At 36.5% G+C, this 288,358-nt stretch overlaps 1 protein-coding gene across 4 annotated transcripts; it reads right to left on the minus strand.

The window, feature by feature from the left end:
• Positions 1 to 14,909: 14,909 nt before the first annotated feature.
• GABRB2 (gamma-aminobutyric acid type A receptor subunit beta2) lies at positions 14,910 to 221,533 on the minus strand. 4 transcript variants are annotated; one of them, XM_081036103.1, is made up of 11 exons: positions 221,195 to 221,533; positions 219,789 to 220,017; positions 219,543 to 219,634; positions 218,462 to 218,529; positions 154,869 to 155,089; positions 119,794 to 119,876; positions 59,920 to 60,057; positions 58,127 to 58,279; positions 54,424 to 54,668; positions 49,971 to 50,084; positions 14,910 to 20,956 (listed from the first exon to the last, which is right to left on the minus strand). In XM_081036103.1, exons 2-11 carry the CDS (start codon positions 219,863 to 219,865, stop codon positions 20,609 to 20,611), a joined length of 1,539 nt encoding a protein of 512 aa, XP_080892229.1. In that variant the 5' UTR covers positions 219,866 to 220,017; positions 221,195 to 221,533; the 3' UTR covers positions 14,910 to 20,608. The 4 variants fall into 4 exon arrangements, with proteins under 4 accessions (XP_080892229.1, XP_080892231.1, XP_080892232.1 ...); XM_081036105.1 differs by lacking the exon at positions 221,195 to 221,533 and adding an exon at positions 220,745 to 220,782; XM_081036106.1 differs by lacking the exon at positions 49,971 to 50,084 and having other exon boundaries at positions 221,195 to 221,528.
• Positions 221,534 to 288,358: the final 66,825 nt, after the last annotated feature.

Raw genomic sequence — 288,358 nt, forward strand, 5'->3', positions numbered from 1 at the left:
GGAGTCAAACCAATATATTCTCGCTGGCGGCTGGGTTGGAGACACAGGAAGCAGGATCTACATAATCTGCCTAACAGCAGTCCGCGCTTGCCAGCCACCATCTTCTTGCTAGCCCCCATTCCATCTGCTAGCGTAGCCACAACCGTTATATTAGTGGCCAATGGCTTACAGGTTACAGCTGACGGCCAACTAGCCACAGCTGCTGGCCATCTGATCACAGTTGATGGCCATTTACTACCCGAGCCAGCACCTTTCTATTGTGAGGCCGAGAGCCTGGAAACTGTTTTTTGGGGCTTTGTCCCCACACCTCCTTTGTCTGACACTGACATGGCTCTTTGGAGTGGTATTTCCAGTCAGTTTCTAGTGGTTTCTGGGAAATGATACAGCCTCATTTAAAGGTGTCTCTCAGGATCATATCACTGTCATGTAACAGTTGGTGACAATGGATTAGATGATGGTGATGTCTTAGCTCCAGAAGAGTCTAAGAAAATCAGTGCTGTGTTTTAGCCTAAGTAATACATAGTTTAACTTACTCCACTTTCTTCTACCTCCCCATCCTCCTGACCTCTCCTCCTTTAGTTTCCTTCCCTTTTTTCATCCTCCTGCCCTCTTCTTCCTTTTCTCCTTTGAATTTTCCCCTGAGGAATTCAACTTACTGGATCTTGAATCCAAACGTGTGTCATAGAAACACAGGCAGACACATAAAAATTCTGCTTGGAGGTGAGACTGCAAGAGAGGACGGAAGATATGCAGGATTAGCAGAAGAGTAAAGAAGGAAGAGTGACATATCTCCCAATATCCAAACTCGAAGAGTAAAGATGAGCTGAAGAAACCCACTGCCTTACAAATAAAGGACTTTGTGTGTAGATTCTATGTCTTCATTTCTCCAGAATCAAGTGCATTGTTTAGGTCAACTAACAGTCTGAACCCCATGCAGCACAACTGCAGACAATCTATCAATTTTTTCCCCCACCCCCATTCTTTGCAAGTAGTTTTGCCAGTCATCTGGGAGTGACAATGTATAGTTATTGTCGTGCGGGGCGGCCTGCGGGGTCTCTGCTCCCGCTCCCCACATAAGAACACAGGACATGGTGAGGCCAAAAAGGAACACCCATGGAGCCATAAGTAGGGGAGTCATACCACTATATTCTCGCCAGCGGCATCCGCCTCTCTGCAATCCGCTCTTGCTAGCTCCCATCTTTTTCTGCTAGCGTAGCCACAGCAGTTATATTAGTGACCAATGGCTTACAGGTTACAGCTGACGGCCAACTAGCCACAGCTGATGGCCATCTGATCACAGTTGATGGCCATTTACTACCCGAGCCAGCACCTTTCTATGTGAGGCTGAGAGCCTGGAGACTGCTTTCTGGGGCTCTGTCCCCACAGTTACCATCCATTCTGATTGACCCTTGTTTCCTATCACTCTGTGCATGATTCCTCTTATGATTGCCTGTCCCTGCATTGTGGACCCCTTCTAGGCTGCTTTACCACTCCCATGAACAAAACATACATCATTTTCCCCATAAGCATGGCTGACACCTGGTTATGGAGGCTAGCCAGAGGTCACTAAAGCCTGAAGTATGACACATAGGAATTTAAATGCAGAAATAGGAAACTTCAACTTTTCTAACTGGGTATCAAATATCACTGTTCCTGGGTCTACTGACACCAGCTGTCCTTAGGGGTGCCCAGCTGAACCCTCTACCTTGGCCTGACACACTTTTGCAGATATGTATACACTGCCCTTTTCTTACTCTTGACCCTGCCCAGGGTGCCCTGTACACAGAGGAAGCAAAACTAAAAATCAAAATAATTCATGTGGAGTTAATACTCTGCCACCGGTGGAGACAGACTTTCAGCTCCTCATATCCCCACCTCTTTATTCCAGTATTAGCTCTCTCAGCTTGACTTTGAAAAAACAAGATGTTTTCCATGACATATTTCCCTCCCAAACAAAAGAAATATGACCTTTAACATCAAGTTTAAGACTCCGTGGGGGTCACACAAAGATACAATAAAGTTTGACATTTAATTTCTTCTTTAAGGCTTCAATCTGAGATACATTTCTTAGGTTGAGCTCAAGGTCAATGGAGCCCATTCCTTCCCAGTGCAAACTCAACCAGTGCGAAACTTTGTCCAAGTTTGGTGATGGTGATGGGCTGCACTGGTACCAGAGCTGAATAGATCTTTCTGTCCCTTTCAGAACAAACCCTGGATGTCTCAGATTTATTTTTGCAATAATAATAATAATAATAATAATAATAACAATAAAAATAATAATACCACCACAATTCAGCCTTTTTCTTCTTGAGGAGGGGGATAACATAGCCCTAATAAGAAATTACAAGAACGCAGTAAGTAGAGATCCTCCATCACTCTTTCCTGATGTTCCTTAGTTCCTCCACAAGGATTTGCAGAAATAAACAGAGATCTGAAGAGACTAAGTACTTCAACTTTCCCGGATGTACACCCGAGATAACTGTTGCTGTCCCGTTCATGTAGATGTCATTTAACTTATTTTTATCAAATGTCTCTTATACAAACTGTTTCAAATGTTTTAGAGGGAGAGAGATAAGAAATAAAATGAAGGTGGCTGACAAATTGAAGACTAGTTACTGCAGAGGAAACAGAACAAAAAATGGCAAAGCAATTTATGGAGAGGGAGAGAAACAAAGACTGTAAAGAAGGGGCGGGTCTGGAATGCTTTCCTCTTAGGAGTTTGCTTATACAAAACTCAGGGGACATAAAAGGAAAACTGTACCAAAATGTCAGAAAAACATACCTATGATCCTTACATGATTTGGGTGGGATTGAAAGTGATTAGAACGTGACTTCACACAATAAAGAAGAGAAGATGCTCTGAACAAGTTTGGTAGGGACAGAAATATGTTCCTGAAAGCGACTCCTTTAAAAGTGCAGAATCAATGATAACACCCCGTGAAAACTGGGTGCAGGTCAGGAGTGGAGTCCTGCATGGTCCTTCTGAATGGCAATTCATCTTGGACGGGGTTCAGACCAAAGTCAGGCTATACACAAGCAGAAACCAGAAATTCTGTCCTTTACCCAGCCAGGACTCAAAACAGAGGATCTATGAAAATATGGATAAGGTCTCAAATGTGAAACAATGAGCTCCAGAGCTTGGAGAGGCACAAACCATGGGCTACCAGACAGAGTGGCACCCCTTTCTTAAGGCCTGAATCCACATATGCTAGTGATTGGTTCAGCTGGGAAGAACTAGGGCACTGTTTGAGGACTTGCTTAACGATGATAATGAAGGAGACACGAGGACGTCCCTCTATGCCACTGGAGTTCGGTCGTAGAATTCAGCTTCACCTGGAGATAACATGCCAAGTAAAAGGCAGGGGTGTGGAACTTAGACTTCGGGCTACTTCTGTTTCTGTCAAATACGATTTATGCCGTTTGGGAGAAGTTATTTCACCTTTCTCAGCCTCCTTTTTCTTGTCTGTAAAATAAGTGTACTTACGTAATGGTATGGAGGTTAAATTTTGCAGTGTCACTGGAAACCCTTTGGCTTTGGTTACTACTAGCTCTGTGTAGTTATTTTGAGTAATGGCACCTGATTTGGCCCATAGTACATTTCTGTTCTTTTTTTCTAATGAATCTCCAGTTAATATAATCAAGATGCATGAATAGGAAATGCTCACAGAAAAACTAGCATGAAATAGAAGCAGACTCATGCTAGCTTACTGCAGCAAGGTGTATTGTAAGAACCTGGGTAGCTTATAAAACGTAGTAAGTACAGCCACACCTCCTGAGGACAGCTGCCAAGAATCCAGGGACTTTCCTCCCCTTTTTTTCTTTTCCCTCAATACTTGTATCTTCCCGATATCGGCTTAATTCTTTTCAAGACCAACTTTCTGGCCACTCATCCATGTGCACCTTGGCTGTCCCTTGAGGTACCCAAAGCCCCTGAAGTCTTTGTGACTCTCCATCCTGGATGTCCTAGATGAACTGTATCAGTCTCCATGTCTCAATTCCCAGTTGCTATGTGATGGACTCAGGTTAGCTCAGGTGTCGACCTCAAAATTCCACCAGCTGTAGATAGAGGCTCCAGGTCAGCGATGTATAAGTCAGGCTTCTCTAGGCTACGATGAGACAGTTTTTTACAGGAGGAAAATATGGGCGAGGAAGAGAGAGTTGTCATCTCTACTCTAGGTGGGCACATTCCATTTCTTGAGAGAAACTCCAAGTATTTTACATGTAGTGTTGCTCTATAGTCAAACGCTTCTTTGATATTCAAGAATAAAGACTAAGTAAAGATAAGTGACTTTTTCCAATATTAGTCAGATATAATTGGATCTAAGTAGGCCATTGAGGAGACCTAAAGCGATTATGGCCCACAAGAAGATATTTAGGATAATAGATATTATCCTTTTACTGTACAGGCTCCCTCCAGGCTTCACAAACATATCCCCTCAGGTAACTTTCACAGCTATAATCTATCATGCTGAAAAATTTCCATTTGGGTTACTGGGACCTCACAGACCAGGGAACTCAAAAGGCAGAAATGTGATTTCACTATTTCTTCTGAGACCTATAGAGAAATCACTGCCCCTGACTTTAATTTCATCTGCCAAGAACATTAAACCCGTAACATTTAAAATAGGTAAGTGAATAATTCCTTAAGCATCATAAAACTCCTCTGTCTCCATTGGCAAATCCATTATTTAAAATAGGACAATGACTATAATGTTTAAAAGTTGGGTTCTGCTCCAGGACATGGGCTTATTGCCAGGATTGAGCAACGTACAATAACTGTGAACTGTGATTACATTATTTGAACACTGCTCTGAGGCAGATTAATAGTGACGTGAGGGTGTGAAGTGCCAGGCTACAGAGGCGCATGAGCCTGGACTTCTGTCCACCAGGGACCTTGTGGGATGCAGCCCTCATTCAACTGCCTCGTGTCTGAGCTTCATCACAACATGCAGGCTCTTGGACGGCCCCCCAAAAAACTGCTGTCGACTCTTTCCCAGCTCACCGCTTTCCTTGGCAGACACACTGACTCTTTTTTTGTATGTGACAGCGTTGAGAGATGAGATTGAGTCTTTGAAGTGCTTAGAGAAAAAAAGTTTGGGCTACCATTTTGAAAATGACAAGTAAGAGTGAGAAACCATGACAGGGTATGATAATAGACAACTTTTGAGTCAAAACTCAACCCCATCCTCTGACAATTGCCAGAAGTGGTCCCTTGATCAACTCTGCCTGAGCCAGGAGAGAAAACCCAGGTCTGTCTGATTGCAAGTTACTCTCGCTGTTGTCATGCTGTCTTGCAATCTAAATCGCTCTCAGGACGACTGGCTCGATTCCAGTGACCGAGTCGATCACTTCTGATCAGAAGAGGTTCAAGAATGGAAGGGGGAAAAATGCAGGAGAAAAAAGCAACCTGGAAGCCCTCCCCTTGGCCTGGCAGCCAAAGAGGTTGTACAACCTGTTCAATGGAGGAGCTCCAACTACAGAGTGAAGTCATCATTAGCGCTTGGAATAAGATAAATTCCATTCAGACTGCCGGTGGGCTTCACAGCAAATCCCTAACTCTGTTCCGTTGGATGGATGGGTTGAGGCATGTCTCTTGACAAATGCATCCTAGAGGCAGTGGTGATATGTGTAAAGACCATGCTTTCGGGACCCCCCCTCCCCCCCACCACTTGATCCCAAACTGTTGCGTGTAAACCTATTTCTCCATCTTCTTTTCTGGTAGATTCTCACTGCTGCTGAGGCCAGCTGCTCACACAATATGCTCGGAGCAGCATCCCTGGCAAGCTTGCTCTCAGAACGCCGATCTTGTTTATGGCCTTTGCAGCTGACTGCTTGCTCTAAAGCTCACCCAGGCTTCAGAATCAGGAGGATACATATGCCTGCAGGGATCTACCTCCCAGGGTCAGGTGAAAACTAGTGGGATAAAAAGCAGAGTTATGACAGTCATAGCTTCATACTAACATAAGAATGGCAGCAGCAGCAGCAGCAGCAATGACATCTTGGAGCATTTACTTAAATTGCTTAAAAACAGCAAACCGTTGCTGAAGACCGCTGAGCTAGCTGGCAGAATCAAGGGGTGTGGGAGGACACAGTCAGTTGGTTCCAGTTTTTTCTGGCTCAACCTCTCAGACCAATGCAATCAGACTCTTAATGGATCAAGTCAAATTATCTTAAGCACAGAAAAGTAACTTATTGACTCTTGTAACTGAAAAGTCCTGGGCTTTTGTAACAGGCAGATGTAGGCCCTAAACGTATCACAAGGAATCTCTCTCATTTCTCTGCTGGAGAGAAAAAAGCTTTCTCACCCAAATTGCATATCAGTCTCCCCAGAAGGAGTCCACATAGCCTGAGGGTGACATGTCCACCCCAGTACAAACCACTTAGTTTAGGAAGATTGGCTGATTGAAGTACAAAGTCCACTCCGCAGGTTGGGGATGTGAGGTACCTTGATTGGTAGTCCCACCAGGACACATAAAATAGGGCTCCTGATGGGCCCATTTCGGTTGCTTGTTCAAAGGCAAGAAATGAAGGAGTTGAGTGGAGTGTCACAGCTTCGTATGGATAGGATGTGCACTGCAGACCTTCCATCAGACCCAGGGTTCAATCTTCTTAGAGTTTTATTGTACTTCTGTCAGGCAAAGCAAAATATTTCCCCATCTTTCTCCCCTGTGCTTGTTACATCAGAGGTAGAAGCTTATTTCTCATTGGTTTATTTACTCGTAGGTCCAACTCATTAGGAATAGTGGCTTCCTTTTTATTGGATCAACTGATTTGTCTTTCCCAGTGAAAGGAAGTGTTACCGTGTTTTCCCAAAAATAAGACCTACCTGGAAAATAAGCCCTAGCATGATTTTTCAGGATGACATCCCCTGAACATTGCGTCTTTTGGAACAAAAATTAATATAAGACCTGGTCTTATTTGGGGGGAAACACGGTAGTAACGCAACAGTTAAAGTGATCTGAGGCTAAGGACTCGTTTCTTCATTTCTTATCGTGTTACCTGAGATGAGGAAAAAAATGTGACGTATGTTTTTGTTTCTTCATCTCTCAAATCAATAAAACCATAAACAGACCACTCAGATAGTTCTATATATTAAATAAGTAGAAACTACCTGGTACAAGTCCTAGCAGTTCCATGTTATACCATATTCTTTGTCATGGGTCACAGTGTGTAATTTTGGTTAATCATTTTTTACCTTGGGCCTTGCTGTGTGTCTACTGAAAGCTAGGAACTGTAAAAATATTCACACATTTAAAAAGAAGAATAAGTATTGGCCCCATTTTACAAATAATGGAACTGAGTGTTAGAATGTTTAAGTTTTTTCAAGCAAGGCCACATTGCTAATAAGGAGAGGAGCTGGGATTCATCTCCAGCCCTGTCTGGCTCCAAGCCCATCTCTCAGGATGCTGCATTGTTTATGCATGAGGCACTATGCTCTTTATCATTTGTTCCAAGATGTCTTTCAGTTGACTAGCTCTTAAAACAGCAAAGTAAAGGCGCTCTTAAATAAGGAATGCTCTGTGTTTTTGTGAGATTGGGAAATACTGTTCATTTAAACCTTTGGGATCATTTAATAGTTCATTCGTTTCTGCATCCTGAGTCTCTTGCTTCATTTTTTCCTCTCTCCTCAGATTAATAACTGAATTAAAATGATCCACGCATAAATACCACAAAAATATCTATGAGAAGCTGAAATCATATTTGAATCTACCCCACTGCTTTACGCAAAAAGAGAGGCGATAATTATCTTAGAGAACAGTACGCAACAGAATAATTTCTCGATTCTTGTTTAAAAAATGGAGTTTCTTTAGGTTCCGATGCCAGAGACCATTCTTTGGTAGCTCTGGAATGGGACCAGTCCCAGTGATTTAGATAAAAGTGATCCACCAGCAGGCAACATTTTGGAAAACCTTGGTCTAGCAACTCAAGAATTAACTTGATTCCTATTAGATGTGGTCCCATCCCCTATGTACTGTTGCTAGATTGAAGTTTGGTCATTATAATCTAGAATTGCTAGATTATATTGGAAAGAACACAGTGTAATGATAGCAGACTGGATAAAACACCAGGAGATCTAACCTCTAATCCTTTCTTGTTCTTAGTTTTCTGCATCTTTAAAAATTATGTGAGAGCATTTAAAAAAGTTAAGACACTGTATCATTTAAGAGATATTCTTGAGGGATATTAGAGATGCTGCCTTCTAGAACTGTAGAATTTACAAAGGGGCTGTGAACATAACTTTTATTTGACAATTGAGACAACATTTGCGAACCTTATAACTTATTTCCCTCAAGGAATGATAGCGTTCTCAGGCTTATATGAATTTTTTTCTGAAATAATTTTGACAGTAACTTAAGTCTATTTCCCCAGCTTCTTCCATTCTTCAGAAACCCTAGGTTGAGATTTTGTATTATGTCTAATAACCTCGGACTAAGTCTTTTGCTTTTCTTTTCCTACTAATGGATAACCTAGGATATAGATGCCTATCTTTGTCAGTGAGCATCTTTTATTTTACCAATGATTATCATGTCCACATTATAGATGACACTGATAATATCTGATATCTGATGACACTGAAAGTTCTCCCAAATGAAGTGATGTTTAAGTTTTTACCTGGAAAAAAAATGAATAGAAACTAATGAGGGGGTGAATTTTGGGAATGATGGAAAATGTTTCAGGAGGAAGAAACAGGAAGAGCAAAGGCTAGAGGCAAGGGAGCAAATAGTGTCCCATGGAACTGAAAGTAATTCAGCCTGCTGGGGGGCTGGGGTTCAAGGGCAGGATAAAAAAAGCAAGGTCTAGAAATAAGCAACAAACAGGTCACAAAGGACTTTGAGTACCATGACAAATTTAGGCTTTTCCTTAGGATAAAGTAGAAACCTTCTGATTAGATTTCCATTGTGAAAACTTTACCTTGGCTGCATTATAAGGCATCGGCCATTGAGCTGGCTTAGAGTATGTGTCAACTTGGCTGGGCTATGATGCCCAGATATGTAGTCAGATGTTATTTTACATGTTTCTGTGAGGGTGATTTTAGATGAGATTAGCATTTAAATCAGTGGACTTCAAATAAAGTAGATTGTTCTCCTCAGTGTGGGTGAGCCTCATCTAATCAGTTAAAGGGCTGAGTAGAACAAAAGACTGACCCTCTTCTGAGCAAGAAGAAATGCTGCCAACAGATGGCCTATGGATTTGAACCACAATATCAGATTGTTTCTGGTCTCCAGTCTGAGGACTTTGGTCTTGAATTGTAATGTTAGCTCTTCCGTGGGTCTCCAGCCTGCTGGTACAGCTTGTAGATAGATTTTGGATGCTTCCAGAATTGTGTGAGAAAATTCCTTAAAATAAATCTGTCTCTCTCTCTCTCTCTCTCTCTCTCTCTACACACACAAACACACACACACACACACACACACGCACGCACGCGCACACACACACACACAGTATATATAAAATACACATACACACACATTCTATTGGCTCTGTTTCTCTGGAGAATGCTGACTAAGATGGCTGAGAAGGAGAGATTGAAAGTAGGAGGCCCCACCAGGCTATGCACATGCTTTTTCCTGACCTCTGCAAACCAGGATCTCACAGGAGCTGTCCCTACTGCTCCTGAAACAAGAACCAGAGCAAGGAGCCAATATCCTTATTAGCAGCCAACGCTGAAACGGGAAAAGCTTACTTCAAACTGGCAAGATTCCTGTAATTTAATTTTAGATGAAGCTTCTAAAACATTTAAAAGTTTTTATTTGTTAATCATCTTGTACTTTGTATGCGTCACTAAGTTTTGTTTTATATATAGAGGGAGATCCTCTAAAGGTTCAAATGAATTCCTGGCAAACGGAATGAGAAACAGAATGAAAAAATAAAGATTTGGCAGGACACTTCTGAAAGGTTGCCAACGTTAAATGAATCTTTGATCCTTTAAGGGTGTTTTTAAGCATGTAGAGAACTAGGTGAAGTCACAGTCCTTCCACTGTTTGTAAATCAGGCTTCATCCACTCAGAGAATGAGAGATGTAAATGCTACCTCAGGCCACTGCTATGCCAATGTTCCAAGAACCCCCAAGTTTTTGTGCTGTGAATCTCACACAACTTCCGGAAGCATTAATCAGCCTGCACATTCAGAAACTCACTTGATCTCTTGGGAAGCCTCAGGCTACTCATCAGCTTTCCACATGTTTAGTTGATCAGATGACCCAACATGTATACCTTCTCTTTCTGTATTGCCTTAGCTCTAGTGAAAGGTTCTACCTGTACTTTGGGGACTTAAAAAAAAAACACAACAGTATAATCTTCCACATTGAGAAGTATTTCTTTTATAATTCAAAATGGTTTTAAATGAACAGAGAGAACAGCTAACCATATTTAGAGAGAAAGAAAGCAAGAAAGTAAATTTTCAAAATCTTTTGGAAGATATGTTTAAGTTGCCAGTTTCATTTACTTAAACAACTCTCTGCTCTTGCCCAGATGAATTAAGGGAAACATCAACACACCTAGAATTTGGCAAATCTCAGCTTTTAAGAATAACATGAAAAATCTAAAACTACGAACATAAAATGGAAGTTTAGAGGTAAATACTTCTCCCTTTTCTTCCCCTAAAAATGTTGGCCTTGTGTCTAATTTCACTCTGAAAGATGCTATATTCCCAAAAGCTGAACTGAAGCTATGTATATATTGCGTAGCAGCAAAGTAAAGAGGTTAAGGCCATGGGATTTGGAGTTAGTCAGCTCTGAGATGCAACGCTGATTGCTGCCATTTTATGTTCTTTGTAACACAGTTATGGCAATAGTCCCCACCCCACACTGCTATTTCCAGAAATAAGTTCACATCACATATTAGAGGAGGAGGGAGGTGTAAAGTGCTGAAGATGTTTCTAAGTTTCTTCTTTCCTTCCTCCCTTTATCCTTTATTTTTTCCTGTCCCCTTCCCTTTCTTTCTTTTTTTCTCCTTCCAGGAACACGAAGGGTGGGACCAGGTTCTTTAGCCCACAATTATGGACTTTATAAACTATGGACAGTTTATAAACTGTCTTATCAACTCTCTACATTTATTAGTGTAATTAAACCAACATTTTTTCTCTTCATTTGCAGTACCTCCCTCCCTCCACCCACGGTTTCGATTTCTGTGGTTTCCATTTACCCATGAGCAACCACAGTCCAAAACTATTAAATGGAGAGTTCCAGAAATAAACAGCTCATAAGTTTTAAATCGCATGCCGTTCTGAGTAGTGTGAAATCTCACGCCATCCCGCTCCATCCCACCCGAGATGTGAGTCCTCCCCTTGTCCAGCATCTCCACACTGGATGGACTCCCTGCCTGTTAGTCACTAAGTAGCCGTCTGGATTATCAGATGGACTGCCACACTGTCGCAGTGCTTATGTTCAAGTGACCCTTCTTCGACTTCATAATCACCCCAAAACACAAGAGCAGTGATGCTGGCAACTCGGATATGCCAAGGAGAAGCTGTAAAGTGATTCCTTTAAGTGAAAAGGTGAACGTTCTCGACTTAATAAGGAAAGGAAAAAAATGTGTGCTGCGGTTGCTAAGATCTATGGTAAGAACAAATCTTTTATCCATGAAATTGTGAAGAAGGAAAAATAAATTTGTGCTAGTTTGCTGAGAGAGAGAAACCACATTCACATAAGTTTATTACAGTTTATATTTTTCTAATTGTTCTATTTTATTATTAGTTATTGTTGTTATTCTCTTAGTGTGCCTAATCTATAAATGAAACTTTATCATACGTTTTGGATGTATAGGAAGAAACACCTCGGTACTATCTGAGGTTTCAGTCATCCATGGAGGGGTCTTCAAACATAACGCCCTCAAATAAGGGGGGGCTACTATATAGTTCCCCTCTCCTACTACTGCACTTCAGCTCAGAAATTTCTGGATAATTCTTTCATCAGTTCTTCACTTCCAATGACTTCACTAAGCTCCAGTCTATATAGGGCCTTCAGGAAGGTGGAAAATTTATCTTGTGAAAACTTCTCCTTATAATGTTCTGTACCTGTTTATACCAAAAATTAAAAGCTTCCGTATCTTTCTTGTCTTGAGACAACACAAAAAAGTCTCATTTTACTTGTTTACATTTATAAGGTATCAGCTTCCAGTAAAGAGAAGAAAACTAATCTTGCTACTATTATTATATGATGGCATAGAAGCTTGTTCCATGGAGCTTGTCATATGCTTCTTCTTCAACCTTAGCTTGAGGAGTACAGTTACGGGACATCCGTGTGGGCTTTCTGGCCCAGGAAAGATAACAGTTTCATTTTCTCTCTGACCATACTATATCTGTCGAGAAAGTAAAAGATTTCGCGTGTTGGAGGATTTCTTGCTTCTTGCATTCTAAAGTTATTCTGGCAACACTGAACTTGCAATTCCTTAAGGCAACGATGGAACAGGCAGGGCTCAGTGGTGTCTGCCTGTTTAAACAGAGCTTGTCCTCCTCAGGTATCCACAGCCCCCCCCCCCCAACTCCCAATTGTTTGCGCGAGGCCTATATTACCCATTTACAATTCCTATTAAGCCCTGTGTACACATCTGAGTTTCGAAGACATAGGATATGAGATATGTTAGTCCTCTAACCAAATTTTGTATCTCTTGTTAACCTTCTAACTTTCATAACTGGAGTCAATTATCCCCAGACCCTTTGGACATCTATTCCTAGAAAGAGTACACATGACTGATCCAATATCAAATTCATCCTATGTTTCTCATACCACTTCCTGGCAGGAAGGGACCAAGGACGCACAAAGTCCAAGATAGGAGTGCAATGCTGACTCTAACTTCTTAAATGAAGCTGTATAGGAAAAAACACATTTATTTTCTACTGATATGTTCTAGCCTGTTGATCCTTTGGCTATGGACATAAGACCCTGCTGCTTCAGAGGCCTGCCTGGGGCAGTGCCAAGGGCTGACCTCTTAAGCTTCATCGTGCCATCTGCTCTGAGGTCTGCCATTTCCCCAGGTCACCACCTCTGACGAGTGTGCAAGTCTCCACTTCCCTGGAAACTGCTGCCCTTCTCCTCTCAGCCTCAGAGAAATTGTTCCCACTGTCTACTTACATTTAAAAACACTCATTTACCTCAGTACTTGTGGGACTCTTAGCATGTCCCAGCGGCTTCTCCTTTCTTTCCAATAAAAGTCTCTGAAGTGAAAAAAATAAATATACAAATAAATACTGATGACCTAGCTAGCCACTTGGAACAAAAGAAAAGAGCACGACACACATAAATCAATACATTGCTAAGAGGACCTGACCAAGAAGCCTAATCATTCTGATGCTTGTCTGAAACTTGTCACCCCAAGATTATTCCTTGGTTCTCGTCCATGTGGTGAAGTGATGCCGTGGTGGGTAGGGTGGGAGAGGGCTTGGAGAAATATTCTGCTTGAAAAATGTCACATGGTATTTCAGAATTAGGACAAGCTTTGAAAGAGAGCAAGGATATCTAAAGCTCCATGTTAGGAAATTATAGCTGGAATATGAGGGGGGATTTTCCCATTACCAATAGATCAGTTCCTTTTGGGGTGGAAATATCTAGGAATGTTCCCTTCCCAAGTAAGTAAGAAACCATGAAGTCCACCTATGGTGGCATTTCCTGTTGGCCCTCCCACCGTCCCCCACCCACATGGGTTCATGCATGTACACACTCACGTGTGCACACACACACATGCACCGCCAGCTGTGTGAACATGTTCATGTGTCTGAGCATACCTGTGATCTCTCTGTTGGACAAAATGCCGAAACTTGGGGGGAGGGGGATTTCAAATGCAAATGTAAGTACTTTACATTTCTGGATTATACAATTTGAAATTTACAATGTAAACTGAGAAGAACTGGGTTGTCACTCATCCTACAGGTGAGTCTTTCAGTAGCATCACTTCTTAGTAGCTTTAGCTCCTGTAAATCATAACTTTATTGGACAATTTTGTCCTGACAGGCCTCCTCACTCAGGCTGACAGAGTCTAATGAGGGGCTGTTTGGACATTCGAAAGTCACCAAGAGTGACAGACACTAGGCTTGTCACCAACTAATTCATTGGCCGTAGGAGAGTTGCCATGTATTTGAGAGATGCTGTATGATCCAAGAGGTCAGGGCCTTGTGCACAAGATGTGGCAGATGGCAGGCCCTCAGCAATGTTTCTTGAGAAAGGACCGAAGTGAATTAAACAAGCCCAGTCACTTACTTTTCATGATGAGGTGGAAAGCAATTTCAAAGATTTGGGGATGTGTCCAGCCTGGGTAGGAATCCGAGTTCTTTCACTCTCACAGGCAAGGTTCTTATTCTTTATGATCTTGAGTTTCTTCTATTTTCAAGAATATGTTAGAGATTAAATATTACATTTGCAAAGTACTTAGCATAATGTCTTCAGCAGATATATGTTGAATGTTAAACGAATAAGCACTTTATGTTTATCAGGTTTTCATAACTGAAGCCAAGTTCTTAATCATCCTTACTAAAAAATATCTAACCTAAGGAAACACTTAGGAATTGCTGTTAAGTTTTAGATATCATAATATAATTTGTGATATATATGTTGAAAATTCTAGTAATGATAACCAACAATAGCAACAATAGTACTTACTGCTTACATACCGCTTACCATGTGTCTTGTGCTGCGCTAAGGACGTCTTCTGGGTTGTTTTATCTTTACAACAGGCCTTTGAAGGCTGTGCAGTTATATCTCTGCTTTACAGATAAGAAATCTGAGAGTCAGATAGATTAAGTAGCTGTGCAATCATCTAATATGCGATGAGTCGGAGCTCAAATTCAAGTCTGCCCAACAGCAGGTTCCAAGTTCCCAAGATTTTTGTTGCTTTTCACAAAAGCCTTCATTCTACAATTTAACTCACACTAATAGATACAAAAAGTTCTGAGCTCAATGAATCCACACACATACATCCTTTTAAGTTTTATTTATATTTCTTAGTTGAAGAATTACACACTAGCCAACATTATTATATATTTACATGCTGAAACTGAATGTCATACGTTTAAATTCAAGAAAATAATTCTTAGGGGCTACTCATCTATAATCCTCATTTGTTACTATCTCATGTATCCCAGAGATTTTAGTAGTCCTGTTTTTAGAAAAACATGAAAATAGATGCAATGATATCCACTTGTGTTTTGCACTTTCTAGCCATTGGAAAAATGTGCATTATGTGCATAATAAGAAAGGCTACAAGGTAATTAGTAAGGCTGATTATCACTACCTTGTGAAGAAACTAGAATCACTTTTTATAAAAGGACAAATCAGAACTGTGCAGGGACAATATTCACAACAGAACTATTTAAACACCCATGCAAATAAAAATTTGAAAAAACTGGTGGAATTTAAATTATTTGCAATCTTGTTTGAATTAATAATGTTGAAAATGACTGACCATGGTTTAACTCAAATTATTGACCTGCAAAGGGAAAGATGCAAGCTGAGAGAAGTGTCAACTTGCTTCAGATGGAACAAGGACATACATGGGCATCGATTAGTAGACATGTGACAGGACACAGACATTTGTTTTTGAAAGTTAAAAAACACCAAGTTTTGTTTTTCATCAGTTTGGATCATATTTATCTTTATCACAAAAGAATTTCTCAAAGCAAATTAAAATCTGACATCAGAATTTTGCATATATCTACAGAAATGTTTTACTTCAGTTTCCAAATAACGAATATTTAAGAGTGCTGCTGCTTTTATTTACTTTTTCTTACATGATTTCTTTAGGGGAGTATCTTAATGAGAATTATATTGGCTCGTTACTATTTTTTACAGTTTTCTTAGTGTATTGGAAAATGTTTTTTAAACCTTTGGTGTGAAGCAGTGTCTTTTTTTTTATTTTTTATTTTCCCTCATTTTTCTTTTTTTTTTCTTTCCTTTTTTGTTTTTTAATAATTCTGGAGTCTTTGGTTGAAAGGAAGAATACTATCTAAGGACAAAAATGCTACTATTAAAAAAAAAGTCTTCTAGTACGTATTGTGTGTAACAAATTTCTGGAGCAGGTATGAATAATCAGCATTTTTATTTCCTGTAGTGCCATCCATATAAACTTTTACTCTTTGAAAACTGAGATTTAAGTTACAACCTTTGGTTTCTTGAACTCTGACACATAAAAAATCTCTTTCGAGTTATTAATCATTTTTGCTTTCTCCGATTGCCATTTCTAAGGCTATCTCTTTGTTGTTACAGTCACTACATAAACACGACGTGTTTTCCATACAGGAGACAAGAGTAGGAATGAGTGAACAGGCAAGGGGAAGAGTATGTGTGGTTGAATGTGCGTGTGCGTGTGCGTGTGCGTGTGCGTGTGAGTGAGAGAGAGAGAGAGAGAGAGAGAGAGAGAGAGAGAGGAAATTGAAACCCTTCTGTCTGGGATTCCAAACCATTTATGTAAAATGATGTTTAAATTACTCTGTTGGGGCACTGCAGTAACTGTACTTAGTAAAAAATAAACAAAAATTAAGAAAAAAACTAAACAATTATTTGTTGTATCTACTGACTATTCATTTACAGCATGTTTAATTATTTACATAATATTATAACACATCAACTTAAGCCATAAACAGAATTAGCACATTGCCTTACCATAAAATACAAATTAGAAGTTAAAAATATTTAAGAAATCTGTTTCAATATTTACATACACTCAGTGAAAGTCATGGCTGCTCACATTACATGGACTCTGTACACTTAGCAAAATGGCATGATTGCTACAGTTGAGAGTATTTGCCCTAACCAACATGGTGGGGTTTAGCTATTTTTTTTTTCCTCCTCCTAGAAGGATTTTTTTAAAAAACATTTTCTGTTTTCTTAAGACATTTTTATTCTTAAATCACCAATGGACAACATTATTTGTTTCCTTGAAAGAGAGAGCAAGTTGACAAGCGATCTGAGAACTAGCTAATTGCGGATGTTCTGAGGTACAGTAGTCTCTTAGTGTCAAACTGTGCAATGGTTTGTGGGAACTGCAGGTATTGATTTGCTGATAGAGAAATGCTCGGTACCCTGTATCACTTGTTTTAACATGTGGATTTGTTGGTGGCCAAATTAAAAATATGCATACACTGGTTTAATGAAGGAAAGAAAACATATTAGCTTATTCCTCGTTTTCCCACATATGAATGCATACATATGTATGTATGTTTATATGGATCTCTATATACACATATATACATGTACATTGTTGTCATACCTGTTGTTTGTTGATATTTTGGCTGTTTTTGTTGGTGAATACGAAATTAATGAAAAAGTGGAATACAGTTACCTATAGAAAATGAAAATTGTCTTAGTTGTCAATTTAATGCAGGTCTTGCTTAAAATAAACACAATTCATTTTCCCATTATGCTTTCCACTGAACTTTGTCTATGTGTTGTGCTTTTTGAAGCTAACAGTTTTTGTGTGTGTGTGTGTTCCTAATGCTAGAATGTGAAGTCTTTTGGTTCATAAACCATTATTATTATTTATTATTATTATTATTATTATTTTTAACTTAGCACTGCTTTTGAAGAAATGAGAAGAGAAAAGGTCTAGATGGCACTGCTCAAGTCTTTTCCCATTGGTAAATTGCAGTGGAAAGAACTGTAACATTCCCTATGCAAACACATGATTATGTTGCATGAGTTTTCAATTCTGAAAATGCATTTCATACCTACTAGCAGTCATGTACTATATATATACAGATTGAGAGCAAATATTTCATTTAGGCTGTGCATTTTAGAGTCAGAATTTGCCTATGAATTTCACAAAGATGAAAAACACCTTAATTGCTGGCTATCTGGCTGTTTCATAAGAAAAAGAAAAAGTATATGCATATGTGTAAACTGATAGTACTACCACATCAAAATTTCCAGAACACACTTTTGTGGTCCTTAAATTTAACCATTGGATATCAAGCTGACTGGTCTTCGTAGATTTATGAGATCTAGCACTCCTCCCCAAACCTTCCCCAATTTGGTGACTACAATTCAACCCCAGTAAAAATGTAGTTTAATAACACATTCTATATCTATTGTTACCTCTGGGCAGGATGATCAATTGTTTTTACCTACGTGATTATTGAATGCTGATATATGGATTTTGCTCTAGGGCATTTGTTCCAAGGTCCCATCTCTTCTCCTTTTCCTAGTTTCTCATCACTGGGAGCAGAAATGAATCCCTGGTTATATGCTTTTGACACTCATGCTGCTAAGTTTCTTCTTTCCTCTTTGATCTATCTTACCCTGTTGATGTCTCTGAATATCAAATTTTTAAATGACAATATCAAGGATTTTTATGGCTTTTGCGATAATTGCAAATGAGAGCCCACTTCTAGAGTTGGGCTCTGAGTTGTCTCTAGAAAAACCTTTCCAGAATGGCGTTTTGAAGTTGTGCACCTGAGGTATTGATATGCTCCTTCCTGATATATGCTAAGCAAACTTTAACCCCTGGAGACAAAGGGCAGGAACTTTTATTAGTGTGATGCCCCAAAATGATTGCCCAGGAGAAAGTGTGACCCTGGTGAAACTTGAAGAATCTCCACTCTGAGCCTCTAGGCAGAAACTTCTTTGGATTCTGCCCAAAGGTCATACTCAGAGGTGTTCAAGTGTATAATAAAAGAAGGGCCACTGTTCCCTGTGCTGGTGGGGGAGAAAAATATCAACTGATCTTGAGGCAAATTTACAAAGTTAAGTGCTAACCTTTATTTTTTCTCTTGGATACTTGGACTAGAAGGTCAGCACGGCTCCACAGTATTCAAAACTGCTGAATCATTAGGGGAAGAAAACATAACATTTTATCCACCGGCCAATACTGGTCTATGCACAATTAGGAATGTTACTCTGAAAGGAAATGATTTTTGTTTTTTTAAACAGAAATAGCGAAGTCATCCTCCAAAAAAAAGTTCAATCAAATCAAACTTGAAGGAAAATTTAGCAATTCACTATTTTCTCCAAGAAAAGCAAAATATGAACCTTACACTGACAGAAATAAATTAGCTTATTCTCCTTCTTGTCCAAACAGGAAATGCATGTGTCCACTTAGTGTAGAAAGAAGCACAATGACATAATTTAAAAATTGATATTAACAACTATACATTGTGCCTACCTTATGATCGGTTAGATATTTTTCTGCAGTATCAACTGAGGTTCATAACCTTCATCATGATAATGTGGCTTTGTTGTTTTTCTGTTTTCCCACTCATTTTCATATTTTCTTTGATTAGGAAGATTACAACATATATAACGAAAGCACCCTTTTAAAAAAACTCAAACCTAACAAACCCACCAATTAACTTGTGCACATAATCTTTGAAGTAGTGTTTGCTATATAAAATACAAGGATGAACTTCTTTGCACATAAGGAGACAGAGTTTGCTCAATCTCTCTGAAGCCTTACTCTGTCTCCTAAGAATATAATCAGAATTTCAGAAGCAAGAAAAACTGGAAAGGATCATTAATCCTTTAAAGAAATGAACAAATCCTTTTGAAATTGTCTATTAAAGTCAGACAGAAACTTAGAGGGAAATGTTGCAGAGACAGTGGACACTGTGGTAGAAAAGCAACCTGGTTGCTTGCTTTTGTCTGTGCTCTGTATTAGCATATTTAAATGACTTCCAATCTTACTTACCGCTATGATAATTCTCATTTGGCTAACTTTTCTCTTTTACGGTTGTCTTTTAATTACATAAAATATACAAACCTCTGAAGGTATGCTGTCAAAAGCTTGTGGGGTTGGAAAAAGAAGTTTTGTTCTACCTTTTGCCAATGAACACAATATGTATAGACCAGATGCTGTGTGGGGCTGATAAGGGCCTTGATGCTTGCTTGCTTTAATTTTGTTACAACAGTTATTTCTGGATTTTCCACTCTGCTCTGGGCTGTTAACTCTTCTTTTAACCATCTAGGAAATAGTTTTTCAGAAAAATTTCTTTGGCCCCCATACATAGTAACTTTTAGAAGTCTCCTGGTCTCTAAATGTCAAAATGGAAGATGTCACAGTTGATACCCTGTGCTCAAGCAAGCTGAAACGGGCCAGGTTGGTTACCTGAGTCTCTGTCTTGACTCCCCTACCTTGTTTGAACTACATGAGAACCTTCTAGAATTCAGTGGGAATTATCTTCCCATGGCACCGTTATCACCTTAATAAGACAGGTACAGACCATCTTCCATAAGCATGTTCACATGACATTGAGGATAATGTTTTCTAAGCATGGTGCCATCTCAACAGCATGCCAACCTTAGGAATGAAGACGGAAGTATCTGGATATGATCACTTCTCAGCAAAATGACTGACAGTGCTATTGAGCCTTCTAGGAATATCTTCTAGGTAACTCCCCTCTGTGTAGGCTGCGTGCTAAGCAGATAAAGTGGAACACTCAGACTCAATCTTGTCAGCATGTGTACAAATCACTTGCACTTTAACTGGAAAACCACAAGGACTTTAGTGTATTCATTACTTAGCAGAAGCAACCCAAATGGTATGAAATGGACCACAGGATAGGCCAGCAACTAAGGTATTTTAGCATCACTTTTGTCCTGGATTGATGTGTTCTCCAAGTCCTACATCAGGCTGTACAACTGGTTTGAGGAGGAATCTAGTCCTTGCTTCCCGTGAGAGGCTATGTTTTAGTTCACATAGTAAAGCCAATAGACGATGTTGAAGAAGGAAAAAACCACTGGGAAGAATATACGGGACCACCGGTCTATGGCGTTCACATCAGTCAAGTCGGGGATGGTGATTTTCAGTTGGGAGGCACGTCTCCTCAGGCGGCTTTTCTTTTGTGCCACGTGTCGTTCCAGGGCATTTCGGCCAAAACTATGCCTGGGCAACCCAGGTTTGCGATACTGGATGCTGGAGGCATCGTAAGCCAGCATGGTGCTCCGGGGGTCTCCCAGTCCCATCACAGCCTCAGACGTGGCCATTTCGTTTTTTATCTCCAGAGTGCTCAGTAAAATGTTCTCGTGGGGGTCCATCTGCAAGGGAGAAGAATCAAATACGACAATCAACACAGCCTTATTGGTGTTTATTATTCAAGGGCGCTATGACGTCGAGTTTTGGTGGTACAGTTGACCCTTGAACGACATGTGCCTGAACTGCATGGGTCCACTTATACGTGGAATTTTCTCAATAAATTTTCGTATTGTTTTCAATCTGAGCTTGAGAATCCATGGAGGCGAAGGGCCAACAGCATGCATCGATCTGCACCATTTTATATAGGGGCCTTGAGCATCTGCAGATTTTGGTATCAGCAGCGGGTCCTGGAACTAATCCCCCACAGACATGGAGGGACAACTTAAGTTTTTGGGGAGTCAAAAGTTGGACACAGATTTTCAATTGTGCAGGCATTGGTGCCCTTACCCACTTGCTTTTCATGGGTCCACTTGCATTTATCACAGAAGTTAAGAGAACTGGCTTGTTATTGGTTACAGTATCTAAAGTTAAATTGTGACTCTGCCACCATAAGCTACGTGAGCTTCCGTTTCTTCATCTTTTAAATGGATTTAATAATCCAACCCTAGAAGATTGCTATAATGATGTAATAGACTGTTGCCAGTATAACGTTCATTATTTCTACTTAGGACATGCAGGGAAATAGAAGGCATGCTACCATTTAAAAAATTTACAGTCTTGATACTCACACAAAAGAAAATCAAACTGTACTAGGTATAAAATAGTATTAGGGGATTAAGTACTGAACTGTACTCCCAATAGGGGCCTAATTACAGATGAAGTCATTATAAAGCCAAAACTAAAAACAGAGGGTTACATTTATTAAGCACTTGCTCTCTATGCCGGAAACATTTTTATATAACTTCATTTAATTGAGGTTTCTTAACATCAACAGTTACAAGATGTCACCTTAAATTCGGAGTGTCGATATATACAGGGTGAAGGAAGAGTTTTGGACAGTATAAATGCAGGCAACATGTGATCTGTCAAAACACAACAGAACTCAGAACAGTAAGAAACTTGCAAATGACAGCTGGACTGACGGTGGGTGATGGAGTGGGGAGTGGGTGAGGGACGAACTTGAGAGAGAAGGGAAGGAGGCAGGAGTGGAGAAGAAAAGAGTCAGCCAGAGTTGGCTGTACTGAGTTGAATTCTCGCCCAGGGAGGAGAATTAAGGTGGCTGTGCAGACAGGGTGATCCTTTGCTCTCTTGGGTGATTTCTTCTTGGCAAAGCTAAAAGTAAAGGATGAATACTGACAGCATAATTCCCAAATATGAAATGATTTGTAGCTTTGTTTTTATTAAGAAGAGAAGATTTGTGTGGCTTGTTTGTAAGAGGCCTCAATTGCTATTGATAATAAAACCTAGCCACAACATGTTATTATTAATAACAAGGTATATTTATTTTGGTGGAGAATCAGAATATACCAATTTCCAGTAAAATTTTTGAAATGACAAAACAAAGGCAAAGTGGCCAATGATAGGTACTGATGATATCTAGAAGCAAGGGATATAAGTAAACACTTCATTGCAAGATGTACTGGTCTGAGCTTCATGAATTATGCAGAAGGCAAAACGAATGTTGCTAAGATTATATACTATCAATTAGCTTTCAAATGTGGCTTAATGACTCTGAATTATAAATTCAAATCTGAAATCTGGTGAGAAATGGAAGCTATAAAACTTGCTGGGACATAATAATTGACCAATTAATCTCTGCCCACTGATCAGACATTCTGTATGTTTGGTTTATGGTAGCATCTTAGTGGGAAAGTTAAACAAACACATTCTTAAGAATAAGTTAAAAAGTTTACAAGACTTGGAGACTAAACCCTGTCAATGTCAAAATGCTTCTCCAAGGAACGACCATGCAATGGCCTTCGTGATGGGTTCAATGGCCCTAGGAAAGGATAGGAATACTTAAAAGTACACACTATGTGCCAGTGCTTTGCAGAAACCATCTCACTGAATGCTCACAACCATATTTGAAAAGAATTTTTTTCCTAGGTTATAAGTGAAGGCATTCAGCAAATATCCCACAGTCACATAGTTACTAACCTGAAACCTTGATTGTGAGACCAAAGCTTGGGGGGAGAAGAGTGGGGCTTTCCAGTATTTAAAGAGAGTGAAGCTGATAGAAAGCTGATAGAAACCCTACCGCACCTTGTTATTTCAGATAGTATGCTTACTTTCTGTTCTCTGGCTTCTTAACTGTTACTTTGCCTACCTAAGAAATAGCCGTTCAGCAAAAATTTCTTTGGCCACTATGCATGATGATGTTTGGGATTAGGATATTTGCTTTTCTACTGAGCAACTGTAGTAAGAACAGTTATGAATATACAACAGACTTGACTGAGATAAAAACATAAACTAATAATAACAATTGTAATAAAAATAATAGAAGCCATGCATTATTATTAAGGGAAAGTTGTTTTAAGTTTAGGTCAAATGATCCTTGGATAATCTGTTTAATTTTGGTGAGTTTCTGTTCCATTATCTATGAAATTAAAAATATGTCAGATGAGATAATTCCTGAAGCTGTATTATTCATTTATTTTTTTTAATTCACAAATTGAAAAAAAATATTGAAAAGCACTCTGTATCTGGCACTGTGCCAAGTACCATAGGTACTCTGGTGAGGAAGACAGCATCGCTCCTGCTTCCCGTGGCAGTTTCTCCAGAAAGAATACTGGATTTGGAGTCAAAAGAATGGAGTTCTGGCTCCTCTGTTTGTCTGTTGATCTTGGAGAAATGATTTAATCCCCCTGAATTTAGGTTTCTTCAACTGTAAGAATAGCGTTAGGGGAGATTAACTGAGAGGGAATACATGGGGAAACTTGGGAAATGAAAGCAGTAACTAAGTTGATTGCTATGACATGCTATGAATATAGTCGAGTAACACAAGTTCCAGTGAGGTGGGAAAACACAGCACATAGCTATGCCTGAAAGCAAAGTAAGCATGTCGCCCTTGCAGAGTATTGAGAATAGATACGTGTCAGGAGTTTCTCTGTAGTGGACACAGGCTGAAGTGGGAGCCGGTGGTGGTGGGAGAGGGGTATTCAACATCTGCTTCAGTGTATGAAGTACTCCTGGATGTCTGTCATATTACATTAGACTATTTCAACCTCAAAACATGACTACTTGTGTGGTCTTAATTAAGGGCATTCATAGTCAAGGAATTAACCTTAAAAACAAGCACTGTTTTTCCAGAAATGTTTCACCGCTAACCAAGGAGCTGTGGAGTCAAAAGGAGAAACGTACAACCATCTCCATTTTTATTTCTTTTCCAATTAACAGCCTGTAGAAAGCCTTCATAGGCCAACCTTCTTCACTTGCCTCCCAAAGACCAGCGAACTCCCTCCCCTGACACTTCACCACAGTGTCCATTTACCCCTTCTGCTTTGAGATCACCCGTTCCGAGTTCTTTTGGAGGTCTGCAACAGTGGCTCACTCACCACCGGGAACTGTGTCTCTGGTGAGAAATGGGGATGTCAGAAATGGGGATGTGTAAGGTGCAGTGTTACCGGGTTCTGATTCTGGACTCAAGACAATCCAGTTTTGATTCTGGGTTGAACTACTCACTAGCTTGGGGAAAGCATTCAGACTCTGAGTTGAGTTTGCTTATATGGAAAGTGGGGGGAAATACCAGTACCACTCTCCTAAGGTTGTTTGAGAGGATTACATAACATAGCACATGCAGACAACTTAGCCCAGCTGTGCACATGGTAAGCACTCAAAAAAAATCATAACTGATCTTGTCATAGAAAGCAGTAAGTAATCCTTAAATGAATACCTTTGCTTTTGTACTGCCTTTTTTTTTTTTTTAAAGCCATGGACTGTGCAAACAAACCAGAGCTTTGAATCCTTCATATTATTGGATTTTACTTTGGTTAGTGGCTTCTGTAAAGTGCTAAGATAGTGCTTAGAACATAGTACACACTATGTTTTTGTTATAATAACCTAAATAAATTTATAATATATTAAACATAATAAGTCTGGACTGAGTTACTTCTGAGTGCTGAGGTGAGACTAGTAGGAGCTGCCCTTCATTTCATAATGGAGAGAAAATTCCAGATTCATAGGTTCACAGAGGCCACCAGCATCCTTCTGACCACAGAGAAAAGACAGCCTTAGGCCTGAGGTCAAAGAGGGAGACACATCCAGCGACGGTGTTCAGAGCACTTTGTCACTCTACCATAATACTCATCATTCCTACCTCTTGTTTAGTATGTCTGTCCCACCACAATATATTTCTCAGTAAGGGCAGAAACAAGGTCCTTCTCGTTCACTGCTGTGTTTCCAAGCTCGTGGCATGACACCCGGCACATAGTAGGGGCTCAAGAAATGCTGATTGGATGGAATCAATTTTTTTTTGTGACCTTTGGTAACTCACTTAACCTCTTCGTTAGTCATCAATAAGTTGAGTTTTATTTGGCAATTTCAGCTTCCAGTCTGAAGATTGAAACTGCGTGGGACTACGTCTTGAGTTCCTTTCCTACTCTGAGGCTTCTCTGCCTCTATTTATGCAGGTCACTTGCCAGAGAAGCAAGCCCAGGTGCCTGAGATCTGGAACCAGCATTTCCCATGGTGCCCTGGACCACTTACATGACAGATGTCTCCTTCTTACCCCAGAGAAGGGAGATTATTGAGTACAACTGAAGCCAGGACTAAACATTTTCCATACTGACCTCTTTTAGTTACCCCAGGAGCCCTATGGATCTCATGCTCAGAAAACAAGGCCCAGGGAAGTTAAGAGCCTTAATGCAAGTTCACACAGGGAATAAGGCGGGACAGGAATTAGCATGTGAACTCTGTCACTGTGCCATGCTGAGGTACAGCAGCAACCCCACCCCCTGTAGCACTTTACAGCTCGCTAAAGAAGACCCTGTCGGTGCACGGTAGGGGCAGTCGTCTCCTCAATGAGAGGTGGATCAAAGTGTCTGTGTTTAAATATGTCACTGAGGATGGGAGCTAATGCAAAGTGCTGTTGACTGCAACGCTTTCAAGTCAGTCGAGTAGGCGTCTATGGTTTGACAGTTCATCAGCCCCACTAGTGACAATTTCTGCCTGGGAACCACCACTTCCTCACCCTCGGTTTTCGTGCACCCAGTGTGGCTGTGAGCCAATCAGAGCAATCCTGACACAGAGATTGGTTCAGTGACGGGCATAAGACCTTTATGGAGACAACAGCATGTCATGAGTCTGCAGAGGGGCGCGCACCAGAGTGAAGACTCTCAAACCGTGCCACTGGGTCTGCACCTAGAACTTTGTGGCCGGAATCTCCTGAGTTTGCTTGAGATCCTCAAGAGGAGACACTAACTTGAAAAGGAGCCAACGTAGGGAGAAAGAGAATCCAGGACTTGATGGCACTGTGTCTTTATCTGGATATGACTGATTTGCTGATGCTACTAAGCAAAATAATACATCCTTTCCTTCCCTCCCGCTCTCATCTCCCTTCCCTCTTCCCTCTTCTCTCTTCTCTTTCCCTCCCTTCCCTGCCCCCCTTAAGCCAGCACACACTGGGTTTTCTGTTACATGAGACCTAAGGAATCCTAATGGAGATATAATTCATCTCATGTAAGAGTCTCAACAACCCTGTAATATAGGTAGGGCAGGAAAGGAATGAGAGCTGTTTCACCTATAATAACAATTTTTCATAACTCAAACTGAAACTAAGGAAATCCGTTACAGGAATATAATATTTAGTATGAAGACTGTGTTGGGTTTCAATCCTTCTGGCTGGGACCTAAAACACCTAGCAGCTGCTAGGTTGGAGTAGCTGGCTATTCAACAGTCTGCACTTTCTTTTGTTCCCTTGTTTTGTTTATTGTTCTTTTCCCTTCAATGGATTTGAATTGTGTTGGAAGCAAAGGTCAAGGGCAAAAGATTAGAGAAGACTGACAGGCTTTTTAATGTTTCAGATAGTAAAAGGGGAAAGCCTTCAGATGTTTAGCTTGTAATAGTAACCTACCCTTAGAGTTTATTTATTTTTGATATCTTTCATTGTTTAAATAAATGAAAAATACGACTTTTTTATTATGAATGGAGAATTGAATAGTAACTATCCTTCCTTCCACCCCTCTCCCCTTTGAAATACTTATTTTTGTAGAGTGGTTTCTGATAGAAGTTTTTTTGTGGGGTGTACCTACTGTATTATAGCAGGACAGCCTGTATTCTTATTTTACAGGCCAGGGAAATAAAGTGGGGTTAATTAAAATCTTACTACGACTAATTAGTAGACCAGTATAACCACTGTGGGCTGTTGATGAGCTCAGTGCAGTAATAGTGCATGGTGTCTCCGGAATGGTTCTAAATCAACAAATGTGCCTAACTCAGGTCGTCGTTTGTAGAGTAGAATAGTCTACTTCAGTGGTTCCCAAACCTGGGTGGGCATCAGAATCCCCTGGAAGCCCTAATAAAACGCACATCTCTGGGTGCCCCTCCCAAGTTCCTGAGTCAGGAAGTCTGGGATGCTTCTCAGGAATCTGTGTTTCTCAAGTTCACGTGTGAGGCTGGACTGCTGGGCTGGGGTTCACCCTTGGAAAACTATTGCCTTACTGGACCACAGCTGAAGAACATGACTTCACATAAAGAGGCAGCAGAGGCCTTGAGAAACAATGAGAAAGCTGAAGGCTCTGACCACAGTTCCCACGCCGCCAAGCTGAAATGCAGTTTTCATAGACAGAGAACATATACGACTTCAATTTATTGTTTACTAGAGACAGGCATTGTATTAAAGCCTTTACACAACTACGATATTTAATCTTGACAATAACCCTGTGAGGGTGTTAATTATTAATATTCTCATTTTTTAAATATGAGGAAATTGAGAATTTGAGACAGTGAATTGCCCAGAGTTGCACAATTAGTAAGTAGAGCAGCTGGCACTTAATCTGTTTGTTCCAAGTTTCCTGCATCTAATGACCAAGCCATGTCATTAAATATCAAGAGTCATTACTCAGTTATGAGTTCTGTCTTGGAATGCCTTCTCTGTATCAGGCTGTATCTAGGCAATGACATTTGAGAATGGAAGGAATAGGAATCGTCACATAAATTTAGCTAATCTTTGTGACTGGGTCTCCACATCAACCTTTTCAGACTTGCCCAAGTAGATTTTGTAATTGTCTTTTTCTCCAGTGGGGCAGCGGAGACACAGGAGAAAACACAAAACTGCCCTGTTTTGATTAGAACATTAATAAGAGAGTTTCTCTTTAATCAGAAAGACCATGTAGCAATCTCTATTGCCTTGGAAAACATATAAAAATACTTATCAAATTTTCCTATCTTTGGCAATTTCACAAGAGAGAGAAGAAATCAAAAATAAATGAAGGAAAACAGAAGAAAGAGACTAGTGAATAAACCGTCATTCTTGCAGATAAATTGCCTTTGCAAGCAGCTATGCTGCAGGCCTTGCTTTAGTCCAAGGGTCTACACTAGCTGCTTTGTAGATAGGACTTTTACTCACAGTGTCTGTTCCAGACAACACGGCTTTTGGGAGAGGTCCCTTCAGCAGGCCACTGCCAACAAAGAAAGTCTCCTATTTCTCACTCAACAATCCACTCTTGAAATTGTGTTTTACCTGGAATGATCGTGCCTATTAATCAAGAATGCAATGCTGAAAATTTGGGAAACAGACTGATTTATTTGCACCAGTATTCTGGAGCCCCGTACAAATGAGCTTCTGTGCATGAGGGCAGTTTGCACCCCAATTGCATCAGCTCTTCTACTCGTATTGGGTAGATGGATGGCCTTCTATGCTGACTTGAGTTATTTTCCAGACCAACCCATGTGCTGACTGGTCTACCCATGACAAATTGATGTTAAACACTTGGAGTAAGAGGTTTTCTTGTCCTTCTTTCCATTCCCCATTCCCACATTTTTCCCAATAAGAAAAGAAACCTGCTGGACTAACAGAGTTCCAGCTTGCCTAAAAGCTACTGCACTAAACAATGAAGAGTGAGCCTTATTTTTATATGATAATTCGTTAATTCCAGGTGTGGTTTCAGGGGTGGGGCTTCCTTTCCGGCACCTTTCTCAGTGACAGGTGTCTGCTCTGGAGGGATGCCCTTATCTTACAGTCACATATTGGAAAACAAATCACACTCAGCAACATCACATGCTTAACTTGGGAAGGGAGAATGGGGCTATTTTAAATTCCAGTTCACCACTCATATTGTCAAGAGAAGAGAAATTGTAGAAATCCACGAAATCCTACCTCTGCAATTTCCAATTCCTGTGACTAGTGTGTGGGTAGGAGATCTTGTTTTATCTTCTATGAAATGACATTGTGACCTCAGTAAAGTGAAATGCTAAGGCCCCGAACTGTTAACCACCTGGGAATACCCAAAGCACTCTTTCCAAAGGAAAAACACTCTGAAACTGCCTAGCATGCACTCAGTATGCTGAGAGGTGAGAGGAAGTTCACCCAACTAGAACATAAAATGGAGATTCTAGGAGAGCAAGAGAAGACCAGCACTGACTTTTCAAATGACTCCACCAAAGCAAATGGAGAAATAGTAACAAAATATGGCATTTAGATGTGGGCTGCAAATACAGGAGACTACTGCTGAAATACCCAGGTAGTTACAGGAGGGATTTTTGATAAAACTAGGAAAAAAGGGGGGAGGGGCTGAGATTATTTTTACTGTCTTTTTGGCTTCTACTGTGTTAATATAAAGTGTTTGAAATGTCACAACCATATTATGAGGATGGAGTTAATACTGTATTTGTAAACAGCCCTTCCCATCAAAATCCAGGAGTTCAGGGGTAGCTAGGAGCTAGGTAAGTGGTAAGATGATAATTTAAATAAATTTATGATTGCAGATTTCAAACCTTCAACTCTTTCTACTGAATATTTTCACTGTGGGGTGAAATATCTACGAAGGAGACACCAGTGGCTCTCAGATATGAACAACCTGGTTGTTGTTTTGATTTTCAACTTTTTAATTCTCATGGGTAGATCACGTTAATACATATCTCAAGGGTTACTACACAACCGTTAGTAAAATGGTTCCTTATTAAGGATTCAAATGAATGAATTCTTTCTTATGGGTCAGCGACCTGTGTGACCCTATTTTTCAGTCCTTACAAGGTGAAAAAGATTCTGCTTCAGACACACATACACACAAATCCATCTGACTAAGTGGGTGATTCAAAGGAGCTTAGTGAGGTTTTCAGCTGTTGTTGGGGTGGTAGTGAAGTTTTTGGAAGAAGTAAGAAGTAGACCTCTTAAGGTTTTCCTCTCCAAAGGACCCCAGCAGATAAGACTTTTGTTAAGGCTATGATTAATAGAGGACCAGCAGTGAGAAGACATTTGACAAGGGTGAGCTGTCCAGTGAACTAATGCTCCTGCTTTCTCGTCCTTCCCATATGGGTCCCTGACTTTTTCAAGACCCACAATGAGAGTGAAAAGAACAATGACTTCAGAGATGAGAACTGTGTTTAATCCTGGCGTACCCTCGGCCTCAGTGTTCATCTAGAAAATCTAGGTGGATTTAGGGAAGACTTTGCTAACTCCCTCCACCACCTTAAATCTCTTGCTCTGACCTCAGGGAACCCTGTGTACCTCATGACAGCAAACACGTGGGCAGTAACTGTATCTTGCTGCTTATGTATCCCTAACGCTGACCACTATAGTTGGTATGAAGTAGTATTCAAAATAAAAAATGTAATTACAGCATAGAGAATATAGTAGATAATATTGTGATAATGTGGTACGGTTTCAGATGGTTGCTGGTCTTATCATGGTGATCACTACTCTAGGTACATAAATGTTGAATAACTACTATGCACACTTGAAACTAATATAATATAATATTGTATGCTAGCTCTATTTGTAATAAAAGTCTTTAAAAAACTTGCTCACTTGAATTACTGAGAGTGTTACAGGATTACTTGATCCAAACAAGCTATGGAGATCATATAAAAGCGTGAAACGGATGTAGTAATGGAAAATAAAAAGTTAGCTCTGAAATGAATTAGACTAAAAAAATACAGGCCTGTCTAAAGGACATACAAATTCAAATTTTTAAATATCACTAACAGTGGTTAAAATCACTAAGGTTGATGTATCAAATTTCTTTTAGATTTAATTTGGAAAAAGTTTGCCTTTCAGTTCCATTTAATCTATAATTACCAATTGCTTTTTTAAAAAAATGTATGGGATAACACAGGAATGATGGATAAGGAAAATTCACGTGAAAAAAAATCCTGTAGTTTTGGAGCTCCCTTGCAAACTGTAATGCTGATCCAGTATTAGCATTTGTTTTCCCCACCAGGAGGAGGGGCCTCGCTGTAGCAAATTCTGCAGTATCTATCTGTGCTTGAACTTTGTAAGTAATCTTCCTAATTTTTTTGTGCCTTAATATCTTCCATTCCTTTTACTCTCACAGAATCAAATGCACTTCTCTTGGAAAAATAATTCCTTTCTATGAATGTGTTAACTTATGTGAATTCATTATATATATATATATATGTATATATATATACATATATATATAACTACATATCACTGATTTTTTAATAAATAATATTTGGATTGCAATAGAAAGATGAATGTTAAATTTGGGTGAAAGGAGAATATATTCAAATTTCTGTATTTAATAATAATAATAAAGTACAATTAATGAAATATATGCTAAATTGACTCATTTCTTTTGAAAACTCATTTTTGGTTTCATCTTCTTAATTTAATAAAGTATAAGCTAGAAGTTTAAAGTTCAAAGTCAGGAGTCATTTTAACTGTATGGGTAAAAAATAAGAGATTGGGATCATACTGAAACCACCATGAAAGAGGAAAAGTGAAGGTAACTATATTTACAACCTATTAATTTTATGGACATTTATCCAAAGAAGGACTCACTTTAAATTAATACAGACCCTTAGGACGTGTGCAATGGAGCCAGGTTTTAAAATGAGCTTTCCTAAGCCCAAAGTTCTATTTTGACAAATTTCAGAGCGATAGATGTGAGAATCTGCCTACCCAATTCTGATAACTTAAAGAAGTTTTAACACCTGCGGGCTTACATCCTGAGGGATGAGGTTTGTTCTCATTCAATTATGATCTGAATTATTGACTCAAGTTCAGGCTGGAGAGACATGATTGATCTAATCTTTTCATTAGCTGGTTCATGCAATTCAAAGCATTATGAGCAATGACTTCCAAAGATTTGTATGCACATCATGTAATTAGTAATTCACAATTTCTGAATTCATTTTTAAATAGTACCATAGAGGACATTTGGTTTGGTTTCTTTTCCCAGGGCTGGAAACATTCAAGTGTTTCCAATGTGCAGGGGTAGAGGGAGGGGAAGAATGCTGACCATTAGCAGAAGACAAGATCTAATTTTCCCCTGACTTACACATATTGTCAGTGCACATGGCTAAGAGTGAAGGAAAGGGGCGACTTTTCCCTCCACATATCCCGCCTCTTCATAATCTTCCAAAGCTCAGGAGAGTGAGTAATAAATGTGATACATCAGGTCAAATTTCAAGACCTGATTGACTGGCATTGATTGACTTAAAGGTTGCAGTCCAAATCATCCCAGGTCATTGGGAGACTCATGGTTTCCTCTTGGTCCTGGGTTTTGAAACTGATCCTAACCTTGTCCCATAAACTAATGAGGATGGGTTTGGGCATTCGGAACCAACCATTGCCTCAGTTCTGGGTCAGAGGCAAATTATAATTTGCTTCTGGCTTTCAGCTAAAGGCCAGGAAACCAAGGTTTGGTTTCTGTCTTCCTTAGACAAGGTGCCAACATTTTAATGCATCTAAAAATCTGACAATTCTAGGAGATACTGACTTGAATAGAGAATTTCTCAGTCTACTGACTTCAAAAAACCCCATCTAGAATATAATCAGGTCCACTCATAGGTATCTGAGACACTCCTTTCCCAGAATCTTATCCACTGCCTCCTACTGCTTTTTATTTAATTTGACTAAGAAGCCAGAAAGCTGACGGAATGCAGACCATATAGGCAGGACTCCCATGAACACGTAACAAAAAGGTAACAGGAAGAAGCAGCACATTCAACTCCACAGAGATGCAGGGAATACAGCCAATGACCTTGGTTTCTATGGATTCAGAGTTTGGTTTGGTTCTTGAGTGGTGGGGGCATGAAGGTGGTACTCAACTGGGTTTCTTGAAGAGAGGTAGGCTGGATGGGCAGGGTACATGGATTAGCATAAATGAGTGAATCTGTAAGTGGGAGTTCAGACATGTTGGGTACTTAATAGCACTGGGTCTAGGAGCTGTGCTTAAAAAAATGCACTGGTAAAAGCTGAATTAACAGTAATTATAAAAAAATGATATAGTCAAAACAACAAAGTGTATATAGTCAGTTCTCCATATTCCTGGATTCTACACCCACATATTCAACCAACCACAGATTGAAAATATTTGGGGAAAAAAAACCCAAAACAAAACATTATGTTGTTGCTGACATGTACGATGTAGTTAGACTTATGATGGATGTATACATTATTATTCCCTAAAAAAATATAGCATAGCAACTATTTAATTAGCATTGATATATTAGGTATCATAAGTAATCTAGAGATGATTTAAAGTATGAGGGAAGTTGTACATAGATTATCTACAAACATTATGCCATTTTATATAAGGGACTTGAGCATCTGCAAATTTTGGTGTCCAAGGAAAGGGTGTCCTAGAACCAATTCCCCTCGAATACCAAGAGAAGACTGTACTTATAAGCATGTACCCATTGTATACAACAAAGACAAAATAACTGATGTTATGGGCAGTGATTATAACAAATATAAATGGAAAATAATTAATTATAACAAAAGGAATTATAAGCTCCAGACAATTTCTTAATAGAACATTACTGATACTGAATATTATGTCCCTGTTTAAATAGGACCAATGAATTTGTAACATTTTCTTCATCGGATAATTGGAAGTAGGAGGACCCCTATTTATCCTTCCTTACTCTTATACATCTTGTATCTTTTAGACCTCAGTTCAAAAATTCCTTCCACTGGTGAGTATCCATGATTCTCCTTCACTATATTAGGTCCTTGATATGCTCTCCTAGTAATGTAGACACTTTCCTCACTGCCCGTTTCATTTATAATGATGTATTATTTCTACAGGTATTTGTTTAAGGTGTATCTCCCCTTGGGGACGTGGGCTCTGTGAGGGCAAGGAGTAAGTTTGATAGGGACTCAAGAAGTAGCTCCTGGTTCAGCAGGTAATACCGTTAGTCAGTATCTAGAGGACATGTCTGCTGTATTCCAGGCACAGCTATAAGCACTCTGCATGAATTACTCCATCGATTCCTCATCACGATCCTTTGGGGTAGGGCTCTGCTTAACTCTGAGTTAATAGCCGAGCAAGCTGAGACTGAGAAATTAAGTCACTTGCTGAAAGTAACACAAGGGACCTGAGTAAAATAAGGGATCTGAGATTTGAACCCAGACAGTTTTATTTCAGAGTCATCACACTTAGGATTGATGGTATACTAGGACCTATTATGTGTCACCTTGAAAGAGTGAAATTCCCTACTGTTCTGAGGGGAAGACGTTTAAGAAATATAAACATGCAGCGTGCAACTCAAGGAACAGTGACAAGAACACAGGCAGGCCAGTGATCAGAGCTTGAGCACAGAAGGGGGAGGACAAAGGCAGCCCTGGGCCTTCATCAGGGCAGGGTCAAGGGCACACACACCTATCAGGCCTGGGGAAATGAAGAGAGAAAGCAGAAGGGAGACCTCTACGAGTAAGTGCCAACTTACACAGCTGGACATATCTCATTTTCTCCCCCGGGATCTTTCCCGCTAACTTGGTTTGACTGCATTTTTAGGAAGAGTCACTTTGTGAAATAAGAGATTAGAGTTTAAAATAGGCTACCATCGTATCTAAAGCCTTTACCTCTAGACTGCAGGAATTCTCAGGATGAACCTATAAGCATCCACCTTCCTTTGGGCTGAGGCCATAGTGGGCTCTGAAGCCAGGTTAACAGCAGACGGGGTAAAAGGCAAGGTCACTAAGCTTTATGATTTTGGGAAAGATACTGAAACTTTCTGGGCCTCAGTTTTCTCAACTGTAAAACTGGTATAGTGGTATCTGCCTTATTGGGTAGTGGTGAGGATTAAATGAGATAACTCATGTAAAGCACCTAAAAGAGTGCCCTTCCTATATGATAAACTCAAGGAACAGTTACTTCTATTATTATAGAAGCAAGCAGGTGGAGGAGCTGAGCTTGTCCTGTATCATGATCAGGATAGTTCTGAGATGCTAAACCAGTTCCCAACTTAAACTGCTGTGGAAGTGGTGACAGAGGGGGACACAGCAGGTACTCAACCACTCTTTGGGAAACAAATGAATGCATCAATTCAGATGTGTTTCTCTTTGCTACAGCCATTCGGCAAAAAAATGTCCTATAGGTTTTAGGCGGTGTGACTCTTCTAGTTTCAATCCCCCAGGAAAGTATTTAAAGCTGAGACCTCATTATTCACATGCCTAAGAAAAGAGGTTGTGAATAATGTTTCTTCTGATGCTTCCTTTGGGGACCTTGTTTTGTTCTTTATCCTTACCGTGTGCAGAGGCCAAGAGGTAACTCAAAATGTCTCACTTTGTTACTTGCCAACAGGATGAGTTAAAGTTTGGGAATGGAGAGTGTGCACCCATCAACAAAATTACGTTTTCAGATTTATTTCTGGCTTCACTTATGGGAACTATGTCTTTCTCCAAATTAAATGAATCTATAAAGAAAGTTTTACTATAATGATAATGACAACATGAAGTCGCATTTTGTAGACAATCTTTGCACAGCAGAATTTTAAATTTCAGTGTAGATAAGAACATCTATATAGCTAAGTCTTGACGACATCAGTTTTGGAATCAGCTTTGAATTCTAGCTTCTCTACTGATTAGCTGTGTGACCTTGGGAAAGTTCCATAGCTTAGCTGAGCCTCAGTTTTCCTCATCTTGGAAATGAAGCCACATTATATGAAGGTTTGTTTTAAGATTGAAATAAGTTATTTTAGGATCCTACCACCACGTCTGGCATACAATTAGGTACGTAACAAAAGGTAACCATTGCTATCATGGGTACTAATTTATGTAAGTAGGTAGGCTAATTCTTTCTATTTCCCAGTTAGCCCCTTGTAGCTGTAGTTGGTGTTGTAGTTGAATCTATCCCACCCATTGTAACAGCAGTAGAGACAGACTCCTGTTCCAGGTGGGAACTGACTGCTTTCAGTTAGTCTTGGTATTTCTCCTCCCCTTGCCACAGATTGATTTAAGGGTAGGAGACCTAAGTCAACTGAGCCAATTAAAAGAAAGGAAAGGTTTGCTGGAAGCCTTTGGATTAAAAAAAAAAACACACACACAAAAAAACACCAAAAAAACCCCAAAAAACAAAATCTCCATCTTGCCTTCTGGGCATGAATGAGGACCCCGGATCCTTGTTGCTACTGCAGCCATCTCATTTCAGAACAAGACATCACTGACAAGATTTTGGCTCGCTTGCTCCCTTCCACCCCCATGCCTCAATGCATGCTTTGCACAGGCCACATACATGAAAGGTGGGTGGAAAATCAGAAGGATGTCATTAATACAATTCAAAATAATAATATTCAATTGTTTCAGATGAAAGTCAACCTAGGACAGTGATAGATCATGTATAATTCATAATTATAAAATATTTTTTCTTTTCAAAATCAATAATCTCGTGAGAAAAGTTTAATGTCATCCTACAGCAATTTTAATAATAATAAAAAAATGCCCTCCATTTATTTAAGTCACTTATGTTTTGTCAAAGGACTTTCATATCTTTTATCTCATTGCCTTCTAGAACATCAGAGTGAATTTGAAAGACCACGAGGGCCTGGACTTCCACATCTTCTGTATAACAAAACTTAGGCGCTGAGAAATTCTTTTCCCAGAGTTGCAGGACTTTTCAGAGGCTGGCCTAGGGTGAGTTTCCTAGCTTCCTGAATCCAAATTGGGACTCTGTGGCTGGTTCTACCATTTTACAGAATTGAGGAAAAACATTTTAAATGTTTCACATGCAATCTGTGATTAAAATGTACAAGTCAGAAAGAGAAATCTAGGTTTACATTACAGCTTTAGTTAATTCCAGCTCTACCACTAACTAGCTTATACAACCTTGAGCAAACAAACTGTTGTTATTTCTGGGTTTCAGGTTCTGCATGTAAAAATGAGATACCACAAGAAAAAAAAAATTGTAACTATGTATGGTGATGGATGTTAACTGGACTTACTGTGGTGATCATTTTGCAATAGATATTAACGTTAAAACATTACATTCTGCACCTTAAACTAATGTAATGTTACCTCAAAGATAAATAAAACAAAACCAAGGAACTAAAAATGTTGTAAAAAATGCAACTACAAATAAGAAGTGTTAATTAAAGAAAAAGAGAGATCATTTTTTGAGGTGAGGTTTCCTGTTCTTTAGCTTGTGATATGCATTGCGAATTGAGCAGCTAGTCTGAGCCAACTACAGAATCCTCTGTGTAGCCTTAAGGCGGCCAGCACTAGTCAGTCAGGGTTAATATTTAAGGTACAACTCATGTGTGTCCCCTGGGTGAGGCCCTTGCTATTCAGAGTGGTCCGCAGACCAGCGTCTTTGGCATTACCAGGAACTTGGTTAGAAATGCAGACTTTTGAGCCCCACCCTAGAGCCACAGAATAAGGATCTGCCTGTTAACAAGGTACCTAGGTAGCTTTTATGCACACTGAAGATTGGGAAGCACTGGTTTCAATGATCTCTTAAAGTGCTAAAAGTCAGTGACTAGAATTTTTTTTTTTTTAATGGAATTTACTAAGAACCTTGGGTAGCTCTCCAAACTAAACAGAATCTTCATCCTCTATATAGTAAAGAGGGGGAGGAGTTAATTGGTGAGTTTTTTTGTGTGCTTCTTCCCCTATGGAATGCTGAATTAATCACAACCAAGGTGCCAACCAAGCCCTGGGGGGGGGGGCGGGGACGGGGAGACCGAGCCGGAAAGGGAATGATCAAATCCACCTCTACCAGGGATCCCTTGTGCAGCTGCGGTCTGATGGCTTCTGTGCGTTTAGCCAATTACACGGTGAATTACCCAAGTGAGGATATGCCAAATGCACCATCCACGCTCACAGCCCAATTCTCGTTAGGAGAACTGCTGTTAATCTGACAAAGCCTTGTCAAACATCTGTCAGTTCCATTTTAACACTAAATGACCCTCAGCTCTGAGATCTGTGATGATGGCACACAATAAAAAATGTGACTATGCTTTACAAAGGAGAGGCTGCAGGTTGAGTTAGGAAAACAGGAAAACGGTGAATTTGGGAAGACAGGAAAGAACATCAAACCCAACTGCCAGTCTGATGCTAAGGCTCTGTACAAAAAAGTGAAAACTCTCAAAACAAAACCAAAAAAAACCCCGTGGATTCAAATCCCAGGTTTGCCACTTATTAGCTGTGGGACTGAATATGTTACTTCTCTCTGGGCCTCAGCTTTTGTCATCAGTAAAATTTCAGAGGCTTATAAGAATATCTAGTAAATTAGCAAGCTTCATAAACATCAGAATCATTTGGGAGATTTGCTAAAATTTAAATACAGGAGGGTAGCAGCAGGGATGGGACATTTGCCATTCACCAGAACGGCTTTCTGTTTGCTAACACTTCTCAGAGTGCTTTATTGGAACAATGCAAGGGACTGAGGAAAGACACAGGTCTAATTATTGTGGACTGCCAAGTTGAGGAATGAAATGCAATGTTGGACAAGGGGCAGGTATGCCCCCAAACTGGAGTCTTTGTTATTTAATGGCTACGTGTCCTTCCACTAGTCCCTCCCCCTCTCTAGGGGTCAGTTTCTTCATTTATAAAATGAGAGGATCCTTAAATGTTTTTGAAGGGTTAAAATACTGCTGTTCTATTTTGGCCATGTACAACCTGGATGGGCAGAAGAGCTCCTTGCTTCCTTTTTGAGATGAAAGCTTTTCCTAAACATGCATTTGAGGGTAATGTCTCGGGCCTCTGAAACTTAGCAGCATGTATCATCTGTACCATATACTATTCATTCTGATTATCTCACACAATTTAAGAGAATATTATACGGACAGTGAACCATTCCATCAGATGGAGAGAGACACTGCTACTGAATTTAGAAACAAATCTTAATAGGAAAAGTCAGAGTTGTGCCCTTGTGATCTCTTTCATGGTAGCCGTCAACCATTTTAGATGGTCACCGTTCATCTAATGCATACGACCTGACAAGAACTCTCCATGTAGTGCCTCCTGCAATCATTAACACCATATGTTGAGGGTGGAACTGTAAGCCACATTTTACAAATGAGGAAACTGAGGCTCAGAGAGCTGTTCCCATGATCACTTAGGTAATGAGTGACAGTCACAGGGCTTGAACTCAGGGTTGTCTCAAATCCAGAATCAAGTAGGACTGATTACGCTACGTCTGCCTCTGTCCTTTAACCACTGTGCTTTTCTCCAGGAGCTATGATTTGATAAACACTTGCTTAATGATCACCCCATTGATGGTGTTCCTTGCAAATGTGTGCCTTTTGTGAGGAAAGTCTAACTTTATCCTGTAGGGGCTATGAGGAGGGAAAAGAATGCAAAGGAAAGAGTCTTTCTTACAGGAATGCAGCCCATGTCTTTGGCTTCAGGGGGCCAACATTCTCAACTGCTGAACTAAAGGACCCAATGGATCCCAATCCCTCCAGGGCTGAGGAAATCTGCAATGCTCTGTAAAGCTGCTGTATTTACTGCTGAGGGCTCCTAGCTGCAGGGCACTCTCAGGATGGCACCTGGGCTTGGCAGGTTTGCCCTTCACGACTGACTCAGAGATGCTTACTCCCCCGTGGAGAGTCACAGCAGGTGTCCTCAGTGGAGGAAGCCTGCTGTGGTGTCCTTGAAGCCCGTGCAAATTCCAGAAATTTTTCTGTAGCAGAAGCTAGAAGGTGTTGAGAGGCAAAGAAACAGCTTGTTTATTGCTGAAGGAGATTTCAAAATTATGTCACGGTTCACTTTTGTTATGTCTCCCTAGCTTTCTTTGCCCAAATGAAACAAGCATCAGGCAATCCTGCAAACCTCTCCTCAGCAGAGACCATAAAACATTCCTAATTTCTTTAGGAAGATAAGGTTGCTAGAGGTGCTGTACTTGTTGTTTTACAAAATAATTTAATATTAATGGAAGGATGGTTAATAAAAATTTAATGCCAGTCTTTGATTCCCACGGCTGCTCATGGAACACAGTTTTCTTTCTTACTGTATATTTCTCAACAGTTCAGAATGTTTCCAGAGTTTTCTCAGTAAACATTGTATTCATGATACTAGGGCTGTTACTACATTTCCTAGAATCTGAGATTTTATCAACTGCAAAGTACACCATGAATTTATTGACAAATATTTATAAAGGAGAAGAGGAAATAAATTAAATGTTTATAGTATATATAAGTATTATATTAACTTAAAAACTTTAAAGGGCAAATCTTTGTCTCAAAATTGAAAATGAGTATATTATTTCTCCTGAAAGACTATGCTAGTAATCCACTACTAAGTGGGGTTGACTTACGTACTGGAGCCATATGCTGGTGGTGATATAATATTCAGATATTAATAATAGAATGGTATCGTGTTCAAATATTAATACTAGAATGGAATTGAGCACCCAAAGAGATAAAGTATTATTGTGTGCTTTGAAAACCACAAAGTGTGACATACATTTTTTCTGTGGTTTTGTTTGGCGATGACCTGGGTATTCTGACAGAATAAACATATTTTCAACTTTTAATTAATTGTTTGTCATTCTCATTCCAGGAAAATGAGTCAGTAAATGTTTGCCTCCTTGCCGAACAGGAGATGGCCAGGTTCACTGAATCAGAAGAGACTTGCAGAGAAACTGACCGTGTAGTGGAAAAGAACACGCCAGACACATTCCATGGCTTTGGTCCTAAGCCTGTGTTTCATTGCTGGCTTCCTAGGTGTCTGTTCCATTTTCTCATCTACACAATGGGGATTAGATCCATTGTTGCGGCCCAAGCCAGGCTGCCCCAAGTCCTACAATGGCATGTTGATTATTTTGAATTAGTTACTTAAGAATTCTCCCATGAACGAAGAAAATTTTGACTTCTCCGTGCCCCTAAAAGCAGGGGATAAATCTCCCTTGTGATGGATACCCTCCCTTCTCCTGAGACACATTATTACATAATGTGTAATTATTACATAATGTGTCTCTGTGTGAGGGATATAAATGATAAATGTCTAACTATTATATTGTTTTGTGCACCTGAAACTAAAACAAAGAAAAAGAAAAAAAAAGAATCTAGGTGAGGAAAGCCTGTAAACAAGCCTTGAAGCACCTTTACTGATTTACTACCCAAGCCCAAACCCTGTTTAGATTCCTCACGGATACATTCTAATGGATAAGCACACCTTGCTTAGTTTCCTTTCTAATGAGCAGAATTTTCACTGCCTTGTGAATTTTTTCAGCGATGTATTGTTTCTTTGTCTAAAACTATAAAATGTTGCCTGGTTCAATCATTTCTTTGAGTCTCATTTTATGACATGAGTATCTTATTGTGATTGTCCCATGTGCACGTATTAAATTTTTTTCATTTTGTAATCTACACTTACGTATATTTTATTATTAGCCCAGTAAGAAGAACTAAAGGAAGGTAAGCAGAAGGAATCCTCCTCTTTCCTGCCTGACACTACCTCCTTGTATCTGGTGATTTCTGAGATAATTAAAGGAGGGAAACACTGTTAAGTACTACACCAGGGCGCAGTAACATTAAATGTAATGGGCTTGCCTGTTTGGTTATTTACTACTTATTTTACAGTTTACTATTTCATTCCCTTCTAATTTATCCAATGTAAGAAGTGCATCTTTTCAGATGAGTCATTTTTAGAGTAGGAATTGAGTCCAAAATACTTTTAGTTGTTTCTGACACAGTAAAGTATTTTATCATGTTTGTCTCTACGGCCTTTTTTTCCCCCTTCACATTTTTCCAAAGTGAAATTTGTTAAAGAATGATTTTTAACCACAGAGTATAAAAAAAACCCTGTGTGTTTTTTAATTTCAAATTATAAGCAATTGCTTGTAGCAGAAATAAATGATAGGTTTGCTAGAAATGAGGCTATGTGACTAACAAATTTCAGAACGAAAGACTCAGTAAACATTCTAGAACTATATGATTTTTTAAGATGAATTACATCTTGGAGATCACATCATTTTTTTTTTTTATAAGACAGATTGAGTCGACTGATGTTACAAATGTGGCTCGTTAAGTGTCAGAGCTGAGACTTGAATCTTGAGATTCCTGAGTTTCAATCTACTGCACTGAGTTAGAAAATTATTATTATTTTTTTCCATGGGACCAGTATCTGCAGAGGGCTACGAACAGTGCTGCTAAAGGTATGCTCAAGCTTGGGAAACAGTATTAGAGGTCTCTTTAACTGTCACCGGAATTTTGAATCTCTGGTGACAACATCAATAAGAAAGCTGAACAGCATGGACCTGACTTCCCAGGGAAGAGCAGTTACTGTTCAGTCCAGACAGTTGCCTCATCCCTCCTCCTTTCTCCCTCTCTCCTTCCTTTCTTCTTTCCTTCCTTCCTCCCTCCCTCCTTCCTCTTTCCCTGCCTCCCTCCTTCTTTTCTTCTTTCCTCCCTCCCTCCTTAACTCCCTTCCTTTCTACTTCCTTCTTTCTGACAGCAATAATTATTAGAATACAATATAAGCAATAATTATTAGAAATGAGCATGTACTATTTATTTATATTAATTATCTTCGGGTATTCTGGTTAAGTGATACATGAAAACTTGGAAAGTAAGTCCTGTTTGTGTGTGGTTTGTATGTATATGGGTGTGGTAGATATTGTGTATGTGTGTGTGTGTGTGTGTGTGTGTGTGAGAGAGAGAGAGAGAGAGAGAGAGAGAGAGAGAGAGAGAGAGAGAGAGAGAGAGAGAGAGAGAGAGAGAAGGACCACACTGGAAGATCAGATGAGCATAAGTATACATGCATACACTTACTTTCTTAAATCTTAAAAGCAATATATACTCACTGTAACAGTTTAAACACTACAGAAAGTTATATATAGTGAAAAATAGCAGTGTTTCTACCATCCTATTCTCCAAATATAACCACTGGGAAGAAAGGTTTAAAAAAATAATGCAGTAACGCTGGTGCTATTCGTTTTACCCCTGGAAAAAATATAAAGTTGACCATTAATTTTGCACCAACAAGATGGTCTTTCAAGATGGATTAAATGTAAAATATGAAGCAATAAATTAAGTATAAAAAGAAAAATTTAGACTGCTTAACTTAAGAGTTTCAAGAGGAATTTTTATCCATTCCAGAAATTACAAAAGTACCAATAATTAGACAATATAAAAATTAAAAACTTGGTATGGCATGAATGAGAGCCTAGAAAAATATCTGCAATTCACATACTAATAAATGGTTAATATCTCTATTATGCTGTAGTTTGCTTTTTGTATTTTCTTGATTCAACTTGATAAGTTTATCTAAGGATTTTTTCCCCCCATTGATATTCAAGTGAAGTGGATCCAGTTTCCTTTAGGTAACTTTTGTTTTTTTATACATGGTTTTGGCACTTTATTTATGTTATGCTACTTTCTAAAACATTTGGAAGTTTTTTTCTGCTTTCTGCTATGATCTGCAAGAATTTAAATACTACTGGAGGTATTTTCTTTCTAATGTTTGACTTGATTTATTGGTGAAACCTTCTAGGCCAGATGCCCTTTTGATGTGGGAGTTACAGTTCTCTATCTTTTTAGTTTAATCTTCAGTAATTGGTCTGTTACTGTTTTCTCTTTCTCCTTGGGTCAGTATTGCTAATTTATATTTTCTAAGGATATCATGTATTTTATCCACATTTTCCAAGATCTTTGCATAATTTTACCTTTCTACATAATTATTATGGTTTAAAAATTTTTTACTTTGGTGTATCCATATTGGTTCCCTTTTTGATTTTACTATATATATATTTTTTCTTGATCAATTATTTCCCTATTTTACTTAACATTCTTTTTTTAAAACTGATTTATTTGAACATTATTTTGTTTTGATTTTCTGATGTGTCTTGATTAATACTTTCTTCTGCCTCTTTTAGATAAGTTGTTGCTCTTTTTTAACTTCTTGAATTGTACATTTAATTCAAACTTTAAAATTACTTGCTAGAAAGTTGTTTGAAGCTATAACTTTTTCACTGTTAACTATTTTAGCATCCCATAAGATTAATTATGAAGTATATTAAATAGCTATTTTTCTAAATGTTCTTCAATTTAATTTTTATTATATCTTTGACACATAAGTTATATAAAGTGAGTTTATACAATTAAACTTTATATATTACTTAGGTAATGTTTGTCATTTTCTCTTTTTATTTCCTATCACTTTAATTTATTTGGATGCTATTCAATTTGAATTTTATAGATTATATATGAATTATTAATAATTATATCTTTATTTTGGATCACAATTTTTATTAAATATATATGTCAATATTTTTTATCTTCAATTCATCTTTCTGAGTAATAATAGCCAATCCTATTGTCCTTTAGATTTATATTTGTCTCATTTGTTTTTGCCTGTGGCTTTACTTAGAATATTTTCTGATACTTTAGAAGTATTTCTAATAAATAGCATATGTTGGGTTTGGCTGCTTGATTCCATCTGAGAATCTTATTCTTTTGAGAGGTGAGATGATATACGCTCTAATTATAACAGTTAAAACAAGCTTGGTCTTCATTTTATCATCTTCATTTATGCTCTAAATTTGCTGTTAAAGTGTCCTTATCCTTATTTCTGATGTCTAGCTTCAGCAAACCTGCATCTTTCTTTATTCTATTTCTTTCTTATTATCACATCTAAAGTTTTTACAACATGAATTGTAAGTTTTTGATTCTTCTACCATTATGGTCCTCAGACTTCCATGCCTCAGAGTAAACCACAAAAATCTGAGAGAGAAAAATGTAGATCCCTCAGCTTTCCAATTAAATATTTTGATTTAAATGTGTCCAGTGGAATCGACTTTTTAGGCAAGTCGCCAAGATGACGCCTGATGTAGGTATTCTACGGGAGTCCCTTTGAGAGACACTGTCGTAGTAGTTACCTATGTTAATTTAAAACCTCTCTTTAGTCTCTAACTTCTCAATTCATAAACTCTAAAAATAAGGGTTCATATTTGAGTCCTTGCTACAAATTAGGAAACAAACACTATTTCCATCCTTAACAACATCTGTCCCAATTTTTGTTATGTATCTTCAGGATTAGTTTAAAAATATTTTAATTATCTTTTATTTTGTAACTTTAATTTTTGAAGTTGTATAGCTTTAGTTCTACCCTCTATCTTTAGTTCTAAATGATAGCATACTAGTTTTTCCTATTCTAAAGTTTACTTTACGTTTTATAAGGGGCTAGACTTTTTTATTAAGCTATTATTTTCCTTTTTTTAAAAATACAGACTCACTGATTCTACGTTCTCTAAGATCTTGCATGTTGAGAATAGACTGTCTTTCTTTTGCTTTTATATATCAATAATAACATTCTTAGGTTACATTGTCTCCTTTTCTAAACCCTGTCATATTTTTCCATTGTCTTATAGACAATGCTAAAAATGGTAGTTTGAGAACTAGCTTCTTTTTAATCTTCCTTGTAGGTCATTCACATTTTCTGACTGAAAGTTCAGTATTTTCAAATTGATATAATGTGTTGGTAATGAGATTCTATCATTTTTATCTTGGAATCTAGTATATCCTTTTGGTGTACTGATTAATTTCATTATAGATATGTATACATATATGATATATAGCATAATAGTTAAGAGTGTAGCCTCTAGTCATATTTTCCGTTCAATCATTTGTTAGCTGTCTAACCCTAAGTTAATTACACTCTCTGGGTCTGAGTTAATCATCTGTAAATTTATAACAATATAGGGTAATAATAGGGACTTATATTATGACGTAACATATGCAATGTGTAAGCACGTGGAAGGCATTCAAGAAGTATTTATTAGTGTCATATTATAATTAGTTAATGTCATATTTAAATACAATCATGTGTCACATAACAATTTTTCAGTCAACAATGGACCGCGTGTAAGAATTATAATAGAGATTATAACAGAGCTAAAAAATTCCTCTTCTTAGTGATATAGCCATTCTAATGTCTTAACATAACGCATTACTCATGTGTTTGTGGTGCTACTGGTGTGAAAAAACCTACTGTACTGCCAGTCACATAAAAGTATAGCACATACAATTATGTACAGTGCATAATACTTGATAATAATAAGTAACTATGTTACTGGTTTATGTATTTACCATACTATACTTTTTATCATTATGTTAGAGTGTATTCTTTCTATATATTAAAAAAAAAAGTTTACTGCAAAAGAGGATGCTGTGTTATGCCGGCAGCTGCATCATAAATCTCCCGTTCACTGCATCTCTTGATTACATCATTTTCTCTCGTGCTTGATTTAATCTTGTGTTGTTTTTCATACAGTAACATGCTGTAGCCTAGGAGCAATCGACTCTACCATATATCCTAGGTGTGCAGATGATTCAGCTATGCTGTACCGTCTAGCTTTGTGTAAGTACAGTCTGTGATGTTTGCACAGTGACAAAATTGCCTAACAATGCATTTCTCAGAATGTAACCCCTCCCCGTTGTTGAGTGGCACATGGCTGCATTTTTTTTTTCTATTCCATTTTCTCCATTCTGTACTTCACTAACGTCATGGTTGTTCATGTTTAATCCTCTATACTTGTCTTTTACATTTATTATGTTTTCTCTAAATGGTTTTTCTCTCTACATCTCTTTTCCTCAGCATTTTGCATGTTTTTCTATGGCCTGAACTTTGTGTTACTGCCCTGATTTTTTGCCATACTGATTTTCTCTTTCTTATTATTTTAGATATAGATATTAGTTTCTATAAAGATCTCTTTGCCTTCATTTGTACCTTTTTAATCGCCTCTTGTTTTGTCATCTCATTCTTGACCTTTTGTTTCATAGTCTCTTTCAATTTTTGGTAAGAAAAAAACTTTTGTTATGAAAAAGAAATTTTTTAATTTATCCTGAAATACCTTTTTTCCCAATAAAAGTCATTATTTGTCTTTTGCATGCTGAATTCAGAGAGAGAGAGAGAGAGAGGGAGAGAGGGAGAGAGAGAGAGAGAGAGAGCGAGAGAGCTCTGCAGAGCCTAGGTTTCAGTTGGGTGTTGATTGTTTTTGTTTTGTTCTTCTATTGCTGTCTCATTCTCTATGCCTTTTGGACAGAGAGGAGAAAAATTGCACATGCGGTTTTCAATACTTCTGTCTCCACTGCACTCTAATACTTCTGTCTCCACTGCACTCTAATACTTTTCACAACTGAACACAGTTAGATATCAGTTTTCTGTTTCTTTGTCATTTTAAGGGCCAGGTGGTATGGGTATATGGGTGTGTGTGTACACTGCCTTGTTGTTCTCTTTCATATGGTGCTAGTAGGTATGTAAACTACAGAACTTTTCTAGGGAACAAATAGGTAATATGTATCACCATTTTAAAGGCACATACTTTAAGACACAGAAATCCCATTTTAAGAGATAGATTGAGTCAATAGTGTGAAAATATGTCAGTAATGGGATGCTTATTTTAGAGATGTTTATAATGGCAAACAATTTAGAAACAATGACAACAGGTGCTCTTTACATAAATTATGGTACATCAATTCAATAAAATGTCTTGTAGCCATTAGAAATGATGTATACTTAAAGATACAAAATGAGTGGAAAATAGCAGTATACACTATAGTAGAACATAATTATGTATGTAAGAGGATGTCACTAATTGTGAATAAAAGCCAGTGTCAATAACACTTATATTTGGATGTGGGGGTTTGGGTGGTTTTCACTGCCTTTTGTACATTTTTTAAAGAGCGATCATGAATTAGTTAGAATTAGTTTTCTATAATTAGAAAAATGGTAATAAAGTTGAAAAAAGAAAAACTGAGGAAGACACACACCGTCCACTAGCACCTCCAGAATAATAGCAACTATTTACTGAGTGCTCTTTGTCTGACACTGTAAAAGGTCCTGAACACAGTTATATCATTTAATCCTCTCAGCAGCTCCATGAGGCAGACATTAGTGTTTCGCTTTTCAGTTGGGGAATTTGAAGGATGGAAAGGTTAAACATGTCTAATATCATACAGCTCATGAAAGATCACATCTGAATGTGAGCCAAGTTGAGTCTGATTCTAATAGGTACCATCTTCTTAGTACACCCTACTGCCTCTGAGGATTGTCACATACATCTCAATGCTTTTACACATTACAGGTTTAACAGCCCATTATTTACACTTTTGAATACCCGTTCTTATTTCATACTTTAAATATGAACCTAAAGAACTCAAGGGACAGAATAAAGACACACCGAACAAAGAAACGTATAAAAGCAGAAAACATTAAGATTCACATTTCATTGTAAATCATTGAGCATTCTCTTTAACATGGCATCAGAGAATATCATTAACTCTTTCAAGCCATGAACTGAAAAAATTAATGCACTGAAAAGGCAAATTCTCTAAAACATCCTCATGATTTGAGGATTTTCCTGAATTTTCATGTAACTCTACCCAATCATTAGACCAATCATGTAGTATACTTTCATTTTGGTTTGGAAAATTTGCAACGTTCTTCAACCATTTTCATTATAAACCCAAACTCCAACCATCAAACATGCTTTCTTCTACATGATTAGCATTCTACCCAGAAAACTGCTCAATCAAATCAGTCTACTTAAATTTCAAAAAGAGTAGCTAGAATTAAAAACAAGAAACAGCAATAGCAACACAAAATGAGATAGACCGAGGGAACAGACATAGTAGAGACTGGATGTTTAGAGGATTGGGACTAAAATAGTGATTAACAAAATCTCAAACATCTCTTCTCCTAGAATCTACTTAGTACCATTTATCAGACTGTGTTACTATATGTTACATAACAAGTATTGAAGTTAAAAAGCACTTAAAATACCAAAAACAAAGCAGCAATTTGATAGGTCAACCGTTCTTGTCCCCCACCCCACAGGAAATAACAACAAGGTATCAAGGAATTTGGGGTCAGAGCAATAAAATTAAGGAAGAACATGATACTTAGAAGATACAATATTGACAGCTCATCAGGCATCAAGTCCTCATAAGAAAGATCACAAGAATTTAACATCATTCGCTGCCTCACCAAGAAATAGAAATTAACAAAACAAAACAAAACCCCAGAATTGGATAACTATTGGATGATAAGGTGGAATGGTGAAGATTATCATCCTCTTCATCCTCTTCCAATAGGAACGACAATTTGCCAATTCAGAATTACAAACATGAGGATTCAGAAAATCAATTCTAAGTATTAATATTAGCCAAAGTAGGCTTTCTTTGTAAAAGTTTGTTGAAGTCAAGAGTTCTGATAAGGAACAATCTCAATTATTCCCTCTTATCTCTCAATAGTGATGGGCCTGCCTAGATAATACTTATCTGTGAAATAAATAACAACAAAGCAACAAGGACTTAATGCAAACATAACATTCCCAGACACAATCATCTAGGGCAAAAAAAACAGGTTCTTGAATTCTGAGTCAACCAATAGAAGGAATGTCCAATTTTCCACCTATTCCACTAAACCAAAGAAACACAACAAGAAAACTAAGCAATGCCAGAGTGTGTAATAACACACTGTCCTATCAACACAAATAAAAAAGTATCTCAAGATATGACCCACTTGGTTTCTCTCTCTAGCACAACAATAATGACTAAATGGAACACTGAAGCTTAGGTTCATCATGGCTACATTTAAAAAAACAAAACAAAAAAACCACCGGGAAAACCCCATTAGGGTCTTACAAAAACATTTAACTTAGCCCAAGTCTGTGAATACGAGTCCACAGGATATCTGCAAAGACCCCATACATTATTTTAAAGGGAACAGCTAAACAAATTGGCTTGAACAGAAATACAAATAAATGGATTAAAAACTGGCTATCTAACCGTATACAGAGAGAAATCGTAATTGGTAGTCCGTCTAGTTGGGGAGAAGTTTCCAGTTGGGTCCCACAAGGATCGATATTGGGTCCCATTTTGTTTAATATCTTTATAAAAAATCTGGAAGACAAAGTAGAGAACGTGCTAATTAAGTCGACTGATGCCACTAGATCATGATTGGTGGTTAAAGTAAACTGGACATAGATAAATGCTACTGGTCTTTAGAAAGACTGATGAGCACAGAGAATAGAACTTCTGATTAGTTATATCTTTTAAAAGTATTATTTAAAAAAATAAATTCCAAGCACTAGAAATAAATAGATTGAAAAGATCTTAGTGGCTTTGCATAACAAAAGATTAGGCACAGTGGGTACACACAGAGACACAACACTCATAAATGTAGAATGAAGAATGCCCCCAAATGGAGATCTTTTTGGTGTAGCTTTATTTGGAAATCTGGTGGTTGTAGGTCTCTCAATTATAAAAATGTTGGAGTCATGAAAGAACCAATGGGGTGGAAAGGCAGAGGTAACTAAATTCACAAATACATATATACTGAGTTATTGGCAGAAAAATAAACAAGGAAATAACATAAAACTTAAATGAAAAAAAAGGAGAGCTGAAAACTTAGAGACATGAGCAAGAAAAGTGGGTGAAATTAATCAAAAGCAAATACTACACACACACACACACACACACACACACACACACACACACACTAATAGAAGAATGCAAGGGATAATAGGAAGGATTCTCCTAACACGAGGATAGAGATTATATTTTTTTGAACTACTCCAGAAGATACTTGGGGAAAAAAATGTTCAGCAGAGCTCTTGATGGTTTGAAGTTTATTTTTAAAATCTTAGTATTTCACAACTTAGTTTGTCATATAAAAACAACTGTTAAATTGACACTCCTTGTCAGCCATGGACTCTCATGTGTAGTCAGGTGGGTTTTTCAGGTGAAATGAATATATAAATTAATGGGGAATCAGCTTTTTAATTTTACATTATTTTTTCACTTGCTAGCCCAGTGGATTGCACACTGGATAAGGACTGGAAAATTCAGCTCAAGTCTCAGAAATTTTGTTAACTTTACTATACAACCTTGGATACTTCACTTTGCTTAAGAGTCTTAGTTTCTGCATCATTTAAATGACAGGGTTTTAAGAGTAGCAGATACTCTTATTCAAATAAAAATTTACAGGAAACTAATAGAGAGAAGAGATCAGAAAAATGTGAAAGCATGCATGCTGTGGAAACAACGTGGGCTCCTGCTCAGCTAGCCTTCCATTTGCATTCCGCTCTGACCTCAAGGCACAGAACAGTATAAAAATCACTTTAGATGATCTGACTCGCTCCTTCCATCTCTAGGAAACCATCAAAAGAAGGATAAAAAAGTCAATCCCTTCCCTCCAGAGCAGCTAACAATACTTAGTTGATTATATGTGCCCTATTTTTGGGAGGGGGGCTTTAGAATGACAGTTGAAAAGAAGGGACCTTCCTGATTAAAAAAAAAAAAAAATAGAGCAGCTTTATTCATGATGCCGACACAAAGGAAAGCACTGTGCAATCAGAGCCCAGTGTGTATCTCCCCTCACCTTTCCTGCTGGGTTAAAAAAGAAACCGGGGGAGTCTGGAAGTTTAGATGATCACCTTTTGTTTTTAATCCAATCAAAATAGCTGTAAGTATTCTGGCCTAAGGAATAATTGATAAAGTCTGAAGTACTCCATTTGCTGTAGATTTCCCAGCTAATACCTGTTGATAAATGGTTTCCCTGCTTTGACTTTAAAACTTTTGACCTGAAGCATTCCTCTCTAGATAATTCTGTCTCTTAGGAATGGGATTGCATCCTACACGCTATAGATGTAAAATACACAAGCAAGCATCGCCAGTAGGTCTGGAGGTTGTGCATTTTATTTTAAAAAGTAATAAAGCCTACTGTTTATAATATTTTAACCTTTTATTTCTATTTACCACTTACTGAGTGCTTACTACTGTGTTTCCCCGAAAATAAGACCTAACTGGAAAATAAGCCCTAGCATGATTTTTCAGGACGCTCATAATATAAAATAAGCCCTACCGTATTATCCCGAAAATAAGACCAGGTTATATATTACTTTTTGCTCCAAAAGATGCATTAGGGCTTATGTTCAGGGGATGTCATCCTGAAAACTCATGCTAGTGCTTATTTTCCGGTTAGGTCATATTTTCAGGGAAACCCGGTATGTACTGAGGACTATGTTACCCTCTCTATGCATTATCACAAATAATCTTCACAAAAACCTATGAAAAAGGAATTAACTCAATTTTACAGATGAGGAAACTGAAGGTCAGCAAGGCTGATTTTTTTCCCCTATTGTCGTACAATTATTAAATAGAGGGTAAATCTTAAACTGACTCCAAAATATTTCTTCAGTACCACTGTGCTAAAGCATAACTCCTCATGTTTACATGTTATGCTTGCTGATCAAAGAAAGTGGAGAAAACCACTTGCCTTAAAAAGAATTTTAAGAATTGGACAAACATCTTATTGTGTCTGGGAGAGAAGCGGACTAGAGCGGGGCTTTTATCTCGGTGATGTGGACATTTTGGGATGGGTCATTCTTTGCTGTGGGGGCTGCCCTGTGCCTTCCAGGGGGTTGAGCAGCACCCAGGTCTCTACCGGCTAGATGCCAGTAGCAGTCCCTTGCCCCCAGTTTTAACAACCCAAAATATCTCCAGACATTGGCAAAGATCCTGTGGGGGCAAACATGCCTGCGTTTTGCGGACTGCTGTCCTAGAAGAAGGCCACGTATCTCTTTTCTTCTTTCATACTCTATGCACTGACTTGTGGGTCCAACTTCAGCCAAAGGATGAGCTGTTTCATCACTATGGGTTACCTGCCCAGTGAGACATTCCCTACCTCCATCGCAGTACACTGAATTTAAACTATCTGAGGCTCTCCAGGTTCAGTTTGCTATAAAACGGCCACTCTCTGGATCTTTAATTTATCATTTAAATGCAAACTGGTATGAAAAAATAGGGTAGATAAAGTGAAAAAAGATCAGATGTTATTAAGTCAGCTTTGCATTAGGCGACTGATTTAGACTCATTTCAAATTGCGGCCTTATGAGATAGTTTTATTTATTTATTCATTTTCTTTTCTCTACTAAGGCAAGGACAATCATAAAATGGGTTTAAATAGCATTCTCTCATTTGACATCCCGAGAGAGCCGTAATGCTTCGGTGGAATCTACTGACAGTTTTCAATAAGTGAAACCTCAGGCACTGCAGAAAATCGACAATTTCCTAGACCTGTGGTTCACTGGTTTTCAAGGGCTGTACTTAAAATTCGCATCATTACGAATAACATCTCCCAGGAAAGCAGTGCCTTTGATTACAGCATAGTCCAAAATCAAATATCAGACCTATAGCTACGTGGAAAAATATTAGTGAGTCAGAAGCTTTCCCTGGATTTAGTCCAAATGAAACTCAGTGGTAGACTTTATGTATGGTATGCTATCCTTGGAATTGAATGGACGTTAGAAACACTAACATGTCAAGTAAATAATGATTGGTATGGTTAATACTTCCAGATAGTTTAAAAGTATTACTGTTTTCCTAGCTCCATCACTATGAACTCTGAGGCCCAGGCATAACCCAGAACAATTTAAACAGAATTTCTTTTAATGCTCTGTGGGCCATTCATCTGGGCACTCAAAGTTGAGGAGCACATCCTTCAAGAATGAACTGGGTTTACAATGGCTTGAGAATTGTTCTTTGACTATGTCTGACCTCAGCAAGGCCATGGCCTCCTACAATCAGTTGCTTCAGCGATTTTCAGTGGTACATGTGCAAGGCATTAAGTAATTATCTGTCACTTGAGGAGAAAATTATTCTTTCCTCTCCTGCACTTCTCTTTCTATCCTTCTGATGACTTCAAGGACAAAGTCTCAGTTTGCAGCTGGTGGGTATTTAATACATCTCTGTACTTGATTATCTCTCCTTTAAATCACAGAGAATTTAGAGTTGAGGCCCAGAGCCTTCATCTGGTATAATCTAGAATTTAATAACATAATTTTACTTTTATTTATTTATACTTAAGCTGATCTTTAGCAAGTGATACCGATTTATGTGATAGGAAATTTCATTTTTAAATAAATTTAAATAAAGTGAGTAAATTTCAATAAGTCTCAAGTAAGTAAGAGGACGCATTATACTTACATACTGACAAGTCATAAAGGTGGTTCTCTGATGATGCTGGGTGGGGCGACCCTAGTGTTAAGGTAAAGGGCATCTGAGTGGGTTTGGGCTGTAATTGTGCCTCCATCACTAATTAGCTTTGTGGTGTGGGGAAAATTACCCTTCTCTTCCCTGGGCCTTGGTTTCCTCATTCATTAAACAAGGCCTTTAACCTATATTGCTGGCATTCTTTTATGCGTTTAAGAAGCAAGGAGGGCTTGCCCTCTGGATTTACCTTGTTTACATCCAGGCGCATCTTTTCACTGTTGGCACTGGCAGCTTTTTCAGCTGCTTTCTTCTGGCGTTGGGGTCCCCTCCCAAAGAAGATGTAGTTGACCAGCGCATACTCCAGAAGGGCCATGAACACAAAGACAAAGCACCCCATCAGGTACATGTCAATGGCCTTCACATAGGGGATTTTAGGGAGAGTCTCCCGGAGGTGGGTGTTGATGGTGGTCATTGTAAGGACAGTTGTAATTCCTGGAAAGAAAATAAGAGAGAGTAATGATGCTTCTATTTCCTTGCTACTCTCATTACAGTTGGAAAGATTATTGTACTCTTTTACTCATTCATGTATGCCACAAAATATTACTGGGCACTTATATCCCAGCTCTGTGACAGCCCTGGAGATAGGCATAACTCATTAATTTACACTAAACATTAATCATGTTAGAAACTTCTTTAATTATATTTTTATATTTATAGTTATATAACTAGTGGGATAGGCTAGATATGTGAACTGAATGCTATGTTAGACACGTATGTAGGGTGAAGTTGAGAATATAGAGACACCCTAGTTTAGTCTTGTGATGTGACAAGGAAGAGATGAAGAAATGAAGACTTTGGAGCTGCATCCTTGAAGAATGATTCGGAGTCACCCAGGCACCCAGGACTGTAGGTCCACAGTGATGCAGACCTCAGAGCATTGGTCGTAGAGAGAACTTTCTGTGCAAAAGGGGGGGCTTTGTGGGGTGAAAGTGTACAGCACATCGAAAGAATCTCAAGAAAGTCAACATGGGTACAGTAGAGGATACGATGGGAAGAATGGGGCAGGGAGTGAAGATTAAGTCGGAGCTACATAATGGAAAGCCATATATACAGAGCTCAATGGGGAGTCTGAAATTAAAGTTGTAGGTAATGTGAAGCCACTGACCAGCTTTAAGCAGGGAGATATAGGGACAAATTGTGTTTAGGAGAATCATCTGTTAGCAGTGTGGGGGAGAGGGGGGAAGCATACAAGATGGGGATAAAAAATACTAGTTAAGAGTTTCTCAGAATAATTTAAGTGAGTGATGGAAGGGAAATAATTTAAAACAATCACAATTATAGTACAACAGTGAATGCATTATACGGATGATATGGACAAATGATTTCAAAAATTTGGAAACTGGAGGTAGTGGGTAACAAAGTAGGAATCTAGCCCTCATGTTTCTAGATTGGGTACCCAGGCATGTCATACAAAGATAAATAATACAGAAGTATTACGTGATTCCTCCTGGGAATTGTCACACTAGGTGATGGCATTCATAACTATAATTATTCGTCCGGCTGAGTAAGCATCTCTAACAGCGGGGAGCAGTTTCCCTCAAAGGTATAATTGAAGGGATAGGGATAGATAAATGCTGGAAAAAGCACTGGGGGACCAGAACCCTGAATATGATACGGTCCAGCTTTGTGAAAATAGAGCTCAGAGGTCAAGACCACACAGATGGGAGGTTGTACAGGCAACATATGAACTGGAATCTGACTCAGAAACTTGTGTCCTAAAACACTACTAATAACACATCCCAGAAGTTAAGTTTAATTTCTTTGATTTTGGGGGGAACTTACGTTTTCTGATTTAATTTTACCTCTCTAATAAGATCATAATATTAGTCATCATGAACCATTTTCCAATTTCATTTTTCTCTTCATCATTTCAAATATAGATTATCCTGTACAACATGGGTCTCGTAAAATTGACAATGCTGACTGTACTGTTTACCTAAATCTCATTTTAAGGTTATTTCTGACCTAGCATTCAATTATTCACATAAAAAAACTGAAATTTCTTTTCAAAAGTAAATAAATTTTGATTACTCCTATAATTGACATAAAAGAGATAACAAATTTTCCCTTGGGAACAATAGGATTTTTACAAATTTCACTTATTTCCTTTGTTCAGCAAATATTTACTGAACACCATTTCACTATGTGAGACACTACAGACATCACAGAAGCAAAATTAGAATATGCACCCTTCTCCAATGGATCTTTGAGTATCCTGAGGAAAAATGACATCACAAACCAAATAAATATAAATTATAATCGTGATTGGTCTACACAGAGGAGTTGTATAGCCTTTTAAGCAATTAAATCACAGGGACTTGACTCCGTCCAGGAGGTCATTACATCTCCCTCTCATCCTTGACCCACCACAATCTAAGCCAAAGTGATCCCTTTAAAAGGGAAATCAAATCACGTTATTTCCTTGCTCAATGACTCTCTAATTTCACTCAGAATAAAAGTGAAGCCTTTATCATGGCCTCCAAACTGCTTCATAGTCTTTCCATCCCCTCCTGCCCATATGACCTTGAGTCTGGAACTCTCTCTGTGTTCACTTCACTGGCCACTCCACTGACATGCTGGCAGGTTCCTACCCCAGGGTCTGGAATCTGCTCAGCCAGATATCCATGTGGTTGTTCACTGCTCCAAGCCTTTGTTCCACTGACAATTTCTGAGTAAGGTCTACCCTGATTATTCTAAACTGTATCCCCTGGTACGACCCTCCTCCCTTACCTTGCTCATCTCCCTCTATAGACTGACCATATTATATAATTTGCTTGGCTACTCGATCTATTGCCTATCTTTTCTTACTGCTAGAACAGGACTTCCAGAAGGGCACTGCTTCATCTCCAGTGCCTAGTATAGTTGGCATGGCAATAGGTATTCAACAAATAACTTGTTGGATGAATAAATAAATTACCTCTCCAAGGAAGTAACAATCGAATGACAGTTGGCCTAGTATAGTTGGCATGGCAATAGGTATTCAACAAGTAACTTGTTGGATGAATAAATAAATAACCTCTCCAAGGAAGTAACAATTGAATTAAGATCTCTTGGTGGAGGAGTTAATTCAACATTTTAAAGAAATTAGCCAGAACTCAAAATAATAAAGATAGTATAAAAGCTCATAAACTCACTAGATTTGGAGTTAGCAACATAAACATGTTCATGAAATCTAATTCATTCTCTTCCTCTGGTGTTATAACAAAAAAAAATCAAGCATAGGATAAGTGATGCCATAGACGATTTTTCTACAATTTTTACTTGGTTGTTTCCTGCCCTCTGCCATACTACTCTAAAATGTTAGTAAGATTTTAGAATTCTTTCTGCTTAGTTGTCAGTTACATATTACATTTCTTTGTTTCTTGCTCAGAAGAAGGGGAAAAAAGAAGAGTGGATGGGAGCTCTTCCCAGGTAAAGAAACACAGATACAAATTTAATAATTATCAAGCAATATAATATGAACTATGCTTCAATAAAAATATCACGCTGATGAGACTAATTTCATTACCAACAGCTATATAGTTAACTAATTTTGACATGAAAGAGCTTTAAAACGTGCTTAATTGATTTAAGGCTCAATCAGATCACCCAACGTCTGAGAGTCAAATCCTTGTGCTGCGTGCATTCTGATCTTGTCTGACATCACAAATTCCAGGGGAAGGAAAATGCATTTGTGGACACACCACACACACACACACACACACACTCACACACACACACACAACACACACCACATACACACACCCACACACTCTGTATACCACACGCACAGACCACACACATGCACACACACCACACACACACAAACACCACACCCACCCACACACACACCGCACACCACACACATACACATACACACAGTAAAATTCCACAAATAGAAAATGGCCTACCTAATGCCACTCTTGCAGCAGAAGCATCATAATTAATCCAGAAGGAGACCCAGGAGAGGATTGTGATCAGGATGGAAGGCATGTACGTTTGCAGGATAAAGTAACCAATGTTTCTCTTAAGCTTGAAGCTGAGGGACAACCTGGGATAGGAACCTAGAAAGGCAATTTTAGAACATCATCATTATCAATCAATACTTGTAGGATACTTCCCCTTAGAGTCCTATAAACAGTTTGTACATCTTCCTAAACTCAATTTTAGCTCTGGGTCAAGAGCACTTTCTCCTGCAAAAGATGTCTGAGGACTCTGGGATTTTACATAGCAGGAGTGACTCAGTGTTGAATACATCCCATACTCATCAATAATTAAAAGGATGCCTAGTTTTCTCTGCTTAGCCTCATACAGCGGATCAAAGATACCTCATTCTCTACAATTGTGATGAAAAGACAATTTGGGACAGTCCCTGTGTCCCCGCTCAACTGTTTCTCAGCAAGTCCATCTATTAAGTTTTTTCACATGTAAGATTAAGGCTGCATACTCTGATGACAACCTCTTCATAAAGCCCCAGGATGATTTTAAGCCTGGAATCAACGGCTATGCTTCAAGTAATATAATACCTCCCTGAAATTTTGTGAAGGTTTTCATATGTATGCATTGTATTTTGTTTCTGTAATTATTGCATCCCTCAGAGTCCTAAAGGGACCCCTGACCCGCCTGAAGGTGGAGAATCACCGCTTCTGAGCAGTATTTGTGGGAGACAGAGCTAAAGGATCACATTCCTAAAGCTGGGTCCTTTGCGGTGATCTGGGGTGTTACACTTTAGACAAGCTACGACATAACAGAACACAGCCTTAGAGCAAAACAATTCCCATCGATAAATAAGGGTGTGTTGGGGGTCATGGAGGAGTAGCCTAACTAACTGAAAGAAAGACTTGTCTGGCTTTTTGCGGCTACACCAAGTGTTTCAATATTAAGAGGATTTTAAGTAGGAACTCATTTCTACAATCTCAGGGATTCAGAGAACCTCACACTTAGGAAAAGCTGCTGTTATTATTATTCTTTTATTTAGAGCTAGAAGCTACATTGAATTCTTACCAAGTCATACAACTCTCGCCTGCAGTAGTTTCCAAGGACAGAAGTGCTTGAATCCTTTGCAGAGGGGCAATTCAAAAACTACAGTTACAGTACTAGCTGTTCCCTTAATTAATATGTAGCAAATTATTACTTTCTTGGGCTTTTTTTTTGTTAAAAAAATTTGTCTAATGAAACCAAGTTAAAAAAACCTATAACCTCAATACTGGAAGTGTAAGGATGGTGAAGGCATAAGATAATCTCAACATCTGGAAGGGTTTTTAGCTCAAAAACAGGAGGTAAAGATACATAAAGAAATTCCTACCCTTTGAGGGAAATGTGAATTTCTCCTCTCCTACTCTCTTTAGAGAATTTAATTATGATCAGACTCGAGTGAACTCTGACTTGACTCTCCCCAGGACATTTGGAAAAAAGTATGACCCATTCTGTGAGATGAATGAAGTTGAGGGAACTCTTCATTTCTCTTTCTGTATTCTGTCTCCAACAATTAGTCCCTTCTCTGGCAAGTGAGAGACACAGATCTAACCCTCTCAGCTTTGCCTTCTGGAAAATAAATGGGTGGGCTGCAAATGAGCAATGGTCTTGAGGGGGAACTGAAGGTTTTCAGCAGATCTAAGGCTTCTAGAGCCCCCATCCTTCCCTGGGACCCGAGACTGAAGTAAGGGAAGACTCTTTTACCTTAATGCTCTTCCCTGATACAAACCTGTGGAAAACACCACCTTCTTGGTGATAAGTTTGTAATCTACGATAGAGAACTGTGGAAGTTCAATCTTTGTCACTCCTGTTACTGCATTATCATCACCACGCCAGTAAAACTCAATGTCATCCGTTGTGTATCCATCTGTAAAAGGAAACACACACACACAAATACATAAAAGAAAAAACAAACAAAACAAAAAGAATAAAGTTTAGAAGACGAGCTATGTAAGTGACATTAGGTACCTCAATAGGTACCTAAGCACCTCGAGTATATTACCATATTTAATCCTTAAAACGATCTCATGAGGGAAGTATACTTAGACCCACACGAAACAACAGAGACTTAGACAAAACAACAGCTTGCATTAAGTCTTGCAACTAGGACGTGGTAGAGTTGGGACTTGAATCTTAGTTTATCTGATTATGAATGTCCCTCTCTCAAATATTATCAGATTATCACCTACCCTGGATGGAACTCTAAGGGAAGACAAAAGAAGAGGAAAATCATTTAAGTTATCAATACAACATGAAATTCTATCAAACTCTCCCATCCCAATATAAAATATTTGAATTACAATATATTTGGGTTTCAAGTCAGAAGTGATTGGGAAGAAGTGAGTCATAAATTTTTAATGCACATAGAAATGATCTCCAAATTTGATTTTGCAGCATATCTAAAAAAATCCCCCCAAACAAAACACAAAACAACATTAATTCCAATAGTTTTAAGCAATAAATACAAATGCATAGTGTATACTATAAAGGCACAGAGCATTTAGAACTTAATGCTTGTATTCATTCGACAGTTATTGACTGAGCACCTACTGGGCTCATCAGTACACAGTTGCTGGGGATAGGACTCCGTATAATAAAGGTATGTCCTCTGTTATAATTATACTTTCAATCCATGGGACAGAGTAGAATAGCACATATATCCTAATTAGTAAGCACACATATAACTGCAGTTCATAAGCACACATTAGATTGTAAACAGTGCTACACAGGGAAGCTTGCAATGAAATCTAATGAATATAAATATTATATAAACCAACCCACAAAATATCCCCCCACCAAAAGCATACATTCTATATCACATATATCTCTTCAAATAACTTGCATCTAAGTAGGTGAATATTTACAAGTATTGGAGATGGGACAGACATTGCTCACCCAACTTCAAAAGCAACAGAACAAATGAAAAAGACTGCTTAAGTTCTTTGACTTTTGACGTGTGACTAGTTAGTGCAACACTGAGGACTACAGTGGCAATCCTTTGACTCTCAGCTCTTATGATTTTCAATAAACCACATTTCATACAAAGAGAGAGAGAGTCAAATCTCCAAAAAAAGTGGAAACGGATTATTTTTCAAAGAACTACAATGCCCTCGATTTAAGTATTTACATCAACCATAGCACAGCTCAAGCAATGTCTTAACTTTTCTAGAAATCTGCAGTTCCCTTTATCCATAGGAGCAATCATTTTCATCTGGTGCAGAAATACAGGTTTTTGGAAGAGTTATTGAGACTTGAACTTCTAGTTTGCAACTATAAGCTTCTGGATAATAGCTAATGGTTTTAAAAAGGCTTGTTTAGTTGCAAATGGCATAATTATGTTGTAATCAAAATTACAGTTTTAATAAATATCATCAACATGTTTATTAGCATGATCTTTATTTCAGACAATGTCTTTCTTCATGTAAAACTCTGATTTTAAAGGAAAGTCCAGGTATTAAGTGAATGGCATAAGGAGCAGATTCTCAGAAAAGGTTTCACTCCCCATTATCTATCTCATTATATCCTTTACATTATCCTTAGAATTGAGGTGTCTGTCCCGAAGGATAACTGCTGTTTTTCTCTGATTGCAGTTCTCCTGAGATGGCCTAGGAACCCTCACAGTCCAGAATTTCATCTCAAATATAAACCTATTCCTCATTTGTTATTCGCACACATCTATCCATTATGAAACTGTTTAAAATCAACGACAAGCCCACCTTTAATAAAACTGTTTAAAGTAACAAAGAAAAGCAAATTTTGCTCCTAGAATCAACCTAGATAGTTAGAAATGCATTTTAAAATTGAATTTGTGGTATATAAACATGAATAAAGGTATTTATGAAACAAGAAGGCGATAGTTTTTTTTTTAGAAAAGCATTTGTCAAATACAGCTATCTTCAAAAGAAGAGGCTGAGAGAAAAGTCAACTCTCAATATTTCCAATAGATGATTACAACTAAAATAGTGAAGAGTGTGTTTCTGGTACTCCAGCTTCCTTTCTTCAGGATTTCCCTTCTTTGCCCATCACCACAAACCTTATAACAGAAGCCCTCTGTAGGCAGAGGCAGGGGAATAGCTATGGCATTTCAATACACATGTATAGGAGATGTGTAATAGTTGTTTAGTAGGTCAAAACATTATTATGAAATAACAGACTTTTGTCAAAATGTCGGATAGTTGACACAGTGCTCGCTGGATAATACTTGGCAGAGAATAGGCGCTTGGGAAATATTGTTGAATAAAATATTTAATACAAATGTGGATTTGGGTGATGGTTGTTTTCTAGAGGCTTGGCATTCACCATTAAAAGGTACTCATCGTGTTTACACCTCTGTCTCCTGCTCCCAGCACAGTATCTGGCACAGAGTTGGCATTCAGTAAACATTTTCTCAGGGACTAACAAAAAAGTCGCCAATGATAACATAGCCTGTAAGAATAATCCAAGGGTTCTTCAGTATATAGTTCTCTTTATGTAACAGTTGGGCAAGTTACCTAACCCTCTCTGTCCTTTATTTTCTCATCTATAAATTGGGATGATGATGATAACAGCTATTTCCCAGAGTTGTTAGTGTAGAAAAAATAAGTTGCTACTTGTAAAATATAACAGTACCTGGTAGATACCACTTAAAAAGTTTAGCTAATGCTTTCTTTTTAAATATGAATTCTTTAAAAGCAATAAAAAATCTGGTATTTAATGACATGCCGGTTTACTGCTAGTTCACGAACACACTGAGGAACTTGCATGATGGGAAACTGAACGGCTCAACGATACTTATAGAACTCTCGGAAGTGTTTAGAAATTGATAACAAAGCATTTGAAGGTTAGTTTGATATTTAAGATTTTGGAATCTGACACAATCGAGAAACGTATTGTATGTGTTTCTTAGCTAGTGCTGGTCTTAAAAACCCCAATCTTCTTAACTTCATTTTGGGTTAACCAAGTATAAAGCGCTGCAAATGGAAAGAAAATGTATGCTCTTGCATCAGTGCTTTCTGAAGATGAAAGACCAACAAATCCAGGACAGTGCCAGAGTGGTGAAGTTCAAAAGCTAGCTGAATATATTGTGTAGGGTTAGCTGAAAGCAAACCTAATTTTCTTTGAACCTTCTCTGAAGGAATATTTAGCAGTCTTTCAAAGTGATTAAAAATAAAACATATGCAAATATATATGACCTGACTTTGACAACTTTCATAATAACAATGAGTGAAAATAATTAGATTTATTTTAAGATATCAGAAGGAAGAGATGCACTGGAGATCTTCATTAATGTCTTGCAAATGAAATTCATCTTTTATAATTTATTCATGGGATTCTAGAAACTGAGTCATTAAATTATATCATATTATCATTAAAAACATAACCCAGATAAATTCAGATGGCCTATGAATACACCAAAATACAAATTTACTGGAATTTACCTGGAGGAATTAAAACTATATAAAATGTTACAAGCCTCTGACCAGGAAAGATAAATATGAGAATTTATAAATCTATATAAGACATAAATGATAGCTATGCTCTCTTTCAAATATTGGAAAAACCATGCACTATGAGATCTAAGGAGTAAAAATGCCATTTTAAAAACATTCACATAATAACTGAGCATATTCTCACAATTGTGACATTATCTTATTACATAACATGGCATTTTAAAATGTTTTTTCTCTCTTAATGTCAGCCTAACTGTCTCTTTTGTTATCTACTAAGTAAATAGTTCGGTTTAGACGGATTTTTCTGTGCAAAAATATGAACCTGTACCAAGAAATTAAACAGTGGTGCTTGGTAAGAACATTTAGAAGAAATGACTTATCGATGACATTATTTTTCAAGTGGGAAGCTAAAGTGGCTTACTGTTTTCTTGTTACTTATTTCAACTTAGTTCCTCAACTTGATGGTGGAATGTTCTAGGGTAATTATCTGTTTCTATTTCCCACTGTGTCTTACATGGCAAATGAAACACAGTAGTTGCTATAATCTGTTAATTTTCAGTGGTCACAACCGGTTGGTGACACTGACAAGGAAGGGCTAGTGTAATTGGGATAATTCACACTAGTCATGGATAATTTCAACTTTTTAAGAACAATCTTGTCTCAAATTATCTGACCTTTATATGTCTATCACAGCACTTTAAGAATGTTTTCGAATTCAACACCTCACTGAAAAAAAAATTCACATGTTACTGCCCTATTAGTATTGAAAAATTTTATATGAGTACTATTATCAGTTTTTAAATAACTACTAGTAAAACTTACTTTATATTCTGAGAAACACTCATCCTACGATGTGCTTCATGGAAAGAGGTCCATGTATTTGGGAGTCACGGTACATGGTGGCCTTTTCTTGTCGTCACAGACATTTAACCTAGTCAAGTTTAGGAAACCCTTCAATAAATAATGTTTAATGTTACTTCCCCCTGGATTTTGCCAAACCTATTTTTTAAGGATATGAAAAATGCCCACCCAGGTGTGTTCCATAAAATGCTGGAGTTATTCACACATTTTAGGGTGTTTAGGTATGTTCTTCACAAAGCCAGATAAGCCCTTGAGAAGGCTCATTGTTCTTTAGAAATATATCTCGCTTCTTTAGTGGATTAAACATATTTTTTCCCTCTAAAAAGGTTTCCAAGAAACAATAAAAGCATTTGCAAACAACGGAGAACCAATTGCTTTTGAAGAGAGTAAGGCAGACGATCATTTCAGGGAAGCAGCACTCAGTGTGCAGAGAAGGCAGCGTTGTCATGACTCCCTCAGCGACCACACGCGGAAGTGTGTCAGTCCACAGTCACGATGGGCACCGCTGCATGCAGAGGCCTGAACGCTGTGCAAAGGGACACGATGGAGCACAGCTCACACCAATGACAGTTACAGGGGTGTCTCAAGAAGGAGATACACACTGCTCAGCCACAACATCTGAAATTCAGCAATGAAAAGGACCCAGAAACACTCACTAATATGACTCCTTAATTGCATCTTAATATCACTCTGTTATTCAGATGGACTGCTAGAAATTTTTTTTTTCCTGTCAAATCATTTCTAGACCTTGAGCAGCTCAACATAAACAGACTAGGATAGGTCAGACTTGCTCCTATGGCACCAAGTCATGACCTGCTGTTCGTCCCACATCAAAAAATAACCTATTTTTTTGTGTTATTCCCATTCTCAAATTCAAATCTTATGATGTGTGAGAATAGGAAATCAATCATAATCAAGTAAAATGTCCTATTTTGTGCTGTAAAGAGCACTTCTTTATTTGAATTTCAATGCAAATCGTAGTCTTTGTTGTCTCTGTGTGGGAGAAGGGTGATCTGCACAGAAGGCTGTGTCTGCACATTTAGCTCCATGATGTGTGTTTTTAAGTTTTCTTCTTTATATCAAGAAAGCTGAAGGAATTAGGCTAGTGATCCAAGTAAGAGCAACCAATTAAAAATAATAGTAATAAACAAAACTAGCCACAGCAATAATAATAATCACAGCTGCCAGTTACAGAGCCCTTATGTGTCACACACTGCCTTAAATTCTGTATATGTCTGTATTTAGAATGATATAAACTAGACTCAGTTACGTTACCAGGAATCCTCCCTTCTGTCCAACACTGCTGTTTTCATATGCATGAGCCCTAAGTCCTGAAGGAATACAGAAGAGGCAGAGAACTTTTGGCTAAAAGGATAGGCCGGTGATTCTCAAATTCAATATGCATAGAAATAACCTGGAAATCTTGTTAAAATGCAAACTTGAATTAGGTAAGAGGAGCCTGAGATTCCACAGTTCCCATAAACTCCCAGGGTGTGTCGATGCAGTTTGCCCATGGACCATTCATTGGAAGCAAATGATTGAGAGATTTTTACAGAGCAAAAGTCACTATACCTTAGCATGGGTGTCAGGCAAGGAATGTTTGGCCCAGAGAAGAACAATGTTTCTTCTGAACAAAAGTATTGAAAGATCAGAAATTAAAATATCGTCTCCTAGTTCTGCCTTTCTTATCAGGGATAAGAGGTAACGTTTCTGATGCTATCTCAATCCAGTGGTCTGGTTTTCTTTAATAATCTATGACCTGCAGTCATCAATAAGGCAGTGACAGCAAAGAATCAAGATACGGGGCTAGGTCTAAAGGTTTTCTGCAAATCCAGGCCAGTTTCATGTGAATATTTAGCCTCATTAGGACTAAGAATATTCCATTTTAACATGAGATCTCTGCATCTGTTATATATATATATATATCTGTTATATATATATATATATAACCATATATATATATATATCTGTTATATATATATATATAACCATATATATATATATGGTTGTTAGTTGTTGACTAAACCTCGATAGATTAGTCAACAACTTTTTAAGTTTCTGTTTTCTTCTAGCTTATGCTACTCATGCTGCTATTTTTACTTGGTATAAAAAAAGGTTGATGATGCCATTTATATACCTAAAAAAAAGAGAAAACAAAAATATGGAGAACTTCTTGGTGGCCTTCCCAATAGGTTCAGAATTAAATGCAAATTCTTCAGTAAGGAATTAAAAACCCCATTACTGGTGCTTCTTTCTACCTTTGCGGTCTCATCTGTTACACTTCTTCCTTTTCCAGTGCTCCCGTCTTTTGCCCACACTCTTCAGGAATCCTGACCTCCAGGTTTTGATTCAAGTGATTTCCATTACTTGAAATACGATTCCCTCTCACAGCTAATTTCTGCACACCTTAAGGGCCCATGTCAACTTTCACCTTTCCCAAGACAGTGCCTCCTTTTTCCCTATTGAGATCCTTCTCTCTTTGCTTCCTGGTGTTTCCACAGCACTTTGCTTGACTCTCCACTCATATAGTTCTCACAGCCAGTTTTGCATGAGAGGATTTGTGGATGTTTTGGTTTCAGCCACTAGACTATCCCAGAGGGTAAAGAACCAGGTGGGACACTTGTCTGTAGGCTTTCTCCTCCATAACAGAGGTCTTAACTAAGGGTGGCACTCGTGCCAGCTGGCTGAACTGAGCTGTTAATGTGTAACTCTTTACTTGTGGTTTACCGGGTACCCATGTTAAAGAGTGTAGTGATGAGCAGACACTGTTTGCTGGATTGCAAGGTGGTAGAACTGCAAACCAAGCATCGTCCTTGTCTTGGGATATGGAATTCCCATGCTTCAGCCTCAGTCATTTCAAGAAAGGCAGTGCCGCTGGAACCAGTCCATAAAAGGGAGCTACCAAATTGAAGCAAAGGTGCCTGTGTGGAAAGAAACTTCCTGATGTTTCTGACTTTTAAAATATATTGTCATTCTTAAGGGAACAAAAGTATCTCAGGAGTGGCCACTGCCCTCTGGTAATGCCTTTCCCTGGGCTGACAGATTTTGCTAACCAATCTGAACAATTGCCTCCAGAGGCAGCTGATACCTACAGCTCAAATGGAATAATGCTCCCTAGTGAAAAGGGGATATGGTCACCCAGAACAGTCTATTAACTGAAGGGTGATAACAGAATATGATAAATTAACAAGGCCAATTGAATGGCCTGGAGATATGTACAGCTGTGTAATAAAATGCCATCAAATGCTACACCAACCCATCTGCTTTCTAGTAAGCGGTGGGAGAGGAAGTGAAGATGTAGCTGAACGATGTTGGAAGTGCTCTGAACCACTAATCTTAACCCATTCTTTCACAAATTTCATTGTGATGGGAGTCAGCTGAGGACCCAGATATTTAAGGATGTTGGCAGGATGCTCTTACAGAAGAATTTTTGGTCTAAAAGTGTGGCTGGCCTATGATGTGGACTGTTAGCATGCGTCCTGACTACTAAGAGAATTTTTCATACTGACTTTAAATTCCAGATATGAGGCCCCTTTTCGCTGTGCTTGTATAATATCCTTATTAGCATTCAATAAATTCAATTTAAATTGTCTGGTAAGGAATCTATCTCCTACACAGCAGGTCCCCGGATAACAAATAACAGTCATTTCATTCAATGTTGTTTTGTCATAATGTTGACGAGATACTGTAGGAACTTAACTCTTGTTTATATCAATTACCTCTGATAAAATTGGTTTCCTTACATGTCCTTTCAATTATAGTTGCAGAACCTACAATGATGTTAACTGAGGACTCACTGTACTCAATTGTGAGTTCTTATGTAAACAGAGAGCATATATCCATCAAATTTGTAACCATGGTTGGAGGGGAAAGGAGGCATAAATAAGAGTATACATTTGCTGAGAAGGACTGGAACTGTGTTTGGTGAGAGGGCTTGTGTGAACAGCAGGAGGGAGGCCTTGGAAGCTGCTGGCATGCAAGCTGCTCATGCAGACATATACGAGGTATGATCAAACAATATGGTGAATGTTAAATAAATAAATAAATAAATAAATAAATAAATAAATAAATAAATAAATAAAATAATTACAGTAAAAGACACATTACCATTAATCCCCCTGAATATATACCCCTTGCTTCAAACATGCTTATCCCATCATTCCTGCCACTTTCTGAAGCAGTTCTGGAAGTCCTCTTTTGTGAGTGATTTTAGTTGTATTGTCATGGCTGCCTCGATGTCCTGAATCATTTTGAGTTTGGGGAAGAGCCAGAAGTCACACAGTGCCAGATCTGGTGAATAAGGTGGATGAGGACATACCGTAATGTTTTTATTTGACAGAAATTGCTGTACCAGAAGCAAAGTGTGACAAAGAGTCCTTCTGTTGTAATTAACGGAATGGTGAATGCCGCTGCCAAGTGCCATCCAACAGAAAGGTAGGGATCTTCAATATGGGAAGTGGTGCGTTGAACTTTATTAACCGTGTGTGACAAGTTTCAACCTATTTGGTACAGTGTCAAGTGTGAGCTGCGGTTGAGAGAAGGTGTGTTTTAAAGTGTGTTGTAAATCATCCTCCATGATGACAACGCTCTGTGTCACACATCACTTCTGGTACGGCAATTTCTGTCAAATAAAAACATTATGGAGTGTCCTCATCCACTTTATTCACTGGATCTGGCACCATGAGACTTCTGGCTCTTCCCCAAAGTCAAAATGATTCAGGGCATCGAGGCAGCCATGACAGTGCAACTGAAGACATTCGCAAAAGAGGACTTCCAGAACTGCTTCAGAAAGTGGCGAGAACGATGGGATATGTGTGTGTGTGAAGCAAGGGGTAGTATTTTGAGGGGGATTAATGGCAATGTGTCTTTTAGTGTAATTTTTTTTAAATTTAAACATTCACCGTATTATTTGATAATACCTTGTATGCATAGTTAAACATGGCATTGCTATTTTGTTTAGGGGAGTCAGGAAGAATCTATTACTCTGATGCAAGGAATTTTAAAATTACCCCAAGCTAACATTTCTAAAGCATTTCCTGTGTGAAGCCAAGTTCTTCACAAGCATTATCTCATTTATTCCCTTTGAGGTAGAAACTGTTATTATCCCCATTTTACAGATGAACGAATTACAATTTAGAGAGGGTAAGCATCCTTCCCAAATATCAGAAATGGGATTTGAACTAAATCCTCTTTAACACTAGGTCCAATTCCTCAGTTACTATGTTTATCACATCACACTATTATTCAAAGTCAAATTTTTGAATTATTCTGTAATATTACAAAAATGTGTCTGTAAAATTTGCCCTCACTATACCCACACTCCTTTGTAATGTGACTTTGCAGCTCCTCCTGGTAAGAGGTAGAATATTTCCCTACACCTTGAATCTGAGCTGCCCTTGTCACTTGTTTCAAGGAAGTAACGTGAGCCAGTTCTAAGCTTGGGCTACTTCAGGCATGGCAACTTACCCTGGCTCTTTTGGAACCACCCAAGGACCTTTGAAAAGCATTGTTTTAAAGAATTTCTAATATGAAAGTGTTAAAGAAAACTCTAAATAATTAATTTTAATTTTAATTATTAAGAATTACCAAAAACCTAGCATCCTCTTTCCTTTAGTAGCAATAAAAATAATTCACTTTTGAATAGCGAGGGAGCAGTGTATGTTCCATGCCTCTAAGTGGGCTCTGACTGCTGGCGACCTTATGAATGATTGACGCCCACAATGTCTCATCTTCAACACCTTTGCTCAGCTCCTGTAGACTCATGCCTGTGGCTTCTTTTCTGGAGTCAATCATCTCATGTTTGGTCTTCCTCTTCTCCTGCTGCCTTCTATTTTCCCCAGCATTACTGTCTTTTCCAAAGAACCTTGACTTGCCATGAGGTGTCCAAAGGAGGACAGCTTCAGTTTGATCATTTTTGCCTCCAGTGATGTTTCAGGCTTAATTTGCTCTGGGACCCACTTGTTCATCTTTCTGGTGGTCCAGGATATACATAACACTCTCCCCTAATACTGTATTAAAAGTGAATCAATTTTTTTCCTATTTGCCTTCTTCACTGTCCAACTTTCACATTTGTACATAGTAATTGGGACCCTTAAAGTTCATTCCATAGACTATGTTAAAATAAAAATCTATACATATCTATATACCTATATGTCTATATATCTATATCTATCTATATATACCTATATCTATATCTATGTACACACACATTTGAAAGTCTTAAAATGAAATGTGTATCATTTGATTCTTAGGTGAAGTAGAACTTACATATTTAAAAAAGGTTAACTAATACATTTGTATACAATTGAAGCTACTGTCCATCTATATATCAGACTATCAACCTAGTAGAAGGTATATATACATGAATAAAGTGAACTGCCAATTCTCTTTCGCCACTACATACCTATACAAAGTAATTCATTCTACAATGAAAGTAACTTTATCAATGTGTGCCGAGGAGTTAACATTTGGAGCTTCTAACATGGAATAAAATATTTCCATCTTAAAAAAGAAAGTTTTATAGAAAACAGCTCAAGTAATGCCTAAGACTTGACCAATGTTATGCAAATCTGCTTTTTTGCTAAAATATTGATTATATTCCTGGTTTGAGAAACAAAAAATCATTCCTTATATAGAATTTTTAAAAATGTTGACACCAAAGATGAAATATAGGACATGTGGCTATGTCCACATTTTCTTTGAAATTTGTACCCACAAACAGTGGAGCTTAATATCCGTGGAGTGTGGGCCGGACTTAGTGATGTATTTCTAGGACACAGAATACCACACAAGTGAAGGGATGTCACTTCTGTGATTAGATTATAAAATTACTGAGTTCTCTCTCTCTCTCTCTGGAAAAGTTCTCTCTCTGGATAAGTTCTCTCTCTCTCTCTCTGTCTGTCTCTCTGTATCTCTCTCTCTGTCTCTCTCTGTCTCTCTCTCCTTCAGATTCCTTGTTCCACCATCTTGTGAGTTGCCCTGTGGAGTGACCCAAATGATGAGGAACTGAGGTCCTCAGTCTAAGAGGAACTCCACGAGAAAGTAAAACCTACCACAACTCTGTGAGTGAGTCGAAAAGCAGGTCCTTGCCCAGTTGAGCCTTCAGATGAAACCACAGCCATGACCAACGGGTGGACCACAACCTCATAAGTAATCCTAAGCCTGATCACTTAGCTAAGTCACTCCTGATTCCTGACTCCTAGAAACTAGAAGATAATAAATGTCTGTTGTTTTAAGCTGCTAATTTGTTTTCAAGCAATAAATGATATTAAACCTGCTATACAACACCTAACTGCTTTAAAAAAGTGAATAATGTCACCCGTATTTTCCATGTTCTAAGAACTAGAGAAAATGCTTGCAAAGCAATCAGTACCCTGACTTAATGATTACTGGTTATTATTATTATTCTGATTACTGATATCTTAGTTAAAGCAAAATTTTTATTATTATTTTTAAATTTTACATAGTTTAAAACTTAAGCTTTGAAATCCAACTGCTGGGTTCAAGTTAGCAACTAGTCATACTAACAGCAGCTGGCAGTCATATAAGGGCTAAGATTCTCAAATGACTCAGGGGCCAAAGACAATGAGTTATGCGTAAGTCCTGAGGACAGTGGTGATCTAGAGAGTATGCCCCTCACCCCATCTGAAATTTCAAATTCAAGTACTAACACCAGAAATGACACTGTACTAAAAAAGTAAAAAAAAAAAAAAAGATAAAAATAAAAATAAAAAAATAAAGGTATATTATATTATAGGTAAATGTGTCACCTGAACCCCTGAGTTTATATCCTAAAAATGAAAGAAGCACATTTCCATATGTGTAGAGTAATCTGCAGATCACCTCTGCCACTATCTTGTTTCTCAAATTGGGTAAAATCAAGCTGGTCGAAAAATGTGGAAGCCCCTTCTTTCCATCATTGGTTATTAAGAGACACAGAAGCTTTGCTCTTATCCTAACCTAAAGATAATTAAGTCAGTGATTTCAAACCAATAAATACCAAAAGCAAACATAATTTTCAAGATGATGGGGTGTTTAAGTGATTTCTGCAAGCTGTTGCCAGCCTTCTGAATTGTAGCTCTAGCATTTACACTTTGCATATTTGCAACCCAGCTTGTCTAAGACAAGTTGCCTGAATGTCTAAAAATAACTAAGGCAATACCTTTGATTTGACAGCAGATAAGTCCAATGTACACGGTGCCTTATGCTTATCCAACCAATCTAAATCCACTTTTTTATTAGTAGCTTTTCCATACAGAAGTTGGATATTCTTCAATATTCAACATTAAAGCAAACTATCCACAAAGATTTGATAAAGCAAAACAAAAAACCCAAAGTACTAAAACTTATTTCCTTAGTCCCTTAAGGATTATGCAATTGCAGATAATAGGGCAATTTTCTGACTAGAACAAAACTCAATTGATTTTCAAATTCAAGGGCAGCTTTCTCCAAACCACATTATCTTTATAGAACTATAGTTTTATAGTACAAATGATTTCTGTGATGAGAGGGGAAAAAAATAAAAGTCTAATATTACCAACCCAGTAAATTAGTATTTAATATAATAGCTCTAGGATTTAAAGAGTGATTCACCTCAGCGGGGTCCTCAAATTTTGGTGAGCCAACAAATCACCCCCAGGGATGTTAAAAAAGCCCATTCCGGGGCCCTACCTACAGAGAATCTACCTGTGCAGGCTTATTGTGTAGGTACAGTGCTAAATGTACCAGCTGATTCTCGTGGATGATCAGACTTGCATGCATGGAGAGAAACTTGCTCTAGAGTTTGAAAAATTCCTTAAAGTATTTGAGAATATTCTAGGACACAGATATTTATATTTTCTTAGATGTGGGGTATGTTAGGGACCATGGGACTCTACAGTTTTGGAGTCTCTATCTGAGCTAACAAACCTCTCCTCTGGCTTAAGGCATATATATATATATATATATACACATATATATCTGCAAACTTGTCACATCCACAAGTTTGAAATAAAACTCCAGCATGTTCTGTGGGCTCGGCTTTCAAAACATATTCATCTAATTCTCTCCATTTCCCACTACTAATATCTTGACTATTGTCGCCATGCAACAGCTTAAATGTTTTGTTTCCTTCTATCTGCCCCCAAAGAAAGGAGAGTCTGTAAGAGGGACCCTTTCAGGGACTTTGCTAAACCTTTGTGTTTGCACCTTATGCCTCCGTTTGGTCCCAGAAAGATGACTGGACAGTAAATGACGAGCAAGATTCCTCACGGAAGGAACAACTCAAGCCAGACGCAGTCGCAGTGGGGACCAACAGGAGAACCCACGGGGTTCACAGGTGGTTACAACCTCGCACTTTCCTCAGGCTAAGGAAAGCCTCAGCCTCTGTGGCTGCATTCCTTCTCAAAACCTGCAAGGGAAGTGATTCAATGAGGTGCTCTCCATCTATTCATATGCATACAGCTTTTGTCCCTGAGGGAAATTGAGACTTAAGGTCCAGCTGTCTGGGCAAGGGTGACTGACTTAAATCAGTTTCCTATTATGGTGCATAAGATTTACAGATCTTGAGATTGACAAGCTTTATCTCCTTTGCTTCCCACTGAACTAATAAAAGTTATTGCGCAGGCCGGATTAGGTGCCACAGCCCAGACCTTGAGGCTGCTGGTCCCTTGTCCTCCGCACTTAAACTCTATTCATAGCTACTGTCTTTTCTTAATCCTGCGGGGACCTCCTCACTCCCCACAACTCTCGTGGCACGGTATGCAACAGACTATGACTACATCATCTCATGCCTGCAAAGCTGCCGACCTGTTTTCCCAGCTTCCACTTTTATTTCCCTATAATCTACAGCAGACAGTGAGCTTTAAAAGAATAACTGACCACGTCACTCTGCTCACAATCTTCTAAGGGCTTCTCATTTTACCTTATAAATAAAGCAAACGAACTTCCTTACATGACCTGACTCTGGGCCTGCCTACATCTTTCCGCCGAACTCTACTGGCTTTCTCTTTGCTCTTTAAACACAAGGTCATTCATTCCTGTCTCCAGGCCCTAGACCTTAGCTGGCATTCTCTTCATGCAGATCTTCCTATGGTCATCTCTTCCTCCTCACTCAGGTTTTCTTCCGTGACCTCCTCAGGAAGTCTAGTCTGCCTATCTTATGGGGAGCTGTCACCCAGATTCCTCGCAACAGTTGCTCTCTACATTTTTACCTTGTTTACTTTTCTCTACAGTTGATCTTTCAGGAGTGAGCTTCTCTATGTGGAATGAGCTTCTCTATTCAGGAATTAGCTTCTCCATAGCATGTCTCTGCACTAAATATACATTCCTACAGGGCATGGAGGCAGGAATGTATCATTTTGTCCACTGTGCTACATAAAACATCTAGGATGTTGCTTAGTACCCTAGTTGGTGGTAACTTAATGTTTTTGAACAAGTAAACACTATTGATTAACATTATATAATAGATAACATTGGTCCCATTATCTGCATGTGTTCAAAATAAACCAAAAACATCTTTAGTAGGGGTGTAGTTTAAAATCAGATTAATAACTGACCCTTTAAAAAATATTGGACTTAAGCAACATCACAATATATGAATACACAGATAGGAAGACATCTCAATGATTCGTCATTTAAATGAGAGCCTTGCCATTTCGTAACATGTACGATAGTGTTTGAAGGCTTATTTAGTATTCATACTATAAAGGCACAGGTCCTCTCGGTTCATGTTTTATGGAGTGACGATACTTTTATAAAGTGTGTTATTTATATCACAAAAGTGTCTTACTCCAAAAATAGACTTCCGTTATTAACTTGTTGATATACTACTTTAGTTCGTATCCCTTATTTTGTTGTCATCCTCAAGTTTCCAACATAACAAGGCACAGTGATGGATATATAGTTTTAACAAATAAAAGGATCAAACATGAGATAAATGACATTTAAAACCAGAATTTAAATTTAAAACAGAGTTTAGAACCAAATACATACACACAAATAGAATACAGATCATTGAGTAGGCTAACTGGATACCATATTTTAAGATGTGTTGTAATAGAAACACCTGAATAATTTAAGGTCTTTTTAGAGTAGTAATGTGACCTAGGAGATCACAGAGGATCTGACTCTGGCTCCTCTCTAGCTTCACAATTTATGCTAGAGGTCCAGCATATGAAAGAAGGTGACTACAATGGATACATTTAGCACTCTCTACCCACACAAAACCAAACCTCAGGGGGAACTTTTCCTCTCCACAGCTCCTGTGGACCCTGGACCATGCCCCCTTCCCAGTCATAGCTGACTATACTTGGTTGGATGTCTCCTCCAGGCTGGACTGATCATGTTCCTTTGCTGAGAATCTGGAATCCAAACATGGAGAGATTGAGCCATTGTGTTTACCAGAGGGATATGAAAAGTTCATGACTTGGTACGGGAGATGAGATTTAGGAACAAAGAGACCATAACAGGCTCTAAGACAGTGGAAGAAGTCAATATGCAGAGACAGAACAATGAAGCAAAAACACCATGGGTGAAAGATACATGGGGCTCCTGAAAAATCAGAGAGCCAGAGAGAGACATGAAAAGAGAGGTACTCTGGTTCCTAAAACCTACTTTAGGTCCCAGTTCCCAAAAAACTCCTGGATCTCCTTGGAATCCTGGATATTCGCAAATAATCTTGGACATCTTTTTCTGGGATATCTCTGAGAGTGTCTGCTCTGTTTTTATTCAATGCATATTTATTTAATGTTTACTATATGTGCAGACATGCTTCTCAGCACTTATGGCATATTGGTTAAAAAAATTATTAGAAAAAACCCGCTGCTCTCCCTGAGAGTACATTCTAGCAGGGGGAGACAGACAATATGCAGAAGCATAATATACAGGTGAATGATATACTATGTTAGGAAGTAATAAGATTTATTTCTGCTTTGGACAAATTAAAAAGTGGAGAGCAAGGTAAGAAGTATGTGGAGTTGTGGGAGGGCATTTAGGTTGCCATTTTAAATAGGATAGTCAGTGCAGGCTTCATTGCAAAGCTGATGACATACGAGCAGAGACTGAAATCTGATGCAGGACTTAGCCATGAGCCTAACTGTGAAAGAGCATCTCAGGTAGAGAGAGCAGAGAATGCAAAGGCCCAGAGCTGAGATGATGACTAGGGTATTGGAAGAACAATGAGAAATCCAGTATGACTGGAACAGAATGAGCAAGGTGAATGAATAGGAGATGAGGTCAGAGAGGTACTGGGGAAGGGGGGCATATAACATGGAATCATGTAGGTTATTGTTTGGAATTTAATTTCTACTCTGAGTAAGGGCTTTGAGCAAAGAAAGGACAAAATCTGGTGTCTGTATTAAGAGGATTATTCCAGCACCTATGTTGAGAGTGATTGATATGGGGATTAGTAAACTGTGAAGAAGGGAAACCAGTCAGAAGACTCTTACAGTAATTTAAGAGACAATGATACCTTACTTATAATGTGGTAGAAGCAAAAGAGGTGGTAAGAAGTGGAGTTTTCGAAAAACTCTGAAGTCTCAGCTAATAAGATATCATGTAGAATATGAAAGAAAGAAATCTTATACCCTAAGATTTCTGCCCTGAGAAAATGGAAGGATGGAACTGACATTAAATGGGATCGGAAAGTCTCCCACACCACAGATTTTGGCAAGAAGATAAGGAGTTCAGTTTGGGACATACAACTGAATATATAAAGTGTGGTGTTTGGGAGAGAAGTCTGGATTGGAGATGACTATTTGGATGCCATCAGCATATTGATGTTATTTAAAGCCATGAAACTTTAGGAAGTAGCCTACAGAAGTGAACACAAATTAAAAAGAAATCCAAGAACTGAATCCTGGTGTGCTCTTGTATTGAGAATTCAGGATGAAGGACAAGAAACTGCAAAGGAGACTGAGAAAAAATGAGAAGATAAGAAGGAAACCCAGAGAGAGTGCAGTCAACGAAATCAAAGGAGGAACGTGTACTAAGAAGGGAGTGATCCACAGAGTCAAATGATCTTGCTGTAACTCATCACACAAGCATTCCCACGTGAGTTAGGAATGTGATCGTCATTGTTAACCATGACACATGCAGTTTTGGCGGCACAGTGGAATGGAACGGAATACCACAATGGTTTTATAATAAAACAAGAAAATTAGTGACTAAAGCAATTGTGCTGCAGGGTGGGAAAAAGTAACAATGGTAACTAGCAGGGTTTGTCGGGTGGGGGATTTCTTAAGTTGAAAGAAATAATAACACCATGTTTGTAACATTGATGGCCATGATCAACAAAGAACTAAACATTGATGGTGTAGGAAAGAGGGTGAATTGCTGGAGTCGTCCCCCTGAGTGGGCGGGATGAAGGAGTTATAGTTAGATGGAAGCAGGATAACAGCAGGGGTAAGACAGATGTGTGAGTGTGAATGCTGGAAGGTGGGTAGCTGTGGTGGTGGGAATATTCTAAGTACTCTTATGATGACTCAGTTTTCTTAGTGAGCTAGGAAGAAAGCTTGTTAGCTGAGAGTGTGACTCCAGGAGGAAGTGTTGAGAAAGTGAGAAGAGAGGGGACAAATGATGAGGTAGCTGTTTAGGAGAAAGGGAAAATGAATGGACCAGGAGGGTATACTATTATTATCCAGCTGCATTAAAAGAGTATTGGAAGTTTGTGGTTAAGAGTGTAAAGGTAGACCAGTCAGTGTCCTTCATCTGAGCTAGTTTAAGTGGGCCTTTTCTTTGTACCCCAAAAGCCTTGGCCAGAATATAGAAGCACATGGATACAATCTGTGGATGGCAACTTTTTATTTTGATATTTTAGTAATGAAAATCCAGGGCACCATTATGGGTTGCTGTGTTTTTCTTTTTGTACTGGAAGGGGGAGAAAACCCTAAATCATCTTAGCATAACTAAAGCATACTTAGTTCAAACTGTTAAGGATTTGCAAGTTAGATGTACTGGAAAAAAATATGTACGGAGTTACAACTCAAAAATGCAATTTTTGAAACATCTGCTATTTTGTCTTGTTTATGTCGTTTTCCACTCCTTCACTGTTATGCAGTGCTGATAACATAATACATATTTTTTATGACTTCTGCATCACAACAAGCATAAACTTCAATAAACCTCGAATTTATTGTTTTAAATAGCATTGTAGCTAAGCTGGAAATGAAATACTCTTCAAGAGTATTTCGTGGTTGCTTCTTGCTATAGACTAAATGTTGGTGTCTCCCCAACTTCATCTGTTAAAATGTAATCCCCAATATGATGGGATTTGGAGGGAGGGCCTTTGGGAGGTGATTAGGTCATGAATGTGGAGCCCTTATGAATGACATTAGTGCCCTTATAAGAGACCGCAGAGGGCCCCCTCACCACCTCTACCATGTGAAGACACAGCAAGGAGCTGGCCATCAATGAACCAAGAAGTAGGCTCTCACCAGACACTGCATCTGTGGGTGGCTTCAACTTGGACTTCTACCTACAGAACCATAAGAAATAAATGTCTTGTTGTTTATAAACCACAGCATCTATAGTATTGCTACAGCAGCCCAAAGAAACTAAGGCCATCCTAAACACACACACACACACACACACACACACACACACGCACACACACACGGCTCTGAAGCCACATCATTTCTCTTAGGGTATAAGGGAGCAGGAAGATTGATATGTCTTTATTAGGATACTGATTCTGATGATGATGATAAATGAAAACAACAGTCTATTTATTAAAACTTTGCCATATGCCAAACACTATGAAATGGTTTAAATTACCTCTTACTACAATAATCCTATGAATGGGTTACTTTTATCCTCATTTTGGTTTATAAACTGTCAGAAATGTTGAGAATAGGGATTTTCATTATGGTAGGAAAGAGCTACAGATGAAAAAACAATGGGGTAAGTATATCTGTAAGATTTCATGCCACATTTTATCTTTAAAAAATCAAAAAGAATATGTTATTTCCTAGATCTGTCCACTGAAAGGGACTGGAAAATGAACCACCCTGTAGCAATGAATACATACCTTGGTTTCCTAGGTTGCAGTTTCTGTCACTTCCCACTTCTTTAGGAAAATAGCTGATTCTCAGACTCGGGCAAGAAATATATTAATACAAGATGAGCCTAGAATATCTTGTCATATTAGAAAACAAGGAGGAAACCAAAGAATACCAGGGTGTATCAAAAAGGCTCAGGTGTTGACTAAAAGAGGTTCCCACTGGTAAAAATCGTTCAGTGATTTGAGTATCAACAAAGATGGTGTGTGTAATGGATCAAAATACTTGTAATATATTTAAGTGCATACGTTGTTTACACAGGCACACACGTGCACACATACACACACACATCCCAGCACTGGAGGATATTAGGCAGCCAACTCATTATTTTGAAAACTGGTGAATAGAGAAAGCATCAGCATTTATTCTGCCTTTTCTGTTCTCAAGGTAATCAAATAATTGACATAAGGGAATTGTTTTTTTATAGAAATACTCCAGCTAATAAATTAAGATACAACAATCCGATAAGAATATGACCATTCTGCAAGTTTTAATGAAGTATTCAATCTAGGCTGGTAGCAGCACGAAAAGAGAGTCAAGCAAATATTATGTATTTCCTGATGAAAAGATAATCCTACTATGAAGTATTTTGCCAAAAAACTCCCACAAAACTGAATCTGGTTAAGACTCTAGATTCAATTAAAAAAACGAAAAACAGAAACAACTATGGAAAATAGAAAAAAAGGTAAAAGATAAGCAAATATGAAAAGACACTACAATATGCAATCAGCAATCTTTCTGTGGGAAACTCTAAAGAATAATATGACTCAGTTTTTTTTTTCAATATAAAAATTGTAAGAAAAAAGAGCAGGCAAGAAATTATACATTAAAAATTAGTTAAGAGACTGAAATGATTGCAATTGTATGGACTTCATTGGATCTAGTTATGAACAAATTGTTTAAAAAAGATAAGTATATTTGAATAATGAATAATAAAGAAATTACTGCAAATTGTTAGATGGAATAATGGTATTATTTATGTTTTGAAAATGTTCCTTATCTTTTGATGTTACCACTGAAACACTAATGGATACTATTATACTATTATATCTGTGATTTCATCCCAGGTGGGCATACAATAAGCATATACATTAAATACAACTATTGAAGCTAGGCAGTGGGTACATGAGAGTTTATTATACTGTGCTGTCTGTTTTGGTATATGGTTGACATTTTCTATTAAAAATTAGAGAAAAAAAGACAAAATTTTACTTTCTCATCCATGGGCTAGTAAAGAGAACAGAGTTAGGATTTAAGCCCAGGTCTATGGCTTGTTTGTTTACTTGTTCATTTTCATATTTTTTCTTTTATTTTTTAAAGCTACGTCTTGCTGTTTCTACAACATATGAAGCATTTGAGTTATGAAGCAATGCTTTTTCTTTCTATGGAAGCCACAAACTACATTTACAAATAAGACAGAATGGAGTGTTCGGAAAATTTAGGTTTTTAGAAACACAGATAGCTGCTGTTTTCTGAAAAACCAGAGAGGCTATTATAGCCATAGTCATAACATAACTTTAATCAAAAAAGATTCTCAAAAAAGTGGAATTTAAATATTAATGTTTTGTTTATAATTTTAACAAATGGAAGGGGTAAAAAGGTTATATTATTTTAGTAAAACTCATTTTTCTCTGCTTCACATTTTACTAAGGTTACTCAAGTGATAAAAATCATGTATTTTTTTTAATATAATACATTAAACATTCATTCTGTAAATGTGTAATCCTGGGATAACATTTATCCAGTTATATTATTTATTCTATAGTCCACACTACTTCAATTTTCCTGAATGTATACTGAGGAGGAAATACACAAAAATATGATTTTTTTATGATTATATGCATATGTATAAATCTACATAATCCAATTATATAACACATGTTTTTATTATACACACACACACACACAGGGGGTGCCAAAAGAAAGTACACATTTTAAAAGATGTCATCTATGTATTACTTTTCGAAGTTGAGTTGAATTACGGTAGCAATGTGTAGTATGACATTTGCTCCAAAGATGGCATTAATCAAATGAATGCTAGCGTGATTCATTGTATGACAATTTTAATACAGTTTTTTCCTTTCTTAAAATGTGCGTACATTTTTTTAGCACCCTCTGTATATATAATTCTATTATTTAGTAATTATTTTATTTTTAATTCTCAGTAGGGTTTTCCTCAAGGCTTATGTGTTAAAATAACCTGGACACTGCGATAACTAAATAGGGAAACTATATGACACAGTGTTTGGTTTATTTCCCTCTCTTTTGTTCACTGTATTATAACAATTGCTTAATAAGTCATTGATAAAAACAGAATGAATGGTGCTGAATTTTAAAATTACGATAATCCAAAATATTTGCATGAGAATGATCATTTAAATATAAAATTTTGGATATAAAAGGATTTAAAATTTATCTACTCCATCTGCCAATTTCATATGTGTTTATACCTCTCTATGTACATATAGATACACTAAAAAATACCTTATGGTGATATAAAAATAATTTTGACACAGCTTCGTTTCAAATATTTAAAATAGATCTAACTTGTTAACTGATAATAAGGCACCTCTTTCTCTAATACAAAAAAAAATCTATTTGTTTCTTCCTTTAAGTTTGATGGTTAATATGTAGTAAATCTACAAGAAGTACCATACTAGTCACTATAATGATTACATACAATAAGCAAGATTTCTTGCAAATTCATTTTAGATTACTGAATGATTTTTATATTATTGAAAAGAATATTTATCCTATAGGATAAAGTGACTTGCCCAGGAGAGCCTCTCTCTCTCTCTCTCTCTCTCTCTCTAAATATATATATATATATCTAAATATATCTAAATATTTATATATATCTAAATATATATATATATTATATATATATATATATATATAATATATATATATATATATATATATATATTTAGAGTATATATGTATACTTAAATGTCTTGATCCAGAAAGCCATTCTGGGTTTTATTAGCTGATGGTTCCACAATCTAATGTCACTCCCATGGATTTCTTCAGGTCTACAGTCATTATCACAAATGTAAACTTTTTCAGATTAAGAAGGCATTAGACATGTTAAGAAAATTACTAGCACTAAGTAAGGCTCAGAGCAATAACTAAAGGGAAACTTGGTTAGGAGAGTGGGTGGGAGGTACAAACCAATGCTTTTGACCATAGACTTATGATGAGATATCCCAGGTTTGCCTAGTTCTAAAACTTATTCCACTGTATGGGGAAAAAAAAAAGTGTCCGTGTCTACAAATGTATTTTCTCACATATTAAACTTATGAGGCTGAGATAAAATGGCTTCTTACAGGAAGATTTGATATCTCTAGCCTATATTAAATCCCCCCTTCCTGAATAACTGAAAAAAAAAAGGCATTTTTATAAAGTATTTAAATTTTTTGATTATTCTTTGATGACTGCCGTGTTTCCTGAAAGGCTATTTAATACAGTACAGTTATATGTCTGAATCACTCATAACGCACATATGACCTTATTAGATACCGTGTTTCCCCAAAAATAAGACCTAGCCAGACCATCAGCTCTAATGCATCTTTTGGAGCAAAAATTAATATAAGACCCGGTCTTATTTTCATACAATATTATTATAATATAATATTATTATTATTTAATATAATATTATTGTAATATAATATTATAATATAATATAAGACTGGGTCTTATATAACATAATATCAAACCGGGTCTTATATTAATTTTTGCTCCAAAAGACCCATTAGAGCTGATGGTCCAGCTAAGTCGTTTTTTCGGGGAAACACAGTATACTTCATTACTGCACCACCACCATCACCACCATATTTTAATAACCTACAGACATTTTTTAATAACCAGACATTTTTATGCATGTTAAATAACCCTAATGGAAAATATTATTACAATTTTTTAGATGAAGACTTAGAGATAGAGGTTAGGATATCTGCTCCAATCAGCCAGCTAGCTAGCAACAGAGCGAGCATTCTATCCTTTGCCTGTATATCTCCAAAGGGTTTGCTTATTCACTATGCTTTGGAGCGTCTCTTATGAGCTGTCTTGTTCAAGTAAGATACACAGGAGGCTCTGAAATGGCAGTGTAATGAAGATGTTGAGAGCTAATGATGTTTTATTTTTATTCTTGTTGCAGAGTGGGTTTTGTGAAAGACTCTTCTTTCTGTCTCTGAAATCTGACCATGTTACACAACTTGGGACAGCCCTTAAGGCTGGGGTCATGCTTAGGTGGGCCTTTTGTCTATACCTGGCAGGTATTAGGTACTTCCCGTGTTCAGTGAGCTGGCATTAAAAGTTCTCAACTTATCCAGAATGATTTCTGTAAAGCCAGCTAAGTTGGCACTTTTATGTCAGGAAGCATTTTGTTCTGCCCAATTCCCTGGAGACTCAATGTTATAAAAAGTAACCTAGATTCTAAAGAATACAATAAAGCATTTCGAAAGAAAATGACAGTCATAGAAAGGGAATCTCTTTCAAAACTGCATCTAAAATGAAAAGTATGACTGGCACAGCTAGCTCCAAGGCAGAAGGCTGATGATGATGGGATGACCAAAGAATATCTATTATCTCTCCACCACCTAAGGGTTGCTGTTTTCACTGCTCTTAGCCAGGAAATAGGCAAGTGATTGTCAATCCACATTTGGACACTTGAATCTCATTCAAGTAAATGTGCACAAAGGACTATACATTTAGAACCGATCATTTGACATTATCTGAATAAAATCAGCAGAGATCTAATTTAACCAAAGAAAAATTTCTATCTAAACACCAGTCATCTGGCTACCTTGAAAACAGGAGTAATATTCACCATTGTCCTATTTAGCACATGGTAAATGCTTAATTAATTCTTAACTGAAAGAATGTATGCATGAATGCATACATGAATAAATGAACGGTGCTCCATATTTAATAGAAAAATCTGGGCATGGTTACTAGGACGAATTGCTTATTTATCAACTCTGTTGTAGATAAAGATTATCAAAATTTGTTTGAAGAAAAATCTACCCTTTTAGAAATTCAGATGTGGCTGTAAGATATAGTCCACAGAAAAGCAGGAAAAAAAAATCTGTGAGAAATAATAAACACATTTCCTAAATTATTGATCTTTTAAGTTCCTGATTAGGAATCTCTTGATATCAATAGTCCATATTAACTTCTTCATTCCTTGAATTTCTTTACCATGCAATTTAGCATTTTTATAAACTATTTCAAATTGTAAACATCAGAGAAATTTACTATATATGATTTTAAAACACATTAAAATGCTATAATTGAATTAAAACACATGGGTTATTGTGAAGACATAACGAGATAATCCATATGAAAATGATTAGCCCGAGCCCTGGTACATATTAAGAGCTCAATCAATGTTAGACATCATTTTTGTTGCAGAAAATTCAAATAAAATGATAAAAACCACTAATCGCATATTTTGAGTGTGCTGAAATATTATGAGGTAGCATTTATTTTTCTCTCCAAAAGCAGTGACTAGGAATTATCATCTGCTTTCAATTTTCTCCAATTTATACACTGAAATTTCTGTTTTATTTGTTGTATTTAAATCATCCCCCCCACACTCACATATTTCCTATTACCAGCACAATTCATACACACATATGCATTTATTTTAGGTTGTGTCTTCTTCAGTTTATTACTTAAAGCCTTCTTATCTTTAAAACACCCTACGAAATGTCACTTTGAGTGTCAGAAAATGTTACGTTTCAAAGTACAGTGGGAATCACATATATATCTAAAGACCAAGTTTAGCTTCAAAACATTAACACCAGGAAATAGTCAACAGAATTTCACAGCATTAAATGTCTCCTTCAAACATAAGGAGGCATTTTAATGGAAAATGTTTAAGATTTATCTGGAATAAAACTTCCCAGTCCATCTGTAGTCAGGTGATTTAGCATAGATTCAGCTCACTGCACACAGCATACCTGATAAAGATATCCCATATCTATTGTTTACATGGGTAAGTCTAAGCTCCTACAGACATTGTGCTTTAACTTGGGACCCCATTACACACAAACACCCTGTTTAATTTATGGTCCAATTCTCACATGCACACACCTAACCCGCTTTCACATTCCTATCTCCTAAAAAATTTAAAAGACAAAGTACATAGGAAAAAAAAATCTTTAGAAAGGAAGACAAATGAAACCTCTCTCAACTAAAGACAAACATTTCCACAAAGTATTAATACTTTTCCAAAATTGCTGAAAAATCCATTGAAATGACAGTGAATGGCCAATTATAGGCCAACGATTTGATTAGAAACTTCTGTGTCACTGTGTTGGCTATTATTTCTTAGAGTATGGGGTGACAAATGTAGCAAGTGCTTTTGGTGTCCACAGCATCTACCTCTACAGAACTGGTGACATAAAAATTTTACTAGACTAGGATTTGGGAAACAAATGTATCACTTCAGATTTAACTGCTGATCAAACCTGTGTTTCTTTTTCCCCCAAGTGTTTTTGTTTTTTTAATTAAAACTTATTGGGGTGACAATGGTCGAGAACCATATGATGTCACTGATATGTGAGATATAAAACTGAAAGCCTCAAAGGAACAAGACAAACAAATAAAGAAACAAAACCTCATAGAAACCTGTAGATTTAGACAAGCCACCATCTCTCTTACATACCCCTTCCCCATAAGCAAAGTGGGGATCAAAATGCTTGTCCCAACCCAAAAGACTACTGCAATTATTAAATGAGAAACATGCATGTGAAATAAAAAAGCATCAATATCACAAGACATTGCAAACCGTAAGTGAAATGAGTGTTAAGTGAATAAATTGCCAGAGTACAGAGAGCAGTCAGACCATAATCTCCCAAACCTATTTCCATTACTGAGACCTCTGCTCCCTATACTGTTTTTATTTCTCAAAGCTAAATGATACTTTTATAACTATACTAGTTTTTCTACTCCTCTTGAACGTCCCAATCTATCAGTTCAATTTTTCCTGCCTAAACTAGAAGATGCACGCACTGTGCCTCTGAAGCTAATTCTTAGCCCTGTATCCTAACCTGTGTCTGAACGCCATCCCTCACAGCTAATAAGTGAACAACCCAAATACAGTAACGTCCATTCCACCTTTCCACAGGAAAGGCTTTGATGGGTTCTCCATCTCATATTACATACATTCTGCATAATTTTATAATCAAACTGGACTCTCAGATCTTGAGTACTAGAACCAAAATTCTGGTTTCCTAATGCAGGTCATGGAAATTGTGTTACATTATTATGCATCAAGGTGTGATGAAAGGCCCAGTTTTAGGAATATTTATCTAGCAATGTTTTAGAGATTACAACGGAAGACAGAAAAACCTAAAAGCAGGGAGCTGTAGGGTCAGAAATTGCTGAGCATGGGCCTACAGGTCCAGCTCTGCCTATAGATACTACATCGTAGCAAAAACTTAAAATTTGAGAGATTTCTAAGTTCCCTTGGGGAAAATAACAACAAAAACAAAACAAAACAAAACAAAAACAAAAAACAAAACTGTTTGGCAACACTCTTCTGGAGTTGAGTAGAGGCTGCCTGCTATAGAAGTTGCTTGCTCTTTCTACATGGTCTGACTAATTTATTTATTCATCCCATCTGCTTTTTCTTGGAGGGGGGGCATTTCATTTTCCAGTGCCTGTCTAAGAAGCTACAGTGGTCCTAACAAGATATGAGAAAGACTTAGACTAGAGAAGTATTTGTGGGATTGGACAAGGGAAGCAGCTAAGAGACATTTAGATGGAGGACTTGTAGAACCTGTTAGAGATTAGGTGGAAAGGGTGAGGTATAATTTTAGTTAACTATGTCTTCCAAATTCCTGGACTGACAGACTGCTGTTTATTCCATCTCTACTTAAAGTAAAGTTTTCACATTTAATAATGTCTTTGAAAGTACAATGTAGGATTCTGTATAACAACTTTTATTTTTAGGACAGAATCAGTGTCTTCAGATCTTTGTTTTTTAAAGTGAAGCTAGAAATTGACCCAATTGTAAATGTTGACAACTAAGTAATGCCTGTGGGTCCCACTGGACCTGTAGGTCTCCAGTTGGCAACTACTTAACCCTGGGGATGCCTACCTTCATATTTCTTTAGGTTTTGTTACTAGAACAACTTGCTTTAGAATTTCCGATCAAGTTCCCAGTTTCTCTTGCATGGCAGTGAATAGATTAGCATGCCCAAATCTACACTGTGAAATAGATTTCCAGCAGGGAAACTGGCAGCTCCTGCTGAGAGACCACAGAATTGTTCTCAGTTAAGAAGTTTGAAGAGAAACATTTTTTTCTAAAAATAATATTTTACATAGCAGTTCTATTTTTAGACTGTGTAGATAAAAATATGCATTAAATATGCACATAAATGTAGTGTAGATTTCTTATACTCATGAGAGAATACCTCTATTTCTTCCATAAAGATAAAATTTATACAAGACAGAACTGAACTTTTCCTTTAAACTGAAAGGAACAAATTACTTAGTGTGATCATTTAAATAACATGAACTTAAAACCTAATTTATAATGAGGAAACATGCGAGTTCTCAAAGAGGGAGAGAGAGACAGAAGGGCAAAAGGGGAGAGAATAGAGACTGCAGTCTTTCACATGGATTTACTAAATTTATCAAGATGCCATTAGAAATTCAAATTAAAAAAACTCCTGCATAGCAAAGGAAACCATCAACAAAATGAAAAGACAACCTATGAAGTGAATGAAAAAATTTGCAAATCATATACCTGATGAAGGGTTAATATTCAAAATATATAAAGGACTCATATAACTCAATAGCAAAAGACAATCTGACTTAAAAATGGGCAGAGGAACTGAATAGACATTTTTCCAAAGACATACAAATAGTCATCAGGTACATGAAAAGGTGCTCAACATCAAGAACCATCAGGGCAATGCAAGTGAAAACCACAATAAGATATCACTTTACATCTGTCAGAATGGCTATCATCAAAAAGACAAGAGATAAGTGTTGGCAAGGATGTGGAGAAAAGGGAACCCTCATGCACTTTCGGTGGGACTGAAAATTGGTACAGCCACTACAGAAAGCAGTAAGGAACTTCCTCAAAAAATTAAAAATAGAACTACCATATGATCCAGCAATTCCACTTCTGGCTATATACACAAAAGAAAGAAATCACTCTCGAAGAAGAGATACCTGCACCCCTGTGTTCATTGTAGTATTATTTACAATAATCAAGATATGGAAACAACCTAAGTGTTCATCGATGGATGAGTAGATAAAGATGTATGATTCATCCATAAAAAAGAAAAAAAAGAACTTGCCATTTGCAACAATATGGATAAACCTTGAAGACACTGTGCTAAGTGAAATAAGTCAGACAGAAAGACAAATGCTGTATGATGTCACTTATTTGAGGAATGTAAAAAGACAAAACAACCAAACAAAAACAAAGCTGAAATAGAAACAGAGAACAGACTGGTGATTGCTGGAGGCAGGTAGTGGGAAGGATGGGAAAGGTGGCTAAAAGGTACAAATTTCCAGTTATAAGATGAAGAATTTCTAGGGCTGTACTGTACAACACATTGACTATAGTTTCCAATACTGTATTGTTGATTTGAAAGTTGCTAAGAGAGTAGATCTTAAAAATTCTCATCACAAGGGAAAAAAAGTATAACTATGAGGTGATGGATGCTAACTAAATTTACATGGTGATCATTTTGCAATATATCCATATATGAAATCATCGTATTTTACACGTTGAACTAAAACATTATCTGTCAATTATTTCAATAAAACTAGAAGAAAAAAAGAAATTAGAACTGATATACTTGGGGAAAACAGTTTCCTTCTGTACTTGGGAATGGATTTGCCAAGCTATTAATAATACACACTTCTTATTACAAGTTTGCTACCTTTTCCAACAACTAGAATTCAGCCATGTTAATATTGATTTGAAAATTTAAAAAAATATTTGTCAGTACACTTTCTTCTCTTCTTATTTGTCTTCCTTTGGAGTTTAATATTAAATGGTGGCTTTCTTACAGTTCACCTAACTTGTGAAGGTAATTGGTGGTGTCAAAGACGTTTCTTTGACTGGTCGCTTCAAATCTTTTCTTTTTTATTAAATTAAGCAGTTTCTGCTTGCTAGTCTCCTCCTTCCAATCTGTTGAAGACCAACTGATACTTAGAATCTTCCAGTAATTTTTATCTATCATCTCGGTGATAGCTAAAACTCAGTAGAATGAAGTCCTCAGTAGGGCTAAACATCATTAGGCTCATTATTAAGAAGAAAAGACAAAGGTGACACTTAGCACAGTAGCACATGGCATTGGAATCTATCCTTTTCAACAAGATATTTCTTTTTCAAAAATGAACGGGAAAAATATCAGATTGCATGCAGGAAAAGAACCGAAACATTTGCTATAAAGGAGGAAGATAGTGAGTTAGAGCAAGTGTCATTTGGTCTCTTGTCCTTTTGTTAAACAGTAGTAGGCTTACTAACAATCCATTAATCACAACACTGATAAAGCTGATCTTAGCTCCAGTTTTGAGAGATCGGGGTTGTGTGGAAGCAGAGTTAAAAATAATATCAGGTGCATACGTGACTTTGGATAGGCTATGTAGAAAGAAGAATGTGAACAGATCTACCATCTCCATTTATCAAAATGTGCCAGTGACTTTGCAGCCAAACTCCGTACATCTGTCATTTTGCCTAGATAAACCATTCTATAACTTCCCATCAACTGTGGATAATCCAAAAAAATTTTGTTCTCCTTTCTTCTCCAGCATTCAGTTTGGTATTTTGGTAAGATCAGGTACTCAGAGTATTTCAGGGAATTAAATCTTCTGCGACTTGCAAGTAAAGAAATGATTTAGTAGCTCACACACTTAAGAATCTTCCTTTCAAGGAGGTGGCAATAAACCCGAGGTTAGTAAGCAGCAGTCACCTTTATTACTCACTGGAAAATCTAACTTGGAAAAGTGGCCACAGGTTATTAAAAATATCCCCTTTGGTGGCCAGGTTGGTGGAAGAGCCGGGGATGACTAGACTTCAGCCTTTGAAAGTCAGCATCTCCTTTGCTGTGAATTTTCTAGAGTGCACCGAATAATGTTCCTAGCCTGCTTTTAGAAATATCATGTAACAGTATGTTATTATTTAAGATTTCTGAGGTTGGTATTCCTACACTTTTTCTCACCTCTTCCTCCTTTTAGCTCCGACAGCTGGTCACACTGGGTACCAAGGGTATGTTAAGCCATATTCTTGTCTCCCTCCCTCTCTCTGACAAGAATCAATTTCCAGAACATAAAAGAGTGGATATTGTTATTATTAGACAATGCTTTGTTTCTTAGCCATGATCGAGACAGAAACTTTCTTGGAAGCACACTTTTAGAATGACAAGGTAAAAACAATGACCACTCATTTAAATATATATTTAAATCATACACAAAGAATTGTCTTTAATAACAATGTCTATATAACTTAATCTATTATCTATCCATCCATCCATCCATCCATCCATCCATCCATCCATGCATACTGGGCCATTTCTAAATTTCTAAAATATGTATCTAATGATAAAACAAGGCACAGTGTAATCTCTCATAATAGCCTTTAGTACAACCTGTGGACTAGAAAATTTAAAAGCCTGTTATTTTGAATTTATTTGAAAAGAAAGTGCTAATATGAAATGGGATGATGTGAAATGAAACCACCATCAGCCTATGCAGCAGCCTTATTCCAGAGCTGGTTGTCAGGGACAACAGCTGTTTAATACAATCCTGAAGGAGAGAAACTCTATATACCAATGCTAAGAATCTAAGAATGGGAAGAGGTCCCAAAAGTCCTGTTGTTTGACCCAAAGGAGTCATAAAAATGTTTCACAATGACATGAATTCAATTATTAGTTAATTAATTAAATTCTTTCTTGTCTGTTGAATTTTTGATATTGCCATTTTCCCCAGAGGTGACAGATCAAATCAGACCTGCAGATGTGTTGCTTTGGACCCGCCACCCCCAGTGTTTAAAAAATGTTTTTTTAATTACCTGCCAAATATTTCATGTCTTAATTTCACATCACTGAATTTGAAAATTCTAGAAAAATCTGAGAATGTGGCAACATTGGGACTGCATTCCTGCACAGGATGGTCCCACAGGCCAAAACCAGCTACAGCTGATGATTCAGGGAGGGGGATACACTCTTCTAGTTCTCCATCGTCCCCATGATGTATGCATGGTCAGCCTCACTTACTTTTTTTCACCTCCCTAACCTCCACAAGTATTTGAGATTGTGGCCCCTACTTTGGGTCATTTCTAAAATATGTCCTTAAGTCTGGAAAACATACTCACTTACATGTGTCCTACTAGTCAGAATCACCTCACATCCACTAAGGCACACCGATCTTCATGGCTCCCTCTTTTCGTATACTTCTCTTCATTGTAAGGAAAGCATTCGTGCACCTGCCTTCCTTCTAGCAACATTATTTAGATAATATTCATAATAATAAAAGCCCTTCATACTTATTGACGGCTCACGCTGTTTCAGATATTGCCCTAAGCTTTTTGGATGATTCATTCATTCATTTAAAATTCATGTCAAGTCTCCTTTGTAATCTCCTTTTTACAGATGAGACAATTAAAGGACCAGTCATGAAAGCAGTGATGAGTCGCGATCTGTATCTGGGCAGTGTGGATCCAAGCCTATCCTCCACTCTGCTATGCTGAATGTGCTAAGCTCTAATGCATTAAAATCATTGCAACAGAGTTCCTTCACGCAGGGAAGAAACAGATCCTGGCATGTTTAGGAAGAAAGCACTAACACAGAATACTCATTTATGGGGAAAGTCAAAACTGTGAAGTGCTGGGGGCATCAATATTGTAGGTTCACATACTCTCTGCTCTCAGGTAGATGCCTATGCTCTTTTTCCTTTTTGGAAATCCCAATGCAAACTGGAATTCTATATGCAAAGGTGTCTTACATAAAGACATCCCTTGGGCATCCAAGGGCAGTATCTATGGGTAAATAATCATTTAAAAATTCCAGGTAAGGGTCCCTTCTCAATTCATACACAAGATATATTCGTAACAGACATATACGTCCTGCCATTCTGGGCTGAATATCTCCACAGACTCCCACTGATTCAAACAGAAGCATTTCAAACAGATGACACATTTCTCTACACTCATAAAACCAAGAAAAAATAAAACAACAAATAATAGATATACCCAATAGTACTTCTATGACATTAATTCTGGAACTGTGCTTCCCCCCAACAGACCATCTCCATGTGTTAGCAATATTCAGGAATGTCCTGAAAGATCTGAGAAGTAGATGGGAGAATCAAGTCTTCTGATTTTTTCTCAGCTATTAATTGTCTCCTCTAGCCTCTGCACGACAGGGCTTTGCTGCCTCAAATTGTGTTTATTCTACAGTCCCACCTCCTCTAGGGCCCATCTCTTCACTAAGCAGTCGCCAGCATTTTCAGTCCACAATGGAGCCATTCTCTGAACACCCACAGTACTTCACGTCTGTACTCACTTGAGTTCCTTCTTTTATCTCCTTTTTCATATTGTCCTCTCTAGCTCAGTCTTCTCTTCTGAGCTCTAACCTCTTGCATCCAACTATCTTCTTGACATTTCAGCTAGACTCAACTCAAGCACTACCATTAGCATTTTACTCCTTTGGTTCAAATGAAGCTTAGGGATTACACCTGTTAAATTATAATACAAATGCTGTTCCTGGGAGGGGTAATACTTGGAATCATGGTCAATGTTTTTGCCACAGTGTGAAAATGTTGAGTGCATTCTAGCTAGAGAGCAAATGTGAAAAAAATACTGAAAAATGTCTGAAGGAGGAAAGGGACAAGGTGCAAAAAAGAGGCAAAAGTACTGAGAGCTCAATACCTGCTAATTTTATAGAGTTTATATCAGTTTTTATATCATTTAAGTACCCTTACAAATGACTTTTCTATCTTTTTTAATTTTTTTGCTTTGGGGTTCTACCTCTACAGAATCTGATTCATTAAGTTTGAGTTCAGAAGTCTACATCTTAATCATATTCGAGGTCAGTGTGATGCAATGGTCCAAGGATCACACGTTATCAAACACACCCTCTGAAACACAGTCTATTATTATTGGAATCAGGTCTGCCTTATTCCACAACTCTATAATGAAAAAAATTTCCCTCCACAAAAATTTACCTTTTCAGGAACTTAATTTACCATTGAGAGTACGAACTGTCACTTGGGCAATGGAAAGAGACTTTATTATTTTATGAAATACCAGATCACCTTCACTGGTTGCTTATCAAAATTCTGGACTTTATAAATTCCTTTCTCTTTCTTTTGCTTTATGGCATGCTCAAATGTTCTATAACTCCCTGTTTAGAACCCAAGTGCATCAGCTTTTTACCTATTGCATTTGTAAGTAAGAGTTTCTGACTTTGGGAGTTGAGGATTGAGCTGCAATGCGCCTGTTCAGGGAATTAGCTTCCTGCGCAGTTATAAGAGTAATGCTGAGTCACTAACCTTTCTGCTGAGGACATGCAACGCTCTTGTGAAAAATAAATTTGTTGAAAATTAGAAAACAGAGAGTGTGGAGAGCTGAGTTCAATAGATTTTTAGGTAATGCAGAAATATTTGACAATACAATGCCATAGACATGAGGGTGAAAGCATACCTATTACGTGGAAGCAGAAGGAGAGACTGCATAATGAGGTGGAAACAAAATGGCTGCATACTGGTACAACACAATGTGACATAAGATCAATTGTTCTCAAGATTTTACAAGGGGCAAAACAAAATGGGCTTTATTAAATGCGAGGGAGAGTAAGAGTGGGGTCAAAGGAAAAATATAAACATGTGCTGGGTGCTAAAATAAACTGATCTTTACCTGACTTCAAAGGCCTTACCACAAAACTTCAGAACAAGAGAAGATGCTGAAAGTCAGGTACTTGTACCCACGTGTCTGATTTAGCAGAACGTTCAAATTTCCCAGTACATATTATTATTTCCCTTTTTAGTAGAAGAAACATGAGCTTTGAAATCAGGAAGTGCTGCGTTCAAATCCCAGGATTTGTGTTTGCCAGTTTGAGTGACTTGGGTGAATCACTTAAACTTTCAGCCTCAGTTTCTACAGCGATATACAAGATGGAGATCACGATATCTACTCTTGGGACTATTGTGAATGTGTCAGGCACTGAGTACAGGGAGCCATTATCTCTAACAGTACCACCACAATGGCATTATCATCATAAAAATTTAGGATGAAGAAAAGGGTAAGAAGTGAACTGAAGCCCTCCTCTGCAGATAAGGCAAGAAGGGTACCCAGGGTATGGGGTCAGGAGTGAAGGGGAGAGTCCACAGGTGACTTGGATGAATCACCCATTTATTATGTGCAGAGTTGTATTCTGACACGGTTGACTGATTGAGGTGTTAGGATAAGGTCACATTCCTATGGGAAGGGGTGGGCTTTATTCTGAAGAGGGTGAATGGATATTCAGTGTGTTCTTTACAAAAAGGAAAATGTCCTCTGACACTTTGAGGAAGGTAGGGTGATACCTTCTAGAAGTCTCCAAGCTGAATATGATATAAGAAAGCATATCGAAGTAGTTAAGAGCATAAGCTTTGGAGTAGTCAAACTCTGAGTTAAGTTTGGTCTCTGTGACTGTTTAGCTATAAACTTAGGCCAAAACATTAATCTTAGTTTTCTTTTCTCTTAACTGAGAATAACATCTATTTCATAAATCTGGTGTGCAGATCAGTTAAGATAATATTTATAAACACACCGTATAGGATGCATATTTTCAATACATATTAACCCACTAATATTATTAATAAGATATATCATCTGGCTGCGCATGTTAGGCTTTCTGTTCATCTCCCTTCTGATGTCATCACCCCTTCAGTGATGTGCTGCTCAATCGACCTAACCTCAGCCTTGTTGTACAGATTAAACATCTATTTTCTTTTTGTTTATAATTGAATCAACTCATTGAAGAGAAAAGAGACACAGAGAAAGGGGAGAAAAATGGGGAAGAACCTGTAAGTGGCAGATGAGGACAAATGTGAAAGGGCTGTGTGGCTTAGCTCGCCTTCATTCCCAGGAAAATCTCTCTCCTCTGTAGCCAAGTTGAAAAATCTGGACAGTATATTGTTATGGAATAAGGAAGTGTTTCATCAGAGACTTTCCCAAAGTTATTTAGATACCCATCAGATTGATACGGTACAACACTGCAGCTCCCCATCTCGCAGTTCAGCACGAATCCATGGGTCTTTCATTGTTTTTACAGATCATAGTCTGAACTTTTCAATCCTTTCTGTGGGTCACAGTCTTTAATCCTGTAAGTGAATGATTCCATAGCAATAATATGTTTGCTTATTCTAACAGATTCTCCTTCCTTGCTGGGTACATGAACACTTGGATTTATCACTCTGATTTCATGTGTACCCTTCACTTTTCACCCCAGGTCTTGCTCCTTCCCGGCCATGCTCATTGTTACATGACTGGCCTCCCAAGGACCTAAATTTCACTCTGCTTTAGAATCTTCTGGACTATATGACATGTTGTATTTCTGCCATATATATATATATATATATATATATATATATATATATATATATATACACACACACACACATACACACATACATTAGCATATATATGCGCGCATACACACACATATATTAGGATATATATATATATACACACACACATATATGTATATAAATATGTACACACATATGTATGTATATATTTATAAGGAGTGGTAGTCCTATGGCTCCATTCTAGATTGCTGTTTCACACTCACCCTACAATCTGATCATATAGGCCTATTCTTTACTTTGACAAAACAAATTTCCATTTTTTCCCCAAGAAACTCTTGGATGGATACCCAGAGTTTCCAGTCCCACCATGCATCCCCTTGCACCAGTTTCCTGGTAACCTTTTCTGAGGAAAGGCTACCAAGGACCCAATAAATCTCTGCCTAATCTTCAAGAGAGCTCTGGATAGACAACGAAAGAATATGGTTTTAATGAATCAATCCTGTCTTCTCCCTCTATTTGTGTTTGTTTCCCCCCAAATTTTCTTTTTAATGTTAGAAAATTTTGTTTTTCATTTTTATTGTAGTAAGACCATTTAATAGGAAATCTGCCCTTTCAATACATTTTTAAGTGTACCATATAGTATTGCTAACTAGGCACAATGCCGTACAGTGATCTCTAGAACTTCTTCTTGCATACCTGAAACTTTTTTACTTGTTGAACAGCAACTCCCCATTTTCCTCAACCCCTACCCCCTGGCAACCATCATTCTACTCTCTGTTTCGATGAGTCTATTTTAGATTCCTCATAGGAGCAAAATCATAGAGTATTTGTTCTTCTGTGACTTGTTTATTATAGACTATTCCAAACATACACTCGAGAAAACAGCTTGCATAACTATCATATTCCCATCACCCAACCTTAAGGGTGACTACTTCATGGACAAGTATGTTTATTTGTTCCTGTGCTGTCCAGAATAACACTTGCCATGTGTTAATTAGTTAAAATAACATAAAGTTTGGATTCTCAGGTGCAGTAGCTACATTCCAAGTCCTCAATAGCCACACTGGCAGGTGACTACCATACTGGACAGTGCAGCTCTACGAAAGAGTTGAATATCTTCATTATTACAGATTTTTTTACTAGACAGTGCTAACTTATATCCAACCCTCTTCCCTTACCACATAACATTTTGAAGCAAATATCCTGTCATCTAAACATAACACCAATACATGAGCAATATGTTATGATATAGTAATAATACATAATAACAAGAATAATAATACAATGACATCGAATATGGAGTCAGGAATAAAATGTCGTCATTATAATAAAGTTCCTTAACCTAGGTTACACGGGGTACATGGGGAGCGTTGAAGAGCTCAGCAAACGCTTTTAGGTTATATGGAAAGATTTCTTAAAGGATATACATATATTTTTCTGGGGAATGATTTTAAGGTGGTTCTAAAATTCTGATAAAGGTCAGTTTTTCCAAATTCAAGAATCACTCCCTTAGGAAAATGTGTGGTCAACTAGATAAAGAGACGAAGCAGTTTAATTGCAAAGAGAACTGTAAAGCTAACCTTATAAATGTAGGGTAAAGAATTTATTCTTAGAGATATCTTTTTGCTACACAATTATTATCTTTAACTTGTTGGTATATAGATGGGTGTCTGGAGTTTTCATCTGCCACATGGTGGTGTGTAACTGATGGAGGGTGTGCAGTGGCGTGGAGCATGCCGCTCAGTTTGTCTTTGGTATAATTAGGTTAAGACTTCTTAGAAAAGTGGAGAATTTGCCCTAGGCTTCTCTTGTGGTAACCGTAAGTGTTCACATTCATTCACTGACCCAGTCATTTATTCATTCATTCAGCCAACATCTAGTTAGTTACTAATAGCACCAGCTAGGTGTCAGGAAGATAAGTCTTGGTTTTGGTATGAATAAAAGATGATTTCAGCTCTTCACGAACCCTCATCTGGAATGCAACTTTGGCTTTTGGGACATTTAGCATTACTGAGAATAACAGCCAAAGCCTGGAAACAAGGTGAGAAAAGAGTTTTCTTTATTCAAAACTATCATTTATCCAATAATTACTATAAGACAGGCCCTCTACTAGGTGAGCCACACAGGTGCAGTCTTTTCCTTACAGAGATGATGTTCTCCACTGCATCCCACCCAACATCCCCATCCTGAGAGTTGGGAGGGGGAGGGATGTCTCCTGTTATATAGTATTCAGGGTAGTTAGAAAGATAAGTGGGTTATATAGCGTTACATTTCCTGGGACTCCTCCTCTCTCATCCTCTGAGTTGTGCTCCTGATTTCTACTCTCCAAATGGCAATTTGTTGCCCCTTTACATACTCTTCCCCAGGACCACAGGCTAGACACCCAAGAAGTCAACTAGAGAATGAGCAATTCCCAGCTGCAGCAGCAGTCTCCTTGTTGAGCATCCCTGACCCTTTCCAGAAAGTTCCAAGTCCCTGATTTCCTCTGGATGGGTATGGGTAGTTTCTTCCACTCCAGCTGCAAATATCTGTATCTCTGCACACTCTGTACATACTCCCAACTGAATTCTAGCACATCAATCATTTTTGAAGTCTTTACTGCAAAATTTTTTATTAACATTTCCTTGTCAATACATTGTCCAGCAAACTTCTCTCCCGACTTCTTTCTCGGTAGTAGTGATGGGCAGAGGCCCTATCATTTGGAAAATTCTTTATGAAACAAACAAAAACAGTCTTGTTTATTGATGGTTGAAATAGTCACATTTCCTTAGTATTTCAACGCTGTTTTTCTTTTTAGGGATGGAGAGAAGGTTCTGGGTGGCAAAATGGGAGAGGGGGAGATGGACCTTAGCTTGTTAGCAATCAGTAGTTTAAGAATCCCTATACTCATAAAACCTGAAAGCAAAGTTATTTTATCATGTCAACAAATATTAATTGCTTGTTTGCTCTGTGCCATGTTCTGTGCTAACCACTGGCTATTGAATACCGGATGCTGTAAAAATGGTCCCTGCTCTAGTGAAGAATACACTTTAATGGGAAAACACATTAAACAAATAAATAGCAAAGTAAATACATACTTATACATTGCAAGAAGAGCTATGGAGTAGGAAAAATATCTGGCACTGAAAACCGTAATAATAAGGGGGCTTAGCTAATTTGATTGGTGAGGGAAACTCCCAGAAAAAAAAAAGTGACATTTAAGCTACATGGTGGGAACTAGCCAGGTGAATCTGGGAGAGATAGTTATGGAAGTATACCCCACAAAGAGGAAAAAATATTTTCCAAAACAATAAAGAGGAAAGGAGTTGACCAGTTTGAAGAGCAGCGTAGAGAGAATGGGAGAATATGTTGCAATTAGAGGGTCTCCTATTTGTCATTCTGACGTGTCCCTTCTTTCAAATGCAGGATAAGCTTAGGGTACACTTCTGTTTCATGCATTATTTTTTTTTTCACAAAGAAAATTAGTTTTGTCTCTTGTGCATACTTAGGCCCTCGATATTATCTTCAAATAAAAGGCAATGGAATTAATAAGATAGCAGGTGAGTCTAAAGTCGCTGTGGAAATCCATTTAAAATTACAAGTTTACTGCTGCACTGATACTTCTGTTGGTGGATTTACAATTGTTGGTTCATTTTAAACCTGCTATTACAATGTGGTCTTTGCTATTGTTATTGGCAGGGAGAGTGGAACGATCATCCTAGGAAGGTCGAAATATCTGCATTCTGTTCTGGGGTCAGTAACTAACATTTTGTGTGGTCATTGGCAACTTATTGAAAAATTATGTGCCTCAGTTCCCCTATTTATAAAAACCACAATGAAAAAGTTAGCCTTGGGGAATTTAGCAGGTAGCCAGGATAATTAAATGTATAAAGATTGTCAAATTATCTTGAAAAAATAGGAAGTGCTATGCAAATGTTCCCATGTCCCTTTTTTGGAGTGGAGTTGTTAGGAGGTACCTGGCAGTCTGTGCAGTGGCTGTGCACTTCGGCTCTGGAATCAAAATGCCAGTGGCCAAATTGCCTCCCTCACTTCTACCCGTACCAGGTTAGCTAAGTGATTTACTCTGTCTGCATCTCTGTCTCCTTATCCAGAAAACAAGAAAAATAAGTCCTGTTCGCACACTTATTATGAGGATCAAATGAGATAGGTCAATTGAAGTTTACAGAACAGTGCCTGTCATATAATTAGCTTTTAATAACTGCTACCTATCATACACGCGTGTTGGGACGTAATATGTAGAAATGGATACTAAGAAGCTGCGTGGATCCCTGGATGTCACTGGGTATTTCTTGAGTACTCCCAACTCAAACTGCTTCTTGGCTGCTGTTCCGTATTCACGTCCAAATTATTCTGCTAAAATAATCACTAAACAATTTCCACACATCTTTGGTTTAATGCAATGGACTCAGCCAATAATCGTTTTCACCCATCTGAGGTTTGCACTTAACCTTAGTGGCCCTCATAGATTTATTTATGCTTGCAATCTCTGCCAATATTATAAATAGTGACATGATTTCCCCCATAAATTGTCCCAGTGTAAAGGGTCTTATTATGATTTAATGCCACAGGAAAAGCTTAAATAATTTTTAATATCTCTATAGTAAATACAATCCAGAAATTAAAATATAAAAGTTTGGCACCCTACTACATTACACTTTTGCTAACTTTGGAATGCCAACTTCATCCATTCCTTTGATTGACAATACACAGGCTTGTTCCTTATGCAGCCTGGGGGGCTGACGGGCATTTATAATTCTGCCAAAGAATTTAAGGAACTCAACTTGTTATGGAAATACTGGGTTATATCAGTAGATTGGAAGAATATACAAAATTATATAAGTAAATATTTTTATCATTTTGGGGTAGCAAATTATTATACTAAAACACAGCACCTAAATTTAAAGGTAAGAAAGCAAAAGACCAGGTGATGAGAGCTCATAAAAAATGCAACTTCTCTATGATGAAATTCATCATAAACCAAATAAAAAGACAAATGATGAACTGGAAAAATGTCTTTGTAAACATAGGACAAAAGATTATCCTTCCTCAAAAACAACAACAAAAAAATCAAACATTTTAAAAGGAAGAAAAATTAGCATAATATTGGCCAAAAATTGATAGGAGAAAAATATCAATATCTGATTAATATTTGAAGAGATGCTCATAGGGACTAATGGTCAGAGAAAAATGCACGATAATTAAAGAAAACAATCTCTACGCCAAAATTAAAATATTGATAAAATAACACCATTTGAGAGTTTGCAATTTACACAATTCTTAGAGAGCAATATGATGTATCTATTCCATTAATCTGATATTCTACAGAACACAAGAGTGCAAAGACAGGTGGAGAGTGCTTTTCACTGCCTCCACTGTATGGCAGTGAACACTTGGAGAAGACCTAAAGGTTCATCAACAGGATAATGATTAAACAAGTCACGGTGCAGTTACATTAAGTGTTGAAAGAGTGAGTGATGGCTATTAGTACTGACACTGAAGGATGCTGATATACACAGTACTGAGGGGGTGGTTACACAACAATATGTATTGAAAAAAAATTCTAAAGGGGGTATATAACCTATTAACATTGGTTGGCCCTGGAGAGTACAAACAAGGGATGACTATATACACACTTTACTTTGTATGCTTATATTTGTATATCATGATGAAATACAAATGTGATAATTTGTCATTAAAATACATAAAATATCTGTTTTCTAGTCCTGTGGTGGGCACTGATGGGGCCTGCCATGCTCCCTCTGCCCTTGGCCTTGTGAATTACCGACCGCACATATTTGCACTCTGGTCCTCCCAGCAGTGTGCGGTGATCATGTTGGAGTTGTCAGTATAACAGATCTGTTCATCCCCACATGAGGCTTCCTATGTCCTGACAGTCTCTCACCCAAGACAGGAAAAGGACTAATCCCATGAAATTTCCCATGGGAAACCGGGAACTGAGAGGCTCTTCAAGCAGTCTGCATGCAGCCTGGCATCTCCTGTTTGCTCTGTTGAAGTTGTATCTTTATCAGAGTAACCTGAAACTTGTCAAAGATTTACCGTGCATCCCCGAAAATAAGACCTAGTTGGACAATCAGCTCTAATGTGTCCTTTGGAGCACAAATTAATATAAGACCCGGTCTTATTTTACTATAAGGTGAGGGAAACTTCCTTTTAGTAAAATAAGACCGGGTCTTATACAATATTAACGTAATGTAATATAATATAATGTAATATAATACCAGGTCTTATATTAATTTTTGCTCCAAAAGACGCATTAGAGCTGATTGTCCATCTTATTTTCGGGGAAACAGTATGTGTCAAAATATTGATTTTTTTTGTCAAACCCTGTTCTCTGAAGGATTTCATAGATTCAAAGAGCATGTGAATAAAATCATTGGTACAAATTAGTTGTACAGAAAGTGTAACATATCTGTACCACACAGAATCCATCTACTGCCTAATGCCAATATTTTCCAATTTTCATGCTGAAATAAGGCCGAAACAACAGATGTGAACAATCCCTCTTTCATGTCAACTATATTTCTTTAGGAAAACACTATACAGTTAAAATTTAATATTTAAACCTAGGAAGTCTAAAATTGAGTGTAATATTATATAAGAAACTGTTAGTTTATATAAATAGTTAAACTACTAAAGACTAACACGTCTAGAGATTTTTAAATGCCATACTTTAAAAAAGTGAACCAGACACAATTAAATCAGGGAATGTATTTATATACAAATCCTAACAGCTTAAGGATTTAATTTCAACTAAACCTTATAAAACTGGCACAGAAAACCTACAGCAGGTTTTGAAAGATTAAGTCCAAAATGTCAGTTGGTTAGAACATAGGCAATAGAACTCTGATTTGGGATTACAGACTAAGTATATATATCTTTTGATTTCAAGTTGCCTTCCATCCACTAGGTGCAAACTTGCTGACCATAACTCTAAGAACCCATGGGAGGAGGATTTGAAACAGTGGGAAATTCTGTTTTAACACAGGTTCCTTTAAAGATGTCACATAGAGGAGTTGCCTTCCTTTTGATTCCAACTTGTGAAAAACATTTCAGAAAGATTCAGTAGAAAAGGTTCTCAAGAACATCGTTCATCAAAGATGTCAATAGAAGATGGTTTTAAAAATTAGTCTGTTAATACATTAAAAGCAACCATTTAATGAGTCCACGAATTTGTTATGTATAGCCTATCCATATTTTTCAAACTGAGATATAATTTGCTTCTGATGCTGGCTTTTTATTATACAAACCATATTTTTTGTTGGCACAAATGTTGTCTTATGAAAATAAGTAACAGTCTCGATTAATTTTAACTCTAGAAGATAGATAAAATAAGATATATTGGCCATTATGCATTTAATCATTCTTATGCCATGCAGCACCCTCCCTAAAATCAGATGTTTTAGATTTTTTTAAATTTAGATTTTTTTACTGCCCATGAAATACAATAAAGTTTAATGTATCACCAGATCTTTAACCATCCTTAAATTCCAATTTTCCTTTAATGACAATACATTGATTGATTACTCTAATAAAAACATAATTTTCCTTTAATATTGGTAAAAATGAAGACACATATAATATTCACATGATATACTGTAGGTTTTGGATAATTCCTCCCTTAGAATCACATGTGCAAAATAAATATAATTAGACAGCTTTATTTTCATCAGTCCCCAGCTCATATATTTTTTTTTTTTTTCAGAATCACAGAATAAAAAGGAGGGACTTATAACCCAGATATTCTAGCCCTGGTTCTGTCACTAACAGATTAATGGCCTTGGAAACATTGACTACTTATCTGTAAAATTAAACTGTTGAACTAGACAAACTCTCAATACAGTGTATTTTGTTACAACGATAGGCAATGGGAACAATACCAGAATTTGATGCATACAAATTAATGCTTAAACGTAAATTAGAAGTTATGTTTTTATAAGTTTGTAATCACCCAGATCAGGCAATTTAGCAGGATGTAACGTTTCAAAACTGCAGATAATTAAACTTCTAAGATATACTCCTAAAATTCTGTCTTTTTACTGACTCACGTTAAAATGTGAGAAAAAACACCTAGACTTTGACTCATCATCTTTGTGCTGAAGCATAAGAAATTTCACTAATTAATGAGATTTGTTTTGAAAGCATGATTCTTCATAGATCTCATATTCAGTTATTATATTTGCAGATAGATAGATAGATAACAGGTAGATGGCTACATGCACACGCATATATATATAATATAAGAATGTGAGGGTGTGTGTGTGTGTGTGTGTGTGTGTGTGTGTGTGGGTGTGTGGGTGTGTTGCGTGTAGAGAGAGAAAGAAATGGTAGAGAGAGAAGACGGGGGATTAAGAAATTGTTTTAGAATATTTTTTATCAATATTAATGAAGTTTTCATAGAAGATTTCATTAATATAATATCAGTATCTGAGATAATTCTATTAAAAACCTTTGGAATAATAATAAAAACCGTCTGGAATACATTCTTATTATAATATCTTACGTTACCTCCTGACACAGGAGAAACAAATTACAGAAGGCCTAAAATTTTATTGCTTAATGAATAAATAATATGGATTTGAAGTCAGAAAGACATAGCTGTAAGGATACATTCCACAGATAGGAGTTGTGCTACTGGGAACTTCACTGAATGTTTCCTGAGCTTACATTTCCTCAAATTCAAGAGAAGTATAATAATAACGGTGATAATGGTGATGATGATGATGGTGGTGGTGGTAACATCTAATGCATAGGGTTGTTTTGACAATAAAATTCAGCAACATATATATGCAAAGCACAGTGCCTGGCACATATACTACAGTACTTGGTATTATTTTTCTTTTTGAAATAAAATTTCCATATGATAAAATTATAACCGATGTTTAAAACTAGTAAGACAATTAGTTGCATTTCATCATACTGGCCTTTACATGGGCAAATGCAAATATCTCAGTGTAGCCTGTTCTCCTCCTCTTTTGAGTCAGCTCTGCTAGATTTTGTGTATTTTCTGAACAAAGTAAATTAAAAATTTGGGTGGATGAGTCTAATCATGAGAAATGTCAGACAAACCCAAGTTGAGGGACATTCTAAAGATAGTTAGTTGACAAGTCCTCTTCCAAGGTTAGGAAACAGAAAGGAAGACTGAGGAACTATTACGTTAAAAGATACTACTATCAAGGCATGAAGATTAAATGCGATATCTTGATCGATTCTCGAACAGAAAAAGGCCCATAGTAGGAAAACGGTGAAATCTTAATAAAGACTAGTTTAGTAAACATGGTTTTACCAATCTTAATTTCTCAGTTTTGATAAATGTATTGTGTTTATGTGAAATGTTAACTTTAGGGGAAGCTAGGTGAAAACCCCAAGAAAACTCTGTACTAGTTTGCAACTTTTCTGTAAATCAGGTTATTTCAAAATAAAAAAAAAGTTAAAAAAATTGGGTGGAAACTAAGGATTAATACTTTCCATAAGTGATCAGGCCTTCATATTAGCCTCTAATTCCTGTCTCCCAATACTTTACACCTAGGTTTCTCCTGTAACAAGCCTCTCAGCACTGTCCCGGACCCACCTATGTTCTTCCATCCACACCAGTATTTCTAGGAAAATGGTTAAGAACAGCATAATATACCCGCATCTCACCATCTGCACCTTCTCAGATTTCAAATAAGTGTCAAAAATAGAAAATTTATGGTCCAGGGGCCATCAGTGTTGTTGAACAGAATTCATTCCAGCTAAGTTTTAAGAGCATGACATCTTTTTATTACTCTAATAAATTAACCAGCAATGACAGTTTTGGGCAATTAGGTTACATAAACTTCTTACCATAAAGACACATCATTAGGTTATATTTTTAAACTTCCATATGTCACCCAAAGTTAGGCAGAAAGAAACATGCAATGCAATCTTTATGACAGATTTTCTTAAATCCACCAGTTTTCCCATTTTTCCTGACATTTTGTTGAAATTTTAATACTCGACACTTTGGCATTTGACAGGTTTGATTCGGCTAACTTTGTCAAGTAGGAGCATATGTTATAAAATGGCAAACCATGCTCTCTCTCTCTCTTTCTCTCTCTCTCTGCGTGTGTGTGTGTGTGTGTGTGTGTGTGTACAGTGGGTCAATTTAACAAAACAGATGTTTAAAATTCTGTGCTATCAAAGAAGCATGAGTAGGCTATACTCTTTGCAAAACAACTTTTATTTGGTTTCTGTAATCACTGAAGTATCCTGTTGGGATGGAGTGGTGGGAGTAAGAGGAAGTCGAATGTGAAATAGTTTCACAGGGTAGAAAAAGGCCTTGTTCTATTTAAAATATAAATTCTGAATTCTCATTTGGCATAGAAAACTTAACATCATAGCCAGCAGAGACTATATAATATTAGCATTAGGAATTATGTCCAGAGAGAAAACTGGGACCACGCCTTAAGAAACATCTCTTTCTTTTTTGTATATGCAAGATCTAAGTAAACATGGTTCATTACTTCTCCAGTTAGAAAGATATTGACCCACATAAGCTGGATGCAGATATCAATAAGATGTAGTGAAAAATTCTGCCCTTCTAGAGTCTAAAGGACAAGAAATAGCAGAGAACAATCCACCAAACCGACACTCGGCTCACTGGTTGTCACTAAGGCATTGAATCATGTCCCCGTATTAGGGAGCATCTCCCATGCCAAACCTTCTCCTATCAGTGCAGCAGTCCACAACTACCGTGGAGGGACAGAGAGCAAGACTGGAGACATGATTTGTGGGGTGCAACATTAAAATGAGGGGTCCCTTGCTCACAAATTATTAAGAATTTCAGAACAGGGATTGCAGAACATTGTCAAGCTTGGGGGCCTTCTAATTATGGGGACCTATTTGCCTGCCCAGGTCTCATGCCCATGAAGCCAGCTCTGACAGGGTTAAATTCTGGATGTAGACAGAGCTGTACTCAAACTCCAGTTCTGTCACTCAGACACAAAAATACTGCTCTAGGACCTTAACAAAAGGTCCATGTGATAGTATTTGTAATTCTCCTTGTCTCCATTGGGAAATGATCAGGAATCTAAATAAATAAGAATGACCATAATATTTTGTGTGAAAAAAAATTATCTGTTTTGTTTTCCTTTCTGGAAAACCTGATGAAGCATTCTAATTGTCTCAGATTTCCCAGAAGAAAAAGAGGGTGAAAATGAGAATCACAAATCTCTTTTGCTTTTAGTAAATCCTTTTGCTCACATTTGAACAAGTTTTTTTTTTTTATATAATTTCCCCCAATTCTTTTCATGGTTTCCCAAGCCCGGAGAGGTATCGGTAAGTATGTTATGTGTTTAAGAGAATATGAGCTACAGTTTGAGTTTTATTCTGATGCCACCATTGTTTCTATTAACTAAATGAATGAACACCAGTAGATGGTTAAGTTACCAAACTTTTTAATTAGACCTTCAGGATTAAAGGAATTCCAATCTCCAAATTCCAATCTTCCAAATGTGTGTTTTAAATTACTTAACCCTCAGTTTCCCCATTTATAAAATAGAGATGACATTGTATCTATGCAAAGGGCGACTGTGAAGATCAAGTCAGATTATTAATGTGAAGGTTAAAACGCTCAGCATAAAACTGGCATTCCAAGTGGTAGCTGCTGTTAGTGTTACATTGAGTATGCGTCTTCAAATCTTAAAAGGGTCTTTTTGTTAAACCTTAAAAAACTTTCTGCTAATGTATCTTCACAATCAGAAAATTGTTGCCGGTTAGTGTGACCTTTATTTACTTAAAGTGCTAAGAAGAGAAGTTGGAAATGGAAAGACTTATTCAAGTAACAACTATTTTTGCGTATGTAAGTAATTTATACTACTCTCTGTCTTCTGCTCATATATTAAGTGATTCGGATACAATTACAATTCAGAACAGCCACAATTATCCAACCCTAGGCCAGCTCATCCTTAATCTATTTTTCCCATTTCTGACCACCAACCCTTACCATTTGGCCATAAATTGATTAAGTTTAGACTCAAGTAGTACTTTATGTCAGAGGTTTAAGTACAAACAAAATGCTTCAGAATATATATCCATAATAAGTATTTATTTCTAAAGGTGATAAAAAAAAGCATTTGAAATCAATTATTCTAACAAGAGTGACTTTCTTTTAGTGAGAAATGAATCTTTTTTAAAAATCCCTGTTTATCAGAAAAGAACTATTAAAACTTATGAATTGTTTAGTTCTGAAATTTTCCACTTAATATTTTGGACCATTGTTGACTATGGGTAACAGAAATCGCAGAAAGTGAAACCGTAGATAAGGAAGGACTATTGTGTCCTTTTAAAGCAGATGTAGCTGGTGATATACTGATTTTTGAGAAAAAGGTCCTTGATGATGTCTGTCTGGGACTGAATCCTGACTCCACGCCTCAGTGTGTGACCTTTACTTAATCACTTACTCTCAGTGGGTTGATATAATATAATGAGACAATACATGTAAAGCATTTAGCAAGTGCTCAGTAAATTCTGTCTATAACTATCTGTCTATCCTTCCATCCCTCCATCCATCCATCCATCCATCCATTCATCCATCCATATATAGATACATCTTAACCTACCTACCTACCAACCTACCTACCTTCCGACATATCTATCTAATGTGGTCACAGGACAATTCATATAAAGTCTCTAACATTTTCCTTTAAGTAGCCTCAAATCACTTACAAATAGGTTGGGGAAAAGGAGGGTGATAAATCCCAACAGAGGGGATACATGAGGTGATAAATCCCAACAGAGGCATACACTTAGGGAATGCCTAATTCTACTATGTTTTGGGAGGTCGTGGGTCTAGACTGAATTTGGGTGAAATAAGTCAATTAAATTGATGAAGAATTTCCTCACTACCTGTCATCAAAGCAATATTGGAGATAAAAGATAATATAAGACATAACCCTTCCTTCAAGAAGCATAGCAATCTAGGTCTTAGCTGCAAACAACATAAACTGACTTGGGTTAAGTTAAATAGAAGACTCATTTGTTAAACTGATATCGAAGAGCTTATGGAAGGCCAAAGAACTATGCGTGAAGCTATGAAGTCAGGAACATGTCCAAAATCATATAGCAGAACTGGTCTAGGGATGTTAGCTGCGCCACCTCCACTGCTGGATAAGGGTACTACAGCTCTCAGTGGGGAGACACCACTGACACATGCCCCTGAAATGTCTACTATCCACTGCCATGGCTCTTACCTTTCTTAAGCTGATTCCCACTGCTGAGATTTCCAATCTCTCATTGAAAATTAAAGATTTCCAACTCAAAGTTATATAACTGGTAACACCTTGATCTTGCACCCACCTTCCAGTTGCAAGGGAGACTGACAGAATGAGCATTTGTCTTTTTTAACTTTTGCTATGGGAGGTGGACTCTCTTATAAAGCAGGAAATTCTTTAAATTTAGTGTTCAGGTATGAGACGAGGCAACAAACATAACAAATATCCATGGAAAACACATAATTCAGCAGACAGGATTTAAAAAGCATAGAATTATTAGAAATACATTATTTATCATTCCAAAAGAAATGCATTAATTTTCTGTTAGGGATACAAATAAGGAAACGACAGTATACTGGTTAGAGACACGGGCTCTAAAATCAGACTGCTCTGGGTTCACATCTCAGGGTGGTCACTCTGCTTAGTCCTGGGTACTTGGCTGACTATGTTCCCCAGGCTCACGTTTGTCTATGGTGCTAAACGTGATCCAGGCTCTACCAATCAGATGCACTTGCTGGAGACCTGAATTCAGAACTGAATTGAGTGGGGAGAGAGGCAAGGCATAAAACATCTTTCATTCGCACAGACTACCTGACAAGCACAGACTACCTGAGAAGCACAGACTACCTGAGAAGCACAGTCCACCTGAGAAGCACAGACTACTACCTGGTTTGGGGCTGGCAGCTAGAGCAGTGGGCTCTACTGAGCAGGCAGTCATAATACTCCGGCAGGAGCAGAGACGTCCTCACCAATACCGGGTTGGGCTGTGATTGTGGGAATCATATCTAAAAGCTCAGCCTAGAGTCTGTTTCTTCAATCCTTCCAAGAAATCTGTAAGCCAAGTAAGTCTCCTTCTGCTTAAACTAGCTAAGTTGGATTCTGTTTTCTTCAACTAGACATTCACTTGCTAACCTGTGTGGCCTTTTGTAAGTTACACAACTTCTCTAAGGAAACAAGTCCTCATTTGTAAAAAGGAAGTGACAGTAGTAGCTGCCATAAGGTTCATTTAGGTGAAACTGTGTCAGTATAAACACAGCAGAGTCTGGCACAAAGTAAGCATTTAATAAACGGTAGCACTATTAATGGTGATGGTGGTCCTGACAATATAATAATCATGGTCCTAGTTATAATGGAGGTGGCAGCAGGGACAGATGGTAGGCTCTGGAGGCTATCCTGAAGATTTGCAAAAACGAATCAGCAGTATTGAAAGCCTGCTGAACGGAAGTATCTTCAACTGGTAACATAGGGAGCTTAGGTCCAGGATCTGAGAAAAAGCAGCCTGAGTTGTCGTTCACTGGGCTTTAATTATTATACCAAACAGAAACAACGTGAGGCTGCTGGTAATGCTTCAGGGAAGGTCTGTAGGTGTATTTACACCTCTGGCTTATGATCACATCAGGTTTCACAAAGTGCTCTCCAGCCTACACTAAATATGCTGCTAGAAAAGCCACAAATGTGGCATTTTTACTTCATTAAGATCACATATAAAATGAAGCCCAGCCAAAAATGAGACAGGCTTTGCAGGATGATGGCACTGTTGGCATCTTTCCTGAGCCTAAAGGAAAACCAAATACACAAGTTTGTACCCCCACCCACCATGAGATTTGCCATAGAAAAATGTAAAATATACAATGAACACCTAAACTGCATTTTTAGCCCTCATGGGCAATTTCAAAGCAGGAAAAAAAATGAGCATTACAAACATAAAAGAAGGTGGACATCACTCACTCTCAGAAAGGTAAATATACATAATGTGAGCTTCTGAGCAGAGCCTCATCCAACACTCAGTGTCCTCAAAGACTTAAACACTCATTTAATCTTTAAGAAAATGCTTTGTCTTTAAGAAGCCATAAGGGGAATCAGTTTCCTTGTGATTGATCCTTGCTGTTCTTTGAGTCCCAAGCTCAACCTGTGCAACACATCCATGAGCTTACCTCATGGTCTGAGGGGTGAGCAGTCCTTAGGCTCTGGGCCCATTTACTCACCCAGTCAGCTTAACACAGGTGAGGGATGGAAGCCAGTGCATTCTATTTACCTGGGTTTTGCATAGTGTTTATGCTGATGCCCTTTCAATGTTATAGGACAAAAATATAATAAAGGATTGTGTCTACTGCTAAAAGATTTCTTCCCAAATTTTCTGCATCTAAAGGTTTAGATTCCAAAGGTACCTGTTGATTCATGTGGAAGTCCTGATTACAGCCAGGGTAATATAGTCTATGCACATTCTATCCATGGGCAAGCAGTTACTATGGAAATGCACACTTCATTAACTGCTTCACATTGTACATCATGTCAGAAACAGCCTAATGTGCATTCAGGAAAATGAAGCAAGAATTCGGATGTTCACCTGTGGGATTGCCCGATACTAATTTGATACTATGTACTGTTCTTCTTCTTCTTTTTTTTTTGTTTTTGGTTTTTTGGTTTGCCCACTGAGGAATATAAAATAATGGTTTCCTTTGCAATAAAGACGATAACTATAATTCTTCAATTCTAATGAATTTTAGGTTCCTTTTACATTTTAGTATTTTTGAAATCAGGATATATCTACCAAGAGATGAGTACATTCAATGTAGTATTTTATTATTCTTATTGATATAATAGTGAATCTTATAATTGGTGGTATTTAAGAGAAGAAAATAGCTATTTGTCAGACATTGACATTAAAAATAGATATCCTGCTTTCTATCTTATTGGCTCAAAGGCTGATCTTTAGTGTCTACACTAATTCCAAGGCTCCTTAAGTATTAATTTCTTTTTGCTTTTAGACAAGTCCTCATCATTCTACAACTGTCTCTGGTGATGGCACCCGAGATAATGCTGGAAGAGGCTCCTTGAACAAAGTGCAGGGTGCCTGGATTCCCAGGTTTGATATTGGGCTGAAGAGAGAATCAGAACCAGATAGCCTTGGGCACCTCTAAAACTGGAGAAAAAAGTAAGTTGTTGTTCCATGAGTTCCTTGCAGCAGTGAGAGAGTGAAATCACCTAAAGGGTCTAAGCCTCAGATGAGTCTTGGTTACCTATGGAAGAGCCTAGCCTTCTCTCCTGAAGAGGAAGACCATCTGATCAGCATGCCCACTTCTCCTCTTGCCCCACCCTATTCATAGAAGAGGCTAGCTATGGCAACAATCATATAAAATGTAGAGGAAACCCATGTCAGGTCAGAGAACTTACATCAGTAACATATTTTGGTCAAACTAGCCCTTTATATACCAATATGAATTGACTACAAAGATCAATAGACATATAAGGAAAACTGTCACCATGAAAAAGAAAGATCATGGTAAACATACATCTTTACAAAAGGAAACAGAAATATAAACAGAGTGAGAAAATCTTGTAAGAAAACTTAAACCGATAGCCTTTAAATAAAAATAACTTGATCTCTCTTATCGTATGTCCCAGATTATGACATTTCATAAGAGAACAAATGAGTATGGAAAATGAGTAATCAAAGAATAAGGAAGAGTTCTTAGAAACTGACAACATGATTGTCAAAATATAATACTAGTAATAATTTTAGATTAAAATAAGTATTACTAATCTGGAAGATAAAACTGTACAAATTTTAATTCAGAGCCTTGGCAGGTAAATAAGGAGAATCCAAGATCTCTATAGTGAGGATTCCCAGAAGGAGAAAATAAAGAGTACAGAAAGAAAAATGAAAAATGTGAATTAGAAAAGGAAAAATTTCTGTTTACTTAGGGAGGAAAAACTAGAGTTCACTATTTTTGTTTTTCACATTCAAAATCAAGATAAACCCTTCATAACCGGTCACTTTCTAACAATTGAAGAATTGGAAGGGAGAAGTCTCAAAGTTCCAGATAAACAGTAAGGTCACAAATAATATCTGCATGAAGTGCCAGAAGTTCTAAATATATATCCTGGCACTTGTCTAGGGCCACGAGGGACTAATAATAGTTAAATAAAGATCATGTTTCAACAAGGTATCTGCACCCAGCAGGGACAGGGAGACAGATCCCTCACTTCCACAACGCTAGATACAATTTAGGAAAATATCAGAATAGGACAGCAATGTAAATTAAATTTGTATGCAGTGACACCGGGGAGCATTTGCGGGGCTCTTTGCTTTTTCCTCAATAAATAATTATGACTAAGACTCAATGGAATATCACAGGGATATTTTTCTCATTTGAAATAATTCAAGGATCACCTAAAATACTGGTTGTGATTCTAAAAGCCTCAGTGGGGTTATAGGTTATTTAGAAAGCCAGGAATTTGGGGGGACTTAGCCTCATTCCTCAGAGACACAACTACAAAATGCACTCCTGTGAGGGAAATCGGAGAAAAAAGATTACTAGGTAAATAGTGACAGAACATGAGCAACACACACACACTGTTCTGCTTAAAATCTTAGCAGAGATGTGATTTGCCTCTTTTCCCAAATAGCATTGCTCCCAGAGGTATATGCATATGGCATCTGCACCCTCACAAAAACCAGTGTTTGGCTAATTGTCCTTTAACTAAAGATCTACTTACTTTTGCTGGTGCCTAGTAACTAACAACCCAGAGCTCCTTAGAAATCATATAATCCCATAATGTGCCCAATGTAAGAATTTCTTTTTTTCCAGAAAATGGTTTTACAGCATATAGCAACCTACAGGATTTTTCATCAGCTATAATTGCCATGACTTTTTTTTTTTAATAGTTCAACTTAAAATTGCCTTTTGGCATCTTTTGCCATTAGTCTAGTTTTACCCTTAGGGCAGTCATAGTCTGCTCTCTTACCAGGAAATTCTGCAGTTATTTGAAAATAGCTATTCCATTTAAATACTACCACACTGTTGCCCTAAGTTTTCTGTCCTCAAGGCAAAAGCATCCCTTGCCCTCCTCATTTCTGATACTGGTTCTTCATACTCCATGATTTATGAATCTTTTACATTTTGGTCTTTTGATTGCTAAATATCCCTCTTAAAATGTTGTGACTCTCATGGAGCATAATATTCCCGGTATAATTTGATAATGATAACAATATGCTGTAATAACAGCTGCTACTTATGGAAATATCAGAACCAAGAATTGCACAAAGATCTGTCTTGATTATCTGATTACCTGTAAAATACTGCAATGCTGCAGAAATGAGAAACCATAGCTTAAAGAAGCTAAGTGACCTATATAGTTAGATTGAGGAACCCGTAACAGACATCTACCTGTATTCAATGAATGTCCTCTCATCCATTATACCACCCTTGCTCAGAACCCTATCTGATTACTACTTCCTTTTTTGACAGGTATTTTGAATCTATTGACATATTTTAAGGTGCCATCAATTTTCACTTTAGGAGTAGAAGAACACAATGCACTCTTGTTTCCTCTAAATTCTTAAAAACATTATACGCATATCTACTGAAATATTGACTGGTACATAGCATAAACTGGATCCAAAATATATTAACCCTGTGTCATAGTAAATTTGGTCAATGCCTCAAGCTGCTTAAATGTATTAATCTATATAGACCTCTTTAATAAAGAGTATTTAGGAGGAAATTGTTGAGAAGAAAATAGAGCCTTTATTCCATCAACAACCTAATAGCAAGTTGTTTTTCTATTATATTGAAATTGGAATTCCCTAAGATGACAACGAGCACATTTGTATTTTCTGATTTCCTAAAGCATGATAAGTATCTGCAGGAAGAGGAGAGGCCTGTGCCAACACACTCTCACACTCACAGTGACATCTGCCGCACTGACTACAGAGGCTTTACATCAACAGCAGGTGATGGCTGTCTTCTTTGGCCAGTTTAAATGTTAACAAAACCATGAACGGATTATACTTAAAAATGGACTGCCTTTCACTTCATCCAAGTACAGATGTCAAAGAGCTTTTAAATGCTTCTCTCTGGATTTTTTTAGGCTAGCTATTAATTTATTTCCCTTTGGCCAAAGTAAAATAAATTAATCTCCATTTTATACTGTAGGCATAGCTGGCTGAGGCATTCTATGAGGAAACAGATAGCCCTACAGATAATGAGACTTAATTGAAACATAAATGCGAGGGCTAGAATGAGATCTACAAAGGTTGAGAAGGGCGAGGCTGTGCTGTGGGTCTCTCCTTGGCTGATACACTAGATCTCATAATAAGGGCAAATCTGTGGCAATATGGGACTTTGAAAATATAATAACCAAAATTAGTGTGGTTACAGTAACAACTATTAATTGTTGTTTATTAGATATCTACCATTTACAGGCAAAGTGCTAGATTCTTAATCTGCATTAATTCATATTAGCCTATATTAGTTCGTTAAATCCTCATAACAACCTCATGTGGTAGATATTATTATCCATGTTGGAGGAAACTGAGACTCAGCTAAGTAGGGTGACTTGCCCCATGTCACGCAGGTAATCAGTGACTGTAAAAGGCCACCAAGAACTGGTTTCTGATGCTGCTACAAAGAGCAGTGGTAGGAATTTTGTTTTAAGATTCTAAAAGGAGCTTAAAAAGTTTTTTTTTTTTTCTGTTAAACTGGTCTCTCCAAAATCAGTGGTTTTACTAACATAAATCAGCTATCAATCACTACATTATCTCAGAGCCACTTGCCACTCAGTGGCTACATGATCTTGAGCATATCATTTTACCTCTTTGAGTCAGTTTCCATAGTTGTAAAGATAGGAATATTAATGTCTACCCTGCAGACTTTAAGCTATAAAAGCTTACAGGAGACAAAGGAGGTCATTATGTAATAATAAAGGGGTCAATTCATCAAGAAGATACAACGATCATAAATATTTATGCCCCCAACATTGGAGCGCTTTAATATATACAGCAAATACTAACAGAACTCGAAGGAGAAATAAACAGCAATGCAATAATTGTTGGGAATTTTAATACCCCACTCTCGACAATGAATAAATCATCAATACAGAGAATCAATAAGGAAATAGCATAATTGAACAACACTATAGACCAAATAGACCTAACAGACATATACAGAACATTCCATCCAATAGAAACAGAATACACATTCTTCTCAAGCACAGAGAAGCAATAGAAAAGGTCATAAATATTAAGAGTTGGCTTTTGGAAAAGATAAAACAAAATTTACAAACTTTAGATAGACCAATCAAGAAAAAAAAGAAGGGAAGACTCAAATAAATTTAGAAATGAAAGAAGGGCCATTTACAAGTGATACCACAGAAAGACGCTGGATCATAGGAGACTGCTATGAACAATTATATGACAATAAATTGGATGATATAGAATAAATGAATTCCTAGAAATATATACTAAGACTGAATTATAAAGAAATAGAAAATCTGAACAGACCAATAATGGGTAAGGCGACTAAATCAGTACTCAAAAACTTCCCAAGAATGATAAGCCTAGGAAAACAGTTTCACTGAATTTTACCAAATATTTAAGGAAAAATTAATGCCAATGTTTCTGTAACTCTTCCAAAAAGTTGAAGAGAAAGGAACTCTCCCAAAGTCACTTTACAATGCCAGCATTACCCTGACACTGAAGCTAGATAAAATACAATAAGAAAACTATATGCTAATATCCCTGATACATACAGATGCAAAAATTCTCAAAAAAATATTAGCAAACCAAATTCAACGAAACATTAAAAGGATCACACACCATGAATGAGTGGGATTCATCCCTGAGATGCAAGGATGGTTTAACATTATACAAATCAATCAATGTGATACATCACATTAATAAATAAAAGATAAAAATCACATGATTATCTTGGAAAAAAAAAGCATTTGATAAAGTTTGACACTGTTTCATGGTAAAAATTCCAAACCAATTGGGAATATTAGGAATGCACCTAAACATAGTAAAAGCCATATATAAGAAGCCCACAGCGAACATCATACTTAATAGTGAAAGGCTGAAATTTTCCTCTAAGATCGGAAACAAGACTAGGATGCCCACTCTCACCACTCCTTTTCAACATAGTACTGCAAGTCCTCGCCAGAGCAATGGGGTAAGAGAAAGAAATAAAAGACATCCCAATTGGAAAATAAAATAGTAAAACTGTCTCTGATTGCAGATGACATGAAATTATATCTGTGAAATGCTAAAGACTGCAGAAAACTACTAGAAGTAATAAATGAATTTTATAAAGTTGCAGGATACAAAATCAAAATATAAATACAAAAAATAAGTTGCATTTATATACATAGACAATGAATCCTCCGGAAAAAAAAATTAAGAAAACAATCCCATTCAAACAGCATTAAAAATACTAAAGAGAAATGTGATGTACAGGGGGTACCAAAAATTGTATACAAATGACTTGTATTCATCTTTTGTTACTGATATATATTGAGTACTACAATTCTTTCCTTTCTTAAAATGTGTATACCTTTTTTTGGCACCCTCTGTATATACTCTTCTATGTTAGATTGAAGAAGGAAATCTTGACATTTGTGACAACAGGGATGAACCTTAAGGGCATTACGCTAAGTGAAATAAGTAAGGCAGAGAACGTCTAATACTGTCTCATCTGACTTATGCGGAATTAAAAAAACAACATCACCTGTATTCATAGAAACAGATTAAATTGATGTTTGCCAAGTGTAGGGTTTGTGGGGCATTAGGTGAAGGTGGTAAAAGGGTACAAACTTTCAGTTATAAAATGAATAATATCTGGCTAGCTAATGTATGGCATGGTGACTACAGTTCATGATACTGTACTGTATAGTTGAAAGTTTCTAAGAGTGAACCTTAAAAGTTCTCAACACACATATACACACACATCCATACATACACACACAAAAGATAACTATGTGAGCTGAAAGGCATGTTAACTAACCTTATGTGGTAATCATTTCACAATATACCTGTATGCATATATCAAACCATCACTTTGTACATAGATAATATGTCAATTATATCTCAACAAGGCTAGAAAAAAATCTATTCTACCTCATTTAACAGGGTAACTCATTGCAATGAGATATGTAAAAGCCCCTTTATAAAACATAAACTTTCTAAAAGTCTAAGGAATTACCATGTTAATTATTCAATATTCATGTCACAATTACATTTTCCTTGGGTTTTGCCTTCGTCCTTAGGCACCAATTTTTTAAACTAAAAAGGCTGTGTTTACCTACCTGACAGGGTTGTGAAAGGCTCAAATGAAATGGTATCAGTGCAAGTGCTTTAATCATGTACAAATATGATTCTTTAAAATTTCAGTCAAATTCTACCACAAAAAATTCTCTGACCACGATAACCCATGAATGGTACACAGCAAACTACCTTTTTCAAAATGTCCTTACATCAACAACTTGAAACAACCAAAGAATTTGGGCTCTGAAGAACATTCTTCTGCACTGTAACTCTTATCTTCAGTTATAAAAAAGCAAAGTTATCCCAAAGATATTTATATAAAATAATCACAAAAATCCTATAGAGCAATTTTATCAAATAGTTCTGCATGGCAGAGATCTAATGTCAAAATAATACTGATTTGGAAATACAAGTATGAAATCAGGTTCTTCCAAAAAAAAAATGCATGTAAATTTAATTATCCCTGGAAGCTATTTTTTGAAATGGGCAAAAATACTCGCAATGTGTCATAAATGCTATATTTCCACTCAGAGCAGTGATTTAGAGTCACGCTGCTTGCCACAGCTAGAGTTCCTGACAAAGGCTGAGAGTATCCGCACAGCAGTCAAGCTGCTCATTATCTAGAAAGCTAGATATAACATTGTCAGCCTCCAATTGTTTGGTGGGATGAGGCATGAACACATTGGAAAGAACTGACAGAGAAAAGAGATTCAAAATCCTACCCCACCTCAAATGACCTCTGTGTGTTACCTCTGAAATGGAGACGGGTTATGAAATTAACATTTTACTGAGCAGGGTAGGTGACTGAATCATCAACAAGGACACTGAAACCCTGGCCTAGAAATGCAACAGCACTGCAGAACAGGTCAGCACCGGAAAGAATACATACACACATGTGTATACGCCATTCTTGCTCATCATATGGTCTTCAGCAAGAATATAAATTTTCAACATTGAAAATAGTCCTTCAAAACAAAAACATCCTACCAATCCACACTCTATGAATATTCCAGCTAACCCAGAATTTATTTATTTAATCCACATTTATGTTGCAATAGCAAAGTGCAAATGCTTATGACATCAAAAATCATTCTGACAGCTTCTGTCTTCCTGCCACCTTTCCCTATTATCCCAAGCTTACTGTATCAATAACACACCTTAAATGGCTGGAATAGCCCTAGATTTCCCTCCAGGCTCTTAGAATCTTCTTTTTATTGCTAGATTAATTCTTCCCTTCACATCTCTCCCAGGGATTTAGGGACAGGACTAAGAGGACGACAGTATCATTGAGGGAAGATATTAGAAGTACCTTCTTCCATCAAATTTAGTGTGCTAACAGGACCTTTTCAGGACCTGTCGTCTGGACATAAACCAGGGTAGGAAGTCTTTGCCTAAGAAAAACATTCAAGCACAGTTCAGTTTAGCTGGATTCTCAGAAAAACTTACAGCTTTCAATTTCCAAGGTGCAGTTTTGTTCATCCAATGGGTACCTCCTTAGGTCCATCATGCAGGCAGCTGTGGTTGTGATTCTAGAAGAGAAATTACAATGATATATGCTGTTAGCTGGTCCATGGCTAGAGTTGGAAAAAATAATTCCAAGTATCAAAGAGGAGAGAACTAGGCCTCTAGGAGACTGATTTAGCCAAAGCTCTAATGAAAAAGAGCTCTGCAACTTTGGAAAACCGTTATGATCCTCATGCTGATTTGTAAAATAAAGAGACCCAACCAAATCATTTTTTCCCCAAAGTGTGGGCCATTATCTACTTGTACCAAATTCACCTGGGAGTGTTTGTTAAGAAGTTTCCATACTCCAGAATATTTTGGGGTGGGGTGGGATCCCAGGACCCTTATTTTATGAGCATCACAGGTGATTAAGAATATCAACATAGATATTCCTCTTCCATTCATACTTGTTTTCTCCTTCCTTTCTCAAGACCCTAAAATCCAATCTTCAATCAATCCTAGCTTTGATCCATCATTTTTGACCTTTCTATGCATAGTATAGTACTTTGCAAGTGCTTTAATACACATACAATCAGCCTTTCATCTATCACTTGAATTGCTCTGTCCTGAGTAATCTGATATACTTAATGACTTGTTAGAGAGCTTCCTCCTATGGGCTGGCAGAGTTATTTATTTAGACTACTGGGTACTTTTATTATTTCATAAGAGAGAAATGAATCTGTCCCTTTAATGTCTTTATATTTCTCTGCCATCATTTTTCACTAATCTCTCTGTTGAAGACCAAGTAGAAGAAGCCAAAAACATACAGTCCTAACTGATTTATCAATACATGTTTTCTGAACAATGAGGCAGAATAAGGTCATGAAAAAATACAAGTTTTAGAACACATCAGACAGAGGTGTAAATTCTAACTGTTTCGCTGACTGATTCACATCAAGATGGTTAATATTTCCTAACCAACCTTAGTTTCTTTGTCTGTAAAGAAATTATTAACAACAATAATTACCTAACAGGGTTTCAGTAAAAATTGATTTAATAATTTATATAAAGAATATAAAAGAGTAAGTGACATATAATAGGTCCTTAAAAACATCCCTTTTGCAACTGCAACAAAAAGAATAAAATACCTAAGAATAAACAAGGATGTAAAGGACCTTGTTAAGTGGTCCTTTGATAAGATGATAAGTGGCTAATATCCAAAATATATAAAGAACTCATGCAACTCAACAACAACAACAAAACCCAAACAATCCAATTAAAAAAAAATGGGCAGAGGACCTAAACAGAGGCTCTCTCCAAAAGACATACAGATGGCCAACAGAAACTGAAAAGGATAAGGCTTTATTAAAAGAAATTGAAGAAGACATAGAGAAATGGAAAGCTATTCGGTGATCATGGATTGGAAGAATGAACATAGTTAAATTGGCAATGTTACTCAAAGCTATAGATTTGAGGCAATCCCCATCAAAATCCCAATGGCATTTTTTAAGGAAATATAACAAAGAATCATCAGATCTGTATGGAATCACAAAAGATACTAAATAGCAAAGCAATCCTAAGGAAAAAGAACAAGGCTGGAGGTATCACACTCCCTGACTTCAATTTATACTACAAAGTGACAATAATCAAACATTCATGGTATTAGAAGAAAAACAGACACAGAGGTCAATGGAATCGAATTGAGAACCCATAAATATACCCACATATACACGTATGTGGACAGATAATTTTCAACAAAGGAGCCAAAAAATATACAATGGAGAAAAGAAACCCTCTTCAATAAATGGTGCTGGGAGAATTGGAAAGCCATGTGCAAAAGAATGAAACTAGACTGCTATCTGTCATATACCAAAATTAACTCAAAATGGATCAAAGGCCTAAACATAAGACCTGAAACAATAAATTGCATAGGAGAAAGCATAAGCACTAAACTGTAGACCTTGGGTTCAGAGAGGATTTTATGAATTTAACCCCTAAGGCAAAAGGGAAAAGCAAAAATGAGTGAATGGGACTATATCAAACTAAAACGCTTCCCTAAGGCAAGGGAAAGAAAAGCAAAAATGAGTGAATGGGACTCTATCAAACTAAAACGCTTCTGCACAGCAAAATAAATCGTCAACAAAACAAAAATGAAACAAATCAACAGAAGATATTTGCCACTCCGATAAGTGGCTAATATCCAAAATATATAAAGAACTCATGCAACTCAACAACAACAAAAACCAAACAATCCAATTAAAAAAAACAAACAATCCAATTAAAAAAAAAATGGGCAGAGGACCTAAACAGAGACTCTCTCAAAAAGACATACAGATGGCCAACAGTTATATGCTCAACTTCACTAGCTATTCAGGAAATGCAAGTCAATACTACAATAAGATAGCACCCCACACCTGTTAGAATGGCTATTATCAACAAGACAAGTAATAACAAGCGTTAGAGTGGTTGTGGAGAAAAAGGAACCCTCATACACCGCTGGTGAGAATGTAAACTGGTACAGCCACTATGGAAAACAGCATGTAGGCTCCTCAAAAAAATTAAGAAGAGAATTACCATATGACCCAGCAATCCCTCTTCTGGATATTTACCCCCCAAATCTGAAAACATTTATCTATAAAGATGTATGTACCCTTATGTTCATTGGAGCATTATTCACAGTGGCCAAGAAATGCAAACAACCAAACTATCCTGCAACAGATGATTGGATAAAGAAGATGTGGTATATATGTATATACAATGGAATATTACTCAGCCATAAGAAAAGATGAAATACTGCCATTTGAGACAACATGGATGGATCTCGAGAGTATCATGCTAAGCGAAATAAGTCAGACAGGAAAAGTTGAGAACCACACGAATGATTTCATTCATATATAGGATGTAAAACTGAAAGCAACAAACTAACAAGACGAACAAACGAAAATTCATAGACACAGACAACAGGTTAGTGGTTACCATAGGGGGAGAGAGAGGGGAAATGGAAGAAGAGAGTCAAATATATGGCGATGGAAGGAGAACTGGCTCTAGGTGGTTACAATGCAGTCTACAATGCAGTATAAAGATGATGCATTCTACAACTGTACACATGAAATCTATATAATGTTACTAACCATTGTCACTCCAATAAATTTAATAAAAACAAAAAAATACACCTGCTGAAGAAAACTAAGAGTAGAAATTGATGTTGAATCCGACCAACTCTGGCTGACTGCTCTGAGCGGCACTACACTATGTGCTGGGAACAGAGAAATAAGACGCAGCCCCGCCTTGGGAGAAACAGTCCACAGCTAAACCTTCGTCATCAAAAGGTCTTGGGCAGAGCTTAGCCAAGTAAAGCAGGTGGACTGAGTCTATGGAATTCCTTAGTTAGGTGTGGATCCTACTCCTCAGAGGTAGGATGAAAACACAGTATTGTTCCCTTATCCAAGATTTTGCTTTCTGTGGTTTCAGTTACTTGTGGTCAACCGCGGTCTGAAAATTAATGGAAAATTCCAGAAATAAACAATTCTTAAGTTTTATATTGCACGCTGTTCTGAGTAACGGGACAAAATCATATATCGTATACTGTCCCACTCCGTCCTGCCCGGGACGTGAGTCATGCCCTTGTCCAGCATTCCCACACTGTACAGTCCCCTGCCCATTAGTCACTTACCAGATTCCCTTTCAGAGTATTGCAGTGTTTGTATTCAAGTGACCCTTCTTTTACTTAATAATGGCCCCAAAGGGCAAAAGTAGTGATGCTGGCAACTTAGATATGCCAATGGAAAGCCGGGAAGTGCTTCCTTTAAATGAAAAGGGATGTATGTATAGGAGAAAAAAAAAAACACGCTATATATAGGGTTTGGTACTATCTGTGGTTTCAGGCATCCACTGGGGGCCCTGGAACATATGTCCCACAGATAAGGGGGACCTACTCTGAGTGATTAACTTAATAGAAGTAGTTCATGCCTCTTTAGTTTGATTGCTGCTTCATTAAGTTTGTACTCTGTTAAATTTTGTTCACCGTTTTAGAAATAAGTACTTGAGTACCCTAGGGCTGATGCACATCCCTTCCTTTCTCTCACCAAGACCTGCTTGCTCCCCAGCCTCACTCCTGTCTATCTTCACTGCTTCCCTTGACTCTATGGCCCCATCACTTCGCCTCCATGTTACTACAGTAGTTTGGTCTCCCAGCCTCTCTATTTGCCTCCCTACTTATATGTACACAATAGTCAGAGCTCTTTTAAAAACATAAGTCAGATTTTATCACTCCTCTGCTTAAAATTTTTAGTGGCGCTTCTAATAAAATCCAAAGTCTTGGCTAAGGCCTACTGTGCCCTGAATAATCCGACCCTTCCTTCCCAATATTATCTCACATCACGTCTCCACTCACTAGTTTCCAGCCTTTGCCTTTGTTCCTTCTGCCTAGCAGCATCTGTGTCCCCCGGACCTTCACAGAGCCCTCTATTCTGATCCTTCCACTCAAAAAGCATCTCCCTTCCTAAGCGGCCACCCAAAGTGGTTGCCATAACGAATGCTTCATCATCTCTGTTTATTTTCTTCAAGCAATTATCACAATCTGAAATTAGCTTGCTTATTTGTTAAAGAACAATTTCTCATTATAAATCTTTTATTTGGAGAATTATTTTGTTGCATTTTTTCTCTTTTTAACTTAAAATTATAACATGGCTTCAGTTTTAGAGATTCTTTTCATATTTTTAACAGCAAATACATTTTAATCCATTTAATTAACATTACATAAATAGTTCCAGAGTCTATCTTCTTATCAAATTGTTTGTTTCTGCTTCCAATGGGATTCATCAAATTCCTAAATTCTATAAATGTTCACATTAACACTTCATTCCTTACTCAGGGTTAAAAAATAATTCTGTAGCTATGTGATACTTGGCTTTTTGCACTGTTGCACTGATTGATTGATTGGTTGATAGATTTATACAGGTAGATACAACCTGGATTGCCATTAATGTACAGGGACGTACATTATATAGAAGAGAAATTTCCAAAGTATATGAAATTAGGTCCATTATGGGCATACTGAGCACCCATGATATTTATATAAAATAGTAGAAATACTCCCTGTCTTGAAAACTAGAGAAAATTAACTTCATCTGATAGAATGAACACAAAGGACATGAGAGTTACAAGGGCACACGTACAATAAAAAAGGAGAGACCGATAAACAGATGCCTGGCTGTAAATTAAGTAAAGTTTGCAATTGCTACTACAGGTTGTGCTTCACACTTTCTGCTGATACATATTCATGGCAACTAACATCTGTGAACTCGTGTTGTAAATAAGAAAAAGAAATCAACTAATGCTATCACAGAAGCAATGAGTTTCTACTCATGTTTTAAAAATAAAGTAGAAGAAAGTGTTTTTCTCACATCAACAAACATTCATATTTACGCCAGTGTTTCACATTTTGTAATGCTGTAACACACTTCATAAAGCTAAAAAAATATATTCTCTAGTGGATATTTATGAGGTATTTGTATCTCCTTTTGGATTAAAGCAGAAACTCCATAGCCAAAATAACCCACTTGGAATTTTGATCATACAGACCCGTATGAGTGACCTGAGACAAGTCACTTATTTTCTCCACCAGTTGGTTGGTCTGGAAAATTTGAATGATATACTTAGCATCATGATTTGTCGTGAGATGGTAAGTGCAGGAAGAGGTGTGTAACTCGTAAAATGATCTGCCACTTCTGTTATTACTACCTGATAATGAGCAGATCTTGTGATAACTCATTTGCCCAGCAGTTATTTGGTGGAATACACTCATATGTGCTTGTATACATGAAGAAGTGTAGAACAATCACATACTTATACTGTAAGCAAAGCAGAGCTATAAAATAGGGTATAAATAGCTTCCTGACATACAAATATGCAAAAATAATTTGCCATATGTGTATACGGAGCGCTGTTTAACAGACTTTAAGACAAAATACAGATATGCATCTATTTGTTACATGTGTAACAAACATGCATCTTTTCCAGGTGTTTTGTGAGCTCAGGAACCACACCTGTTTGTTGTCTTAATTGTATCTTAAGCACTTTGCCAGGTGCCTGGCACTTCTCACTAACCCAAGATTAAAATAACAATAATAATAATAATAATAATAATAATAATAATAATAACAACAACCAACACAAAGAAATTCTCTATAGAGGTGTCTGATTTAATTTACATAAAAAATTCTCAAATTTTAAAGTCAAAATCATCCTTTTACAAGAAGCTACCTAGAATAACTCTTACTCAGAAAATCCACGTAAGGAATATCAAAACGTATTCTTTGGGACTTTCTGATTTATTAACAGGGTGAAGTTTCTTCAGGAATAATTCAGAACAAACACACCTAATGAGCTTTACATGAACATGACTTTCTGAATCCTGATACACACCATCAATGGGCCTAAATCACTCAACACCACTACTAGAGTCCTTGAAGAGAGGCTAGTAACTTATTATGCAGGTATCCTGATTAACTTTTAAGACCATTGTGAAATATATGGAGACAGCTCTGCCTTCAATCAAAGGAAACAGTCAATGACGCCTCCAGAATGTACCTCATTTACATATGGCAAATCTTCTGTAGTTAAAAGTAGAGATATGTCTTCTCTGGGGATGAATATGATTGCATGATAAAAGCCACCTTTGCAAAATGTCGATATTCTGATTAGGCTAAGAAATCTCTGGATAAACCCTTTATTCCTTAGTTACTGGGTACTGCTATCCAAAAATGACTTGTGCTATAAAATATTGACACAGAGCAAGAAAACTAAATATGTAATACAGCTTAAAACAGTCACTAAAGGCATCTATAAAATCAAGAAATACAACAGCTATGCCGGCATTTTGTACCAAAGCCATAATATATATTTTATAGTGTCATTATCTGAGATTTAATGACGCTACTATATCATCCCAAGTTTGAATACGACCAAAGATAGCTAATAAGCAACTACAGATGCTTTTGCCCCTCAGCCAATAGAAAATAACTCAGAATCATAATCGACATGGGATGTTCCAGGCCTTTCAGCGGACTCTTGGTTGGGAGGGCCTTCAAGAGCTAAACTACACAGTTAAACATGTGCCTTGACATGCGATAAACTTGTAATGATTTCAACCACAGATTGTAAGAGACTTTGAACTTCTACTTTGATTTCTTTATCTAGATAATCATCTATATTCCACAAAACAACTGTTTTTTTTCAACAATTTTATATATTTTTAAGAAATTAGATGCCTTATCCTCAACTATATTCAAAAGGTAGTGTTCAAATTCACAGTATGCTTTTACTTTGTTAAAAATGTACACTCGGGGTAGCCGGATGGCTCAGGTGGTTAGAGCGCCAGCTCTCAACCACAAGATTGCTCGTTTGATTCCTGCATGGGGTGGTGGGCTGTGCCCCCTGCAACTAAACATTGAAAACGGTGACTGGACTTAGAGCTGAGCTGCGCCCTCCACAACTGGAGTGAAGGACAGTGACTTGGAGCTGATGGGCCCTGGAGAGACACACTGTTTCCCAATATTCCCCAATAAAAATTAGAAAAACAAGTACACTCACTTAAAAGTACAACTTATTCTAATTACAAAAGATAAAGGAATCCTATAGCATTAGTAGGCATCATTACCAGAGAAAAATTAAGGTGTAAAAAAGATCAGTCATCAAAAAAATTTGAGATAGTTTTGTTAGTTATAAAACAAACTGATCAATAACTTCAGCTGGGGCAAAAAAGATCTACCTACTGAATTTAAGAATTACAGCATAGAACTGAAAGTTTGAAAAGTGCTAAAGAGCACACCTTTTTTTTTCCTCATCTGCTTTTTAAAAAATAAATTTTTTTTCAATTACAATGGATATAGAATGTTTTCAGGGATACTACACAGTGATTAGACATTTATATAACTTACAAACTGAGCACCCTGGGTAAGGCTAGTACACATTTGGCACCATTCATAGTTATTGTAATATTATTGACTATATCCTCTGTTGTGTTTTACATCCCATGACTGTTTTCATAACCGACAATTTGTACATTAAACTGCACATCTGATCACTTCCCCAAAGGTACTTAACATTTTCTTGCTTTTTAATCTCAAGAAGTCTTGATGTTATTTTATGTCTCACAACCATTTTTAGTTAGGAATCTAATTTCTCATGTTTATCCCTCTTGCACTGTGCTCTTGCTTTTTCTAGAGTACGCAGCATACTGCTGTAGGAGTTAGGTGACTTCAGCTCTGGCATTCTTGCTAGTAATAATCATACCTCATATTAAGTGATCACTTACTAAGTTCTAGATGTTATCTAGCATTACTGAAATGTATTATCTCATTTAATACGAGGAATGTCTTATTATTATCTCCATTTTATAGATGAAAAATTGAGACACAAAAAGGTAGAGGGATTTTCTCACATGTCACAGAGTAAATGATGGAGTTGGGATTTAAATCTAGAATGTTTTAATTGAATCCACATACTTAACTAGTACGGTAAAACTAACTAGCTAGTAGACCGTGATAAAGCAATTTAACTTCTCTAGAGACTTGGCCAGTTTCCTATTCCCAAATCATCTTGGAAATTTTATAGTCCTATGAAAATAGATTACATATTCTATGACCCTGTATATCTTGTAATTTTGTTTTACCCACACATTCAAATGCTGTATTTCACAGCTGTTCATTCTGTTTTAGTCAATTATGTAGATGAGCCCACCCCAGATAAGCAAATACAGGCCTCTCCCCAAGGAGTCCCACTTAATATTCTCCCTGATTGAAGGTCTCCTTCAGCATTTTTCTTCCAGTCTATGCTCTTGATTTACCTCCACAGAGGCCTTCTGCTTAAATTAAAATCTCCAACACTCATGCATAATTGTTTGTAAAAGCTCTCTACAAGAGAGTCACATGTGCTACTTTGTAATCACTAAAAAAAGTAAGATTGCTAGCAATCATGTTCCCATTTGATAAATCGTTTCAGTTGAGAGCTATTTGTACTCTTCTGCAGCTGCTTGATCTTCTGTGACTCTGCTTTTTTGGAATCTTATCCTCTGTGAAGATACTTTGACTATTAAAGGGCTAGACAGGCTTTGCTACAAATTCAGGTACTATTAGGAAAAGACATTTTCTTAAATAATGTACCTATGACATCCAAACAGCAGTATCTCACAGTCTCACTTTGTAGGCATATAAATCCTACTCAATCAAAAAATAATAGATGTGGCTATAGCAATCTAAGCCTTTATTATTCTTCTCTTGTCAGTCCCTTTTTACCAAGTTTTCCCACATTACACTCCTGATGGCCTCATCTACGTATCCTGGGCTTATCTCAGGAATGAGAATATCCTTTCTTTTAAGTTATGTCTTGAAGGAAGTCTGAGCCCCAGAGAAAAAACAGTACTCATTCTATTTTCTCACTCATGACCTAACAACTGAAATCTGACTTTAAGTCACTGTAAGAGATTTAACTGAACCAGAGCCACTGACCTACTAGAAAGACATAGAGCTGGGACTCTTTGGTTAATTTCAACGGTGACTTTTTTGGTTTGTTTGTTTTTGTTTTTCATAATTTAAAACAAGGTTTAAATATGCCAGATATTTTTTGTTGTATTCATTGAAATATGTTTAGAAGATCTTATTTTGATTAGTGACACACTGGAGTCATACCATGTCAGATTGAGTTCATCAGTTTTATTCCAGCCATTAAACTTTTTAACAAATAAGAGTGGCTTACAGACGTTAATTTATAGTTAGCCAGTGACAGACTGAGGTTACAACCTCAGCTGGGTCTGTTGTCATTTCTTCCAAATCCCATCCAGTATTATTTTAAAATGTAAACTACACATGCTGATGTCTTCCTTTGCCTCTCCAGCTCCACCTTGCACTCTCCATCCCCAAACACCATCCTCTGTGGCCCTAGAAACTAGACTGCATGGACTTCAAAAACTGCCTCCCTGGTTCTCTGGCCTTGGGTTGGATTTCGCCAACGGGGAGCAGTGCAGGAGTTTAGGGGAGAGAGGAGAGTGAGACCAGGGGAACTGTATCCCCTGACCATTCCCTCCTCTCCCCCTTAGGGAGCAGATGGCAACCTGCTGATCCCATCTCTGGGAGGGAGGAAGGGGGTGCTGTTCTGTCTCTTTGTAAACTGCTTCTTTATTGCATTCTCCTCAAATTATCCCATTTTCAGTACGCCATCTGTTTCCTGTCGGGCCCCAGACTGGTAGAATATATTATAGAAATGTATTTAAAATCTGAGGATTCTCTAGTTAGGCTATCAAAAAAATAAAAAATAAAAATCAGAAGCGTTTCATTCCTGGGGCCTTTATCTTGGGATTTTTAAGGATGAGGGGATGAAGGTCCCCTCCACCTTCAATAAGCTGCCTCCTTCCTAGGAGTCCTGTCTCAGTACGTCATTGCCTACCTATGAAGCCGTCTCCCTGCACCTTAGCTCCTCCACCGTTGGTCACTGCCCGATCTCATTTTATTGCCTTCATAATACTTATCAGTATCTGAAATCATCCTGTGTATACATATATTTGTTATTTTGTCTCCCTGGTAGATTCAGGGTCTATCTTAAATTGGGTTTTCCAGGAGCCGACTCTGAAAGATGCTCATTAGGGGTCATCTCCTGTGAAAGAAAGGGAAAAAACAGCAGAGTGGACAAAGAAAGAGGTTGCTGCAGCATGTCGGCCCAACGACACGAAATTTCTAGCGGCGGTGTGGCTATCAAGGTAACCTACATGTGACTGAAACAGCCTTTAAACCACCTCCCCACCACACACACACACACACACACACACACACACACACACACACACACACACCCTTCCTTGAGCAGCTGGCATTAATGTCTGAGGAAAGGCAATGCCTGATTCATTTTTTTCTCTCTCTGGAGGTAGCGCACTTGCTGGAAGTCGAGTAAGGAACATTGACCCAGCCCCCAACATGGCCTCACACATATTTTTTCTGAAGTACATGGCTGCAACTGTGATAACCTCAACCCGTAAAGTAAAATAGATTTTATTATTGTTATTGCTGCTGTTATTTTTTAAATGCGAAAAGTAAATAACTCAGAGCTGCCTCCTGTCACCTACTGGCAACTCAGCTTGTACTTCTGACTCCAACAATTTCCACAAACAATGCAGTCTCAGGCCTTTCACCACTCCTGATCTCTAACCACAAAAGATTTCCTTCTAAATGGTGTGAAGATAGTAACACAGAAACTGTCTAAATTGGAGTTGGGAGTGCCTGTAGGTGGAGCTCAGACACCCTACCACTTAACAATTACTCCAGACAGGATTGCCTTCTGTCTCTAACAGGAAGCTGCTTTCTGCCTCTACTTCTCCAACAGGAAGAGAGAGGATCTTCTCCTTGCAGGTCAACCACTCAGCCAATGAAAAACCACGACAGTTTAAATCCCCACTTTCCTCCAATGGACTCTTTGTTCGCAACAGCCCCTTTGAACACCCCCTTTCCACTATAAAAAGAACCTTTCTCTCCTTTGTTCTTTGGACTTGTGAGTGGTTCACATTTAGATTGTGTGTCCCAAGTTGCAATTCTTTGTTGTTCCCAAATAAACGCATTTTGCCGGAGAATTATCTGGCTGTGTATTTGCTTAAGGTCAACAATGGTATTTTTGCTATTTAAGAATTAAGTCTTTTACATAAAATAGACATCAAATATGTGGAAAAATGGTTACCACAATTAGAAACCATAAATTTGTATTAGAAATACAAATTAAGCCATGATGATTATTGCTTATCTAATTAGCAAAAATTTAAAGAAATAATAGTATTTAGTGCTAAGATTCTGCAGGGAAACAGATCCTCTCACACATGCCGCTGGTAGAATTTTAAATTGGTATAAACTTCCTGGATGGTAATTTGACAACATTAATCAAAACGCACCAAACGTGCTAATCTTTGTTCCTAAAATTTCACTTTAAGAAGTTAACGTGAAAACAAAATAATGGAAAACTATATACAAGAATGCTAAGTGCAACTCTAAACTAGGGAAAATGCAACTATTCTACAAATCACGGATATGATTACATAAGTGTATTTTGATTTAGGCTCATGACACTATATAAAAAATGCTTGGAAAAGAGTGTAGACATAAGAAATTATTCTTGATTCTTTTGCAAGAAAACAGTGTATTAGAAAGCAGTGCAATATAATTTCACATTTATTTATAAAGGTGTATTGAGTGCACAGATAAATGACTAAAAGTATAATAGAATAAGCAGTGGAAATATAGTTGGTTTTTATTTTCATATTTTCTGTAATTTCACTGTTTCTATGATAAATGTGTATCGCTTCTCTCTCGCAAAAACATTATTAAGATAATTCTCCTTGTCTGCTTTAGTCTCAGTCAAGACTATTCATTGCTACTTGTTTATTATTTTTTGCAGAGTCTGTTCTTATATGAGAACATTTGATATTGCACAAGATAATTACATTCCACAGGTAGGAAATGTTGGTCAGCTAACTTTGTCAAATGTAGGCACTTCATTAAATTTCCTATGCCATTATAATGTTGGTGGAAATGTCATTATTTGATTATAGATTCTTAAGGTAGAAAAGATGATTAAATGATATACATCTATGTCATTTATACACAAATTTCTTTCTGATGATTGAATTCCTTCCAATAAGATATCTACAATCATTGTTCTAACTTGAATCTCTCCAGTGACTTGGAACTCGTTCTAAAAGGAATGTATTCCATCTTTGGAAAGCTATGATTACCAGAAAGCTTTTCTATATTTAACAAAAGTTTCAATTTCTTTAATTGTAAATTGTTAATTCATGTACTTGGCAGTTTTTTGTCTAGAGAGTGTTTCTTTTACTTAGTGATTCATTAGAGTTTTTGATGTCATTTTGTTGTCATCAAAGCTTATCAGTCATTTCAATCTTACTTCTTAAAATGCTATATGTCTAGACAATCTTTCTCCATCTTGAGATGAGATAATGATTTCACTATATTTCTGTCATGTTTCAAATTTTACAGTAATTCTTAAATCCATCCAGAATAGATTTTGACATATTGTATATGCTGAGGACATACCCTATATTTTTCATGGGCAATAGTAGCAACAGGCTACTATTTTATGCCTAGCAAATGGTCATTTTTAAAAAATGTAATAAGTGGTGAGGATATAAGTAAAATGGGTTTGCATAATTGCTGGTAAGAATATAAATTGGTTCAACCTTTATAAAAGGTAATTTGGGTATCAAAAAGTTCGACATACTGGCTAGTCCTCTTACTTTTAGGGATTTATCATGGGAAACAATCAAAGAAGAGGACAGAAAGCATATACAAGGATATTCCTCCCCACGTGACATGTAATAGTGAAGAGTGGCAAGCACGGTGTGCGGTAAACTAACGTAAGACTCTCGTATACACGGGCATAGAGATCAAAAACAGAGGCCATACGGAGAGTGCTCCTGGCCTTAATTCTGCCTCTTACTGGGTGACTCTGCCACAGCACATAAAGAGGATCTGTTATAATGTAAAAGGTCCTTTTGACCTGTGGATCATTATTTATTCCGAGTTCTATGAAGCATGACCTTGAGACCCTCAGCAGAAAGCAAAGAGACCACCTTTGTTTTGACGTGCGGAAACAATTTCATCTCTTCAGGAGCTTTTAGTTATTTAGGATGGAGTTTCAAAGTGAGTGGAGGGATGTGTCCCTGTGGGTCAGAGTAACTAAACACTGAAATTCAGAGAGCCTCTCACAATCGAAGACTGATTAAAACAAGACATTTAGAAGCTAAGTTGGAAAAGAAAATGTATGTAAAAAGTTTCACCCAGAACACACCTGTAATTCTGGGTTGTTTGAAAACACAGAGGAAAAGAAACAAAACAAAACAAAACAAAACAGTTTTTTATACCCACATGAAAGCACACTGAGTAAGAAGCTTAGGTGACTAAGAATTAAAGCAGAATAAAATTAGTCATAACAGTTAAAAATATTGCAACTCATTTTACATAAAGTTTTCAAAGAAACAGAAAAAGTTGACCGAAAAAAAAAAAAAAAAGATCAAAAACACATGTTGAAAATAACAACTTACAATAAAGGTCACTAAGATATTATTGTAACGCATCACAAAAAGACAAGGATGAAAACAAGCATACCTGATTCCTGGGTGAAAAATGACAATCGATAACTGGAGATATCAGAAGAGAAAAGGTGTGTAACACTGTGTTGCTATGAACAATTTCATTTTATCTAAGCTGGATATGGGAGCAGGGCTAGAGGAATGAGACGATGGACAACCAGGTTAAAGAATGGCTGTACTGAAAATATTTTCTCCAGCTTAACATCCTGGTCTCTCCGTCTCTGTTTCCCTCTATAGGAAAAAAATAAAAAAAAAATATGGAAAAATGTTTTCACAATTCAGTAAAATGTTACTGAGTATAAAACCCAGTTAATTGTTTAACGAATGGCTGGATGAGCTCTGCTGTTCTAGCTGGAGAAGAGAGAGCCGACGGATAGATTTAATAACAGACTCTATTTATGTGGAGGGCTCAAGGGAGTGATGATTGGCTGTTCACATTTTCTGCTGTGGACCAAACAGGAAGCTATGGTCATAAATTCTAACATGAAAGACATAGAGGATTTAGGTTAATCAGAAAGATGACTTGGCTGATAAAGGCTATAAAATAATGAAATGGCTCCCAAGGGTAGATGGTAGATTTCCCTTTGTGGAGCCGATGTGTAAAGAACAGGCTCATCTGTCAGGGTGATGAAGGCAGGGGCTAATCATGGCACAAGAATGGTGTCAGTGACAGTCTGTACTTTTGGGTTCACTAAAGCAGCCTCTATCTTTCATTTTCAGCAATGGAAGCAAAAGCCTAAAGACTTTGCAGCCTCAGCATACCTTTGCTAATTTGCCCTGTGATGGATTTAAGCTGAATAAAATACACAATAACTACAGGACTTGTTACATGCAATTAAATAAATAAGAGTTGTAATAGAGCTTATAAACATAAAAGTATTTCAACGCATGCTTAATGACAAAAAGCATTAAGGTAAAGATATATTTCTGTCGAGTAATTATTAACAAAACCATTAAAGACAATCCTCAGAGCACTCGGAAGCAATGTTACATGTGGTTATAATTTTCACGCTCAGAGTTCACATTAGTTAAGGCATTGGTGGTGGTGGAACATTATAATGCTGATGATGAACAATTATTTCTAGAGCAATGATTTCTAAGTGATTAGGGTGTATTGTATCACTGTAACACATCTGATTTTGTATTCGCTTTCTCAACAGCCTCCTTATCTTCCACAATTCCTTACCCCCACCTGAAAGCACATGGGACGGTCTTTTCCGGACAAGAAAACAATCGACTAATACTTACCAAACGTTTGCCATCCCAAAGAGAAATACAATGCAACAGGTTAATGTCTGCTAATTCTTAACATACCATTAGGGAGTTAAAGAGAATGTAAGGATTTTGAGTTGGAGAATGTATAAATTTAAAAACCTAAAATTAGCAAGTTTATCATGACTTGTTAAGTGAGTTTGAGAATGGGATTAAGCCCCTGAGTTGTAATATACCTGAACAAAATAAGGCAGTTGACCAGTATTGGTCTAGCCACAGATGGCCTACATTCTGCATGGTGTTTGCTCAGCGCTGGAGAAAACATTCTATAACATTATTAAGATGTGGTATTTGGCCTTACAGACCTTAAAATCAAAGCCCAGATACAAGATAAACTGATCTAGGAAGACACTAGCTGTGTAACTGTGGATACCTCTTTAACCTCTGTGAGCCGCAGTAATGACAACATGAAAACAGTAAGGGCACCTACCTCTTCGTATGAATGGAGGGACTGAAATAGTACATACAATTGTTTAGCATGAAATAAGCATTCCTACAAACTTCAGTTATAAATATATTTATTTTTAGTTATATTTATTTTTAGGCACGTGTGTTAAATATGAATTCTTTGTGTTATAATAACTCCAATAAAGACGATGATTGGGAGCTGAAGCAATCATTGAGAGAAAATGAGCTATCAGCTCAGTGATGAAGGATGGACATGATTTTGCGACTGTAGCTGGGAGGGATTTTCCAGTTAACGTGGCGTGGCGTGAGCACATACTCACAGCCAGGTACAGCGGTAAAATGGACAGAGCACCTTGAGTTGAGATTTATACCTGGTGAAAGGCTAGATGAAGGCAAACAGCAGTTGACCTTAAGTTCTAAGCAACTTGTTCATACTTTAATCTACTGAAAACTGCCAAGTGCAGTATGACATAACATGAAACAGAGTGCTAACATTATAAGATACTTAAATCTAATCGAACAGTCACAAACTCAGATGCCTAGAGAGTCAAGTTTATAACCTCTGTAGTGTGTGGCATAGCCTCGACATAGGACAATAGGGGGTGATGGGGAATAGGTGAACTGGAGAAAACATACCCTGTCTGAACAAGGTATTATTTTTCAGCTTAGCTGATGTTTGCCATGTGGGAAATAAAACCCTGGGTTTCTGATGATTAGATGCTTTAAAAATATGATTAGGGAATATACATTTAAAATTGAAATGTCTTAATTTTTAAAAATACCTTTTGGTCAAATAAAATACTTCCATGAATTGCATCTGTCCTGAGGACTGATGATGGTAGGCCACGCTTGCAATAATCTGTAACTTTGTAAATGAGGGAAGGAAGTGGGACACACAGTGAGGTGGGCTCTGAACCAATGGTAAGTGTATCCAAGGTTTGACTAAAACTCACTGGAGGCCAAGGCTCCATTCCTGTCAGTGTAGGACCCCGTGTGAGCACGTCCCGGAGACTGGGCATCTGTGAGGTTTCAGTACAGCCTTCATTTTACTAATATATAGCTACAAGTTTTGGATTATCTTTCATCAGAACCTCGAAGTAATGTAGCAGATGAAGGCAGGTCAAACTAAGATTTAAAAAAGCAAGTGTGATTGTTAGTTCTTTTTTCTTGGTTTCAGTGCAGTGGAGAGGAAAGAACCTGTATTGGGAGTCATTCATTCATTCAGACGTGGGTACAAACACTAGTGTTTCCCGTTTCTTAGGTACCTTGAGGAGGTCAGTTTGCTTGTCTTTAAAATGGAAATAATGCTGATGAACACACAGAGTGGCTGGAGAATGACATGAAACTGGATAACCTGATGACATGCTATCACAACTTCAAGGAAGTCAGGAAAGGAAAGACGATTTAAGGATTAGAAACAAATGTTCTGATATGAGCATTTATGGTCAACTTCCCTGCGAAGAGTAATTTAAAACGCAGCAATGATAAGAGCCAATTAAAGCACTAATAAAGTGCTTTACCATTCAAATATAGGTTGGTGAAAAATTCAGCCATATTAAAGCAGAAATAGGTAAAGATGGGTTACACATCATATTGTTATTAAGATCAATTGCTTCTATAATGCAACATAGAAGAACTGTGAGTTAAAAGTCAGTTTGTACAGTTAGAGTAAATAAGCTGAAGTACTATAAATTTTCAAGAAAATTGATGAGTTGGGGAAATAGCAAGACTTGCAATAGAACAGAAGACTTCTAGATTTACAACCATGACTCCAAAAGACAAAAACTTAGCATTTTTAGAAAAGAGGTGGGCTTATATTTGGAACCAGCCTTGGATTTAAATCAGGACCTGGCATTTCCAGCTTTGTGGCACTGGGAATATTAGTAATTCCTCTAACTCCCAGTTTCCTTTTCTGTAATATGTGGGGGAAAATGCCTATTTTTATGGTGGTGCTGGTGAGAAGTCCCTTAAAATGATGTCTGTGAAGCATTCAATCACTTGCAAATCCTGAGTGTTCAGTACATGGTAACTGCTCTTATCATCACTACTATAGTATGTTTCAAGACTCCGAATGAGGTCAAGAGGAAAATGGTAGAATATTTTTTAAGAGAAAATAAGAAAGATGGGAGAAATTAAAAATACTATTGCAAAATAGTGCAATTGATGCTTTGGACAAATGGACAGTATGATGAGTTTTACATTAAATGTCATAAGACTATGTCAGGTCTGGAACAGCAAATTTGTGTTTAGATCTTTCTTCTACATAACCAGCAGGAAAGCTCCATCCAACAGTAGTCTCCATGACAACAGGGAGCACCTTAATTATACACTCCATATCAGCATACCTTTTGTGTCTGTCAAGCAGCTAGTAAAGTAGCCTACAAACACTATGTAGGCAAACCCCTTAACAATAAAGAGTAGACTCTAGATTTCCTCTGCACCATCTTCATATCTCTTTATTTGATAATGGGGTCTAAAAGAAGTAATACAGATCAATGAGAAATACAGCACTTCCATCCTAAGATTCATTTGAAAATAAATACTTAAGACTACCTAAAGTGGATACTCAGTGTTCTCAGTTCTGGAAAATATAATGTTATTATATATTTAAAGTATAATTCGTGTAACTTTTGATTTAAATAGATATTGAACTAGTACCATCTGTAAGACTGGTGTTCATTAATCATCAAATGTTCAATAAAATTGTTGGGAATGCTTTATCTGTCTGAAGAACTGGGCCATGTGCCCCGACAAGGGAACAATGTTATAAGAGAATAATGCTTTGTATGGGCTAAACTATTGGACCAAAGGCTAAATTTGACCAACAACTGGTCAGCACACAGCTTTAAAAACATGAGTCTGAATCACATTCACCAGGACATAACCAGGACATGCATGGCCCAGTTTCCCTGTGATACCTTTCCATCCTTCCCTATAACACCTTTTCCAATTCTCTTCACTCACTAGTCCACCCAGCCCCAGCCACAGCCCCAGTGGACATGTGAGTTTGTAGTCCTGACTCATAGATATAAATTGTGCAAGACCAAAGTCACAAGCAGCTTTCACACATATTGGTCTGTTTTTTGCTTTCTTTTATATGAACGTAAGAGTATGTTGGAATTAAACAAACATAATTTATTTCTGTTTGTCTGGAGAGCTTATTCCTTTTTTTAGTGAAATGACTCTTCTGCAAGTCAAACACACATATTTAAGGGTTATCAGTGCGATGAATAATAAATAAGGTAAAAAGGTGAGAGATCTCACAGAGCTGGCATACTTGCACTCTTACAATTCTGAGAGTCATACACATGCTCTCTAGAGGCCAGTTTGGCCATGTGTCACCAAATCTACAAAAGGGTACATATTTTTTAACTCTTCATTGAAACACTTTGCTTTTAGAATTTTTTATTGAAACAGATGTCCAGAAAAGTGCTCAACTCCTAAGTGTGAAACTTGATGAATTTGGGGGGAGAACAACACCCAGATGAAGATATGAAGATTATTTCCAGCACCTCAGAAGCCATCCTCAGGGTTTTTCCAGTTGCTACCCCTCCCCAAGATAACCATTCTCTACTTCTCTTAACTTCGATAAGCTTCATCTCTTTTTTGAACTTAATTTAAAAGGAATATTACACTGTGCTCTATTTTGTGTTAGCTTTTTTTGTTCAACTTTACTTTTGAGATGTATGCTTCTACTTTTTGGGGATAGCAAAGTCATCTGGCATTATATGCCAAGTGCTCTAATAAGATGTCCTTAGAGGGACTCCCTGTACAGTTTTGTTATATATGTGGAGTAATTTGGAGGGAAGATACACAGGAAAGCTGGAAAATAAGAAACAATATACATATAACTTATAACATGTATTATGTGTTAAGAAGTTCTTCAGTGAAAACATCAAATGTTTCTCCATCCATGGATATGTACATATATTAAAAAAAGAGTTCAACACCCAAGATGTTGAAACAAAAATAATTTTCACTAATTTATACAGTTTCCAGCAATTCTTTGACAAATGTCACCTTTGGCCACAAGAAAACCGTAAGCATTATGCTCACTGTTATTTTTCCTAATGGCCCTCTTCCCATCAATTTCTGATTGTTAATCAACTGAACATTTCTTGACTTTATTAAAATCATTCCTAAAAATACATTCTTGGCATATTTATAGATTATTTACAATCAGAAGAACCTTGCAGAATGTTTCTCTGTCAATATTTAAATATTGAAAAAGTATTTATAAAACGACAATTTATTTACCTTTCTATATACTTAAATAAAGTTATCATTCATATATTTGTCAGTCCTTTATGATAAAGAATTATATTTCCTAGAAAATGTTATAGATTTCCTAAGAACTTCTGCCAGTTATCTAATTCCTTGATATTTATTTATTATGATGAAAATATTACTGACCCATCTCAAACATCTTTTCCTGCATGTTTAAACTGTAGCATGTTATTTTGAAGTAAAGATTCCCAATATAAGACTTTACTAAATATCAGGGAAATGCATTGTTGATTTAGGCAGGAAGTACACTCAGATTTCCCTTTGAAATGAGAAAAATTGAATATTATACTGTAAAAATGCATATACATATATACAGAAATACATATATATGTATATACATAATTTTATCAACTGATACTTTCTAACCAACATTTCAGAAGATTTTCAGTGCAATGATAAATGCTATTTGTAGTCAAGTTCTAAGAACTCAAAGACTTTAAATTGTACTCTGGGTCATAAAATGGATGAGTAAATGCAATGCACACTGGATCACGCACTCACTTGAAAAGGGGTTCCCTAGTCCTAAAGTCCAAATTCCCAAATCTTACCAACAAAAGGCCCTTCTTTCCCTTCCAACGCACCTTATTTCTTATAGCTCCCCACCTCACAGTCCATGCTCCAGCCATTCTGAAATTCTTTTATCTAGCTTTCTTCCTTTACTTTCATTTTCACACATGTTGTTCCCTCTACCTGGAATCTACTTCCCTCTGTTCTTCCCACATTCTATTTCACCTGGTTAACTCTATAGCTTCACTCAGTTCTCAGTTTACATGTTATGTCCCCTCCACAAACACACAAACACACACACATATTATATGTAAATTTTATATATATAAAATCATTATAATCACTTTACAAAGGAAGCAAGAGTGGTCCAGTGAAATCTGAAATATTCAGATTTGTGGCTGGAATTTAAATTTATCATTTTTTTCTATAACATAGGAGCAATACGTAAACAAGCAAATCATTCACATCTTATCTATCTTTAAATATGAAGACTAATTTTTTTCTCAATTATAATAAGTCATATTTTTAGAGAGAGGTAAAAGGTGCAATGCAGAGTAATTGTTATACTTTCAGAAGTCAAATAGACTTGGATCCAATATTCAGCTCTGCCATTACCAGCTGTATGACTTTAGGTAGGTTACTTAACATACCTACTGTGGTTCACTTTCCTCTTGTATAAAAATACCTACTTCTTGGAGTAAAGCATGTAAAGCATTTAGTATAGTGAACCTGGCCCAAGATGACTACTCAGTAAATGTGACTTAAAATGAATGATTATATGAGAGAATGGATAAAGAAATATGGAAATAAATCAAACATCATGAGCAAAAGTATATGTTTTGTATTCACAATGATACATCCAATTTTGCATAGAATCTCCTACCACCAGAACACTGAGGTGGCCATTTTGTGGCCAGTGGCCACATGAAAAGCTTAATGAGAAGTGGACTTTACTGTCTACTCTGGGGAATGTTAACTAACAGTACTGGAGATCTCCCATTAGCAGACAGAAAAAGAGGTGTATGCACATTCTCAGTCTAAGCAATCTGCCTGCAGGAATCACTGTTATGGGGACCCTTGGATTCCATGGGTGGCAGACACCATGACCATTACCTGGATCAGATGGCAAAGAATTCCCAGCCACTGGCACTCATCTGTTCTACCCTGCCATCACATTCCGTTTTCATTTCATTTCTCTCTTTTTTGTTTTTGTTTTTTTGATCTTGGAGTCCCCCTCTAGCCCTGTGATATGCTTCCCATCTGTTCATGCAGATGGTGCTACCCAGAGAAGTCAAGAAGTCTGGTGTACCCAAATCCCTCTCGATTCAGTCTGTTCTCTCTACCACAGAGCAGTGGGGGAAAGAAATGAGAAATTGGAAGCCATATTTTAAAGCACAGAAAGGTCACGGCTCACGTAAAGAAAACATTCATGTTCAGTGTCTGGTTTGAAGTGAAGGTTGTCGACATAGGTAAGCCCTTACCCTGACATTCTCCCAAACAAAACTATGTCTGCAGTAGCTGACAGCACCTGGAATAGAGAATTAAACCCTCCCCTCGCCTTCCCCCACTGCCTACCAGATCTTAGCAGGCAGCAACTGAGGGAATTACCTTGTAAACTTGGATCGAGGTATATTTTACCTTCTTTTATATCTATACCTATGAAAAGAGAAAACTTGCAAGGACAAAGTAGCTTTTTGAAATTAAAGAAGGCTGCCACTGAATGATAGTAACTTGATTTTGTACAATTTAAAAATACTACAAGAGAAGAAATTGAGCTACACATCCCACTTATGATGGAAACAAACAAGTCTCAGCACTAGTTGAAAAGAGAAAAAAAATCACAAAGAAAGGAAAAGTAACATAGGATAATAATGTCTTCCTCGTTTAAGATGTCCCAGATTTTTGCAATAAAATAAACATTAAAACCAAAACCTATCCAGTGACAGACTAAATTCAGCCTTTTAAGTGATTTCAGAATCTTAAGTTTCTTCAAATTGAAATGTCTGATAATCCCTATTATTTGGAACTTGGCTTCTCAGAGTAAAACACTGTTTTTCTTATGCCTGGAATTTAGAAGTTCATTTTCACTCCTGTGTTGATTTTCCCTTCTGTTCTTTTAATGCATATCCCTACCCAGCCCCTAGCCACCCATGCAGTGTCGGACATAGATTTTTCCTCCTTGAATGTAACTCCATTTACGATCAAATAAAAACTGGTCCTATGGTTTGTCTCATCCCCCAATCAGAAGGCGATGACTAAGTGTGTAGAGACATAAAAAGGCTCCATGGATTAACCCTTAGTAAATAACATTAGTGTAACAGTGAAATATACAATTTAGTCACCTACTAAATCAGCTAAGAAACAGCCAGTTGGGATTGGAGGAAGTTTTAATCATTATCATGCTATGAGCCACTTTTACATGGACATAAGACTGACCATTGTGTTCTTTATATCTAACTTCTCAAAGGAAAAGTCAACCCATGATTCCAGCCAAATGGACTAAAATACTTATGATTTGGGGAAAATATTGTTCTGAGCAAATGTAAGCGATTCTTTTCACCACACAGTAGTCAACCTTCTACTCTTCTCACAGTCGGCCTTGTCTGTTATCACACAGAGAACACACATATTTGTGCATGCATGTGTACGCACACACACATACACTCTGAATTATAGACAAGATAGAATAATAACACAGACATACTCTATGCTAAGCCAAGAATGTGATATCTGCTCTGTAACCAATGAGAAGTTATACATATTTTTAGTGATAAAACATTTGATTATCATGAATAAAAGAACATCCTCCTTGAACTCAATGGTAATACATTTTCTGAAGTGTGTGTCTGAGAAGCACTAGAGCTCATTAGAAAGTGTTTTCTTACTGACTCCTTCTGTGGTAGAAGGCTAATATGGGTCACCTAAATTCCACCTTGATACAATTCTCTGTAACTTCACATCTCTGTCTTTTAAAATACCACACTGATTGCAAATGATAAGGTAACATAAGAAAACATAATGCCAATGGAAATTTCTACAGTCAACTCATATTTGTATTGAAATCACAATTTGAGAAGCTGAATTGATGACAATTGCTGATCCTGTCTTTATTTTCAAAATGCCATCTGTTGAAGTTGATATCACCTCAAGTACAGTCTCTTTGTTAATATACCCTGTTTTCCTGAAAATAAGACCTCGCCAGACAATCAGCTCTAATGCGTCTTAATCTAAGAACCTGATCTTATAGTATAGTAAAACAAGATTGGGTCTTATATTAATTTTTGCTCCAAAAGATGCATTAGAGCTGATTGTCCGGCTAGGTCTTATTTTCAGGGAAACACAGTAGTTCCTCCACTAATAAAGAGAAATTCACTAGCCTGTAGGAGAATCAGATTTTTTTTTCACCTCATTGAAACATAACAATCTTTGATAACTGGGTTCTAAATTATATCAATTTGATTTTATGCTTCTCTTTCTACTCCAAATTTACCTCAATATGCAAATCCATTGTTTGAAAATGTTAGATGTGATTTTTGCATGAGATGCCTTCATTGAGACAGAATGATAAATCAATTTGAGAGAAACCCTACAGATCCCATTCAACTGATAAACAGAGTCAGGTAGTTGGACCGATAAAATACAAAGTGCTGGGGATAAACCACAATTAGTCACTTAAATGTACATTCATTCAATGAATATTTTTTCATTGATTCTTCTGGAACGGGTTCTGATCAAGATGCTGACATACAGTGAGGAATAAAACAGAGGCCTCTGCTGGCATGGATCTTACAGTGTAGTGGTGAGAAGCCAACGAGTGGTAAACAAATGAAAAATGCATTTAGTTATAAATAACATAAAACACAATAAAGTGGAAGAGAGGGAAGAGGAAGTTCTGGGTAAAGTAGTGTCACTTAACTTGCTTCCTGTGAGCAGGTGAGCTTGTTCTGGCCTTAGGACCACTGCACTTCTGTCCCTTCTCACGGGAACACTCAGCTCACTGCTGTCAGTCTTCAGAAATAACATGTAGGTTCAGATGTCACCTCCTAACGCAGGACTCCACCTCTCTCTTCTAGTCACTCTTGACCAGACCATTCACTCTGTTTAGTTTATTTCATAGAATTCATCATGATTTTCAGGCCTCATATTGACTATAAAATATCCTGTCTGCTGATGGTTTATATGCTTCCTTCACTAAGTACAACCTTTGAGATGGGGACAATGTCTGGCTTAGTCAGTCCTGTAACCCCCACCCCTCACCTAGAGCGACATGAGCTGCTCACTCAGTAGTTGATTGGGTGGATCGACACATGGTTGAATTAAACGTTCAGCGATTCACTTAACTATGATGGCCCTGTTTCATTACATGTAAATTAGAGCTACTAGCATTTCCTCAAGCTTCTTTTTGGAACACTACACAGACATTCCTAATTTTAGGTAGTCAAAATGAAGAGTTGCATGAAGCCATTATTAGTCTTATGAAAATTCTGAGTATGTCCATGTCTGCTCTGCCACCTCCCAGTCCAGGCACTTGGTCATTTCTCTGCATTAAACCTGTTAGAGTACAAAGGGCATGGGCTTGGGAGTCAAACAGACTGGGATTCTAGTCCCAGATTAGACACTTACAGCGGTGCTGCTTTGAACAAGTTACTGAATTTGTTTAGGCGTCAGTTTCCTCTTCTTTAAAAATGGAATGATATTAGTTATCTCGCAGATGGGATTATTTGGAGATTAGAAAATACAACATATGCATAGTACATGACGCACGGCCCATACCCAATTGATTTTGACTACTATAATTACCTTGGTAACTATAGTAATAACCATAACTGCAACAACAGCTATCATTTAATGGGTACCTACTGTGTGACAGCTATTTTATATGGGTTATATTATTTAATTCTGACCACATTTTTGGAAGTTAAATGATATTAGTATTTCTAATCTAGAGTTGTTAGGTAACTTTTTCAAAAAGCACAAAGCCTTAAAAACAAATTCCAGAACTTGGCTCTTATCTACTATCCTGTCCTCCTTCTCTTCATCTCTCTATTACACATATTCTTCTCCCATTAATCCCCCAAGTTTTGAGAGTCAAATTTTAGATGTCACATTTGTCTTTGTGTCAACCTATGACAGTGTTGACACATAATAAGGATTTACCACCACCAAATATTATACCATGCTAATCATGATGGCAAACAGCAGAAGAGGTCAACGTTAGAATATCTGTAGCAACATTAGTAATAGTAATTAATCTTTACAAACAACTTGCTATGTGCCAAGTACTTTACTAAATGCTTTACAAGTATTCTTTCATTTAATCCCTGCAGGAAACATTCACAATAGGTACTATAAGGCCCTATATTACTGATGAGGGAGCTGAAACTCAGAAGGATGGGGCACCACTAGTTTGTGACAGAGGAAGGCCTTGAGAAAGGCAGTTGGATTCCAAACCCCTGCTCTTAACACTTAGCACTACTGCTACTTCAGGGCTCATCTGCTCTGTGGTCTCACTAAGCAATAATCTGACACGCAGAGATGCCTCCTACTATTTTGATGCCTGAGAAAGTTTGGACTCTATGCTGGTCTTTATAGTAGTTTCCTTCAGTTGTCAGCCTGCTACAGTGGCTAAAATATAAAGCCCTAATTATTGTCTCTATTATGGCTGGTGGGAACAATCCAACATGGAATTAATCTCTTCCTCCAAGGACTTATGGACACTGAGCTTTTGGTTGCCTTTTATTCTGTCTGTAAGAGTGCAGATAATGAGCTGCTTCTGAGAAGCAAAATAGCTTGAACATTCCATCATATAGTGATTGTGACTTGAGTCTTTAACCTATTACACTGGTTTGGTTTCCAAAGGGAAGATTGCTTTATTTGTTACGTCTAGAATAAAGAGGGAGAGTGGGCTTACTACTCAGTTAGCAAACCAAGTAATTAAAACTTTTCCCCAAAGCATTTTAACAAAAAATTTGGAGAGGTGAATCCAATAAGTTGGATAATTTTTTATCTCCTTGTTTTCTTTTCTTCCAGGGGGAATAAGGCTGAAAAAATATCCTGGTGAAAGACATCTATTTTACTTGTTCAGGAAAATATAGACTTTCTTCAGTGTACTCTGGGATCTTTCCCAATCGCCTGGTAGACAAAGCTATTTTTCCAGTTGTCTGCATGTTGGAGTCATATGGCTAATGGCTCAGTACTCCTTGCTTTTGCTTCCGGGATGAGAATGCTGATGTTACGGTTAGAGTCAAGAATCTCAAAGACAGAATGATGTCTGTAAGTCCCTGACATGAAAGCTTATCAGTTACGTGGGTAATCACTTCTTGGATTATGAAGTAATAACTGAGCTTATTCAAATCAGCAGAAGAGCCTATGGACAGGGTAACTCTCAAGTGGCTTTCAGGATCTCCGGGAGCCACAGAAGCCACGTGGCCTCCTCACTTCCTCTTAAGGCTTTGCATTTTGAGCTAATTAAATTGAGACAATCTTGCTGTGGTTGCTTTTCCCCTAGTGTGTAGCCCTCTTGAAACTCTACAATATGGCTGTATAATTCTGAGACAGAACAGAATTTCAAAATCCCTGTATCCCATCGTGCATACCGCTTTTCCTTGAACCTGGGTATTCAGGTTCAGAAGTGAAACAAACAAAAAATGACTTTCCACATCTAAACACCATGTTTTCGCGAAAATAAGACCTTGCTGGACAATCAGCTCTAATGCATCTTTTGAAACAAAAATTAATGTAAGACCCGGTCTTATTTTACTATAATATAAGACTGGGTATAATATAATATAATATAATATAATATAATATAATATAATTAATATTATATTATATTATAACATAATATAATATAATATAATTAATATTATATTATATTATAACATAATATAATATAATATAATATAACATAACATAACATAACATGGAGGTCTTATATTAATTTTTGCTCCAAAAGACGCATTAGAGCTGATTGTCTGGTTAGGTCTTATTTTTGGGGAAACACAGTAGTTGCATAAAAGAAAACTCTTCAAGAATAAAGAATGAAAAGAGGAGTGATGATATTAAATTATATCTGAGGAATATACTATGTGTGCTGTTTGTATCGAAACAGGTACAGGCTAGCCCCAAACAGTGCATAGGTTCCTATTGTGGAGTCCTGCTTACGACTGAGAGAGTCATACTCGTTTATTTATGAATGATGACTATGCCAATCTCTCTACAGGGGAGATGAATGACCATTAGAGGTTCCTTCCAGGAGTCTTGGGAATTTTAGACTATACAATCTTCTCCTTCCAGCAACATTTTCAGTACCTGCTTTCTCCAAGAGTCTTTTATAGCCATCTACCTAGACAAAGATTACACTTTCTCAAACTCTGGGGAGGTGACTGAGATAATGGGCTTTGGGTGTACTTCTGAGGCTGAAACTCCCTAGCAAGTTACTTACTTCCCCCAAACTTAAGTTTCCTCAGTTATAAGATGGAGCTCATTGCAGCCTGCTTCACAGGATTGTTTAATGCAGGTAATTTAGGGCTTCACATATAGAAATTACTCAATAAATTATATTACTACTATTATTACTATAACAATTCAATTAAACAAGTGTTCATTTATATTTGCTTTGAACAGGTCTTTGTCTAATTAAAACTCTGTCATGAGTGAACTCATTACAAAGACTATCTGGTCTAACTATGTATTTTTCCATTTTGCCAAGCAAGTTGCCAGTGAAATCTGCTAACAAAATTCACTGAATTCATGAAATCAGGGTGGTACAAAAGTTATTCCAAATGCGATTAGAGAAAACTTTCTCTTTAAACTAATGCTGAGGACACTGCATTGTTTCCAGGCTTGATTTACAGAAGTTACTTCTGTTCTTCAGTCTTAATGTGACACAAATAGAAAAAAAAAGTGTACATAAATATGTCCATATAAACTGACATATGTATGTTTATGCCCTTAAATGGATACGCAGGCATGCGCACAACCACACACACACCCACACACACACATACACACCAGCAACAACTTTAATTGCCCACTAGGAAATACTTTGCTTAAAATAAAGTAAACCCAAATAAATTAAAATAAAGATCTGGCTTCTTTCCATGCTGACAGTATTCTTGTCACCCAGAAGGTTCACTCCTAATGAAATTGGGAATATTCAAGTACTCCCTTGGAATGAGCTATGTATGCCAATACTGTATATAGATATATTAACGAGCCCATGCATGGCATGTCCCCAGTGGGTTCCAATGCTTCCTCCCTTTGCAGACAAGGCCCAATTCAAAGACAGCACTGCACTCATTCTTTGGGCCTATGGTGTAAGATCCGTATCTTTACTGGGAGTACAGCTGGTTTGTTCCTTACTTGGAAACCCCTGGAGCCTCTGACAACTCATCCTTTCTGCAGTAGTTCTTTCACCCTTGGGTTTCAGTGCTGCCACCTCAGCTATCATTTGATTGAAATCAGTGGACATGAGGACAAGTAGGGATCCATCTAGCTGACAGTAAAAGAGACCCACTGACTACCAGAATGTGATGAGTCGGCAATATTTAAGAAAAAGAAGGTAGGTAGACTTTCTTTTCCTCTTTAAATGTTTTTATCTAGAAATCAAGCGAAATGTGGCAACAGAAAGAGTCCTGGATTATTTCCCAGGGCTGCAAAGTACATACCACCTCCATTTCTAAGTCTGGAGAATGGAGTAATTCTGACTTTGCTATTTTTGATTTGGATTTGACGTATTTGCTGACAAAGCAAATTCCGAGGAAACAAATGACTCTGGCAGCAGCAGCAACAGTAACAATCCCTGGGTGAGGAGTTAGAGGTTTGGGATTCGACGCTGTCCTTTGGCATCAATTGGGTGATGTTTGGGACAGTCATTTCCCTCTGAATCTCCTTCTCCTCTATAAACAAGATGAACTGTACGATGACAGAAATTACTTCTAAATAAATATATTTAAATCTAAATAATGTTATCTTCTAGGAAAAACGATGGGCAAAACATTTCTTTGAAAATACACTACTTTAAAGAGGATGCATTCTGTAAAACTTTATGATATGCACCTTGTCCCACAAAGATAGAGATACATGAGGTGATTTTTCTTGCTTGGGAGCACTGAGAAAATCTAGAGAACAGGGTCTCATGCTCTGGTCAGGAGGACTGATATTCTTATTACTCACTGCTGTTCTGCCTGACAAAAGACACTCAGTATCTCTGTGAAAATGAATTAAACCAATTAGAAAATCAGAGTTAAAAATTCGTATATTAATGTTTGATAGACTACATTTCAGCGTGGAATGGGTACTCAGTTATTCACTTGCCTAATATCCTGTAGTAAAACTTTAGGAGTAGAGGAGGAAGATAAAATGAATAAATCCTGCCTGTCTAAATTCATTACAGGCTAACATTATCCTTTGCCATTTTCCCAATGACAGAACATACATAGCAGGAGGTGGTTGAATTGCCTTCTGCTTCCTGCTGAATTTTTCTTTAAGAATGTGAACCTTTAATCAAAAGTGACATGTTTCTGATCTAATGTTACATATGGGAGGTGTATAGACATATGAAGTCCGGGGTTTTCCCCTCACACCATATGACAAACAACTATTTTTAGATGGGCCAATTACTATTGCAAGAGTAAGAAAGTCATTCCTTCCATGAGAACTGCCCTAATAAAATCAACATCAGCACATCTCCCAAGCCATTTATTTAACCAATGAGACTATAAATTGCAACAACACAACTATAAAAGTATAAACTGTGCTACAAATAGCTTTGCCCGTTTGTCACTAAAATATTAAGTAAATTTTAAATAGTAGTCCTGCATTTTATCGCAACAACCACACATTACACTTTATCTCAAAACCATAAACCACATCCTACACTAAATGAAGAATTATACCCAAAATGTGTTAGAAGGTATTTATTGACATGGCAAACATGTTTATGAGGCATTTACTGCTAAAGAAAAAAAAATAAGGTCACAAAACAGTATTTATAATGTGAATCTGTTTTTATGAAAAACTGCAGGTATGCTTTTTAAACTAGAAAAACATCTGGAAAAGTATAAAGCAAGGTAGAAGTTACTGGTTAATTCTGGATGATGGGACAAAGGATAATTCATAATTTATCGGAATTCTCTATTTTGTCCATATTAAATATGTATCACCTCATAATAGAAAATTGTTTTAATTGTGTTTGTTGAAGAGTTTTAAATAATGTAATAAAATGCTAATGATATAATGTTAATGACTTGGCCTAAGTAATATGCAGTCCAATTTGGACTCAGATTCTAAGTTTTAATATCATTGTAAATTGTGTTCATAAAAGATGCCATTAGTCGATAATTTAGGCTTTCTTGCATACCTGAATACAATGATTTTGTTTTTGCTTTCCTAATTAATAAGATGTTTTTCAAGGAGCTAAATGCAATTGCTAAAGCACTGAAATACCATGTTAAGTATTGCTGTGTGCATAATGAGGTGGAAATCCTAAAAATATGTCTTTATGCCATATATTAACAAAAATCATTGGACAATGGGATTTTTAGAACTAGAATAAAATTCAGAACTTATTTAAATGAAAATTATATTAATTTTAAGAATAGAATGCAGATCTCCTGATTCTCTGTCCAGTATAATTATCCATCAGCTTTCTGAAAGCTAGTAAATATCTCCCCTTTTTTAAGTCAATAATAGTCTGAATTGTATCTCTGCTACATTGTTTATGATGTCATGTCAATACCAGATTAAACCTGATTTTTACCTGCTAGTACTTTGGCTGGTTTCACTGACAAAAATCCTGTATTTTAATGTCATTTTGCCTTGAAGTGTTCTGAGAATGATTTGACTGGGTCAATTTTATTTTAAAATAAGATACAGTTAATCTGTTTGAAATACTTGTTTTATAAATTGCTAGGGATTCTTCAGCTTAGTCAACTGAAAAGTCCTGTGTCAACAATTCTACAGCTGGGCTCCTCCCAAGAAAATATTCTTCCCCACCTCTAGCTATATCTCCTGACCAAAATCTCTAAATAGTATCATAAAAGACAGGAGGTATTTGATTTTATGATCAAATTGGTATAATTGAGCTATCAACCAGCCAAGGGGAAAGGTGACAATCTATATTCAAGAATTTCATTATTCTTTAGCCACAAACTATAAATTTAAGCTTGTAAAAAAGCATTATTCATCACTTTTAAAAATTATTTCTGTATTCGGTAGCTCTTTAAATCAGTTGAGAAAACAGACGAGTGATGAGACGTGGTAAGAATAAAAGGAAAGGTTTAGTTTTAAGTGAAAACGACTGAGCACATGCTACAAATGAGGCACTGGGCTAGGGCTACAGGACAGTTTTAAAAGCTGCCATGACCACCTGGGTCTCAAGCCAGGCTTCTCATTTCCTTGCTTTTGATCTCATGCTGCCAAATGCAATGCTGGAGCTAACTGGTTCACTAAGTTTGTGTCCTCAACACTGTTTAAACATCCTTTATGTGTGCTTTAGTCGTTCCCTTATTTACTCTAGCTATGCCTGGCCTAGACCTTTCCCATTCTCTTCATCTGTTCACTCCCACTCTTTTCATTCTAGACAGGGAACCTGGTGTCTTATTTCACAGAATCATGAAAAAATAACTGGGATAAAATTCTATAATATAAAACTACTGACTTAATATTTAAAGCTTTTCCTGTCCTATTCTTCTATTTATCAACTATCCCCGGCATTCATTTATTTATTAAACAATAAATAACATCGAACACTTACTACCCACCATATACTGTGCTACTTGAAATATATAATTTTAATTTCAAGTCTGATGTTAGCTGATAAATTTTAGATTCATGGATCATAAATTCAGAGGATGATTGGGTTTAAAAAAAATATTGGTATTATCTAATTCAGGCTCTCTTTTATATATGAGGAAATTAAAACCTGGAGAAGAAACTCAAGTTTTAACAAGAAATCAGTGACAAGAGTCCAAAGTAAAACCCAAGTTCCATTATCAGTCTATTTTGTTAAGAAAGTTGGTTTAATTGCCCAGTGATGTCCATTTCTCTCTCTGCACAGTATTAGAATTGTTTCCAGTGTCTCTAAAATGATTGTCAACCTGAAAAGCAATGGGATAACTGGGAGCAAGCTGCCAATTAGTGTTTTGGTGATGGGGAAACAAAAATATAATCAGAATAAAAACTTAAAACCTACCATATAATAATAATGTTTAAAATACATTCCATATTTCTAAATCTCATTTTCTGGACTCTCCAAGGTCGCTGTACCTACCTTAATGTAAGCCTGTGGAGTAGCTGGGCACTATCCTTGAAATTCTTACTATCCAAACACAATATAGCAGCATTACTAGACTCACAGCTCCTGCTGGAGACAGTGAGAAGCAATGGGCACAGCCCTCCTTTACAGGAAGATGGCTTCACAAGTTTAGCACGGTTTTAACGGAAGAGCTGTGATCACGCTCCTCCCTGGGTTATGGCCTACTCTGATTTTCTATGGTCAGGGATCCCACCCACTGAGCCATACATCCTCTGAGAGGAGATGGCCTCGTTTTCACACACAGCTAGTCAAAGCAGATGTCACGCATAGATGATTCTCTACTTCCAAGAGATCAAAAATATTCCTTGGCTGCAGACTTAAATCTTCAGGGATATTTTCAGAGATTCCTAGGGCTCTGAAATACGACATTTTTTCTTTTCCAAATTTTATCATGAAAATTTTCAAACATACAGACAAGTTGAAGGAATAACACAAAGAACACCTACATATTCACCACGAAATTCAACAAGCATTAATATTTTGCATACTATTTTCTGTATCTTTATTCTGTTTTAATACCTGAAAATTTCACCGAAAAAAACTCTACAAAGGAGCTTACTCAGATCCTCTCAATGACCTCCTCCCTCCCACCATCTTCTTCAGCCAATCTCTGTGAATCTCAACAGGAGGGAAGTTAAAGCGTTTTGCTTTTACCTTGAACTCATTCATTCATTCCCTCATTCATGACATTCAGCTCAGAGACCCTGTTCTACCCAATTCCTGGGTCGGTGCCTTGATATTAAAGCTCTCCCTGTCCCAACTTTGTATGTCTAGGCCTTCACAATTTGCTTTTCAATTCAGACGGATAAACGCTGCCACTAGCACATTCTTTACAAGGATCTTACCTGTACCCAGAATTCCTCGTAGCATAAGCCATCTCTTAGTAAACTGGGACAGGTGTGAACCTGAGACCTAAAGATGCATTTTCCATAGATGACTGGGGCCTACTGTTCTTCAGGGCCTCTCTCCAACCTCCCTCCCTCGACAGTCAAATACTATTTTTGATACAAATATGATAAACAAACTTTTATGCTGGCTTATAGGGATCTAGGGCAATGCACCAGTCAGGCATGCTGAATATAGCAAATAATGCAAATGAGATAGTCCTCCAGATAAGAAAGATGTGGGAGTGAGAGTCATCCCACTGTATTGGTTAAGAGCTCTGGTTCTGAACTTGGAACAGCGTTCAAATCCTATCTTCAAAGCTCACTTTCCTAGCCATCTTAGGCAAGTTGCTTCAGCCTCATTTTCTTCATTTGAAAATAAATATCGTAACAGTTTCTAACTTAGGAGGCTGTTGCAAGGATCAATGATATTAATGTACAAAAGCATTTAGCTCAATGTGGGACCCCTAACAAATGTTCACTGAATAATACTATTACGATAAAGTACATATCAATGTAAAACAGAATAGATCGGAGGCACTTGAACATTTCAGAATTTGGAATTTCTTCCCCTGTAATGCAGAGGAATTCTTTACATTGCAATGTTTTCAGAGTAAGATATTCTTTTCTTCATTTTCCCTCCCCGAGAAAACCATCTATTGCTTCTAATACAAAATAAACTTTACAAGAAGAAACAGTCTCCTCATTGAAACCGCAGAGCATCACCATGCTTTTCTGACATGAAGGTACGTTTAAAAGTATAAATTCATTATTAATAAATATGAGATCATGACTTTATTTGCACATCTGACTGCTCTTTGGAGGGTGAGAGGGCACAGAAAGCCTTCCTGTTGTCAGAGGACCAGACCTCATTCATGAAGATTAAGAGCATCTGCCACATTCAGATAAGTATTAGGCATTCTTAATATTGTTGTTTTCTTTTTTTTTTCTATTTTAGGGAAACCTTATGTTTCAGCTATTTTGTTATCGTTTATCTCTGCTCCTGAAAGAAAGCAGCTTTTGGTTCAGCAGCTGATGTTGGAAGATGATTCAGAAAAAGTTAGCCTTAACTGGGGCTACGTCCCTCTGTAAGCATGCTTCTCTAAGCTGTCAGATGTTCCCTGGATAGGAGGTTTAACCGCGTATCAGCAGACCTGAAGGAGGAGTGGGAAAAACAGCACAAAATGTGCCCCTGCAATAAAAAGCAGTGACGGTTTTGTTCAGGAATAAAGTTCAGTTTTGAAATGATGCTACAGACCTGAGGCCATAAAGGACAGTCCCGTCTGGATGCAGGCGGATCATGCGGTTTTTGACGGTCACCCCATGCACAAATGACTTCTTATCGTTCAGAAAGTAGGTATCAGGCACCCAGAGCTGGTCGGCTACTCTATTGTCCAGAGTTAGGTTTAAAGGTATTACATTATAGGACAGCCGCTTATCTCTCCAGGCTTGTTGGAAATACATTGTCAAGGTATAATCCTGTGAAAGTGAGGGAAAAAAAAGGGTTATTTTGTACCCAAACAGACTTGGGAGATAGGCAAACACTTCAGTATTCACAAGTAAAGAAAATCTACAACCATATACTATAAACATTATGCACATGTAGATAAATATTCATTTCTAAACCCATTCTTACTGAGCACGTACTATGTGCCAGGCACCATGGTAGGAACTGTACACACAGAAGTGAAGAGAGCATTTCCTCGTGAAATTTATTATATATTACCCAGGAAGAAAGTGGTAAACATAATTACTTTATACTTCATTTGTCTTTCCCAAAGAGGGGTGCACAAGATTGTTTTACATGGGCCATAAGTACAATTGTGAAAAGCAGTTTATTTATTATAATAATAATTGTAAGAGTTTGTCAATGAGAATCCTAACTGGTCTAATCAAGGTGGGTTTCCCAGAAGAGGCAACATTCACACTGAAACGTAGGCAGCTTCCCAGCTATCGAAACAATATTATCTCAACTGGTATTTCGTGAGAAATTTAATCCCAGGATTATGAATCAGCAGGTGAGGTTCTTTGCTTTGAGGAACAGTGAGTTGTTGTAACGGGAGCATTGACTGTCCCTGGAGTCTCAGTGCCCACATTTCTTTGTGGGGTCCAGGGTATAAATTTATACAATTTCTTTTCTCTTCAGTTCTACTAACTATAAATGGGGCTTTTAATGCATACCTGATCTAACCAGATTATTATGGCTATTAAATGTATAACTCAAATGCAATTTGTAAACTACAAAAAGCTATATATTATGAATAATTTACATATATATTGTGACATGTTTTATCCATTAGAGGCCTTTGGGTCCAACGTAACTGCTCTCTCAACCTTCTTTGGATGACTGAATGAAGGACCAAATATTCATTTGAAAGGATAATTACCATTCTATTTTAAAATAAATTCACAATGCCCTACTTGAGGGCTTAAAAAAGCACACACAACAGTATCATGTATTAGTCATCTCTGCAACCTGAGAGTCTAGTGCAGTTGTAGGGTACAAATAGAGAATGAATGTCCAACAAGGTGTGCCTACTGGATTTTTGCACATATCTGCACGTTTGTGGATAAAATACACATTTCAATCTCTATGAAGTCCCTGAGTTTTTCTAACCCTTGTTGAGATTTACATATCCTAATTTGCTTATGTGATTTTAAAATATGACTTGTAAGATATCTGATAAGAAAACACTGAATGGTTTTCATAGGGAAAGTATAATCCCTCACCTGCAAAAATAAATAAATAAATAAATAAATAAATAAATAAATAAATATATGTGTGTGTGTGTGTGTGTGTGTGTGTATTTCCCACCCTCTGGTTTCATAAATAAACAAATTTTGATCAGCCCTACACTGACTTCTGAATGAACGATGTGGAATCACGCTTCTATTCTAATAAAAGGTATGCATATCCTCAAGGTACTGTATATGAAATATTTGTAGGTAAAATTTACTTTAGTGAGTCACTTTAGTCAGCGCTCTGGGCTGTAGAGGAACACTGCTTTAGTAAAGGACCAGTCTGAGGATCTCCAGAAGGGCATCTAGACTTATAGTAAAAGGAACCTTTTAGACTTACGAATTATATACCTAGAACTGAAAAAGGACCACATGCATTTTTTGCATGTGTCTATGTTACAAATAGCCTAAAAATTAGGACATAAATAAAACAAGCAATTTATACTGTGCTTGAGAGAACACATTTAGTCATTTCCACTTCTTGGAGATCATGTGGAAAATTTATTATCTTTACTAGAAGAAATAGCAACTTAAGCTTCTTTGATAATAAGCCTTCTAAAGATTTAGGGGAGAGAATACAGTACGGATGATGCTGGAGTTAGTCAGTGGAGATGTGTTTGGACACAGGAAATTGTATTCTCTTTTGGGCTACATAAATGGTAATATTGAGAGTTCCTGTGTCATATGCTAACTCCGTTATTTGTCAGCACAGAAATGACTGCTAAGAAATGCTCCCAGACAGGCCCTGGTAATTCTGCTAGCTGTCATATCAATTTTCATTTCATTTATTTTTAAGAGACACATTATGAAACTGTCAAGAATGGAAGAAACTCCTGAATCTAAATAAATGTTACGGGGTTTAAAATGAGCGGTTCAGTGCTCCACCCTCTTTCCTAGGCCTCCATCCACCCAAGATAAACTCTTTGGACTTTCATACAGAAAGCATATCGTTCACATTTAACGACCCTACCTACCTTAGGGAATAGGTCTCTCATTGGTTTATTCAAACTGGAAAAAAAAATCACAAAGAAATCACCTCTGCTCCACAGTCTATGGCATAATCAAGCAAGAAGGATTTTGACGACCACAACTAAAGCCAATGGACTTTCAATGCCAAACAATATGGAGTAAGCCCATCTCCTTACAAATTACAACTCGAGATCCAGGAAAGAATTAAAAAAAACAAAACAAAACAAACAAAAAAGCACTTAAGGAATATACAAAGTAAAACACAGTAAGCAAATGGGGAGGAAATAAAAAGATGAAGAAAGACCATTCCAATTATGAGTGTTTTATTTTTTCTCTCATATATATCCTTACACACACACACACACACACACACACACGCATGCACACACACACATACACAAACACATGCACACACACACACACACACACACAGTCAAAACCATAAACCAATGGGGAGATACACCATGTTCTGGCTTAAAAAGTGAGTATTGTTAAGATGTGAATTCTCCCCAAATTGGTCTGTAAATAAATTTCCATCCCAATCAATATCCAAGCAGGAATTTTTATAGATAAGCATAAGCTGATTCTAAAATCTATATGAAAAGCAAAGGAACGAGAATATCAAAACAATTTTAAAAGGAAAGAACAAAGTTGGAGGACTCACTACCTGATTTCAAGACATTTTTAAGCTACATTTTTTGTACACTTTTGCACATTTTAAGCTACACTGATTTCAAGACATTTTAAGCTACAGTAAGACAGGATGGTAGTTCAGTATTGACAGAAATAGAGATCAATAAAATAGAATAATAAACACACACAAATATGTTCAATGATTTCCAACAGAGGTACGAAAGCAATAGACTGGAGAAAGTATAATCTTTTTAACAAATAGTCTGGATTAACTGGAAAATCAACACGTGAATGAATGAATGAATGAATGAATGAGAACCTCAACACGTATTTACACCTTACATAAAAATTAACTGAAAATGTGTCGCATATTTAGATGTACAATGTAAAACTATAAAACTGTGAGAAGAAAACATAAAGGGAATCCTCTGTGACCTTAGGTGAGGTAAAAATTTCTTAGGTACAACCCCAAAAGAAAAAGCAATAAAACAAAATATTGAAAATTTGGGCCTCAACAAAATTTAAAACATTTGTTCCATGAAAGACACTAATGCGAGACTGAAAAGACAAACCACAGACTGGGATGAAACCTATGTAATTTTACTAACCATTGTCACCCCGATAAATTTTTTTAAAGTTTATTGGGTGACAACGGTTAGTAAAGTTACATAGGTTTCAAGTATACATCTCTATAATACATCATCTATATATCACATTGTGTGCTCACCACCCAGAGTCAGTTCTCCTTCCATCACCATATATTTGATCCCATTTACTCTCATCTACCACTCTCTCTCCCCTCTAACCCTCTGGTAACCACTAAATTGTTGTCTGTGTCTATGAGTTTTAGTTTCTTTATTTGTTTGTTTTGTTCCTTTGTTGTTTTCAGTTTTACATGCCACAAATCAGTGCAATCATATGGTTCTCGACTTTTTCTGTGTGACTTAGTTCGGTTAGCATAATAATCCCAAGATCCCAATAAATTTAAAAAAATAAGAAAAGAAATAAAATTGATGCCCTGAATATTTTTAATGAATAAATAATAAATCAGAGAACTATTTCTTTTTTGCTTTACACAAATAACTTTTAAATTTATTTTGTATATTTTCTTTTGGGCTCAGTAGCAGTATTGTGAACATTATGTGCCAGGTATCCAGAGACAAATGATTTCGTGAAATTAATTTTTATAAGTGAGCTCAATAAATGATGTAACATGAAAAAAAAGAACTTTCAAAACTCAACAAATAATCCCACAAAAAATAGGCAAAACGTATGAACAGACACTAAACCAACGAAGATATGCAAATGGCAAGAAAGCACATAAAATGATGGACAGCATCATTAGTCATTACGGAAAGTTAATAACTGAAATGCAATCCAAGTAAAGACCATCAGCATGAAATTGAGTAAATAAAATATAGTACAAATATATAATAGAATATATGCAAGAATTAAAATATCATTGAAAAATATGTGTTGATATGAATAGATGTTCTCAACACACTATTAATATTTTACATTGTTACATATAATCTTTTAAAAAGAATACTGCACAATATCCCATTTTGGAAATATGTATCTATACAATGGAAAAACATGTCTAAAATATAAATATTCACAGTGGTATCTCTATGTGATGAGGTGACAAGTGATTTTCAATTCTCTTGTTAATCTCTCTATACTTTTGGTTTTATAAAAATGATTTCTGTAACTACTAAACAAATTTTCCTTACTGAGTTAAATTATACAAATAACTTGTAACATTACAAATATGCCTTTACTTTCTACATATTTTAGAGCTCAGCATGAAGGAAAAAGAAATATAGTCACAAATAAATGAGAAACCCTCAGCCTTTCAGTTTATTGTCAACATAGCACACATCTCCTGTGTACTGATCAAGGTGTTTTATCTGGAAACATACAATAAGTGAGAGCTTTAAGTGGTCAACCATTTTTTTGCTTTTCCAGAGACGTTTACATTTAAGTCATCATTGAAAAGTAAAACTGCATTCCTATTTTTCCTCCTAAACACCAGAAGGAGATCCCCTTTACTAATCATTATTCTTGAATTATCGATAAATTTGCTCTCCCCACCCACTGGCTTTCCAAAGTAACTTTTCATTCTATCCCTTTTCTACATATTTCAGACACCCTCAAGAGCTACTGGCGTTCTTTCCGTTGTTCTTAAGTTCTCTAATTCTACCAGCAAAGTCCCCAGGGCTGTGGATGAGGATTTCTCAAGGACACAATTTATCTGTCCAAAGCAAAAAGAACTCAGAGAGAAATGCAACTATTCCCACAAAGCCCTTTCCACATTCCTCGCTCTTTAAAATGTACCCTGTCTTCCACATCGAGTCCACAAATTGCTGCTTCAATTACATGTCATGGTAATATTTCCACATTCTCAACTTCCTACGCTAGAATGCAGTGGGGTAAGATTCAGCTCCCCTTAATAGAAGCCATCATACCAGATGTTCAATTGCAGCATTTTAGAAGAAACACATGGTAGCAGCTCTGACTAATTGCTACAGACACATTCAGAACACGAGAGCTGCACCTAAGATCACCTATGAGGGAAATCCAAGTTCAAAAGTGATTATTTTCTTGTATGTGAAACTAAAATGTACATGGTCAGAGCAATGAGTTTTCCAACTATTTTGTTTAGTTCATATTGGATTTCATTACTGACAACTTCTCAGTGATAATAGGACTAATTCTATGGATGGCTAAAAAAATCAAGCCGGTATAACTGGTTATCTCTGTCCCTTATCTTAATAAAGCAGGGGCTCAATTCACCCTGAAATCATCAACATTAAAAATACACTTTGTATGTATGATTTGTTCCCAACCATTTTGTGCTTTATTACTCTGTAAGTTTATGTTAAATTGCTTTCGGGTAATTTTTTTTTTTTATCTAATTAGTCTGTCCCTTATTTTATTACCTCACATCGACTTGAGGCTATCACTTTTTATATGCATTGTCTCATTATTCTTCACAACAGCCCTATAAGTTATGTACTGGATTTACAATGTATTAGCTGCTGTGAGATCTTGGGCATCCCACCAAACCTCCCTGAGATGTTATGCTCTGTAAAAGAAAATAATAGCTCCTATTAGTAAATTAATTCACCCAAGGAAATAAATCTATATATCTATATCTATATCTATATCTATATCTATATCTATATCTATATCTATATCTATCTATCTATCTATCTATCTATCTATCTATCTATCTATCTATCTATGTCCTTCAAGGAAAATGGCATTGCATTTATGGCTCACTGACGTGACGCCATTAAGTTATTTTTAAAAACTGACATTGACTAACAGAGGTTACATATAGATCACCATTCTATTTTCAAACCAAACGAATTCATTGAGTGATCACTGATGCAGATTGCTATTTTTCACTGGGTCTGATACATCTGGTGGTGTCTTGAAAGTGATCTTTGAAATTTGTGCTGTTAAGTTTTAAAAACCCATTTTCTTCCTACAGTACACTGGCCAGTGGTGCACATTATTCTTAAGTACACCAAAATGAATTATTTTGAAGATGATATTTGTGTTTTCGGATCCCCTGTAGAGTTTCCTACAATGGTTCATTAATCTGCTGGCTACAAAAGAATAACTTTGGAAGTGATATTGGAGAGAAGGGAACGGGCAAATCCCATGTGATTTATATGAGCATTTGTCATGGCGGATTACAATGCATACCACATCAGAGTATATGTGCTTTAAAATAAATCTGTTGTACCTTATTTTGTATACTTAAAGTGGGTAGAGATTGTCCTCTCTATTTGACTACCTTGTTTTTTCTGTTAATTCTAAGCAGTGATTTTATAAGAAAAGTATAAGGAAACTGACAGAGAGACAGGAAGTACTATGTAGATTCTTTCCAACATTTTAGATACTTATTTTTGTTCTGCTCAGCATGGGATAGGCTTATTCTCTCTGAAGCAGCAGCCTCTGATGAGATGTGACAGTATTAAAAAGAAAGAACATTTTAAAATAAATACGTATCACCGCTTTCATACTTTTGACAAGCTTGTAGAAGCGGAGAAGAAGGTCAAGTTGAAGACTCGGGCTGCAGCAAAGAGAATATGCTTAGTCAATGCATCCAAGAGAATACCTGATGTGCTGAGATGAAGAGAAATGCACATGATCACTTTGGAGGCAAAGCAGAGTTTTTAAAAAATGTTGAGATAAAAGTGGCTTTGGGCACAGGGCTTTACCACTGCTGCTGTCTTCATCAGATATTCTCACTGACTGTACCACAGGCTAGGATTTCTGGGGTTGAAGTGTCATCCCCCTCCTGTGTATGGCCACCCATCACATAGCTGACTTCTGCAAGTGCAGAGTCAGCACTTGATAATAGTTCTTGAATCAGGTGCCCTCACATCCACTCCAGTCCTGGCCCTCCATGATGGATAGGCATGCCTCTCAGTAGCCTCTAAAAATTGTGCTGATTGGTTTTTCATAAAACTGATGATAGACAATTTGAACACTATGCAAAGATATGATGAAAAAAATTTAAATAGCTCAAAATATCACTATTCAGAGTAACTATGAATACATTGGACCATGCCTTTAGGTAATTTCTTTCAATGAAGTGTTCTCAGTCATAAAAATTGAAGATATTATCCTATGTCAGCATACACATGCCTACACACACAACTTCAAATTTTCGTATTTTTTATAAAGCCAATCCTGGGACGATTGTCCTCATCCTCTCCCCCACGTACCCCAACACACCCACACCCACTCTCTCTTAATTATTTTTGAGGCCATCAAATGCAAGCCAGCACAATGTATCACGTGCAGACCACAGTATGTGTGTGTGTGTGTGTGTGTGTGTGTGTGTGTATGGGGAGAGAGAGAGAGAGAGAGAGAGAGAGAGAGAGAGAGAGAGAGGGAGAGACATCATTCCATCCCCAAATCTGGTATTCGCTGTGATTAGCTTTAATCCATTAAAAGAACTTTAATAATAATTAAAAAAACATAGTAAGTCTTACAAAAAGTTTATGTGCATTCTGACTCCATGCACTCTGAACGCAGAATTGTCCATGTGCTTTCTATACTTAATACCATATTCAGTCTGAAACTAGAATGATTCAGCCATTCTTCTTTCCGAGGCTCTAGGGTAAAATGTCCCAGAAGGCAGCCAAAGGCCCTGAAACCCTAAATCCTCCAATTCTTAGAGTTGGGGGATCTTAGTTTGGAGTCCAGATCTCTTAATTTACAAAAGAGGAACGTGAAACCCGGAAACCTGTAATTCTTCCCATGACTATTCGGCCACCTACAGGCTGGGCGGAGGCAGACCACATGGTGTGGGGTCCTGCCATCCCAGGCTCCCTCCCCATTCACAGGTTCCTCATGAATGGTAAGCTTAGCTGCTTTCAAACCCACTCACTCAACATTAAAACACATCTCAAGGATGTGGGTGGGAAGGTGGCATCAGAAAGATGTCTTTCACAATGTGTTTGTGCCTTGGTTTCAGAGATTTAGAAAATAAAACCATATGCTACGAAAGGAGACCTGCCCAAACTACTCTGCTACATCTATCCAGTAAAGTCTGGCATGTCACCTTTTGGTTCCCTATAGTAGAGTTGGTTTCTGATGGAAAGACAGATAGCTCTGAAGCAAGATGGTTACCGTGACAGTTTTCAAAGTCCAACCTCATTCCTTCTCACTTTAATGATTTTCTCAAAAGTGTCTCAGAGGCAGTTTCACGGCAGAAAGGAGTATCTTTAATGCACGTTACCATGTTTCCCTGAAAATAAGACCTAACTGGAAAATAAGCCCCAGCATGAATTTTCGGGATGACATCCTCTGAACATAAGCCCTAATGCGTCTTTTGGAGCAAAAATTAACATAAGATCCGATCTTACAGGGCAAAACGGTAATTCTGAAGCTGATTTTCTCTATATTAGTTGATCTTTGGGCCATGGCCAAACCTAGCTAGAGCAAGTAACTTTCTCCCATGTAGTGCTGAACCCACAATCCCAGTCTTAAAAAGGTGGTACCCCAGAGGCATGAGCATGATCATATCACTTCCTTTAAAACACCTAATTTAGAGCCCTGTACAGGATAAATATTCAAAGATACTCCTTTGGCATACAAGTCCATTGATGAAATCAGCCCCATCTAACATAAAAATTTCAGATTATTTATTTTGAGTTGGGTAGTTTGTTCCATGCTTAACTGCCACTTTTGAAGGGTTCTGAAAAGCAGACAGCAACTATTCTGTTTGTCTTCATAATTTCTAGATTTTGATAGAGTATTTCCTACTTGTGTGTGCTAGGAATTTTCACATATATTATCAGCCTAGCCAAAATGAGCTCCACACAACAACAGCTCCACTAAAATGTTTCTCAAGAAAATTGTGCCATGATCAAATGTGTTAGGAAAATATTACATACATCTATGTTTTCTTAAGAGATTTACCAGGTACATTAGTTTGTTAACAGCTCTGAGAAGCCCTACAGTAAAAACTTATTAACTTTGTTTAGTCCAGAATTTCTCAAACTCATTGGCCATGTAATGAATAGGAACTAATAGAATTAGAGTTCTGAAAACACACTGAGAAATGGTCACACATTGCAGGACACATCGCTCCCAGTCTTTCCCATGTGCAGGTGATGCTTCTGGGTTATTTAGGGAGGATCTCTTGATTTTTATTCCTTTCTTAGCCTGCATGCTATACCAAGACAAGGATTCTCTACCATGCTTACTGCTGTATTCCCAGGGATGAACAGAGGCCCTAACACATGGTTCTGTCTCAAAAATAATTCTGAAAGAAGGGATGGAAGAATTCAAGTATTAAAAAGAAAAGGTAAGATACAATCAAGAAAACAAAAACAAAATGGTCAAATATTCTACAAGGCTATTGTCTTCATCTTTTTATGGAATCAGTATTATTTAAAAAAGGGATTGATGGGGGTTAAAATAAATTCAAGATGAATAATTTTCAGATGCATGCTGTAATTCTAGAGTCAAAAATCTGCTTCAGAAAAGCCCACTATTAAGGACAACTTGTGGGAAAATTCATACGGTATGCTATAGGAGCAAACATATTGAAACAGAAAGGTAGAAACGATTGGTAGTTTAGAATGTAGCATAAAACTGCATCTCACACACATGCACACACACACACATTTGATTTAGACTAAAAAAAAAAACAAACTGGATGAAAATACAGTAAGGTGTTAGAAGTGGTAGGGTTTTTATGATTTTATTTTCTTATTCCAAAGTTATTCTTGAACGAAAGAATCCTTGCTCCAAAGTCCCTGACAGATGGTAACCCAAATTCTGCTTGGATATGTCCAATAACTGAAATCTCTACCTGGCAAGGCTGGCATCGCACTGTTGGATTATGGCAATTATAAGAAACATACTTCCTTATGACTTTCACTCATCGGTATACAAAAACAGATGCCATCTTTAAAAATCTAACTGATGTATGGTTTGAGAAATTTGTCCTAAACCACGGCTCAAAGACAAAAGGAATGATTTTACAAAAACATAGCTTCATTTCATTTATGCCTCCTCCATGCCCACTTGGTTACCACTATGCCCATCTTATCCGATTCAATTTACAATGTTTTACATGGATGCTGTCTTTATAACCATTATTATTTCTGTATTTAAAACATCGACTCAAAATATTGTCTAGAGACTAATATATATTCACTTCCTGAAGACATCACCTGTACTTATCATCCTCTCTTGAGTTTAAAAGAAGTCATATATTATATAATCATGGGATATAAGGTGCAGCATAGGGAATATAGCCAATGATATTGTAATAACTATGTATGGTGTCAGATGGGTACTAGATTTGTCAGTGTGAGCACTTCATAAGTTATATAAATGACAAATCACTACATTGTACGCCCAAAGCTGATATAATATTATCTGTTAATTATTCTTTAATTAAAAAGAAATCATCAACTTATGTTCATGTCTTCTCTTTCAGGAACTCTTAGTAAATCCTCCTTCTCTTATATGTTCTAGGTTACCTGTCATGTGGCTAACTGTGACTAGACATTTCTCCCCTGAGTAATGGCCCACCTTTACAGTTCAGTGGAGAAGCAGAGATGAGGCAGTCATGGAGAACAAAGGAATCTACCTGGAGAGAAGGACCTCCAAAGGAACCAGCTCCTGGTTCATGAATTCCTTCTCCCACATCATATCCACCCAAAGGGAACCAAAATTGATGCTCATTGTTTTTAATTGTTCATTTTATAGAAATGTTAGGCTGTGTGTAAAACTAAGTATCGAAAAGAACATCCACATTTCATAGCAAAAAGTTTACTTTGTGTAAGTGCAGCTTGAAAAATGCATTCACTTATTTCTGTGTCACAGCTCCCAACTGTATTTAGGCCACCATTGTGTCTCACCAGTACTGTGTCTCTAACTCCACGCTTGTTCCCACTAACATATTTTCCACATTTTGCCAGAGGCAGCTTCTCAACATGCCATTACCCTGTTTCTAATTCTTTCAATGGTGATCTACAGGCCTCAATATATATAGAGTTCAAACTTCTTAGTGTGGCATATAAGGATCTACATATTTTTCTAGCCTCATCTCCAGAAATGTCCAAGCTCAGAGGTTATTCGTCAGAGCACTGAACTTAGTTAATTTCCTTCATTTTCTGGGTACCCAACAGCTAGACCTTTGCTCAAGCTGTTTCTTCTGCTATATTACTCTTTCCTTTCCCTCCTACTTAGCCAGCTCCTCTTCATTTGAGCAACTCCTATTTACTCTTTAAGTCCTAAAGTACACACTGCTCATTTCCTGTATGAAGCCTCTTCTAATGACTGATTCTTCTCCTCCACTGCAAACCCCAAGTCTACCTGCACGGAATCCCATTCTGGTCCCTGTACTCAGTAGTGTGTCCTTAGTGCCACCAATCACTACCACAGAGTAGTAATTCAAAAATATTTGGTGAGCACATGGATAGATGGATAAAGCACTCCTGAATGTAACAACAAAAGGACACTATAGCCCAAAACTGTGCAACCTGAGGAATGGTTAAGAGATAGTTGGAAGATATCTGAAGAAAAGGGAGCCATGTTCATGCAGGTTCACTTGCTCATATAATAAAGCTATTATTACCTGGAGGGAAAAGAGAGCATGTATATATATAACTCTGGGCTAAAAACAAGAAGTTTAAGCAGCAAAATCTGACTTAACAGAGACGTAATTATCTGAAAATTATAGGTATCAAAATGCAGACGTCTGCTATGAAAATAAAAGGAATACCCTGTCAGGCAGGAGTATAGTGTAGAAATTGGGAAAAAAACAAAACAAACAAACAAACAAACACACTTGTCAGAGAATCATTATAGATATCCATGATGTGGAGAAGATAAAAGTATCAGATGAGGACTTCACGTAGATAGCTCACGGTGACTGCAGTTGGGTGAGGAATAACTACTGCCACTCCTACTGTCACCACTGCCCAGTAACAAGGGCCTAATGTGTGCAAAACACACTCTTTGACATAAATTGCTTATAATCTTCACAGTAGCTTCAAAGTGTGACGATATCCTCATTTTTTTTTTCAAAATTAGGAAATTGAGAATTTAGTTACTTATTCAAGGACCACAGTTACAACAAGTGACAGAGAAGGATGCAAACTCAGGACTGTTTCCACGGCCTTTACATGTGAAGATTCAGAGATGAATGCACAATGCTACCATTTAGAAGAGAGGACGATCGCCATTTCTGGCTTCTGCCTGCCCCGATTCCATTTTTTCGATTTCTGGTTCTAGTAACATAAACCTCTCTTTCCCACACTGTGTCCATGCCATTTAGATGGTATTGACCTCCCACTCTTGAGATGTTCATGTGAGATACCCCTGGCTAGATTGTTTCATCCTCCTGGTTTAGAGATGGTCACGTGACTCCAGCTAAATCAGTGACACTCAATCCCATGACTTCTGTTGTAGAAATCTGGAAAAACAAGCTATTTTTCTTTGTGGCCTGGAACTTTGGAGGTCACCATTTGGAAAGCACTTGCCTGGAATAAAGGAAAAGTACAGCCAAGGAATGGAGAAAGGCCAATTCCTGATGATACTGTGAGCACCCAGACCCAGGCATGCCTAAAACCAGTATAATCCCTGGTCACTGTAATTATTGAAATAATATATTCCCTCTTAGGACTGTTTGTGTTTTGTCTCAGTCACTGGCCATTTAAGTAAACCATGCCTAATATATAGAACACCTACTTAGGGTTAAAATAATAAAAGAAAAATGGGACCACACTAAAGTTTTAAAATAAGGTAGGATTTGCATTGAACAGGGAAGGGGAAAGTCTTCCTCTTTGGCTACAAATGAGAACATATTTATGAATTGACCACCCTGTGCCAGACCACCTACTTGGAAAGAGTCATCATAAAATTAATAAGCCACCATCCTGGCCCTCAGTGTTCTCAGAGTTAGGTCTGTAAATTTCATCCACTGAAAGTGAATGAAGTCCAGAACTAAATATATTGCCCACTGAATCTAAATTCCTGGAAAGGGCACACATGGAGGCACTTTGTCAACAACGATAGATTGCATTTTAATTTCCTTAGACACATCAAGCTAAGAGATTCTGATTCATCTAGGATATGCTGCAGCCTGGCTCACGCAGACATATAATGTCTCAGCCTGAGCACAGGACCAGTTAGGCCAGCAGAATGGTGGCTCAATTTTAAGTACATTAGTTTGTGGCATGTTAAGTCAGCTGTGTAATGCATAAATTTATATATCAACTTGGTGGCTTTCCTTATGCCACTCTGAAAAAAAATATACACTTTTTCCTCCTATGCAGTCCTATTTTTCTAAGTCCCCTGTGCAGCTGGAGAGAATAAATATTCATTTCAGAGAGCCATCATCTCAGCACTGGCAATCTACTGTGCTCCAAATGCTAGAGAAGTCACTGTGATGAACTGCCTCTTACAAATAACTTTCGACATCGCTGAACATAGCTTGTGTGACACTAGCTTTCTTATGTGTTTTGAATTACAGCCAATGGGGAATCTTCACCAAATTTACCAAAAAGAAATAAGAAATTAGATCTTCAATTCAGCAACAAGATTGGGTAGTCACTAAGCAAACAAAATTCAAGAAGATTACTATAATACAAGTACTTCATTCCACAGCTTGTCCTCATGCTATCTAAAAGCCAAGGAACTGATTTTTTTTTTTTTTTTTAGGTCTGCCTTGGTGATTGTGCAAAGGTTCTTCCTCCAGTTTTGCTGGTGAAAACTATTTATTTGTCCTTTACCCCATGCTCCTCTTCTGAGAGACAAGCTGAAAAATGAATTCAAGATGTGGTGGTTTTATCTCATTATAGAAAATATTTGTTGCTTTCCTACATTAAGTTATTATAGCGACCTTTAGCATTTTCCCCCAAAGTGATATGAAATTATAAAAAGTGGACAAAGGCAGATAGTAAGAGAGATGGGGGAGAGGGTTCACTGTATTTCCCTTTATCCACATTCCTACCGATTGCTCTAGTGAAAAATGCATGCATGTTAAGTTGCAAATACATGGCTATGAGGTTGAAAACTATTGAACTTGAATTTTTGAAAAGGAAAAATTCAAGTGAATTTTTGGCTTTCGGAACTGAAGAGAAAGGTTTTGGAAAAGATCTTCAAGGTAAGGAAAATGCTTCCTATCCTGTGACTATAGTCCATTGCTGAAAGCCTCATAGCAGAGATACTACTGCACAACCCTGGTTTTGGAACTCAGGCCTGGGTCTGCTCCTTTTCAACTGTGTGAATTTGGCAGATCATTTATCTCTTCTGTCAGTTTTCTTATCTGTCAATTAACATTAATGTCACATTTACAGAGTGGCCATAAAGACTGAACAAAATAACACTTATCCTAGTGCCTGATATACACACATTAAGCACTAGGTAAATGGCAACTAGAATGATGGGAATCACACATAGGTAACGAGAATTCCCCCACTGCTATATTCCTCAATTCCTATGTGCTGATATTTTTACATCTCAAGCTCTGAAAGGAGTTTGACTGTGCTGAAGACTGTGAGACTACTTCCTGAAACCAGATGATCCAGTGGTATAGACTAAAACATCCTTAAGAACATGACGAGGACAGAGTAGCCCCACCTCTGTTAACATGCACATGAACATTTTTCACATACCTTCATGCACAAGAACAACTGGCCAGTTGAGTAGGATGAACAAATTAATCATTGTTCCTCCTCCATGGCTTATTCTATGAATAGAAATGATGCTTCAAGGGTCAAAATAGTTTGGATGAAAAGTGGAAATCCCTTGAGAGAGTGGAACAGAAGAACCTGGCTTCACACAGGTGGTTTGGATTCTTTCAGATCTGGTTTTCGGTTTCTTCTATGGACCTTAAAAACGGAAGGCTCCCATAGCTTCACGAGACCCCTTCAAGTCTCATGCTGATGTGGACCCTGGGGTTTAGTCCTAGGGCAAGATTCCAGGTCCAGAGGGATTGGATCCTCAGCTTCTCAGGAAGGATGTACTACACGTATTTCTCTCACTGTGGTCTTCACTGTTCTTTACCTATGGCTCATTATCTCTCTTTAATTATGCATTTTTTTGGTAAGAAATGACTTTATAAATATGGTTTTATGGCTGGAGAGATACTTATGAAACCCTAGGGTGGGAAACAAGTTATTGCCTCTTACTATTTTATGATTATTGGCTTTTGATTACAGAATGTTTTAAGGAAATCTCTCAGTTGTTAAAATGGCTGATTTTTCACATTACAGTTATCTTTTTATTATCCTCAAGTGATAAAATTAATTTCTCTCCTAAATTCTTATCTAATCCATTCAGTGTGCATAGCTTTTTTCCAGCCTACAGCAAAACCTGTTTATCTGTTGCTTTGTTACTAATTTTATGTGGGATCTCTTCAAAACAAAATATTTACAAAGATGCAGACTGATGTTAGGCTGTACAATACATAATAGATATTATTCACAGCTGGGAGAAAGCACTTAGCAAACTCCTGAATCAGAAATCTGTTTATGGTTGTGTTGCAAGGATAATTTTTTTTTTAACATTATGTTAAGTGCCTCTAATTTGATTATCTGTTAAGAGGTTAACATATTATTAGAGACCAGAAATCCCTTCTAAAGAAATGCAAGACATCCTGAAATTTAAGCTGATCATCATTTGATGGCTTGAACCATGGACTCTAATGAAACAGTGACCATTCTTCAAATGCACAGATGATGAGGGTTGAAGATGGATGGCTGCTGAGTAACAGAGTTGTAAATAATAGGATTTCTAAGCACAGTTTCTTCCCTGCAGAGACGACCAGCCCGGTTTTGTAGTAACCTATGTATCTTGTAATAATGTTAATACAATGGAAGATGGAATGATCCTCAAAATGATGTACATATATTTTAATAACCCATGAAAAAGACAACAAAAATAATAGGTAGCTTATGAAACACATATTCTGGACCAATTTCCATAGTTATCACAGTTCATTTAATCTTCGTAACAACTCTATGAGGTGGATATTATGACCATCTTCCTTTCTTACATATGAGAAAACCAAAGGAAGACAGAGTAAGTAAATGTGTCAAAGTCAACCAACAGGTGACGAGGGATCCTGAACTCAAATCCAGGTAGTTTGACTAACGAGCTCAGGTTTTCACTCGTTAATGAAATTACTGACATGGGCTACATTGAGAAAAATGTATCAGGTCATATACTTGAGCAATATTGAAGTTGCCCTACAAGCTTTTCTTCTCCATACCACGTGAAACAAACTGCATTGAAGGATTTATGTAGTCAAGGAGCTATCTTTTGGGAAGAACAAAATGCTTCCTAGAATGTTTAGCCTTAGGCTTATTAAAAACTATGCACGTGATGATTATAAGAATACAAGCTCCCTCTCTTTATGAGCTTGTACTGTTTTTATAGACTGCAGTTCTGCATTCAATCAAACATTTCCCTAACACATACCATGGATCTCAAATTATGGATTATGGGTCAGCAGATCAGAAGATGCTTTTAATAGTAGGTCAAAAAAAATCGAGTGTTTATGCTTTAATCGTGGAAGGTTACTGACAGATGAAAGAGAGAGAGAGAGAGAGAGAGAGAGAGAGAGAGAGAGAGAGAGAGAGAGAGAGAGAGAGAGAGAGAGAGACAGAAAGAACGAAAGAAAGGAAGGAAGAAAGTTAATTTGCCCCACATGTAAATGCTTCAGTGGTTTGGGGTTGGGTGGGATATAATTATGTCAGCTGTGAATGTCTTCAGTTATGTAACCCTTGAAGTCACGTGTACTTACTCTCTCTGGATAGGGGCCTACCGACTTCAGAAATAAACTACCTGAGACTGTCTTATATTCTACATACCATGTCTAAAAGCAATTTTTAAAAATATAACCTGTATATATGTCCAGCACTACGACTCTAGGACACTAGGGTATTTTGAAAGATATAATAAATGGTCTGAAGAGAAAATAAAACATCTGAAGGAATCACCTGTGGAAACACTATGGAGTACAGGGTCAGAGCCAGACAGATGTTCACAAGGGAGGTTTACAGTTCATCCACAATGTGAACTTGGGTAAGTTACACAGGTACCCCCTCCACACACACACAACACCTTTTCATGGATATAAAATGGGTATGATCAATTATACCTGGTGGACCAGACATATTACTGCTTAAGTATTCAGGATACTACCCAGCACAGGGTAAGATGTTCAATAAATATCTGGAATTACTGTCTGCTCAGCCCATAAGCTTTAGGAGGTTAAAAGTTATCTCAATTTCAGTCAACATGGGTCTAAAATTAATGAGCAAGCAGATAGAAATCCCAGGGTCTTATTCTGAGTTTGTCACATAGTACCTTCACAATACATTTTGGTAAAGAGCTAACAGAACCTAAAACACACATCTGCCTCCTGGTGAGTTATTTTTCCTTTAAAACATTCTCAAACCACATCTCTAGACGCAAGAGATACGTATCATCATTTTTCACCTGGTTATTGTTCCTAAGTTGTTTCTAAACAAATCATTTCTCCTGGATTTATTTCAAAATAGCAGAGTAATACCTATTTAGAGCTCTTTTCTTCAAGCTGGAATTTCACTGCAGTTCTGAGAGGGTGTTTAATTGTATCACCAGGTATACTGTGTCTCCACCCTTTGAATATCCTTCTTCATAAAAAGGAAATCCTCTTGTGGGGTAAATAAAGCCAGCATAACAAAATGAAAATACCAAATTTACCCATAATAAGGTCAGTTTACATGCGATATAATTGTTGGCCTTCAAATTCACAGAAAAAGGTCAGGGAAATAGTAATAATCGTTATACTAATACTATGATGACAACGAGGACGAAGACGAAGACAAAGAAGAAAATTTTCATGAGTGCCCCAGCAAATTATTTAGAAGTAAAAAATGGTTACTATGTGCATAATACAAATGAAAATTGAGTGAACAGTTTTAAGACTAAATTATTTCCTATAAGATTTAAGTCAATGACTCAATATGTCATTAGTTAGTGTTCCTTAAGAAAGGAATGTTTTTATTTACAATTCATGTACTCAATGAAAAACTACTTCGGTCCAAATGCAATTCCCAGGAACTATATAATGAAACAAAGTTACTAAATAAAATCAATTATTCCCACCATATTCTGATAAGAGCAGTACTGATCCCAGACCAGAAGAAAGGATTCTGAAGGTATCATTTAGATGCTTTTCTAAGGGCACACCAATAGTATGGTGATTGTCCTATTCATTTTGGAAGATATTTGCCCAACAGTATACTGGGCAGAATCCCTTTCAGAATCTTCAAACCAAAGAAGGTTGATGAGTCTTCCAGGAGTTCTTGATTGTAAAGGTAAGACGTTTGCCTAGAAAATGTTCATTTGAGAAATGCATTCCATATATGACGGGAGATTGTGTCTTAGAGCAAATTACGATGGAATGCTGATTGTATAACACACTGCATTCTGTCTATAAAAGCAGCTGTTTTACCTTTTGATATGTGTTCAGCATCAAGAGAGCTAGAATGAGCATCAATAGGCAGTGGCAAATCAAATCTTGATCACCTAGTCTCATCATATGTGAAGTGGTCAATAAAGACAGTGGTGTGCTAGGGAGGGTGACTCCTTCTAACTCAGGTGTAAAAATAGATTGATAACTACATCATTGTTCCCAGCGGGGAAAAGGTGTGGTATGTTAATGAATTCTCATTACACACTCATATTTCAATTGTATTTATTAAATAACAACCTATGCCTTCACTAAAAGATCTCAGAAAATAAGTCAATAGTATTTCAAAAAACAAACAACAAAAACACTTGATTACTCTTAATTTTAACACCAGGCAGTAAGACTCACCAAATACTTTTCATCATATCTATAATCCAGGTATAAGGTCTTAATTTACTAATTTAATAAATTGACCTCAATATGTTATCATTAGATGTGATTGTTAGCACTTCTCTGTCTCTTCCTCTCTATATCCAATCATGGTGATCCTACCTTCTAAATATCTATAGAACCTACTCCCTTCCCCTTATTTTAGTCCCTGGTATCCGTGAATGAGCATCCGCTTCTTGGATTAAGGCAGAGAGCTCCTTCATGTCCTACTGCTAGTCATCCCACTTCCCTGCAACCCAGGTATGTTCCACAAGGTCTGTAACTTTTCATTTCATTTCTTTCTTTCCCCTCTTTTTTCTTCTTTTTTTAGGGTCTGTTCAATTATTTTAATTTTTAAAAAATGACAAATACTTGCCATAAGTTCAAAGTGTATAATGTAAAAAGAAAACATTTGCCCTTTCTTTATCAATTTTACACCCGAAATGTAGCCACTACAAACAGCTTGGTGTGAGAATCATACTAAACGTGTTTATCTTCAACAGGCATTTTCACTTCATGATACATCTCAGACAGCTCAAAGGAGTGCGTATAAATTTATCTTATTCTTTTTATTTCTACATAGCGTTTTATTGAATTGGGTTACAAACATTTATACATTCATTCCCTCATTGGAGTACTTTTATGTTGCTTTCAGTGTTTTTTTTTTCCCTATTATAAATAATGCTAAAACAAATCCCACTGCAAATATGTATTTTTGTACTAATGTTAGTACTTCTGAATTAGAGAGGCCTCAATGTAAAAAAGTTAGATCAAGCTGCATTTTTAGTTTTGAGAAATACTGTCAAATAGCCAGCAACAGTGTTTTGAATTATTTAGAATATTAATAATATCTTAATGCCTTCCAAAAATAAGGTGATATCGCTATCATTCCTTTAATTATTACTAAGGCTGAGGGTCATGTCACATATAAATTTGACATTAAAATGTCTTCACATTTTTCTATTATTTTCCTTATTGATACTAATAAGATGTTTACATATAGATAGTAATTCTTTGTTCTAAGTGATTTTCCCTTCCCAGATTCCAGAAAAGAAGTAGGAGAGCCTTCCATTTTATTAATTTCATGTTTTATCATGTAACCATTAATCATTTTAGGCATTCCATCCCTTTTCCCATTGATTTGAAATGTAATCTTTTCATATACTAAGTTTCATTGATCTACTTAATTCAGAAACTTACTCTTGAAGATGAAAGACTCATTCTTACTTTTTAAAAGAATCCCTTTGAGATTTTGATGGAAATTTCATTGTATTTCCACGTCAATTTGGGAGAACTGAGGTCTTTATAACATTGGTTCCAACAATACAAGAAAATGTGTTTTTTGTATAACTATTTAGATTCAGTTTTGTTCTTTACATAAATAACTGAATATTTCAAAGGATATTTTCATCACAGTTTAATGGATGACTGCTGACACAGAGGAAAGCTACCAATTTTTATATATTTATATGGTATCTGGTCACCTTAATAAACTACCTTTTTAGCATGTGTGGAAATATATTTTTGTCTTTAAATCTATTAATATAGTGAATTTCACTAATATACTTATGAATGTTGAAGGATTTGTGGCTTATAAAACACTCCTTGATATGCTATACACTTCTCTAAACAGTGAAATATACATCTATAGTTATAATAAGGAACAGCCTCTAATAAGATCTCAAACTCAAAGGCCTATAGGAGCCAAGAAGGTGATGTAAATTAATTAAGAGTTAGACCATTGATCTGTTGATGGGCATTGGTCTTGACAATGTTTCTATATCTTAGCTATTGTGAATACTGCTGTAATGAACAAGGGAACACTATTATTAATATCTCTTTTAGATCTTGAGTTCAGTTCTTTTGGATAAACATCCAGAAGTGGGATTGCTGGATCATATAATAGCCTTTTTTTTTTTTTAGGAATATTCATACTCTTTTCCATCATGGCTGAACCATTTTGAATCCCCATCAACAGTGTACAAGGGTTCTAATTTCTATTTTTTTTTCTTTTATAATGGAACTCTATTCAGACTTCAAAAAAAAAGGAAATTCTACAATACGCAACAACATAGGTGAACCTTGAGAATATTAAGTGAAGTCAAATAAGCTAGTCACAAAAAGACAAATACTGCATGATTCCACTTATATGAGGTATCTAAAAGAGTCAAAATCGTGGAATCAAAGAGTGGAATGGTGGCTACTAAGAGCTAAGCATCAGGGAAATGGAGATTTACTAATCGACAGGCATAGTTTCAGTTAAGCAAGATGAATAAGTTGTAGAGATCTGCAGTACAACATCATACCTATATAATATTATATGGTATACTTTTGTAATAATACAACAGTATTGTATTGTACACTTAAATATTTCTTATGAGAGTACATATTATGTTAAGTATTTTTACCACAAGCAATCTGTTTTTTAAAAAAGAAAAAAAAAGAGTTAGACCTGGGGAGTTGTAAAGGCTGTTATGAACTAAAAAAAAAAAAAAAAAAAAAAGATGTTTGGTGTTTTAAAATGCATGCTCATTATATGCCTCTCAAATAAAAGAAACCAAGAATAAATTAACAAATAAGTGAGATCAATTATCTTTTAGTACGTGTTCTTTTGTGCAAAAGATATGTTTTCTGCTTTTCATTCATCCAGTGATCTCATATTGAACGCCGGTTTAATCATGTGTGTAAAACATAATTTTAAAGACTGTGGTGGTGACAAAATGGAATTAAACACCTCTTTCTTCAAGGAGCTTATAATCAGAAATATATAACAAAAATAATTATGTCAGTTTCCAGATTCTCACATGCTATTCTAAGACTATCCACGTGATGACCTAAAAGAAGAATTTGGAAATTGCCCGTTGGATTATGTATTAACATATAAGAAAGAGCATGAGAATGGACTTAATTTATATTCTACTGTCCTACCTAGTCCAATGTAAATCATGGATATTTTACCTAATATTATGTAAATGAGTTGACCCATTTAGACATACAAATTCACCTTAACAATTCAAAATGGTGGGGATATATTTGTTGATAAGCATATTTATGTGAGTCTGCATGCATGGGGTGTGTGTGTGTGTGTGTGTGTGTGTCTGTGTGTGTGTGTGTGTGTGTATGTGTGATGACAGAGGACTGAAAACGTTTTCCAGTATCTCCTGAAGTGTAGAGTAAATTTCCTTTTCCATGGGGAGAAGCATGAAATGTGAAGTCAAATTTTGCACCATATAATCTACTCAATATTTCTCCAGGCAGAATATAACATTCAAAGTTAGTGCAATATTGCACATTTTCAAACCCGAAACGCCACTGGTATCTTTGTTTCTTTTAAAATCCTATTTAAGAAAAAATTCAAATGAGTAAACAAATATCCCACAGCCATCTTTTATAACATTTCCTCAGAGAGAGAGTGCATTCCATTACTCAGCATCTCTATGTATGAGTAGTAAAAACCTAGGAAACTAGCCTACATAAAGTCTCTTCATTGTTTCTAGCTTCCTAACCCACTCTTTCCCAATCGTTTGACATTTAACATTTTAATTGATTACAAAGTTTTCCATGTTTAAAGTTGTTGCTGTTGTTATTGCTCTCAGAAATTAACATCCAGTCACCTCTAAGTTATAATCTTCATTTTAAAATACTTTACAATTTATTTTACAACTATTACTCTGTTTTGTGTGATGAAATGTTAGATTAACTGATCACTGTTATTATAAGAAAACCTACTTGAATAAGCCCTGTCTTATATGCTCATGAAAATTATCTATTCTTTATGGTATTTGTAGTAGTTTGAATCCTACAAATTTGATCAAAAATAAAAATATAGAAAAAAATATTAATTATTATCCCATAACAACATACTACAAAAGAAAGGGCAAACTGATTTATATGGTAGAATAATTTGAAGGCAAAAATAATAATTTAATGTCATCAGAACTTTAAAAAAAAATTTCTGTTTTACTTACTTTAAAGGATTTTTTACAGTTCATTCTCCTGTTTAAAAATTTAAAGATGATGGCCCTGGAATACCCTGAATTTCTGCTGTATCCATGTACCCTTGAGAAATTAAATGTCAACATCTCAAAATAGTGGATTCTGTACTCCAGAGGCTGAATGGTATTCAAGGTTCAATGATGAAAATTGTAGCCATAAATGGAAGATTTCTCTCCTAGTGTTAGTGAGGTTTCAGCATGCTATTAGTTGAACCAGAAATAAAGTCTGAGACACATTACACAAGGAAATATGCCACTCTAAAATAGAGACAAAGCGAGACCTCTTCATGAGTTGGCAGCACACAAGACAGGGATTTCATAGTTCCATACTCTTACGTCTTCTATGAGTTAGACAAATGAAAATTGAAGCAAATAAGCTCTGTACGCTTCCTCTGATCCACTACTATAAACCTTCACATTGTATTTTCCATAATCAAAGAGGATTTCACATTTTTATCCCTATCTGGACATTGTGAATGATGCTACAACCCATTCTGGAACGGAGAAGTAATAAGGAGGGCTAATAGCTTTGGTGACAAGCACCTACCACTCTCCCTTTTCCAAGGATGCCAGGCCGTTGACAATAGGCCACTAAACTGTCTTCGGGAGGCAAGGAGGGCACAGCTAAAAGTTTCTGAGAAATCTGGTAGAGATCCCTGATTCTATTCCTTACTAGCTCTGTGATTTGATTTTGGATAAGATATGTAACCTTTTATTATTTTGTCCTACCAGAGAATTAGCGACCATAACTACTTTCGAGTACTTATGTGAGGGTCAAATAAATTAATCATTCAATATTCTCAAACAAGTATAAGGTACATAGTAGTTCAATACATATTAATTTTTCAATTTATTTCTTCTCCAAATAAGATTAATTTTCTCAAAATGAACAGATATTTGTTTGTCTTATAAAACATAATTCACAGTCATTGTAGAAAACCTAGACACCACAGAAAAGAATAAAGGAGAAAATAATAAACCATAACCCACCAACTAGAAATAGCCACTGTTAAAAGACTGTTATATAACCCCCCCAGAAAACAAATATAAACTTTTATATAACCATATTATACATGCTATTTTACTTTTTAATTTAAAATATATCTTAAAGCTCTTCTATATCATTTTAATGTCCACAAAGGATTCTCCTCATTTTAAATAAAACCAATAGTCTCACTGATTTTTCTTCTGTAGTTTTTTTTCTAATAATATTCATAACTTTACAAGGGGCGTTCTTAAATATTACATTTTTATACACTTGGTAAGTAAAATATGTCCTTAGGGAATAGTTTATATATATTATTATATTAGATAGACCTATTACATAATCATAGCTGTATTTTTCCATAAGACTCATGCCCCCCTTTAGCTGCCTTTAGGTCCTTTTTCAACTTAAAAAGCAAATAACCCAGTAATATGAATATCTGAGGGAGACACCCCCCAAGGTGGAAGTTTTAAATCTTATGTATGAAATGCTTAGAAACTGAGTTCAAGGTTACTGAACCTTCCAAGATGATTTCTAACTCAGTGAGCCCCTGTATTACGATTTAGATTTAAAAAAGTATTTCAAACTCAAAGATGATTTTCAATATGATTATATCCCGTCTTTAAGTACATAAGGCAGCAGGGCATCTCAGCAATAACTCACTTAGCATCTGGCAAGCTTCTCCCAGACCCTGATGTGTGAGGCTGCTGGAGGACAGTCCCAGGCGCGGGGAGGGTTCTTCGCACTGCCAGGGCAGAAAGCGCCACCGAGACCCCACATGTTAAGACCCCACACGTAAGTGTTCTCATAGGCGGAATCTATTCTGAACTCAGCAGGGCATAGTCATTCAGTCTCCTAGAAACTCACGTTTAAATGCACTGCCTTTTTCTTTGTTAAACAATGACTAGAATTTCCCTGGGAGCCTGAGCGGAAGGCAGCCTGCCTATAAGGCTCATGAAAATCTCTGAAGCCTGGAATATGAGATAGCATAATCAAGACAATAATATTAACACAGCATTCCCGTCACAAAAATCCCTTTGTCCCTGACAGCTCAATCCCAACACATCACACTAGCTGAGTTTTGTTTACAGCCTTTTAAGTTACTTGCTAGAAGGGGCAGAGGGCTCATGGAAGCTCACTTATTTTATTCCCTTGCCAGCTGGGCTGCTGGCCTCTCCTAAAACTGGCCCTGACTGAGGAAGCCTCCAGTAATTCTGTTTTTATTGTTGGAGTGCAGCTACCATCCATTCACTATACCACTTTGGGTGAAAATTTCCTTTATTTGGATCTCTTGGTCTGAGTTAAGATGACTCAAAGATTTATTGACTGTCTTCAGTATGATATGGAGATGTTTCTTAGAGAAACATTTGGCAATAACACATTTTTGGAAATCAAGAGGTAAACAATGCTTCACCCCTAATTTTCTCTGAAAAGCTACTGCAAAGTAGGGCAGTAATGAAAATACAACTTTACTGCACATGGGAAATACTAATTTGACCAGGAAATTTAGGAGGCTTTGCATGGATCATTGATCGTGTTTCTGTCATATGTCACCTAAAGGATTCAACTGTAGAAAGAGAAGAATGACTGAAATTGTTGCCTTAATATACATTATAACTGGTTCTTTCAAGTACTTGAATAGCAAAGAGCGTGTACCATGCAAACATATTAAGTTAACTGTCCTTGGTATATTTGAGGAATCACTGCACTTCCTTTATTGAAGATTTAAGACAGATTAAAATTATTTAATTGTTTCATTTCTTCTAGCATACATAAAATAGCACCAGTGTAATTTTTCTTTTTTTTTTTCAATTAAAGTTTATTGGGGTGACAATTGTTAAAGTTACATAGATTTCACATGTAAAATTCTGTAATACATCACCTGTATATCACATTGTGTGTTCACCACCCAGAGTCGTTTCTCTTTCCATCACCGTATATTTGATCCCCTTTACCCTCATCTACCACTCCCCTCTATCCTTACCCTCTGGAACCACTTATCCTATTGTCTGTGTCTATGAGTTTTTGTTTCATCATTTATTTGTCTTGTTCTTTTGTTGTTTTCAGTTTTATATACCACATATCAGTGAAATCATATGGTTCTCAACTTTTTCTGACTGACTTATTTCGCTTAGCATAATAATCTCAAGATCCATCCATGTTGTTGCAAACAGTACTATTTTGTCTTTTCTTTAGGCAGAATAGTATTCCATTGTGTATACTTCAAAGGCAAGGGAAATAAAAGCTAAAATAAAAGAATGGGACTATATCAAACAAAGTTTTTGCACAGCAAAAGAAACCATCAACAAAATAAAGAGGCAACCAACTGAATGGGAGAAGATTTTTCTAAACAATGCCTCTGGTAAGAGGCTAATATCAAAAATATACAAAGAACTCACACAACTCAAAAACAAACAAACAAACAATCCAATTAAAAAAAAAAGGGCAGAGGACCTGAATAGACATTTCTCCAAAGAGGACATACAAATGGCTGATAGACATATGAAAAAATGCTCAACATCACTAATCATCAGAGAAATGCAAATAAAAATCACAAAAATCACACCAGTTAAAATGGCTACCATCAACAAGACAAATAATAACAAGTGTTGGAGACTCTGTGGAGAAAAAGGAACCCTCATACACTGTTGGTGGGAATGCAGATTGGTGCAGCCACTATGGAAGGCAGTGTGGAGGTTCCTCAATAAATTAAGAATAGAATTATCATATGACCCCAGCAATCCCTCTCCTGGGTATCTACCCCAAAAATCTGAAAAACATTTATCCGTAAAGATACATGTGCTCCCTATACACAATAGCCAAGACATGGAAAAAACCGAAGTGGAAAATCGGTAGACAACTAGATTAAGACAACTAGATTAAGATTAATCGGTAGACAACTAGATTAAGAAACTGTGGTACATTTATACAACAGAGTATTATGCAGCCATAAAGAACAAAGAAATCTTACCATTTGCAACAACATGGATGGACCTAGAGAACATTATGTTAAGTGAAATAAGTTAGACAGAGAAAGACAAATACCATATAATCTCACTTATATGTGTAATCTAAAGAAAAGAATAAATGAATGAACTAATCAGAAACAGTCTCAGAGACATAAAGGAAAAACTGAGGGTTGCTAGATGGCAGGTGGGGGTGGGGATAAAGGGGAAGGTGAGGGGATTAGAAAGCACAGTCAGTAACCACAAGATTGCCATGGGGATACAAAAGTCAATTTGGGGAACTTAATCAATAATGTTGTAAAGATTCTGTAGGGTATCTGATGGACACTTGTCTCGTTAGGGAGACCACCTCAGGGAAGATGTAGATGCCTAATCACTGCACTGTACACCTGAAGCTGAAGCTGAACAATAATGAATGTCAACTACAAGTTTATATATAACTTGTATATATACCATATATATATGGTTACAAATTTATATATTATATATATATATATATATATATATATATATATATATATATATATATGGTTACAAGAAGCGGAGTACAGCATTAGGAATAGAGACAGTGAAAATGTAATTTCTGTGTGCGATGTCAGAGGGATAGTGGATGGGGGAAGGGGGTTGACACAGGGATATAAATGATAAATGTCTAACTATTACATTGTTTTGTGCACCTAAAACTAATAAAAAAATCTATATAAAAAAGATATATGTGCTCCAATGTTCATTACAGCTTTATTTACGGTGGCCAAGACATGGAAACAACCAAAGTGTCATAACATTCTTTGAAATAAATTAAGAACCAAAAATATCATATTCCTATATCTTTCTCTATTGGATCTGATATTCTGGAGTTGCAATAACCTCAGGTTTGGGTTGAAAAACTATTAAATTCCACTCATCAAATCAAAGACAGAAATTAATTAGATTCTTCCTGCAGGTACCCTTTTTCAAAGTCATGCATTAATCCCTTTCTCTAATACTAGCTTATCAATCACTATATTTAAAAAATAATTCAAAATAGGAGAATATGCATCAGCTCTCTTATTTAAGAAAGTATGCACTACTTCCTGAGACTCAAATTATTACTGATAATAGATGGTAAACATGAGAACAGAATCTCATTTTGAAAATAGGGAACAAATTAGTAAGTTGTTTTTTTTGTTGTTTGTTTATTTGTTTTTGCCTGTATTTGAATTATAGTAGAAGCCTACAAGGTGTGTAGCATTTTAAAAGCGTTAGACCAAAAGTCCAAATGAGCTTGAGCAAAGTATTCGGGGCTGATTTCTTCATGGGTAAAATAGGGAGAAAACACTAGACTATTTAATCCTCTGTGGGCTCCTGTAAGCTCTGAAAATTAATCGCCTTTCTCCTAAGTATTCAGGAATTGAAGATTTCAAAGGGTAGTTGAAAGTAGTAAAATATAAAGGATGTAACTATCTCTAAATAATGGAATTATCAGCGCTTCTCCAGATTATCACCAATACCATGCCTATTAATAACTAGGCAGTATTTTGAAAACAATCAACTAAACAATTATTAAAATGCAACAATTTTTTTTTGTATTAATACAAGAACCATCTGGGGAGCCTTTTCAACCCATTTGTTACAATGACTACTGGATAAATTAGATAAAAGAGAAGCATAAAAAAGACAAGTATTCCGTCTTCATTCTGGAGCTGAAGAGAAGGGCGTCAAATCATGGTGAACTCTACTAACTGCTATGCTTATCTCTATTAATTTTTTTTTTAAGAAATTACTAAATCCTGTAGCTTTTCATACTCTGTGATAGGGAAATTGATTTTATGGTTCAAATCCTAAGCCTACTGGCTAGAACAGCGATAAAGAAGCCATTCAAAAACAATAAAACAAGGCAAGTGGTAGAAAGTCCTCAAGGTTTTGTGAGTGCAGAACTGCAGATTTAAAAAATTGAAATATGTAGGTTCTCTCAGAGTTTATTTCCTAACATGGGTATTATCACTCTGAGGATGACAATGCTAAGTCTACTACAGAGGAAAGAACACAGGAGATTTGGAACTAAATATCCAAGCTACTACTTACTTGCTGTGTGCCCTTAACTAAGTGAACTAAGTACCTCTATCTTTCTAGGACTTACGTTCTGTTTTTTCCTCCCTCCCTCCTTTTTTTCTCTCATATATAAAGCAAAGGGGCTGGAGTAAATGATCTTGAAGTCAACACTGGAGTAATGGGAAGAACCTGGGCTTTGGGATGTGGTAAATGGGGCTCCATTTATCAAACGAGTATTATAGGTTTGCTGTGGGGATTAACTAGTGAATGTACGTAAGTGACCATTATTTTGGGTAACATTTAATGGGAGTTGGTGAATGAACTGTTGGTTTACTTTTTGTCTGTTCCTGAGGTTGTTGATTTGTTTTCCCTTCCCTTCTCTCACTTTATAACCCCTTTTTTCAAATGACATCAAACTATTAGCACGAGTCTTCCTTAACAATTAGAGAACCATATGTATAATATTGTTCTCATTGTGAAAGTAAAAATCCATTTAATTCAAGGGAGACTACTGATCAGTGATTTCTACTTCAGGTTTTATGTCATGAAAAGATATTTCCAAACATATCAAGCAAGATGATAAAATTTCCCCAAATCTATTAAACTCTGTTATTTTTAACTAAGTTTTTTTCTGATATACTTATTTTTAAATAGGCAAGTATCATCTAGTAGATGGCATGTTTTAAATGGCAAATACATTTGCAGCACTTAGTGAAAATCCTTGAAAGTTCTTGAATAAGAGGGCCTTAAAAAACGACAACAACAAAAAAACATTAAAAACTCATTGGCAAAAGTTCTTGAATAAGTGTTCCTTAAAAAAAAAAAAAAAAAAAAAAAAGTAAAAATTCATTGACCAAGTTATAAAACTATCTTAAAGTCAAAAAGAAAATATGAAAAGGTATGCACATGTATGAAATTTATCTTTTAAAAGAAGTCTGAACTTCTTTTTAAAAATCTTCTTTGTGACAAGTCTTTGTTGCAAAAAAAGAATGCGCTTTGAGTGGTATTCAAAGGATGAGAAAATAATTTGCCTTTAGCAAAGTGGAATTAATTACCTTTCAACCACATATCTTTAAACAGACAGCTGCAATTTTCCATTATCCATTTTAAACTGTAATAGCATTTTGAGTGCTTTATTTTCAAAATGTTAAACTATTGCTACTTTTCCTTTCGATGACTTAAAAGACAGTGACCTAATTATGCTTTTATTTTTCAATGTTAATGGCATAGTTTTAGAAACCTACCAGCTTACATGTTTAGTCTTAAGTTACTGCTACACTTATTCAGTATTACACGGATAACTAGCCTATTTTCTATGAATAATCTAGTCAAACTTATTTGACATTGAGACTTTCTTTAAGGGGTTTTGTGCATGTATCTATATTTAAATCTACAATTTATCTATTTCTTCTCTCTACAACTAAAAGAAAGCTGGAGTGATATGTTAAATAACCTAAAACTTTAAAATATCTTAACAATAATATTTCATTGTTAAAATGATTTTATATACACAAATAAATTGCACACATAATATATAAAATTATAACACGTAAAATAAATTATTTTATGCATTTTAAATAATTATTTTATAAATTTATATTTATATTTTATATAATTTTTATTATATATAAATAAATATGCTGTTTATATTTATGTTAGCATAAATATTATTTTATATAACTTAATATATTTCTATTATGTCATGAAAATGTAAGTGTAACTTCCTTATGTTGATGGAAAATCTATGATCTAAATCAGAATATAAAAGAGGGTGAAAAAATTAAATTTTTTTGAAACAATGAACTTCCAATAAGTCAGAGAACAAAGATTTCAGAGGAACACTCTGGCCATTCAGTTGAGGCTCAAAGAGGCTATTTCTTAGAAGTCAGACTACTCCAGATTCAAAAACAACTTGATCAACAAAACCCTGGAGTGACTATATTTAAAGGTGACAAATCAGACTTCTAGGCAAGGAGTCTGACTGAATATAAAGAGGGAATGGCACATGGATAAAAGCATCAATTAAAAAAAAGATAATATGAAATATGTATGCATCTAATTGCAGCACTTTGAAATATATGAAATGAAAACTGACAGATCTACATGGAGAAACAAACTTAATTTACAGCTATGCTTGGAAATTTTAACAACCATTTCTAAACAGTGAATGGATAAAGTAGAGCAAAAAAAAAAAAAAAAAAAAAGATCACACTGAAGATGTGAATGACCCTACAAGCCAAATAACCTAATTAATATTTATAGAACACTACACTCAGACAGAAGAGCACACATAATTTTCTAGTGTACATGGGATATTCACTAAGAATAAACCATATGTCAGAACATTCAATGAGTTTCAAAATTTTATATATATATATATATATATATGTGTGTACATATATATATGAATGGCATCATACATAGTTTTATATATATATATACATATTCTATTGTTATCAGAGAGCAGAATATATATATATATATATATATATATATATATATATATATACAGTTTGTTCTCTGATCAGATAATCAAATTATATTTCAACAAAAACAATAACAAAGAAAACCTTCAAAATCATACAACATTTAGAAATTAAACAAAATACTTTTACATAACTCACGGATTATGTAAGCAATCACAAGGGATATTAAAATATTTTGAACTGAATGATAAGAAAAGATCATTTCAAAAATTGTGGGTTGCAGTCAAAACAGTATTTGCAGACAAATTTGTAGCTTTTTATATGCTTATATTCTAAAAAAAATAAAGATTTAAATTTACTGGTCTAAGATTTACCTTGAGGAATTACAGAAACAAGTGTGAATCAAACACAAACTGTAAAGAAGAAAATAATAAATATAAGAGAAGAAAACCATAAAATGGAAAACAGTTTAAAAATTAGACCAAAAGCAGATTTTTTTTTAAACTATCAATGAAATCGATAAACTCATACACTGAGGAGGGGAAGGGAGAGAGAGAAAAAGGAGACAGAGAGAATACAAACTATGATATCTGGAATGCAAAACGGAACATCACTGGAAAGCCTCAAGCCATTAAAAGGAAAATAAGGAAATATAATGAACAACTTTATGCTCATACTTTTTCCAGATTAGATAAAAGGGGACAAATTCATTTACAGAGACAACTCACAAAAAAATGACACATGATTAAAACACAAATACAAATTTCCCATTAACTATAAAATAAAAACAATTCAGAATGGAAATTTTATACATAAAGAAGTCCTATAACCCCAGATGACTTCACTAGTGATTCAGTCAAATTTAAAGAAATGCTATTAATTTTATGTAAACAACTTCAAAAAATGGATGATGGGTCAACATTCCCAAATTTTATCTTTAAGCCAGCATAACTCTAATACCAAAACCAGAAAAGGATATTACAAGAAAATTATTCACCTATTTTCTACATAACCATAAGACACATACATTCTTAAAAAAATATTAGCAAACAAAATCTAGTAACATGTTAAAAGATAACACAGCATAACCAAATAGAGTTTATTCTAGACATGTCAACATGATTTAATGTTTTAAAATCAATGTATATATTTCTCTCCCTCATTAGCAGAAAAGTAATGATCATATCAATAGATTCAGAAAGAGCATCTTATAAAATCCAACACCCATTTGTGATGAAAAAGAAAAAGAAAAAAAAAACCTCACAGCAATTAGAAATAGAAGGGAAACTTCTTATCCAGTCAGACATTTCTGAAAAATTTGCAGATATCATACCTAATATTCAGAAACTTATTCCTTACTAAGTTCAGAAATAAAATGGCAGTCCTGCTATCATCACTTCTATTCTATCCAATAATGTATTGTGACTTGAAGCCACCAGTAATAACTAAAAAAAAATCATAAAAATTAGACAGGAAGGAATAAAACTCTCTATTCACAGATGACATAATCACGTAACTATAAAATCCTATAGAACATACAAACAAAAGTACTAAGATTGATAAGGGAATTTAGGAAACTCATAGAATGCAATTTTAACAATGGTAAAACTGGAAAATAAATTAAGTAATCCCATTTATAACAACATTAAAGACACAAAATAATTAGGGAGCATTTTAACAAACCATGTCCGATACCTGAAACAAACATTCATGAGATAAATTAGAGAAGATCTAAATGAATGAAAAAACACATCATGTGCATGGATTGGAAGACATAATATTGTTAAGGGTCAATTTTTCACAAATCGACCTATTAGTTTGATGCAATTAAAATAAGTCTTCCAGTAGGTACTTTTCAGAAATTGATAAGCTTATTCCACAATTTATATAAATCTGCAAAGGAACTAGAATAACTAAAACAATTAAGAAAAAGAAGAACCAAGTTGGAGGACTTGATTTCCAGTCTTATTCTAAAGCAGGAATCAGTAAAGGATGGGCCACAGGCTCTCTGCTTGTTTTGTAAAGAAGTTTTAGTGGAACATAGCCAAAGCTATTCAATTACATATTATTTATGGCTGCCTTTATCCTCCAACAGAACTGAGTAATTTTAAGAGAGATCTTATGGCCTGCAAACCTGAAATACTTTCTATGTTCCCCTTTAAGAAAAAGTTTATTAACCTGTGATCTAAAGCTACAGTAATCAGTATATTGTCATAAGAGACAAATAGAGCAACGGAACAGACTAGAATCCAGCAATAGGCCCATGCTTACATATTTTAATTTTTGACAAAGACACCAAAGCATTGCAATAGAAAACTGTCAACTGTTTAAACAAATAGTTGTAAAACTAGTTATCCATCACAACAACAACAAAAACCAAAAAACCAAAAAACAAACCTTGACTCCCTACCTCAATTCATAGAGAAAATTTGATTTAAGTTGGGTTGTAGACCTAAACACAAAAGCAACAACTAACTATAAAGCTCCCTGACCAAAACACAGAAGAGTATCTTTGTAACCTTTGGACAGCCAAATATTTTTGAACAAGATACAGAAAGCATTAACTGGGTAAGAAAACATTGATAAATCAAACTCTATAAAAAATTTTACAACTTCTGCTCATGAAAAAGTTGTTAATCCCGCACAAAAAGGCAATGCTAAAAAATAAATGACCAGACACTTCAAAATTTTTGAGGTCATGAAAGACAAGGAAAACTCAGGAAACTGTCACACATTGGAGGAAACTAAGGAGACATGAAAACTAAACTTAATATTGCATTCTTGAACAGATTCTGGACCTTAAAAAGAAAATTAGAGGAAAAATTGAGGAAATCTTAATAAAGTCTGTAGGTTATTTAATACTACTGCACCAATGTCAATTTCTTAATTTTGAAAATGTTATGTAAAATGTTAACAATAGAGGAAGCAAGGTGAAGGGTATTTGGGAACTCTACTATCTTTGCAACTCCTCTGTAACTCTAAAATTATTTTGAAATAAAACTACTGAAGGGGGAGAAAAAGGTAGTTATGAAAATGAATAGACATGCCACAGACCAGGAGAGAAAAAAATATATACATACACATATATATGTATATGTATCTTATAAAGGATTGTGCCCAGAATGTGTACCTAACTGCTATAACACAATAACAAAATGACAAACAATCCAATTAAAAATGAACAACAACAACATAAAACTAAAAAAGACACTTTACAAAAGAAGATACGCCAACTGGTCAATAAGCACATGAAAAATTGCCCAACAGCATTAGTCAGCAGAGAAAATGCAAATTAAAACCACCATGAGCTACCACTACACCCCCACCAGAAAGGCTAAATTTATAAAGAACAACACCAACGGTTGGCAAGGATGTAGAGCAAACCAAATCTTCATACACTGCTGGTGGGAATGTAAAATGAAATGACCACTGTGAGAATAGTTGGGCAGTTTCTTACAAAGTCAAACGTAAACCTGCACCAAGACCAACGCATCCCACTTGGTATTGGATAGTCAGCCAAGAGAAATGGGAACATATGTACACAAAAAAGTCTTAAACAAAATGTTCAAATACTGTTTTAAGATAAAAACTGTTGAATACTAGCTATTAAATAAAAATGGACTTTTTTTCCTGTTACTAAATGCCTACTCTATCATAGGCACTAAAACTAAGAGCTTTATAGATATAAACTTACTTAACCCTCGCAAAAACCCTAGGCAGTTGCATATGTTGCCTGTTAATTCATTTATTCCACAAATATTTAAGAACTTGTAGTGTGCGAAGCAATGCTCGAGGCACTGGAGACATGACAAACGGCATGTCAAGTGCCCTGTTCTCATAAAGCTTGCTCTCTAGATGGGGAAATAGATGATAAATAAAGACGACACTAACATGGGTAACAGAGTCGTCCCATTTTATAGATGGGGCTTGACAGATGGAGGCTGGGATTTGAATCCAATCTCCCTGACCCAAAATGCAGTACACTTAAACCATTACGCTATAAGCCAAACAGAAGACAACGTCCTCCTAAGACAATGTCCCTCCTTTCAACTTGTCACTTTAGCCAGTAGACAGACATTAAAACAAACCAAAGTAATTTTTAATTAAATTTATACTAAGGACAATAACCTCTCCAGGTTTCTAAAGAGAAAACAGGACTGGGTCTGTGGTTTTCATGAGGAAGAGGCAATGACCAAGAGACCTGAAGGGTACAGTTAGTATCCTGAGTACAAGACTAAGTACATGGTATCTTGCCCTAACACCAATTCGGCATAGTATAGGACAAATTATTTTCCCTCTCTATTCTTAATTGGTTTCACACATCATATTGAAGGTCATCTTTGTACACGACTCCAGAATCATCAAGTTTCTGCTAATGTTATTAAAATAAGGCCTGTGAATCTGTAAACCACCATTGTATAAGTCAGGTTCTAGAATTAATTTAACCGAACCTAATTTTTTCTAGGCTATTCTCTCTTTGAAGAGGCTTTGTGGCTCCTTTTTAAACCAGCAATGCTTAACTCCATTACAGATAGCTATATAAATGAGGCAATGCTACATAAATGGAGTACTAGATTGCTCTTATTTCATTACTTAGCATCAGTCTCAAAATAACAGACACAAAACATGGCATGGACAATTCACTCTGTGATTAAAGTACCCTAATCACCAATTTAATGTCAGGTACAAAGCATGTATTAAATATGATCAGTTAAGTGAACTTCAATGATTTTCATCCATCCCAATGTCTTGCAAGATAAAACAGCTTTCCAGTAATATGTGTACCATGCCTCCTCATTTTGTACAGTATAGTTTAGCAATATCAATCAATGTGTACACACTCTGAATATCACACTAGGTTTTATTACTTTGAAAATTGGGCACATGCTGTTCCTTTTTACCTGAAAAGCCTTTGTTGTATTTTTTTGCATGAGGAAAACCAACTCAGGTATCTCATCCTTTGAAAAGTCTTCTCTGACATCCTCAAGAGTTAATCACTCTTTCCTTCGAATCAGTGCTCTCGTACATATAAGGAGGCCGATTACTGTACTCAGCACTGTGTTGTGTCATTTGTTTATCTGTCTACCGTTTTGAGTCAGTCTCCTAAATATTTCTTCATCCTGTCCTCACATCACCCACTGCCATGAGTCATACTATCATACCCAGTATTGCACAAGATATTCTACCCAGAACGGTGGGCAAAGCAACCAATCAGAACAAATGTTGGCCTTATGCAACCAGTACAGCTTGACTGGATAACATGGAACCCTTCCTCCACAACCCACTGACAGTGTCCGAGAGGAGACCGCCATCTTCTGTGCTGAGCCACTGGCATCACTTCCTAAACCCCTCCCTGCCTCTAGCTCCATCCCCTTTAATCTCCTCTTCACATTGTAACTAGTCTGATTTTTCTATAAAGGTAATTTCTGATTACTCTTTAAGACTCAGCTTGACTTTCACCTTCTCAGAAAATTCTTTTACAACATAAATCAAAAAAAGTGAAGTTCTCCCAGGAAAGTCTTTATAAAATTCTATTTTATTATATAGTATTTGTGAATTTTAATTATTTAAGCTTGGATTTCCACGAAAGCCTTGAGGACAATAGTTGGGTTCTTCTCTTTGTGGATCTACCAATGTATACAAAACACCTAACATTGTGCCTGACACACAGACTTCACACACATGCGCGCGCGCGCACACACACACACACACACACACACACACACATCATTATGGAAAGAAGGCAAGGCGGAGAAAAAAGTCATTTTTTCATGATGATTTGACTATCCCCAAGCTTTTGCATCTCCTAACATACTTCTTTGGTCTTTTAACGGTATGTCCACAATTGTTAGAGGCTCAGAACTATATTCTTTCTATTCTACAACAGTCAAGACAACGAATCAGATTATAATAACCATCATGATACCATCAGTATTCTGACAGTGTATACTAACACACATATTTTACCACACCATAGATACATTCATAATAAAAAAAAAAGGGGGCTTGGGTACAAAGATTAAGGAAGCAGCAACTTCACATATATACTGCATACATCATTATAGGGTATCGCTCATGAATAATTTAGTCTGATGGCACAAGTGACTGTTCTACATCAAAACTGAAGGGGAAAAAATGGAAGATTGAACGGACAGATCAACATGCCTAGAAAAATCTTGCTGTTTTCTAATATAAATTGTATGAGAGTATTTTATTTTACATCTAAAAGAACATTCCTTTCAGACTAAAAATACAAAGTCTTTTGAAAAAAAAAAACTTTTAAAATACTGAGAAGCACACATATTTTAAACATGTATAATTTTTCCCCATCTAGTTATCTATTACATAAACAATTCTTAGTAAGTTACTAATTAAAACAAGACAAAGCAAAACTTGCTCACCACTTAAACTGAAAAGCAATAGATTCAAACAAAACCTATGAATACAAAATATTAATATTGTAGAATAAAAAAATATATACCCGAACGCTATTTTTAGCATGTTTATTACATGTTTCTTATTTTGAAGGTGAATATCACCAAACCCAACAAATTAAATTTCAAACATGATTTTATAGCAATCTCCTAGGGTTTAGATAAATCTCTACTACTCTCCTCTGTAACACGTATCTATAAATCTCAACTAAAACTGACCATCGATAGAAAGAAATTGCAATGAGAAAACATCACACACACTGGAAATGCTAACTACAATGAAGGTCGAAATGACTGAACATGTTTTCCGCTATTTCACTTACCAGTGGTCAGCAGTTTGAAAACTTTACTCCAGGAATAAAAAATTTTTAAGTTTTAACTTGTGCATCATTCTAAGTAGTGGTATGAAATCTCATCCCACTCCATCTTGCCTGTGACCTGAATCATCCCTTTGTCCAGTGTCTCCAAGCTGTGTACACTCCCTGCTCATTCGTCACTTAGTAGAGTCTTGAGTATCAGATTGTCTGTGGGGGTTAAAGAGCTTGTGTTCAAATAACCCTTATTTTACTTAATAATGGCTCCCAAGTGCAAGAGTAGTGATGCTGGCAATTTGGATATGCTGAAGACAAGCCAAAAAAGCGTAGGCATGTACAGGAAAAAACATAATATATACATAGGGGTTGGTACTATGTGTGGTTTCAGGCATCCACTCAGGTTTTTGGAACGTATCCTCTGGGGATAAGGGGGGACCACTGTACGATAATTTGGCTTCCTCATCATTTGCCATTTTTTCAAACACATATTCATTTTAAATTTCAGGCATTTTAGGCTACATTTCATTTGAAACAAGAAAGCAAATTGTTTTTCATATAGTTATACGCTTTCCATACTCTTGCCAAAAATGTTACCCAAATGTGATTTCATTCCAGAACTGCATATATATATATATATACATATATATATATATACATATACATATATATATATATAAATATAATATATATATGCATATATATTATATATATATATATTACATATATATATATATATATATATATATATATATATATATATATATAATGTGTGTAATTTTTACAATGTAGACTGCCTGAAAATGGTCCTCAGTGTGCACCCAAAATGATGTGTACTAATTGTAAACTTACGTATATTGGATCCACAGCCACAGTAGAATTACAGCCTTTTAGAAAAGTCTGTAGTGTTCTGCGGTCTCCCAGATTCTTCAGTCCAGATTAATACCCACCCATCATTCCAAACTCCATCATCTCAAACTTTAGCTTGAATTTTGAGCCAACCTAGTCTCCATTTATGACATGAGTGAGATTAGGAGATTACTTATGCTTCTAATCTCTAGTTTTTCCACATTAAATATATCTTACTGTCAGAATTATTAATGACTTTTAAATTAGAACATGTGTGTTAACATAGGCCTTATCAGAACAAGTGCTCATTAAGGAATAGCTATAGTATCCGTATTAGTTAGGGTCAAGTTGACACATAAAATTAACCATCACTATATCACTGATCCATATTTGTGGACGCTGTCATATGCAATAATACTCTATCCACTTAGATCACTTAATTTTAACTGCTACTGAGTTCCCTTGGACTACAGCTCTGATAGCTAAGAAAAAAGACCATGTTAGACAGAATAATCTCAGTCTATAACATCAACCCGTTTTTTGGGTGACACCTTTTTTTCTCATTAATAATATCCTTCCAATCTTTTCCACATTAAAATCTTCAAGATTTCTCTGAAACTGTATTGAACATTTGACTAAATGAGAATGAAAAGGAAATAGAAAAAAAATTCAGAAGTGAAAGAAACTTTTGTTTTCAGCAATAAGGGTCTATTATTGGAAAATATGTTCCATTTACCTAAGAAACAATCTGTAAAACAGATCTTTTTAATTTGGAAAATGAATGAATATATTATTGTGCACAAGTGTAGCTGTGAGAAACTCAATTTTACTAGAGATTTTTCTGTTTCTATTATTTTCTAAGCACTTTAATTAGCTAAACAAAATATTTAAGTTCTGGTATGCTTGGCATATCCCATTAATTCCACACTGTATTTAAGTTCCTTTAAACGTTACTGATTTTTAATTACCATGCAAATGTATTAACTAAGCTTCTTAGAGCTAAAAGTTAGAAGCGCATGCAGAAAAGCTGATAAAAGAGTTTCCTTTTTCCTGTTGGTAACAAAAACAACTTAAAGATTTCTACTCTGTGCCTGGAACTGTTTAAGATTATTTGCAATACACTAAAAACGTAATTCTCTAATACCTTCACGAGAAACGCAAAACATACTCATTTTATAGGTTAAAAAAACATGCTCAGTGTCAGTTTACAGAATAATCAACAGGTATCAAAAACTAGCATTGTAATGTAGGGGGGCAAAAAGAAAAAAGAAAAGAACATGCCGCACTAGAAAGGTGAGGGAGTCAATGGTGACTCACTTGGCATGAAAATGTTGTCCAAATTCCTTGGCAGCTTTTCTGCCCACTGCTTCTGGAGCTTTGTGGAGAGGCAAGTGCTTTAGAAAATGAGCACCAACTTTAGAATGTCGTTGGCAAGACTCTGAGTTTTTAACGTAGCATTTACCAGAGGAGTTGTCATGTGTAATGTACATTACCTCCCATTCTCACTTTCCTCATCTGCAAAATAACACTGACTAGCATAACCTGCACATAATAGGACTTAAATAAGTTAATATATAATTTATTATCGCCGATTATTCTTAACTCCTTTACCATATATATTGCTCAATACTTTAGATAATGTTTACAGCTCAATATAATTAATATTTAATATAGTTTAGTATTTATTGAGTGTAAAATGCTAAGAGCTTTACAAAGATTCTTTCATTTAACCTTCCCAACAACCTCATGAGGAAGATATTATTATCCCTGCTTTGAAGATAAGAAAGCTGAGTCAGCCTTGGTTTCATAGTTGGTAAGCGACTGCCTGACTTCTAAACTCCCGTTCTTAACCACTGTGGATTCTGTGGTTTCTGCAAAAGACACATGATTTCATCACAGCAACCAGAGGTAATAACTTCTGTGTCCAAATTATGAAAGAGAAAGGTAAACATAAGAAAGGCAATGAAACTTCTTCAAACATACATTATTAATAAGGGATCAAACTGAAATTGAGGTGCTTTTTATAACTTCAAGAGCAATGCTGTTTCTGATATGCCACTCTCTTCTGGTATAGGTAATAGAGGATTTACAAAGAAAGAGAAGACCTGATTCTTGTTTTTGAGGAAGATTTCAACACAATGGATTTTATTCTTGGAAATGCCACTGTCCAGCACATTTCACCAAATATTCTTACTGAGAAATTGCAAATGTACTTCCTCCAAATATTGGTTTGCTCAACTGATGCTCAAATGATCAAAACAAAAAGGCACAATGGACTGCTATCAACAGCCCAGGTGACAAAGACAACGACAGAAACGTAGCTCTGACTCAAGGAATTGAAAAACACTGTCACTCACTTCTATTAGTTCCTAGGCCTTGATGTGTCTCTACTTTTGTTTCCAGGAACCATCATACTTAAGAAGGCATCTCACCTCATCTCACTTAGTAAACATCTCACCTTTCTCATGTCTATAAAGCAGCATCGATTTTTCAGAATCGATGGTCACACATACACATTTTTATTTCTGTACTACTCATCCTCATTGTGGGCTGGAAGAAAACTTGGGAGGAGGGATTGATGTAAACACCCTCTCCAGATACCCAGTGTAGTACGGCTGGGCACTGCAGCAATTGTAGTGGCCTCTACACTCAGGCTGCCCAAAATGGGTCATCATAGGTCATAAAATCGTGCCTTAAAATCACAAGGGTCTGTTTATAGGGCTGAGTCTAATGAACATATCCTACCTAAATTTTGGTGAGAAGGAAGGAAGTGCAACTGAAATAACTCATAGATGACAAAGTAAAACTGAAAATTTGTTCATGAGAGAACACTGTGGTAAATTTGAAGAAATCAACTTCAGCCACCTTTCTGTACCACCTGGGAAAAGCTTATTATTTTCTCAATATTTCATACACAATTAAAAGTATGAATAAAAATAATCCCTTTGAAAATAGCAGTTCCTCATCTAGATAAAGACCAATGACCTAAACAGTACGTTATAAGGAAAATAAAGACCTAGGTTTAATCCACGTCTAAAAAAAGTGCCTCATACAGATACCTGCAGTTGTGAACTTCACCAGGTCCTTTCACCATAACTTAACTGAAAAACAGGCAGTGAGAATTGAATTCTAATGTTTTTAAACACTGCATTGCGCAGAAACCAAAGATGGCTAGAAGGTGCTCTAAATATGACCCACATAACAGAGAGGTGTCCTGATTCATGCAGGATAATAAAAGAGACACCGATAAAGTCACTGGGTATTTTGAGAAGAGATCTTAAAGCATGCACATTACTTTCCAATGCAAAAAAAAAAAAAGGCCTATTACAAACCATAATATATAAACTAAATCAGAATTTTTTGTGTCATACCCATAACACAAGCTATTGACCTAAACTCAAACATTATACTTCAGTTCGAAGTGGAATTTATTAACTCCTGAAACAAATTTCTCTGGAAAGCAGTAGTGGTGCTTTTTTCAGCACTGACTGTCACCACAACTACCTTTGAGTTTTATAAGGTTAACAAAGAACAGGAGGTAGCTTCAGGGCAGAATTTATGAAGTGGTAATGAACACGTTCAGACGGCCATTTCAGAGTCTGTAAAGAAAGGTTACGTTTGGATGTCACTATTTTGAAAATGGCTCTGCCCTTTCACACATACTAGAAAAGAAATGAATAGGCAGGTCAGATGTTCCCTTCTGGAGACCATGAGCCACAGCTGAACTGATAACACCTTGAAAAGAGAATAGAAATTGAGCAGTGTACACGTAAAGCCTCTCAGAGTGCACTCACCAGATGTTCATTTCAATTATCTTGCAATTCCAAACTGCTTTGCTTGGAAGTACACTGATTGTATTTGGCCTATACTCAGGTATCACCCCTTGTTTGAACAGGAACAGATTTTCCAGAAACCCACCAATGAATTTATGCAGGAAGCTTTACGGAGCTCTCCTCTAGGTCCCTATTCTGAGAATCATCCACACTGAAAGGTGGCCACCCAATCTCTGCTGATAAAGAGAAAATCAGTGAAACCTCATGTTGAAACCTTTACTTTTCATCAAATTTCAACATAAAAAGTTTTCATATTAGAGAAGTTGAGTATTTTTTAAAAATCTTGTTACATGTAAGTCTCTTTAAAGATTGAGGCATTAAATGAAATGTACAATCAATAAATGGGTCATAATTTCTAAAGGAAATGCATATTAAAAGAACAGGCTAAATTCAGAAAAATCCCAGTGACATTTTTATGGGAAACTAAAATAAAAAAAATAATACCCCAATTTAAGAAGACAAAAAAAAATTATTTAAAGTGAACAAAGGTGAGGAAAGATAAAATGTGCAAGTCATTCTGCAGTTTCGTTTTTGAATCTACAAATCTCATGATATAAAAAGTCTAAAAAATCTTTCCAACAAGCAAAGCAAGATCAGAGAGGAATATACATTTGATTTTTCAAGTGACATGGTCATATTTTTTCTTTATAGTTCTCTTTTCCAATGTCGGTTTTCCTTCTTTAGCCAATGTTGATATTAGATTTTGCATTAAGAGTGAACATAAAATGGGCCATAGCTACTTCTTTTTAGGATAATTTACCATCAAGTGAAGTGTAAGGCCATTAAATGTAAGAGGAAAAAAGTTCATAGTAACTTTTAAATATATAACATACTTCCCATCTGGCCATGAGATTATGTGAGTTGTATAATTAGGACGTATTTCTGTGCTGCCTCCATTGGTATGTATATACAGATGGCTTATAAAAGCTGGATGTGAGAGTACTGTCTTGTGTTACTTATAACCTTGAATACTTAACTGATAGCTCTTTCATCAAAAAAAAAAAAAAGGGATTCAGACTGAGTGAACTGTAAGATGACTTTCTGCTTTGCTAATTTTTATTCATACGCTTTAATTTACCAAGAACTTCATGAAACTATGCAGGTACAAAATGAAAGGTTCCTTTTACTTTAGTTTGTTCAAATTCTTAATATTCAGTTACCAACTGTCCACTATTTCATCTCTTTTTTGCATAACTACTTTGAGAAGAATCTCTTTTGACATAATGTGATAGCAACATTCATATGTATCAAAGTTGAATTTTAATGAATGCTTTCTCCGCACAGGAAGGATCTTAAAAATTAAATTATCATATTTAATCTTCAATCAAATCCAGGGAGAGATTTACTTCATTGTACAGATGAGAAAACAGAGGCTCAGAAATTAACTCGCCTAAGTTCACATGTGCTTGAGATGTTAATGCAGTCCGTCTGTGTCCAGCCCATACATTGGAAACCTGTTCACAAGAATGCATACGTCCTATGGGAGCTGGTACCCTGGCAAATGTCAGGGGGCAAGCTCTGTTGTTTCAGTATGTGTTCTAGGACTGTGGATAAAGCTTATTTGCCTTTGTGAAATGAACAAAAAAGGTCCATGGGTGAACTCCTCATTACAGCTAGCCACGTCAGACCTCAACGATCAATAAAGCTTGCCAAACAATCAATAGCCACTACAACACAACTGCCTCAGAAAACACATATAACAAATCATATTTACTGATTTTGGGGGATTGTCTGCAGGAAGTTTACTTTGTTGGCTGTGACTAAGAACATCTATGATTTACGATGCTTGACTAAATGTGCCAATCCTTCAAACCTAGTTCAATTCTCCTGGGGAAAGAAAAGCTGGAGGACCATTGGTTTTAGTGGTTTCCTGAGATTACCCAGGACATTAAAACGAAATGATGTTTAGCATGTCCAAGCTGCTCCTTCTGGATTAACTATTGGGTTTATTAATGCTTTAAAAGAATGTCTTTGGTGCCTGGTCCAAATATTTTATCCATGGTCAAAAAATCATCTATCACTCTTTTTTACTACCTTAAAAAATAATTTTCCTTGATTATATGTCCACTAACTAGTTTGCTTCCTGAATTAGTAAATAGAACACTGAATTTTAGTCTGTAAAATCAGGATTCCACTATTTAGCTAACCATATGATTTAGTATTAATAAGTAACTAAACATCTCTGGATTTTATTTTTGAAAAAGAGAAAGAACAAGAGGAAGAGAGGGAAGGATGGAAATACAGATGCTTGTTATGTTCACTTCCCAGAAATGGTGGGAGGATCCAATGAGGTAAATTATATTAAAGTGCTTTTAAAATCCTCAAATGTGGTAAACATCATGTTAGTATTGGAATTATCATTGTTTGAAGTATTTACATTCAACCAGGAAATAACCTGGATAGCACATAATAAAGTTAAAAAAAAGAGAGAGAGAAAGAGAAAAAGATGGGTCATAATGCATGTTGAAAGACTGTATCTAAACCAAACTATGGAGGTTGAGATATGAGCAACTTGGGACGTCACAGTCATAGATTTCTGTCTTGGCAAAGCAGGTAAATCAAATTTTGAAGGTAGGAAGGGACATGTATTCTTAACATTTGTATTTTACTATTTTTCACACTCTTCGAATGACCTTGGCAACTACTTTCAAATGCATCAGAGAAGACTGAGTTGCCTTTTTAGCATTAACAAGCTAAAAAAGGTTATTTTATTTTCCTCTATCATAGCAGGAGAATGGAAGCTATCAAGCCTGTTGTAGGGCATGTGCATTTCCTGAGGTAAAATTCCATGCTATTTCCAATAAGAAGGGTGGCGTTTTCCATATATGAACCTTGAATCTTTATCTTTTGAAAATAAAGCTTTTGTGAGACTCAGGTACATTTAATAGCTGTTATCACACGTTTAAGGTTAGACACATTTGAGTCAGAAAGAAAATGAACTCTGTAAAGAGCTGAGAACAGAGTTGGTGTTTTCATTTTAGCTTCTCAACAAAATTCTTCTCAGACATATTAGTATACATGAATATTAGCATCTGTCAACTTCATTGCCGACTCCTGCAGACAGAAACCTACCTTGGGACAATGATGCCTCTAAAGCTCTACAGAATTAGCAAAGTGCTTATTCTGCAAAATGATTTCAAAATATTCAGTTGGAAGGAAGCAAACTTTCTGATAAACAACAGAACTACTGTTTGTCAGCTTTTTTCTGGCCTAATAAGCAATGCTGTCTTTTTTTATTTTTCTCTCGTTCTTTCTAACATCGTTTCAAATTTAACAATTTAGAAATAAAAAAAAATATCTGCCTTTTTTTTTTTTTTTTAAGAATCGAAAACTCAGAATTTCATAACTGGAACAGATATATTAACCCAATCCTTTCCTCCCTTCCTTCCACACACTCAGAATTGTAACTATGGTACAGAAAATAAAAAGGAAAAAAAAAATTAAACACCTGAGATAACATACTGGTGGGTAGGTGAATCAGATTTAGGATTTAGGTCTCCTGAATCCTAGCCTAATGCCCTAAGATTCCTTTCTACCACAGATTCTACCACTAAGCTTCTTTGACAATTCCATGACCGTGTGCTCTTTAGGATGTTACCCTTGATTTGGTAACATCTCTGATTTGGTGTCCACTCTGTATAAACTGAAGTCATGAATGTCTCAGAGGTCTTGTGGCATCATACAAAATTAAGTTTCTCTGTGTGTATAATATTGTTCATAAATATTATTGAGATTTATTATGTGCAAAGAACTTCACTAAGCCTTCTATGTAGAGTAAATCATTTAATTTTTAGAATCATCTTTTGAGGCTGATACTATTATTATTCCTATTCAACAGAGAAGAAAAGCGATGATTTAATTAATTCAGTAATTTGGGCCACATTTCACAGCTCATAAGAAGAGCCAAGATGCCATGGTCCAGATCTTCAACTACTGCGTAATGCTATCGTTTATAAAAACACCAAAGCAAAACCATACACCCCACAAATTTTTCATAAGCAAACTTGCCTTTATCAGTTTTAGGAAAGTGAATTTCTGCCAGTTGGAGAATTAACAACCAAATGTATTTAGTTCTAATCACACAATAAAAAAGTTTGTGTTTCATTCTGTTTTTCAAATACATTTCAAACTATTTGAAAGTCATTCGATATTAATAAAGATGCACAGGATTGAATTTAAACCTCGGCTTTATTTATCTGATAGACTAAACTAGTTCATTGTTAATTTGCCTGCTCATCTTACATTTGAAGTAGTATGGCATTTGTATTAGCTGTTACGTCACAAGCATTACACTGCATTTTATGTACAGTCTGGTACTCCTGTTTAGCTTTGCTCTTTGGTTTAGTTTTGAATGCTAGCCATAATTCCAGTGTACGAACTTCAGAAAGGAATAAGAACTGCCTAAATATGTCAAGCTGAGAAGCATTCTCTGAAAAGTTCTGCACATCCTACGGTCAGCTCCTTCAACGTACAGATCCTTATATGACTGCAGGACTCCTGTGATAAGGCTGTACTAGGATTTCCAGAGCAAATTCTGAAAATCAACTGAAATACCCTTGAATAAAAACTGCAGGTTGAGTATAAGTGATGATAAAAACTTCTTAACGAAACTATAATTTTGTTGTGCTACAACTTCTTGGGAGCAAGAAATACTAATAAAAGGAATTATAAATTATTCTATCATTAGTTAATTCAGCTATTATATAACTTCCGTGAGTCAGACCCTTTTTTGAGCTAAAGCTGGCTATGGTTGGAATAGTCAAGTAAAGAAACATGGCCGTGACCTCAAGAAGCATAGTCTGATGGGCTATGGCATTATTTCTTCAGTAGAGCAGAACTTTTAAGGACCAAGAGTAGAAAAATATTGTCTTCCTTCTAATTCTTATATTAATCAAAATATTAATTTTCTCAAAAGCATCCATCCATTATTAGGTCAGAAAACTTCAGTTTGCTTTACTACAAAGCAAACTGAACATAAGTTACTACACCTCCCTTAAAAAAAACAAACAAACAAAAACACAAAAAACAACTGAAAAAACTATAATAGTTGAAGAGCAAATCTAAGAATAATTAATGGCAAAGAGCCTCACATTATTTTCTGTAACTCTTCCAATTTTAATCCCAAATACATTTTCCTTTTAATGCTTTTCCTAATTTTAATAAAAATGTATTTCCCCATGAAATCATATCTTCAACACATTCTCACTTAATTTGAATCATCTCTTATTCAAGGAAAGGCCTAACAGATAAACAAGCAAGAAAACTAAGTAATGATATACAATTCCATGTGCTATATTTTCCGTAGGTTTATATATGGAGTATGTACTTTATATTTCATGCCATATTTGTTGTCCTAAAACAAAGGTCAGAAAATTTTTCCCCCTGTAATTACAGTACAGTAAATACTTTGGACTTGTCAGGCCTTATAGTCTCTGTCGTAACCACTCAAGTCTGCCTTTATAGAGCAAAAGCAGATACGGATGATATGTAACCAGATGGGCATGGGTATGTTCCAATAAAAGTTTATTTATAAAAGCAGGCACTCAGCCATATTTGGTTTACTCCTGCTCTAAAATATCAATAATCTTTTGGCCAACACTAGCTGAATAGAGATGAGCACAATCATCAAAAGCATGTCTCATTAAAATTCAGTTTGAAAAATAAAATATTCTAAAGTATATGTATGAAGATAAAATTCTATAATTATCCTTGTAAAGGGAAATAAATCTATAGATCATTAAGAATCAAATTCCCTTTTAACTGTGCTGTAGTCAGTATTCTATTTACAGTAGTACTATATCTATTCTTTTTTTAGTGAAAACACAGAACCTAGACATAGTTGTCAAAAGACCAAACCACTTTTGATATATCAATCAGAAGTCTGAATTCATTGAAATCCAGTATATCAATACTTTAATATAAAACATTCATCTAACATACGCATTTCATTTTGCATGTAAAAATGTATATTCAGTAAACTCATGCAAAATAGCATGGGATTCTACCTTTTTTATAGTTTGCCTACATCGAATTACACAAAACACATTTTCCCATTCAAGGATGTAGTCTTTTAAAGTTGATGCATGTGGTATTGTTATTTCACATTATATCTCAGTCTCCTATGTATCTAATTTAAGTTTATCAGTATTAAATAATTGAACCTGAGCACTTAAACAGGAAAAAAATAACTATTTTATGGTTATATATGTATGTGTGGGGTGTGTATGTAGTCTCTGTGTGTGTGTGTGTGTGTGTGTGTGTGTGTGTGTGTGTGTGTGTCTATCTAGGCACATGACAACCAAATACTATTATGTTGACAATGATGGGCTGGTTTACAGAAATTCTTTCTTCCTGCAACTTCTGAACTTTTGGCTTTTTTTCTCAGACACAACTGGCTTAATTAAAAGTTACAATTCAACTGAAGAGTCACTAAATCCCCTAAAATGTATATAGCATATTTTCGCTATACTTTGGTAACATATATTGAGATATTTTCTAGAAATCTCAAACTTTATGCACAACTAAACCATTCTCAGCTGAAGGTGGTAATTTGCTTTACTGGACAGTTTGAACTGACAAGTCAATGCATTTGAAACGATCAAACCAATCATGGATTTAGACTGCCATAATGGGAGAGTTTTCATCGTTCTCAATCTTCCGGTGATCAAGTCCCTGGATAAAAGTCCTGATCACATTTAGTACTGAATCCAGCTAACTCGTCACTGTGAAACAGGTACTTGTGGCAATAGTCACACACAGTGTATCAGTTATACTATTTTATTCTCTGGCTGCAACTGTTCTCAACAGGAAATAGTCCTCTTCAACTCTTTGTAATTAAACTATTGATACTTCAAGTGATGGACACCAGAGATTATCGGTGGAGCACGTGATGATGATTTGACTTGCTACATCCAAAAAAGTTTTCATATTTTCATAAGGTTTATAACATGCAAGAGAAAAATGGGATATGTTAATCAGAGACTTTTGTTTTAAATCTAAATGTTACTCACTAAGGTTATAGAAATAGAAGGAATCTTGAAGGTTATAAGCCCTCAGTGGTAACTCATGTTGGTTCCGTGGAACCAAGTAAATGAGTCCTATATGGTAGAAGATTGAAATTGAAATAAAATAATCATTTTTAAATGTTCAAATGTATTAGGACTGTAATAAGCTGCAAAACGGTGCATAATGTTTCTACAAATACATTTCAAATACGTTAGCGATACACAAGGCACCCTCGTGCATAAAATGAAATGGAATTGGTACCCTGAGTTGCAAAATTAAAAGATGCCCCTTTTCAAATGTATATATGGCATTTGCTCTTTTGGCCAAGAATCAAAAATAATCATTGAATATAAAAATCCCATTTGTAATAACCATAAAAAACTGTACAGTACTGAAGAATAAATTTAACAAGAATTATGCAAGACTCATGTGGAGAAAACTGTAAAATTTTACTGAAGAACATCAAGAATATGTATAAGTGGAGAAAAAATAGTATGTTCTTCAATAGGAAAAACCAATACTGTTGAGAAGTAATTTCCTTCCAAATTCCTCAATGAATTTAAATGGCATTACAACCAAAATACTAGACTTTTTTAACTTGCCAAAACTGAAAGATTATAAAAACATAAGTATTTCATAAGTGGTCAAGTATAATTAAGTAGAAACCTAATAAGGGTAAATTTGGGTTGATATTTTGAACTGTAATAATTAAAACCATATGGGACTGGCACAAAAATATGGAACGTATTAATGAGGCAAATTATAGCATAAAATCAAAGACCTGAGGACATAGTGATTTTCTGAATGATAAAGACAACATTTCAGGGAAACGTTTCTTTTCCCTGAAGGAAAAGATAGATTACTTAATTAAATGTTATTGTGACATCTGTCTATGTACTGACCTATCTATCTCTCCTTTTTCTATGTATATTTCTGCTTCAGAACTTACTCTGATACATGTATACATGGACTCAATATTTATGTGAAAAACATATATAAAATACTGAAAGATCAGTTGAATTTTTTTTAAAAAATCTTGAGACTTTAAAAAAAACAAGACTATTCAAAGTCTGAAAACCAAAGTCAAAAACAGCAACATATTTTAGTACATACAAATATAACCTTCTGAACACTAAATGATATTTCTCACAAAGCTATTGCACAAGAAAATATGTTTGCAATGTATGACACAGTGTTAATCGTCTTAATATACAGGATTCTACAACAAATAAGAAAAAACAGTTCTCCAATAAATATCAATAAATGACATGAAATGGCAAGACAGAGAGAAGAAATATAAATGTCTTCTAAACCCAAAAGTTATTTGAGACAGTTACCTGGAAATAAATAAATAAATAATAATAATAATAATAATAATAATAATAATAAAAGAAAATTACCAGTTTCACATAGCAGATTAGCAAATGTAGAAAGAATGAATATACTGAGGGAGACACCCAGGACTGGTTTGTGTGTGCAATGGAACTTGCATACACTGGCGGTGTGAACATAAATTAGCTCTATTTTAAAGTATAGATTTGTAAAATGTTTAAATATCTAAAATGTACAAGCTCTGGTTTCCAGTAATCTCACTTCTAAGAATTTACCAGGGGAAATAATTTTACAATTCCATCAATGACATACAGGACTGTTTAATATAGTTTAGCTCACTATATAATAAATTATATAATTACTAACATATATTATAATTACTAATTACTAATATATTATAATTACTAATATATATTATAATAAATATATAATTACTACTAATAAAAATCCCCCGAATAATGATAATGACCATCAACAGAGAATTGATTTAATAAATATGATACAGCCATACAATCAAATTCTATGCAACCATCAGTATTATGCTGTAGAAAAATTTAGGTGGCACCAAAAGGTGTTCACAAAATGTTAAGTACAGAGAGCAGTATAAAACATGATACTTTTATTTCATGTGCATGTATGTGAATTCCCAAGAAGTCTGGAGATTTAGTGTTTATTTTGCTAACAGTATTTATTTATGGGTGATGACATTAATAAAAATCTTCATTTTTCATTAAAGTTTACTGTATTACTGATTTTTCTATAATGGGCAGAAATAATAACAAATCAGAGTTAAAAATCACAGAATTTTAAGAAAATTATATGACAGAAATTCATCTGCTTTACATAACAAATAGCTGAAAGTTACCTTATACCTTTCATTTAATTTCCTCAATTTGCAAATATAGAAACTGTGGAGAAGAATTTAAGAAATATGTACAAGGTTTTATCACTGGTGACAAATTCAGGACAAATCCATAACTTCCTAGTAGCTGCTTTTGAAATAAATACTGACCTTACTAACCTTTTAGCAATAATTATAGAAATAATCTCTTAAAAATTCAATAGCATATATTAGTACAAGGACTGCTCACTTCCAAAAGAAATACAGAGCTCAGTAGTTATTTTAAATTTACACACACACACACACACACACACACACACACACACACACAACTGGCCTAATTTTATCCTTAATTTTTATCAACTTGGTTGTTTATTTGATAAAGTAGAAAAATAATAAAATACATTAGAAGTATTTTGTTTGAGCCACATTATTTTTCCCAAACTTGAGGAACACAAATCTCTTGGAATGACCTTGAAATAAATCGCAATTATTTTTTCACACAAATAATAATCACCATTTTACTGAGTATTCTGAGATAGATACTACCTCATTAAAATAACAAGAAATGAAGGACTGACATTTTTTTGGTTCTAAAAGTCTCTCATAAAATTTAATCAAAACCTAATTTTGCCATTAATTCTCTGGATTACCATATACTTTTATCAAAGTAGAGCTTTGTTTTGATCAAGAATTGAATTCATTTCCCAGTGATGAAAAATTGTTTATAACAACCACGAAAAAAGCAAATCATAATCTTCAACTTATCCACAAACCCTAATGATGCTGAAACAGTGATAATTACTATTCTAATTGATCTTCAAGTGACTTAGCTGTTCACTTTTGCATATAAGTATTATTTTTTCTGTTCTATTTGTTTGATTTTTGTAGCTCCCAAAGTCATCTGGGAAGCTGGAGTGTGGATTATTAACAATCATCCTGAAGGACTATAATGGAGGCAGGCCCATTCAATATTTTCAACTTCCTTTTCCTTTAACTTGAGAAAAACACAAAATAAATGAAATAGAGGACAAATGGGGCTCAAATCACCATTCCAGCACTTTTTTGTTGTGAAATAATGAGGGCTGTATTGTCTCGGTTCTACTAGGTTCTAACAGAAATCTTTTAACATCATTTACCCATCTGTAAAATGTAATGATATTTCTTATTTCATAGAGTTTTTGAGACTGAAATATGAAATCACTGAAAAATTACATTTCATTTTGTAGAAATTTCTCAATAATGGTAGTGATTTTCATAGTGTTGTTAGTTATAACAAAATATAACCCAGTTATATGTTAAAAGTATAATGTAATTTTTCAAATCCTGCTTTTCACTGACACTTTTTATTTAAAAATATTTGTTTATAAACTATCAAATGATTAAAAGAACAAAGATAATCCACATGTACTTCGATATGGTTGATTCCCTATTATATAAATTCAAAAGTCCCTGATTATACACACATCCTTATATGGCAAATCCTTGTTGCATATTTTATAAAATATTCATTTATACTAAGCAAAACACAGCTACCATGTAAAAGGTCTTCTGCCATATATATATGCCATATAATGGAATAATATTGCAAATTCCACCAGGATAAGAACCATATATGTCTGTCTCTCCATCTCCCTTTCTGGGTCTCTCTCTCTCTCTCTCTCTCTCTCTCTCTCTGTCTCCCTCAAGCCCATCAGTGTAAGTAGCATTTGATATCATCAAGTTTTGTTTCTGCTATGATTGCACTATGCACTAAAACAATAATAAGACTGGATGCCCAGACCTCCAGGATTGTGGCATTTTTTTTTCAAATGAGAGCATAAATAATTAAAAGGTTTTTGTTTTGTTTTTGTCCAAATCTGGGAATTTTACCACAGGACACATTTATAATATTTGCCACTTGGATTAAACATCCTAAGTGAAGACAATTCCATGATAACAAATGACCACCTATGCGGTCTACGGGATGATGACGATCACAGTTAGTTTGCTAAAATAACAAGATAAAGGCCTTTTAAATGCGGGTTTAAATGCCGGCCCATTAAATAGGTAGTTTTATGGTCTCTTAGAAAATGTGCAATTAAGATATTAAAATGATGACTGATCTTTCCAGATAACCACAGATTATCTGCCGGAAAAGAGTACTTTGTAGTGTTATAAAAGCAATTGGCAAAATTATTTTATTCCGATGTCCTACAGAACAGAATTGGACCTCTAAAACCTAAGTCTAAAATAAAGCATCCAAAAGAATCTGAAAGAAATAAGCAAACTTGGGTTTTCCTTTAGTCTATAATTCTATATAGATCTTTCATCTGTAAATTTGGCAAGTCTTCATCCTGACTTTTCAAATAATAAGGGTATCACTCTCTAATGAATTCTCTTAAAAAAAAATAGTTTAACACACAAGCATACTCATGTGATTCAAGTAAACACTTATGAGCATCCTTCCAATACATAAACTGGATGCAAATTTACATAGCCTAGCGGATGAGTCCCACCAGTGTGGAAAGAGGAAGCTGGCTTAACAGTGAGTTCGTGAAAGAAGAGTGATTTGTACAACTGGCCAACCAGAGAACACTGCAAGTGATCTTCAGTCTATTAACTCAAAAACTCTCATTTGGCCAAAGAAACAGAAGTATGAATTTACAAAATAAAGTTTCTTTGTCTGTATGTAGATCAAAAAAAGAAAACTAACACAAAAAGTACTTGAATGTCTTTCTTTTTTCTTTTTTTGGATCAGGGTGGCTTCAACAACAGTAAGTACACAGAATGGTGATCAGATTTTACAAGTCAACAACTGGCACCTACTTACTTATATTTAAAACGTTTTCACATTCTATTTCTTATTTTATGATAGTCTTAAAAATGCCCTATAAATCATTTCACTTAAGATTAATGTTAAAAAAATATTTCTTGAAAAATCTACAGTTGATGAAATGTCCAATCCCTCATGAAAACTGACAATTTTTAAAGATGATTTTTAGATATTTGTTTAAAAGGAAGTTGCCTGATTGTCAATACAGTTAACTTGTAGTCCTAAGAAGCAGGAAGATTTAATAATTATCTTAAAACAAATACTCTATCTTGCAGGGGATGAACAGCACATGCTCTAAAACATTACTTTTTCTATGTTGCTGCTTTAGAAGTTGGAAGGTAAGAATAAACGGGACTGTTTCAATAGAAAACAGCAATCACCTTTGACTTATCTGTATTACCAGCTCTACTATTCAATATTTTCCCATTAGCAGAAAAATATGCAGAATAAAACAGACTTTAATTTTCCATTATTCATTGTATCCTTATTTTCATAGAGAACTCAAACCCATGTGAAGGCTTTCACACATGCAGATTCCTGAATGCCCTCCCAGACCTACTGAATCAGACTCTCGATATGCGCCCTGAAAATATGAATATTAACACTAGAATTAGATGATTCTATTGCACAGCAAAGTCTGAGAATTATTGTGAAAACCTGGTTCTCAACCTTTTATTTTGATTCCTCTGAGAGATACAACCACTCTCCTCTCCCACCATCTGAAACACTCTTGTCTCCGTCAGCCCTCACCTCTCCAATCAGGGAATCAAGATCAATTCTTCTCAACTCTAGAGAGAGCTTTAGCTCCAAAGTAAAAACCATTTCATATGCTTCCACAATACAGCCTAACTGGTACCCTGCCGGTTATGCTAGCATTTGATAAACACTTGCTGGTAGCATGATATACTGTAGCCCCTCAATTACTCATTCAACAAATCCATTCAATGCATATTTGTTGAACATCTACTAACTGTCAGGCTCCGTGCCAGGTACTGGGGATGCATGCAGACACTGACCATGTATTTGCACACCTCAAAATCTCTGATCTTCCTACATGGATTATTTATGTATCGCTTTTCTAAGATACATGTAGATTTGCCAAAAAACTTCATTAAATTGTTGCCATTGTGTGAGGAGAGAAGTTATTTCATCTTCAATTGCCCAAACAATTGCTTCTAAGTTAAGACCTCTTGGCAGGTAAGTGGGTGGTAGGTGCCAAATTATAGAGCAAGGAAAATGAGACTTGGCAGCAAAAATGCAGAAGGAATGTTAACAAAATGAGCATTAGCAAGAGCCAATGGGCTGAAGACACCCCAATATTTTTCCATGTAAATAAGGATAGGGTAATATAAACCTATTTCTCTCCTTGTTTAATAAAACATATATTTGCAAATAAAACACACAAGTGGAGCAACATGTAAACCTGGTGTTTTTTCTTTTAAAAACTCAAAACCATCTACTTTCTTATTCCTCTTTTAACCACCTGATTCAAAGTAATTTTATGTCATCCAAAAACGTAAATTGATTTTGGAAAAACTCGGTAGTATCAGGATAGAAACAGAGTACAAAGTACCTGTGTAAATGTGAGTCAAATTGATATATAAAACTTTAAAAAGAATTTATATGCTTTTTAAATTTAGTTCACTATTTTGCATATGATTTGTTTATTATAGTTAATGCTGTATAAGTAGATATGCTTCTCAAATAATCCGTAGCTAGAATTAAGACTAATAATCTATGAAATGTGTTGTTGAAATCTTTTTTGAACAAAATACACAATTGCAGTCTCGTGGGATGGCTAAGGTTGAAGAACGTGAAGTCAGTCATTGGCTAACTGTGGCCTTGATCAAGGCACGTACTTCGCTGGGCCTCAGGTTCCTCATTTGGAAATAGGTTGCTAGTAGCCATCTCACTCTTTTTAAGAAAGGATTAGATGAGATAACACACATCAACATGATACCTGCACAAGTTACAGACTCAATAAGCAGTAGCTACAGTTATTTTGTTACAGTGTGTTACGATGATGGTAGAAAATGTTGGGCACTATACGACAGGAGGAGGAGAAGGGGAAGAAAGAGAAGGAAAAGGAAAGAACATAATAGCTTGCTAAAATTGGGTAGGAGAGCTCTAAGCATAATTTTTTAGAGTTAAGCCTGCCTATGGTCAGTGAGTGTTCATGCCACTTTCACCATGTTTCCTGCTTCTTGGCTATCCTTCCGTGTGTCTCAAGTAACCTCATTTACCCATTCTCCACAGCGGCCAATTTTAACCTCTAATCTCAACAGAAAATGCCTCCTATGTCACAGAATGCAGAGGTCTTCAATCAGGGGAGACTTTAGCTTCCTATCCGCCACCCCAGCTCACTCCCCACTTTGTATGCACGACCTATGCCCTTCTCAAAGACACTCCTCCTCCAAATTATATGACTCCTTTCCTCAATTACCCTCTCCCCACTTCACTTCAGATCCAAAATTTTCAAAAGTGTAGCTTCAACCACTCCTTTTGCTACACTTACCAATGTGCTCTGTTATTCTATCTGGGAAACATATCTCAGAACTTATTTCGATTAATCCTTGTGGCATCTGACTGACAAGAAAAAGAAAATTCTCAAATGTCCTAAATTAAGTTACAGTGGGCCAGAGTGAGAGAGTGAGAGAAAGAGAGAGAACAGTTAGCCTGTTAAGAGCTGGGGACTGGCTGACAAAAGACTGTTCACATTCCTGAACGTATGTTGGAGCTTTGAGTCTACATCTGGGCTTCTACTAGATGGGCCACTGCAATCCACATACTCAGGGACTTTCAAGATTGTTGCCTGTAACCAATCAAAAGTAGTAACTATTTCTTCCTTACTGACGTGCTCCAATCAAAGAACTGCTCGTGTTTCACCTTATCCTAACCCCCTCCTATCTGCAGCCAATGTAAATTCTTTCAAAACAACTTACATCTTCTTCTCCAAAACATAATGTATAAAAGTGCTCTTCAACTCCAAGATGGCGGACATGTTGCCTCCTGCACCCGAAGCTGTTGCTGGTGGGTTTACTTCCTGTCCCAGGACCTGGTCTTTTACGTCCCAATATGAAAGGGCTTTCAGGGAATTACCTTTTTTGTTTGTTTGTCTAATATGGAACAGCTGACCATTCACTTTTTTAAAACCTCTCTTGTGCCTCAGCTTTGAAGACATTATTATCTGCAGGTTCGCCTACTAACTCTCTGCTGCTGCTTAGCTACTTTTTAATCTCCTTAGTGGGCTCCTTTTCAGTGTTCCACCACTTAAATCACAGTGCTCACCAGATCTCCATTTTTAACTGTCTTATCACATTCTGTTTTTAATTGTACCCATCCATACATTATAATAAATAGTACCACATACATGAACATGTCCAAGTTCATCTGTCTAGTCATGACTCCTTACTTAACTCTAGACTTATGGAGATTCCATGTGTATACAAAAGTCACCATTTCCCAGACTGAACTCAGCGTATGCCCATATGCCTCATCCTCACCACTCCCTTCTCAACTCGGCTGTTTTTCCCATGTTCTATATATCAATAAATGACACCATGAGAAACCTAGATTTCACTCAGTCCTGTCACGTCTACCTTGTAAATGCCTTGATTTTACATTTTCCCCTTCACATCCTTGCCTTAGTTCATCAATCCTTCCTGGATTTTTTGCAGTGGGTTTTCATCTTATTTCCCAACTTTAGGTCTTGCTCCACTTCAATCCACCCGCCACAGTTCAGAAGCATTTTCCTGAAGTGTGAATCTGTTCCTGTGATTCTCTTATTTACATCCTTTCATGGGTCAGAAAATTTAAACTCTTCAGCAAACCACAAAAATTGTCTTCATAATTTGATCACCACCTATGACCTCAATGCCGACGCTCACCTTCTCACTCCCTCTTCCAAATCTAGCCATTTTCAGCTACATGCAAATCTGTAATCTCAGTTATTTTTTTCTTTGTCTCATTCTCCTATATGCCATTGTTCTGCATAAAACATATCCATAGACTACTAACTCCCATCTTCACATACCTAATTTCTACGTAATACCTCCGTATTCTATATTTCCAATATTCCGTACATACTTTCTCTTTTAAAGCACTTATCATCCTATATCATGATTCTTTCTACATTTGTTGGTTTAAATAGTGAATGCCTTGAAATTTATGATTATGAATCTATGTTCTGTTTCCCCAAATATATGGCATAGTGTCTGTGAATATTAACAAGTTACCACCATAAAAACAACTACTTCACTCAATATTTGTGGCATTCTAGAGGAATCAAATATCCAACAAACAATTACAATACAGTCAAAACTGCATGGGGAGAGATACAATAATTTTGCCTATATGTATTTTATAAACATGAATTAGGAAGACAGAATAGATATGTAACATATACAGCAACTTAAAATACCAAATAACAAATGGATGATGTAGTAGTCTATAAGAGACGAAGGAACCCATGGGAGACACAGACCACTAGGTACTCATTGGATATTCAGAAAAAAGTTTTAAGGAAAAGATAAGACGTACCCTAAGGATAAGTACAGTAAAAGCCTACAGTAGAATTAAGACTAGTGAACACCACCTATATATTACGTTTCATGGGGTCTTGCTCACTGCTCTGTTCCTAAGCCCTAACACATGGCTGGATCATAGTAGCTGCTAAATAAGCATTTGTGTTGAACTGAATTTTAAACTTTGCAGCTGGTGATACAAGAAAACATCTGTTTTGTCTCTTTTTTTTAAGGCAGTACTTTTCTTCATTCACTATTCCATAAAAAGGTAATTTGTGTATGTGTTTACTAGAACTCTTTCCTCAAAAGTGAAATACTGCTTTACTCTTTGGTTGGCAAATGTGTTGTTTCAAGATAGAGAAGAATCTGCTTTAAATGAAGAAAAATCTATTTCAGTCCATAATCCTCAGAGCCAATTTTAGATCTTAAAACGCACTTTTCATCAACAATCTTAACAAAGAGATTCCTGCCAATTTAACCAAGACATCTAAAAATATTTCATTTGAAAGCCAAGCTTTCTGCTCAGGAGCAATCTAATTGAGACCATGTTCTGCCAAAGATCTTCCATTGAGCCAACCATCACCTGAGTCACATAGCTGAGGAAGGTAACATCATCACCCTCCTGAGTAAGAACTCACAACTGCAGGCCACTTAGAATTCTGCATTTTCCTTAGTCTGTGCTGGATTTCCAAGTTTCCTAAAACTTCTTTGTACCCAACAGAGCTATTATAATAAACCAAACCCCAGACACACGTAACTTTGATTGGAAATCAACTTAACATATCCCCTTTCACTTGAAACATAGGAAACTGAGACTTATCAGTGCCAATTACTGACCCAACCACACTTAGGGTAGCAGCTGGAGAGGATGCGGGTCTCTTGAGTGACAGCCTGGTATTCAGTCTTCTATATAAGCTATGTTCATAGAACACCAGCACCTTCCACATATATCGTTTCATTAATTCTGGTGGTCACCTGAAATAGGTAACCATGGGACTATCACTCCCCTTTAACAGGTGAGTCACTCCCTCAGGATGACTGAGCAGCAGAAGCAGAACAAGCATCCTGGACTCCTGACTCAGTTCAGGGTTTTTCGAGCACTGCCATTTACCAGGATCATCACACCGACAAGGACCTTTTTCTATTGGGACAAATGAGTCAAAGACCATTTAAATAGTCTGGTGCTTACCATTCTTCAAAGGAAGATTTGGTATAATAAAAGTTACAAGTATAAGAGATTGTAGGCCACAAAGAATACTAAGGTAGAAACATGTATGTTAATCAATTCTGAGATTTCATTAATCGATCAACCATGCTTTCAAAACTGAATCTAATCAAAATCTTAATCCTTTAAGACCTGTATACAGGGAGCAATATGCCATAAATATCTTCTTTTAATGTGGACACCAGTGACGGAATTTCCCATCTGTTGCTTCAAATCAAATAACCATATTTAAATAAAGTAGCAGTATCACAAAATTTTTCTTTGAAGGATTAACTTAAGGTCACTAAGATTGCTAGCTGAAATAAGTGTTTATTTTACAACAAGTAAAAATGTGTCTGGACAAGTCAACTTGTGTGTCAGCATTAAGCTAAGAAAGGAATCTGGCATGGGGTTTTTAACACTTGGTTCTAATCATTAATGCTACACTACTGTCCTATTTACAACCTGACATTTGTTTTTACACTTTCTACATCCCATGATTTTTCAGCAACAGTGAATAACCATAACCTTAACACTTTGTCTTAGCTGGGTCTATATTTTGACTAGCAGGGCTTGGCACTGTGTCCAATTCAGATACCTTTCCAAAATGCTGCATGCAGGTAAACCTTTTAAGAAGAAAAAACCACAACCCTCTTCTACTCTAAACAATTTGGAATATACTACATCTATGCGATTAGCTAATTTATTGCAGCAACTTCTCATCTCATCATTGTCTCTTCGGATACTAAATATTTCTTAATTTTTCTATAAAATCCCCTTTTGTGACACTCTAAAGAGGAAGGTGGTAAAATAAAATTTGGGAGGCGAAAAGAGCATAAATAACTAAAAATGCAAAAGCAAGGAGTCTAATTCAATCACACGAGGAACACAATGAGCCACACCTGATTTCTGTATCAGTGTTTTGAGCAGCGTCGTGTATACTCAAGTACTTGGGACTTAGGAAGTAGCCACATTAGAACATCTTTAATTTTTTTATGGTAAAACTCCAAGTACAAACTAAAATCCCTCTAAAATCCCACAAAAGTGAATATGTATAGATCTGGTAAATTAAATAGTATCCCAAGAAAGAAACATTCTCTACTCACACAGGGGATTTTCAAAATGTGTGGGAAATCTGTGGTTCTGAATCATCCAATATTGTCTTTAATCTGTGTTTTATGTCCTAAATAGTAAAAACTTGAGCAATGATTGAAAGTAAGAAGATACGCGTCATTAAAACATTACTGAAAGAACTGAATATTCCCTACAGTAGTCATGAAATGTTTCATAATCTTGTGATGTCTCAGGATTGTCACCTATATTTGGACAGTGCAGAGGGGGATGGAGCTGGTTATTTGAGCTTCCTCATATTTGAATTCTGTGAATATGAATATTTGCAGAATGTTGAGAGTGTGCCCACTACAGAGTTCTTCGGCTCTCTTGAGTTAGTAAGTGTCCTGACTTTCAAGTCCTGATGGCTGGCTCAGAAGTATTTTGCATTAAACTTTACATACTACACCCTCTTTAACAGTGCATTGCATTTCTAGGCAGAACCATGGCACAACACAATCTTCTGAGAAATGTGCTGTGTGCTATCAGAATTGAAAGTAACAGTGGGACCTTACACGCAAATGTGGGCTTCTAGAAGAACTTTTCCAAAGGAGAAAACTTCAAAACCACAGAGACTAGTCACTGGAGATATGGCCTAAGTGTGGGTATCTGGGACACTAATCTGTCTTGTATGCTTGCAGTTCCCCAACATGGACAGCAGGGGGCGCGCCTGCGTGAAGCAACCCCCCCGCCTCCCCCCCCAAAGTATTTCCCGGTTGGGAACACGGAGGCTTTTTCTCTTAGACCTTCCTTGCCCCAAGTCCAGGAAGGTACACAGTAAGGGATGCAGTTATCCATGAATTGTAACAGCTTAGGACATGTGGTGAATAGCATTGCAGAAGCGACAGGAGATGGCACAAAAGTCTGAGTTCGCCTTTTGAAAACAAGGGTGGTCAATTTTTATTTTATTTATTTTGGTGGTCTGGGGGCTTAAAGGAGCTAGTGAGCAATTGGGGACAGTGCTTGCCATCAGCTGTAAAGAGGACATCTCTGAGAGCAACAAGTGGACATGGGTATCACCGGGTCATTTATTCAGCCTCTTTGCTACAGTTTAGTTTGTAGGTTACATTCTCTTGTTAAATGTCAAATCAAAACCCTCCCTTCTTTCCCAGACCCCATGCCAAACCAGAAAATCACTTGATGAAAGGGGTTTCCCATTGAACTTTAGGAAATGTGGCTTTTGCGGAGGGTCTCCTGCATGTGGCTGTGTTTTGCACGTGAACCTGTGATGCATTTTACTTGCTTATGTCAAGTCCCAAGTATTAGAACCAAATTGGAAAAATCCCTAGGGACCAGAAAGAGCGGGCTCTGAAAACACAAACACAATGGTTTCCAAAGTAAAATGCCCTGCCCTCACCCCCACTTCATACATATTTTCAGACACACTCCATTCCCACTGGCTGACTACTTTCTCCCCACATCCCCAAATGAAGGTCTGCAGCGACCCAGCCATAAACCTCAGTACTCACCATATTGACTTCCGAAACCATATCGATGCTGGCAATGTCAATATTCATTCCCACGGCCACTGGTGGACCTGCAAACCAAGATGGTCAGCCACGTGATTTCTCAGAACTTCATTCATTCTTAGCAAGAGTTGTCCCCAGTCATGAGACACTCTGTCCCAAGTCCCTCTCTCCCCACTGCTCACCCTCAAATTCTTCAAGTCCCTGCTCCTTTTTTTTTTTAAAAAAATAAAGGTGTCAGGCGCTCCTCCATGAAATGCTGTATTGAACATGCACACACATGTCCTCATGAAGGAGGGATTCCAGCTCTGTCTATATATGCAGATGTCTCAGCACAAGAATACACACAACTCACAAGAACACAGGAACTGCTCTAGCCCCAAAGAATTTCATATATTGTGTTGAAACCCTTTCCTCCTCATTCCACTCGCCCACCCCACCCCTTGCTTCTTTATGCAGGTTTTAACTCTTTGAGCTTCATAAGATTCTGAAGCAAAATTAAATGGAAATATCAGGGTATCTAAAGCTGCAGCGAGAGAGGTCCCGGACACTTCTCCCCCCTCCCACCATCCCTATCCTCCAAGCCCCTCAGCCCTCCCTTCCCACCATGCCATGCAGGGACTGAATAATATCCAGACACCAGTCACTTTAAACCATAGCCAGAACTCTTCCAAAGTAGGCGGGCACAGGGGTTAATGGCACTTCTCAACCAATTGTCTGCACATCTTGTCCTCAAATATGTTCATGACTGCCTTCATTAAGCCAGGTTCTCTGGGCACAACATTAACCAAACTTAAAAGATTTGTATCTGAACGAGGCAAAGACAGTGAAGCAAAGGATTTATAACAGCAATCACCAGCACACGCTACGAGGGTCTCAATGAAAGACCATCTAAGTGCTGGATAATAACAAATCACCTTAAGTTTGGCTCAGTTTCTCAATATGGTAATACAGAGACACATTCAATAAACCACAGGCACCACGATGAGGGAGAAGGAAGACAGCGAATGCAAAGCTCCAAAGACAGCTTATAAAAAGAAAGGCTATAGCTGGCTGTTTCTTATTTCCAAGGCAACCCCATTACCTCCAAAATCTGGTCTCAGACGTATGTCATAGCCTTTCAGGAGTCTATCCACCGTCTCTTTAACCAGTGACATATTACTAGGGTCATTGACACTAAAGAAAGAAAAGACAATAAACAGGCATCAATAAAGCAGCAAGCACAGCGTCTTCAGCATCTGATTCTCACTACAGATCCCGGCTCACAGAGGTATGCAGACAGAGCCCTTCAAAGTGAGAAAGGAAAAAGAGAAACGTTGGGCACACTTACCTCTGTGCACAGACAGCAGCGATTATTAAGGGGAATGACCAAATCCCAAAGTAGCCCTTTTTCCGGACTCTCCACATCCCTTTAGTTTTTGATGGGATTGAGGGTTTCACTGAAGAGAGGAGATCCAACTTAGTCTGCCCAGTGCAGTAATTCTAATGTGAGGCGCATGCGCACGGCGTACCAAAACATCAAAGGAGCAGCAGCGGCTGCCTGGGACCAAGCAGATTTTCTTGCAAAGGGGAAAAAAAAAAGGAAATTAAAGGGGGAAAAGCAAAAACATATACATGTATGATATATACATATTTGAATACTATAAAAAAAGTTAGCGAGGACTCAGAGTAAAAATCTTTGTTGTCCTTTCGTTAAGACAAAATCAACTAGAGTGGCTGGTTAAGTTTTGGTAGTTCCAGGAGGCAGTTTTGCATCTCGCGGGTTGTAGGGTTTGTGTGTGTGTGTTTGTGTGTGTGTGTGTGTGTGTGTGTGTGTCCCCTCTAAATGTGCAAATCCAGATTATAAATTTAAGGGATAGCAGGTGTGGAGTGCGAAAGGAAGATGGGTGCCTGAGAGACCACTTCTGGTCTCAGCAAGCAGACGGGAGAGGAGTTTGAACTTTATTTCCTCAGCAGATAGCATCCCCTGCCTAGGAAAAGATGGGTGCTGGAGGTGGGGGTTGTGTGACGAAGGGGGGGGTGAGGGGAGGCGGGGGGGGGGGGAGAAGGGATGGTGGGAGCAGTAATCGAAGGGGGAAAGAGAAAATAAACCAATGGGAGGAGTGCTGAGCAATCCGTTGGATTTGGGGCGGGGTGGGGGGAGCCGTGGAGAATAAAAAAGACACTGAAAAATAAAAAAGGAAGCCAGAAAAAGAAATGAATAAAATGCTGCTCGGTCTTTTCTAGGAGTCAAGGAGCAAGCTTTTCTTCACTACTCATGAGCGATTTCTTTCTCCTGCTCCTCACCCTTTGCTCCCTATTCCCAGAGAAGAAAACCTCGGGGTCCCGATTTCTCGCGGTGTGACGTGCCTGACCCGCTAGTCCTGATTATTTATAGCAGGAGGAGGTGGGGGAGGCGACGAGAGCAAAAAGGCAAGGCTGTCTCTCCAGGTTTCAGTCTGATTCTGCAGCGGGAAATTATTAGTAGGGAGGGTGGGGTTTGGATGGGGGGGGTCATAGGACGTAGGGGCGGGGGACTGGGGGATGCGGGAGGCACGAGCCCTAGCGTGGGTGCGGGGAGCAAGAGGGTTTGGGCGTTGACACGGTGCAGGTAGGGCAGGTGGCCGAGTGGGATGCGCCTGGCGGGCCCCCACGCCCCCTCAGGGCATAGGCACACCCGTGCGCACGTGCAGGCGCGCGCACACACACACACACACACACACTCTTACGCCCGCCTCGCCGCCCGCTCCTCCGTACCTCGCGGGCCTGCACTCGCCGCCCACTCCACCGCGTGCGGAGCAAGCGCCCCCACCACCACCGCCACCGCCGCCGCCGCCGCCGCCCTTGCCCCGGCTGGCAGGGCGCGTGGCCGGGAAGAACCCTCGGTTATTCAGGGGCCGTGCCTCGGAATTCGAAAAGCCAGAGCCGTCCCTGGGCGGCAGGCAAACCGAGGAAGGAGCTCTGGGGCCGCCCTGGGCACCGCGTTCTCTCGTGGTCTCCGCACCACCCCGTCTTCTCGCTCTTTGCCCGGGTTGAGAGGGACTCGCATGCCCCGAGGCTGCCTCTTCCCTCCAGCCTGAGGCTGGCTCAAGCTCGCCTAGGCTGCCGGGACCCACAGGAGACAGCGAGCGCGCTCGGGGGCTGGAGAGGGAGGGGGTTCATTCACGGAAGGAATCTTTCCTCAGCCCGAGGGACAGGGACGTGCCGCGGGCGCCTGGGGGTGCCACCAGGCTCGGGCATCCAGGCTGTTTGAAGGAGCCGGTACGAATGGCTCTGGGGCACTCCCGAGTTTATCTGAGAACGTGGGCGGAGGGGGGTGGAGGGCAGGTGTTCTCGCTACCCCTCCCCCGTTCCTCTGTGAATAACTGGAAAAGTCAGAGCTCAAACCTACATTCTGGACCCCAAAGCTGATTTTCTAACTCCTACTAATCATCCTTCCTATTACCTGAGCGCCTACTATGTGCCAGGAGTGCATCATTAATTCTTACAATAATTCTACTTTAGCTTTCACTTCAATTTCCCCCACATTATGGATTTAGAAACCGGCGCGCTAAAGCGAAGGAACTTGCCCAAGGTCACCCAAGTGGCTAGAGGTGGAAGCAGGACTGGACTCCAAAGCCAGCATCCATAACCATTAGACTAGACTGCCTGGACTGCCCGGTCCAGGACCTTGCAGGCTGCAGGCTGGTCGCTGCCGCACAGCTCCCCCTGCCCGAGGAGCCCTGGGCTGCTGCGGGAGGAGCGGGGGTGCGCTCTGCCTGAGGCTGGAGGCCCGTGTCTGAGGAGGTGGCGAACGTGTCCAGGGTAGGAGCCGTGGGCAGGTGTCGCTCGGCAGGCTTGCGGTCTCCGCAGCACCCAGGACTCCTCAGGGTAGTGGTCCAAGCTGCACTCTTGACCCATTTACCTCTTGACAACCTTCCCCGTCTAAGTCAGAGGCTCCTTCTGGGGCAGCTTGGGGTGATGACTCCAAAGGATATGCAGAGGCCTGAGGGCTGGACGTGGGAAGCGGACAGGTCCCCTGGGATGGAAGGCCAGCAGGAAGGAGAGCTGTGTGCCTTCACCAAGTAAGGGTGTTTCTGGATTAGACAGGGCGAACAGCACTTAAACAGTGCTGAATTCCGGCCTGGTGTTCTACGGGGCTGCGGAGGCTTGTAGGAGAGGAGTGTGTGTGTGAGAGAGATGATATAGAGATGGAGATGGAGATGGAGATGGAGATGGAGATGGAGATGGAGATAGTGATAGACAGATATGAAATCTGTAACTCTCCTATTTGTAATTACTTGGGTTGAGAGTTACAGTAATCAAAATGTGTCCCTATGGCCTCAAGGAAAACTGCCTCTTTCTTTTAACTCTTATACACAGTGGGAATATTTTATACAAGCTAAGTGTATTGAAGAGAAAACAAAGTTTAGACTGTTAACATTTATACCCCAGGAAATCAACTGGTAAAGCCTTGTCTTTCTTTGGAAAACACCTCAAAACAGGGTTTTCCTTCTGACCCTGTTACCCTCCTTGAACTTTCTGCACTACCTGCCTCTCCTACTTAGGCTCACTGCAGTTTGGGTTGAAAAGAACAAAATTCAGAAAACAGAACAGAACCACAAATACTGTCATCCACTGAAAATAATGATGATGGCCCAGCAAATGGTAAAAGAGTATTTGTTAAAAGTCTACTATATCCAGAAAATTAAGGGAGAAGAAGGCAACGTATTAAAAGAAAAGAAACTTGCATGCCGGCAAGTGAAACAATAGCACAACGCAAACTGAAAGTTTCAAAGGAACTAGAGGCCTACCTTTGTGTTCAAATTTCAGTTCAAATTTGTGACTTGGGCAGGTCCCTTAACCTCGCTAAACCTTAGGTTCCTCATAAAAATGAAAATAACAATAGTACCTTCTCCACTGGATTGTTGTAGAATGACGTAGATTTACTTGCAGCATTTGGCATGTGATTAATAAATACTAGCAAATTTTCAATGAATAGACAGGAAAGCAAACACAGTTTTAATAACATTAATCTATTAAGACTGAGTAGACATAAATTTGGTGGAATTATCATAGATTAATGAGAAGAGAAGATCAGACATTACAGGGACATTACAGGGAATTAAGGTAAGGTGATGAAGAAAATGTATTAAAGACCCAAGCAGCAATCAAAAGGAGAAAAGATAAAAGAGTATTTATTTTCCTTATGTGGTAACATCTCAGGGATATCTCTTACCAATAGGTGTAACTTATAGAATTGAAGAGAGATTCCTACTAGTTGTAAAACCTGAGATCAGCTTATACCTAAAGTCAGTCTTTATTGTTCAGCAGAATCAGCACCAGGACATCTCTCTGGAAGACTTTGCTGATAACGCTGCCTAGGAATGTAAAAACAGGAACCGCAATATGCACGTGAGAGTACTGCTAGAAACTGCAGATGTGTCCGTGCTTAGAGAGCACCCTCCATGATCCCAGATGTACAATGAGAAGGCAAAATGTAAGTACTCTTAGGAGATCATGATTCAAAATCATCATGATTCAAAATCGTATAGTATGAAGCATATAAATGTCAAGTAAAAACAGTCGCTAGCCATCTGTTATTCGTCTTTGCTATAATATCTATTAATGTATTTAGTAAATACATATCGGGCACCTACTCTATGTCAAACATTTTTTATAAGCACTCCGGTGATGTATTGTAAAGGCAGACATGGTCCTTATCCACTTGGAGCTTATATTCCAGGGTGGGAAATAGCCAGGATAGAAGTAATAACAGATGTAGCATGGACAGTGAAGTAGGGGAATATAGGATATTAGGAATCCATAATTGGTGCAAATAACTCAGTTTGAGGATTTGGGTAAAGCTTGCCCAATGAAGTGATTCTTCAGTTGAGATCTGAAAGATGTATTAGCCTGATGAAGAGTTGGGGGATGAATGTTCCAGGGAGAAGAAACAGTATGTGCAAATATCCTGGACAACAGAGAGGACAACATGAGTGAAGAATGAAGGAAGAACAGGAAGACTAGAGGTCAAGGGTAAGAGAGGCTCTAAGAGTAATGCCCTTGAAAAGCTGGCAGGAGCAATCTGGGACCACTGATCTGCTGAAGTAGAGGAGTGACAGGACATTTGAGTTTTATGACACTGTAGGAGGATGGTAGTAGCTGGAGGGGATCTTTTATTGCAGGAATCCAGATGAGAGATAATTTTGGTTTGAGTTAGGACAGTGACAGTGAAGATGGAGAAAAATGGCTGGAGTTACATGGGAGAACTGGCTAAACTTTGTGACAGATGGGATATAGGGAACGAGAAAGAAGAATTCAAGGATGATTCATACATTTCTGGTTTTTGCAGCTCAATGGTCATGGCAGAAGAAAGCTGATGGGGACAATACTTTCAGTCTGGGTCATGATAAGTTTAGGTACTTACCTAGGCTAGCTATTCATGGTGCACTGGCCATTTTGACATATGCACTTGAAGCTCAGAACTGAAGGGTGAGCTGGCACTAATACACAATTTCCATGTTCCATCCTGACACTTTTATTTCCCTTCTCTGCTTTAATTTTTCTCTTTGGAATGTATCACTATATAACATATTTTATTTTACCCACTGTAATTCTATCTTCCCACGTGGAATGAAAGTTAAAAAAAGAAATTGTTGTCTGCTTTGTAACTGCTATATTCCAGCACTCAGTGCCCAAAGTAGAAACCTAATACATATGTTTTAATGAATCAGTGTATACTTGATGATTCCAAGGATGTAAACAACTTAAATCATGGGAATATATGAAACTTATCCAGGGAAGATGAACAGAATAGAATAGGGGACCTTCTGGTGAAGGACAATTACAGTCGTCAGAAGAAGCAAATTAGGATTGGCCCCCATGGTAGGAGGAAAACTCCCGTGGTGTGATCAAAGCCAAGGAACAAAGATATTTTGAAAAAGAAAGACTAGTCAACTGTATTAAATCCTTAAAAAGTTTTAAAATTTTGAATAGATATTACAGGCTCATGGTATAACATTCAAAATGTAAGTCATTCTGTCCCTCTGCCACCCTCATACCCTTCCTAGGAACCAACATAATTCAGTTGGGAAGGGGAATAATGTGACATTCCGTATCATGGCCTTTTGCCAGCTAAAGAACAAGGGTGAGATATGCCCACAGGTGCCAGGTCACCTTCCCTAAACTCCTGCTGTGGGTGAAGCATCAACAAAGATGATTTTGGAGGAGGTTCTCATGGAACTCAGGTTACCTATTTAACATATAAATTGTTTCAACATTTGTATTTATTATTCATTTTGAAAAATGAATAGAAATCTTAGCTTTGCATATTGATTGGGGTCTTGTTAAATAGTGTGCAGAAATTTCCCTAATATTGGAGTAGGGAGAAAGTCAAATAATATAAAGAAAGAAAATATATGTTTATTACTTCCAGTACATACAATTGCAGAGATTTACTAATTACTAATAAAGTGTTGCCAAGTATATGGCTTCCAGAACCTACTGTAATGTACACAGAAGAACCATTTTAAAGTAACCTCTCCATGTATCTTATACATGAATGCACTATTATTTATTTTCATGTGCTAAAAAATATTCCTAGAGTATAATTTTATCAAATACTTTTTTCCCTTTACGCTAGTCAAAAATACTTTTTATTTATTTGTCTGGCAAACCTTGCTTCACAGACATTGGAAAATAAAATTACTCCTGAATTACCATAAATCCAAATTATGGGCTTATGGCTTAATGAGGTTTTACTCTGCAGAATTAGAAATGTGAATTCTATGCCCACTGTTTCTCCTTCAGCACATGGCACTAACATTAAGCTAGAATTTCCATAAAATTCTTGACAGCAATCAGCCTGATGACACACAAATCAATGTAATTTTTAACTAAAAATATAACATGTAATAATAAAAATAAAAATATCAATATGTCAGATGCTCTTCCAAATGTTTTATACCTATACATGAACATATTTAATCTTCACAATATGCCTATAAAATGTTAACTATTATTATCCCCATTTTATATATGAGGACACAGAAGCAGAGATTAAGTAGTTATATGATTACAGAGTTTATAAGAAAACATTAAAGGACTCAGGCCTTCCTGATAACTGTGTAACTTTATAAATAAAACTCCTTTACGTTTATCTCCTCAGCTTGTCTCACCCACTGAGTTAATGTAACAGAAATAAAATCTTAGTCCAGACAAAGGATCTCTGAGCCTAACAGAGATTGGATTTACCAATCAAATGACCACTGGGAAATTTGGAGAGCTGGAGTTACTCAACGTCTTTTGAAGTATACCTTTTAGCATCACCTCAAATTAATCGATCTTCAAGGGTAAAGAAAGTGTGTTTCAAAGTACAAAACGAAGTGGCTGATGTTCTAAATGGAGGTAAAATGGTCAGACAAGATGTTACCTAAGCTCTGACACCGTGGAGCTATGAATTCCATTCACGCACCGTCTCAGGAGTAATGAAACACCACATCCCTCATGCTATGAAAGGACAGAATGGGAGAAAAGTCCTTTTACCTACTGCTGCTCAAGACCTGAAGGGGAGGAGAGGTGTGTCTTATAAATATAAGTAAAAGTGATGTATAAGCAGTGACATTGAAGGTCCTAAAAAATAATTTTTCAAAATCCCTCTGCCATTGAGAAGTGGCCAAAGATAGGTAACCCGAGCTATAAAATGGAGTTTTCCAAAATGTAGGCCACACACTCTGAGTCCTTTCCTAATACCCTTCTGCCAGAATTATTTATCTACTAGGGGCCCAAGTTAGAGAGTCTAGGATTTACAGGCACTTTGAGGGCCTATAAAAATTCTCAAAAATGTACATATTGGCTCCATCTTTAAAAAGCAAATGGCAATGTTGAAATCAATGGATTAATTAAAAGTCTATAAAATGTAGTACTATTTTTAAAATTATACAAATTTAAAATTTATATGGGCAAAGTACATTTTAATCTGCTTTATGTTATGTCAAAGGGCTTCCAACAGAAGACTAAGCATGGTCTTGGACACAAAAGCATGGACACAAAAAAGTGTCTTGCTTTTTTGTTTTTGTTTTTGTTTCCACCCCCTTTGGAAACATTTCCATTTGCTAATTCTGTAAGGAACTATTACTCTTATTTTTATTGTTTTCCCAGCTCAGTGCATTTACCTAAACTGTATGAAGCACTCAGTAATTGATAAATTATCATTACAATTACTATTCATAGCTAATATTTATTGAGTGTTTGCTTACTAGCTTGCTCACTGTGTTATAAACACCAACACTTAGTCATTTAATTCTTTGAAGTATATTAGTTGGTAGTGTATCGTTCAGTGTTCTTGGGGTTGAAAGTGACAAGCAACAAACTCAAACAAGCTAAAGTGAATATTACACATCATGTAATTGAACAAGGGTGTTCAGCTTTGAGGACATGTGGATTCAGAGGCTTAAACTACTTCATCTTGTACTTGTATTTTATGAACGTTGGCTTCATTCTCAGAGACAGGTTATCTTCTAAAGATGACCATCAGCTACTATCCTATTATTTAAGTTTAGCAATCCTGAAAGGCTTAGCAGTGTAGTAACTCCACCAAAACTATAAGATAGGACACTCTTTGGGATCTTGGATCATAGTTCCATCTTTAACCTAGCACTTGCTCTGATTGGGGCTGGTTCTCACCCCTGGTCCTGAAGCTGAGGAAACCATATCCAAACCATGTGGACTATGAACGATTGAGGAATAATTATACAAAAAGAGATGGTTAATGTGCTGGTACCAGAAAGATGAGGAATGGATGCCGAATGGATTAAAAACTATAGATGTCTACCACAGGTAGAATAAGTGTTATGACTAACCATATCTTTTTTGATAAAGACTTTGTGACACAGGGACTTGGATATGACTAGAAGAGGGACCTGAACTCACTCTATGGTCTTACATGAATGTCCTTGGAACTAGCTGATAAGAATGAATAGATGACTCTAGGATATCTTGTCTCTCAGATTCATGTCAAGGGCAGATGATTAGTACTTATATTTTAGCAAATCACATATTCTTGTGTTAAACAATCACCCTGAAAAATTTAAATATAATCATGGTGTAACTGAATAAACATATGTAAATACATGCAAAGATCAACAGAAAAATTTAATAAAATTATAGACATGATTAAATTACAACTAGGGATAGAAGATCCATAATAATTGACTATTTCTGAACTTTAATTATTTCTTAATAATTGAATATTTCTGAACTGAAAAATATTACAATATTAATGTCAAAAATTGCATGAGCTCCCCTTACATATAGTAAGACTTTATCAATATTTGTTGAATAAATGAATTTTACAACAAACTTTTTGCTGTCTAAGCAATTATATAAAACACTTCCCACATTAATATTAAGATAGTTTCTTAATTAGATGTTAACATAATTTTCATTAATAAATATGTAACTTTGTTTGGTATTTAACTATAACACGTAAGTCACTGTTGATACTAAATGACCCTTCCTAACACTTATATTCTAACCTCTCTGCGCCTCATTAATTTTCACAAAATAGTATGAGGTGAGTTCTAACATTATCCCCATTTCACAGTTTCCTGAAGTGTCAAAGATTGTTTGATTTAAAATAGCTTCTCTTAAGAAAAGGAGGAATAGAGAAGAACTAGTCAAAGTGTCAGAATGAATACTTTCTTTAATTGGAAACCTAAAGAATAGCTATTAATACACACTCTTTTCTTCTATTTGTTCTAACATAATTCTCTCATGATAGAAACTGCATGAAGATATGTTTTGTTCCTAGTTCCTGAGAAGATGAATTTGGTTTTAAGTTCAAATAAATGATCAAGAACTGTCAGCGGCAGTGTTCCTCCAGAGGGATGTGGTGTGTGTTGGCACAGAATGCAGCCATTGCTCCCTAAGATAAAGACAGTCTTTTTCAGGCCAGAAAGCCCATAAACCAATATCTACCAGTGTTTATTGTTTTAAGTGTAATTTTTCCCAGTTTTACTGAGGTATAATTGATATATAGCACTTCATAAGTTTGACTTGTACAACATAATGATTTGATTTACATATATTGTGAAATGATTGCCACAATAAACTGAGTTAATGTCCATCATCTCACATACATTAAAAAAAAAGTGTTTACTTGGTGATGAGAACTCTTAGGAATCACTCTCTTAACAACTTTCAAATATACTAAGCAGCACAATTAACTATAATCACCATGTTGTACATTACATCACTAGTATTTATCTTACAACTGGAAATGTGTACCTTTAACCACCTTCAACCAACTCTCCCTCCCTCGTCACCTGCCTGTTTATCACAAATCAGATCTCTTTTTGTATGAGCTTGTTGGTGGTGGTGGTTTGTAGATTCTACATATTAGTTAAATCATACAGTATTTGTCTTTGTCTTATTTCACTTAACATAATGCCCTCAAGGTCCCTCCATGTTGTCACAGATGGCAGAATTTCCTTTTTTTTATGGCTGAATTGTGTGTGTGTGTGTGTGTGTGTGTGTGTGTATCACAACTTGTATATCCATTAATTTGTTTACGGACACTTAGGTTGTTTCCACATCTTGGCTATCGTAAATAATGTTGCTATGAACATGGGGGTGCAGATAATCTCTTTCACATAGTGTTTTTGTTTCCTTCGGATATAGTCCCAGAAGTGGAATTGCTGAGTCATATGGTAGTCCGATTTTTAATATTTTGAGGATCTCCATACTGTTTTCCACAGTGGTTATACCAGTTTACAATCCCACCAACAGTACACAAGGGTCCCCTTTACTTCACATCCTCATAAGCATTTGTTATCTCTTGTCCCATTCTAATAGGGGTGAGCTGACATCTCACTTTGGTTTTGATGTGCATTTCCCTAATGACTGGTGATGTCAAGCACTTTTCCGTGAATCTGTTAACCATTCATGTATCTTCTTCAGAAAACAAAAAAAGAACAAGACAAACAAATGAAGAAACAAAAACTCACAGACACAGACAATAGTTTAATGGTTACCAGAGGGTAAGGGGGGAAAGGGGTGGTAGATGAGGGTAAAGGGGATCAAATACATGGTGATGGAAAGAGTTCACTGACTCTGGGCAGTGAACACACAATGTGATATATAGATGATGTATTATAGAATGGTACACCTGTAATCTATGTAACTTTACTGACAATTGTCACCCCAATAAATTTAAATATATATATGTGTATATATATATATATATATATATATATATATATATATATGTATGTATGTATGTATGTATATATATATACACACACACATACATATATATTTAGGTTCTCTGCCCATTTTTTAATTCAATTTTTTTTTTTTTTGCTAAATATAATTTATCTTAATGGAAGTTTAGAATTAGGAGATTTAGCTGTTGGAGCCAATGATATATCAACAAAAAGCAGTAAGAACATTGGGAATTTGGTATGCTCCAAATATACACTTTATCCAGAAGTTGGCATGTAGGCCCTTGACAGTTCAAGAGATGATTTTGGATATTCATGGACAGAGATTTAAATAAGAGAGTATCACAATTTGTATCAACTCTCTTTCTATCCTGATTAAGTCACAAAAAAATCTCAGTTTGATGCCAAGATGCTATTTACATTCCTCTATGACTTGTTCCTTGTCTATTTTAACTGAGAGGCATAAGTCTTCAGATGCAAATCACTGGTCTTTATCATTTCGTTATGGATATATTCCATGTATGGTCAATAATACCAGTTAGAATTCCAAAGGTAGTGATATCACCTTTCTTTTTAAGTACATGTATTTAAAGGTATGTAAATTCAAGGAAATATTGATAAAATAGCAGAGCATGTGGTACATGGATTTCACAAAAATAACGTAGGTGGTATGCAAACATTTGGGAATCTCTGACTACAAATAATTCAGGCAGGAACAATCTGCCCAAGTTTGATAAGATATATTCTCCTAGTTTAGCCTGAAGTGAGTGCCATCTAACTCTGAAGTATCTACGATCATCAGAAGTCACTAATGTGAGTGAGTCATCTGCATCCAGATATGAGGTAAACCTGAACAGCATTAGATAATAGGATCATCTCTATGACACAGGGTGTCGAAATCTAATTCAGCAATTCAGTGCATACACCGAACATCTATGCACGCAGAAACGTGCTTGATTCTGCAGGGCACAGAAAAATGACTTAGACAATGTTCTCGCCCTCAGGAGCTAAATTTTAGCAGGGTGAAGAGGATAGCAAAAACGCCTACTTTAAGTAACAGAATATTAATGTCGCAAGTAAAGCATAAACTAAGAAGAGCACAGTCCAAGGAGATTGCAGGAAAAAGACCACAACTGGTTGGAATTAAACAGGAAAGCCTTTACTAAAAGGATGCTCTTTGAAATGGACCTTGAAGGACAGGTAATACATTATTGTTACCGGGAAATGACGGTGTACCTCGACTCTTCTGTTCTTGAAGGAAAGAATTCAATCAAGAGCCAGTTTGTGCAGCATAAAACAGTCAGAAATTTATTGGTAAGAGAGTACACTCTGAGACATGGAGCGGTCTGACCCAAGAGAGGGAAGCAGCCCCACCTTACATTGTATGAAGGCTTTTATTTCTATGGGTAGGACTGTCTCCCCTCTCCCTTCTCTCATCTTTCTCCCTGAGGTGCCTAGTCCTCTGGTCTGGCATTTAGCAATTCTTTGATTTAGGGACATGTGTAAACACACCCCTTAGGGGTATGTGAAAACCTGGAATCCTGTTGGACTAGTAAGGTATTGATGGTCCTGAGAAGCAGGATGGGTCCCCTCTTCTCTGACTTTTAACAACATATCTCTTTGATTTAGGGGTATTTGTGAGCCTGGAGTCCTGCTGGCAGCTGCCAGGGGTGTGGACCCAAGTAGAAGCTGCAGCATGGAGCTTTGTAACCGTGGCTAAGTTTCTCCTTCTCCTGCTCATTTCTATCTACCTACCTACCTACCCTATCATTAATACAGTTATTACTGGGCGATGGGAAAGTTTGAGGCAAGTTTCTTTATTGGCAAATCAGTGTCTGGCTAAAGTCAAGAGATAAATGGCTGGCAAAGTTAGCCAAGAAGTAGAGAACATTGATATTAGGATGTGAATTTCAAATTATGTAGACAGATCTAGGATACCCTGGGATCCAGTCACCTTTGGATCCTTCATCAGCTATGCTATAGTTGCCGCATCATTTTGATTAGAGATCGGCAAACTTTTTTCTGATAGTAAATATTTTAGACTTTGCAGGCTACTCAATTCTGCAGTAGTGGTGTGAAAACAACCACAGAGAAACCTGAAAAATAAAGGTGAGTCATGGATGAAGGAGCAATAGGGAAGGGGAAAAAAAGACCCACTCTTGGAAAAATACTGTTAGATTTTTACTAGAAAGAAAGCAAACAAAAACACTTGTCACATCATGGAAATGGCACTGGAGGTTTGCGAAGGTCTTTCATGTCCTTTCCATATGCAAAGGTTCACAAGAGTGTTTGGATGGAATGGCATAACATCATAGATCATTTTAATCTTAGTGTGAACTTGAAGTGACTTGGGGAAGAAAATTTATATCAAGGATTCTTTTAAAATTAGACTGGAAAAGCACTTAGGAATTTACTGTAAGAAACCTGAACAGTAAAATGGGTACTTATCTAATTTTTTCTCCCCTCTTGGGAAACTGAGGCATGTGGCAAACAAAGAGCTGGCTGCCCCCTTCCATCCTTCTATATGGAAATGGAAGTAAAAACAGGTTGTAAGAAAATAACACCGTTCAGATGTTATTTTGACTAAAACTGAAGTTCTATTAGGGAAGAAGGAAGAGTGGGAGAGTGACGGTGGACAAAAGAAAGCTAAAATTTAAAGATGAAAAAAAATCAGTTATCCGTTAAAACAATTTGAAGATAGCAAATAGAGTTAAAAAGACCCTCAAGCAATCATTGAGAGACTAAAGTAAAATACAAAATTGTATGATTTTTACATATAAAACAAGGAACTTTAAATAAATAATTAGCTTGCAGCAGGAATTTCTGGTCTATACCTTCAAATAGTTAATAATTTATGTGTTTTCCTCTGTTAGTAAGGGCATACAGAAGTCAATGCTACTTCTCCTCCCAAATTCCCTCAGATCATTTTTGTATTACACACACACACACACATTTTTTTTTGGATTTACTATTTATGGCCAGTACCAGTATGCAAACGCTTCAGTATACCACCCCTGTGCTACTGGGGTATCTTGGGTCATTGGGGAATACCTGGAGTGTTTGCAGCCTCCCGGGTACCCATTAACCAATGATTCCCTGGTGGGAATAGGACAACTCACAAGCAATTTATAGTTCAGAGATCCTTGTGGAATCAAGCTCAAACTTATTCTCTGAATGGCTTTTACTTGAAATCTCATCCTTATTCAGTTTAACCCCTCCCCACTTCCTGTCTTATTTACTCTACTTGCTTATCACTTGCCAAAGAATCCTTCTCTCTTGGTCTGCTCCTGGGGAATGAACCTCAGATCAATGGAAAGTATGAGATGCATTCTAGGGAAAACCTTTGTTTCTGGAAAATAAGACATCCTTATTGGAACTCTGCAGATGAAAACTATATCATGAGTTATGTAAGAATAATAACTAGTTTTGCTTTATTGTTTTTAACATTAGCTGTGTGATTTTTTGGGGGGTGGGTGGGAGGTGGGGCATAGAGGGAGGTGAACAAGTTATAGCTTCTACCTGTCTCTTAGTTATCTCACATGAAAAATGAAGGTGCCAAACTAGGTGATGCCGAAATTTCCTTCCAGATCTAAAATTCTATGACATAAATCAGGGCAAATTATGGATCTCTGGCCAAGTCCAGCCCTGTACCTGATTTATAAATGAAGTTTTATTGGAATACAGCCATACTCAGTAATTTAAATACTTTCTATGCCTCCTTTCATGCTACAACTGCAAAACTGAGCAACCTATACAGCATGTATTATTATCATCCTCAACATTTTTTTTTTAATCAGATGAGGAAATTGCAAAGTAAGGTTAAGTAACTTGCCCAAGTTGCAGGGTGAATAATGGCAGAGTTGAAATTCACATTCAGCCCATCTGCCCCTAGGGTTGGCACTTTTAACCTTCCCTAATTTGGGAAGGCCATAATGAAAATGAGTGTTAAATCCTCTGACTCATAGTAACTATATTGTGTTTATTTTATTTTTAGTAGCACAGTTAACAGAAACATATGTGGAAGCATGAACGGAGGACGGGGGCGGGGAGTAAGTCTGCAGGTTCAACAAAGTTATCAGGATATAACACTAACAACAAAAGATTTTTTCGCCATCATATGCAGTCCTAAAATCTGTTTTGTTGTCCTCTTCATTTTTCCTTATGGAGCAAATCACAGACACATTCAAAACCCAATTCACAACTAAGATACTTGACTTGGCCCTCAGCATGCCAGCATCCTGCATTTGTGGAGTGGAACTAATCATTTTATGTCACTTCTCATTTCTAATCCCCTTCCCACTTCCTCTGAGATTGCAATTCTGCTTAGGCAATGTGATGAATGATCCAAGGGTACACAAGTTTGCTTTTGACAATCCACAGTGTTACAGTGCATCAGTAACAGTGCAGACTGTTTTTTGTTTGTTTGGTTTTTATTGTTGTTTGTTTTTCTGGTTTTTTTTTTTTTTTGGTTGTAGAGCTCATTGAGATAAATTCCCTCAAAATATATGTACACATCCTTTCCACTGCAGTGAAGACTCATTTGGATAGAACAAGTTCATATACTGATGTAATTTGAGAAAGAAGAAAACATCCCAAAAAGAGGATGGAGAAGCATTTTGCAATGTATTTTCCTTGAATGATAGGTAGGATTTAGAATACAGAAAATCAGGGGTAGCTCAATATAAATTCCTGTTTGTTTTGTTTATTGATTTTTTTTATTTTTATGGTTAGTATTTTGTCATGTTTTGACAGTCACATCATGTGAACTCAGTTCAAATAACCTTGTTTTGCATTACAACTATTATTTAACTCCTTTCCTTATGTAGGTAAAATGGGTGATACAGTCCTCATTCTGCCCAGGTCAGAATTTCTTAATATTGTAATTTTTAGCAGTGTTTGGATCTGCGATAAGATGAAATAAATTTATCTCTCTTTTTGTCTCTTTCTGTGTGTGTGTGTATATGTGTGTGTGTGTGTGTGTGTATGTTACAGTGCCATTAGTAAATGATTGCCTGAATATGTAATTGCATTAGCCACTGAGCTGAAACATTTAATATGCTGTACTTCATTTAATCTTCACGTTAATCTCTGAGATTGGGTTTGACATCTACAGTTTTCAGATGAGGAAACCAAGATTGTAAAAAGTTAAAGTACTTGCCCAAAGTCACACAACTGGTTAATAACATATTCAAAATTCCAACTCAGGTCTCTTTAACTCTAGGTGGTAACATTAAATGCTGTACAAGAACCCAAACAGGTAAGGTATAGAAACCTTAAATATTAATGTAAATTGAGAAAGATAGAGATTGCCAAGTGGGGACCAGATAGTAGTGATGAATCTGGATTGGCAGTGTGAAGGTAAAGAAATGTTATTATCAAGGTCAAGAATAGATGGATGATATCAGTCACCAAATTAATTAGAGAAATAAACATTTATCCTGGTCAGAAGCTTGGTATCATGGATTTGGGACAGGTGTCTATGTCTGAAACAACACCAGGGCTAAGAAACAGGGTAGAAGGACCGAGTCCTACCAGCATCTTTCATTGGCATATAAGATGTAAGGAAACCTGATTGAGCAGAAATGTTCTGAACTAAGGAAAGGGAATCAGCATTTATTGAGTACCTATTCTTTGTTGAACACTGTGCATGAACTAATATATGTTAGCTGATTTACTCTTCACAAACATACAAGAAACAGAGACCACAGAGGTCAATTATGGTGTCTACAACTCCACAGGGGGCAAGGCAGAATATGGACATGGCAGCATTGAAAAGCATGTTGGCACTTCCCGATGAACTAAAAACATGCTCATTATAGGGTGGTGTGACTATAAGCTAATAAAAGAAAAGGTTCTGACAATTTAGGAACGTTCCAAAGTTATTCGTTGTTTTTTTCCTTGAAAACTGGTAGAAAAAAAGCAAAATGACAGAGTATGATTGATTTTGAAAACATCCGCTTATTATTTAAATGATATCTACTTGCTTTGAAAGTATTTATCATTCTTCACCCACATTTTAATGCTATGCATGTGGAATCCATACATATAAACTGAATCTGCCTCTGAGACTGGAAAAGTGCAGGGGAAATAAGAAAGAGAAAAAAATACTAAGTTTCTTGATGAGTAATACAAAGAGTTGAAAGCAGACAGGCTGGTGGGAAATATATATTTTACCTCCTTAACACTTTATTTTTACGAGGGTTCTCCATGAAGAATATAATGCATCCATAGTTTAGGACCTGATTTGTCAAAAGTTTCTCACTATGATTTGGCCAATAAGAAAACTGTATCCAAAATGAAGAAACAAGCCCTGGAGGGCATAAGAATGGGTGATGAACTTCTGTTGACAATCCATAGGTACCCTTTAACAAAAACTAGCAACTATGGCATCAAATTTCTTTTGCTTAAATCTAAAGTCATAATATTCTAAGAACGTATACAGATGATGACTTTATATTGCAGCCAGGTTCACTTTTCTTTGTCTCATTCCTGAGGCTCCAGTTTCATTCTTCTAAGGTACTTTACTTGCATTGTTTTCCTGCACAACTTTAAGAGATGTAGCAGGTTCATCTCATCAAATCCTTTCACCCCATGACCTTCCAGACACTACATGTCAGAGCCCCAAATTATTTCTGGAACTTCATCTCCATTACTCTCTTCATGCTTCACTCCAGTCCATTCACACTGGCCATCCACACCAAGTGGGCTTCTTCCCCTGAGCTCTGTCTTTGTTGTCCCCCCACCCTCCACCTGGAATACGCTTCCCCCAGACCTTGGCCGGCTGCATGTCCACATCTCATCTCACACAGGACCTGACCCAGAGTGGCAGCCCCTATGCTTCTCCACCTCCAGTTAAGTCTTTATCACATTATAACCTTTCGCTCTCTTCTCTTCTGAACTGAATTTTTAATCTTCTTTATTGTCTGTCTTCTCCTATTAAAATGCAGACTTCAAGAAATCATTTCCGTCTTCTTTAACACAATTCCCAAAGCTTCTGACACATAATAGGTCTAAAATAAAAATTTATATTCAATGAGTGACTACATTTCAAATCCTTTCTTCTCTAGGAATCTTTCTATCTTGACTTAATAGTGCTGTTTCCTTCCTCCAATCAGCAGTAAGAGTTGTACATTTTTGAGAAACATTATGTGAAACACTTTACTTATATGCTTTAATCTTTATAACAATTCAGCAAAGTAACTTGTAATGTGCCCATGGAAAGTGACAAAGCTAACAAATATCAGAACCAGAATTCAAACAAAGGTCAGATGATTTCAAAGCTGATAATCTTGTTAAGTTATGTAATTAATTGCCATCTGATGTGGATGTCTTTTCTTTATTTTTCTTGCCTGATTACTCTGGCTAAGATTTCTAGTACTATGTTGCACAGGAGTGGTGAGAGTAGTCACCCTTGTCTTATCACTGATCTTAGAGGAAAGGGTTTCAACCTGTCACTGTTGAATATGATGTCAGCTGTAGACTTATACATGATGATCTTAAAGTGAGGTACTTAAAGTGAGTTGTGCATAGTATCTCACTTTATAACATGCTGTCTCTGGTACTTTTCCACTCCAACCTCTCTCCTACCTCAAATCCTGAGTTTTATTTTATAATCTTGACATTGTTAGGAATCCTTTGAATACCTTGTTACAGGATTCTTTTTCATTCTAACAGCAAGGAACATTGGGTAAGGCATACTGTACACATGCTAACAATGTTTGTTGAAGTTAATTGATTAAATGGGTAAACAGATGACAAGAATATGTATAAGGGACATATTCTAGAAAGTTCCTGAGAGTACATACTAATTCTGCACTGAATGGAATCTACTGTTCAAACAATTACGGAGTCAGAGTCATCACTGTACATCTCTGAAGGTGAATTACTGGAATAGAGTTGCATAATTATATGTGAAAATTAACCAGTCCTTTCAAAATTCATTGTGAAATCCCAGGAAATTAATTTGAGGTAAAACACTTCCCCCTAAATTAACAGGTCACATTGAGCGTGTGTGCATGCCCACACACACACACACGCGCGTACTCACACACACACACACACACACACACATACACACACACACACAAATGGACTCATCTGGTTACTTTCTGTCTCTGAGGAGTTTTCTTGAATTTTTTATTGATTCTCAGTGACTTCTTGCAGGTAAATGGCTTTTAGAAAAACTGAATGGGAAGGCTACTGAATGGAAACACTACATACTGAATTGGTTATTTTTAAGTATCAACTGAGAACACAGAAGTGAAGGAAAACAACTGTATATAATTTAGATCACTTAGTGAGACTGAGAATTAAGAAATTCTGTTTCAGTTCTATTTTTAGGAATTAAATCGTGTATACTTAAAAACATTGATATTCAATACTTTTACTGAACGCTTACTGTGTGCCAAGTGTTTTCTAGGCTCTAGAAATGTAAATAAGACATTATTCCTTTGCTCAAGGAAGGCATGTTATAGTGGGGAATCAATTATTGAATAAATAAACCTGCAAGGAGACACTTAATAATGAATTGTGAGAAAGTGCTTTAAGAAAAGAAGGAAGAATAGTGAGGAAAAATGTTGGGAGGAGGGGGTGTTGAAAAGTCAATATATGCTACATAAAGAAATTACATTTAAATGGGAATTTGAAGTTATTACCTGGGCACAAAGTGGTAGTGATGGTGTTGGGGTAGAAAGAAGGGAAGGTAGTAGGAGGAGAGTCTAGTGGAGAGGACAGTGAGTGTGAAGTCTCCTTCTATTCTGACATAGGAAAAAGACTGGTTAGATTGAGGAACTCCAGTGCATCTGGAGTAAAGAGAGCAAGAGGGACCCCAAATACTAAGTCCATATTTGGTAGGTAAACCAAAAAAGGTGGAGCTACTGACAATGGCTCTTAAAAATATATCCTTGGGCATTTTTCAGTGATAGGACTGATTTAATCAGATGCCTCTGTATTCATTTACGACGTCCCCATGAATTCACTTTTTCACTATTTAAAAAGCTCTTGTCGAATGCCTGAAATATGCAAGGCACCACACTATGTGCTGATGGCATTTAGAATTGGCCATCGTGCTAAAATACATTTGATCATTTACAAACTGAATCACAGAATGCACTATTTTCATAATATTAAAAAAAATATTTTGCAATGCCTGAAATATGCCTGAAATATGCAAGGCACCACACTATGTGCTGATGGCATTTAGAATTGGCCATCGTGCTAAAATACATTTGATCATTTACAAACTGAATCACAGAATGCACTATTTTCATAATATTAAAAAAAATATTTTGCAATGCCTGAAATATGCCTGAAATATGCAAGGCACCACACTATGTGCTGATGGCATTTAGAATTGGCCATCGTGCTAAAATACATTTGATCATTTACAAACTGAATCACAGAATGCACTATTTTCATAATATTAAAAAAAAATATTTTGCATTCAATAGCCTTTGGACAAGAAGGATGAATGAATTCACAAATAATTCTCAGGTTTTGTGATTTGAACCAAGGATCAGGCTCGACGTTTTCCTCATTTAGGTTGACTCCTGGCTTGACTGCTTCCTGAGTGTAGGCAAATACATTCTTTTCTTTGAGCCTCAGTTTACTGCTTTGTAACCTGGGGATTATGGTAAAAATCTTACTTGACACACAGTTATGGGAGGATAAACAGATAATGCACGTGAAACACAGATCTCAGTATTTGGCACGTATTATGGACCTAATAAATGGTAACCATTATATTTTGCTTCACATACTAAACCAGAAGAATATTTTCTTTTACTGTAATATTCAGTTTGAGGGCATTTATGTGACTGTAACCATGCCTGGCTGATTGTTAGAACTACCAGAAATAATCATTTGATTAGTCTGGGAATATGGCTGGGAAGCTGGAGTGTTTAAAGCTCCCCAGGTGGATCTAATGTGCAGTGATGGTTGCAAATGACTGACCTAGAGGCTGTTTCTAGAGGATGACAACAGCTAGCTCCATTCGGCATCCCAACTTACCTCTTCTTGGATTCTTACCTTATAAGAATCCAAATAAGAGGTGAAATTGCCAAAGGGCAGGTGAAAGAAGGTACACACTACACTGTTAAGGAACCTGAAAGATCCATGTACTGGGTTTCTCGGTCCTTGTTTGCCCTACATTTTCTGTCTGTTTCGTGGCTGTGAACATTCAATCTCTCTTTTCCCAAGTATCCTAGCTTCCACTGCCTCTTTGTAGAACCCAGTGACACCAAGAGCTAAAATTACTCTTTCAAATCATTAATAGGAACATCTTTGCATCATGTCAGTACATTTAATTGTCTCCCAGAAGCCTGAAAAAGCCTGGTGGGAGACTTTTTTTTTGTATTTCTGAAAGTGTCTGATGAACCTGAAGGAATATTTTTCAGAGATTTGAGACTACAGATTACTACGCTCTTTCAAATATGGTACCCTTTCTTCCAATATTTCTAAAGAACTTCCCTAGGTCTTTGCTTTGATTATGTATTCTTCAGTGCAAAAACTTCCAATGACCCCTGCATGATGACAGCATAATTTCTAATTCCTTGAACGTGGCTTTCAAGTCTCTGGACTGTCTGGACCAGCCACTGTTTTTTGACAAGTCAAACTGTTTCTCATGTACAAACCCTGTGTTGTAACCAAATGATCTATTTATGGTACTCTGGTCATACTTTCTCTTTTTGTCCTCTATACCAGTGTTTTTCAAACTTCGATATGCATACCAGTCACCGGGGTATCTTGTGAAAGTACAGTTATTCGCATTTATTAGTGAACACGTTTATTAGTGTGCATCAGCAGGGTTAGGAGTGCAATGGGGTTCTATATATCTAACAAACTACTATGTGATACAGTTGTTGCTGGTGCTAGAACCACACTTGGGTTACACGGCTCTGTACATTGGCTAACAAAAATCTCAGGTGACCTACAATGTCCTATCATGTCCTCCTTGCCTATCTCATTTCTACTTGTCTTAAATGTTTATGTGATGAAGTGATTCACCGAGATATTAATTTGCTTTCTTTCCTCATGATCCTCTCATTCGTCATCCGTTTCACAAAGTATGATCTCGTGTGCCTCCTTGTCTCAGGAGAGACTTCTGTTTCTGGGACAAAAGAAAGGTGACTTGAAAAACACATCCTAGTCTATTTTCCCCCCTGAGGCCTAAGCCATTGAAAAGAATTCTGCTGTGTTTCTTGGAAAGGAGGAGACAGTCTGGCTGTTTGAGAAGGAGCAACAAACAGTAAGGAGAATCCCTTGCCTGGGAAGGAGGTGGAAGTCCCAGGAGGCCAGAAGCCTGAGGAGATGGTTGCATGCTGTTCTAGGGTGTTGGAACCCTAGCAGCAGAACGCCCGACCTTGCCAGAGATGCCAGCACCCTAAGTTTGCATATAAACAAGAGAATCTTAGGCACTGAAGGGGGCAAGCTGCTTCCTCCTCATTTTTAAACAAACTCAGAAGCTCTGTACAAATGGGTAGAGGTGGACTAAAAATAACTGAGGGCATGTTCCATATGCTGCGGAACTGAAAAAGGTTTTAGATTGATGTACAAAAACTAAATAGATGCTTCCTTTAAGGCTGAATGTTGGAATCAAGTTTCATATGAAGTAAACTTATTTCCCATCCAGTTTCCTCCCTAAAGCCTGATTTGATGTGTTGAAGGGTATCGGGCTGAGACAAGGAGCCCCGACTTTGGAATTCTGATTGGAATCCTACTGTGGGAGGGATGTGAGCCTCAGAGTTCTTATTTGTAAACATGTGGCTCACAGCACTTAATTCATAGGATTAAAGGCTAGAAATAATAATGCAAAGCATGTGGCATGTGATGTCTGAAGAGTAAATTTTGCTATTCTTATACCTACTAATTCTACAACTACTATTATGGTTGACTACCATGTTCATTTTTACTATCATCAAAGTAGCAGTTAAGTCTTACAGTTTGACATCCTCAGAATTCGCAACACAATGTTCTGCTCATCATTTATTTGAACATTATTCAAAATCCTCCTGTACAGCAACTAGGCACTAAATAACAAACTTTGTCCATGACAATGACTGTGAATTTATTACCTACTCATGATAGTTATTTTTCCATATATCTCAGTGCCATATCTGTAGCATAAACGCTGAAGACAGAAGCTATACTTTATATTTCTTTATAATCTATTAGTGATTAGTGCCGTATGAATCTAGTGATTAGTGCCGTATGAATCGTAGATAGCAAATATTGGCAACTGGTTGTTGCAAAGCACTGACTTTTGCTAATTCAAGAGAAGAGTAGGACACAGTAATTTCACATGTAATTTTGGCAATCTGGGCTTAGAGAAACTACTGCATTTTACTTTGTATTACCTCCGCATTGCTTTAAGCTTAATTGTATCCAAAAGTAGCTATTGTTTTGTTTTTTACCAACTAGGCTAAATATTAGAGTACATGCCACTATGGAAACCAGAGCAAGGACAAGCAGACTAGTAAAGTCAACCACCTTTCTTCATCTGTTATATAAATATTTTTGCAAAGCTTTTGAACCTAGAGTATCAAGGAAGAGATTACTATGCTGTTTATCCAATTAATAGTTCATATTTTTAAAGTAATATCCTGAGTGTCAACAAAACATAACAATCAACTCCTTAGAATTCAGTTAGTAAGGGGTTAAATTCTACCACAGCAGCAGAAACATTACAGCTGCTGTCAAAAATGCAGTAATTACTTTGGTCAACATTCTCCAAGAAACTCCAGCTGCCTTATCAAGCTTGCTTTGTCAGAAAGACTCCTTTCCTGTAAGGGGGCATGAGTGTCAGAATAACCACGATGGTGCCATTGAAAGTGTTGGAAAAAATGTATATGTTTCAGAAGCCACACTGTGGCTTTTTTCTTGCTTGATTCTGAGGTTCTGATAATATCTACTGTGTTTTTAGACAACACTCCACTGAATTTTAGGGACTGTAGAAAAAAATAATCTGTAGCTTTTTTCTTTGAAATTAAGTCCATACGAAATCAATACTGACAATGGCCGTGAATGCAAATATCCATCCACCCAACATCAACAACAGTAAAGGCAGCAGTAACATATATCCTGAATGATCTAAGACTGTCTCACCTTAATGGGATGAGCCTCTGAATAAAAGCCTAGCTCTAGACCTAGTCATAGGTCAAGAATAATTTATTTTATCAGTATAAATATTCAGGGAAACTCTCATCATTCATGGTGTTACAGTCAATTCAGAGATCACTTTCAGTTCATATAATTACTCATCATGTCATTTCCCCTTTTCTTGTGTGAGAGAAGATTCAGTATGGAGGAACCAGGGACTGACGAAATGACAGTTATAGGCAGGTGACAAGGAAGAGATATGTGAGGAAAAAAGAGTGAAGAATTGTAGTCAATGGAATTAATTAAAGTACAGTTAGTGTCCAAACCCTACACTATAGCACTTAGCAATGGAATGTTCCAGTAGAAGAACTGAAATAGTAATAAGCATGGGGAATAAGCTAGTGAGAGAAAAAGGCAAAGTCCTTACTCTCATGTAATTTATATTCTATTTGGATAAAGACTGATATAACTATAATGAATAACAAGATAATGTCCAATAGGGATAATATGAAAGCTATGAAGGATAAATGAAGTGAAGACAGAAAATTTGAGGCTATTTTAGAAGGTGTGATCAGAGAAGGCCTCTCTGGCATTTGAAATTTGAATTGATACCTGAAGGATGAAAAGTGCCAGAACCAAAGAGGAAAACACAGGAAAACAGAAATCCAGGCAAAACAAAGGGCAAGTACAAAAACTCTGAGGCATGAAAATGCTTGGAATAAGTCAAGAAATGAAAGAGACATTTTCCTAATTTGAACATTAGGAATAAAAGGTTACTTGGTTTGACATTAGTTTAGAGAGACGGGCAGAGTCTTGTAAGCCAGAGGACGGAATTTGCAATTTAAGTGCAATGGTTAAATATGACATTGCTTATGCTTCAAAATCTATTTATGTATACCAGCTATAAAATATTGGAATTTCAAATTTGTAAAACCATACTCTTTACATTAGCCCTCCAAAAATAAAGAGGGTAGATATAAATCTAAGAAAATATGGACAACAGTTGTAGGTAAAAAACTGAAAAACAAAAAAAAAAAACCACTGAAGAAAGGAGATCTAAATAACTAGAAATGTATTGTGTGTTCGTTCATATGCTGGAAGACTCAATGTCAATAAGATGTCAGTTCTTTCCAACTTGATCTATGTTCAACCCTATCCCAATCAAAGTTCTAGCAAACTATTTAATAAATATAAATAAGCAGATTCTAAAATTTATATGTAGATGCCAAGAATGTGGAATAGCCACCACAATGCTAAATAAGCAAAGTAAAACTGGGTGACCAAACTACTTATTTCAAGACTTACGAAGTTATAATCATCACAGCACCTAGTTACTAGTAAAAGAATGGACACTTAGATCAATGTGACAATTAGAGAGCCCAGAAACAGACCACTGCAAATTTAGTTAACTTATTTTTAACAAGGGTACAGGGAGATTCAACGGAGAAAGTATAGTCTTTTGCAACTAATGGTGATGGAAAGGATAGTCTTTGGAACCAGTGTTGCTGAAAAATAAGAGGAGGTCCATATAAAAATATGACCCTCATTACAGATATTATACCTTACACAAAAATTAATCAAAAATGTATTATGTACCTAAGTGTAAAATTAAGAACTATAAAAATTCTCAGCAGGTGATCCCAGTTTATATTCACAGTGATATGATGTTGTTAGCATGAACTTGCTATGAAGTGATGAGAGTGGCACCTCACCTCTGTGGATCTTTTCCCCAAAACCCAGTAACTTTAGTTTAATCATAAGAACAAAAGAAACTCCAATTTAGAGATATTCTATAAAATGCCTCTCAATTACTCCTCAAAACTTGCAAAGTAGTCAAAAACAGGGACAGTCTCAGAAACTGTCAGTCTGGAAAAGCCTAAGGAGCCATGTCAAATGAATGTAATACGGTGTCCTGGATACAATCCTGAAACAGAGAAACACTAGGTAAATTTGAAGGAAATCTGAACAAAGTATGAACGTTAGGTAACAATAATGTCAACATGGGTTTATTGTTGTGACAAATACACAATAGTAATGTAAGATATTAATAATGGGGTAGAGTGGATGTGGGGTATGTTCACAACTTTTCTATATATCTGAAACTACTCCAAAGTAAGACGTTTACTTAAAAAAACATACTGTGGTGAATCAAAAATAATAACTCAAAAGTCCATCAAGAGTAAAACAGGTAACAAATTCAGGTCTATGCTTACACTGCACTAAAAATAGCAAACTTCTCATCCATGCAACAACATGGATGCATTTCAAAAATATTTTGTTGGGGGAAAAAAAGCCAGAATCAAAAGATTTGATTTCATTTATATGTTTCTACGTGACAAACATCAAAATAGCAGTTGCCTCTGAGGGATGGAGATTGGGAAAGGTCATGAGAAAAACGTTGGAGTTCTGAACATGTTCTAGACCCAAGTTTGGTAGTAGTTGTGTAAAGAATATATTTATCAAAACTCACCAAATTGTATCTTTACAATTTGTGCCTTTCATGTGATGTAAATTTACTTCAAAAACATCTACATTAAAATTTTAAAAATACTTGGCTACTGTGGAGGGAGTGAATTTTAGGAAGTAAGACCAGTACAAAGGAGACCACTGAGGAAGCTACTACCGAAGTCTGGAGGAAAAATACATGATATAACAGAGAGTGAGAGGAATAGATGGATTGGGGATATATTTTGGAGATGGAGAAAACCAGGACATGCTGTAGACAATGAGAACTTTTTATGGCGAGAACTCTGAACTAATCAGTAGACCCGGGGATGAGTTTCAGCTCTGCTACTTTTGAATGTTGTGATCACACATGAGTAGCTTCATCGGTTTGGGCCTTTGATATCCCATGTTTTCAGTTGGCTAATTAGACTTCTCCTACCTAGCTCACAGGTTCCAGAAAAAGCTGAATGATAAACATGTTATAAATTGTAGTGTACTACAGACATGAAAATTACGAAACACGTTTCGTACGAAGCGTGACAGTACTGAAAAATGTATCGTGGGTACTTTAATCATCACTGCACGCAGGTAAAATATCCCACCTAAAGAAGCAGATCTATTTCTCAAGAGGGATATCACCATAAGAATCTCAAACTGGGACCTTAAATTAAGAATCCCAGACTACAGGTTAGAAAACAAATTTTGAATACCTGGTAAGAGATCAAGGTTGTAGTACTGAGAAAAGAGTGCTTATAGTGTTTATTACAAGAATCTTCAAAATTCCACACACGGACCTTCCTGCAATATGATGACACTTCAACTCCACATAATTTGCATCTTCTTGCAAATCAGCATAGAGGGGCATTGTTATATCTTTGGAACAACTTATCAGGGGCTATGCCACACTAACTCTATGCTCAGAACTCTCCTGATAAGTCCAATATGACAGCCAATCCAATGTTACTCTTCCAAGGTTTCCTAGGCAACTGACACGCAACTAAAGAAAGGAATTGCACACAGTTGAGAAGAAAAATACTGCAGCAATTTTACCTTACTGATATTTTTCCTTCCTAAAAATACACACACACACACACACACACACACACACACACACACACACACACACACACACACAGGAACCATTCTGGAGAAACAGAGCACTAAGAACCAGCAAGGCAATGAGACAAAGGACCAAAGCAACCTTCTTGTTCAAATCTACGAATATTACTGTCTTCTGAAAGATAGTACAGATGATAATTTTGAAAACAATAATACAATTTGAAAAATGCTTAACTTCCTGGAAAAAGAAACAATTAGGATGGCATTCTTGCTCTATCCTTATTCTAAACTGATTCGTGTGTTTGGAGTATTTAAAAAAATTAATTAAAGTTATTGGGGTGACAATGGTTAGTAAAACGACATAGGTTTCACATGTATGATTCTATAATACATCACCTAGATAGTACATTGTGTGCTCACTACCCAAGAGTCAATTTTTGTATAAAAACCTGATCAGGTGGGTACTGAAAATTGTATTTGCTACTTAATTTACAGAATGTAGGACATACCCAAGACTTAGTAGGTTCTCACTGAAAAGGATTGCATCAATAAAGAAACAGCACTGAACCTTCTGATTCTATAATGTCCTTGTCTTATCCCTAACTCAAGACATACTCACAATTAGCTCAAGGGATGATGAGCAAGCACCAGACTTAGAAGCAAAGGAGCAGGAGTCTTTCTTTGGCAATATTCCCTTTTCTTATTTGCTTCCACTTTCTGCATATGTAGGATGCAATCAGTATGTTCTAGCTAAGGTCTAAGTAAATCAAATAAATCCCTGTCTCTCACCTTTATATTCCAGTGTATGGATTTAGCACTTTGAGAGGAGATGAACTTGAGTAATTAATTCATTTAAAAATTAAGTCCTTACAATGTGCCAGGTGCTAGAAATGCTGAGTGGTATCCTAACTGGTATTGAACAGATATGTCACATCCGAAAATTCATCATATACTAGGCCTAGCCAAATACGACAGACTATGTAGAGCTGCACAGAACTTCGGTGGCATGTGACCCGATTCAGGATCTCTAAATTCTGGAATGCCATTTCCCAGCAACCACCACAATAGATTAGAAACTGAGTGATACACAGAAAACTAGCCAGACAAATGCATTTTCTTTAGTACTAGCTTAGCTTTAACTCCAGACCCTACCTCTTTGATCTCTTGCCTTGGTATTCCACATATGAGCCTCCAGAATTTCTAAAATCAGGCTGAGTTACCTTCAAATCTAGACTAACATTTAGGTGTCCAGAACATAAAATGTATTATATGGGGCACGAGATCTGCTTGTTTACCCCAATATCCTTAATGCCTAGCACAGAAGCTGAGCTTAGCAATGTTTTGTTGGGTGAAAGAATGAACATGGGCTCCTCTGTGTCTCTTTTCTCCAGGACCCATCTTAGTAGACCAGGGGGTGGCGGATGGGTATTTGGAAGGAAGCCTTGATCTCCCTGGAGAGATCAGATGAAGTCAATAACATGCAGGAGTCTTTTATTCTAATTCCCTCATTGAATGAATACAAATAGTGAATTCCAGGGAAGGGTAATGTTTGCTGAAGGTCGTGAGTCTGGTTAGCAGGAGAATTTCTGAGTTTGTTTCATCTTCCTCCTGCTCCACAGTGTGATTGGAAGTAATGAACTGAATGTTGAATGATGAAACTCGGTGCAGGCCCTTTCAAAGGAAATATACTTGATCCATTAGAGGGCAGAATCTGGACCACTAAGAGTAAACAGCTGCATAGTAATGATACAATTTAAACAAATTAATTCTTATAATGTTTAAATCATACATTTTCAAAGGGTGTACAGAAAATTTTTGAAAATTTTCTGTGGATGTATGTATACTTGTATGTAGAGATAAATATCTAATCTACAATGAAATACTATCAGAGATCTCTGGATGGTAGAATTTTATGTCATCTCATAATTAGTGAAATATAAAGTTGATTCTATCACCATATTAGCCAACACACGTACTAACAGTTTTAAGATAAATATATGAATATACAACATTATACATAAATACATCTGAGTTTGTATACAAATATAATACAATGCTTCGTGTGTGGTAGGTTTCAATATATTTTTATATGTAATTTATTCATAGATATTAATACAAACATACCTGCAGTAGAACTCTTTAGACGACTGAATAAATTATTACACACTTTAGATAACTTAAAATGGACTAATTCGGATTTTGTTTAGATGAGGAACTCATTAATTATAAAATCTTCAGTGCTGAACTGGATTATGCTATCTAGAATTGATCGTGTTGCCTCCAGAGTTTTGGTTTTATGAAAATCTCAAATAATTTAGGGCTTTATGCATACATCTGAAGATACCCCAAGCTGAATTATTTGAAAAGAAAACAAGGCTGAAAATGAAAAGAAAGGCAGTCCTGCTTCTCTTCGAGAGAGAGAGAGCTCACCAACGCAAAAATCACTAAAGTAATTACAGCCTGGTTATTGTTTTCAAATTGTCAAAATAATTCGCTTCCAAATATCTTCTATTTTTCCCGTTTGTGGATAGCAAAGATAAAGGAAAAAAAGACAAAAAGGAATACTGCCCAGTGTAGCTATTCTTAGATGATTCTCTCAGGTGGCTAATCACCGGGATTAATTAGCTAGCAGCTACTGTGAGAACCTGATCTTTTTCCTTGATTCTTAGTCTTACATCACCAGGTATTTTCTAAAATCAGGCTGAGCACGTCCATAAATTAAGTATCGACGCTTGCCCCTGAGGGAAGAATACTCACAGGTATCCATCCAGACAGCAGGAGTCGTGCTGTGAGTGCAGAGTGAGGCAGTGACTTGAAAAATACATTTGCTCCCACCCACACCTTCTCCCACTGACAAATGCTGTGGCTCTCCAGGCCAGAATTCTACTCCAACAAATAGATTTACCAAAAGAAAAAGAAAAAAAGGGCGGGGGGAGAGAAGAGAAAAGAAAAGCCTGTCAGAGATGGAACACCTGCATAAAACTGAATATCTAAATGTGCTCACACTCCCAAAATAGTACTCCCCAAAGCAACTGAGAGTTACTGTCTAAAAACCAATGCATGTGTCTAAACAGGCCATAGTTAAACACATCTGGTTATGGGGTTGGTAGGCATGGAAATATGAAGAGGCTTGAGGGAAGTGAATGTAACAGCCATTTTTTTATAGTTCTAAATTCTAAGCTGGTTAAGAGTACCACCTACTTTCTGCCACCCAAATCTAGAGCACCACATTCAAGAATTCCATAGGTAACAAACCAGATATCTGAGTTCGCATTAAACATCATCTTTCACTTTTTGATGAACATTTTTGAGATGGTGCTGGAATGGGAGGGGGGAGAGAAAGGGGAGGGGGTGAGGGGTGGGAGCAAACGCTATTACATATGTTCCATTTCTTCTCTCATGGACCTTCTGCTTCTATAAATTCATTATTTTTATATAATATGACTAACACATATTCATGATTTTTTTACAGAATACCTTTACATTGGACATAAAAAAATACAGAACCTGGATATTTATTCTTACATAATGGGGGAGAAAAGCCTGAATAATTGGCATGAGGTTTCAGAAACATGGAAAACTGTAAGACTAAGTAAGAGACGATATGCAAACCATTTCACTAAGAAGGAACTGTCAGAGTGTACTTTGTACTGAAGAACTATGCCATTCATTCCGTGAGCACCTTTGTTTTTCCATTTTCTTTTCCTCCTCTGACTTGCTTATCTGTAATGTCATCTGGAATAGAAGCTAGGATATTTTTGGGATCACAGAGCATCAACCTGAATCATCGTCTCTATGAAGAATGGGAAAATAGTCAGAGGGCTTCCAGGGAAACAACTACAAAGTCATTTGAAAACCAAGATTTATTTGCAAGTTTTATCTCCTCTTTGAAGCATCAGAAATGATAGCTCTGGGGTGTCCCTCAATAAAAAATAGATTCAATGTGTGTCATACAGATACTTCTTAGAAGCTCAAACTACTTGGCAATAACATACACTGTCTGTATTTACACAGTCATGATATTTTTCTTTGCAATTATTTTTTAAGGTTGAAAAACAAGTATTTAAGAGGAAAAGACATTATCATCCATTATTACAGAATAACCTAGACACTCAAGTTTGTTAAATTCTCCAGCTTTCTGCTTCCTCGGTGGACCAATGGCATTGTAAGTATAGCTTATGGAAAACTCAAAATTATTTGTATGTAAAAAAAACTTAATTGAGATAATAAGTACACCATAATAAAACATTACTGAATCCTTAACATACATGCCTGGCACTGGGATAAGCATTTTGTATTTATGTAACCTAATAATAACCTGTTTGTCACAATGATTAGGGTTGTCCTTCAAACATTTCCAGTAGACAGTAACTCTCAGTTACTTTGGGAAGTACTATTTTGGGAGTGTGAGCACATTTAGATATTCAGTTTTATGCAGGTGTTCCATCTCACCTGAAACCTATGTAAGTTACTAACCATTGTCACCCCAATAAACTTTAATTAAAGAAACAAACAAACAAATATAAAAACATTTGCAGCTCTTTTAAAAGGTCTAGGTGGGATTACGTTCTTCTGACACTTTGAAGTTGGGTGAGGCCATCTGACATTTTTTGGCATGTTAAATATAAGCAGTGAAAGCCAAGTCAGTACCCAATTATCCACTTTCTAGTGATCGGCAAAATTTTATGTGGTGGCTACTCTACCAGCAAAGGTTCCAGAGGGAGAATAAATAGGTAGAGTTTTTCAACTGACCCACAAAGAAAATGTAGCATGAATATGAGGGAAAACAAACAAACAAAACTTTGTTGTCTATGCTGCTAAAATTTTGGAATTGTTTGTTTTCACAGCATAACCTGCCCTAGCATGTCCTAATCAACAGCTTTTCAAGTAGATACTATCTGCATTTTACCAGTAAGTTGAAGGGCAAAGTAAATTTTCTCACTTGTCAAGGAGTCAATAAAAGAACTGTGACTGGTATAATTCTTTCTGACATGGAGCCTAAATCATTGCCACTAACTTTATTTCATTGACTTGAATTAGTACTTAGAATACAATTTCTTTTACATGAACTTGCTTAGTGGTTCTAGAAGACACTGCTTGTGATATTGTTTCTTTGGAATATCTTCTTAAAGCCAAACCAATATAAAAATACCATTTATAGCACTTTCGTATGACTTACAAAGCATTTTCACAAATAGTAACTCATTATATCTTCACAATAAACCTGTGACTTAGGAAGAGCAGGTATTATCCTGTTATTACCGGTGAGGAAAATGAAAGTACAGAAAAGTGAATAGTTAGTTGACATGCTCAAGGTCATATAGATAGGCAATGACGATGACAAATTCTAGGATGAGAATCCCCGAGTCAATAATTATTCTCCAAAGACAGCCGCAAGAGAGAGGTCTGTAAAGGTAATGATTATTCCTGGCACACTAGAGAGAAGCCTGTTGTTAAACTCAGCTCTGCAAATAATTTGCAATTTTATTTTGCAATCAGGATCATTGATAACATTTTCTAATAACTCTTCATTGCAATCAGTTCTAAAAATAGAACTGATTAATATTGCTATAAAAATAGCAGAAAACCTCAAGCTCAGATTGCAAGATGATTGTAATTATGAAAGTAACTCAACCCAAGTGTGAAAACCAAAATAAAATACTTTAATACTGCTTATTTCTGATCCTTAAGTATCACTTTGAAATTTCCAAAAGAGAGAGATTATCCAGGAGGAACAAATTAAAACTGTCAACAAGAAATTGCTGGACCTGTGTGTAAAAGCAAAATATTGTATACTTGAGAAATTGTATTTTTGACAGTATACAATTGCTACAAAGTGAGCAAATTTAGATTTCTTTGAACTTCAAAACAGCAATTTGCTCCCCTTTGTTGACTACAATTTTAAAGTTCTATTTTAGTGAAGAGTTATTGATCCCTACTTGAGAATATGCTTGATTTTAATATTTCTTTTTATAATGACACATTATTTTAAACACATTTATATGGTTAGAATTAAATTTTTGGCCTTTAGTTACTAAACGTGGTACATTAAAAACAATTCTGAAAAAATGCCACATGATTATAAGTAACTTTGAGTATGATAGTGCCTATTTTTGTAGATTGTTCACAAATTCATTTTTGTGTTATCTGGAAGGCAAATGATTTTAACTAGGAGAGAATGAGCAGGGGATATTGTGTCCCTTGGGTACGTCTGTACAGCAAGTAGCTGAGTCAGGACTAGAACTCAGCTCTAAAATATCTGTTTCCTTGTCATTGGGTCTCACTGCCTTGAGATGGTCAGCAGTCTCTTATATTAGTATACCATGGCTTACCAGGCCACCGAAAAAGTTGTCCAGGTGTAGTCTGACATGTCAGAGAAAGAGGGCCTGAATGTTTTATGTAATTCCTTTTGCAACACCAGTGGGATTTCCAACATCATTTGAAGTCACAATTAGATTAGCTCCAGACATAACAAAAACTCAGCTCTGAGGCACAAATTTTGTAATTCTCTTGAATAAGGAAGACTGTATCCAAATTTCAAGTGTCAGACATGATGCTAATTCTGATTTTAGCAACTCTCTGATGGAGGGAATGTAATAATTCTGGTAAGTGCTTTGAACTCATATGTTTCATGATTTTCTTTGCCATCTCTAGCTTTGCAAAAGTTATGGTATTCAGGGCTTTTCATCTTGTGCTTGACCTATTTTTAAATTATATTTTGATTCCATGTTTATATTTTTAAATGTACATGCATATATGTGTAACTATATCTATATCTCTAGATATATCTAATATGTATCCATATTCGTATATATATATATCTATAGTTCTATATACACATATATGTATATGCATAAATATATAGATATCTATAGGTAGATAAAGATATTTATAGATATAACTACAGATAATATAAATATAAATATACACACATATATACATATATACTTACAGAAACAAATAAAGACAAAATATGTAAACATGAAAAATTGGAAGCAAATACTTTGAATTAAATAACTTCCATCCCTCAAGGCTTACCTTGAATACTAAATCCTTCTAAAAAGTCTCTTCTCCAAATGAAAATTGTTGCTTCCTCCTTTGAACCCCTCAACAGTACACTCTTCTCACGGAACTTTTCTCAATCAGCCTTGGAACAATAATGAAAGCCTTGACATTCTGATGTGCCAAGCACTACTTAATTAACTCGACTTTCAACCAAAGCTTAAGAAGTACCTACTATTCTCTTCATTTCAAGGTGAAAACCTAAGATGGGGAGATTGAGTGACTTTCCCAAGATTAAATGATGGAAAAAAATAATGTAGAGGAAGAAAGTGAACTAAGGTCTGCCTGACTCCAGTGCCTCATGTGTGGCTTAGTATCACTGATTTATTAATATCAGAATATTTGTTGAGCCTCACTATGTCCTGTAGTATGTTCCAGGATTTGTGGTAGGCTGATGCTTCAGTGATAAGTGAGACCGCCAAGCAATAGTCATTCTAACGGGAAGCCAACAGCAGGGCCATCTGATTATATCGGTAGCATGATCTAAAACTTGGACAGAACCCACAGTTATTAATTAAGGAATCATTAAATCTGATTTGGATGACTTCAGCAGCTAAAAAGTAAAATGAAAAACCGTAAAAAACAAGAGTTGCAGAGTTGTGTCCCCAAATCTGCAGATGAACTCCAACCAACTGTCTGGCTCACCATGAACTTTGCATGTGTGGGACAGATTCCAAGCTTACCAGCGAGGCTGAAATAATTGCACGGAGTTTTCAGAGACGTAGGACAATATTTGGAGTTTGAGTTTAGCAAACTAATAGTTTGATAAAACAAAACACATTAAACATCCCTGAGAATAGCATGGTAGAACCCAGAGTCTCTATAAAAAATCATGGCAATAGTTGGGACATTACCCAAAGTACAATATATGAAAAAACAAACAACAACAAAAAACCTTGAAAACATGTTCCATACTTAAGAGAAAAGACAATCAATGGAGACTGACACAGAATTTAGAATTAGCAAACATTTTAAAGTAGTTATTATAACTATAGATGTAAATGAAAATAAAATCATAAAGAGTCAAGAGATAGCAAATCTCAGAAGAAAGAAACTATAATAAGAATCAAATGGAAATCCAATGACTAAAAAATACAGTATCTGAAGTAAAAAATTCACTGGATACATTTAATACTAGCCATAAGATGACAGAAAAAAGGAGCCAGTGAAAATAGATCAACAGACATTATTCAATTTGAAAAAAGAGGAGGGAAATATTTAAAAAATGATGAGCAGGGTTTGTGGGGTAATACCAAACTCAAACATATGTGTAATTGGAGGCTTAAATGGAGAGAAGAGAGAGAATAGAGCAGAAAATATATTTCCCAAATTTGATGAATGGCAGAAATCAAGTGCTTCAACAAGCTCAGCAAACTCCAAGAAGGATAAATACAAAGAAAACTACAGTCAACACATCATTGTCAAATTACTGAAAAACAGAGATGAAGAGAAAATCTTTAAAGTACAGAGAAAAATGACACAAGAAAACAATGGTACAAATTGTTGCTGGAGTCTTATCAGAAACAATAGTGTTTAGAAGACAGAAGAACACTGTATTTACAGTGCTGAGTGAAGGAAAAACTTGTCACCCAGAAGTTTGTAACCAAGAAAAATATCACTCCAGAATAAAAGTGTAATAACAGCATTTTAAGATGAATAAAATATGTATTTGTTAGTTGCAGACCTGCATGAGAAGAAATGCTAAAGAAAGTTCTGACTCAAATAAAATAATTCTAGATAAAACTTGATTGTTCAGAAAATAATGAAGCTAACTGATGTGATTTCCATCTGTTAATAAAAACTATTTCAGTCTGGTCTTCTGCAAATCACACATATACAGATCTATGTATCTATGTATCTATATACCTATGTATCCATCCATCCATCCATCCATCCATCCGTCCGTCATCAAGCTATCATCTCCAAGTAGTTTCGTAAAAAAATTTTAATCTGTTTATTTCTTGAAGCAATTTTCTTAAAGTCAGTGAATTGCAGGTAGAAACATCTATTAGAAATCCTAATCATTTTAACAGAAGCTTATAGAAGGAAACAAAAAAATCAGCTGACCCAACTCCTTGCTTTAAATTCCTCTGACTGATGTTTTCTTCCTTGGGAAGTTGTCCAAGAAAGATGATAAGTCATTCCAGGTCCTCATCAAGAAAGTTCTTTTTCATTTGGATCACAATTTTCCCTGCTTTAATCAAACTCTAATTTTAAAAATGAAGCAAAAATGCATAAAAAAGCAAGAAGCTGCAGACTTTTACCCCAAATACTAACTTTTTCTTACATTCAAAATGACAATAACTTCAGCTTTAGAAACTAATTTGTTGCCATACTCTCGCTGATAAACATCTTTATCCTATGTTCTTCATCTATTGAATATAAAAGCTTTTTTTTTGTGTGTGTATATGACTTTTCTGACTAGGACCACCTACCTTTTTACACGGTTAGTTTTGTTTCTACTCCTGTTTTCAGAAACAATTTCCAAAAATCACTCCAGTTTCAATTTACCTAAGAAATAGAGAAATAAGGCATTCCTCATATCTTAGACTTAGCACATTAAAATTGCAAATTAAAATTAAGTCAAGGCTAGAAAATTTCCACAGGTGAAACAAATTTAGGCAGTGTTGGCTGAGCCAGGAAGTTCTAATTTTAAGGTTTCTGAAACTGTGTGAGAGTGTGTGTGTATTTCTGCGTGTTGTAATCAGGATGACTTAGCTGCAACCTTCATAATACTTCACTTGTCACTGGATTCTTTAAGCTTTCTTCTTCGTTAAAAAAAAAAAAATCAAAACTATGTTAACAGACCTACATTCTTAAATGAGTTTTATTCTTTCGCATTTCTGAATTAAGTACAATGGTCCACAAATTTGTGCCTTGAAGACGAAGGCACCGCTGATGCCAGAAATGTTACAGGCTGACTTGTTTCCACCGCACACAAACGGATGTGTTGAAGCCCTAACCTCCAGTACCTCAGAATGACCTTATTTGGAAATAGATATTGTTACAGATTGTTACAGATATAATTAGTTAGGATGAGGTCATTATGCAGTAAGGTGTGCACCTAACCCAACATCACTGGAATACTTACAAAGAGGGCAATTTGGACGGCCACACACATACACACACAGGGAGTAAACCATGTGACCATGAAAGGCAGATATCAGCCAGGGAGATTAAATAGGAGCTAGGAGAAAGATATAGAATAGATTTGCGTTCATAGCCCTTGGATGGAATCATCCCTGCTGACACCTTGATTTTTGGACATCTAGCCTCCATAAGTGCGACACAATACATTTTTACTGTTTTAAGCCACCCAGTTGCTGATATTTTGTTATGGCAACCCTAGAAAACTGATGTACAAAGCAAGAATAGGCTCACTTACAAGTGACCAGAAAGTGGGAGAAGAGATGGAGTTATACCCAATAAAAGGAGTGAGTTATGTTGCTCAGTCTCACCTGCGTTTTGCTAACATGCTCCTTCAGCAGTGAGAAATGACACACGGATGTGTCTGTGAGCGTGGTCTCTACTTTTCCGACTCCTGGGTCTCTCTGCTGACACTCCATACACCATTACCAAACTTGGCTATTAGACATTATAGGTGGTGGCTGTAAAAGGATCCCCAAGGCTATGAAGGAATTGGTGAGCAATGAAACCCTTAGTAATGTGGGAATGAAAGCTGTTAGTGACTGAAAACCAAGGAGTAAGGATTCTGTGGGGCTTTGTCCACCTGCTGAGAGATCTATTTTACTTTCCTCTCCCTTACTCCTTTCTTAGCATTGAACTTTGATTTTTTTTTTTTTAATCTCGGGAAAAAAATAGCTATTGGTATAGGAATTAATTGAGACTATGTCTTCTGTTTCTTTCAAACTTTTTCTTGACCTGCATGACACTGAGATATGCTGGATAAATTAATTATATTATTTGGAGTGTTGGGGGGAGGGTCGCTTTTAAAATGATAAAAGATTCCACTTAAATTTAAAGTCAAATAAATTTTTCTTTAAAAATTAAGGAAGTCCCTGATTGTTGTGATGGATTTAGAAATGAATGAGTCCAAGAACTTTAGTGGCATTTATATAGATCTGTTTATTTCTATTTCTGAAGTTTGCTTTCTACTCTCTTGCGATTGGAGACAGAGAGCTATGGAGAGCCATAAATCTCTCCTCCTAATAGCTCCTTAGAAAGTCCTGGCATTCACTCTGATTGGACCCCCTGGGGTAATGTACCATTTATGAGTCAATCACTGTGCAAGTTCTTCAAAGTTCCTTGGACCAGGTTCTGTAAAAATGTCTGGAGTTCTGATGGAGCATGGATTAAAGTCAGGGGTTGGGTTAGAATAATGTGGAAATGATTCTGTTCTTTTAAATACAAAATAATTTACTTAATTGACTCACCCCCAAAAGTTTAATGTGAGCAACTACTCTGTGGGAGGTAGTATGCTAGAGACTGAGTATTAAGAGTCAAATAAGACGCATTTCTACCTTTGAGATGTTTATAGTCTACTGGGGAGATACATGGATAAGCCAATAAATATTCTAGTGTGTTACATGCTGTGTAATAGAAGCATGAGTGAACTGCTATATGAAATAGAGGAAGTTAAAATTAATATTATTTTTTTTCTGTCTGGGCCATGGCAGATCTAGAAGTAGGTAGAGATGTTTGGAAAGGCTCCACAAAAGAAGCTGTATGAACACACTGAAAGATAAATAGAGATGAAAGAAACAGAGAAAGAGAGAGGCATTTAAGCAGAGGAAAAAATATTTTCTAACACTTATAGACAGGGAATGTAGCTTTTGTTAGGAAAGTATGCCAACCACTAACCTAAAATCATCAGACTTTTAACCTTGTTCTCTGGCTGTTTGTGCTTAGCTTTACTGTTCTGTTTTCTTCCCTCCCTCCCTCCCTCTCTCCCTCCCTCCCTCCCTCCCTCCCCCCCCTCCCTCTCTCTCTCTCTCTCTCTCTCTCTCTCTCTCTCTCTCTTTCGTTTACATTTTGGTAGGAGGGAAGTAGTAGTCAAGAGTGAAGTCTGACAGACCTAATGTGTTTAAATGATAGGGACTTATTTAATCCTTGTAACAAAATCTAATGAACATGTAAACAATAATTAATTTTTACCCGAATATAATTTTGTGGTTTCATTTTGTTTCTGCATCTTTCCTGTGGGAACATCTCTTTGTAAATATGCAAATTCACTGGATACTGAAAATTTTAAATGCATGTGCCTGTTAATGTTTTTATAACATTTAAGCTAATAACTGATGAGTTTATGTATGAATCCTTGATTCCCGACACTTGTGTGATCCTGGGAAGTTGAATTATCTGTGCCTCTGTTCTATCTCTAAGGTAACGGTGGTCATAATAGTATATATATCCTCTTAGGTTTTTATGATGATTAAAGGAAGACTATCTATGAAATGTACTTAGTAGAAACTTTGGCGCAAAATAAATGTTCAATAAATGTAACTTAGAATGACTTAGAAATGTAAAATAGATTTTATGCTTTAATATCCAAATTCCTATTGAAGATTAGCACAGACCCATTTTTTCCATAAAGCTGTTATCCAGCATTTAATTTAAAGATGGTTCAATCATATTATTCTATTTTTAAGACCATTTTTTATTGATAGAGCATTGGTCTCAGCATTGGATGAAATGGGGTCCCCATCTTAGTTGTGCAATAGTTGGCTTGAGGTTGGGCAGGGACCTCAAGCTTAATTTTAGGACTTCAGTTTCTTCATCTGTAAAATGACATCAGTGACCTCTACTGCCTTCCAACTAAAAGGTTCTATAATTTGGATAACCTATAGAGGCCTCTATAAAGCCCTTGCTTGCCAGACTATGGTTATATCACAAATGTTTTCTTACACATAGTGTATTCAGGCATTAAATCAGAATATGAACGTGGTGATTCAGCAAAAGTGTTAAAGTTCTATTTTAGGGTGATGCATTTTATGGAGGTCTCTGCATGAACATGCCCATTTAGGTGTAAATGTATGTATATGTGACATTTATAATCCTATAAATAAGCCTGTGGGTATACAGAGAAAGCAAAATACGTTTAAATATTTATTTTCTAAGCCTGGCTCTTAAAAAAGCTTCACTTTTAAGTTCTGTGAGCCTACCAGGAAAATGCCGGCCTAACCTAAAAACTGTGAAATGCGTCTTAGGAGATGGTAGACTTCCAAAAATGCAGGGGGTCAGTGTCAGTGCAGTGGTCCTTTCAGGCTTCTTGAACTCAAAGTGAGGTGCACTTCCAGGTATGATTCTGATGGAATTACCCAAGCTGAGAGGGATAGGCGTGCTGTAATATAAGATCAATTCAATGCTTTTGATAAGGTTCAGAAAAGATGAGATAAGCACAGCAAACAGAGTGAGGAGCTGGGGATTCAAAAAGGTCTTCTAACTTAAATTCGTTAAAAGGTTGAGGGCATTTTTAATCCTTAATAGCCTTTTGGATGCTCCAACTGAAGCAACTACTTGACCATCCCGGCAGATGTGGTCATTTGGTTTTGATGCCGGTATGTATCATCGGTATAGCGGGCCAGGATTTGACATCTCTAACACACACTATGATTTAAAAAAAATAATTGATTCAATAAGACAAAAGCAAAAAACAAGCAAAAGAAAAATCTGTTTTCTCAGAAGTTTTTCTGATCTTAGTATCTTTTAGAGGGAAGAATGCAGCTTAATTCCCTGGAAAAAAGAACTATTCTACAGTATAGCAGGTGGGGCTATTTCTGCCATATTTGGTGATGGACTGTAATGATGGCCATGGGTAGGTACTAGGAAAATTCTGATTACCTGAGGTACCCATAGGAACAGACTGTAAACTAGTACAGCATTTAGAAAAGAGCACTGAATAATGAACCAGTGGACCCAGGATGAAGCCCTGAAACCTCCACAAATTAAGTCAAAAACCTTGACCAAATTCACTTAATCTCTCAGAACTTTATTTGTAAAATGGAATTGGCTGCATTTGTCTAGCTTACACCACCTTATTGTGACACTGAAATGATAAGATGTGTTAAAGTAATTTGTACACTTCATTAGTTAATTCAAAATGTAAATCTTCCACACCCATCAGTACCTGAAACACTAACAGGGCATACCTCCATAGAAAGTAAGGTATGGTCAAATTCTTCCAGTATGGTTTGGACACAAGTCAAATACATAAATCAAGCAGAGAAACAATGAATGATGGTGTCTTTTAAACTGCATATACATAGCAGCTAACAGCATGGCAGGTAACAGCATAGACCTATCTGAGTGGGTCTATCTAACTTCATTTCCTCCTCTTCCAACCATTTTGTCTCTGGACATTTTTTTGACTCCACTTCCAACAGCTTCTTATAGAAAAGTTCCCCAAAGCTTTTGTCCAATGCTCTTTGCTGTATCATTTCTCACTGGATAGAGTCATTACTTCTCCATCCATGGGGGGTGGATCTTCCAGTGCCCTTCACTGATACCAGCTCCTTACCGCCAGCGATTGCTCTGATTGTCCAGTGTTTGTGCCTTATTTCTCACTGTCTACGTCATACTAGCTATTAACTGTTATCTTTGCCTTGGACGACTCTTGTCCTACATTCCAACTTACTTTTCAAAAATTACACCTGGAAGTCTCAACAACCTGTCAAACATAATCAGTAAACCTGAACTCATTGTCTGCTCTGCAGAGATTGGCTTTCTTCCCTTCAGTGCTTATTTGGGTATATAGCATGATGATGGTTTTTCCACTCAGGCTTGAAAAATAAACTTTATTTATTGGGTGTTGGGGTTTTTGTTTGTTTGTTTTGGTTTTTTTTTTTTTTTGGTTACTGCTTTTCCTCCACTACTCATTAATTGCTCTAGCTTGTCATTTTCATTTTGTAACACCTTTTTTGTTCAGTTCTCACCTCCAGTACCTAAAGTGAGGGCTGTTTACCTGAATCATTGTACTTATCTCCCTGCTTCCAGTTAATTTTCCGTCCATTTCCCATCTCAAACGATGTTTCCACATCAATTTGATTATGTCAATTTTGATTTTAAAAAAACAACAACTTTCAAGACTATTTCACTATTTAATAAAATCAGTAATCAAAGGGCTTCATGTTCTGCATCCGATATACTATTTCTTTCCTATTTGCATCATGTACCCAATGCTCTGCTCAAATGCACGGAGATAATATTCAGTTATAGAGAATCAGAAAAGACATCAAAGAAGAAGTAGTATTTGATGTGTCAGGATCCCCGCAATATGTTTCTGTGAAATGCTACATTGGTTCCTCATAATGCTAATTTTACCACTAGATGAACAGCACAAATCCACCCACCTTTGTGACACCTTCCCTGATTTACACATAGTAGAACGTGATTTCCCCTTATTTGAAAATTTCAAAGTGCTTTGTCTGGTTTAAAATTGGCTTACCACTTTCTGCCCATCATAGTTAATTTTTTTTGTACTTGTTACTCTCTCTCTTAAGATTTCAAGCTCCTTGAGAGTACAGACTTCATTTTTTATTCTCTGTAGTATATTCATTCATTATTCATCGTATTGGAAAATTCCAACAGGTAAAGTAATGCCTATTCTGATTACTTCCAAGGTTGTAATGGGAATAAAAACATAAAATATTATATATATATATATATATATATATATATAGTGATACATATTATAAATATATACTAAAACCCATCATCAATTCGGTGATCTGAATGAATTTTTCTGCTTATAAATGAGTTTAGAAGAAACAACTGCAACTAATAGTTCTTTCTTGTCTAACGTATTTTAATAAACTATTTCTTTCGACTGGAAAGTAACAATCAATGCCTACAGGGAAATTAAAGTTCGCTAACCTAGTTCTTTTTTTGATTCGCTCTCTAGCTGGAAGAGACTTAAGGGTTGTCTGTTACAAACTTCTCTTTCTGAAAACAACGTGGCAATTTTCTCAGTTGATGGTGTAACTGTGCAAAGCCAGTTAAAATGTCACATACAACAGTGGATTCTATTCATCTTTTTAAAAGACAGTCACTTTAAATGACATGGCAATTATATGAGATTAAGAGTGATGGTGTCCCATCAGGCTACAAAGGGAAATTAGAAGTTTTTGGAATATATCTCCATCCATTGAGGTCACCATCATTAAGATAAACTATCTTTTCTTCCCACAAGATGGCCCTTGGTGACATTATCTGAACCACGATTTCATAATGAATGGACTTTAGGTATAAATTATTATGAGTGTACATACAATTTTAATGTCTATTCTTTCTTTCAATAAAATTTTATTAAGTGGCCGCAATGCTCTGAGGATTGTGTGAGCTGAACTTCTAGAAAGGAATTTTTTTAAATGTATTCTACCAGGCATTTATTAAAATAGATGGCCTTTAAAAAAATTTAAGAAGAGATCCTTTGATCAAGTAATGTTGGGAAATGTCTCTATCTCCCTTTTATGAATGTACAGGAATATTTGCATATGAAAGCTTCAAATAAGTCAAACACTAAAGAAACATGCCTGACGCTGTTTAATCCAACTTCTTCTACACTTTATGACTGGGGATATTTTTTTTTAATGTTCAGTTGTACAACGTACCAAATAACCTTCTGGAAAATAAACTTCTCAGACTTAGCATTGTCTCAGTATAGCTTACCAAATCTTGTCACATTCTGACATACCCAATTTGAGAGACATGCAATGTCTCATAGCAGGATGGTACCTTGTTTGGAAGACAATCAGGATTTCCATTTTCATCCTTACTCATAATCTCTTTAACTTTTAGAATGTCACTTCTTCACCTCTCTGGGCCAAATTATTCCCATTACACAAAAGTGAATTAACAATGGATATATATTCTAATGGTGAGACACAGATCTTACTATTTCTTGGTGTTATCATTGTGAAATTTGAAAAGAGTATGCCTGTAATGCTATCTGGATGAAAAATATAGTGCACCTAAGAAGTTATGAACATAGGACAGGGAGAACATGCTTGGTGTCAGTAATATTCAGTTGGGACAGCTCACTTAAGGAGCTATGGACATCCCAAAAAGACATCTATAGAACTGTGGTGATTTTTCCCCCCAGCTTTCTTTAATATAGCACTAACAGTTTATTACTATTCAGTTATATGTCATTGGATTTGGCTATGCATGTCTCTGAAACAATTGGTAAAGAAAATACAATTGAGTCGGGCGATTGAAATAATATGAAATTTCATAATAAAGATGCCTGACCACTGTACTTACACCTAAAGCTGATAATAATAAATGTCAACTATAATTACATATATATACGTATATAGGTATATATATATATATTCTATATATGTGAATATATATATATTCACAAGAAGTGGAATACGGCATAAGGAATAGAGACAGTGGAAATATAATGGCTGTATGCGATGTCAGAAGGATAGTAGATTGGGGGAAAGTACTTATCACTTTGTGAGGGGTATAAATGATAAATGTCTAACTATTACATTGTCTTATATACCTAAAACTAACAAAAAATGAAAAATAAAATTAAAGCAATGATAGATTTTTAAGGATCCAAAGTACGAAGGAAAACTTGAATGCTATAATGATGTTTAATATAGATTTGATTTGAGGGCTATTTGGTGGAAGCCCAGTGATTTAATGAACATTATTTCAACGGTTAAACAGATAAGGGCAAGGGATTTCTACCACTTTAAAAATAAATACTCTTTGATATAGTTATATTTACTTTCTCTTTTTAATGAAAGAATGATTTTTTTTTATTACAGAAAGAGAGGTAAATGTGTTACTTAGGTCCTAGTCTTCAACTAAATGGCTGTGTGACATTAGATGATGCCACTTTACTTCTGTGGCCTTTATGTTTTTTTTTTACATATATTAGGTTGGTGCAAAAGTCACTGCGGTTTAAGCAGTTAAAAACAATTGCAAAAACCCACAATTATGTTTGCACCAACCTAATACAATAAAAGGCTTGAACCATACATATTTTGGGTCAAAAATCTCTTATTTTATGAAACAACGTAGAGATGTCAGAACTATGATCAACATGAAGGCAAGTCAATTCAATACACTGTATTTTCTACTTGCCCCATTTAAAAATATGCCTTTAGCATGAGGTTATTTGAGAATACCAATTCATGGATAAAATCAGTTAATAAACATTTTGGGCCAACATGCTTTGGGGAAACACACAATTCAAATGGCTTTTGTATGCATATAATGGAGATTCCAACAGTCTGTTAAATCATTAGACATGAGTAAGTTATAAAAGAGATATTGTGGCTCAAGCACACAAAATTTAGTTGCATAAACTTTACCGGGAGTCAAAGGGAATATCTCACAGAATATCTTATAGAAAAAGTATTTGGTTGAGTTGTGGAAATAATAATCTAGATATATGTTTAATCACTTTCTGGTATTAAGGTGAAGAACTAGTTTAGAGATGCAGTATATAATACGCATTAAAATCCAAGCCAGAGTGCCGAAATTTAAACCCCAGTCCTGTCTCCTGCTAGGTATATGCTTTGTGGAAGTTACCCTCATTCTCTGTTACAGTTTTATCATCTGAAAAACTAAAATGATAACAGTAACTATTTCACAAGACTTTTCTGATAATTAAAGTATGCATGCCAAACATAGTACCTGGCTTTTATAACAGGTGCTCAAGTAATGCTAGCAACTTTTAAAATTAGTATTTGAAAGTTCTGGTTTCAACAAAGGTAGAATAGCAAGATTTATGCTGATCATCCTGCTGATGACAATTACAAACTTTAGCAGATATAAAAACAAATATTATAAAACAATGGTTTTAAAGCTCCAGAAAGAAACCCAAAGCAAGTAGAAACTAAAAGAAAACCAATCTCTAAAGAAGGGAAGCAAACTTGGTGTGTTTTGAAATTAAATAGCTTTTCCCAGGGGAACTCCCTAGTGTCCATTATCAAAGAAGAAAAATAACTAGACGTGGAAATTATCACTTTTACTGGGATGAAGAAACAGAGTTGGCATTTGGAGCTGCTAGAGTGAATGGAAATTGATGGGAAACATTCCTCAAAGTAGGACACCACAGAAGTGGAAGCACCAAATTTGTGTATAAATTCTCCTAAAATATTGGCCGACGCATAAACTGGCATGTGGAAGGTGATACAAAAGGAACCCAGAAGAAAACTGGGAAAATAAAAACTTAAGCAGAAATGTCAGCAACGTAATGCTAGAGAGAAATTTGGAAGACAAGTCCCAATAAGTTAGAGGGTCTCAGTAAACGTCTTGGGATTTCCATTGAAATCCCAGAAGAACCAGGCCTTAAGAGGAAGAATCCAAAGCTACATCATGGTTCTAAGAACAAAGCCAAGGTCCTTAAGGGACACATTTAAAAGACAGCTTCAATTAGATCAAGTCAATCTGCCAGTTTTCAAATTCCCTACTGAAAGGAAACATAATAATCTGTCAATGGCAACAGCATAATCCAGATTTTTCTACAATATATTATCCACAACGTCTAATAAGCAATTAAAATTTATAAGATAGAATTAGGAGAAAAAAATGGATCCAAGGATAAAAATAAAATCAACAGAAATAGACCCACAGATGACTCAGATATTGGAATTAGCAATAAAGTTATGTAAACCAGGTTTAATAAAATATTACATATATTATAAATATGTAGGAGGACTCAGGAAAACGTGGTGAAAATAGGTGAACAAATGGAGAATCTCAGCAGAGAAATGGGAAAGAAAAAAAGTAAAAAAGAACCAAATGAAATTATTATAACAGAAATATATATACGTATATATGTGTACATATATACGTGTATATGTACACATATATACGTATATATATATATATATATTTTATATATATATAATATATATATATATATTAATATATATAATAGAAAAGGTCTTGGCTAGGCTAGACAGAACAGGAAAAAAAAGGCATCAACAAATACAAAGACAGACCAGTAGAAATAATTCTGAGACAAAGAAATAAAACTGAAACAAAGAATAAAAATATGAAAATAAATACCAGAATAGAGCATTTGAGACCATTACATAATGACCAATTGTAATATGTAATTGTGGTTCCCTAAGCAGAGGAGAGAAGCAATAGGGAAGAAAACAAATATTTGAAGAAATAATAATACTATTTCTAAAATTGATAGAAGACATGAAGTCAGAGAACCAAAAATCTCAGGAAACCCCAAGCAAAAAAAATACAAAGAAAAACACACCTGTGGGCATTACAGTCAGACTGTTAAAAACCAAAGAGAAAGACAAAAATATTAAAAGCAGCTAAAAGAAAAAAAGTAAAACGTGTACACACACACGCACTCGTATACATAATAAAAAATCTACAAAGCTTTCGAAATAATATTTCAGAGGTCAAATAAAAGATTTTAGCTACGTACAAAATGAAATCAGAACAGTACATACTTCCTATCTATGTTCCTGACATCATATGTCTGTTAGTTAGAGTTACAAATTCAGGTATTTGTATCGTAGCACAGTTGAAATCGTAATTTTATTTTCCCATTGCCTACACTATGCTAAGTTCTGGATTAGGTGATTTCATGTTTTTTATCTCATTTATTTTAAGAAGGGATTTATAAAATATTACATTTCTGACTATTGCTCAGCAGTTTTCTTGTCTTGTATCCTTTCATTAACATGGCATATAAGCTCCAATAAACATTTTTTTTTCATTTTAACCTACTAGTTTCCCCATTTCTGAACTATAGGCAGAGACAATATCTCTTACACTATTCTATCTCTATGGTAGGTTTTGAACAGCTGCTTCGCGACAAGAATTCCACTAGATATTTTACATATATTATTTGTTCCTCATCCTAACCTAATAAGGTCAAAATGTCTTTCATATTATATGCATGACTCTCTATCCTCTACTTCTGTCAAAAAATAAACACTGGATAATTTATTTTAAAACATTTTGAAAATTGTGGATCATAAGAAAAATGTACTGCTTATAAATGACAATTTTGCACAGCCAATTAAACAAAAGAGCTGCACAAATAGAAAATGCCACATTAATGCATTTGATATAAAAGTTTCTGATGAACATTTCTGAAAAATCACAAATTGATTTTATTCTACTGCCAGTTATTTTTTTTAGCACCATTAAATTTAAGATAGTTTCTATTATGATACAAATGTAATTATTTTGGGGGAATAGAGCTAAAATAAATTATTAACACTGATTTATATTATAATTTCTTCCAAAGACTATCATGCATAAGTCTCTGTCAAAAGGATAATGCTTTGAAATTCATTATATAAATTATTTTTCATATCTTTTCAAAATTTAACTATATTTACTCACCTAAATAACTATTAAATGCACTGAAAAGAATTAGGGAAAATTGACTGTTTCATTTCATTATCTTCATAAATATATTTGTGAGTTTGTTATGTGCTGCATATATTATATTATTTCATAATAAAATAAGCTTCTGAAAATTAAACTAATTTTTATTGGGGTTATTTTCCTGGAATAAAATTATTTAATAGTAATACAATTATCACATATTTTCAAGATTACTAGCAGACCTAGAGTAGGAATATATCTTTTAATTCATGACCCAAGAATATTGTCTATTTACTGTTTTTAATTGGCTCCCAGGGCATCTTTTCTATTAGAAGATATTGTTCTTTCCACTAATCAGTTTTTTCTTCAATAGAAAAAGTCAGATTTCCTGCACATCGCCCCAAGATTTTAAGCAATTTGAATCCCATGAGCAATAATTATTGTGCCATTTATAAACAGGGAGTCATGAGATAATAGAGTATATTGTGGTACAATACCATCCCACTTCCCACTGTAGTTCCTTAGAATAAAGATGTTTAAAATGGGTTAATTCATTCTAATTAAGTCAGAGCTTATGATCCTCCCAACAATTGAGAATTAGTCACTTTGTACCGTATCACTGATCTTAGAAGGGAAGAAACTACACACGTTAATATGTTATGGTGATTCTACAAGGTAAGATATTTTGTTTATACATAACAGAAGACGCATCTGAGGACTGGAGGGATTAACACACATCCTAGGATTAGCAACACAGTGTAAAGAACCAGTATGCCAACGTCCTGGTTTTAGGTCAAAGATTTGTTATTGCTCTATCTAAATTTGTTAGAAGGTATGCTTGTTCCCTTCCATTTGTGTTTCTAGAGGGAAAGAGAAACTTCCAATTCTTAGGGAAGAATATTTGAATGGTATTTCTTCCCTTCAACTCATTTCCTCCTTTCCACGCAGAAATCAATAAATGCAAGGAGGTAACTCTAGCAATACATTTCTCAAATACATGACAGAATTCACTATGTTTCTCTCTGACAAATTATCCAGTTCTGCTTTACAGTAATGTTGAGAACTCTGTTTCATTTGGCTAATTACATCTATTTGTTAGAAATCTTAAAAGAAGAGGGGTGCAAGATATAGTGGCCTCACATTTCTAAAAGTTGGCAAAATTTCACCCATTAATTTATCACCCTCCCCACTCAAAATAAGATTCTATAGTGCTTCCCAGTGTTTTTTTTTTGTTGTTCTTGCTTTTGTTTTTTACATCATGGCACATATGGAAAATTGTATTCTTTGGCAGATTGGGGTAAATAGAGGAAGTTGACTGACAATACAGAGGGATCCGGCTGCCCTTTAAAGTGCAAAGAAAATTTCTTATTGAATGCTTATTAAACATGATGCATGGTGTTTTTTGTTTGTTTGTTTTTTTTTCATTATTTCTTTAACACAGTTGCTAAAGACAAGTAATCTTAGGAAAAGGTTACTTGCATTACATGAACCCTGAAGACAGTAATGGAGATCTAGAATCCAGCCTATTATAACATTAGCACCAGTAAAGGCAAGTCTTACTTAACTGGTATTTTGACATGCCAATTATAACTATTCTTACATGTCCCTTAAAACAGATTTCTATTAGGCAACTAGAGAAAGGTAGAATGTTGCAATTATTTGTGTACTTCTAATAAATAACACTTAATATTTTAAAACAGCTATTCTCCAAAGGAGTCCTAATTAAGCTAAAATCATAATAGAAAACAGGACTATGTTCTGGTAATTTATTAATTTGAGAAGCCGTCTGTCATTTACTCAGAAAGAACTGTTTCCTTTTTATTTTGATTCCATCCTCCTCCTCCAATTAAATGATCAAATACCAACTGATTTAGCTGCAAATATATTACCTAGAAATATATTACCTCTATGAGGTTCTATAATTAAGTATATGATCTAGATAAATTAGCATCATCATCTGTTGTTTTTCTTGGTCCAGAAGAATGTGAAAAGTGAGGTTTTGGAATTACAGAAACTTAAGACAGAAAGTCTTAAGTAAGCATCTACACTAGAGATTGGCATTTTTTTTCCTGTAAAGGGTCAGATAGTAAATATTTTTGGCTTTGCAGGCTAGACAAATTGCCCTAGGGACTGCTCACCACTGAGCTGTAGGGCAGCTGAGGCAGCCATAGAAAAAAACCTAAATGAATGGATGTGCCTGAATTTGGTTTATGGGCTGCAGTAGTTTGCTGATTTGGGATCTAAATTTATCTCCATTTGTAGATAGAGAGAGGGGACAAAACTTATCTCTGGCTTCAGCTCAATGGCAGGGAGTCAGGTCTCCGAGCTCCCAATCATTCACCCCTTGCATGCTGCTATATCTATTTGTGGTAAAAAAAAAAACTAGGAAAACGTCACTAAAACGATCAGGGGTTATTTTATTTCTGGTACACAAATATAAAAAAAGTAAACAGACAAATACTACTAGCTAATATTATTTATTCTGTACTATGTATTATGTAACGTGCAAAAATTTTATATACATTTTATTTAATCCCTACTCAACCCTATGAGGTATCTCTCATTTATATATAGAAAACTGAGGCTCAGTGAGATTGGGTACATTGAGCAGGATACAAAGACTGTAATTGGCATAGCTAAGAGTTCAACTCAGTTACCAAAGCTGATACTCCCCTTCATCCATCATACCATACCACCTTCATTTGCAAAAATGGTGAATGTGGTGGCCATTTATTGCTTAGGGTCACCCAACTCTGATTTTATACTGTTTGGTAAACTGTAATATAGTAACAATCACCCAAATATATTAAGTCCAATTCCCTAGAACTTATGAATTTTATCATATTTGGAAAGAGGAACTTTGCAGATGTAACTAGGATGTTGAGAAAAAGAGATTACCCTAGACTGTCCAGAAGGGAACAAACTCACAGGTGTTCTTATAAGAAAAAGGCAAGGGGAGGTGAGAGACACAAAGAAGAGGAGGCAGTGTGACCACAGAGGCAGACATTGGAGCAATGCGGCCACAGCCAAGGAATGTGTGGAGAAATCAGAAGCTGGGCAAAGCCTAGAACAGATTCCTCCTCAGAGGCCCTGGAGAAAGGGAGGCTCTGACTGATTTGGGGCTTCTTGCATCCAGAACTGTCACGGAATATTTTTCGTTTGTTTGTTTTAAGCTCTTTGTTACAGCGGTTTCAGGAAACTAATTCAAGTAATAACACCCCGATTTCCTCTAGACCACCATCCCTCCCTTACTCTTTACTCATGTGCTTCTGATTGAAAATGACTACACCCCTGTCTCGAGGAGGGGTGCATTCGATTAGTCCTAAGATAATCACAGCATTACATTCCTCTGGCCCTCATGTTTGGCTCAAGAATGGATATATAACCTAGACATCCAATTAAAGTGAGTATATGAAATTCATAGCTACTGGAAATATTTTAACTTTCCTGCTGGATTGGGGTCGGGGGGCGAGGAGGGGAAGAGCATGGATTACCTGGTAGAGATCCTAAAACCATGAAGGAAGAGGTTGCTTAACAATGGAAGCAACCCAGAAGAAGCCAAACCAGAAATAGGAAAAACTGAGTTCTATTAGTATATTAGGATTCTCCAGAGAAACAGAACCAAAAAAACATAAGAAGACAGATACAGATGATAGAGATCGAAATGGAGATGGAGAGAGAGAGAGAGAGAGAGAGAGAGAGAGAGAGAGAGAGAGAGAGAGAGAGAGAGAGAGAGAGAGTTGATTATAAGGGGTTGATTCAAAAGACTATGGAGCTATGGAGGCTGAGAAGTCTCAGGATCTGCCATATGCCTGCTGGAAACCCAGGATAACGGGTGGTGCAGTTGCAGTCCAAATGCAAAGGCTTAAGAACCAGAAGAGCCAAGGGTGCAAGTCCCAGTCTGAGTCCAAAGGCTTGAGAACCAGGAGCTCTGATGTCTGAGGGCAGAAGAAGTTGGATGTCCCAGCTCAAACAGAGAGCAAATTTGCCCTTTCTTAACCTTCTTTGTTCTACCGGTATTCATGCCCTCATATCAGTGAGGGCAAATTTCTTCACTCAGGCAAATGATTTAATACTAATTTCTTCTAAAAACACTCACAAATACACCCATAAATAAAGGTTTAGCAATTATTGGGCATCATTTAGCCCGGTTAATCTGACACATACAATTAACCAGCACAAGTGGTTTCTTCTGAGCCCAGGCATAAAGCTTTGACTAGAGCTAGTCCTATTGTTAGATTTCCTGACTACATGAGTCCCCCATTTCCTTTATTGTTGAATTAATTAGAATTGAGTTTTCTGCCATGGCATCATCAAGATTCGAAATGTACAATGGGCTAAACATTTCAAAACTTTGTATAAATAAAAAACAATTATTATTGCATGATTTTTTTTATCTCACTGAAAATGTAGAATCCATCAGAAAAATATTTGACACATAAAAATATTTTGTACAAAATCTAGCTTATATTTTTCCATAGCATTTTTTTATGGGGAAATAAATACAACCTATGAATTCCTTTCATTCTTCATTCTTTACCTTACCACTGAAATGGTGAGTCTCACCAACTTGAAATCATTTTATCACTTTCTATTTATCCTATAAAACTACTTTGCTTTCATCATTTCTGAAATCCTTAAGATTTTGTCAGTTGCTCCATTCTTTTCTTAATCTTTTTTTCACTTTTTCATTCTTAACTTATAGGTTAAGCATTAATTTTACATCCTTTAGAAACAGTAACCACAGGAAAATAATTCTGCAATTTCTTTTGAAAAGATGCTTTTGTATTTTACCTCAAAACAAAAGATTTCACCATAGTAATCTGTCTCCAAATGATAGTCTTTTAATAGTTTGTATTTAACAAAAAACTTAAAACTAACTAAAAATTTAAATGTTCACTCTGGAAGCTTAAATTTTTTTAGACAAAATAAGCAACTTTTGTATGGGATAACATATTCAAGAGGACTTTTTCTGATTTATTAAATGTCAATAGATAGTACATAATTAAACATAATTGCTTAATTACCAACATTTTTAAATATTCTCAAGTTTGTTTCAAAATATTCTTCTTTTGTTAACCACTAAATAGAAATGGTGGCTAAACACATGAAACAGAATTTTAAAAAAATGAAATGGCATGTCAATTATTTTTCAGTAAAACTGAAAAAAAATGTAATGAACCAATGCACCCATTGAATATGCAAATACAACAATCATTACAACATAATGCTTTCTTTAATTTGAAGGGTGTTTGAGTTGTGTCCTAAGAAAATTATTGAATAGAGGAAGTTTCTGATAGAAGCAGCCAAAAAAATGTAAGTTAAAAACTCATTGCAATAATTATAAAATATTCAAATACCCCAAATCTTCCTATCATATACGGGAAATATAAAGACCAGCTATTCTAAATGAAAAGGCTTTTATATTAGTCTCTGATTGTTATATTTAAGAAATACAGAAATATAGGGTGGTAGAGGACTAAAACATAACCTTGGAACATATTATCCAGAAAAGCTGTGATACCAGTTTAATCAGGAAGTCTTAAAGTAGTGCCTTTTTCCTACTGAAGTCATTTTCAGCACATGCTGGTAGGGACAGAGGCAGATAGTATGTCAAAGAAAAAAGAGCAAGTATTCACTGAGTGCATACTTTGTTCCAGAGACTTTGTTCAGCACTTTTCCTGCCATATTGTGTGTGATATTTGTGACCTTATCATAATTAACAAAGTAGATGAACTACTGAATAGAAAAGAAGACTTACAAATTGACAAGGGAAAAGATGGATCGTTTGGTGTATTATTCTGGTAATGAGAAGGGAAAAAATAAATTATGCACTGATACAGATTTCAAATGAAATAAGTTAAATGCAATAAATAGAACATTTAAAAATGCAACTTACTGGAAGAATCATAATTGAATAAACCGACAGTTTTTTGAGTACCTACCATGTACAGGACATTGTACTAGGCTTTATGGTGAATGTGAAAGTTATGCACTCTATTGATTTTCCTCAATGTCATGGAGTTACTTGGAAACAACTGGTTCTCAGAGTAGTTTCCCGAGAGAAGGTGGAAGTCGAGTGCATTGAACACTTTTTGTATACCACTGCAGTCTTTTGGTTTCACTTCTCATTCCAGTACTGCTGCTATGATCAATGCAGAACAGTTTCATTGATCCATTTCATCCAGACAGAACCTCCTAACACTTGTTTCCAACTCTAAGGCTTTTTATTAGGTACTCCAAAATGTACAATCTGGAAATGTGCTTGAGTACATGGCCTTCGTGTCTCTCTCGGCCAGTGGGGGATAGGAGTCTATGGATAACTAATTCCCCCTTTCATCTCCCATCAGGGAGTCTGAAGAACATACTTTATATGGCGTCTTAGATGATCCCCCCAGGATGGAGAATCAGTAGCACATTAGTGGTGCAAACTAGATAACATATGTTTGCTTGATACTCCCTCCTTACCTGTTTCATTACTCCTGTCCTACAGGCTGGCTCTTTAGGATTGGGCTCAGGAATCAGCACGAGTGCAGTTTAAATCCAGGCTCCACTCATTGAACAGAGTGATCTCAGGCTGGGTAATTAATATGTCTAAGCCTTAGGTTTTTGATCTGAAAAGAAAATGATAGAATTTTTGTGAATTTAATGTTCTAACGTTTGGCAAATAGTAAAGCAGAAAATGAACACTGATGACAATGTTTTAATGAAGTGGGCAGTCAAGAACTACAAGGAAAAAGAAGCATTTTTGTGACACATACACTTACATATTCAGTAGGATATATTTAGATTATACTCAAAATCCTGTTATCACGGACTTTACAGACAGAAAGAAGCAGTTAAAGACTATATATGGGCATTATCATTCATGGCTGTTGGATTTGTTTGCCGTATAAATAAAATCGATCTGATGCAAATGCAAAAAAAATTACCACTGATTCATTTTCATTTTGTATCTACTGTAAATTATAACATTCTATCAGATAGTAAAGTGAAGTCTGTGAACAGACATGTTGTTTCCTGTATTAGGAATTCTTTAACAAATTCATTTTCTAATATTTCTCACCCTGTCAACGTTCCTAACATGCCTAAGGGAAAGTTCAATACTTAAAGATAGAAAGATTGGAGATATTTTGGCAGGTGATAGAAAAATAAATACGTGATTGATACCCACTGACATATTTGTTCTGTACTCTTTCAATTGCACTTTTATAGAAGAGCCATAGCATAATACTTTCTTAAAATTAGTATTTGGTGTGTACATGTTAAATGACCTTTGTGGGAAAAAAAAATCAAAGTTTCATTTCTTAAGTAGCACGTATTTTCTAAGGACAGCTAAAGTAAAATAATGCTGCCAGTTCTTTGTCATATTTGACTTATATTTATTCGTATTTGCTATAATATTTGTTTCCGCTGTTCCCAAAGCATGGCATGATGACAGACAGAGCTAACGCACATAAAATTCAGAAAATATGTAAAAGCAGATTTGTAGATTTGATTTCCCAAGTTATTCCACTATACTCGCCTCAGTTATTTCAGTTGAAAAAAATGTTAAATTTCTAATTAGTCTCTATAAGCAAACTAGACTTTTTACACATGTATTATGTCCCACATTCATGATTTTCTGCTTTGCTTTAAGTTTTTGGTTATATGAATGTGTTAAAAATAACCATACCATTATTTAGATGAAACAGATGAATAAACTTCAGATATTTTTCTGTATACAGATACTATCTGTATATTTTTATTCAATATACAGATTATGGAATTTACTGTATAGTTCATATGCATGGAAACCACAACTATAATAATGAGATCTGAGACCAAGTAAAGAATAATAATTCTGTGGTAGGCTTATGTTGGTCTATTGGCTTTTCTTTGCATTTTTGCTTTGACACCTAAATCTTTTCATTATTTTTGTGGGGAAATGTAGGATTTACAATTTTTCACTTTCATGGTTGTTTCTAAAGTTTTTGATCAGTTACCTAGATAAACTGAACAACATAGACATAATCTAAGCCTTGAAGTAAAGTTTGTGTACATATTACTGAGAAAATGATTAACCAAAAAGTCCTTCGATAGATGAATGGATAAAAAAGTTGTGGTATATATACAAAATGGAATACTATTCGGCGGTAAGAAAAGATGATATAGGAACATTTGTGACAACATGGATGGATCTTGAGAGTATAATGCTAACTGAAATAAGTCAGACAGAAAAAGCAGAGAACCATATGATTTCACTGATATGTGGTATATAAACCAAAAACAACAAAAGAACAAGACAAACAAATGAGAAACAAAAACTCATAGACACAGACAATAGTTTAGTGGTTACCAGAGGGTAAGGAGGGTGGGGGGAGGGAGATGAGGGTAAAGGGGATCAAATATATGGTGATGGAAGAACTGACTCTGGGTGGTGAACACACAATAGGATTTATAGATGATGTATTACAGAATTATACACCTGAAATCTATGTAACTTTACTAACGATTGTCACCCCAATAAACTTTAATAAAAAAAGAGAAAAGGATTAAACTTTCTCGTCTTTTTTGATGACTATCCAAACACATAGTTGAATGCAAAATTTAAGCCATTATTCAAACTTACACATTTAACTAAATTTGTCAGTTACATATAGACTTTTTTAATTGAATTTTTACTTCAGCAGTTTTTAGTAAAGGACAATTGTTTATTAAAGTTATATTAAAATGTGGGCTTTTATATTGATTCAATGATTATATAAAAGTATCATAAAGAGTCCCCTAGTGGAGTGCTACCACCATGATTTCCACATAGGAATTATATTTCAACACACAAATGGGTCATTTTGTTTTTCTAGCTTATCTCCCTCAACAATTTTACCTGAGAAATCACACCCTTGTGAAATGTAGTCTTCTCTTTAGTTCACTAATAACCAACTGAGACGAAAGGCCACCATGGTCGAAGACACAAAGAGAAAATACAGTCATCGACTGCTGAGCATTTTAGCTCCTATCTTCAAAGGCACAAAAAGCACAAAGAAAGTCAACATAAAGCAGTTAATTCAATGCAGTGCTTTATAAGAAATTGTGTGGAAATGAATAATATGAACACTATACCTGTAGAACTGGATCTTAAGAAATCGCTTAGCCATACACTCCTCCTTTGTCTTGCCTTCCAAAGGACTTATACGAAAGAAATATTCTGTGTTGGGACTTCACTTTGCTATTTTGCTTTCAAACAATACCCACTGACAAAACTAGAATTGGGATCTGAGGTGTGAAAATGGAAATACAGCTGTGAAGAGTACTCCTAAAAATTTATGTAGGTGTTAACGTGGTAGCGTTACCAGCCTCCATTTACACTTTGGCAATCCATCCTTAGAACATATGTCCAGCACCAAAGATTATTCCCTGAAACATGCATGGATCAAACTGCAGATGGGTGACACGTTTCAGGCTGAACAGATCTGAAAGATGACATTTTCAGCAACAGGAAGAGCACTGAGATGTGAAGATGTGAGATGTGAATCTCTGTTCTCATGCTCTCAATACTGAAATGACACAGAAGGTGCTGAAATATCCCAAGTGTCATCACTTCCTGGTGAGACTGGCACATATTTGAGTGATTTTAGACACTTTACTAAGACACTTCTCTTGATGAAATTATGTTGGTAAATTAACCGAGTACCTACTTTGTCTCATGCAAGAATCTTACTTGTCTTTTTTAAAATCCATGCTTCTTCTTCTGATGTGTCACGGAAGGAAGTTTTCTAGCCAAAACACATTCAAAAGTAGTTTGAGGATAAACCAAGTAAGATTGAAAAATGTCTTTTCCATCCCTTTACACTCTTCTCCTTTCACACAACTTTCCTTTCTTAGGGTTCTCTCCCAAAGCAGCAGCTTCCTTGAGAGTTTGGCAAGAATCTTCCCAAAAGCTCTGCGAACTTGAAAGGAAAATGGGATTTGTAGGTATTTCAAAAGCATCACTCACCTCTTTGCCAAACCAAAAGTGTCTCTTTTCTTCCAATTTGATTTCCACCCAAATAGAATGAAGAACTATATGCCAGAATACTGTAGGCTGGTAGACTTGAGTTACCTGATTATAGCCAATCCCTACAAGCCTTTCCAATGTTATAGGTACAAATTATTTAATGATACCAAGTAAGGATATTGTATGTAGTGTTACGCTCAGTGAGAAAAGTACTGAATAACCCTGAAAAACGTAACACGGGTTGAGAAATAGATGTATTTGAATGCAATTTGAAGTACATGGGTGCTAATGATGCTTATGACAAAACTCTGAAAGAACGCCATGTTAGATAACACATTCTGCAAATAACAGAGAAAAAATAAAACATTCCACCTTCAGGAAGGGAATGGCTTGGCACTGAGTTCCCACAACGGAAGCACTGCATTTATAATGGAGTACGTAGCTCTAGGAGGTACAGAAACAGAAGATGATCTTTTCTTTCCTCTGTTTTCTAGAACATATAACATGTAGCCTGCAGGCAAGTAGAAAAACTAATCACAGGCTACCTCTTCTCTCTTATCCAAATATCAGGGATGTGGCTGGAAGATAGTTCCAGAAAGTTTGCTTTCAGAATTTGAAGTCATCAACTTAAAACCTAATTTAATTTGTTTTTCTTGTTAGCCTTTTGCCTCGGAATTCATGCATCATTATTCTATCAAACAGAGAGCTAATACTTGCTTACATTATGAAGTATAATTTAATAGAGCAAAATCCTATGAGAATTAAAGTTAAGAATCTGATTACAGGTTGGTATAAGCTTAATAAAAGGTGGCTACTACTTCTCCTCTGTCCCCCAAATGACTTATCTTCCCTTTAAACAAGCAAAATACTACCACAGTTGCCAGGGGAGAAAAAAAAGCTTTGAATACAAAATTTCAAAAAAAATTATTGGCCCTACATAAAGGTAGCAAAAGTGTCCCTACTCAGTCATACCTCATAAAGTTCCTTTCACACAACTGAATTGCTATGTATTTTTATATTATGTTATGTTATGTTATGTTATATTATATGTAAACAGGACATAAAATGACATAATGGTTCAGTGAGTCCCATGCCTGAAATAAAAAATGTACAAATTTTAAGAGATATTATCTATGTATGACTTTTCCAAGTTGAATTGAATTATGGTAGCAGTGTGTAGTATGACATTACCTCAAAAGATGGCGTTAATCAAATGAATGCTAGCATCATTCATTATATTACAATTTTAATACAGTTTTTTTCCATTCTTAAAATGTGTATGCATTTTTTCGGCATTCTCTGTAGGTAGGTAGGCAGATAGATAGATAGATAGATAGATAGATAGATAGATAGATAGATAGATAGGTAGATAGATGATAGATAAATAGATAGATACAGAGATATTTACTGAAAGAAACTATGCTTCGTTACAATCATTTGAATTCATTGACTGCAAGCAACAGAGGCTATTTCAGGTTAAGTACAACAAAATATATATAATGTATTGGAAGGTTATAGGTTAGCCTTAAATATCAAGAAGATTATTTGTTACAGGCTGAATTGTAGCCCCTCTCCCCAAATAAATATGTTGCTGAAGCCCTCCAGAACCTCAGAAGGTGAACTATATTTGGAAATAGGAGCTTTAAAGAGATAATTACAGTAAAGTGAGGTCTTATGGGTGGGCCTTATCCGATATGACTGATAGTTTTATATGAAGAAGAGAGTAGGACACAGACAGGCACTCAGACCATGTGAAGACAGAAGGAGAAGACGGCTACCTACAAACCAATGAGAGAAGCCTCAGAAGAAACCGACCCTTCTGACATCTTGATCTTGGATATCTAGCCTCTGGAACTATGGAAAAATTAAGTTCTATTGTTTAAGCCTCCCTGTCTGTGAATTTGTTATGGCAGTTCTAACAAACATGATACTGAACGACCAAGTCTCAGAAAGAATGTAAGTAAGATTATTTCCAGGAATTATTGTAAAAACTAATGAATACTTATTTCAGAATTTCAGCCCTTGTACTGAATAAGCATGAACATTGTCCATCGTTATATGACTTCAGAGTACAAAATCCCAGGAGAAAGAAGTTAATTGGCTAAAATATGTAACATGCCTTCCTCTTGGCCAGGTCAAAAACATTATCTTCATGTATACATATACCAAAACAGCATAAAATAAGAGAGGGAGGGAGCCTGAATAATATAATAAATAATTTATACTACTACTACTACCAATTTATATAGTAAATAATTTATAGTAACATCTTCTAGGATATCACACTCTTAACAGACAAAGATCAAGTATAGAGTTCCAAAGTCCACAGGAAAAAGACCAGAATTTTTATGACCAAACATAATCTCTGCATGTCTGTAGAGCGATGGGAGAGGGGAGCAGTAGGCTATAATATCAGAGAAGAAATGAGAGAGAGGACACACCATTTAGAGATGGTTTCATAGAGCAGACATTACTACGAATCTTTCACACAGGTTCTATATTTGTATGTGACTGGTATCTCCATAAGGAATAGTTAATACTCTCAACTCAAAAATTTGTTTCTGCTTTTACTCTGTATTATATTTTGATTGACAATTGAAGATGACCTGTTTCACTTAACACCATACTCTCTCCTGGAATGAGGTCCATCGGTTTGGCTAAGGACACCTCATCTGTAACCCATTTCCGTGATCAATGGGTTTCTTTCCTGTCTTCTAACTATCCTCTTCATGGCCTTTATTTTCTCCTGCTGAAACTTTTCTGTTTAACTAATTTCTTCTACATTAAGTAGGACTCAGTTTTGGACTCAGACACTATGTCTAATAAGATATCCACTTATCACCACAGAATATAGTTTTCTTCCTCCAAATACTAGTTATATGTATAAAGATACAATGTTAGCTATTAATATTGGAAAGAAAGAAGTAATACCATATCTATTCAAAGATGCCAAAATTCTGTACGTAGAGAATCCTGGGGATGCCACGTAAAGGCTTTGGAACTAAAAGAGAAGCTCAGTAAGGTATAAAATAAATATACAAAAATCTCTTGTGTTTCTATAAACTGGCAGTAAAATGAACCATATATAATTGTAGTTATGAAAACAATTTCATTTACAATAGCAACAAAATAATAAAATACTTTCAAATTAATTTAACAGAATAGTGAAAGACTTGCATACTTAAAACTACAAAATACTGTTTTAAGAAACAAAAGAAAACTTAAATAAATGGAAAGACATTTTATGTCCATGGATAGGAAGATTTAGTGTTGTAAAGGTGGTAACAGTCTCTCCATTTATCTGCAAATTCTATGCAATCTATCAAAATCCCTGCTGGTAATTTTGCAATGTAATCACAAAATTCATGTGGCAATGCAAGGGACACAGAATAAACAATGTTAAAAGAAGAACAAAGTTATAAGACTTACCCTTTCCGATTTCATATTTTACTACAAAGTTACATAATCAACTAATGCGGTATTAGTATAAAGCTAGGCATATAGATCATGGAATAGAATTGAGATTCTAGAAATAAGACTTTACATTTACGGTCAATTGATTTTGAAAAGGGTTTCAAAAACAGGAAAGAATTGTCTTCACAACAAATAGTCCTGGCATAAATGGATAAATTTATATGCAAAGAAATAAAGTTAGATACCTATCTTACACAATTTATGCAAATTAATTCAAAATTGATCATGGACATGAATAAAATAATGGAATCTATAAAAGTCTTAGGAAAAACCACTAGAATACATTTTCATGTCCTTGGATATGACATCAAAATAATAGGTGACATAAAGAGATAAAATGGGTTTCATCAAATTTTTTTTTTTAATGTGCTTCAGAAGACACTGTCAAGAAAGTGCAAAAGCAACTCACAGAATGTGATAAACATTCCAAATTCATATTCTGAAAGGGGAATTCTATACAGAATAAATAAAGAATTCTTATCCTCAACAATAAAAAGACTCAAACAAAAAAATAGGTAAACTTAAACAAAAAAAAATAGGTAAAAAGATTTGAATAAATATTTCCAAAGAAGATACATAAATGGCCAATAGGTATATGACATGATGCTCAAAATCATTAATGGTTACATAAATGAGGATCAAAACCAAGGTGAATTGACACTTCAGGATGGCTAAAATTAAAAAAAAAAAGATGCAAAATATTAAGTGTTAGCAAGAATGTGGAGAAAACAGAACCCTCATGTATTGCTGGGGGCAAGGAGTATAATATGGCCACTTAGGAAAGGATTTGGGGAGTTCCTCCATATGTTAAACATTAATTTGCCATATGACCCAGCAATTCCACTCCTAGGTATGTACCCAAAGGATGTGAAAACTCACATTCAGACAAAAGCTATGAATATACAAATATTCATAGCACATTACTCATAATAGCCAAAAGAAACAGCAATAATCCAAACGTTCATTCACTGATCAATGGATAAACAAAATGTGATATATCTATACGATGGAATATTATTCAGAAATAAAATGAAGTTCTGGTATAAATAAATATTTGAATAATTAAATAAATGGTGGGGAAAGACAATTCTCCCATGCAGAAGAACTACAAACTATTCATGTAGATACTCTGCCTTCAGGCAGATGGGTTACTCCTCACCTCTTAATTTTGCCTGCACATCATGACTTTTTTCCAAAGAGTACAACATGGAAAGACAGGGAAAAGAGTAACTTCACAGTGCAGGAATCTAACAAACACTATTTCAGCAAGATTTTCAAAGTCAAGATCAACAGTAATGAATCCTGTTGATAGTAAGTACCTTTGACGTGAGATGAAAATGGCTCTTTATCTTCAGGAACTTCCTTCACTTAACCCATAATCCAAATCTAATCATGAGAACATCATCAGATATATCCCAATGGAGGGACATGCTGTGAAATATTTGAAAAGTACTCCTCATAATACTCAAGGCAATTGAAAATGAGGAAATTCTGAGAAACATCACAGCCAAGAGAAGCCTAGGAAGTCATGGTGACTGAATGTAATGTGATATATTGGATGAAACTCTGAAGCAGAAAAAATCCATTAGACAAAAACGAGCGCAATATAAATAGAGATTTTAGTTAATAATTGTGTATCGATATTGGTTCATTAACTGTAACAAACGTGCCATAGTAACATAAAATGCTAATAATAGGAAATGGGGTGTGGGGTATTTGGGAACACTCTCTACTATCTTTCCTCATAATTATTTTCCGTGATACACGCTACCACATGGATTAGCCTTGAAAAAATGCTAAATGAAAGAAGCCAGTCCCAATAGGCCACATGTTGTATGGTTCCATTTCCATGACATGTTCGGAATAGGCAAATTTGTAGAAATAGAAAGTAGATTAGTAGTTGCCAGGGACTTAGGGAGAGGGAAAAATGGGATTGCATGCAAACGAGTTTCTTTTTAGTGTGAAGCAAAGTCTTCTGGAATTAGACAGTGGTGATGGTTACACAACCTTGTAAATATATCAGAAATAACTGAACTGTATACGCTTAAGGGTGAATTTTATGGCATGTGAATTGAATTATATATCAATAAGATTGTTACTGAAAAAACACATATGGAGACCTAATATTAAAATAGAATTGAAAATTAACTGATCAGAAAAATTGAAATCAATTGACACCCAATCTTAGTGAATCTCTTTGATGTGTGTGGCTGTCAAAGAACAAACACCTAAACAATCACTTTCTTTTATTATTTTTCAGCCAATAGGGTTAGAATATCTCTATTAAACAACAAGTTTCATTTCTTGGACACATTTAGAGCCTTCTGTGAACATTGGTTAAGGTGGGAAAAGTATAAAAACTCTTTATTGCACTAAGTCTCCATCTGATATATTAGCCATAGAAAGTGAATTTTTGAGGTGTAGTATGAGGTGCTAAAGAATCAATTCATGAGTTATTTAAAATATTAAGGAATTGGAAAAGATTTCTCACCACAAAGAATTAAAGTTGCAAAATTTCTCCATATTTTTCTTTACACTCTCCTTCCCTTTTGCATGTTGGTGTTTGTGGTGTTCAATTTTATATAACCCAACAGATTAACTAAACATCTGCACAGATTCTTCCAAAAGTAATTTAAAAAACATTGAAATAATTTCATACATAATATTTTTTAAAAATCAGAAGGGCTGTCATGAATCAGAAAATAATAAGAAGTTCATTGGACTTCCTTACTCTTATTTTATTTTGGGGGCTGCGTGATTTGAAATCTATACAGAGGAATATTATCTTAGTTCAATAATGCTTTAGGATATTCCCAATCATGTTTCATTAAAAGAGAAGTATAAGAATTGGCAAATTATTTGATATTAAAATGTATACAATCTCCTTGAACATCTGCTTTTTCAGTGTTGGAGGGCAAGTTGTGTTCAATAAAATCTCCTGAATCTTGAGTAGATCCCCAGAAGAGGGATTGCTGTATCCTATCGTCATTCTATTCTTAATTTTTTGAGGAACCTCCGTACTGTTTTCCATAGAGGTTGTACCAATTTACATTCACACCAGCAGTGTATGAAGGTTCTTTTTTCTCTATGTTCATTGAAGCATTATTTATGGTGGCCAAGACATGGAAACAACCAAGGTGTCTTTTGATAGATGATTGGATAAAGAAGATGTGGTACATAGGTATTTACAACGGAATATTACTCGGCCATAAGAAAAGATGAAATACTGCTGTTTGTGACAACATGGGTGTATCTTGAGATTACCATGGTAAGTGAAGTAAGTCAGACAGAAAAAGTTGAGAACCACATCATTTCACTCACGTCTGAGACATAAAACTGAAAACAACAAATTAACAAGACAAACAAACAATAGGGTAAGGGGGGAGAGGAAGTGGTAGAAGAGAGTAAAAAGGATAAAATATATGGTGATGGAAAGAGAACTGATTCTGGGTGGTGAATAAAGTGCAATATACAAATGATATATATAGAATTGTGTACTTGCAACCTATATAATTTTACTAACCAATGCCACCTCAATAAATTTAATAAAGATTAAAATAATAGAAAGAAATCTATATCTTTGCTGAACAAATACTTCCTGTACAATTATATGAGTATAGAGAGAGGATGGTCCGTATTAGCTGGCTCAGAGATGAAGACTTAGAATACTCATTGGAGAACATGAGGGCTCAAGCTGACCAAGAATAAGTCAAATGAGTGATGAATGCCCAGGGAATCATGGGAGCTTTGCATATGACGAGAACCTTAGACTGATGGGGCTGGTGTTCAGAGAGTAAATATTGATATATGTTTCTGACGTGGGGTTTTTCTGTGTCCTAAAGGTTCCAGGATGTGTCCCTGGTGGCTAAAGTAGACTCAGTGAGCACATTGTTGAAGTAAAATAGATCCTGGATGAGACAGTTACATGAACACCAAAATAACTCAAAATTACGATAGAGGTTTTGGTGGAGCTGAACGTTGTGCATCGTGTTTCTAAGTGAATAAGACCCCACGAGTCAAAGGAGAGTAGCTGACTTCAGCTTTCCTTTCCTTTCTCTGTGCAGCTGATATTTGACCTTCTCCACGTGACCTCTCTCTGTGGCAGTCATTCATGTTGTTTGTCTAATAGTTCTGACTCTCTGCTCTGCATAGTTACATAATAGGATTATACATCCTGTCCCCCTTGAAAACCAAGATAGTAGATTTTAGATGCCCTTAAACCTTTATTCTTTCTATTAATTTTAATAATGGTAAAGCAGATACTATTCATTGAGTGATAGCTTATAATGTCTGTGTTTTGCCAAGCAATTTGAATGTATTATTTCATTTAAATCTTACAATAACTAGCTCGTATTATCTCTGACACAGATGAGAAAAGGGAAAGCACATAATATTTATAACTTGAAAGTAATGGAGCTATTTTGAAACCAGGTATTCTAACCACAAAGGGTGTGATAGTTAATTTTGTGTCAACATTACTGAGCTATGTACAGGGTGCTCAGATATTTGGTTAAACATTTTTTCTGGCTGTGTTTGTGAAGGTGTTTCTGTATGAGATTAGCATTTTTCATCAGTAGTCGAGTAAATTAATAGGCTGAGTCAAGCAGACTGCCCTCCCCAATATAGTGGGGGGTGGGGCATCATTTGATCACTTAGGGCCTGAACAGAAAAAAAGGGGGAGTATGGCAGAATTTGCTCTCTCTCTCTCTCTGCTTGACTGTCTTTAAGCTGGGACATTGGTGTTCTCTTGCACTTGGACTAAAATTTACACCATTTGTTCTCTTGGTTCTCAGGCCTTGAAACACAGATGGGAACTTACACCACCAGCTCTCTTGAGTTTCCAGCTTACTGACTGTAGATTGTGGGGCTTTCTCAGCCCCCATAACCACGTGTGCCAATTCCTTATAATAAATCTCTTTATATCCTATTGTTCTATTTCTTTAGAGAACCCTGACTAAAAAAAGAGGGTAACAAAATTGGGTAGATCTTTTGCCCACAGTATAGATCTGTACCCTTTTCTATTGCCCTATCTCCTCCCTTCCTACCTTCACGCAAATTCTAAGAACACCATCATTTCTTCTGCTGAGTTTCTGATCTATCAGTGGATACTCAGTGGAACTAACCAAGTGAGACTGTAATTTAATAAGAATGCTTGAAATTTGATTCTTTTCTAGCTTTAATGTAACATAGCCTGTAGGTTTCTTAGAAGTTTCTCAGAGTACACAGGGGCCTACTATGGCTGACTGATCTACACACTTACCTGAAAAATGAATCTACGCTAAAAAAATAAGCACATTTCTGGCAATGCGAGACTGAAATAGTCACTGAGATTTCCTTATAAATAACCCCTAGTGAAAAAATTAGAAATAGTTATGCATTTACATCCACATTTCTATTATATAAAAATGAAATAAAAATGAAATACTGATAAAATATCTAGTTTCCTTAATAATATACATATCTACTTATATTCTAATCTCTCACACACTGGCATTTATTGGCATGCTTGAATAATATTATTGCAACAAGGAAAGATTTTTATAGCCCATTAATTTTAATTAAATACTCAAATTAAGCACTATTATTGTACATTATATTTTCTGATATAAGCAATAAATAAAAGTAGGATTTAAACAAAATATATCACATCATAAAAGCAAGTTGCATGCCTTTTAAAAGTTGTTTCCTAGTCTTGTGTATCAGAAATAGAAATAAAACAGAAATGATAAAATTTCATTTAATGTTTATGTTACATTTATGAGGACAACATACTCAGTATGTGTTTATGAGGTTTCTGATTCAGGTCATATTATACAGAAACAAACTCCCTGTAACTGGGTTTCACCTCTAGAATACAGGAATACCTCGTTTAATTGCATTTCACTTTATTGCACCTCACAGATATTGTGGTTTGTTTTTTACAAACTGAAGGTTTGTGACAAACCTGCGTCGAGCTGGTCATTGGCGCCATTTTTCCAACAGCATTTGCTCACTTCCTGTCTCTGTGTCACATTTTGGTAATACTTAAAATATTCAACCTTTTTCATTATTATTATATTTGTTATGGTGATCTCTGATCAGCGATGTTTGATGTTACTATGGTAATTGTTCTGGGGAACCACAAAGCAATCCCATAGACGTACATTGAGATCGCTGTGGTTTTTCATGCTTGATAACACAACAGTCATTCTCAAGCCCATGGATCAAGGAGATTTTGAATTTCAAGTTTTAGTATTTAAGAAATACATTTCATAAAGGCTACAGCTGCCATAGATAGCATTCCTCTGATGGAGATGGTCAAGGTAACCTGAAAAC

This window comes from Rhinolophus hipposideros (genome assembly GCF_964194185.1).
Source record: "Rhinolophus hipposideros genome assembly, chromosome: 23".
NCBI lineage: Eukaryota > Metazoa > Chordata > Mammalia > Chiroptera > Rhinolophidae > Rhinolophus > Rhinolophus hipposideros.

Coding starts and splice junctions, on each gene's coding strand:
- GABRB2 (XM_081036103.1), bottom strand. CDS start 219,865: ATGTGGAGAGTCCGGAAAAAGGGCTACTTTGGGATTTGGTCATTCCCC. Junction 155,090..218,461: donor TGGTTTCGGAAGTCAATATG/GTGAGTACTGAG, acceptor TCACTTTCACAG/GATTATACCTTGACAATGTA. Junction 119,877..154,868: donor ACTGTCCTTTATGGCCTCAG/GTCTGTAGCATC, acceptor TTTCTCTTCTAG/AATCACAACCACAGCTGCCT.